A 288,358-nucleotide genomic window follows, 5' to 3' on the forward strand; every position below is an offset into this window, starting at 1 on the left:
TGACAGTAAACATGGAAGGGGAGAGGATCAACAACAGATCCTTAGGAATCTGAATGGACCAGGCCTGGCAGTGATGGGAGATGGTGGATGGCTGTAGAGATGAAGGAGGCTAAATAAGGCTGAGGTCTCCTGCTCAGGCACTCGGTTGAAGTAATTTGATATAGTAGAGCTATCTGTGTGGGTGAGCTTTGTACTGTTTAAGCAAAAGGTCAGTGTTAATATTAAAATTTGACGTATCTATCAACCTGCTATGGGGGTCTCAAAAATGTAGGATGTTGTCAAGGAGAGAAGAGATCAGATTATGGTTCAGAATAGTTAAGTATAAAACTAGATGCCGGTGGCATGAAGGACAGTCCAGGGCCTTCTTGTGGGAGGGCCAGCTGAAAATAGCTCTCTAGGCTGGACTGGCTGAACTGGCCGGCAAGGTGTGGGTGACATTCCTGTGAGCAGTGTGGATCCCCAGATGACCTTGGCCTATAGTTAGTTCTCACAATCAGCTGCGGCTGGTTTCCAAAGTAGCAGCAACAGCAGCTGACAGGTTTTCTACTCTGTCAAGAAAAAGTGCTCATAAGCAATACATTTCCCAAGTAGCTATTCTTTCTGGTTTGACTAAGGGCTTCTATGGTGGAAAATATGCCCATGGTTTCCGTAAAACCATTTTAAAAAATTCATCACTTTTTTCTTGAGTCAAAATACCTTGAACCTCTTGGGTAACTTAGGAGCATTCAGTGTAAGTTCTACCCCTGGAAAATAGGTCGAAGAAATGCCTGCTTGTATGTTTTAGTTCAGTACCGAATTTCCCCCCAACTCTCCCTACCGCCTCCCCACATGTTTCAATAAAAGTAAATTAGAATATAAGGATTCAAAGGCAGGGAAGGAATCCAACCTTAACAGAGTAGAAATCAATGTCCCCTTTTGGGATCTGAAGTTGGAATACAAGAATCTAACTTTGAGACGCTCAGATGAAAAATTCTGGCAATCACTTAAAGTTCACATCAAAACATCTGGTGGGAAGTTTGATTTAGTGTATGGTAACTGGGGATAATATTGTGAGACTGCAATAATGTTTTTTGTTTGCAAATTGAGCTTTAGCTCTGTACTTCATCTAGGAAACGCTAGAGGGAGTACGTCAGATAGAGGAAAAAGGCTACCATGAGAATGAAAGGAATGAAGAGGAGAGATGGCTGGGGAGGAAGACGTTTCTCCATTTCACCGAGGCTCAGAATTTTACTTAGGTAGACGCTAATCTTTATACTATCACCAAGTGACTTGAAACCCTGTACTCCAAAACTTTAACTGTGATCCACTGAGCCTGTTCCGAATCCAAAACAGTAAATAACAGCCATTGTTCTCTGACCAGAATCTATATTCTGTCCATTTTAGGAATCTTGAAAGCCAATATGACATAGCTCTATCTGAGGCTTTAACTTTAGAGGACATGTTATTTGGATGAATAATCTTTCACAGATATTGGATTTTTTTTTACAGCACTGATACTTCCAAGTGCTCAAAGTGAATAGTAATGACACCAGGCATTTTCAGACACTTGTAGGAATAAAACGTGCTCTTTGTAGACATCCTAGATTGAAGGATTTCCCCTTCATTTTCTCCATAGTTCTCATGAACTAGCTCTACATTTAAACACCATTTTACAATCCAGAAACATTGAAGTTAACTGGTCCAACGTAAAGCGGGTGTCAATGAGAACTGTTATTTTTCTTGTTTAAATTTCCAGTTCCTTAGTTCCTTTGTGCCTCTTGCAAATGCTAAAAGAGCTAGTGAGGGCTAGAGTCAAATCACCTATTTTTAAAAAAATGTTAACAATCACTCTAATCAGAAACAAATATCTTAAAAAGCTTCTTAAGAGACTAATCAACTGAATGTCAAAGTATTTTAATAAGTGATGAACTAATAATTCTGTGAAATATTATCCTTAAACCATAGCAGATTTTTGAAGCACAACTGTTAAAAACGTGTGAATTCCAATATAAGAAACATCACAATAAAGCATGCTAAGTTAATAAGGATCTGCCCTTTTACAAACCATGGGGTCAGCCTCACCTGGACTTTAAGATGAAGAGAAGAGAAATAACATTATGAACTTTCTAAGGCAGCGTCTGCTCGAAACGATCAGTTACACTGACAAGGAAAACTTAGCTCCGAAATTTGGGTTTGCTTTTGTTAGTCATGCATTATCCTACTTACCTCTCAGGGCAGACCTTTAATCTCAGAAAGTGCTGAGATGCATTACTGCACCCGTTATCAAAAGTCTTTGGCAGAAATACCACTTATCCTTGTTGTGGTAATGAACAGATTTATAACATTCTGGTGTCACTATTCCTGAAAAAGCACATTCATTTGAATGTTTCTTCCACAAACATAGTGAACTAGTTCATGAAGGCACATGGGTGTAGAACAGTATGGAGAGATATTGCTGGTGAATGACAGAACGTCTGGTTGATTTACACGAAAACCCAAGTGGTTGTATGAGAATAGGTTAAGTTTAGATTGACGAGCAAATGTGTAACCAGACTTCTGGTTGACAAATGGCAGAGCTATGCCAGTGTGTTAGCTTCTCTGGAGAGAGACCAAAAGTAAGACGGGAGGATCAAGTTCATTCTATAAAGGACATTCAAACCTCATGGACGGCAGGGTGGTGGGGTATTAAGCACATATAGATTTTAATACCCCAAAATAGTACTGGGCAAATTTAGAATTGAGCTGGCATTCAAGCCGATGACCAAACTCCTATCAAATTTCCCTGTATTGACTCAGAGACATAGAGAACAGACTTGTGGTTGCCAAGGGGGAGGGGGATTGGGGAGGGTTGGATTGGGAGTTTGGGGTTAGCAGATGCAAACTATTACATATAGAATAGATAAACAACAAGGTCCTACTGTATAGCACAGGGAACTACATTCAACATTCTGTAATAAACCATAATAGAAAAGGATATAAAAAAGAATATATGTATATACACATATATATATATATATATATATATATAAGGCTGAATCACTTTGCTGTACACCAGAGATAGCACAACATTGTAAATCAACTATACTTCAATAAAAAATAAATTAAAAAATTTTTTTTCCCTGTATTGTGTGTGTTTATATTTATATTCCCTCAGAAGGATCCTGGTGTTTTCAAGATGAGTCTAATTTATTGGCAACCTTGGTTTAAAGTCGCTAGCCTCTAAAAATGGCTGGTTTGGGTAAACTAGAAAATGAAAATAAAAACTGATGAGTTTAGTATCAAAAATGGTGACAAGCACTAAATGGTCTAGACTGGATTTGATTTATTCCTGCTGGGCACAAAGGAGGACAAGAGACATCCATACAGCTTTTGTGAAGAAGGATGAAGTGTTTAGACCACATTCTTCCTCTGTGGCTGAGCTGACTGTTCAGGGCTTTGGGTCTGCCTTCAAGGACAGGGGTAGGTTAGTAATGACAGATACTGTTCATTGAGTCCCCGTGGTGGTTCAAACCCCCTGTTCAGTGCTTGAGGTGCATTATCTCACTTAATTCTTCCCACCACACTGTGGGGCTGGGTTTATGATCTTGCTTTATAGATGAGCCTGACGTTCAGAGAGATGACTTGCCCGAGGTCACACACTAGTCAGTGACAGAGTTAAGATTTAAACTCCAGTCTGACTCCAAAGCACTTGCCATGGTGCTACACTGCTTCTTGAACGTCTGATGAACAGTACTGGTGGTCGTTTGGCAGATTGCAAGCCCTGTGGTATTTGAGTAGTGTAGAAGCCAGAGCAGCAGAGAGCCAGGAGACTTGGATTTGAATCCTGACTCTACCATTTACTGGCTGTGTGATCTCTGAAAAATTTCTAACCTCTTCCAACTGTCTCCTCATCTATGTGTGTCTTGTGTGTGGTGGAGTATTAGTACTGTTCATTTCTAACCTCTGTGATCCCATGAGCCTTCAAGGGGCTTTTCCTTTCCTGTAATTGAGGTGCAAGTTTGTTCTTTTGCTCTTTAGGTGAACTCAGCAGCGAGGAAACACTTCTATTTGAAATTCAAGGACTGAGTTAATTTCTGCCCTAGAGATATTATTCCTTCTCTGCAAAATTCATTTCCTCTGTGGATTGCCCCAACACAGGCTAGCTTCCATTTCCCGGGTGGACAACTCCATTGTATGCTGAGCCTGGCTCTCTGTTCCCAAAGGAGCCACAGAGAGGCCCATAGGACGTGCTAGAAATACAAAATGGTATTTTATAATGCTATTTCAAAAGAAAGCCACTAAAGGTGGCTCTCATCTGAAGGCAATAAATGTTACTTCCAGTGGCTCTGAGAACCGAATATTCGTGTAGTTGCCTGTTTTGGGTGCTTTGGTTCTATTTCTGTAAATGAATGAGGTTTTATTTATTGCATTCCCTCCTTGTGCATAACTCACTATGATAATGCTGATGCACTTTCTCTGAAAACTGCTGTCTACACTTAAAGTGTCCCCCGTTCCACCCCCCCACCCCCCGGCTTTTTAGGCTTGCACCCATTTTCCTCCTGAGGGAAACATATACATTGGCTCCCCTGCCATGAGCGGTCACCACCCGCTGCACACTGCTTGGCATTCTTTAGGATCAAGTGACATGGGCCCAGCTGTATGTGGGGAGCAATGTTGGAAAATTCCTTTGATGTTGCGCCTTGTGACACTCAATGACTGAATCCAAGCTTTTGCTATTTGACCAAATGCCAATGTGCTAGTTCCTGAATATCTATGATCTTACAGATAGTTGGATGGAAAAGTAAGAACAAACCACCAGAAAAAAATATTTCAAAACTATTTTGCAGGGTTAATTAAGGGAAAGCTTTGATTAATTGGAAAGCTAGTTGAGCCGAGTGTTCTAGTTAATTAGGAGCTAAGGTATAATACTTAAAAAAAAAATCATTTACTATGTAAAGAGTGTCATCTATGTATAAGGTATTACGAATGCAAAGAGGGGCAAAAGTTCATACAGTGCTTTTATCCAAAGCATCTTCTGGTTTTCTTCTACCCATTATTGTTGGAAATTTTGTCCTATTTCCTTCCAGTCCTTTTTAATGCTTATGTTTTCTTGGTACCAATGATTCTGTATGTGATCATTTAAGTATCATCTAAGCATGTAATGATGTACCTAAACATTTCCTTAATTACTTAAAATCTAGGTTGCTTCCACTTATTTCCCATGATAAAAAGAAAATGCCATGAAGAAAAGCTTTACACACAAAGATTTCCCCTATTTATTTATTTATTTTTTGTATTTCCAATGACAAATTCTCATATGTAGAATTATTGGATCAAAGAAGACAATTTTATCTGCTTAGTGTTATCGGTATGCATTGCAACTACTTTCCAAAGGAGTTATACCAATCTACGCTTGCTCTACCATTGTTTGACCATAAGTCAGTCTCTCCTTACTATCTCCATAAGTTAACACCTATTGTTTATTTAATTCATACAGTAACCTTGTAAATTCAACAGTCTACAGATGAATAGATGCTGGCAAAGATTAAGTGACTTGCCCAAGTCGGTACAATATTAACAGAGCTGGAATTTGATCTTGCCTATTTTGAGTCCAGACCTGTGGTGTGCTTCATTCTACCACAGCTGCCCCTTAAATAACCAGATGGGTCTGGGCTAATGAGGCCTCCAAGAGTAGCTTGGAGGGGCCCCGTGGTTGGTATGTACAATGATGGAATTGATTAGCGGGATTGTCCAAATGGCTTTGTTCCCTTAAAAAAACAAACATTACCTAGAACGGAGTGAATTTTTGATTAATTTCCACGTGCCCGGTTCACCCTCCCACATGCACATTAAAGCAATTAAACAAGAATGTTTTTCAATAGTGCCCAAGTGTTGGAGTATTTTAACTAAACTCAGAGATACATGAGTAACACCAGTGGAAGCTGTTCATGCATATCTGAGGCAGAATGCGGCCTTTTGAGGTGAGCCTATTAAACACAAGGAAATTCATAGTCAAAATTCCACTCTTAGCTCTCCAGCCAAGACAGGAATGGCCCTGGCCACAAAACATGAAGGACAAGGTGGCCACAAGGCCCAGTAATCTGTTGGCATTATAGAGCAGGGCAGGCAAACCACAGTAGATTAAGGTCTCAGCTTCATTCTTCAAAAAGCCGATTGGATGAAAATATGTGCTTCATTCTTCAAGGTGAGAAGTCTGGTTTTGCTGGAGCATGGTGTGTGGAGAAAATGAAAGACACCTCCCGGTAGGAGGGAGTTTGGAGGCCCCAGGTATCCATTTAGAAGGTCATCTTGGAAAATAATTTGGGACCATGTGGCCTTCTTATTCTCTGTAGGAGTGAAGAGAAGGAAAATCCAGTTTGGAGGGTACAGTCGTGTAACATGGCAGCATCTCGGGGCAGTGTTTGTGCTTCCACTCAGCGGGAGGCTCTTGGGGTTTAGAAGGTCCCCTGTGAGCTGAGCACGAGGCTGAATAGTAGAGTGTAGCAAAACTCAGGAATGAGCTCACCTCACTTAGATGACAAAATCCCATTAATCTCTACTCAGACCACCACTGAATGGACTTAAAAAACAAAACTACGACAAATCACCAGCATCTAAGGCACAAAGCTACAGCTCTGAATGTGGGGAGCAGAAAGAATGTCTTGTTAACATCACCTGACTTCTTTGGGATAACTGTAAAGAAGAACGGCTTCTTCAAGCATTCAGATAATCTCCTCTAGAGGCTTCTACAGGGAGATGAAACTGCGTTGGTGCATCCTTCAGTGCCGAGAAGGCGATTTAAATTCACCCTGCCTTTAAGGAGAAAAGCTGGAAACAGCAGGATGCATTTGTAGGAATGCAGAGAAATGAACAGCTCTCTGGGTCCCTTGTTCTGTAACCACATTTTAATTTTAATCACTGAGGCATCCTGTAAAAACAGTAACAAAAAACAGCTGGGAAGTGGCATTGATTTCAAAATCACATAATGACATCTCCACTCCATCAATGTATCTTCATAGCCTTTTCCCTGAAAGGCCAGGCAATAAATGTACATATGGTCCAGAGCTCTGCCTGGAGCTGGGCTCTTGTTTTGCTGGCGGCACTGGAGACAAGGCATGCTGAGTTGAGTGCCAGGGGCATTTTCCCGCAGTCTAGTCGAAACGGCTATTTTCTCTGACGCGACTAGGATGTTTTCTGTCACCTCCAAACATTGCAACTGTGACAGCATTATTTCCAAGGCTCGTAGCCTCTGTGACAGTCAGGAATGCAGGAAGATGGACTGCTCCTGCCCGGGCCTGGCCAGGAGGTGGAAGTGGGGAGGAGCTACCCTCATTCTACCCCCTGTTGTTTTTGGAAGGCTTTCCTCCGGGTTTTTACTACTGGGTGGTCCCTTGGGCCTCCCACTACATTCCAAATATTTCCAAACTCTCTGAGAGGTGGCAGTTCTACCCCAGGAGCGGACTCCCCTGCCTCGGGCGGGAGGCTGGGTGGCGCTGGCTGTCCCTCGGGCACAGCATTCCTTTGTGCTTTCCCCCTTCACTGGCTTTGAAGTCAGTTTGAACAAGATAGAACTGTGAACCTGAGGTTCTAAGATTCCAGATACGGTGGAGTTTTATTTTGCAGCCCCTTATGCTTGAATGTTCAGTGGTCTCCAACGTTTTGCATGACTCACCAGAATCAGTAAAAGATGACTCCCAATACTGTTATTTGTTTATAGATACACATGTACTATTGAACTAATACATTATTAATTAAAAACAAAGAGAATGCTTTTTAAGGTGAGACAATATTAAGTGCATTGTTTTCTGGATGGCAAAAAAAGCCCTTTTTGCTTTCATTAGCTATTCACATTGTATGCTCATTTTATATGTATATGCTTCACTCGAAAAGCGGGCATTACCACTTTGTGATTTGATTCAAAAGTCTGATTCTAAGCACAGTTTATTTTGGTACCTGATTAGTGACTACTGTGTCTAAAAGCAATGCTACAAAGATATGCAAGAAGCACATTGTTGTCTGTAATGACTCCATCTTGACATGTTTTTGGCCACATCCACTAACTAGGCAAAGATTCTGATGAAAGTTTATTAATAAATTTCCATCTTTTTTTGGCGTCAATCAGTTGCTCTTATAATCTAATGAAAAAGTGCTTCCAATTGGCCAAACCCAGAGAAAGTCAGAGAAAGGAAGCCTCATTGAAGCACCATTTTTGCAGATAGCAGATAGCTAGAGATATGCTCAAAGCTCTCTGAAATTATACATTTGAAAGGTTTTTAAATAATTTCTTTAACTCCTACTTCCAAGTTTTTAAAATGTGTATTTATCGGAATTTTTAACAGAGAAAACATTGTTTTCAGAAACGATTTACACAATGGTGGAAACACTTCTAAATATCCATTTCCAGAGTGTTCTCTCCATAGCATGAATTTCTTTTTCAGAACAGTCACTTTCTCACTCCCTGCTTACAACGATGTCAGCATTTCCTGGGCTAGACCGATTTCTCATCTTTATTTACGAAGAGCTCACCACTAAGTTGCATATTCTAATAGCTTCTTGTCACTGTTGGAAATTTCAGAAAATGTTTTTCACATGGTAAGATGGCAGAGGGTTCATCTCACCTGATGAACCGTTCTGGTCTGGGTCTGCTGGGTAGGATTACATTTTAGGAACAACCCAGACAAATTGCTAGAAACAGGTGGATGAGTCTAAGCTCCGGCAAGTAACCGCTGATGCACACAAATGGGGTAATTGAAGAGGGTTTAATAAAGACGGTATATTATATTATATCATATCATAATAAAAGCAAAGGGAAACCAGCCACGATAGGGCAGCAACAGCAGGGAGCCCTTTCTTACTTCCCCTAAGCCTGGAGTCCGGGGAGGGAGCAGTAACACAAGCCAGGGGGAGAACTGTGGCTCTAGGACAGGGAGCATGGTCTGCACCTGTGATTTTGGTAGAAGGCCCTAACAAAGTACCATGATTGGGCAGCTTAAACAACGGAAATTTATTTTCTCACAATTCTAGAGGCTAGAAGTCCAAGATCAAGGTGTTGGCAGTGTTGGCTTCTTCTGAGGTGTCTCTTCTTGGTTTATAGATGGCTGTCTTCTCCCTGTGTCTTCACATGGTCTTCCCTTTGTGCATGTATCTGTGTCCAAATCTCTTCTTATAGAGACATCAGTCATATTTGATTAGGGCCCATCCTAATGACCTCATTTTAACTTAATTACCTCTCTAAAGGCCCTATTTCTAAATACAGGTACATGCTGAGGTCCTGGGGATCAGGCCTTCACATATGGATTTAGGGGAGACACGATTCAACCCGTGATGGGGACACTGCCAATCTGCGGGCCACAGGGAGGAAGCCTGGGCAATAAACCTTGATTAATCATCCCTCCAGCCCACTGGTTGCAGGTACCTCACACTGGCCAACTCCAGATGGAAGCCAGAGGCAAGGGAGCCAGCTTGATGCCATCCTGAAGGTCAGTCTCCTGAGACACAGGAGTTAAAAAGAGTAATCTGGAGGAGCAAACAGAGAACACCCAGCTCGCAGTGCTGAACTTAGAAAGCAGAGATTTCGTTGACCTATAGTGTTATAATCTAACATAGAAAGAAGTTGAAAGAAGCCAGATAAACCAGGGTGTTTGGCCTTGTGGATTGCAAAAGAGATGCTAGTTTCACAGAAATGCTGTTACGAGGCTTGGGTTTGTGGAAACAGTTTGAAAATCTTACACAGCACTAGTCCTTGCAAAAATTAGAAAAAGACATCCCTGTGGGCAAATTGGAGAAAGGAGGCTTCAGCTGGATTGAGCGGTCCTTTTATGAGCTCACCATTCGCCGTCCTCAGTGAAGCACCCCCTGCAGGACCCTGGGGAGCCACCCTTACCACGGACTCAGGTTCAGAGTCGACAAGCCAGCAGCCCTTCGTTCCAGCCCCTCATCATGAAGAAATGGAAGGATAGATTTTGATGTTGTCTCTGGTTTCCCTCTAGTTCACATGGGAAGAATCATTAAGCTACAGAAGAATTTATCACTGCCTCTTTTATTAAATCAATCAACCCCCCTTTGCTGGCATTTTCTGGCTGACTTGAACTTAAGTAACAATTTGGTGGATCTTCCACCTAAAGGGAGCCATTAATGTCATTTAGATAATCGTTCCTTGTTAGCACTCTGGTAACCCCATTTTAAGAGTTTGGGATTACTGACAAACATGAGATTTGCATATAAGCATCGGATTTTATTTATCCATCAGCCAGAATGCGGCTTACGGCGAGAAAGCTGTGCTCTACGCAACTCCGGGGGCGCCATTCGCATAGTCATTGTAGATTTGTATGGTCATTTTGATCATTTTCTGGCCGATGCAGTACGGAGTTCTAGGAACAGTGTATCTCCTGTGTCTCCAGTTGTTAGAAAGCTGCTGGTTGGGTAAGTGACCAACCTAGGTTAGGTAGCTGTGTGTGATGAACTCTGCTGGGCACTGGAGTGGTCTGGGGAAAGGGAAGGACCCAGTAAGACGAAGACATGGTCCCAACTTCTCCATACAGCGAAGAGGAGGACACCTGGGTACCCCCTCAGCCTCAGCTTCAGAATAATGCCCGGAGGAACAACCTCCACCTGCCCTACCCTCTCAGTGATCGCTGAGTGCTATCGGTGATTGAGAAGTGAAAGGTCTGGAAGGAGAACATTCCACACCCCACTCAGGTGGTGGCAACATGAGGCTGCTGTTGGGCTGGAAGGGCTGAGACTGGGAGAGACCCATGAGAGCCACTGCTGGGCCAGGAGTGGAGAAGCATCCCTGAGGCTGAGGGGTGGGAGCCAGTGGGAAGTAGGGTGGGGGGTGAGGGGGGCTGGCCCAGGAGCAACCCGGTCTGATCCACAGCTGCTTTGGGTGTCCATGGACACCGCGGAAACAACATTCACAGCACCAGAGCACCGTGACGAGGAATGGCATCCTTGCTTAGTCAAGCCCCATTCCTTCCTTTCAAGAGAAAGGAGGGGAGCTCTTTTGCAGCGTTTACCCGGGAGGCCAGCACAAGTCTACGTGGGACTGTACACTGGTTACACCTTGACCCTGCCCCTTCCCCTTCCCGGAGGGCTAGACCCCTCCGCTGTGGCTCCTCATCCTCCCTGCTATCTTTGTCAATACTCACCTCTCACCCACTGGACACTTACTACTAGTTTTTGTTTTGTTTTGTTTTAAATCTCAGTTAGGGGTATTCTTTGCACGAAAGACAGGTATTTCATTTAATCTTAGGGTCTGTGATGACCACTTTGAAAACATTTTGGCATTATCCTGTAAAGCTGAAGCTAGGCATATCCCATGATCCAGCAACTCCGCTCCTGGGCATATACCCTGCAGAAATACAGGCACAGATGCACTGAGCATTTTCATCATAGCGTGTTCAGAATAGTCAAGAGCTCCCACGTCTATCAAAAATAAAATAGACACACTTTGGTATATTTATACAGTGAAATACTATGCAATGATAAAAATAAATTACAGCTAAGCAAAAATGCACGACTAAATCTTCAAGATATAATATTGAGCAAAAGATGCCAGACACAACGAAATATTGAAAGCACGATTCCACTTATAGAAAGTTCAAATATGGACAAAACTAAACTCTAGGTTTTAGGGAAGCATATTTAGGTGATACAATCATAAAGAAAAGCAAGGAGGTGAATAACATAAAGTCTGTGGAGTGTTACCTACTGAGCTGAAGGAGGGGTTGATGACTGTTAAGAGGCACAGCTGTCGGGGCATCTAGGGAGGGGGCCATGTTCTATTTCTCAACTCGGGTGGAGGTACAGGTACTCATTTTGCTACAAGACTTTGAGCTGTACATCTATGGTTTATGCACTTTTCTAAGCTTATTTCACAACTGAAAAAAAAGTTCAAAAGAAATTAGTTATTTATTGCCTAATTATTCCCAAGGAGTTTAAGTACTGAGTTGACTCTTAAAGGATAAATAGGAGTTATCCAGGTGGAGGAGACCATCCTAGGAGCGACACAAGAAGGGGCAAAGGTGCAAAGTACAGAGGTCGGCGAGGAGCGGCGGTGTGGGAGACCGCAGCCGCCGCTGCCGCAGGGAAGGTGCCGCGGGCAGCCGGGACTCCTGGCTTGGCTGTAACCCGGTCCGGGGCCAGGTGGGACCGCGAGGGCCCATGGCCGAGCCGGCTCCGTTACCTCTGACTTCTGAGGATGTGGCCGTTTATTTCTCCGAGCAAGAATGGCGGGATCTAGAGCCATGGCAGAAGGAGCTTTACAAGCAAGTAATGAACACCAATTATGAGATTCTTGTTTCTCTAGATGATGGACTTCCCAAACCAGAACTAATATCCTGGCTTGAACAGGGGAGAGAACTCTTCAGGATCTGGGGAGAATCACAAAAATCAGGAAACATAATTTGCACCTCTGCTGATTTGCATTTGGATCCAGTTATTGAGGGACAACTGTTTGTGGGAAGCCAGCAAGCTGTGAAACCAGGAGAAGCCCACTGCCATTTCCAAGTAGATCCTGTTCAGAGCCAGCGTTCCTCTGAACCCTTATTAAAAGTGAAGGGAAAAAGTGAAGATGTTTCCTTCAGGCCTGACCAAGTCGTCGCCCTCCTGAATCCACAAAGACATGATGCTCGGGCTCTAGTTCCAGTAGTCCACAGCTCCAGGGAACCCACCCAAAGAGACACAATCGTAAGTCCCAGGACTCTCGGTCCCCCCGGCTTCCAGGAAACCTCTGGGGAGGGCCTCCAGCACCCTTGCCCCGTCTGCGGGTAAGGCTTTTGGAAGAACCTCTCAGAGCCAGGGGAGCCAGAAGGACCCACCACACAGGGCCTGGAATCAGTTCCGCAAACAAACCGGCGCACAACAGCTGCTGAGCATCCCTCGGGGCCAGAGGCACTTCCGCTGTCCAGAATGTGGGCGGGGCTTCCGCCGGAAGTCGTGTTTGCTTAGACCCCTGGCAATCCACCCCGTGGAGAGCCAGCTGCTGGGCAGCGAGTGTGAAGTGTATGCCCACCACCTGCGCTCGGGGCAGAGGCCTTCCCAGTGCCCCGGCTGCGACGGGAGAGGCCAGGCTCCAGGAGAGAGGGTGCCGGGGCCGCCTCCGAGCAGGCTGAGCTCCCGCGCTTGGGAGAGAAGCCGGGCCTCAGCCCGGCTGGCGAGGAACGCCCGGAGGCTCTCGAGGCCGGCCTCCTGCGGCCCGTGCGGCCGGCGCTCCTCCCCGCAGTGCGGGCTTCCAGACCACACCCACGTGCACAGCGCAGAGCGGCCCTTCCGGTGCGCCGAGTGCGGCCGGGCCTCCCGCCAGCACGGGCGGCTGCGGCTCCACCGGAGGCTGCACTCAGATGAGCAGCCTTGGCTCCCGGCTGAGGAGGCACGGCGGCGAGAGGCCGCTCTCCTGCGGCGAGTGCGGACGCGGCTTCGCCCACCCGTGCAAGCTGTGCGAGCACCTGCGGGTGCACAGCGGCGAGCGGCCCTTCGGCTGCCCCGACTGCGGCCGCTGCTTCCGTCTCAAGGGGCAGCTGCGGAGCCACCAGCGCCTGCACACGGGGGAGAGGCCGTTCCCGTGCCCCGACTGCGGCAAGAGCTACTGCGTGAAGGCCGACATGAAGGCGCACCGGCTGCTGCACGGCGGCCGGATGCCCTTCTCCTGCGAGTGTGGCAAAGGCTTCGCCAAGGAGTCCAAGCTCGTGGAGCACATCAGGACGCACACAGGCGAGAAGCCCTTTCAGTGTTCCCAGTGCGACAAGAGCTTCCGCTTGAAGGCGCAGCTGCTCAGCCACCAGGGCCTGCACACCGGTGAGAGGCCTTTCCGCTACCCCGAGTGCGATAAAAACTTCCGGGAAAGGGGCCACAGGCCCGGCAGGCCGTTCGCTTGTGCAGACTGCGGCAAGGGCTTCATTTATAAGTCGAAACTTGCCGAACATATCAGAGTGCACACGAAGTCCTGTCGTGCTCCCAGTGAGCCTGACGTTAAGCAAAGGCTCGGCCAGCTGTTTGCGATGATCGAGGCCGACTGGATTTGAGGCCGAGTTCGGCGCCCAAAGCGGTCAGCAGAGTCGGTATTGCCAGGGAGTCCACAGCCAGCGCAGCCAAACCCAAAATCTGGTAAGACAGATGGAAGGAACAGGGGCCCTTGTTAAGCAAGAATGTGATACAGGTTAGGCGTGTGAGAAACCACAAAGATTCTCATTTAAAACATCACCAGCTGTGTTTTCTATCCATTGATAGAAAACAGTGGATAGAAACAATAGATAGGTTTGTTCTTCCCACCGTATTAACGGGTGATTTTCCCCAATGTGCTAATAAGCTAACTCTGAAATCCCAGCTTGAATTTAGACAGCAGGAAATCCCTCCAGTACTGTTCTCAAAGCTAAAAGGATGGGGTGACTGTTAAATGTCAGCTCTTCTTTTTTTCATAGTATGATGATAAGCAGGGGGTTTAACCCAGCGACTTTTGTTGCAGGCCTGATATGATAGGATTTGGTTTTGACTTATTTGAAGCTAATAGCAACAAAATGAGTTCTCCGACTCATGGTTTGTCTATGTGAATGCTGAAGTTTCACAGCAGGTTTCATAGTGATTATGCATGGTTACCCTTAAGGAAAAGCTGATAATTCAAGCAAAATTTGATTAATCTGGGTTGAAGAAAATAAAACCAAAGGTGCTAAGTTGAAAAAAAAAAAGGTGCAGAGTACAGAATGCTTCTGAGATTTTTTTGTTTTGGTTTTTTCTTTTTTTGTGGTACACGGGCCTCTCACTGTTGTGGCCTCTCCCGTTGCGGAGCACAGGCTCCGGACGCGCAGGCTCAGAGGCCACGGCTCACGGGCCCAGCCGCTCCGCGGCGTGTGGGATCTTCCCGGACCAGGGCAGGAACCCGTGTCCCCTGCATCAGCAGGCGGACTCTCAACCACTGCGACACCAGGGAAGCCCCGCTTCTGAGATTTTAAAGTTCAAGATGGGGTGTGGCTGGAGGTGAGGTCCCAAAGCCAGTGGAAATGAGGTCCTGGGGGAGCCAGGCATTTTAGACTTGGGCTGTGGAAGAACTTCAAGCTGGGGAATGAAATTTCAAGAAGAGGAGGCCTGTCAACAGTGACAAATGCAGCCAAGAGTTCATTCAGATCAGGATTGAGAGTTCTCTGACTTGGGAATCGGAGGTCCCTGTCCAGCCGGGATGGGAATGGTGCAGTGGAGAGCTGGCAGCAGAGCCCAGATTGCGGTAGGATGAGGTGGGACTGGAGGCAGGGAAGTGGAGACATCACCCTGGCCGCTGCTGCAGGGAGGCCCAGTTGGAGGAAAAGAGACATGAGACGGTTTCGATCGGTGAATTCACTCTTTCTCCATGACCACAAAAGGCTGTAGCTCTTTCTATTCTCAAAAACTCAAAGGCATTTATTGCAGAGACTTCAGAATTAACTCATGGGTAACGAGATGGTTCAACTTGGTAAGAAAGTAACCCCGCGTTTTGTGATGCTGGACTAGATTCGCTTGCGAGGCGCTGGAAAAACATCTGGGGAAATCAGGGGGCTGCTGCATTGGAGTTTCTGCAAAATGTTGGATTTGGGGCCTCAGAGATGGCAAGTCAGTGCAGGCACCTTAGAAGCATCTCTGTTTCTTTAATTTAATACACACCAAATTTGGTGGCTGAGAGCTTGTGAGAGACCAGCGTGTTTACCAGGCCCTTGGGGGACAGCTTTGCGAGGGTGATGTCAATCAACGGAGTTCCTTTTATCTTCTTTTTCTCTTCCACTCAAACTGTCTAATATTCGTTTTCCTACCTAGGTCCCTTTCTAAGTTGCTCTTTTCTTCTTCCTTTCTTTCTCTTCTTTCTGCCATCCTTCCATGTCTCTTTTTATGTCTCCTTTTTGGGTTTTCCACTTCCACACCATTCCTGTTCTTCAACTTTCTGTTTCAAAACTTTGACCGCATTCCATCTGACAGTGGGAGGAAAGCAGACTTCTTGGGGCAAATTTACGGCATCACAAAAGGCCCCCTTCCTCTGGAGAGGACTGACCCTCTTATGGCAGAATGACCCCTGTCCCCTGACAAAAGTTTTCATCTCCCTCTGGGCAGGGTAGGAGGAGAATTAACCTCCTCGCCATCCCAGACTCCCACGCAGACTGAGGTGTGAGAGCCTAAGCAGGAGAGTAAGTCTGAGGTATCTGTCCTGCTGAGGGGGTGTCAGAGATGGGAGGCTGGTCACAGACGGGATCTGATCGAATGAGTACAAGGATCAAGGATTTCGGGATCCAGGTTCCTTGGTGTCAGCAAAGAGAATTACAAATAAGGGAAAATGAATGCTGTTTTGTTGGAAAGGACTTGGAGGTATGGATGCAGATGTATGTTTTTCAGTATGTATAGATCATGGAGAAAATACAGATGTAAGTGTGTGTGTTGCACGCCTGTACCCACACACACACTCCTTATCCCTATTTACTGACGGGGCTGGAGAACAGTGACATGTCAGTAGCAATGAGTATATCTAGTGCCCAAACCTTACCTTCTAAACACCGTTCTCTGCTAAAAGGAACCAGGACTCCTTGGAGAAATGGCTGAATCTAGGACTGGAACAGGGAAAGTACAAGGCAAGCTTGGCACATCTGGCGGGGCCAGCAAGCAGGGAGGTTCTTGAAGAATAATGGGGATACACCTTTAAAAACACAGAAGGTGGCTTGCAGGAGTTCCCACAGGCCAAGTTAGGGACAATTTGAGCATCAAAACAAATACCGATTACGGATTCGCATCCATTGAACAGAAAGGACACCCTGAGTCCATACTCATAGAAATAAGTAAATGAATAAATTCGAGTTTGAGGAAGTTCAGCACGTTTTCATGGTTCCAAAACATCTCCCCACAAACTACTTAATCTCTGCAAAGTGAGAAAGAGTAACTTTACAGGGGAGACGCCTGGCAGACACCACCTTAATTAAGTGATCAAAGGGAATATCCTTGATAATGAGACAAATTGAAATCATGCACCTCCTGACGGGACGGAGCGAGGAGAACACAGCTCTTCTTTGGTGATATTCCTGCAAAAGGTGCAGAACCACACAGAAGCATCAAACAAACCAGTCTGAGGACACTCTGCAAAATAACTGGCCTGGAATCTTCAATTGTGTCCAAATCACAAAAGTCAACTAAAGACCGAGGAGATATTTTAGACTGAAGGAGACCAAAGGAACACGACGACTAAAGGCAATGCATGATTTTTGAACTGGATCTTTTTACTCCAAAGGCGTTACTGGAATAATCAGTGATGTTTCAGTGTGCCTTTCCTTATTTTGATGATTGTATTGTGGTCATATGGGAGAATGTCCTTGTTTGTAGAGGGTCATGGAGCTTTGGGTTGATAATTTGCTCTCAAATATATCAGGATAAAAGTTTTTTTTTTTTTTAATTTTTTGTACCGTACTTGCAATTTTTGTGTTTCAAAACTTTTTAAAAAATTAAATAAATTCAAAGGCACAACCACTTCGGGGGAAAAGAGAAAGATGTTATAAAGTAAACACAAGCTTCCCATTGAGAAAACATGAGAAATGTTGTGTTCATGATGGGCCACACAGATGTGCTTCGACATCCCTGGAGTTCCCTACGCTTTCTCCTCAGCTCTCAAGGGTCCTTTGATGAAAAAATAGAGAAGCATTATTAATTTTGAGAGTCTCTGGAAAGCTGCAGTATTAGGTAATGGGAAGTGCCATGATCCTGCTTCCCAGTTCACAGGTCTTGCCACAGAGGAGCAAGTGTCTGACCAAACGAGCCAGCCCAGACACTTGCCCCCGAGCTGCTGCTTCCAGTGGAATGGAAGAAATAGGACAGGGCCTTAGGCATCACTGGGAGTGCTCAGTAAGCCGCAGGATGACTTGGGCCTGGCACCTCTTTTTCCTTTGAGGATCTGAATGTGGAAGTGGAAGGAGCACCTAGAATGTTTGTGCCGTTGCAAAACAGACTTTTGTCCTTCAGAAGTAGAGCAATAGGCTTGGTGAGAGGGATGAAGTATACCGCCCAAGAACATTTGAGAAGAGGCGTAACTGAAAACGTCTGTTACGAGTCTACAGCATTCCAGAGTAACTTTCATGGAGTGGTGATTTGGGATGCTGTCCTTGACTTTCATTCAGAGGCCCTACCTGAAACCACCTTGGGAAAGTGTGATTGTGTGGGCAGAGAAAGGTGGCGGAAGACACTGTCCAGTGCTGCCTGCAGGAGTTCCTATCGAAATCTAGTAAATACTATCTTTTCCCAGAGGATCTGGTAGTCTTTGCTCCCTTTGAAAATAAAAGCTATAGATGTATGTACCTTTCTCCCTTTTCACCTTGGCTGCCGGGAAACTCAAAATCATTGAGGTTCAAGTATAGGGATGATGGAGGCCTTCTGGCTTGCAGAGCTACATTCTGTGCTCTCTTTATCTCTTTTCACTGTTAACTTCTCAAGCCCTGATTTTTACATTTATCTTACTGTGTTTCTGGTAAGTTGCTTCAAACCTTTGTAAAAATAAAGGTTTGTAAAACAAACAAAGACAGATGAATCGCTAGGAGAGTGAAAGCTGAGGGAAATAATATACGTATTATTCTTGCACATGTCAAAGCAATGTGTAACAAAGGGGATATGATGAGATTGCTGGCTAGACTTCTGTGAAGAAAGTAATAAACATGAGTTCTCAAGACTATAGTGGAGGTTGCGGGGGAGGCAGTCAGAAAACTACACAGGTGTTTGCAAATCCACAATCTGGTGTGTGCAGATCATCTGACCAAGGTAGTTTAAAGAAGACGACATTATTAAGAAAACGTATCCTACACCCTGATTATTTACAACAAAACAAAACAAAACAAGATGACACTTTCTTGTTACACATCCCAATATTTTCAGAGCAGGAGTGACGAAAGAAGTCAACTCTTTGGACATCTGCTCCAAGTCTCTGGCAAGGACAGAGCTACCAAAGACTTCATTTGTCTGCCCGACAATTTCATCTGTCAGGAGGCAGAGGAACTAGTGAGGAAATGGCTGCTTTGGAGTAAATTCTGATCAGTAAGAAAGGAACTAACTGGTTGGTAATGTGAAAATGACAAGAACCTCAGGAGAGTGTTTATGCCGTCTGGGCCCCTCACAGCACTCCCAAAGCTCTTTATTTAGATCACACTTTTGTTACTTCTCCTTGAACTATTGTCATTTATACACCGTCTCCTCACAAGAATGTTCCTTGAGGACTGGGACCACATCATGTCCTCTTTGTGTCTTCTGATGTCTGGTGCAGTATCTTTTAAATGGAAAAAAAAATTAATTGAATGTGCTGAACTGGAATATAATGAAAATAGCAACTCGCATAATTTTAGGATGATCTGACAACATTCTTTTAAAACTTTTTTTTCCTGATTATAAAATGTCTTCATTGTAGACAACTAGAAAAATTTGGAAAAGTATAACTGAGAAAATACAAACATTCCATAACCCTTTCACCCACAGCTAAGCACTTTGAAGTACCTCCTCATCTTTTTTTTTTTTTTTAAGATGCTGGGCCTAGGAGTTTATTAATTAATTTATTTTTGCTGTGTTGCGTCTTCGTTTCTGTGCGAGGGCTTTCTCTAGTAGTGGCAAGCAGGGGCCACTCTTCATCGCGGTGCGCGGGCCTCTCACTATCGCGGCCTTTGCTGTTGCGGAGCACAGGCTCCAGACGCGGGCTCAGTAGTTGTGGCTCATGGGCCTAGCTGCTCTGCAGCATGTGGGATCCTCCCAGACCAGGGCTCGAACCCGTATCCCCTGCATTAGCAGGCAGATTCTCAACCACTGTGCCACCAGGGAAGTCCCATCTTTTATACTTAAATATTGCTTCATAATTATAAGCATACTATATCTACAGTTCTGTGCCTGAGAGTTTTGTTCACCTTATATCTTGAGTATTTTTCATGCTGTGAAAATGTCTTCATTTAAAAATGGCTACGTAATATTCCATTGCATGTCTATTATAATTCATCATTGTGACAAAAAAAAGAAAAAAGAAAGAAAGGAATAGGGATTTTAATTGGCTACAAGCTTTAAGAACTGGGACGTCAATAAGGAGACCATTTCACCTCCAGCAGACAGATGGGGCTGAGCCGGGGAGACAGGTGAAGGCCCAGGCTATTCCTGCGGTTCTGGGTTTTATCTTGAGTCACCTGTGGTGCATCTGGAGGGTGACCTGATGGTGAGCCAGAGCTGATGAGTAACAGTTAAAGCTACAAGGAATGTTCAACCCAGAGAAGATTTGTGGAGCCAGGAGTTTTCCACATTTGAGAAATGACTGACTTGTCTCATTTTTAAAAAAGTTTTTTGAATAAATGGCTGTACATTAAAATAGAATTTTTGGGTATACAGCTCTATGAATTTTAGCTCAAATATAGATTTGTGTAACTACCATCATCAGGATATAGAACAGTTTCATCATTCTCCCCAAACTCCCCTGTGCTATCCCCTTTATGGTCACATCCTCCTGTCCCCTTTAACTCCTGGCAATCACTGATGTGTCGTCTGTCACTATGCTTTTGTCTTTTCAGGAATGGGAATGACGGACTTATTCTGTGGCATCTCAGTTGGCAGAACTAAGGCTGACAAGTAGAAATGACAAAGATGCAAATTTGACTCCATAAGCAAGTTTGAGAGCAGTTCCAAAAAAGATACAGGATGCCAGGAGAGGTGGGAAGTGCCCAGTCACTGGAGGTATTCAAGGAGAGGAAGTGGTTTCTGGGATACTAGAGGGTAGGAGATACCTGTAGTCTCGTTTATGATCCATATTTTGTGTCAATGAGCAGTGGAATATTCTAGATCAGATCTCAGTCTCTCTCTCACACACACACACACAAAAGGAATAATAGCATTAAAGTTTGTATTTAATCCAAAGCCACCTTTTTTCAATTCTGAGCAGCCCAGAGACCTGCCAGCACTTTCTTGTGCCTGCAGTCATGAAGTCTGGCAAGGCTTTTGACTTCCTTCCCTGTCCCCAAGCCCTTCCTTGAGCCTTAAAAGTCACATATAAGTTACTCCCCGTCTGAGCAACAATGCTCTCAGGAGGGAGCTACAGCATCGGGCAACGTTCTTACTACTAACCCGCAGTTCGAGTACCCTGTTATCCCCAGAGGTGTGTGCCTGGGGATCCTCGATTTCCACCAGGAGCACCCCCTGCGAGGCCCGGGTCGCCTGCCTTCAGGCTCACAGCTGCAGGTGAAGAGCCACAAAATCCTCCCTCTAGTGGCTCAAGTGAGAACATTCCCGGGCCCTGAAAAGACCCAGAGCGTCAAGACAGGACGTCCAAAGACAGGAGACACTCCTCCGGAGCCATTCCACAGGGCTGAAATTCCATCGCCTGGCCAAGGTCATCCACAGGAAGGGTGGGCGCACGGCACCGCCTCCCCAGCCGTACCAAGGACGCTGCGCTGGGCCCCGGGAGCGTTGCCCCGCAGCCCTGCTCCCCAGCGCCACCTGCCGGGGCTGCCTGCGGCCACCCCTCCCCCGCTCCCCGCCACTACCGAGGGGTGCTTATTTCATCACATTGCTATTGCAGGGGAAGAAGCTGCCCGGTTTTTCTTTAACCCTGGGCTGAATTTTCCTAACTACTTGCCATCTTCTGAAGATTTTCAGGCAAGGGCGGGGGGGCTGGGGGTGGTGGAGGAAGGTGGTGGTGACAGGTCTGTGACCTTTCTCCCAAGGCAGCTGCATCTTTTCCTCCGGCTACTCTGGTGGAATGAGACGATCGTTGTCAGATCTGAACATTTTTGAGCCCCTCCTCAGGCTGGGAGGCACTACCTTTCTCTTAGTGAATTTTTAACCAGCATCTGTGAAATTTGAGAGGAGGCGGAATTCATGCTCCAGCGGATGTACCTCCCGCCACTGCTCTTGAAGGGCATGGGTGGTGGGGAGAAAACGGGGCTCCTGTCCAACCCCTGCTCTCCCTCATCCCAGCCCATACAGAGAGAAATATGCACGCCCGGTTGTCGCTGCCAGCTTCCTCCCTCTTTTCCAGGCAAGAATTCCTCCCCGATCCTTGGACCCAGGCCATCTCAGACAAAGAGGGAGTCCTGGCCCCTGACGATGACCCGAGGAACCACAACATTTTAGCAAGGTGGGGTTGATCCCCAAAGGTGCCACAGGTCCTCTTTCTGTGTGTGAGCTACAGCTCTTTTTTATCCATCAGCATTCTGGCTTGCTTAGCCCTGTTGCACAGACAGAAAAGGTGCTCTGAAAAAGTGTTTATCAGTTTCTGTGTGAACGACAGCCCCCGGATGTCCCAGGACTCCAATGACATAAGCCGTCTTAAAATAAGAGAACAAAAATAAGGTTAACAAAACCTAAGGTGCCCAGCAGTATTTCTTTCCTGTCTCTGGTCAGTGGTCCTATGAAGGAGCATGGGGACAGTGTGAGGCTGGGACAGAACATGAGGCCACATAGCTTACATTCTTGGCAGCCTGCGTGTGTCTCAGTGAGGCTACACTCTGCTCCTGCCCCGACATCTTTTTCTCTGAAGCACTGGTTATCATTAGAGGACCGGGTTCCCTTTTCTCATAGAGCCAGTGAGTACTGGGGCTTTCTCGGCTCTGGCAAGGTAAATGCTCTAAACCCCATGTATCTAATTCACAGATCCCATCGTCCACACTGCGGCGGAGGCATACAGAAATGGAGGCTATGGATGTCCTTCTCGCCCACTCCTTTCATCAGGACAGAGCCACTGGGTAGCAGAAAAAGAAACCTTTACAACTACACTGAAACATTTCATTTACCTTGGGTAAGAGTCAATTTCTTGTACTAAGAGCCTCCCATAAAGCATGTCAGTGTGGGAAAGAGAGCTGTTGTCTCTGCCCCCTGAATGCTGCACCAGAGCCTCCTACTGGGAACAGCCAAACAAGGTCACTAAAGGAGGCCCGACGCATCAAGGCAGGGATAAGATCACCTTGAAATCCTTACCCGTGAGCTTGTTTACCAGAGATGGGGACACTGTTTTCATTCTGTCCTCCTTGCTGGGCAATGACAGTGCCACAGTCCAAAGGTAGCAGTAAGGAAGGAGGAAGGAGAGGGGCCTGGCTCTTTGGTGTTTAAGAACAGACCAAAGGTGGACTTTGCTGAGAGGAAACATGGTGAGCTAATGCTCGTCCCTGTACATGAACTGAAATAACCAAAAACAACAGGGTGGGAAGGTTTTTTCCAGTTCTTTTAAAGGAAATATATTTCAAGTACATATTGAATCTGAAAATAATTTTCAACTCAGTTTCAAACCAATCCACTGAGCTGAAAGAAGAGATCAGAAATGAAATGAAATTCTGATATACATTGAATCTAATCTAAAAAAAATTGACAGGGAAAATAAAATTTCAGATGTTTTTTATTCAAAGGTTCTCAAAAGAAATAAAACAGAAAAAGCTAACAATCTGATCAAATGTACAGTTCAAAAATGTCTTTTTGGCGTTTAACAACAAGTCCTAGGAAAGAAAACTACAGAGTTATCTTGAACCGGACAAATAAGTTACCACTGGCAAGTTTGTGGCACTAGTAAAACAAAAATAAAAAATTAACTCTCTTGATCATATAGATATCTCTATGAAAATCTTTTTTTTTCAATCTGTACAAAAGGTCTTTCTTCATAAATTAATTTTTTTTATAATTTAATGGCTGTCTACTATGTGATGTTTAACTGGTTTTTTTTCTTTTTTTATGTACAGAGGTTATGTTTCCCAAATCTTACCCAGACGAGTATGGCACTTAGTTCAGACACTTCTAGCAGCAGATTTCCCCTCCCCTCTGAGTTATCAAATTTCTGTCTTAACTAATGCAAAAATATCAAGTAGTGAGAGACCCAGGTTTACAATGTACTAGGTACAAAGAGGGTGCTGCGTTCAGTCTGGACTTTCACAAAGCAGTAATATTCCAGGGAGCATAGAACCAATAATACCACAACTTTAAAAAAGGAAACAAAAACAAAAACAAAAACACACTTCTCTTATGACTATGTAATTTTCACTAGAATCTACACTTCTCAGAGCAGCAAGGACTTTTGAAACTATGAAATATCACTGACATCTATAATCAAACACAAGCATAAATTTTAAGAACTAAAAAATACTCGAAAGAAATAACTGCTTAGGCCTAGCTCCTGAGCTAGGAAGGATTTGGTCTGTGGAAACAGGGAGGGCCAGCAACCTGTCCCAGCACAAAAGAAAATAGACTCTGAGGTAGATAACTGATCACACGCAGTTGACCAGACAAGTACACAGTTTTGGAAGACAACTTAATTTACCATTGCTTTTCAAACGTATGCAATTGTCTTAATAAAAGAGCTTTAATAACAGTGAATTATCTTATATGTACTAAAGTAGAAATAACTGTGTATTTATGAATCAGGAATTTCATAGTTTCAAAATTGGTTTTTCTTTACACTTAACACTTGTAGTGATGATGTAAAGTGTGGCACTGCTTGGATCCAAATCTTCCTTCATGCTTTTTTGTTTGTTTGTGTGTGTCCATACGTCAATTAAAATTATAAAACCTAAATCCAAAGGTACAAAAAAGGCACATTCTCCTAACCGCAAACTGGTCCGGCAAAAATAAAGAGCACAGAAGATGTGATGCTGAGACAAGCTGGAGCTACTGGTTACTGGCTCTTCGGTCTTTGGTGAAGTTACCTTTAAAAGTGCCAAGTAATTTTTGTTTCTCAAATTTACGTGATAGAGAGAGCTAGTAGCCAATTGTTTTGCTTCTATTCATATCTCAGCTTATGTTTGAAGATAAATCCTTACTTTTAACTTTTGCCATTTCGTTGCAATAGCAACATCTGTGGTTTTTTTCGGTTTGCCAGATCTCAGGCGTCATTCTCATTCTAAAGCACTATCGTTAGTATAAAGGAAGGACAAAACATTCGGTGACTCCCTCCCCTCCCCCCACCCCCTGCCCCTACGCTACCTACACTAAATCTAGAACATCAAGTTAGTTGTTTTTTTTTTTCCTGAAAAAAGGCAAAAAAGACTTTACATTGCATCATACAGCAGATATCCTAAATCAGTCAAACTATCAGAGGAAACTCTTGGCGTACAGCCTTACAAACAATTTACCCTATTAAAAGTTCCCCAGTCAGAAAATGTGTTTCACACAAAACAGTTTTCCCTTCTTGCATTTCACTACCTTACACATTATGTGAAAAATCATTAAAAACACCTACTACATATTTAAAAAAGCCAAAATTTCAGCAACTTTTATTGACTACCTTTTAAAAGCCCTATGCTGCTGTTTAACAAGGCATAATAGACCAGCCCATTTGGTCAAAGCATTCTACATCATTAGTTTGAACTAACTTTTACTGAAACAGCTACAGCATCAAAAGAGTTAAGGCAAATTGGAATTCATAGAAAAGGATAAGACACTTCACACTACGTGGAAAGGAAAACGGAAAGCTAAGAAAAGAGACACTGGCTGCAACACTCACACTGCAAGCACAGAACACCAGGGGTGAAGTTGGACTATTTAAACATCAGAAAGCCCATTTCATACAGCTGAAAAAAACACAAACGAAAACACAAAATGAACAAAACCACAAGAATCCGGTCATGCACTTGGGTAAGTCTTCATGGTCTTTGTGCATACCCAGAGAATTGAAGTTTTCTTTTTCTTTTTTTTTTTTTCCTTTTTTCTTTTTTTTTTCTTTTTTTGCATCATAACATTTGATAAAAATCTTTTTGTATTTTGTTGGTTTTTTTTTTCTTTTTCTTTCTTTTTTTTTTTTTTACTAAAATAAACCTGTTCAGGGGAACAGCTACTAGATGAATTTAAGGGTTTTATGCACCTTATAGAACTTATAGCAAAAATAGTTTTAGTTGATTTCATTATAAATAACGTTTTCAAGAACCTGTGCAAAACTGTCAATAATTTCCTAAAGCACAATTGATCAGAAAAATCCATGATTGTTCAGCCTTCACAACCTTCTTCATTTAAGCACACCCTTCTGTACATCTGGAAGAGAAAAAAAAATGCTTTTGTACATTTGGTGTAATATACCAGAGATTTGTCATTTCTTTCTTGTTTTAAAGATATGTGTTTGAGAAAGGCTCTGCTCATCGCTGGTGGTAGGCCAGTAAATGCAAACTCTGGAACTGAGGTCACTTTTTATGCCCCGAGTCCACCGTTCAAATCTGGGACCTGCAACATACTTCACCAGAGCAATCCAGAAACCCAGGTGTTGTAAGTTCCACGGAGCTGTTTTACGGCAATCTGCATGGCAGAGTGACTAGTTTTGAGATCCCTGGTCCAAGTGGGAGCTGGGAGAGCAATCTCTCAATATAAGGATAGTCATATTAGATTCACAGTCAATTCTGCTAATCTTGTAATGCTAGATTAAGCAAAATCTTATGCTATATTTCCTTTAGTTTGTGAGCATTAAAACAATATATATATATTACATATTTTATATATATATATATATAATATAAAAAAATATATAAATGTATTGTAGGACAAATTTGGTACTTGGCATTGTCTGATTATGTTACCAATCTTTTGGCAGGGGGTGGGTAGGGAGGAAGAGAGTATAAATATACATTTGACTTCAGTATAAGGCACTGTTCTTTTTGGACAGAATACTCATCTACAAATCCACAAAATCACTGATTTTTTTTTTTTTTTTTTTGGCGGTACGTGGGCCTCTCACTGTTGTGGCCTCTCCCGTTGCGGAGCACAGGCTCCGGATGCGCAGGCCCAGCGGCCATGGCTCACGGGCCCAGCCGCTCCGCGGCATGTGAGATCTTCCCGGACCGGGGCACGAACCCGGGTCCCCTGCATCGGCAGGCGGACTCTCAACCACTGTGCCACCAGGGAAGCCCCAAATCACTGATTTTAACATTCCAGTAACATTGGATTCCCTGGCCATGACTGAAGCAGTGTGGTGTGACCAGACCTGAGTTGTTTAAAGTACCATTTTGATACAAGAATCATAGACTTTTCTTGACTTGAGCCCTATAGTGATGGAGACCTTTCTCTCATACCTCACAGTTACTTATTGGGTTGAAAGGTATATGGAGAATGGTCATTAGACGTCTCTACAGCCACCTGCTGCTGACCACTCGCCTCCTACAACAAAGCAGAACAGATGAGACATGTGAGCAAAGAAATCCAAACTCTGTTACCCAGGTTGGACTGAGTCCCACATCTTAAAAACAAGCACTCCTTAAAAGTGATTTTCTTAATGTCATATAGAGCCTTCAAAGTTAATTATTTCCCTAAGAAGTTAAAATGTCTGATAGACCCAAAGAACCTCCTTTAACTTTTATGAGTTGCCTCTTCATATCAAGCTGCAATTTACCAAACAGATCTCTTCCCCTTTGGGGGCCAGATGTGACTTGGAATTCAGTATTTTCAGATTTTAGAATCTGAAACATGGTATGCATATGCTGTATATCAGAGACTATACCCAGTGGGGTCTAGGGCTGTACCTCATAATCAAACACATGAATAGGTCTGTGCTGAAAGGTATGAATATGCAGTGTAAATGGGGTAAAGATCTTGTCTTACATCAGTTCAGCTTGGGTTCTGTCACAGGTCAGGTGTTTTGCTAAAGTAGTTACAAGGAAAATTTTTCGTTTCAGATTTGTTTGTTCCAGCATTGCAGATAAGGGGTTCTGGTAACTGTGGCTATCAATAACTGCACAAATTTCAATCATTTAGAAGCAAACAAAACACATCCCACCTCCCCTGTAATCCAGCCACAGTCCTGGGGTTGTTTCTGGAACTGGAACCTATGGGATCTGCCTAGCAGGGGGGGATCGACTGGGTTGATGAATTTCCTTGGAATTTCAAGGGTACTTTGCAGGAAAACACTATGCTTTCTGCCCAACTTGAATTCAAATGTCAGACTTCTTCCATATCAATATCATAACAGTATCTTCCGTTACAAGAACTAAGAGTTATTTAGCTCTACTAAGTCTCTATAAAAACAGGTATGGTGTGTTCCTCATCCCTGTTACAGTTCTGAAACTTTTTTTTTCAAGTATCTTAGTGATGACAAGTTAATTTTTGTAATTATTACTGATATAATCTTTGGTACTAGTATTGCAAATTCCAGCTTTATCAAGAACCTGTGTTTTAATTTGCCTGTAAGCGTCATTTTACAGGAGACAAGAACCTGTGTTTTAATTTGCCTGTAAGCGTCATTTTACAGGAGACAAGATAGAGCCTTGAAGGGGTATGAAATGTGCTACAAGCCTAGAAAATATCAGTATTTCTGGGAGTCTTGGGGGTGTGGCTTGGATGCTGTTTACTAACTTGTATGCAGAGAATATTTCATAGTTGAAAACAACTCTAGGCATAGACTCCCTCTCAACTCGATTCTTTATGCAAATGTTTGACTTTCGATTGATTCTTCTTTGAGTTCTATTTAACCCATTTCTGAAATTACTCACTGCCAGAACGGCCACTGGACAGTCTATACCAACCTCCACAGGAACCGCCGGCGTCTGCACGTGGGTATACTGTGGCAGGTAGGCCCCCTGCACAGCTGACGTGGCAGGCATGTACTGGAAAGAAGAATACAGTCAGCATGGCCAACGACGAGCCATGGGTGATGGTCACTACAGTTTCTCGTCCTCGGTAATTCAGCATCACTAACGTGCTATTTTATTCAAGAAGGTCTCTCCCTCAAAGGACCTCATGAGTTTCCAGCAGCCCCTTGAACCAGTATCTAGAATTGTTTCCATAGGTGGAGCCCCAAGAAGTAAATGACTTATTACATCTTTAGCAGGTCACTGAAAAATGGGAAATGGACCCTTGCTTTCCTGATGCCGACAGCCATCCTTCTCTGAAGGCAGGAGAGGTTTCTCACTGGATGTGTGTGGCCCTGGCTTAGCCTTTACAAACTGCTTCTGCTGGCTGGGAATGTAAGCCAGGAAAATACTACCCTTTGTTCTTTTAAGCTACCATAGATATGGTCTCAGTTAAAAGCCTTTGGCCATCTGACCATCTAAACACTACACATATCAACCCTGGAAGTGAATCTGGGATTGGTTCAACTCCCAACTGAGTCCCTGGATTTGAGGAAATAAGTCAATACTAAGATTGTGATTCAGTGCCCCCAAAATCCATACAAGAAGAAATAAGTGAGTAAAAATTCCCTGCCTTGACTACCATGAATCACCTTCATCTTTTGCTTCATGAGACCAGGTCTGCCAGTGTGAATGAACGATATTAGTCATTAGGGCTAGAAGTGGTCTTGTATGGATACTATATTCTGATAAAGGAGAGATAGATAGATACCCAGAGGACAGACTTTTAGTTCATCAATTAATCAAGAAATATCTGAGTACTTACTATGTGAAAGGCAATGTGGGAGGAGAGAGGGGATCAGACATAGTCTCTGACATTACAGAGTCTAATTGATAAGGAAGACACAGGCTGCATTAATCTACCCTCCTCTGTTTGCTGAGACACATGATATTAATTTGCCACCTACTGTTCCGGTGCTGCCTAGTGACAGGTGACTCATCTGCTGGGCCAGAGGGCTGATCATAGATGCGGGCTGTAGTGACATGGTGTGCTCCATTGAGGGAGTTAACACGGCACCCTGGGGAGTCGGAGACAGAGGAAGTGAGACAAACTTAGGGAGGGAGTGCAGATTCTGGAACAACCTTTTGCAAAGGAAATGCCTTAGTTTACTGAGGAACATGAAGCTAAAATAACCTCCCCTCAAACTTGCAAATGGTGTCATGATTTCTTATAAATGGTCTAGACTGTGTTTCCTGAGACTTTTTAAAAGAGCACCCACTTCACAGAAATCCTTCTATTAAATACCTCTCCCTTTACTTTCACTTAACTGTAAAGCAAGCTAGTCCACTGGAGAACTATGGGGTGTGACAGGAAACGCAAACTACTTTTGGCTGGCCAAGGTTACAAAATGCTTAATTTTTTTTTTAAAGTAAATGACAGTTGATGTTTCATGCAGCCACAAAACAATATACTATATTGAATATTATAAATACAGTGTTTTGTTCAAAAATGTTAAAAAAATAGTCATTTGATTCAAGGTTCAGGCTGTTGGTATCAAGATCACATTTTTCATTCACTCAGTGTTTCTCAGAACTTTCAACTGCAATTTGGTGCCAGGGGAGGGAAGCAGATTCAGATATGGTTGTTAATCCAATTTTAGAATCTTTGATTTCATTTGAAAAAATTCTGGTCATCAAAACTAAAATTAAATATAGTTAAAAACAGAGAGGAGGGGTGAAAAAAATCACCCGTATAACCCAGCCTGTCTCTAATACACAGCTGTTAGCATGGTCAGGGTAGCACTGTCCAGATTCTGGCCTCTGCATGTTTTTACAGAGTTGCAACCAGGGCACATGAACTATTTCATATCCTGTGTTTTGCTTCTATTTATTTATTTATTTATTTATTTAATTTATTTCTGGTTGCGTTGGGTCTTCGTTGGGTCTTCGTTGCGTCTTCGTTGCTGCACACGGGCTTTCTCTACTTGTGGCGAGCGGGGGCTACTCTTCCGTTGTGGTGCGCAGGTTTCTCATTGCAGTGGCTTCCCTTGTTGTACAGCACGGGCTCTAGGCACGTGGGCTCAGTAGTTTTGGCTCGCAGGCTCTAGAGCACAGGCTCGGTAGTTGTGGCGCATGGGCTTAGCTGCTCTGCGGCATGTGGGATCTTCCCGGACCAGGGCCTGAACCCGTGCACTGGCAGATGGATTCTTTTTTGTTTTCCTTTTTAAATTAATTAATTAATTTATTTTTGGCTGTGTTGGGTCTTTGTTGCTGCACTCGGACTTCCTCTAGTTGCGGCGAGTGGGGGCTACTCTTTGTTGCAGCGCGTGGGCTTCTCACTGTGGTGGCTTCTCTTGCTGCGGAGCACAGGCTCTAGGTGCATGGGCTTCAGTAGTTATGGCATACGGGCTCAGCAGTTGTGGCTCACGGGCTTAGTTGCTCGGCGGTATGTGGGATCTCCTGGACCAGGGCTCGAACCCGTGTCCCCTGCATTGGCAGGCGGATTCTTAACCACTGTGCCACCAGGGAAGCCCCTGGGTTTTGCTTTTTAACTTAACATTCCATTACAAATATTTACCTTACTGCCTTACTGTCATTATCATCTTTTTTTTTTTTTTTTTTTTGCGGTACGCGGGCCTCTCCCGTTGCGGAGCACAGGCTCCGGACACGCAGGCTCTGGACGCGCAGGCTCAGTGGCCATGGCCCATGGGCCGAGCCGCTCCACAGCATGTGGGATCTTCCCGGACCGGGGCACGAACCCGTGTCCCCTGCATCGGCAGGCAGACTCTCAACCACTGCGCCACCAGGGAAGCCCATGATTTTTAATGATTACTTAATGGTACATTAATTGTGTATGAAGCTCAATTAGTTCTATTTCTGGATTTTTGCATTTTCTCTAATTTATCCAATTGTAATATTCTTATGGATTATAGCATTCCTCTCACTTTTGCTATCACCCGATTACCTGAGGATGCAATTATTCTGATACACCCTACAAATATTAATGTTAGGTTTTTGGTATCACTGTACCTGACTCATCCCTTAAATACACTGTTATTTACTGATAAATTGATACACAATTGAGGGCAAAGATTGGTGTGCAGGTGCGTTAATGCTGGTTGCAGGCAGTCTAAATCTGGGTGGGGAGAAGGAATGAATCCTAAGGTAGGAGCCTTCTGCACACACCACTACTGTCTCAAAGTTGTTCAACTCAGAGATATGCCTGCCTCTGTCTCTAATAGTTGACCCCTCCCTCCCCCCACAAAGGATATGGATTCATGTCAGAAGTAGTTTGTTATTAATATATTTCCTAAGAAATTTTTTCCTTTAAAATTTTTAATGTGCATCATCAAAAAGTGTGTGGTGGGCTTCCCTGGTGGCGCAGTGGTTGAGGGTCCGCCTGCTGATGCAGGGGACACGGGTTCATGTCCCGGTCTGGGAGGATCCCCCATGCCGTGGAGCGGCATGAACCATGCACCCGTGAACCATGGCTGCTGAGCCTGTGCGTCCGGAGCCTGTGCTCCGCAACAGAAGAGGCCACAACAGTGAGAGTCCCGCGTACCGCAAAAAAAAAAAAAAAAAAAAAAAAAAGTGTGTGGTATCATGGAAATGACTCAAAACCCCAGAATATGCAGAAGGAGCTTCCTGCTCCTCTCCCTCATTCATCTGTAGGAGCTACTGTACTAGGAAGCCCCCAAATGAAAAGTGAGCTGATATCCAGCATTCTCCAATAGGACAGCACAGAGTACCCGGGATGCAGACTGCCATAGGCGTTTGTGTGGCTTTGTGGGGTATGTGTGCAGATGTGTGTGTGTAGAAACACAGGTGTGTATGTTTATACAGACACACAACACACATAACTATATCATCAGAGAGCTCTTCTCCTGTGTCATCAACTAAACATGTTTTGTCTGCTTCTTCAAAGTCATCTCAGCAACTTCCTGTTCAGAATGTGTCCCTGTTCTGCTGTTTCACATGCCTGGTCTAACACTGCATAGTGTCCTCTTTAGGAAGTTGTCCCGAGAGAAATTCCTATCTCATTTTAAGGCCAAGAACAGTGTGATTTTCCTAAGCAACTGATGCGTTTTATAAGTACCGTGAACTGTATTGCTTACTAAGGTTCCCATTTTGCACTGGTTACTAGAAAGCTTAAGGCCAAATTTGTGGCGGCCTCATGGCAAGCATCTAGATTATTACATTAGGCATTCTTAGTCTCTTTTGTGATTTTGTTCTCCACCTTTATTTTTCAACTTTTAAACCCATGTTTTAATTCCACAAACTGGATTTTATGTATCTCTGAAAAATACATTAACTATACTACCTAATAAGGTGAAGTGTAACTCACTTAATTAAAAAAATGTAATATATAAATACGTACAACACATGCTTGTGTCACTAAAGAAATCACCTTTGTTATTCACCAAAGTCGGTGTTACTACTTTAGTTTTTTTTTAATAATTTCCATGGAGAGGCTAACGCTAATGAAAAACTCTAGGTCAATTTTGAACACTTTATATTTGCATTAAATAGAATGTAAAAAATGAGAGCTATTTCATCCTAAGTATGGTTAAAAATTTAGCAATTTTAAAACTTTAAAATTTAAAAATTCAATCTCCTACGTTTAAATTCTCATGGATTGCGAACTTGACCTAAGGTCAACCACCGAGTTATTTTAAGACAAGGTGAGTGAAAGTTTTATAATGAACTCATTCTCATATTTGATATTTAAAATCTCCCAAATCCTACACCATCTTTGGGCAAATGGTTTAAACCCAGAGAATGGTTTTTAACATATACATAGCTTACTTATAAACTACAAAGCCATTAAGATGAAAAACTTACGGGGTGCTGTAGGATATACGGTTGCGGTTGCATCCAAGAAGGGCTTTGCACCTGGAAAAGGAAGGATTTTGGAAGAAACATTGATTTCCATTAGAGTGCTACCTATTTCTCTAGAGCTCTTTTAATCATGTTAAGATCTACAGAAGGAAAATAAGGAAACAATACTATCAATGATTAAAAAGATTAAGACTAAGGCAGTTAGAGTTCTTGACAAACTGGTCACTCTGAATAGGATGAAATGATTGTTTAAAACCAAGTTCCATTTGCCCACTCAAAAAGTATTTACTGAGTATCAAGCACCAAAGAGAAAAAGGAAGACATAGGTCCCACCCTCAAGAAATTTACTGTCTAAGCAAGGGAGATAAACAAGTAAACAACTCAAAGAAATAGTGAAAAGTATTACAGTCAAGATATGAACGGTAGGTGCTTTAGGAATACAGAGGAATGAGAATTAATTCCAGCACATCTTATTAGAAACTAATCCTTAAAGTATGTGCTTATTTAAAGAGAATAATCAAATTCAACCCCCTTTTTATACCCAGGACCTTAAATTTCAGAAATCTTGTCTGGCAGTCAACAATTTCTAGTTAGTGTGAAACATAAAAAATCTGAAATCCAGATTTAGGAAATTAAACTTCAGTAACTAGATCCTGACAACTACAGTCAAAAGGGCATCTATACAGCAGACCCTCTGGATCGAGAAGTGTAAGACGTGAGAGTCAGGTTCTGTGGCAGGAAAGAAAGCATGTGTAGTCTCTGCCACCCCAGAGAAAGACTATCAGCCCATTTCTTGATGCCCAGAGCTTTCCTGAGACTATGTGATTTCAAAATAAGTTTGCCTCTAATTCTTGAGAACAAACCCCTCCTGTATCTCATCTGCTACTGTTAACTTCAGAGGTTCTACAGAGAGGATATGGGGAAGAGTCATGGGGGAAGAATGTATTATGATTTACCTTGATAGCAGAGCCCCGATACTTGTTTTCTCTGGTTTCCTTTGCCACCTAAGGCAGACCAAAGTTAAGTGCTTCTGCCTTGTTAACATTTCAGTTATCTGGACTGCAGCCTTTCCCCAACGGGATAATGGTGGTTTCTTGCAGATGCCAATTTCTCAAATCCAATTGTATGAGCATATAGTGGTTTAGCAGAGAAAGGCTTGCTCCAACAGGAGTGCAAGGCCTTCACTGAATAAATCATGGGGAGGCGAGCAGCTCCCGTTATAGACCCCAATTTGGGCCAGATGCACCCATTTTGGGTATAATTCCAGTGGTCCTAATAATCTAATAGCTTATATCATCATGGGGTTAGGAAGCCATGACATCTAATACAATTTTCTTTCTTAAGCAACAAATATGCTGCTGTCAACTTCTATTCCTCAATTTTCCCTAACTATAAAATGGGAATAATAATTATGTTCTGTGAATTCTTTATCATTGGTTCTTTGTCCTCTTTTGGATCATGAATCCTTTTGAAAACCTGATGAAGGAAATAGACCTTTTCCCCCCAACTGACTGCACACATACAAGCAACATTCTGCAAACAATTTAAGAGAATCACAGATCACTTAAAGCCCATTTGCTGACCCCATTGGGTTCCTGAACTTATAGGGTTAAGAATCAGTCTAAAAGGTAATGGCACTGAGTGCCAGGCAATTGGAATGAATTTCCACATGTATTTTTGGGAAACACAGATTGCCTAGGAGAAGAAATCAGGCCTTTGTAATGAAAAGTTGTTTCCAGTTAAGTCTATCAAATCTATTAACAACCCTGGTCTCCTAATTTTTTTCTATTCTATGAAATAATTCTGTGGCCAAAATGCTCACTGCTTTTATACTAAAGAGAGAAAAAGAGGTGGTGAGGAGAAGCGTTCATAGCTGTAAATATCTATAGCTGCATACATTCAGATTAATATGCACAACCTTTCATTTGTCTGAGGAGAAGCTTACTTGTCTCTATTTTTAGTGGTATACATAAAGAGGTTTCCAAGTTCAGATAGTTAAGAAAGAAGACTACTTTTCAACATCAGATATAGGAATTGTTAATTAGGGAAAATGCACTAGAGCAGATCTCATTGAATCTCATACAGGAAAGGAAAACAGAGAAATCTAAAGTTCAAAATCATTAAAAAGGCATTAAATGAGTGAGTGCTATGCCTAGCAAACTGAAGCACCAGCGTTAAGTAACTTAACAACCCAGAGAGATAAAAGGAAATGAGTGACGACTCAAAGAAAGGAAGTGAAAAGAACCTAGAAGCTGAGGGAGGCTGTGAATGCTACTTTACAACTTCAGTTTTAGTGCATTTAATCTCTTCTCTTTGTTATCCAGAGCTACTTTTATGCTTTTCGACAGAACCACCTTTATGATATTGCTTACATTGACCAATCCATTATTTTAAAAAAGCAGAATGGATATACTCTTACCAGCCAGTTAATCTTGGATGTAAAGGATAATAATTATAGCTAACATTTACTGAGTGCTAATGATATGCCAGGTACTGTGGTGAGCTCTTTACATAGATAATCTCATTTCGTTCTTATCATAAGCCTATGAGACAGAAACTATTATTATCCCCATTTTAAAGATGAGGAAACTGAGGCTTACAGAAGTGAAATAACACAGTTATTATTGTCGTCCCCTACCCCCAGAAACCAGGGCTCCAATAACTAACTCAATTATTTTAAAAACAAGAATACACAGAAGTTTAGTTTAGTCACACAGGATCTCAACAGTCAACAAAAGTGTATTCCCATGTCTGTAACTGACTCCGTTAGAGTGCCCCTGTCTGGGCCAAGGTGGCAACCCTGTGAGAGGCACTCTGATACGGGAGGACAAGTACATGTGCACCACCATGGGGTTCATGGAGAACAGGAGCTACCCCTGCAATAAAACCAAATCAACACGACAATAAGGTGCTTAATGAGATCTTGGTTCTAAGTTGGGAGTTTAGGGTAAAGCCTCTTCACAAAATAACATAAACAGGGAGTCACCTCTCTTTTTTGGCCTCAAATCTCACTGCATTGCTCATTTCATGTTACCTAACAGAGACACGTTTTTATTTATTAACATGTTTACTTGCTCTTTTGTTGGTTCCTGCTGACAAATTAACGAAGGCAAGGGTGCACACCTAGTCTGTATTTTACCTAACAGCAATTCTCTTTCCGTTTCAATTTCTGGGACACATGGTGTCCAGCAGCAGGGCCTGTTGTGGAGGAAGTATTTGGGTTCATCCCAATTCTAAAATGCTATCGTTTCAAGGAGTGACAACTGACAACCATTTCCCCTCGTTGCACATTCTCCTAAACATAAAAGTAAATCACTCTGTCAAATAAAAAGCAGCTGATTCTAAATTGGGTATCCAAGCTGCATAACATTTGACTTAAAATTTCATTATAAATGTTCAAAATTTTAAGACACATAAAAATGTAGCAGTGATTCAAGGTCGGCAAGTTGTCGTACTCTTGATGAATCCTAAAGGTACAAACCTGGTAGGCAGATACAGGAGATGCAATATAGGGTGTAATAGAAGTTTGAGTGATCATTCGGTTGGTAGCAATACTGTATGGTGAAGGATAAAATCTAGAACAAACACAAAAGGCTTTATTAAGTAATCCTTTAAATAGAATCATTCACGGAACAAACATCTGATATTTTCCACTTTCACATTTTCCCTCTAGCCATTATGTATTTATCTTAATGACATACCCGTTCTGTATAGCAGCCGTGGTTGGGTCATAAGTAAGTGTCATTCCAGCCTATGGGAAAGAAAAAGAAACATTCATCTGCAAAGGCACAAATTAAAAATTCCATTTCTCAGAGTCATGGCAACATAAAACAGTGATAGTTTAGTAGTATTTGATAAAATTGAGAGCTTCCGTTAGACAAATGTAATTATAAACTCAACACGAGAATTAAGCTGTAGATCGGCAGGCACTGTCCCATATGGTAGCTGTTATATTTAAAATTAAATGAAAAGTTGAGTCCCTCCACCATACAAGCTACATTCCAAGTGCTCAAATAAATAGCCTTAAGCGGCTAGTGATCATCACTGGACAGTATAGATTCTAGAACATTTCTGCTGGACGGCACTTCCCCAGACATTCTTGAACCAGTATGTTACTTTAAAAAACAAAAACAATCCATTTACGATAAATATGGGGGAATGATGGGCCAACATTTTTATTAAGAAATTGAGCTTTTTTTCCTAAAGACCATTATTATTAGGCAAAAAATCCTCAATGACAAATATACTGTTTATTTTAATAATATTTCAAGTAATTTCTGAATAATTTAAAACGTAAACCTAAGAAACCGTGACATTAGAGGAAAAAAACACTCGTGCATTTCTTACAGCAATTTAAAATGCTGTTTTACTTTTTATGTAGCTAACTGGTAAACACAGCTGCTTCCATCATCTATGTGTCCATCGGGAGAATCACCACTCTTAGCACGGTATTCACCGGGAAGAGTTTTATGTGACATTATAAAGTTTTAATCCTGGCCCCTATTCTAGAAGCGTGGCAGCCAAGTCAAGATGCTGCTTGTGGAACCATCCACGTAGCTTTCATGATCATACACCCCCACGGAAGTTTCAAGAGAGGACTTACAAGTCTCACCTCTCCTTCTCTATGCCACGGTCGTCCATTAGGGATGTATTTGTTTGGGTTCTGTCTCTTCTTCTGTCCTCCATCCGCAAACTTACACAATAAAGGTTCTGTAGGAGCTGGGTAAACAGGGAAAAATAACAGGAAACCAAAATGTTACGTGTGTACGAGTGACAAAACGTAACTGAATTTCTTTTGTTTTTTTTTTAAATATACGTGTGTGTGTGTGTGTTTATTTTTGGCTGCGCTGGGTCTTCATTGCTGTGTGCAGGCTTTCTCTAGTTGTGGCGAGTGCCGCGGTGCACAGGCTTCTCATTGCGGTGGCTTCTCTCGTTGCAGAGCACAGGCTCTGGGGCACGCGGGCTCAGTAGCTGTGGCTTGCGGGCTCTAGACCGCAGGCTCAGTAGTTGTGGCACACGGGCTTAGTTGCTCCGCGGCATGTGGGATCTGCCCGGACGAGGGCTCGAACCTATGTCCCCTGCATTGGCAGGTGGATTCTTAACCACTGCGCCACCAGGAAGTCCCTGAATTTCTTTTTTAATAGGAGCAGTGTTGGTGCTCTAAGGGAATGGATAGAATACTTCAAGGCAAAAGTTTACTCAGACCCTTAGGAGATGATCCACTGGTGAAAAATACTGTACAGAAAATATATTAGTTATGGTGTTCAAACCAGAACGTAATGAAACATTTCAAGAGCTATTTTGAGGAAGCAAAGGCATTTTTGGATTCACTTCTGTACTTCTTTAGGTGCAGATACTCTTCTTTTCACTCTGGGCCCTCTCTAATTCCATTTCAGTAAATCTTCAAATGTGAACAGGATTGTGTCACCCACCCCTCCGCCACTTAAAAATGCTCCCATAGCTTTCCATTACGATTGCTCAGAGCAGTCTTCACTTCCTCCAGTAGAAAACAAGCCCCCCTTTATACTGCTCACACTGTATTTTTATTCAGAGCATTTATCACACTTTGTGAGTGTGGCTATTTGTTTGGTGTCTGTTTCCCCTCTAGAGTGGAAGCTCCGTGGGAGCAGTGGCTTCTGTTCATCCCTGTTATTCCCAGTGCCCAAGTAAGTGTCTGGCGTGTTGCAGGCGCTCTCTACATCTTGGCTGAATCAATGAATGAATACAAATAGGTCTTATTTGTTTATTTTGGGGATACAACATGGAAGACAGCTGTTGTGAGAAAGCTGAAAACACCTGCCCACCCTATCTAAAGGTTTTTCTGGGCCTTTAATCATCCCACTTGGTGTTGCTTTACTATGCATCTGCCTCAAAAAAATGATCCCAAGAAACTAACAAAGAAAAGCAAAAGATGTATAAGATGCACAGACTCTCTTACCAGGGATACATATTCATTAGTTAAAAAAAGAAAAGAAAAGAAAAGGCGATGACACAGTAGGCCACCCATGACTTCTCCTTTTTTTAAAAAAATTTTTCTTGAATGAAAATAGCAGTGTATTCCTCAAAGCTGTGCTTGTTTCTGTATGTTTCTAGTTAATGTAATAAAGACAATCACACCTTCCTGTCTGACTCTCACATTCTGTCCTTTGTCTACTGTGGAACCATGATTACTACTTTCAAGTTCTGTTTCAAAGTTCAATAACCATGAAAAGAAAAGTATTACTTGTGGAAAATTTATTCCTTTCTCCTTTGCCTCTTATTATCCTAATTCACCTCTTATTTTATATCACTATTACCCACCCGCTAATGACAGGGTGGGAGCAACAGTGCCTCTCAATACTCCTCTGACGAAACACAAAATGCACCCAAAACCCAACTACAATTCCTCCTCGAGGCTGTCGGGGCCATGGTTTGGCACTCCTTTTTCCTCTCCCTGGTGTGAACCGCTCCAGAGGGACGGGCTGGCACGTGAGCTCTCTGAATGGCAGCTGTAGTACTACGGGTGCCAGGAGGTGAGAGCAAAACTGTCAGGTGTCTGGTGAGATGCCCCGGGCTTCCCTTCTGACTCCTACACCTCCCCCACCCACCGATTTCCAGAACAAGGAACTTCCATTCTTCCATTTAAGGCAAACCGGGTGTGATGGAAGATGGACAGGGGCCAAATCCTACCTTCCTAAACTACATTCTCTGTCTTTTCAAAAAAAAGATACTGACTTTTGGCAATTTCCACCTTCATTAACAATCACAGAAGGTGAAGTAAATGGATGCAGTGAAACAAGAGAGCCTTCTAACCCCTGGAGATGCTTTTAACTCTACAAGGGGGCCGCTCAGGGCCAGATGGAAAGGAAGGCCGAGAGAAGACAGCATTCAAGTGGAAGGAAGGAGAATGCCTGTCTGCCCTGGCCGGGGATGCCTCGTCCTTGACCTCTGAGGACAAACTGAGAACTTGGAAACAAGATCTCACTCTCCACCGACCTAGAAAGGTCCTTACGGCATCAAATGTTTTCTCCAATGATGTCTGAGGTTTTAGGAATCTGCCTCCCCATAACCTTGTGGGACAAGAGAGAGAGATTAAACTCTGTGGTGCTGACACTTTGTGGGGCTTCACTTTGGGGAACTGCTTCTATCTAGAGGCATTATAAAGATGAGCTCCTAGACTGAAATTCAAATAAAAAAAAAAAGTTTACTTGGCACAGCAAGTGATGCAAATGCACCATTTTCCTCTATTAGCAGAGAAAGGAGGCGACCAGGTCGGACTCATTCTGGAAGTTCACCGGGGCTGCCCAGGCAGGCGTGAATGGAAGCAGCTGGGTAGCCATCCCTGGCGAGTGCCAGGGCTGCACATTTGCTGAGAGGCCAAACAGGCCTTCCCTATCCGTGGGAAGGTGCTTCCAACACATTTTCATTCATCTACACTAAGCTCCGTCAAAGAAAAAGCAATTTCAGGCAACAATCAAGCCTGCTAAAAACGGTGTATTGAGGAGGTAAACATAAAGTGAGCGATGACATGTTTGCAAATATATCATTTAAAATGAAACAAACGGAACAGAATGTAGTTGAATCTTTCAAAAATGAATTACATTTGCTACATGATTTTGTGCTGTCATTAAGATATTTTCCTTCCTCTAAAACCAAAAAGGTTAAGTAGTTACAACAGTTTGTCTACTAGCAGGTGTCCCATATCTTAGGAAAATTAATTTCTTATTTTAAAGAATTATAACTAGTAGAAATGACACAGTTTTTAGATAGCTGTTGGTTCCTTGCTTCTGGGGAACAGGAATACCCCACTATTCTGTGTGTGTGACGCAATATAAAATTCTAACAGCTTCTTCCCTCTATTACAATTTTCTCTGGTCTGTTTAGCAGTTGAAAGTTTTACTGAGTGCCTACTATGTGCCAGCTATAGTCTGAAGAGCTAGGGATACAGTGGTGAATAAAACAGGGTCTTACTTCATAGTTCTTGCAGTCTAATGGGGACGAGAGCATCCCCAATCTTATAAGGCCATTTAGCCATTTATGGGACAGAGCACTGTTTACTGAAATGTTTGTTTTTAATAAGAATGCCAGCAGAAGTGAAACACTTCTGATACAGGAACAGCTATATTTCTTTTACACTGCCGCTCCTTGAACTTGGATGACATGAGACACAGCTTAATCCTAAGCATTCTTGATAACCTATTGATTACAAAGATTGTATCATGTGTGCGATGAAAGCAACTATGTGAAGATTTCTTTAAGACATTTACGTTACCATTAGACTGAGAAAGAGTCAGAGGACTTCAGTTAGATTTTTGAATCGAAAACCAAACTTACATACCCAGATCTGTGTCATGGCCCACTTATTTTTAAGTGAGCGCAAGATTGTTACAAAATGAGAGTTCCTTATTCGACTGGCATATGCTGCGGCTTACTCGACCAGGGAATAGTCTCTAGTTTGCATTTGGAGCCTAATATCCAGGGTTCCAGGTTAAAGACTGGGAGATGCTATGTGATGTCAGCTTTTCCTACAGAACAGATCCCTCAGGTGGCCTCCTTGATTGTTCTTTGTAGAAGGGAGGTATTGAGGAGGCCTGGCACGCAGAGAAGGACGTGCCCTGAATACTAGTAATATGAGTGTGATCAACAGGTAAGTTTGGGTATATTAACCTTAAAAAAAAAATTAGTTTCTAACCATCCACCTATATCCTCTATATGGTAGTTTTCTAGATTAGTAACTCTTCACCTTATTGAGCAAAACAATAATTGCAAAGAGTTCTAACAAAAACATTTATGATATAATGTTTCATAAAATTACCCCTTACTGACTGATTCTGCCAAATATGCAAAGTATTCTAGGCTGAATTTCCCTTAACGAATCAGGATCTTTGGGGTTTGTAAAGGGTGTGCCTCAGATGCCTTGTGAAATCTCTCAGGTCAGATTCTCGTCCTTACTCGCCAAGACAGAGAAGTTATTTTCTTGTTCGTCAGAACCAACAAGAACATGTACCTCCAGAAGCTTAACTACTGTGGTAGAGCCTTCAGTAGGCAGTGCCACGTGCAAGCACTGATCTGATATTTTGAGGGGGCATCTCTTAAGAGCCACCTAAGGTAACTGCATTACTGGATTCTCCAATGTGCCCTCGACAGGGATGATCTTTTACCAGTGCCTGATTGGTGGCACTAACAGTCCCTCCTAAGGGACTGTGAGCCATAGGGGTGATGCCCACGATGCCTCACTGCACATCCCTACCAAGGCGTGTCCCTACCCATCTTCTGAAGCTCAAACTCTACAGTAATTTGCGCTCAACTGTCTTCCCCAGACACCCCCGTGAAGCATCACTTCTGGAATGCCTGCTTTGACTAAGCACTGTAGTTCATGACTAGACCTCCCAGACATCCTCCCCACTTATCTAATCCAACCACTCAGAGGGCTATGAGTTCTTTGTATTTGTAACGAAGTGGAACTTTTCCTCACCAAGTTCTAACAGCTGGAGAAACTGCTACTCCCCAACTCCCATTTTTCTAGCTATGCAGTATTTTATCCCAATCAACAGTCTCTAACACATAAACTGCCCTTGAGAGAAGCTTTTCTATCAGTTGTAGAAAAGTAGTCCACTCAGCAACCGTAATTAGCTTCCTTTCTGAAACTGTTGGCTACTTGCAAGACCCCTCAGCTAAGGACATGCAAGAAACTATCCAGGGCTCTTTTAAAAATTTCAACCTATCCCTACTATCCCTTCTTTGTGTGCACGACATCATTTCCTGTTTCAGCCCCCTATTTGTTTCTAACCAAACCCTGCGGTCCTCTTACCACAGGGCAGAGCTCCAGCTTCTCTCTGCAGATGCCTACCCTCCCACGCCTGCTCTGTTAGGTTCTATCTCTCCTCCTTTCCTGACCCTGATAGAGTAGTTCCATCTCCCACTCAGCTCTACTTATCAGTAAAATAATGGTTAAACAACATTCAAGCCAGGTTAAATAGAAAACAAAAACGCAATACTTCCCCATCACTCCAACATAAATATTTTAATATTCTATATTTACTACTCTTCTAAGTCTATATTTTTCATTTTTGCAATGATAGGGCCTTTTCTTCTACCATTTACATTGTGGACCTTTCTCTACCTTGTTATAGAATTTTTTCTTTTCTTTAATGGTTACATAATGTTCTATTTGAAAAGGGATCATGTATAGTTTCTTTGTTCTTGTAACACCGTATGAACATCTGTGTGTGTTATCTTTTTTATCTCTTTGATTCCAGTGCCCACGCGATATTGGCAGTCAGATTCTATGGTGGTTAGAATACTGGCTCTAGATTAGTCTCCCTGGGTTTGAAATTTGGTTTTGCCATTTACTAGCTAGTGACTCCAGGCACGTCTCTGGTTTCATAATCTGGGAAATGGGGATAATAAGAGTACTTAAGATTGTACAAAAGATTGTTACAATTAACATACATAAACATATATGAAGTGCCTAGAACAGTTCAATGAATATTAGTTACTATTATTTTATCACTATGACAACAGGAGGAGCTCAAATTTTGAGCTATGGCCCCTCCTCTTACCTTTGACTTATCAAGATAAATTCTCGGGAGAGGAACTTCCGGTTCAGAAGTTATAAACATTTTTAGGGACTGGCCTGTTTTCCCTGGAATTTGATTCTGTGAGATTTAAGAGCTGGCTATAGTTGCTGCCTTGGCTTCACATAGAATAAAGAAATGTTCAAGCTGTAGTTAAGGATGAAGTTACTGGCAAATGCCTTTTAGAAAACTGTTTTCATAGTAACACCTACATCTTCCACCCAAGATCCTTATGCTTTTATAAAATCTTACTCCACTATTTATTGTTCCTCTCTGGCAGAACCTGAGAGTGGAAAGGTGTAAAACTGATTGGAAGGGGCCTGCTGTAGGCTGGGTGTGATCCATGGTGGTAACAGCTGTCTGAAGGTAGCCTCCTCCTAAGCCTGGCAGGGCACTCAAAGGATCTTCAGCTAAAACAAACACTGGCACACTTCTCGTTGAGGTCCCTTGTCACTTTTTAAAAACCAGACTTCCCTCCTTGGTAGAGAATGAGTTGGAGTTTGGGATCTGCAAGACAGCCCTCACCCCACTGGCCTCCCAGGATGGTTCCAGCACTTCTGCTTTCATGGCAATGATTTACTCATAAGATTCCAGCCCTTGGCTGGAACATCTCAACAATACATGCATTCAGACTCTGCTCTACTGTACATACTGGGTGAGACAGACATGAACACATCACGATCCCAAAGGTATGATCACATTGTCTTAAAGGTCAGGAACATTCCACATGTATTTCTTTTGTCCTAGAGTTGCCAAACGTTTCTGTTTTTAACAGAGTTAATAATGCTTAAGCCAAACATTCGGGAAATGAAACGGGCAATAAAAACCCTTGAAAGATTTCCAGGTTTTTTACTAGGTTTGTAACTTTTCCCCTAAACATTACCTTTTCTGCCTCCTGGCATAGGACAAGGCCCTAATAATTTTACCTATACACAGAACGTTCCAGAATGTAAGAGCGGTTTTCAAGCCCTGCTGGGCATGTACCCAATCTGAAAAGTCAAAGTAACACATAAAGTAGATGTAGAACAAGCTGAGGTCTTTGGATGGAGCAGGCCAGCAGTCACATATGCACTTCACAACACGACAGAGCTCCTCCACGACACAGGCAAAGCTTTGGGCGATGTGGCAGAATGATGTCCGCACCATACTGGGCATCTCAAAGGCGCTCACATACCCAGTGAAAAGACACTTCTTTCTTTTCTTTAAAAACTCTCTGCCCTTAGCACACAAGGGCAGACTCCATTCACGTCATGGAGAGGTCCAGAAAGAGAGATGTGACCATACTGCTTCCTGCAGCACTGAATATACACGTGGCCTTTATCCACGGGGTGTGTGTGTCGTGCGCATCTCCCACAGAGGCAGAAACAACGGGTGCAGGGCAAGCAGCCCTAGGAGAGTTCCAGCTAACATGCCATGTGCATTAGTCTTCTTGGAGACTGTACTCTCTTCCAGGAAGGTACTGGAAGAATATTTTTCAGACAAATCCCTGAATCATGGCCATGAGTGATAGTGTTTTTGCCTTGGGCACGTCTCCTAATTTGGACGTCAGTTCTACCCATCTCTCGTTTCTAACGTTCACTGTGTGGGAAACCACCACCATCCTATTTCTCCATAATGGAATTTTTATCAAGCAAATGGGACGTACTTATTTTAAACCTCTGTGGAATTCACCTAGATTGTCTCACAAAGAAGTCATTGCTTCTTTTACCCTTGTTGGGGTCCTTCCAAGCAAATCTGACTTTCTGCAAACCAGCTAGCCCTCGAAATCAAGGTAAATCCAAGCAAAGGACAATATTTCAACATTTTCAGGGAAAAATGAGAGACTGAGTGGGAGGAAGGACAGAAGGAACGGCCTTCTGAGCAACTTTTTTTTTTTTTTAACACAAACTATGATGTACACTTGAAGAATCTGCCGTAAGATAAAGCCTTTTTGAAAATGTGGTAACATCAGACACAAAAGCACAAGATTTTTAAAAAGTGATTTCAGAAAGCAGATTGTATAAAAAATCGTGACGTGGTATAGTGGATCTTTACGGAACTCTAAACGTATACTACGTTATGCACCAGGCCCCAGGCCAGGGTGGGGTATGCCAGGCATGGGGGAAGCCAGCCACATCACCCCGGTATGAGAGTGTGTTGGCAGATGGATGGGTGGCATCTGAGAAGTGACAACTCACGTGCACAGCTGACCTCTCTGCTTTGCCATCTAGAGACTTTCTTAAGAGCGCCACGCGATGAGTTTACGTTCAGTTTACTGTTCGTCGCACTGTTCACGCGATGCGTTTTCTTTTCAGTCCTCAAAAGAAAGTGTCTTTTGGGGACTGTGTCTAATGTAGGTTTCCTTCCTATACTTGGCTCCAGTGTCACAGGCAAATCGTCAGTCGTGCAAGAATCGGAGTACTCTGACACAAAACCATCCTGGATAATTCTGCTTATGCCCGCTAAACAACTTGCATCATTAAATAAACCATCCTCTGACTGTATTTATGAAATGTTACGTCTGCCTAGCAATGAGCCTACATTATTTAAACAGTAAAGTGGAGGCCCATTCAATTTACCCTTGCCTGACAATATTTTTGTTTTTCATCTGGTTCTACTGACAATAATCATATGCATTCCACGGGGAAACCCATGTCACAGCAGCCATTCAGGTAATTGGAAGGGAGACAGCAGCATCTAATAAACAGACAGGTAGTCAAAGATAATTCTTGTATCGTGTGTACAAAAAAACAATCCAGAGAAGTTGAAAATGGTTTCAAATTCTGTTGTGGGTTCTCCAGTCCACTGGAGACTTGTTTTGGGGAAAGGCTGGGTTCACTGGAATAGCATGCTTCCCAATCCCGCATTGTACGTTTCAAGCTCTTGCCAAAAAGTAGCTCGACTTCACTTAAAGGCAAAAGCTATACAAAAAGGCCATCAAAATAGCCACGATTCTTGTGATGAGCTCTATGTGAAAAATGCTCTTGGAAACCGCTTGGTGACTTCTGCTGGTATAGGGTGATGCACAGGTTTTTGGTGCCTACCACAAAATTAAAATATAAAACACAGCCCTTCCCGCCAATATAAAACAATATAAAACACAGCCCTTGCCGCTAAGGACATGCAGTCTAGTTGGGAACCAAGACTAAAACATGTGAGAGATCATCAAACATCAGAAAATGGCATAAAGTTAAGTCCTGGTTGTCTTCCCTGCCCGGATGCTCTCCATGGAGAAGGAACCCATCTGGTTCTTACGCTCGCTTTGACCCTTAGCACTACTTGGAAGAAACTATTCATTGCAAAGGTGCAGAGAATCCTACAATTATTTGCGTGTGGTTTGGAAAACAAGGTCTTTTTCTTCCTAGAATGGGTGTGACCAAGAGTCTTCAAACCTACTTCAAAGAAAACAGTTAAATGACACAACCATGAAGTCCTTTGGAGAAAAAAGGAAACTGTCCAACCTCAATTCGTGACACCCTGAGATCTATTTCATTCAGGGAGCCGGTAGATCTTATCTTTGATACAACATCAAAACAAATGTGTGCTGGGGTGTTTTTCCTTCTCGAAATCTCCTTGTTGCATGCAAGAATGAGCTGAGAAAGTAACGAGGTCACAGGTGGGTTGGGTGAGCAGCCCTTCGAAGGGACTTATATAATACTCTGGGGTTCTGCCCATGCTGAGGATGGCATGGAAAGCGAGGAGAACACGGGGGGCAGCTGTGTGCAGGGGCCTTGGAAGGCCCCGCGGGGCAAGGCTGGCAGAAGCCTCCCACGTATGAAATTTCTCCCTTGTCTTTACTTGGTTGGAAGGTAAAAATATTCCCCTCTCGTTTCTTTTTTTTTTCTTTCAACTCAAGTGTTGTGGATGGAACAACAAAACTGACTTAAAAAACAGAAAAGGAAGCTCTTTCACAAGGCTGAGTTCCTTGGAAGAGCGTACGTCTAGACCTTGTATTTTATGCTCTAGCTCAAGCTCACGTACAGCCATGCAAACTGTATGCTGTCAGATTTTGGTATTAAAGGATGCAGTTAGTCCGTGGTATCGCACACACTTATATACAGATTCTCTATGAAGTGAGACTCACCTGGATACAGAAAAGTAAAGTGGATCCCTAATCATAATCATCAGCCATCCAGTTAAAGATGGAACCTTGGAGCTACAGAAGAATAAATACTGAACGCTAGTTACACACGCACAAATGGAAACGTCTTCTAGTTTGTGGTCAGCCGCTTGCACGCTAGCTTGCAAATAGGTAGTGTCTTGGTGAATAGTGAAGTGAAATTTATGCAAAACCAACAAACAGTTACTGGTGCTTGAACAGTACGGTTCAAGTACTGAGCTAGGCATGAACACAGAAAGATAAGAAAACAGCCTCTGCCTTCGAGGAGCTTAGTTTAGTGCACTGACACGTGTAAACATGTTAAATGCTGCCGTACAGGTGGGTGTCCTCAGGGCGCTATGCAGACAGTAACCCAATGGCAGCAGAGGAAGCTGTTGAAAGGGCAAGACAGGACAGCCTGATTAAAGGGAAGTGAAGTCATCTCCTTAGGATTGGGGTGTGGGAGCAGTTTAGGGAGAGGGCTGAGCAGGCTGGTGAAAACTGAGAATTGCTATCTAGGTAAGGGTGAGAGGCTGAGGGAGGACCAGTGATGCTGAGGGTCTGATCAAGCTGGAGCCCACTGTATTTCAGACCAGGTTTAGTGGGAGTTAGAGGGGCTCTAATGTTGGAATGAAAAGCTCCTGAGGCGCGGTGTTTTCTTGGTCAAGACAACACGGGGCAGAGCAATGGGAGGAAGTGGCCACAGAGGAGTGGATGGAGGGGCCACAGAAGTTGAGTCCAGGCACTGTAAGGGGGAGGGGTAACACATGCTGACATCTTCCAGAAAGAAGGCGCGAGCCGGGGTGGAAAGTACCACAGTCCTCAACGGATAGGACTGACAGGATATTTATTGAGGATGGTGATGAGGTGAGTTAGAGGATGGCTTCCTCATCCAAGGAGGAGTGGCTTCTGAATGCTCTGCAAGTCACACACCTCCTTACCACTGGGTCTGCTTCCATTCATATGTGTGTGTGTGTGTGTGTGTGTGTATATATATATATATTTTTTTTTTCCCCTAAGCTTACGTTTCATTTTTTTTGGAATTTTAAAAGAATTTTTTATTAGAGTATAGTTGCTTTACAATGCTGTGTTAGTGTCTGCTGTACAGAAAATTGTATTAGTTATACATATACATATATCCACTCTTTTTTAGATTCTCTTCCCATATAGGTCATTACAGGGTATTGAGAAGAGTTCCCTGTGCTATAGAGTACGTCCTTACTAGTTATCTATTTTATATATAGTAGTGTGTATATGTCAGTCCCAGTCTCCCAATTTATGCCCCCTCCCACCCCGTAACCATAAGTTTGTTTCTCTATGCTTCCATTCATATTTAAACAGTTGGGAGAAGTGAATTTTGAAGTCTTATTTGTAGATCCAAAGAAATAAATTTTAAAGAGCTAAATGAGGAGTTTTTTGTTCTTGATATAAGAGGCACCACATCCTAAACGAAAGACTACTGATACAATTTTAGACAAACAACATACCAGAAACTCCGGGTGGCGTCTTAATGAATTTTCCATTAAAATGACCAATAACGGCTTCGCACTTTTCTGTTGATTCCATCCTATTTATACATAAAAATAAAACACGTAAATAGTCAGAGATACCTTAGTTTGCATTTTGTCCTGTGCACATGAATACAATCCTATAGGTTTATTGGATACAAATGAAAACTAACAAAAATGTGAATGATAGGAAAAAGTGGGTTTATTCTATCTTTTATTTAACTGTTGTTTGTGTGCTTCCATAGTAAAATAAAAACTTGATAACCACACAGTACATTCTGAATCATAAAAGAAATAAATTATACAAAGAGTATTTAATATCAAGCATAGGAAATGTATAATTTTTTCCCACTTGTAGAAAAACTGATAATCAATACACAATAGCTTTGTTAGTCATGATAGTGAATTAAAAATAAAAATACCAGTTTAAAATACTAGTGTATTTAGTGCTGCTGGGATATTGGTCATTTTAAAGATGGTCTTTCCTTTTACATATTCAAAAAAATGATAGACTCAAAAGTCATGATAAGAACAGGTGTTAATCAGAGGATGTGTCTTACCAGTTTTTCTCATTAGCTTGAAGTTTAAAATTAAATTAGTGAAGTCAATTATGTACCTTCTTTGTCATCTTGGCTTTAGAGGAGGAATTAAAGGATGGAGCCTAACAACTTATTCCACATCTGCAGGTGGCTAAGAACGCCTGAGAAACCTTTCAGGGGAATTAAATCATTTTGATTTATTTTTCTTTAATGGAAAAAACACTGAATAATCTGCTCAAAATGCACTACACTCCTGGACTGCCCAGAAGAGTTGCACCTTGGTTTTAATGGGTGGTTTTTAATAGTTTTTAAAAGCAACAGAATTTAATTGGGTTCTATCTTTGGATACAGAAATGAAAGTCCTTGATCTGCTTTCAGAGGAACACCCACAGAGGGACGATTTTCAGATGGCGCTGGGCCTTTCACTGTTTCACCTGGGTCCTTTTAACCCATGAAGTGCACACTGGGGATGCTGGCCTTGGTGACTTTCCACCTGTAGAATACCTTCGTTTTATTATAAAATCGTCTGGCCTAACAGAAAGAGTAATGGACTGAAAGCCAGAAGAACCAGGTACTAGACCTTGCTTCATTGCTTGGCAGCCCTGTGACAATGGTAAAGTCCTTTCTTTAACTCAATTTTCCTATATGTGAAAGAGTGAAAAGAGCTTGCTTTGTTGATCTCACAGGCCTGAGGTAGATGCGATTGTCATCAAATAGGATAATGTATAGGAAAGTGAAACGTCAGCAATTTCACCTCCAAAACCAAAGTCAATACTTTAAGACATGTAGACGTTATCGGTTACTGCACAGTATTAATAGGTTGCTAAATGATGTAAAATCAGTTTTTGTACGCAGGCTTTCAGATTGCAACTACGTCAAAAACCAAAGCTTCTTTTGTTTAAGGTTTTTAAAGGAAGCAAACTAACCATTACACGGAAGTATCCTTTCTGGGGAGGAAGGGATAAAAATAAGATGGAAGGAATGAGGGTAGTTTAGATATCTGCAATGTTTTACTTCTTAAAAAAAAAAAACCTAGGCAAAAACTGTAAAATGTTACAATGTGTGTAACACTTGGGGGGGTGAGACAGGTGTCTGTTGTACTTTTCTGAGCGTTTGAAATATTTCACTTAAAAATCTAATTCACTGACCTTATTGATGATGAACCAAAGTTCCATCTAATGAGACAAAAATACCAATTTATTTACAAAATTTAGGAGCCTGAGATTGTTGTTTTTAAGAAGTTTAGGCGTCTTGATCTAATTAGTCAAATTATTAAGGAAACATACTTGCAGAACTACTGCTCATGTGGTATTTCCTTCCCCTAGGTCACCAAATATTTAGTGTCCTCAGGTTCAAGAATCCTAATGAGCTTCCAAAAGATGTGGAAAAATGCAAACGATTTTTTATGCATAATTTAAGTTCATGGTACAACTGGCTCCTAGAATCCTGGCTTAAATTCTCTCTCCTTGCTCAATTTTTATTTTCCAGGAAATATAGCAGAGCTACTGTTGTTGACAAGAAGACAGGCAGCGTGCTTACCTAGCAAAGCCAACACCACGACTTGTCCCACTGGAATCGCGTAGTATCCTCGTAGAAATAACTTGTCCAAATGGTTTCAGCATATTTTCAAGTTCTTGCTCATCCATGGACAGTGGCAAATTAGAAATATACAAGTTGGTAGGATCTTGTTCCTGTTGCTAAAACCGAACAGAGAACTGTCTATTAATTTCTAGCAGAAGGTGAGATATGTGAACACACTTTTACTTGGCCACTCTCTTAGCTCAGTTCCTTTGAAAGTACTAGCAAGTGAGATCATGGGAACTACAGAACACCTGAGTCACCAAGAACACTTGAAAACAGTGTCTGAAGCTTGGACAATCTGTGCAGGTCAGACACGATCCCACCAAACCATTCTTGGCAGGTTTGGAAGCAGAAGCGCTGGCAGGAGTCGCTGAGTTGGAGAGGATGCCCTCATGGAAGCAAAACTCTCAGCTGTTTGCAGTGTTCTACAAAATAACTAACCTCTCCTCCACTACTATTTTTAGGAGCCCATTTTGGGCACACTATTGCACAAATGGCTGTTACTGCTAATAATTCAATCCAGAAACACACGACGGATTCTGGACTAAGTCAACTAAAGTCCAGTGGGATTTTGCCCAAATTCCCTTCTTTTGCTCTACAGCAGAGTCATTACTACCTCTGAGTTGTGATCACCAATGGGAAATAGAGGACTTCCTAAATTAACAAAAACAAAACCCCACAAAGTCATACAAAATGACAGACTCAAGGCAGTCCAAGTTTTAGAATCTGGATAAAGCTGAACTCAAATGTAGATGGGGGAAGGGAGTTTTGCTAAATCTTTGCTACTCTAAGAGTGATCCAGGGGCCAGCAGGGATGGAATTACCTGCAAGCTTACCAGAAATGTAGAATTCCAGGCCCCAACCCAGACCTACAGAATCAGAAACTGCATTTTAATAAGATCTCCAGGCAGTACAAATGCATATGAAAGTTCGAAAAGCAGCAATTAGATCATTTCCCACCCACCTTTGCACTGCTGAGGTAAAATCAGCTGAAACCAAAGACAGCAACTGAGTTTTCTGAGAACCAGTAACAGCTATGTATATTTACTGAGTCTGGTGTTAAATCATCAGGAAATAAGCTTATATGCTATCTGGAATATTTTCTGACCAAGTAAAAACTCATCTCGGCAACTGTGAGATTAGGATGATCTTAACCTTAAAACAGGCTTTCCTTTGATCTTACTACCACTGTATCTTTACATATTGAACTATGCAAGTTTATGATTTTTCTTTAAAAAGCACTATTAGCAAAGTCATTAACCGATGTCTTAGCCTTAGGCAACAGAACAGCACACTCATTATATTTAAATTTCCAAAATGCACAGTACTTTAAAAATATATGTGAAACATACGCATATTTGTACAAAGTCTCTACTTTCAAATGTATCCTGGCATTAATTAAACCTGAAATAAAACCTTTCCTTTCAGATGATCTGCAAGTAAAAGTAACTGACCTTTAAGATTTAAAACAACAATCTGGTATCCTAGGGAATGGCAAATACCCTGGTAGTCCCAAGAATTAAAGTTACCAAAGACTGAGAAACTATGGGCAGAAAGTACTGTCCCTATGACTTCCTGGTTCTGACAGAAGGCAGCCTGTTACCAGGCCAGTCCCAAAGGTATGGAGCAGAAGCTCCCAACCTGGGTGGCCCAGACTCTCAGGGGTGTCAGTACGGTTGTGTCCAGGAAAAAAATTAAAAAATTTCAAGTGCTCAGTAGCAAGCCAGAAACTTAACTTCATTAACCCTTGACAGACTAAACAAAAATGGCAACTACCTTTGCTTCCGTCTGAAAGTAGATAAAGTCAGTGTGGTACCACTGATTACCTTATGCCGGGCAAAACCTCCCACTGAAAATTACATAAAGCATATCTTTAATGTACAAAAATTGTAAAGCGATTTAATAAATGCATGACAGTAATAGATAAATTGCTTCAGAATAAAGGGAAGAACAAAATGGTCTTTGGTATTAAATTTTTCAATTTCTTCTCAGGTGGACTACAAGCTAAAACTTTAATTCCTTATTTCCACTTTATTCACTACCTTCCCTGACTTCACCCAATTAATCCACAGCTCCTCAATTAACTATCTCATGTTGGCTCTAACCTCCCAAGTCCCTGAATCTTTCCTGGAGTGCACAAGACTGTATTTGTTCCTGTGGAAGTCTGGTCCTTAGTTGGTGAACACAGATAGGGTTCTCTCTCTCTGAAAGTGGGTACACTGAGGGGTCCTGTAGCCTAATACAGCCCAATGACATTTATAGTGCATCCTGCACATCCCAGACCCTCTTATACAATAATTGTGACTCCAGGTCTGTCTTCTAGCCGTTTATAGTTGAGTTGGGGAGATAAAAACACATATAATGAATGCTGTAACAGAGATGTATACAAATCACAATGGGAGGACAGATAGGGGAGCTTGTCTTTATTAGGGAACACTTTACACAGGGCATGACATTGAGTTGAGACTTGAGAAACAAGCATAAGGCATGAGGCTGAAAACCAGATTGTGAAAAGCTATCCAAGGAGTATGACTTTTTTTGTCGGTTATCACTGCTTAAACTTTTCCACTTAAGCAATGCTAGCACGAAAGAGAATGACTATGTATCCTGAAGAGTGTGTGGGCAAAGGATAAAGTAGCCTTGCCAGAGCTGCAACATTTCCTTGAAGGCTTGTATTTTATCTAAAAAAAAAAAAAAAAAATCACGTAAATGTTGCAATCTACTCCCTAACTATTTGAGTTTGTTTCATATGGAAACAGTATTTCTGAATTAATACTTTCGAGTCATACTGACACTGCAGGAAGATAAGCCATGTTTATCCTGTGATTTCAGGCGTTATACTTTGTTGGGTGAGGGGAGGAGGAGGAAGGGGGAGCCTTGTCCCTGTGCTGCAGCTAGAAAGCCACGCCCTAAAAAATCTGCAGCCTCTGGAGGCACAGAAGCAAGGAAGTGATGTGATCAAGTCTATCTTATTAGAAAGATTTCTGAATCATGCTTAGTCAGATTCAGAATAAAGCTGGGAACTCCCTAATTAAAGAGCATTAAAACACACCTTGGACAAAGATGTGGCATAAAAAATGTTACATAAGAAACATGTATCATAAATATTGTGAGCTTTCTTTTTTTTTAAATAAATTTATTTATTTTATTTTTGGCTGCGTTGAGTCTTCGTTGCTGCACGTGGGCTTTCTCTAGTTGCAGAGAGCGGGGGCTCTTTGTTGCGGTGCGCAGGCTTCTCATTACGGTGGCCTCTCCTGTTGCGGAGCACGGGCTCTAGGCTCATGGGCTTCAGTAGTTGTGGCGCACGGGCTTAGTTGCTCTGCAGCATGTGGGATCTTTCCAGACCAGGGCTCGAATCCGTGTCCCCTGCATTGGCAGGCGGATTGTCAATCACTGCGCCACCAGGGAAGCCCGTGAGCTTTCCTTTTGAGTTACAATTATTAAAATCTAAATGACTAACATTTAAGAATATTTAAGAATGTTCATAGACTTTGTCATCTGTGAAGTATTTTCAAAAGGGCTGACAATGTAGGTAACTAAGTACTTTCTAAATCTGTGGTTTAGTTGCTATTAAACTATTAATAAAAATGTTATTCTTGGGTCTTCCCTGGTGGTACAGTGGTTAATAATCTGCCTGCCAATGCAGAGGACATGGGTTCGAGCCCTGGTCCGGGAAGATCCCACATGCTGCGGAGCAACTAAGCCCGTGTGCCACAACTACTGAGCCTGCGCTCTAGAGCCCGCGTGCCACAACTACTGAAGCCCCTGTGCCTAGACGATGTGCTCCACAACAAGAGAAGCCACCGCAATGAGGAGCCCGCGCACCGCAGCGAAGAGTAGCCCCCGCTCTCCACAACTAGAGAAAGCCTGCATGAAGACCCAATGCAGCAAAAAAAAAAAAAAAAAAAGTTATTCTTTAAAATGTTAATTCAACTTGAATGTTTACCAATGAAGCAAAAAAATAATAAAAAGTGCTAAATCAGAATCAGGAAATTGAGCTCCTAACCCACTCTATGATGAATAGTGAGATAAGATAGACTAAATACAGGTAGATATTTCCTGTGATTTTAACACATTTTTTTTCAATAGCAAACAGTCAACTAGCTCTCTTCATTTGGAATGACCTCTAGGGCTAAACATTATTTATCCTTCTTTTCAAATGGTCAACTTATCCTGCACACAGTGCATACAAAGTTGCAAGTAAAAAAAAAAAACAAAACAAAAAAGAGAAGCAACTCCAAGCTGGCAGCAATGGCCACAAGAATATCTGATCACCAAAGGGTCCAAGCATTCTAATCAACATACATTCCTAGTAAACGGAACATACAGTACTTGTACTACGTGAGAGTGGTTCTTGAATAAGGGTAATTTCGCCCCTTTAAAATCAGGGACAACCGTAACTCTGTTTTATTACATACAATGCTATGTCAAAAAACAATTTTTCTGTAAATTATGGGTGGTCAGACATAAAAATGGGGCTAACAGGCCTCTTTATATCCCTGGGCATGGAAAGTGTTCAATGGCTTCTTTAACAGGTAGAACACTTGGATCCCACATTGGCCATGAGAGGGATAAATGGCCACTAATGTTCACTTGAGTAGAAAAGTGGGGCTTGGAGGTCCCTCATGGTGTAAAGCACTCAGTCATCATCTGAAAGAAATTAACAAAAACCTCCCTATGCGTGTGGAATGGTTCCTAAAATTCAAGAAAGGGACCTGGCAGGAAGACCAGATATCTGTTTTCTCTTGTACTGAGTAGGTTCACCAACCAGCAGATAGCTGCTTATGGGCATGTGAATGCAAACTGCTTGAAGCATGGTAGACCTCTGTGTGGAAGGGCGATTAAATTCCTGCTCCTTTGACTGCCTATTTACTGAAAAAAGTGCGAGCATACAGCTAGGCAAATAACACAAGGCGATCCGCCGACCCCCAGCAGGTCTTAAGAGGTATTGCGGAAAGGCCTACAGAAGTCACTCTATTAACAGATATCACCAATGTTGACTTGAGTTTTATATCTTTTCAGCTCGTTATCTGAGGTTTTTTTCTTCTTTTCATAGATTGAGTCTTTTATTTTGAAAAATGCACACATTTGAAACAAATGCCAAGTTTAACATACATGGCTCAAGTTTAACCTTGAGCCTTTTGGAAAACCTTTGGTAAATTTCATCAGGGCACTCGATAGACTCAATAAATATAATTTTTAAATGTCCCATTGCTATCTCTCCATATCTGCCCAAACTGGGAAGTTTTTCTCTTGCTTAATTGGCTTCTTTGATCATCACTAAAACAAACATTTGGTATCTACCATAGGCCAAGTACCAAGCAAGGCACTGAAATTAAAACACGAATAAGAAACAACCATTGTTGTCCAACGCTCTCCAATTGTAGCTTTATAATTCAGTTTTGAATATCTGTGGAGTTCCTTTTCAACTCCGGTAGTCAAAGTGTCAAACAATATTATATTCTCCCCCACTCCCCAGACTCGCCTAGTGGAATGTCCCTTAATTTTTTTCTGATTATGTAAGAAAGCAAGCCTTTAATATGTGGCAATGTGAATTTTCAAAACTTTATAGTGTCCAGATGAATTCACTAGAGGAAAGTGGACAGTGACAGGTCCCTTATCACCCAAACATGGGAGCCAGACCTAAACTTTTATAAACTGTCTCCACAAAAGGTACATGCCAGATGCTCCTTTATCCAGTCAGCATAAAGGGGGTAAGTCAACTCCTGATACTCAAACCCATGGTTCCGTGGCACAGAACAATGGACCCTCTAGCATTTAAAATACCTTTTGTAACGTTAATGATATAATAAAAAAGAAATCAGGTCCAGGAAACTCAGTCATCCTACAGAGACCCGAAGAAATTCACAACGTGCAGAATGTTGGCACACTGCCAGCATCTCTGAACCCGTGCATTGTTCCCTCCCTACAGATGATGTAGGAAGGGATCACTTTTCCTAGCCAATTTACAGTCCAAGCCACCTAAGGAGGTCTTTGAACAGTGCTCATTAACAGTCCACGGGAAAGCTGGCATTCAAAGTGCACTGTTGACACAACGTACAGTGCCAATCTATGCCCAGTCCGGTTCTGACTAAATGCATTGTAAAGACTTCTTCAAACAGGATATATTTAATATATTATGCTACTCAATATCACCGGCACTGAAAAGATGCCTAGGTAAGTGCTCATGGGGCCGCTCTAAAAAAGGCCTCTGTAGTACCTGGAGCAGGTAGTTAAAATAGCCCTCTTTCTAACTTTGTTTCAGCAGAAGTCACCAAAAAATGGGTTTCAGGCATGCCCACGTTCCAGAGTGAGAAACCAGACCACCTACACAAAGTCTGCATAGGAGTGGCTGAGATCTGGCTTGAGAGGCTCAGCTGACCACCCACCTCTCGTCTGCCTGGGAGGGGCTGGAGAGGGTGGAATGAACACGCATGTGGAGAGAACCGCTGATGTGTTCTGAGTCCCACCACAGGGGCTGCTTCCCCCATCACTGCCAGTCCAGCAAGAGGGGCTTCAACAGGCCCCTCAGGAGGCATGGTCTGTGACCTCTGGAGCTTGGTGGATACAATGAATCAATGTCTGACTTACGCCTGAGGAATCTAAAAGGCAAAGGCTGGTTGAAGGGGCCTATAAGTGCAATTGGGAGGTAACTAGTCTCCCACAGACAGCTGGCAAACGCATCAATGTGGGCCACACAGGTAGAGTTGGCCCAGGGTTGTGTTAGAGCCTTCCAGGAAGGCTGTCTTGAAGGATTAGAAGGCCCTAGAAGAAAGGGGCTGAAGGCAGACCCTTAGATTCTCAGGAGCTGAGGCTAACAGCCTGAGGACACGTCTTCTCTAGCTTGAAGGAACTACAGGGGAGAGAGTAAAGCATTCTACTAAGGAAAGCATCAGTTCTCTGTCTGCCCAGAGAAATCAACACCATATCACATAATTGTCAGGTCAAGAAACTTTCCCATCCTTTGCCACTGCTCGAACCTTGGAGGGGTTAGAAACCACAGCTAGCTATGGAAGAGTGGGAAATAGGAAAGAAACTAACCATGCTCCCATCCCAGGACAAGCTTACTACTTAGAGCAGACCAGAGCTGGGGGAAGGGAGAAGTTTTAATATTATACGGCACTCAAAATTTTGTCAAATAAACAGGATTGGACATTTCAATTATAGGTATCACACACTTAGCATTGGAAATGTGTTCTTAAAAAAAAAATCAGACATTCAGCATCAAAATGTTAACCAGGAGCCTATTTCATATTATTTCAAGTAAGAAGTATAATGTATTACCATTAATCACAACCCCCAAATTTCCTAAAATGCAACTAAATACATTTGTTACACATCTGTACGTGTGTCTGTATACACGTAATACATGGTTATATTGGGATGTAAACTTTTAAAATATCACTTTGTTTTTGTTTTTGTTTTTGTTTTTTGCGGTACACAGGCCTCTCACTGCTGTGGCCTCTCCCTCTCACGGGCCCAGCTGCTCCGCGGCATGTGGGATCCTCCCGGACTGGGGCACGGACCCATGTCCCCTGCATCGGCAGGCGGACTCTCAACGACTGCGCCACCAGGGAAGCCCTAAAATATCACTTCTTGATCACCAAATTATCAATATGGTTGTTAGCAGACAACTGCTTTGTAAGTTGTCATTTCTCTTAGCACCAGTGGCACCCAAGACACACATCCCTTTTTGCTGACTCTCAGCAGAGTTTTCGAAACCTCTACACAATTCTGACATTTACAAACTGTATTTGGAATATAACCTGAGATTTCCCCCTTAAACATCTTGTTTAAAATATTGTACTGAGATTGGTGTAAATACATATAGAAAGGCTGAAAATGCACTGAAAGACAATTATGTTCCCTGAAATTTGGATATGAAAACAATTAAGGGGCATTCTACTGAAAAAAATTAACCAGAAAGACCTGAAATGAAGAAGCAACTGAAGGAACTTTTCAAAATTACGAGAGTAGCCAGAAAAGTCATGGGACCTGCCCTAGATTTTATCCATGAGAAGAAGAAACGGGAGCTTCACAGAGTAGAGGAAATGGACAGAACAGAGGGAAAAATAGAGCCCTTTTCCAATTGTGCCTTAAAAGTCCTGCTTAGAAAATGTATGGTTACCCATTGTTTACATAGGCGTATTAAACATTCTGTAAATCATATACAACTTAGGTATTGCATACTCACAATTAAATATACTTCAAGCCTCATAATCACCGTCTTTCAACAATACCACAGGAAACTGCTGTATATTATGGACATAATCTAAAAATCATGGCTTAGTATTTACAGTTTGTTTATTTTAGCTTCTTCCTCTGGAGTTTAAAAACATCTGAAATAAGTCCAACTCAATCCAAAGGTCTAAAAACATTAAAAGTCAAGGATTACTTTAGAAAGGTGATCCCTTTCATCAATTCCTGAAATCTTTATTCATGCTGTTTCTTTTTTTTTTTTTTGCGGTACGTGGGCCTCTCACTGTTGTGGCCTCTCCCGTTGCGGAGCACAGGCTCTGGACGCGCAGGCTCAGCAGCCATGGCTCACAGGCCCAGCCGCTCCGCGGCATGTGGGATCTTCCCGGACCAGGGCACGAACCCTTGTCCCCTGTGTCGGCAAGCGGACTCTCAACCACTGCGCCACCAGGGAAGCCCCATGCTGATCTTTTAATCAAGGTAAATCTCTATCCTGGTAGCTGCATATACGTCCTTCAACAGCTTTAAGGTCTTAGCAAGTAACTTATCTCAACCAGGGTTCTTTAACTTCCATATATCTTCTTTCCTTATGGAAATGTGAATACCCTTCAGGGAATGACCACATGCTACTCTTCAGAAGCAGCAGAGGACAGCACAAAATTACTTTCCTCTGTACTTCAAGACACTAGATAATATAAAATTATCGATCTTTTGAAAAGAATATACAAGATATCAAACTGTCAAGTTTCAAACTTGAAAATATGTTCTGTAGCAATTCAAAAACCACAAATAAAATAATATGTACATAATTGTATGAGTATCTTAATAAATGCACTTTAGGCACTAGGTATGCACTTGGCACTAGGTATGCCAAGTTTACATTTAGGCAATAAGACTGGAGCATAAATACCACTTCAGTGATTAAGAGTTCATCAAAACAAGTCCTGAATAAAGCTACTGCAGAACTACTAAAGAGAAGATTTATAATCCATAAATAACCAATGTCTAAAAATCACTGACTTTTACACAGAGGAAATAGTATCTGTAGCTTACATTGCATTAAAACTACTAGTATATTTGTACAACGCATACATATGTGATTGTATTTTGTTATTCTTTCATAATATGACATTCTATACACAATTACCTTCGGAAGTGTTTCTAAAATGTATTAATTCCTTAAGCATTGACATTTTAAAATTATTTTAAAAAATATAGTACAGAGCTTCAGCCCACAAGTACCCACTTACCTGAGAAAATCTGGTGCTATTTCTCCATTTACTTAGGGGGTTACATAATCTGCTATGTAAAATTTTATACAGTTATAAAACCCTTCTTCACATATAAATTTATGAGGAACAGTCTTTGGCAAAATAGCTACCATTGAGGATGCGAAGGCATGGGACAGGTGTCCACAGGTAACTGTGGAAGGAAGAACTTGGATGGTGACAGGGAAAGCCATGTATCTAGCTTCAGAACCAAAGCCAGAGACCAGAGCAGTGAGTACTGGCTCTCAACTCACCTTTGCCATTTGAGCTTGAACCCCACTTGCCTTCAGGGCAGACACAGCCTTCTGAGCTGCTGCAGGACTGTCAAAGTCGACAAAACCATAACCTGAAATGCAAAACACACTTAGTGTTTAAGCCATTATTTTATGATTACATAGAGGAAAAGGAAGACTCCATTTGCTCTCTGATGCAGGCAACAGAAATGAAAGCCCTGACCTTCTGACATGTCTCAAGCTTTACAGCCGCAATGCAACATCCTCCTCGAGCTGTCCTTCCCCATCTATCACGGGCTAGGCAACTTTCCCTTCAAAGTTTAAAAAAAAAAGGAAGAAACAAACAAACAGTTTTTTTCCTTTTCCAGATCTTTTTCTCAGGTGTCCTGTACTTACTGGCAGAAAAAAAAAGACATCTGAGTTATACCAAGATTTTTTAAAAAAAAAGGAAAAAAAAAATCAACTTCAGAGAAGTAGCATTTTTAATAATTTGGTAAGAAAGATGGTGCTATCCTCCAGAGCTTCCAAGTGTATGTTTATTCTGCAGACTACATTTTATTTTTCAAATAAGTTAAGTACAACCACTGGATACCCCCAATATAAAATAATCTAAATGTTAGAACTTGGTTAAAAATATCATTATTTATCTAAAATAGAGCTCATGATCTCTTCAAAATAAACAAAGCGGGGGGGGGGGGATGGCTCCAGAAACCCAAAATAGCTGTTTTAGCAGTTCCTGTCCTAAAGTCTAAAAACAAAACATAATAAAACAAATAAATAAATAACCTCCTAAGAGAGGTCCTGGTTCAAAGCTTATTTATCCACAGCTTTTCAAACATTTTAAACAAGCTGGTCAGCTATTCTGCCTGGCCACGACAAATCAAAAGCAAGAAATAATGGGGGAAAAGGGTTGGGTTGAGGGTAGGGATGCCACGAAATAATCACATGGATGGTATCCATATGCTAATTATTAGTGAAAATGAATGGATATCAAGAAAAGAGGAAAACTATACAAAGAACAGGCCTTCAAGCAGCATATGAGCAAACAGCTCCATGAACTTCACTGATCCATAAGCATCACTGCATTACATCAGGCAGTCACTGATTTGTCACTATAACTCTTAAGTTATGAGAAAAGGGTCAATTCTACTTAGCGCACTGTTTAAAAGATCAGGGTACCAGGCAAAAATACCAACAGAGATTTCCTTGGAATTCAAACCTATTATCAAATTAATTTTATTTTCTTAATTTATTTATTTATTTTTTGCGGTACGCGGGCCTCTCACTGTTGTGGCCTCTCCCGTTGCGGAGCACAGGCTCCGGACGTGCAGGCTCAGCGGCCATGGCTCACGGGCCCAGCCGCTCCGCGGCATGTGGGATCTTCCCGGACCGGGGCACGAACCCTTGTCCCCTGCATCGGCAGGCGGACTCTCAACCACTGCGCCACCAGGGAAGCCCATCAAATTAATTTTAAATGAGGAAGAATATTTTGAAAAAGAAAAGCCCTGTTTGGAGGTTGCAGAGAAGAGGGGCCAGCCCTATCATTCAGTTGCAGATATTATAAAGCTACAGTCGTTTACACAGGAAGAAACTAAGTCAAAATAGGCAAATATATGCATCAACAAGACCAAACAGAAACTTCAGAAGTAGTCCAAAGGTGAGTGTGCAGTATTAATACCAAAAATATTGCCTGGTAACAAAACTAGTGAACTAGACTATGGATTACAGAAATAGATGTTTTAGGAGACAGAAGTGTCAAAGCTGAAACAAGCAGCAGCTTCCTTCGAGTACTTGGAATGGGGTGGGAATAAGGCCTAATCTGATTTTGACAGTGAATGGAGAAATAGCCAGGTTGGAAAGAAAAAGAAGAGGCTGACCCAAGTAAAAGCAGAGAACGCTACTCAACAGCCAGGTTAGAAGTCAGGTTAAACGTGTTTTGGAATTTTTTTAGAAATCTGTCGTTAATGCTAACATGCAACCCGTTATGAAGGTACACACAGGCACACACATACTCACTCTCTCACTCTCATACATATTTTACTACCAAATACGATTTAAGCAGGTCATAAATGAACACCCAACTACACTGAAATGATGTAACTTCTACTGATGGATATTTAAGATACCCTCCTTAATTTTGCTGTTGTCAATAAATTACAATAAACAGAAGATCTCAGGTTTGATATTCATGTAGTTGAAATTGATATTCATTCAGGTAATATTAGTATTATTTTATCTGTTATTTCCTTATTAGGAAAAATCCATAATGGTTGCATTTTTAGTTAACTGTTTATAACCTTTTCTGGCCTTGCCCAATGTCTACTACATAGCTGTTTCATTAAATATTTGCTGAAAAACAAATATAACAGGTAAGCATGCAACCCTGGGCTCTTTCATTTCCTCTATTATATTACTTTCAAGTAAGTATAAGAGTATATAAATGAGTTTCACAGGTTCCATGGGTTTCATTATATAAATATGTACACAGATATTTCTGAAGGTGGGATAAACTAAGTAACACAGCATCCTCTCACTGGACCCCAAAGAGGATTCTTCTCAGGTCTCAGGACCAGGAACAGTTATGGTATTCCTGCTTCTTGGATTTTATTCTACATTGTGATTACTGAATCATGGGAATAGGTATGTTTATTTTTGCTTTGGCAACTAAGAAATACAGGGCTATTTCTATAGTAACATGGAGTTTCCTGCTCTTACCCCTATTTTCCCTTTGGTCTGACTTATCCTCACCCATTTTATGTCTGTGTGTGTGTGTGTGTGTGTGTGTGTTTTCTGGTCTTATATGCAACTCTGTAAACACTGATAATTAACCAGTCGGGTGTCACAATCAATCCGTTGTAAGCTTTTTTTTTTTTTTTGGTCCTGAACTACCATATATTCCAGTGCTGAAAAGCATTTAAATACCTTTTCTTGGCCAAAAACTGACAAAAATCGAAAGGTAGAAGAGCAACTGAATAGTGAATTTTTAAATTTAATAACTACGATAACATGTTATTCAGAGCAATATTTCCTTCAGCTTAATTCTGTCTTCTGGAGAGAGGCTTCAAAATATGTTTTGTGGGGCTTCCCTGGTGGCGCAGTGGTTGAGAGTCCGCCTGCCGATGCAGGGGACAAGGGTTCGTGCCCCGGTCTGGGAAGATCCCACATACCGCGGTGCGGCTGGGCCCGTGAGCCATGGCCGCTGAGCCTGCATGTCCGGAGCCTGTGCTCTGCAACGGGAGAGGCCACGATAGTGAGAGGCTCACGAACAGCAAAAAAAAAAAAAAAAAAAAGTTTTGTGCCAAAAAATGTTCTATGACCTATAAGGTCTCTAATTTCCAGGTATAAAATTCTTTGATCTGTTCAACTCTCCAAAACTGTATACAACACAAGCACTTTCCATTTATACTAATAACCTCTTAAGCATTACCTATATTCATCCATCCATCCACCTACCCACCTTCTCAAGTTATCTGTAACATGGCTAACATGTTATCTGTCTTTATTATGAGCTATGCTGTGTTATTTTTTCTCATTTGTCCTAAAATTACTATTTTTCAGGAGCTCTTTCATTCTCCCTCCCCGAATTTTATAAACCCATTCTTGCTTACTCTCTCCCCCTCACTCACTCACCCACACCCCAGATATCTGTTGCTATTTCTCCCTGAGAGGCCTGTGTGACACAAAGAGACTCAGAAGGTTTCTCTCATCGCCACCCCCCCACCCCCGACATAAGGCAGTCTCTCCTGATACTCAATTTAGGAGAACATCTACAGGAGACATGTATTGAAAACCAGTGCTGAATTATTCTTATCCTCATTTAGAAGCCCCCAAAATCTCTCCACTTATCTTCGGACCCTTCCCAAATATCATGGGTTTGTATTATGATGTTCAGTTTAGCTTTAGTATTTCTCTACTCGTAACTTTTCCAGATCATGCTAAGCATTTTGTGGAGTTTTGGCTTCCAGGCAATAGGGTCTTGCTGGAAAAGAGTGTATAACAGTAGCGTGTCCAGTGTAGAGGTGTGGCAGAGAATTCACCCAGGGAGGCCTCTGGGTCCTCTCTCTCATGTAACTAGGGCAGCTGTGCTTTTTTTAACACACTGATCTGCTGCGAAGACTTCTTTTTGGGGGTAAGGGGGTTGGGGAGGTGAGGAGGAAGAAAGGAAGGGTAAGGTTATAAAACGACTTGTCTACTGTGATTTCTCTCTTGGTTTGAAACAAATGCTGAGATCAGCTTCCTGTTTTATACCTGCAAGAGTCCGGTTTTTTTTTTGTTATAAAACCAAAAGGTTTTTTTCTGTGTCCCTGCTCACCCAAATCATTTTAAAATATGGTAAACAAGACTAATCTGGTAACTGGGTAGACATTTCAGTCTACAATTTGACTCTCTCCAGTTTAATTCACTGAAGATATTAATTGAGTACCACTCTACGTAAAGCATTGCTCTATTCACCGTCCTGAGGCAAAACTGCCTGAATGTGCCATGTTGACTAAACATGGGCTTAGATATTTGCCACAATAGCTCCTTTAAATTCAGGAGCTTTGAAGAAGAGACAGAAATACAATGAATCACTTCAAGTCCAGATTAAAGGAAACGGCTGGCTTCTATGGTGAGGCCCTACCATACCAGAGGCTTCATTTATGTTCTCTGCCTTTTTCAGATTGTGCTAAGCCACAGCCATCACCACTACTTGAAAAACTGGGGTCTAATTAATGAGGAGATTTGCCTTCTCTGCCTATTCCTGTCAACCTTATTTCAATTCACGGGGTCAGTCGTTAGACTCAAAGTCAGCTGACTCCATTCTTCCCCTTTCCTAGAAATCACATGCCTATTGTTAAGATGCTGGATCATTAAAAGTCAGAACCACAGAGCATCAGTGCTGCCTACTCCAGACGCCTCCTCTTCCAGCTCATGGAGCCGCATGAGCTCATCCTAATTACACGGAAAACTGAAGGTCAGTGCATCAAATTAATGCAGCAGCATATTTCAAAGGGGTGTATGACCTCCCCTCCCTATTACAATTCGGTCAGTGAAAATGGTTCTCTCCTCCCCGCTGCCAATATTGTCAACAGGCATTCAGCAGAGAACAATTGGGAGTATTGAAACATGTAATTAAGTACTGCTTAAAACTACTCTAATTAATGGAGCCAATTTGCACAATATGTAATCTTTTCAGTTCTTTAGTGCAGTCCAATGGTCTTCAGTAAGCAGCTCTAATCTCCTCAGGCTCAGCAAAGAAAAGCTATTTTCTAACTCTACTCCCCTTTTAAGAGCAGGGGATAAATGCCAGCCGGTATTTTGCATGTTAACTCTACTGGCATCAAATCTGGGATTCTGGCAAAGGGCTAGCTGCTGTTGGGTTTCCAGCCAAAACTCAACCAGGGACAAACGCAAGCAATATGCTGACATTGTGCAAGACAGAAACTGGGTGACATGTAAGATTTGGATTTTAATAAATGGAGGTAGTTTTGAAACCAAAGATCAAGTTTAAAATTCCATTATTTTTCTAAAGCCCTGATTTAGCAAATCAACAGCCAACGAAACATACCTTTGCATTTGTTCGTTGTCTTATCCAAAATTGCCTTCGTGGAAACAATTTTCCCATATCTAAGAAAAAAAAGGGAAAAAAAGAAGTTATAATTGAGGAACCTTTATTAATGTCTAAGTCCAGAGAACACACACACTTATCAAACAACTGCAAACTTTCAAGTACAAAATGTTCTTTACTAGGGGACGGGAAACGAGAATTCTAAACACAAACTAAACTAAAAAGGGGAAACAGCTAGGCCTCTCATTTGAATCTCTGGATTACAGTTTGATGTTTAGCTTTGAGGAATCAGGTACTTACCTGATGATCTTGGGACCAAAAAAAATGGAATGTGAGCTCTATAAAAATAGTTTCATCTAGTAACACCATGTCTGTGGTCAAATACAAACCCAAAGGCAAGGCTACAGAAGTGTTAATGGAAAGTACTAAGATCAACACAGCCTTTATGAACTAATCACGGTGGGAAAGCTGCCTGGATCTTATCTATTCATTTTGCTTTTGCAGGCAGCTCTGCATGGCTCTAGATCACCGCAGAAAGGTGCGTATGTGTATATATCTTTAACACACTTGATGTGTTATTTAAAACAGGTCTTTTTTACCTAAGATTTTGACAACTGTTTATAAATACCTTTATGAAGACCTCTTTCAATGCTGTAATAATAGTTATACGGTGTACTCACTAATGTGTGTGTGGGCACGTGTGTGCAAGAAACAGTCAATGCAAAAATATAAACCAATGAATCAGGAATTAAGCATTACTTTTATGAGGGTTTGTATGAAAAAATGTGTTCAGATTCCTTAATGTATAACAGAAGTTGGGAGAAGAAGGAAAAAAATTCAGAATATTAAAATTGAGGGCACTGCTATCAGAAACAAAGGGGCAGCAGAGTTTAAATATATGTACTACCTACATCCTTTCACAGTGACCAGACCACAATGCAAAGCACCGCTATGTTTGTCTTCTAAAAACGGAGAAGAAAAACCTTTGAAAAATAACTCTTAAAAATTACTAGGTTTTTGGGGAATGCACATAACATACTTGAGGTATCTGAGACATTTCCCCATTTAGATGTGGCAAATTCCAAAATTTTACTTTCCTATGTATTTACTTTAAAATTTTCACATTTTCTCTAATATTACTTTCTCGTGATTTCTGCTGAGGACTAAAAAGACTCTTGAAAGTTTTAGAAAATGGAAGTATCTGTGCAGCACTTTAAAACATTCTAAATGTTGCAGGTTTCTATTTTATGTATTGAACAAGCTGAAAGATACTTATCTAGAGGAAACAAATGGCTTGGGCCACCTCTCTCCCTCAGTTAATCTTCACTCTGTGTAATCATGTAATCAAATGATTACTAACTGGGCACATGAAAGTAAAGATAATTTAAGGTTCAAATGACAATTACATCCAAGAGGCATAAGGCTACACAAACACCTTCAATTCCCTGTAGAGATTCTGAGTATTTATAACAACCTTAACACAGGTCACTAAGCTTACAAAAAAATTTTTTTTTAACTCTGCAAAACAGAAACAGTAAGTGATTTAAAGACCACCTTATAGCAACCATTTATCTACCTAGGTTACGGACAGCTTGATATGTACCAGCACTCTCTCCTTTGCACAAGTTTTAGCTGAAAACGCTTTTAGACTGCATCCCTATCACAGCCCTTTGCAAAAGTAGAGAAGAAAACTGGTATGACTCCAATGTAGGATAAGGGGATTGGGAGTCATAGAGATTAAGAGACTTTGCTTGCGGTCACAGAGTTCAGGGTCTTTTGTAAACCAAACAGAAGAAAGCAAATTTAGAGAAGGTCAGGGGCTGGCCTTCTACCCTTCTGGTTCTGCTCTCCACATTAATAATGGGGAAGAAGACATGGAGAGAGGAAGATGTGGGAAGCAGGAAAAGTGAAGAGGCTCCTGAGAGCACTAGACTCAATCCATGCCACACTCCACTCTGGTTTGGGTTCTCTTTGATCTTTGCTACATCTGACATTTCTCCTTATTTCCACACCTATGCTTCTAGGACCTTCACTCTCAGGACCTCATCCTACCTTTCTGGGCACTCTTTCAGTGGTTTTTTTTGGCCCATTCAGCTTCCTCCTCTCTCTCCTTAACCAAGTACTTTCATCACATTTGATAATCAGCCCCGTAACCCTTCCTTTTCCTAGGAAATGTATCCAGTGCCACAGATTTAACTTATACATCTTCTTTGATGAAGCCCATTTCTCCTTCCTGTTTTTTTTTTTAATCTAACCAAAGCTTTAGTTTTAGTCTTCTTCTTTTTACTTAACTATCTTAGTATCTTACTAAGATACTTAAATATCTAGTTAGATGTTACCTCATGTCCACTATTTTCTAAATCCCACCCCCAAAGAACCTCAAACGCATTTTCCTTGTCTCCTCTTCATATCTCATTTCATTCAATAGCATCATCACATTCCCAATCTTCCACCAAGCTTGTGGTCCTTGAGACATCTTCAACTCAGCCATTCCTGAATCCAGTCAGTCAATCACTCTTCTGAGTTTTGCTTCTGACATGTGTGTAATATTCACTCCTTCCCTTCACTGTGCCTACACCTATACAAAAGGCATATCATAGTTCTTGCCTCTAGCCTCTGGTCCTTCCAACCCAGTCTGCTGCATTACTTGGAACATGGTTCTCTTATCTCTCCATTGCCCCCTTCTATCCATGCTTGAACTTAAAGAACCTGTTGCAACACTAACTTTTCCACGAAACTCTCCCTAATCGCCTCAACCATTTAGTGGGCGATTTTATAAGAAACCAGAAAGGGAGTAACATTTACTCAGTTCCTAAATTTCTAGGCACTTTGTATGTATGGTCTTATTTAACTTCACACAATCTTATGAGGTAGCTGTTATTATTCCCATTTTTGCTAATGGGAAAACAAAAGCTCATAGAAATTTTGAGACTAAGATCTCGCCTAAAACCTCAAAGCTCAAAAACAGTTAAATTTAAGTGTTCACTGCAATTTATCTATGACATAATTTTGAGAAACAATGTTTCCTTTACATACTCAGAGTATGAAAGGTGAGGAAAAAAGTGGAAGATCTATTAAGGGATTGGAATAGATTTATTTTTCAAACCAAAGCAAGGTTTTTGTTTGTTTTAGACACAAGAAATAAGTATGTGGTTCATGGTTGAAGGAGGGATGCGGGGTGTGTGTAGGAGAAGAAATATGTCTGAAATTTACCGGTTTTACTTTCTATTGTGGTTTTCATCATGATTTGTGGGTTAACACTGAAAGCCCATGACTTCCCAGAAAGTCAAAACAGTTTTCACTCTGTGGTACTACTGCATACTAGCCTCCATGCAATCAGAGGGTCAGTGAGACGCTTCTCTGGAGTTACCCGGCGTGGTGGTGGGGCAGGGTTTTGAAGCCTTTTCCTCTCCTACAATATCTTTTTCTGTGAGCTGTTCACTCAGTTAGCTTCTCAGGGGCTGATGCAGTCACCATGTTGTGGGAATGGAGTACAGAACAAGTTCTTCTGATGACATGAGAAAGGATCTACAATATGGGGACGAGCCGTCTGGCAAACGGCACCTCAAGGAACAGGAAAGGGGGCAGCAGGCTTCAGAGCAATTCCCCTCTGCTAGTCTTATCTGTAGTAAGATTTAATAATGTGAGGCAAGGGATGGGATGGAGGGGGGGGGAGAAGTCATTACAGATGATTAACATTTAGTCTAATTCTATTGTTGATCAGCAGTGCCTGCAAGAGTAACAGATATCTGGATAGAAACTCATAAAGCAACTAGATTTTCACCTCCCCTTGTTCCTATCTGCAACTTAATTTGTAAAAAAAAAAAAAAAAAAAAAAAAAAAAAAAAGTCAAGTAACAGGGACATAGGATTTATTAGGAGAAAACAGGCCTCCTCACTGGCAGGATTCACACTCCAAGGACACCAAGGAGATGCATGCCCAAGAAAGCAAGCTGCAGAATTTAATGGGGAAAACGTGAATATGAAGATTCTGTGGGTTTTACCCAGCTTAAAGTAACAAGGCTCAGACGCACAGTCCTGGCTACCCGGAATATAATATTCTTTGCTGAGAGTAGATTAATCCACTCCAGAGGAAGCTCTGACAGTAAAAGGATAAAGAGTAATTAAGAGACATGACTACAGAATAATGAGAATTTCAAAGGGAGAGGATAACAAGTAAAAATCTCACATTTAAACCTACTGGCTAATAAAACCTTTCCCTTAGAAGCTACCCAAGTTTCTTTTGTTTGTACCACGGCTTTTGTCATTTCTCCCCCATTTCCATTTCTTCTTTCATCTGCTATAGTATAAAATCTAAGCATATTTTAGTTTGCACTTACTAAAATAAAGCTTCATTTTCTCCTCTGCCCCCCACCACTTAGTCCTTCATTAATTCTACCTTTTTGAAAATTTACCATAATTACAAGAGAAATGCGTATTTGTTATTAGAAGACACAGAAAAGCAGACTGAAATATTAGAATCACCTAAAGTCCTGAATACAAAATGTTAAATGGATTGATGCGTATCCTTATAGATTTTTTAAAAAAATTTAAATTTATTTATTTATTTATTTATTTATGGCTGTGTTGGGCCTTCATTTCTGAGTGAGGGCTTTCTCCAGTTGTGGCGAGCGTGGGCCACTCTTCATCGTGGTGCACGGGCCTCTCACTATCACGGCCTCTCTTGTTGCGGAGCACAGGCTCCAGACGCGCAGGCTTAGTAGTTGTGGCTCACGGGCCTAGTTGCTCTGCGGCATGTGGGATCTTTCCAGACCAGGGCTTGAACCCATGTCCCCTGAATTGGCAGGCATATTCTCAACCACTGCGCCACCAGGGAAGCCCATCCTTACAGATTTTGTCCAGTGTGCACGAACAAGTGTCTGCACATGGCACTCAGGCGCGCACACATAGTCTCTTTCTCCTCTCTCTCATCTACTAGGGAACTTGGAGCTTTTGAACATGGCCAGTTACAAGCCAAGGCTCTGGAGAATAGAGTCCATTCCACCCACCACCAACAGATGGCGGTAAGGGTTGACGAGTTATTTTAGTATTGGTCATCCCAGTTGGAAACTCAATTAAGGCACCACAGGGTCACTGGCAAGGTTTATGTTAGTTTATTTTACAAACGTTATTAAACTGAAAAAAGCAATGGGTGTGTGGGAAAAAAAAGAAAGAAAAAGTGTACACCTATAATGTAAACAAAAAACGATGTGAAAAAGGGTGGGATATTGCTCATGCATATAGGATGATTGCTTTTGTTTGCTTTAATAGTTGAACTGCCTTTGAAGGACAAAGAAACTTACCACCGTGAGAGAGGCTGTGCCCGTGCAAATGACAATAATTAGCAAGAAGGAGGGAGAGGGGATTGAAATGAGAAAAAAACCAAACCTCTATGGGCTATCAAATCAGTATCCACAATGGAAAGCCTATGACCTAGTGAGTTAACTCAGGGGAATAACAGAAGTTAACAGATTACATCTATACAGCTTTTATGTTATGTCAGGCACTGTTTTATGTGATTTAGGTCAATTATTTTAATCTTCACAGTGACCTTTTGAGTAGGTGAAGTTTTATTCCCACTTTGCAGTTGTGAAACGAAGGAGCGGAGTGAGTAAGGGACCCACTAAAGGTTACACAGCAGCAAAGAAGGGAGACAGAAGTTTGCTTGGCCAATCACGCTGACAAGTGTGGAAACTTTGGTCGCCAACCACAGACTGTTCCAGAGGTTCAAAGCTGCTCCCACTGTGAATCTGCACAGTTCCAAACAAGTGGCATGAGGATGAGGGCAGACCCTGGAACTGCTAAAGCTTCTAACACAGATGCTGACAACATTCAGAAAGTTGTTCCCTGACTTCCTGGGTAGACAACATTGTTCTATTTGGAATAAGAGGCCCAAGAGAACAAATGTATCAGTGAAGAGGAGGTATGGCTGGCTTTAAAGCTTAGAAGGAGTAATGCAGGGATCTATTTGGTGGGAATGGATTTGGGAACTAGGAGCCCTTTGTTATTGTGGACTTGTGGGGGGGAAAAGGGAAAATAATTCACAGACATACACCCACACCCGGATGATACTGTACATGCATTTTCTAACTTGATTTTTTTTGCTACTTTATCTTTCCAGTGGCCTCCCAGGAAAAGGGGATTTCCTACAATTTGCTTTAGGTCTTCTAACAGTGGTTGAATAGGGGAAGGAAAAGAAAGTATAAATTACATTCATTTTGCTAATAGAAAAGTTTGCTGCACAATGAGGCCTGAAAGAGCTCTCTAGTTCTGCTTTCTAGCAGAAGGAGTCATTTACCCATGTTATCCTGAATCCTCAGTACCTTGAATAATTCAGCTCATTCTATTTTCTTTATCTACTTGGTACAGGAAGTGGTAAGCATTTGAGGATGAGGTATATGTATGTGAAATTTTAAAATTAGGCAATCAATATCAGACAGATTTTCTAAGACTTAACCTCTTTGGCCTTGAAGAGTTTCACTGTTTCTATAAGACTTCTAAGATGTATAAAAATTAAAGGTACAGAAAGATATTCCATTTTGAATTCCAGTCATTTTGGCTTAACTTTTTTTTTTTTACATCTTTATTGGAGTATAATTGCTTTACAATGGTGTGTTACTTTCTGCTTTATAACAAAGTGAATCAGTTATACATATACATATGTTCCCATACATCTTCCCTCTTGCGTCTCCCTCCCTCCCACCCTCCCTATCCCACCCCTCTAGGTGGTCACAAAGCACCGAGCTGATCTCCCTGTGCTATGCGGCTGCTTCCCACTAGCTATCTACCTTACGTTTGTTAGTGTGTATATGTCCATGCCTCTCTCTCGCTTTGTCACAGCTTACCCTTCCCCCTCCCCATATCCTCAAGTCCGTTCTCTAGTAGGTCTGTGTCTTTATTCCTGTCTTACCCCTAGGTTCTTCATGACATTTTTTTCCTTAAATTCCATATATATGTGTTAGCATACGGTATTTGTCCTAACATTCGTTAACTGCCCCTTCCACTTGTGCGGTACAGCTGGATGTGTTTTGTGCATACAGGGTTCCTGGTATATGGAACAGAACAGGAAGCTGCACCTGATGCAGCTGGAATGGAAGTCAGGGTTGGAAGAAGGAAAATGCTTGGCAGGAAAAGCTGCTACAGCCCTGAAGGTCAAAACCCAACCTGGTGCTGAAGGTGAATGGAATGCAGGAAAGACAAGTACAGTCAAGAAGGAGGCCAGACCAAGAAATCAAATCTAGCCTCACATATTTACAGCACGTCTCCAGCATGCCCTTCACCATCCAAGGCCTATGAAAAGTATGTAAGATGCCGTTCCTGCCACTGAGGGGGATAATTGTGAGGGGGGGGGAACGTAAGAAATTTTGAATATTAAAAAATAATTAAGAATATTGAGATCCTGTATGATGAATGGTAAATAAAAGGAGCATAAACGTAGGATGAAGGTCAAGTTCAGCAAGAAAGACTTTGGGGAAAACAGAAATTGAGGTAGGCCACGGAAGACAATAAACAGAAGAATGTGTCTAATGTGAGCTGTGTGGGGAAGATCGGAAATCAAGTCTGAAAAGGTCCTAGAGGGCCTCGGGTTCTAGGAAAAGGAGTCAGGGAACAGAACGTGGCTGGAGGTTTCGCAACTGCGGAATGATATGATGAAAGCAGGATTTTAGTAAGATTAATGAAAATCTTGTGGCTAGAATTAGCAAAGAGAGATGTCACATTTTTGGTTTATTATTACTATTTAATTTTTTTGGCTCTCCGTACTCAAGCAGTAACACTCAAGTTCAAGAAGTTACCATGGAGGGCTGAGGAGAGCTAGGAGAAGAATGGAAAGGTTCTAAAAGATAGGAAAGTTTTTAAGACAGAGGACTTCTTCTAACTAGCCTCAAATGCTCTGAGTTAACACCTGAGAAAAATAACCTATGTTATTTGTATCTGTGTTATATAGAAAGCTAGTGGCTTGCCTCTGTGAAGGCAGAGGAGATGGAGAAAAGGAATCACCATGGTTCACTTTTCTGAACTACCCTGGAAAGGACAGTGAATTTCAGCCCCAGTCCCAGAGCCTGCAGATTAATTTAGCAGAAGTGCACACCATCCTCAGGTGGTCCAGCCCTCGGCCAGACGGGCTGCTTTACGACATGGGAGCTGCTGGAGAATAAATGACAGAAGCTTTGGGACAAAGTATCATGTTTTTCAAGAGAAAACATATACATCTACGTATCTAGTTTTTCAAAACACTGAAATTTTAAGATAAACACATTCTTTCAGAACACAAATAAAGTTGGTAATTTACACCCAGATTTGGGGATGCATATAACCTCTTCTGACTAAATGCAGAACCACTCCTGCTACCCTGTCTTTCAACATTCCTGCTGGCACAGCTAATCTATTATAAATGCTATACAAAAGTAACAATTGATGCTGTGTACTGCATGTATGGCTTGAACTAAATAATTCATATAGAATGAATATTAAAACTACCTCATTAGAAATGGCTAAGATGCACTTTTTGCCATATTCTATGAAAAACTTATACCTCTCTTCTAAACGAAAAGGACACTATAAAGCACTTGATTTATTATACAGATCTGCTATTATAGCTTAGTATCCAGTCTATTATGGTCTGCAATCAAGGTAAAGTAGCTTCACAGTATTTTCTGGTTTTTAAAGAGCACACAGCACACAAAGGGTCACTGACACTATCTTCTGACAGTATTTTTGCCACAAGTCACTGTACTGCAGCACTTACAGATGCAGTCACAGATGGTCAGGACCAAATTAGTGCTCCCAAGTACTAATATGTCAGAGGAAAATAATACTTGCTGAAAATGGAACCCAGAATTTTGCAAGTAAAACGTAGATTATCTAACATAAAAATGAGTCCTGAAAAGTCTCGAAACACTGATAAATGTCTAACTTTTAAAACAAAAGCAATTTAACTATATAAAGTGGTCTTTTCTTTCTGAGTTGAATTTATGAACTGACAATGATAGAGCATTTAAAAAATTTTCTTCCTCTCCCAACAAAACCTGTAATGTATTTTCTTTGCTTTAACAATCTCACCTTCAGGATGATCTAGTACTTTACGAGAAGGAAGACAATATTATATTGGGAAGCAGATGGAGTTATTGAGACAGAGAGAGAGAGAGAGAGAGAGAGAGAGAGAGAGAGAGCGCTCTTTTCAAGTGCTCATTCGGCCAATAACCAGCTCTGTGCTTCTGGTGTGGGTGTCTGGCCTCAGCATCCCCATCTGTACCATACCTATCACCTAGGGCTGATAACATCTAACTCACGGCACCGTTATTAGGGGGCCAGCACAGTGCTGGCACATAACAGATGTCTGGTAACAAATAAATGTTAACCTTTTCTCCCCATGCCCCCCCATCCCGGCCCCAGAATTCTTTGGAATAACAGCACTTCCAATTCTAACCACTGGAGAGCACTAGACTACTCTCCTCACCTTCATAATGACGTGGTCCTAAGCCACAAAATGTTGAGAAACTGTAGCCCTACCTTTTTTTTTTTTTTTTTCGGTACGCAGGCCTCTCATTGCTGTGGCCTCTCCCGTTGCGGAGCACAGGCTCCGGACGCACAGGCTCAGCGGCCATGGCTCACGGGCCCAGCCACTCCGCGGCATGTGGGATCTTCCCGGACCAGGGCACGAACCCGTGTTCCCTGCGTCAGCAGGCGGACTCTCAACCACTGCGCCACCAGGGAAGCCCAGGCCTACCATTTTTATGATTACTTTTCAGTACAGATCTTTGCATAACGAAACCCCTCAATATATATTGGTTCAGTGAATGAAACATAAACATGGAGTACACATTTTTTCCCCTTAAAGTGTTTGGTGTGGGGAATTCAGGGAGGTTGGCAGTTGCAGGGAGCAGGGAAATACTACATTTTGCCTTGGAAAATGAACATGGCGCCTTGTATTTTATCCCAATTTAGCTTATAAAAACTAAAAATGAGGGAAGCAAGGTAATTTAGGTGTTTAACATGGAATTAAAAATTGCTACCAAAAAGGAAACTGTAAAAGGTTGCTGGGGGGAAAAAAACCAAAACACCGAGAAGAGTTTTGGTTCCCAGACCTGTTGCAACTATCTCTAAATTTCTGCTCTTTTTAAAAGAAATCAAAACTAGAAAGCTTTTACACACACACACACACACACACACACACAGTACCAGAGAACTGTTTCAGATTCTGTAGAAACTGAATGCACTAAACTTCAACACCGAAAACCATAAATGATTGCTTCATTCAAAACAAGAACAGCATGACAGAGAGTAAAAGTAAACATGCTCTCTGAAGCAAAACAGAGTTATCTGAAACTATTAAAACAGAGTGTGCAAATTACCTAGAACTTTCTCTTGATTCTGACACAAGCTAAAAAAGGACAGTGTCAAATTGGACATTTCCTAGACTGAACACTAATGTTGGCTTTGATCCAGAACACGGCACCAGCATATCAATTTCCAAATGCTGTCAGGCCATCCTTTTTTTAAGTAACAAATCCTGACTGCCCCATGACCTTGAAAAGCCCGCCTGAAGAACAGAATGAAAAGGAAAATGATATCTATTTTACTCACTTCAGCTCTTAAGAGATCTGGGGATATAATATAAATGTATCGTTAGTAAAAAAAATACACTTGAGCTGATAGGCAAGGGAATGTTAATGTAGCCTGCCAGCACAGTTGATGTTTCTAAACTTAGATATTTCGTTCAAGGGTCACTTGTGACAGTGGTCACGTCTCTGAAGAGCGGATCTGATGGAAAAGGATAAACAGGGCTCCCACACTGGCTTCCTACTGGTTTGCTTCTGAATAAGACTGTCCTTAGACACTGCAGATAACCAATCATTCCAAAGACAGAGTAGTATGGCTCTAAAAATTTACAATCTTAAAATTTAAGAGAATCAGAGAGGAATTATCTTTATGAGAAAGAAGGGAACCAAAGAGAGTCATGTGCTGTAAGTTACTTTAGCATCAGTTTTACAATATTACCGTATTTCAAATGAAGGTAATATGCCTCACTCTCAAGATAGCTTGAATTTACTGCATTTTCCAGAAGATGCAAGTAAGGGGGCTGTGAATGAAGACTGGGGCTAAAAGTGCTTCTTATTTACATGACCTAATCAGTAAGGATTTTCCAATCTTGGTTGTTTTGAGAAAACCTGCATAATAAGAGAGGTGCTAATGGAAAGGAAAAATACCATTCTGATTCTTTAAAAGAACAGAAAACTAGATTCTAGAAATGAAAGGCAGTAAGGCTAATGCTGATCTGAAGTGAAAGTTCCAGAATGGATTGGTGAAATAGAAGGTTAGCAAGACTGGTGAAAAGAACAGGCACCCGTGAAGTCCTTCAGGGCAAGTCACGCACATTAACGTTTGCCCTTTTTCCTTTGGGGGTTGGTGAGGAAGTCAGGTTGCTCGGAAATGCTACGTAGTATATTTTGATTTGAGCTAAATAAAAATCATTATTTGCTCATGGATTAGACGAGGATATCTGGGAAGAGGAAATGTGGTTTGGATGAGTGGGTAACTAGCTAAACAAGTGACTGAGTTAGTCAGATGGTCAGGGTCACAGTCAGCACAAAGGAAGCATCTAGGGATGTGCCGCAAGGCCCTGTTCTCGGCCAGCACTTTTTCAACACTTAAAAATGCCATAAATCAGGTCACTGATAGCTCACTTATTAAATACATAAATGTCCCAAAGCTAGGGGGGATGGTGAATGTAAGATTCAGAATTAATACTTGAAACTATTTCAATAGGCCAGCATGAATTCTTGGCCAAAGCCAACACTATAATATTTAATAGGGAAAAGTCTTACATGTAAGTTACAAGGGCGGAAAAATCGACTGTATAAATTTAGGGAAAGCCTTGGTTTATTCTCATGAAAATACCTGGATTTTTTGATTAGGAACAAATTCAAGCTCTCTGAATGATTTAGGTTTGTACTGAGGAAACTATAGGATCCTGACTATAGAAAGAAATTATGCTTTGGGGCCCCCTGGCTCACCATTCCCTGATACCCAGTGCTATGGCTTGAACTGTGCTCCCCTGCCGCAGCAAAGACATGTCCAAGTCCTAAGCTCCAGTACCCGTGCATGTGATCTGATTTGGAAATAGGGTCTTTGCAGATATAATCAAATTAAGATAAGGTCATTAGGGTAGGCCTACATCCAATGTGACAGTTGTCCTTATAAGAGGAAAATCTGGACACAGAGATACAGGGCAAACGCCATGTGAACACGGAGACAGAGTCCGGGGAGGGGTGGGGGAGAGAGATGCAGCTGTAAGTCAGAACACTCAGAACTGCTGGCAAACCACCACAAGCTGGAAGAGGTTGGGAAGGATCTTCCCTACAACTTTCACAGGGAACATGGCTGTGTTGACACCTTCATTTGGATTTCTAGCCCTGAGAACTGTGAAATTTTGTCATCTTAAGCTACCCAGTTTGTGGTACTCTGTAACAGCAGCCCTAGGCAACTCATAGGGCTCCAGCTTGCCTGTAGATCCTATATAAGTCCCTGCATCTGCCCTGATCCATCTTTATTTTCTGACCTGTAAGATGTTACTTCACCTGGGGAACTCAGTGTCATTCTGCAAGCCTCAGTTTAATGCTCCTCTCCAGCAGGAGCAAGGCTTCTCTGACCTTCCCTGACCAAGCTAAGGGCTCCCTCTGCACTTGCCCATGGCGGTGTGTCAACACCGCCTCTCTGTGCAGCCCTCAGCACGCTGCTGCATCACCTCCATGTCTGCGGCCCCATTAGATATGCGTCCTTGGACTGCTTCCTCTTTGTCAGGCCCCAGCATAGCGCCTGACAAATGATGAACAGTCAAAATTCAGGAGAAAGGAGGGGAGGAATAGATGAATAACAACAGCCTGCTTTCATTGAGTGCTTTCTACATTAAACGCATTTGTTCTAAACATCTCCTTTTACCTAGTCTGAGCTCTTCTGAAGAAGAGTGAGAATGGTAGACAAAGGTCTAGAAATCATACCCTCCAAGGAAGGAATGGCTGACAGCCTTGCAGATGCTCATCTGGAAAAGAAAAAACTATAAAGAAATCCTGTCTAAGAACTATCGTAGAGAGCTTGCCACCACGAGCAGTGTTCAAGCAGGGCTGGGAGGCGACCTGGGTCAGGGATACGGCTGCATAGGAGGTGTTCACAAAAACCAACTCAGGAAGAGATCATCGCCAGGCGGTAAACAGAAAAACAAGTGCAGTGAATTTTTCAAAGAGTTAACTTTAATCTAAAATTATGTACTTCTCACACTTTTGGTATTATATAAGTAGTGGTATTAGATAAATACTGGTATTAAAATAAATAAATAAAACACTTTGGGTATTTAAAAAAATTAATTAACTAATTTTTGGCTGTGTTGGGTCTTCGTTGCTGCGCACGGGCTTCCTCTAGTTGTGGCGAGCGGGGGCTACCCTTTGTTAAGGTGCGCAGGCTTCTCATTGTGGTGGCTTCTCTTGTTATGGAGCATGGGCTCTAGGCGTGCGGGCTTCAGTAGTTGTGGCACGCGGGCTCAGTAGTTGTGGCTCACAGGCTCTAGAGAGCAGGCTCAGTAGTTGTGGCACACAGGCTTAGTTGCTCTGCGGCATGTGGGATCTTCCCGGACCTGGGCTCCAACCCATGTCCCCCTGCACTGGCAGGTGGATTCCTAACCACTGATCCACCAAGGAAGCCCCTGGGTATTTTTATGAAATAGTGATGAAAGGTGGTCGTTGTTTTAGTTTGTGTCCTTTCTGACAAAATAAAAATTTAAGAAGATACTAGATGCCTAACCCTAATTACTTTTGTTTAGTGTATTGGTCCTTAAAATCCAAAAATCTGGGGAACCACTAAAATACAGGGAGTTGGTGAGTGGGAGGTTGGTACCCCTGCTTTGAAAAGAAGACTGGCCTGGGTGATCAGTTAGATTAATGTCAATAAGGATAATGGTTACATGCACAGAATCATTAGCAAAAAGAATAAAGGCAAAAACATCTTTCAAAAAACTGGGCTTCCCTGGTGGCGCAGTGGTTGAGAGTCCGCCTGCCGATGCAGGGGACACGGGTTTGTGCCCCGGTCTGGGAAGATCCCACGTGCCGCGGAGCGGCTGGGCCCGTGAGCCATGGCCGCTGAGCCTGCGCGTCCGGAGCCTGTGCTCCGCAACGGGAGAGGCCCCAACAGTGAGAGGCCCGCGTACCGCAAAATAAATAACTAAATCGCGGTACTAGCTGAGATCCTAGTGATATTAGAGAATCACTGAAGACATGGTGTTAAAGAAAGTAACCAGAAAGTTTATCACATAACACAGTTTTATATATATAAACACATACATTATGTGTGCACGTGCGCACGCACCCCCCCCCCCCCACAGTCCCACACACACAGAGTTCTTTCTAGGTAAGTGTAAAGCTCTTTATATTTTAAAGTGCAACATCTCTGGCATTAACATGAGATGCAAATAAAAGGCAACCAGATGGGGATGAAATCCCTCTTCCCAGACCCCATCCCAGGCACCACTGGGTGTGGGTGGGATGGGAAGGACAGGTGGGCTTTTTCTGAGCTGAGAGTGAAAATAGGGAATACGAGAGAATACGGGAGAGGTGAGGGATATGACATGATTATCTCTCCTGAGCTTATTTGCCAAATACATATTACATATAATCTATATTATGATCCTAATAATCTACACTCCCACTCCCTTGTAAGGAACATGGTATCTGTTTTAGCACATAGGTAAAATAAAGACAAAGTCCTAAGTAAATATTAAGTACCCTTTCCCACTACTTAACTGTTCAAAGCTCAGCTTGTCAAAATATTTGTTTTTCTTTTACCTGGGTGGCCCCCACCAGGCCAGAGCCAGTTCCAAACTGTATCCAGAGGAAGGTGATAATTGCCCCCTTGACACCCGGGCCTACACTGGGCTCACTAATTGCTCCAAGCCCCTGCTTGTTTCCTCTTACAAACAGCCGAAATCAGAAAGAAGCAGGGAATGGCTTGAAGCTGCAGCTCACTTTCTAGAACTGACTCCAGGCCCTTCCCAAACCATGCACCTCATTTACAAAGGCAATGGGGACGGAAGGCAGGGCAAGTGAAACAAGGGATGACTGGTGGACAGGAATAAGCACTTTTAGGTCCAGTAAATGAAAAATGAAATTTCCTTCTAGTGCCTGGACGTGAAACACAAGAAATAATCAGAAGAATTAGAAGCTGCAATGGAAATTCAGGAGACAGTAACAAACCAGTATTTTTAAAACCGACAACAAAACCATGCAACTCGAGCATGAACCCTGAATGGTGAACCTTAAAGAAAACAGAGATAGAAAGTACATTCATTTAAACAGATGAAAACTTGAGGGGTAAAGCACCTATTCCAGTACCACGTGTAATGAGATGCCCACATTTGTAAATCCATGTTGGCAATGATGATTACTGTGTGGGCTCACTTCTAAAAATATTTTCATCCTGTTCAATGAGGAATCCTCCATTACTACTCACAGAGGACTTATCTACAGTACCTAAAGATTTCCATTTCTCTGACACAACATTACGCAGGGAGATTTTGTAGAAAAGGAGAAGATGTAGTAATGTACTTCAGGTCCGCAACAAAATATTTCTGAGTAAATAATGAGCTAATGAATGGAGAATTTGTATTTCTAACAGGTGTACAATGAACATGTAGACAGTTAAGATAAGAACCAGGAGAGAAGCTATGACAAGTGCTTGATTTCCAGGATAAACATTTAAAGAATTGTCACATTTGACATTTTCTAAGGGCTTTCACACATATATCTCATCCAAGCCTCATGACAACCCGGCAAAGGAGACCAGTCTTGTACTACAGAGGTAGGAAACTGAGACTGACGGGGAAAGCGACTCATCTTTCCAGGACAAGCCAATACAAAGGAATCAGAAAAGGAAACCAGGCTCTTTGGTAGATGCTTAGTTAAAATGAATCTGAGTCAGGCTCCTCCTGCAGCTAAACAGCCACTTCAGTGAAAATGTGTATTAAGGAAATTTGTTGGCTAAAGCAGGAAGAGATCATTACTAAAGAAAGCCAAGATTGGACCTGAGCCAGGAAGAGTGTGTTGGGCCAAGGAAATAATGCAGCACAATCTTCTTTTAGGGAAATGAAACACAAACATTTAAATCCAAAATTCATCTTTTTAGTCACCCTTTCAGGCTAAGTTTAAATCCAAAATTCATCTTTTTAGTCACCCTTCCAGGCTAAGTTTAAAGCACAAATTGAAAATTTATACTAATAAAAGTAGAGATTTGAGACGATTGGGGGTGTGTGTGTGGTGGGAAACAACCCCAAATTATAGTCTTTCAGCCAAATGAAAAAGCTATAATGTATATTGAAGACTTTATCCTGAAATGGGGAAAACAAAAAGATATTTATCTCAGAAAGAAAGGGCCAGATCCCTTCAGCTAATCAGATAACAAAAAGCAAAGTAATGAGGACTAAATTCTATCCCAATCCCCTGCGCAGAAGAAAGAGGAAGAAATGTCTAGAATGTAAAGCATATGATTTACACACATAAGCTCAGCAAATGGCATGTGACCTATCATCACCTGCAAAGGGGATAAGAGAATGTGTGGAACGTTAAAAAATATTTTTTAATGTAGGTATTTTATTATCCAACTAATCAACCAAGTGAAAAAAACCGAGGCATATAAGGATTTGCAGTACTGTCAAGCTTTTCTCAGAATATAAAGTAGCAGGGAGAGAGAAAGCAGCACAGATGTCTAGGAGCATCCATTCATCAAGTGGCTGAGCCTCTCTTATTGTTACAACCACGTAGCAAACCTGAGACATGACAATTACAGGACAGCAGCCTCCTAGGGAACTATTCCACTTGTGTGTGAAAAATGGTCATGTGCCAGAGACAACAGTGACGATCAATTTCTTGACACAAACCAGTTCTACACTTAGCAAATGAAAAGAAGGAAAGCAAAAGAGTGTGTGTGTTCAGGGCTCTTTTTCATTTGTTCTCCTCAAGTGCAGAAGCCACAGGATGGATTTTTGTAAACTCTTGGCTAATTGGACTTGCGGTCCTGATGTAACTGTATCCCAGGTAGCCAGGCCAATTAAAAACTTCCCAGTCAAGAAGGATGCTTTCCCCCAGGATCTTCATTATGTACTCGGACAGCTATGTGTGATGTTAACTGCTCTTGGTGTTCTTTCATTTCGAGGGCACATGTATGGGCTGACTCATCCTGCCAGGTACTCCATGCCAGGTTAAATGATTTATTTCTTAAGGTCTTCATGCTGGCAAAGAGGACCGGAGAGTCATGCAAAATATAATTTGGAATGGTCACCCAGTCTCATACACTTCTGCAGAGACTACAAATTAACTCAAACCTCTATCTAAAGCAGGTAAGGATACACTGTCCTTTCTCATACTCTCCTGTTACTTTACACTGAGCAGCTCATGTCAGAGTGTGAAATTTAGTTGTTTTTCCTTTTCTAATAGAGATAACACACACTCTCTGTCACACTGGCAAAGATAACAACAACAAAAAAGAAAATCCCCAGGTTGGAGAGAAAAATGGCAAAAGAGGCATGTACCTCTGCTAAGAGCAAACTGGTCATATCGGGTTGGCCAGAAGTTCGTTCGGGTTTTCCTGTAGGATGTTACGGAAAAACCAAATGAACCTTTTGGCCAAACCCAATACTTGGAGGGTAATGTGGAGCAAAAGCTGAAACCCATTTCTCCTAAGGAAACTACTAAGATTGTGCACAAAGATTCTGCGGCAGAGATTACACAGAATGATTGTAAGTAATCTACATACTAAGTAAACTGCGGAACAGCCATGGGATGAAAAAGACATGTAACCAATGATACTGTATGTCCTTGTTACAGAGACAGCCCATGCCTGTGGGACAGAGCGAACAAGAGATCCAGTATTTTGTGAGATACAGACTATGAAGAAATCATAGACACATCCCCCCATCTTTTCTCTTGAAATACCTAGACCAGCACTGTCCAATAGAAATACGTGGAATGCAAACCACAAATGTGACCCATCTACGTAACCCTAAATTTGTAGTAACCACATTAAAAAGTAAAAAGAAACAGGAAATTAATTTTAATATTTTCTTTAACCCTACATATCCAAAATATCATCAATTCAGCATATAATCAATATAAAAATGGTGAGATGTTTAATATATTTTTCTCCTAAGTATCTGAAATCCCATGTGTATTTTCCACTCCAGCCACCTCAATTTGGACTAGGCATGTTTCAAGCACTCAAGAGCCACACGTCGCTGCTGGTCTTCGTGTTGTCTGTGCAGACCTAGATGTTCATGGGCTGCTGCGTCTTCTGCAGTTTAAGAGTTCCCTTGCCATGGGAAATGGTAGCCTGGCACCGTTTAAATCATGGCTGCAGCAGTTGGCAACTACTATTTTAGATTGCTTATGGTAGTTGCTTTATTCATTAATTTTTTTTAGAGTATTGAATTTGTTACAATATTGCTTCCGTTTTATGTTTTGTTTTTTTTGGCCGTGAGGAATGGGGATTTTAGCTCCCCTACCAGGGATTGAACCCACACCCCCCGCATTGGAAGGCAAAGGCTTAACCACTGGACCACCAGGGAAGTCCCGGTAGTTGCTTTAGAGTGTGCACAAATTAGGGCAATCATACAACTTTTGCACTTCTAATGTTATTTTTCTAACCTTGGCTGTAAGGGAGATAATATGCCTTCACCTTTCGGGGCTAATCTTTGAGAATATACGAACAGCAAGGTATACTTGAAAAGTCCTGACAGCACTGTCTTTTTGACTTACTTGGTAAGATTTTATAGTTACTCTCACCATATAAATTAAGTCCTGTGGCACATACACAGCAGAACATTCTACAATTCTTCCCTCATCATGCCCAACTCCTGGGGCTCTGAATGAGCTCTAGTCATGTCCTTTGGGTGGAATGAATAACATACGACAGGATCGCATGTCAGAATGGTACATTTGTTTGATGAGCCTCATTTTAAGAAAAAAGGGGGCGGGTAACCACATATTTACTCACAGTCTAGAAACAAGGAACCGACTAAATCTGACATCAGTCGGTCTTACTTATCTCAGGTATCACATTTTAACCATTTACTACCACGAGGTTAGGGGAGCAACCAGGGCAACCACCAGCCTTGAAGACACCTTTCTCACAAATTGAAAAAAGGTACCCTCTGTGGGAGGAGGAAATCCCTCAGGTACACAACTTGGTGACTGACTTTGAGATGGATTTCAGTCCCATACCCACACTAACTAGGCATTTCTTATGTAGATGCCAATATCCCCAATTGTATGGGAGTCCTGGGAACAATTTCCCAGCTGGCACACAATAGCAGACATGAATAGCAAGCTCTGGAGAGAGCAATGAGCTCAATGCATCAGTACCCAAAACTCCATCCTTTTTAAATACTGCAAAATGGTGACAGCCCTCCTTACAGAGAGGTGAGGCAGAAAATACGGAGAAATCCAAATTTTCAAAAACTGAAACTGTTATATACATGTAACTTAGAAATTAAAGTTTCCAAGGTTAAGGCAGTTCTTAATATGAAGAAATACATGGTAAATTTAATAAAATGTTTTCTATAAATCTTTAACATAATAAATAATGCTGAGAGAATCCACCTAATGACATAACTGGAACTTATTAATCACACACTTTTTCCTTTCTCCTTTGCTACAATAACATGACTGTAACAATATCGAATACTCAATTTAATTTTATAAATGTGCTATAAAAAACATTCCAGTACATTCTATTTTCCATCTAAACAGGATCTAAATGAAAATGTGTAATAACTGCAAACTAAACTCATTCATTGCCCCAACCAAACCTGATATTCCTTCTACTTTGGGAAAGCAGTTAATACATCTTATATATCCATCCATCCATCCACCCACCTATCCATCCATCCACCCATCCATCTTTTTTCTCTCATATATATTATAATCTTGCTTAGGATAGGAACCATGCCTTATTATTATTATTATTTTTGGAACCATGCCTTACTCATTCATATGTCCTATACTATCTACCCCGAGTGCCTTTCATATAGTAGGTGCTCAATACGCAGTGCTTGAACTAATTTAACATGAATTAACTGTGAAAAGAAAAGAAAAAAGAGAAGAAGAGGTAGTGGCCATAAGGCACAGACAATAGGGCAAGCACAAAAGAATATCCAATAACCACTCCATACTTAGAAAAGGGCAGGCAAGGGAAAGAACCAAAGAAACCATATTTGTTCCACACCCTATTTGTGCCAAGCCCTGGGGGAGGAACTTTCATATGTTATCTCACTTAATTCCCTGACTTTATGACTGAGAACACTGAGGCCAGAAAGGAGAGTAACTTGCCCAGGATCACCCAGCTATAACACAGGAAGCCAGGAGTGAACTAGGCCTGCCTGTGCCCTCAGCGCAAGGGGAGGGCTTGTTAAAGAAAAGGCTAAGATGCCAGCTGTGCAGACTCTGGAGGAAAATTCTGTGCTCCGTTATCCAAGTGGGTAGTTATCTTTCTCCTTTTTCCTCTACTGATTACACATCTCACTGTAGTCTACTGAAATAAGTTTACTTTCGTTATGAATAACATTACAATCTGAGCATAAATTCTAAATTGATGACCAAGTTACTTTAATCATATTCAACATAAAATTCCAGGAAAACAAATTATTTTAAGCCTTTGAAGTTTATGGTAACAATGATTTTGTTACCCATTGTTTTTCCTGCGTTTCTGGTGTAGTTGGAAACAAACAGATGTCAAAGCTATGTTGATGCTCTAAAATTATTTGTGGTGATTTAGAAGTTCTGGGAACAGTATCTGTAAATTCATTTTCCCCACAGTGCCAGGAACTGAAACACAAGGGTGTTTTATTACATACTGTGGACTGTCCTAAAATAAGGTTCTTAGTAAAGTGCCCAAAACAGCAGAATGAATATATATATATATATAATGCCCAGTGTATGCACACATCTTTTTTTTTTAACATCTTTATTGGAGTATAATTGTTTTACAGTGAATGTACTGTTAGTTTCTGCTGTATAACAAAGTGAATCAGCTATATGTTTACATATATCCCCATATCCCCTCCCTCTTGCATCTCCCTCCCACCCTCCCTATCCCACCCCTCTGGGTGGTCACAAATATGCACGTCTTTATACATATGTGTGTGTCTGTGTGTGATGAAATTTACAAAATGTATGTGTGTGTGTGTGTGTGTGTGAAATAGCCTTTGTAACTAAAGTAAACTGTAATAAGGTATAGTTTGTAAATGTTAGAAAGTTCTTAGTTTGTAGGTATTTTCTTATGACACGTGAATATATTTAAAGGTATTTATCTTATCCTTGGATTGGTGATGTTTGGACCATCATTAGTGCTCATCTAATGTTCACAACACTATTCAGGGTGCCCCATAACCCCACGTCCCGTCCTTCAGAAGAGTCATGTTTCAATCAATCATTCTCTCCCTCGTTCTCTCGCCCACGTAAATTTGGTCCTCTGTTGTTCAGACCTTAATGAACCCGTTTAGGTTAACTGCATAGACATATTTTAAGCATCAACCAATAAACTGTGGAGAGGGGTTCTTCAGCAGAGGAATTAACTTTTGATTCTTAGTTTCTTCTCTAAACTTTTGTATACTTTTTCATTTCTTTATGATCAAATACTATTTTTAAGAAAATACTAAAAAAGGCCATTTCCTTTGCTGTGATTTATTAATGGACCAACACTATTTAAAGCATGTCAGACAAAATAGTAAAATAGCCACATGAAGTAATCATCCGACACGAGCTCCAATTCTGCTGAATCCCACTGACAGCTTTAAACACGGACATCTTTGGGCTATGCTGCTATAGTGGATGTGAGACTCTGGAAGACCCTGGAAGGAAGAATTTCTCAAAACATAGTCCGCTGAGGCCCAACACTGACTTCTGGTTTCCCAAGGAGTAACCTAGTAAGAGCAAAAACACACCAACTGACCTCAGGGTACATAAGGGAAAAGGAAGAAAGAAAGCTCTCTACGGAAACAAGGATAGAAATTATAGGAGGCTTGAGAGTGTGAGGAGTGAACAGCTCTTGGAAAGGATCTGAAGCAGGTGAAAAATAAACAGTGAAAAATGGAGACAGCCAGAATTTTCTGATCCAAGTTACAAAAGTAGGCTGTTACCACCATTCAGAAAACAAAGCAAAACACTTCTAAGTCAGAGCTAAAGAAATTAGTAGTACATGTCCATCCCTTAATGAAACTGTGAAATTTCCAATTTAATGTTTTAGAAAACTAGGATATTCATAGGTATGTCAGAAAATACATACATTTTTAAAAACTTGCTATTTTACAACATACGAGTGTTAGAGGAGTGATTAAATACCCAACTACCCAACTATTATCACAGAGAGTGTCACACCCTGAATGATGATCCTTAATCCAATGATCAGGAACATTTTCATAGTCTACTCTCATTTTTGTCATTTTTATCCTTCTGTGAAATCTTCAGCCTTTTTTTGGTTATAAAACTGGCAGGTGCTCTTATAAAATTGGAAACATTGTTAATTATCTTAGAAGAGTTTTAAAAGATGAATGTGAGTGGCTGGATAGACAATTAAAATTTTTTAACAATATTGATATCATATTGAATATATAACTATTAAATCTTTTTCACTTAATATATTCTGTGAGCTTTGTGCATGTCATTAAATATTCTTCAAAAACAAGATCTGGAGGGAGACGCAAGAGGGAGGAGAAATGGGGATATATGTATATGTATAGCTGATTCACTTTGTTATACAGCAGAAACTAACACACCATTGTAAAGCAATTATACTCCAATAAAGATGTTTAAAAAACAAACAAACAAACAAAAACAAGGTCTACAGTGATTATAACATGTTTTAGTGGATACACTATAAATTCATTAATTACTTTGGAACATTTGTTTCCAATTTTTTAATATTACAAATGGCACTGTGATAAATACCCTCTTACTGAAATCTTCAGTGCCGTAAATTACCTTCTCTCTGCCCAGCAGGGAGCCCTGAGGCCCAGTGCTCTGACACTGAAGCTGATAACTTGGTACCGCTGTCAAGAAGAGAAAGTCTCCCTCTTGACACCCCCAAAGTGTCAGGCGAACCCCATGTTTACTATGAGGTGGGGAGTGTTAAGGGTGGAGAAAGAAACCAGGAAAAAACCCCACAAACCATAAATCTAGTGACACTGCCACAAGAAGAGACATATTAGTTAGATGTACGTGCGAACATTTTCCCTGTTCCAAGGGATGCCTAGAAAAGGGTATCGCTAAATGCAGAGGGGATAGGAAAGTTGAGCTATACCGCCATCTGTTTTCTGTTTTAAATTAAACCAGCAAGATACATTAAAATGTCCAAATAATTTTATCTCCCATCTTAATTTCCCTTCCATTCCGAATCTCACAATAAGTATTTCAGAGGATAGATGAATCTGAGCAAGACCTGAAGCTGAACTTTTACCTCCAATATAGTTATACGTTTTCAAACATTTACAACTAAATTAAAATACTTAATATGGTCTACTAATAATATTGAGAAAACTCAATAAAAAACTTATTCTCCAAAAGAAAAGCTCAGTAAACCTGGTGAGACGGCTCTTAAATCATTTGTTTTATCTAGCAATAATAAATAAGTTTCACTTCACAATCCTAATGTTTGATCTTGAACTTGATAAAACTGCCTCTGAAATCAAGGGACACTAACAAATTATTCAAAGGGCTAATTAAGACATCCTGACTTCTGAGCAGCTGTTTTATTACTGTCATTTACAGAAATTTGTCTTCAACATCTGACCACTTCTCCTCGAAGAAAATGACTTCTATTAATGCTTGGCATAGTATCATGAAACACTGGGAGGCAAAATCTTCTTCTGAAAGTGGTTAAAAGGTACAAACTTCCAGTTATGAGACAAATAAGTCCTGGGGATATAATGTGCAGACAGCATGGTGACTATAGTTAATAATATTGTATATCTGAAAGCTACTGAGAGTAGATCATCAAAGTTCTGTCCTAAGAAAAAAATTATAACTATGTGTGGTGATTAACGTTTTTACTGTGGTAATCATTTTGCAATGTACACATATATAAAATCGTTATATTGTACACTTAAAAGTAATACAATGTTATATGCAATTTGTATCTCAATTTTTAAAAGTCCTCTGAGAGCTGTGTTCCTATATATGTTTTAAACGTCTAAATAGACATCCCTTATAGTTACTGAAAGTTACAAAATGTGTAATGTAAAGTAAGAAAACCCCAACCAAAAAGGTTTCTTTTAAACCCATAACATTCATTTTTTAATAGCTCCAGCTGCCTATTTACTTCAATGCTCACACAATAAAGTTTCCTCTTAAGATTGTTAAATCAGCATTAGAGCAGGAATAGAGCATATTCTTAGGGGTCAGACACTCCTTCCACCCTGAAGCATCCGTATCATCTGCTCGTTATCAGAGTCCTTCAGGGGCACATATCAAGTTATTAGTGCAGAAGAAAAAATTTTTTAAGGAAAAATTTTATATTGTTATCACCCTATTACAATCCAAACTGGGGATCTTCAAGTGATATATGAAAAAATGATTATTTCCTAAGAACTGAAATAAGGGACCTAAGACGCAATCATGGCACAAAACACACCTCATGGAAACTTACTGACCAAACCAAACTATGATCCCCGGTGACTTTCCCATTATATACCACGTCAGGAAGAAGGCTATTACTGCCTGGGTTAAAAATGCTCACTTCAGTCAAGTGCTATATGCAAGGAGGGACATAGCACAGTTCTTACAGGGTTAGGAATTTCTCTCTTTTTTTTTTTTGCGATACGCGGGCCTCTCACTGTTGTGGCCTCTCCCGTTGTGGAACACAGGCTCCGGACGCGCAGGCCCAGCGGCCATGGCTCACGGGCCCAGCCGCTCCACGGCATATGGGATCCTCCCGGACCGGGGCACGAGCCCGCGTCCCCTGCATCGGCAGGCGGACTCTCAACCACTGCGCCACCAGGGAAGCCCAGGAATTTCTCTTTTTGTGGAATTTTAGGCAAGACAGATCCTTATTTCTAGTGAATATTCTTAAAGTAAAATCAAGAGTTTTCATTACTTGTACCTTCAAAAAATAGCTGTTCAGCACTTCAGAAATGCTCTTTGAATGTCATCCATTAAAAAAAAAAAAAGTAAAATCCACATTTAAATAACAATCTGACTTTAGTTAGCATTAGGCCACATTTTACTGGCTTATTATAGCCAAATCCTAGCAGTGGCTCTGTCCTAGGTCTGAGTATGGAAATAGAACAAGTTGAGTGGGGCCTCCTGTTTCATTAGGAAGCCTATCGGATTACTGGTTCTAATTAAGGGCTGTGTTACTGGCTACCACACAGTTATTAATGTGCATTATTGTCATTATAGGAAGTTCTGACCTCTGCTGTGTGTCACCTGGAGTAAAATTTAATTACCAACCAGAGAATATATGAGTAAGGATGATATAAAATGGCTTCTTGTGAGGCAGCTGTGATTGCAAAATACTCTCTTATGGTTGTTGCTTTGACATTAGAAAAATAATAACTCAACCCCTTTCTAAAGCCTAAAAATAATTCATCCGGAAGGTGAGACCACGGTGTACCTATACTAATTTTCCCGTGTGCTATTAATTCAGCGAATTTTTTTTTTCAGCCAATTCTTTATATATTTTTCAATGTACAAGAACATGAGCTAAAGAAACTGGATTTACTGACTGAAATTAGATGGACATTTAAAACAATATTATAGGACTTGCTGATGTATGTTTTAAAACTACGTATCTATTTCCTGTCCTATGCTTTGTTGGCCAAATGCTTTGAACAACTTGGAATTAAGGAACCAGTTATTACCATTTAAATGCACATTGTCTTTTTTTTTTTAACTGAAAATTATATTTTCAAAAAGTCAATGAAATCAGTGAAACTGAACTATTTCTGATATTTTCATTACTAATGATCTCACAGTCCTCACAATAGGCAATAAAGTAGGTAAAATGGGGAACTTGTAAGCAGCAATACTGGGTGGAGCAGCGGGTATTACTAAAAAGATAACAGTTTGTGCCTCTAGACATTGTAACTTAAGATCACACACTTACCTTTCTGAGATAATTTCAATGAATCCTTACTCAAAGGCAGAACAGGGGCAGACAGGCTTTCGTATTCCTTTCCATATCTATGATGCTTTGCCTGACTTGAGGAGCACTTTAATTTATGACCCTTAACAATATATGGAAACACCGATGGGTACTAGGAAGATGCAACACAATCTATTCAAAAGGAAGAGATCAGATTGCAATGGCAAAACGTTTCACAGCTACGACATTTCACAACTATTTACTGAGTGCCTACTGTGTGTTGGCATTCAGCCCAGCTGCTAGACTAGAGAGGTATAATAATAATACAGGTGGGTATGTGTTAGGTGCAGTGGGCTACAGGGGTCTCTGCCTGTTCGGCTTAGCGTCATCTTTGTATCCTATCATTCAGCACCGTGTCTGACACACAGCAGATGCTCAAATAAAACTTCATTAAACTGAACCTAGTACGCAGAGATTCCCTTGACTGGGTTAGTGATACATCGTTGATCCTTACCTTACAATATGATGACAATGATCATATGAATAGAAACTTCCATTTGTGAGGGTCCATGGGTTAGATGGTCTATATAACAGCTTTGGTAATATCTCTCTCTCTCTCTCCTAAAAATAAGCTTAGAGTGTTAGTATTCTACCCCTATTTTACAAAAAGGGAGACTAAGTTTCAGGCAAAGTCATCCAAGTTTACACAGTAATTTCAGAAGAACTGAACTTTCCCTTCAGTTTGTAAAACCCACAATGCTAAACTGAGGAACCTGTAGGACAGTCAGGTCTTACAGGCTGGTAAACAGAAACATAAGATAGCAAGCAGCTCAGAAAAGAGGGCTACGCCAGAAATGATCAGTTTACAGAGAGCAGGTAAAAATATGGAAGAGGGAGGGAAGAGTGAGTTATAAGCATTTAAAGGCAGGAAGAGTAGCCCATATGGAGAAGCTAGTCCTGTTTTAGCGGACACTGTGGAGATTTCTTAAGGGAGAACTGAAATTGCTCATTCCTGTGGAAAGTTAGGAAACTTGGAGTAGGGGTTAGAAATTCACATTCCATATGACATCATTTCCATTTTAAAGGTGAAGAAACTGAAACTCAAATATTTAGTGCATTCCTAAGGGCTGACTTATAACCAACCCTTGTTAGGAACGGGTAGGGCCAGGGCCTGAAATCAGGTCTTCTGTCTTTTACTTATACTTTGAGAACGCAGCCCAGGTATATCGTGTCCTTAAAATCCCCTTAGGAAATTAGAGAAGTTCCCCATGGGTGGGCAGAACATAAATAAATCAGTTTGCCAGTGCTTATTCTGACTGGTTAGAGTCTGCTTCGATTGTTAAATATTTTGACTCTCACTCCAGAAGGAGGCGGTGGGTGGTAGGAATAATCTTCCCTCATAATGCCATGTGTAAAACTTTAAGGATGGACATCACTTTAACAGTCCAGGCTATGTCAAATATGGTACCATAATTAGTATCCTAAGCAGATAGTGACTGTTCAGAGTAAAGGACTGTGTTATTAACTTTACCTTGGATCTCCCAGAACCTAGCATGGCAAGCACTCTCAATAGATATTTGCTGAATTACTTGATAAACAAATTTCCCCAAATCTGGGAAGCCTTCTCCAGTCTTCAGAGTCTTCTCAATCATGGAATATCTCCCATGCCTGCCCATTCTGAAAAAACATTTAATTAGAGCTGCAGCTTTTGACCTCTTTTGGTGTGGGTCTTTACACTTCTTGTCAGAGATGAGCTACAACATTATTCACCATCAAAATGTAGTCTTTAGGGCTTCCCTGGTGGCGCAGTGGTTGGGAGTCCGCCTGCCGATGCAGGGGACGCGGGTTCGTGTCCCGGTCCGGGAAGATCCCACATGCCATGGAGCGGCTGGGCCCGTGAGCCATGGCCGCTAAGCCTGCGCGTCCGGAGCCTGTGCTCCACAACGGGAGAGGCCACAACAGTGAGAGGCCCGCGTACCGCACACATGCACACAAAAGAATGTAGTCCTTAACTCAGATATGCCAGCACGGATGTGATGCTAAAAATATTTAACTGCTGGTATGACACAGGCACTGACCAATCAGAATGGGCAGCAGCCAGGGGGCCCTCCAGGTGCTGAATGCAGCCCTCAGCCACCCTGATCATTCATTCTTTCAGAATAGTGACCCTGCTTTCCTGTCTTCCTAAGATGAAAACTTCGTTGGTCAAAATTATATAAAATGAGACTCAGATCATATCCTTAAAATACAGACAAATCACAGAAAATACCCAAAACTCCTTTATGTCTCTTTCTAAATTTAACCTAAGTTGACCTGTCGTAAAACTGACTCGAGCTAGCTTCCGTTCCCTGTCCCTTCCTCCTAAAGTTGTATTAACCAACACAGGAATGGGGTTAGGGTGAAAGCAGCCAGCAGGCAAGAGATGTTACGCATTAACTCTCTCCATGATAAATGGTGTGACTGAAACCTCCTTTGTTTTAAGCCATTCTTAAAAGTGAAGACTTCAAGAATAGAGAGTGACAGTCAGCGTATGTGTTTGCACAAGCACACTGTTTAGGACAGATAAATGCCAATGAATAAAGCTAAGTTTTGGAAACAGAACCATGTTCTAATTCTTACCAACTAACTGACTCAAGGAAAATCCCTTAACAGCAAACTGGGGGAAAAGAGGAGAATAAATTTGAGACCATATATATGAAAATAATGTTTTGTAAAATGTAGGTGCTAATCAAATGTGTGTCATTGTTAGAGAGGGGCTAGCCTGTGGAAATGAAACCACAGGGATAAGATAATCAAACTAAGCAAACTTATATGTTTAACAGAGTATTAAATGTTTCATTAAAATGAAAAAAAAAAGTGAAGACTTCAAAGGCAATACAATGCGATGGAAGAACCATGGAACAGAAATTAATGGTCTTGTGTCCAATAATAAAATCCTCTAAACACTACAGAGTTCTGAATAAAATTTCTTAAAGCTACCTTCAAAAAACACCAGAGAACTCTTATTTTTTATTTAGGCCCCTTAATCAATTCAAACTAAATGTAATTATTATGCAGAACTACTTTTTTTTTTTTTAAAGCAAACTTTGCAAAATAATGGTTACAAAAGGAAATTCATTGCTTCTTTTTCTATAAGTACTATGAGAAAGAGATCTTTTCTTATCATCGGTGAAAAAATAAGAGCAAAACCGCTCTCAGAGAATGTCTGTGCTTTAACTTAAATGTAAGAAGTGAACATCAGAGACACGAATGACTTTGAACTAGAGGAATAAAATCACTTTTACTATTAATGCAGAGGTGGGACCATGGATACCTTTTATCTGTCTAAGGCCCAGCAATTAATTGTTTAGAATACTCAAGCAATATTCTATTGCCTCTGTAGCTGTAATAATTCAAATGGTTTAAAAATTCAATGAACAACCCGGCATGGTGCTCACAAGATATTTCAAACACATAACCACCAAAGTGAACACAACCCTGCAAAAATGTAAGATTCTTGAACAATAATTTTCACATAATAGTTATAATGCCATGCTGTGCGCTTCTTTATTTAAACACCATTTTTAAACCTTATTTTTATCCCCATTTTTAGCATCCATGTGCTATCCAGTGATAAAAGAGGATAGTCACAATAATGGACTTCGTGATGCAGGAGACCAATTTAAACTATAGAACTGGAAAATTATTTGGAATAGAATGGTGGTGAACCCAAGACAGCAGAAGGACTAATCTGTTTCCTCACTGGAGGTCATCAAGTTAACAGTATAAATAACCAACCCTGAATACACCTCAGAGGTCTGTCCACTAATTTTGTACATAGAATACACAATTTTGAGAATAACATTTTTCTTGCTCTTTAACACCATATGAAAGCACTGTCACCTACATTATCACATGAATCATAACATTTCTAAACTAAGGAATTTTGCTGCATTTCATGGCAATGTCTCAAATTAGCCCAACAGGACACCAGCAGAGGTCCTGATATCCCTGATCTTATGTTTGAATAGACTGTTTTATCCTTGACAAAGTGCTTTCATATTCATTACCTTAACCATAATTTAGAGTTCATCATTGAGAAAGGAGGCTAAAATAAATGGTAACAAATTAGACATCGTCCATTGCATGGAGAATGGTCAGGGGCAGTATTCCTGAGCTTTGACCATTCTAGAACAGAACAATGGCCTGCACAGTCCTTTTCTCTAATTTTATTACCTTTAGCACGTTTTCCTAATTGTGATCCAATTAAAGAATACCATCTATCGCATTGAAAATGTAATATGAAGGGAAATCATTATATAAATCTACCCAAAATCAATACTAGGTAAGTTTTTTCTTTAAAATAGGGTGTATATGCATTTGACACTCATATGTTTCCTACGAGACATTTCAAAAGGTGACTCACTCAAAATATCCTCTTCACCAGAGGAATAAAAAGATTTCTAGTTGATGTTTTTCATTATTTTACTCACAAGAGTAAAAATGACATTTATCCATCTATTTATGCATCCAAACATATAAGATGCTTGTGTGTATATATGTGTATATACATGCATATACATCTATACATATATGTATAATATGGGTACTGGCTGTCCTGTTCTAGAAAGGCAGGAAGTTAATAAAAAGGCATACCTTACAAGATAAAATAAAGGCAGGAAGTTAATAAAAAGGCATACCTTACAAGATAAAATAAAGGTCAAAATCAACAGCAAGGAACACAGGACAAAGGGAAAATGAGGCAGGAGCAAAATGGCTAACTGAGAGAGGTCAATTGTTTCAAGTGCCCGACTTCTCATCAGTGGTTAAGCCTGAAGAGCTTGTCTAATGACTATCAACCAGCACTGATCAAACACAGCAAACTACCTGGAGATCAAGCACCTGATTGACAAGAAATCTATCATAAGCAGCTCTTCAGCACAAGCATACTTCAATGATAATTGGCCCTAATGATAACTCTGAAATGCAATTGTTAAGTGTAACCTGCATCATGATAAGAAAATGTATTTCTTTCCTTGTAACCTGTTGCGTTGAAAATTGACAATTCAGATAAAATATATAAAACTCTATAATCAGAAAATTTAATTAATATCATCTATTTCCTGACTAAACTGGAAGAGAGCCCAGTTATTGATTACTTGGAGATACAAGCTCCCGCCTTATTAATGTGTTTTACACAGGGATATTAAATACCCCAAAAAATGGAAACAAGCAAGGTTCCAGGTCCCTAGAAAGACAAAGAGTAACCCTCTATTTCTCCCTTTTCTTAGATCACAGAGCTGGAAGGAATCTGTCAAGGGTTTCAAATAGCTTTCATCTCACATGCCAACCCTGAAGAGTTGCTAGTGGTTGTGTCGTGTAGGGAAGGATTCTGAGGACCAGGCAGGCCCATCAGGAAAGAGTGTTCTCATCTCTTTATTAGAAATTCTGCCAGGGAAGAGGAAATGAGGCAGTACATTGATGCTTACTTGCTTTATTCCTCATCTCAGTTCAATTTGTTGATGTTACCAGTGAGCAACTGGAGACTTAAAGTGCTGGGCTACTTATTTACCATTTCTCTTTAATTTTAGCCTTATTATAAAAACTATTTGACATGCTACAGAAATACACGTAATAACAATAAAGAGATGTGAAATACAGGATGAGACATAAATATATATATATATCATGGTGAGGATAAAGTTTGTCCCTGTGGCAAATTCTAAAGCCTTCATTTTCACCATGGCCTTTCCCAGCACTGGGTAATCCAGATTAATTGATATTTTAGTTGCTCATCCCAGCGAATGTGAGTATGAATGTGAGTGTGTGTGTGACAAATATGCACCCCAGGAATAGGTCCTGAGTTTGACTATCAAGAAAACAAGGCCTCTAAGAACCAATGCCCATTTATTTTGCTACTGTACTTTGCATTATTGGCAATAATACGTTTCAAAAGGAGATTTTTAATGAATTCATGTATAGTAAAAGTTATTAGTTCTGTCATAGCTATCTGGAAGAAATAAATATTTTTCTCTGATAATAAAAAAACAGAAGTAAAATTTAAAAAAAGAAAAGAAAACAAGGCCTCTGAGATTTGGACGCATACCTCAGCTTTCCTTTGTGCCATACAAAGGAGCATTTTATTCATTCATTCAGAAATATTCACTGATACTTGCTTGTAAGAAAAAAACAAAAATAAGCAAATTACACAGTCTGTTAGAGGGTGGTATTATAACAATTAGATAGCACAAGGCAAGGGGGATTGAGATATCAAATGCCAAGGTAAAGTGGAGGCAGATTACAATTTTTAAAAAGGTGGCCAGGGTAGGCTTGTTGAGAAGGTGACATCTGAGCAAAGTCCTGAAGGAGGTGAGTCAGGAGGATCTGGGGAGGAGCAAGGCAGTTATGTGAGGAGGAAAAACCAATGAAGGGCTGGAAGGCAGAAGCAGGCCTGGTACGTTTTAGAAATACCAAGGAGTCCACCATGGCTGGAGGAAAGCAGCAGAGGAGAATAAGGGGAGATAAGGTCAGAAAAATAATGGGGGAGGGAGGCAGGTAATACAGGATCCTGCAGCCATCATAAGACTTGTAAATGACGAGTAAAGTGAAAAAGCCACTTGGGGTCAGCAAGCCAGGATGACTGAGTTCCGTGTCTTTGGAGACAGGGCCGACCTGTACATTTTGTGCACATGTGGACAGCAGCAGGGTACACAGATTTTAGGAACATGCCCAGAGATATTTATCTTTATGGCTCATATCAGTCCATAACGTGAAAAGACATGCTCGGACTGTGACACATCCTGGCAACCGTGCCCGTGTGGCAGCAGTGCTCCTGAGATCGTACTGCTGGGAAGGTTTAGAAAGCAAGAGCAAGACAAGTGGAGAGTGAGGGGTTGCCTGATTTGCTGCAGTCTGAGGTCATTTATGAAGTGTCATCTCGTCATTTCTCTTCCACGTGGTATTAAAATTCTTCCTGGACATTTGTAAGTGGTGGACCCACAGAGGAAACCTTGGTCTGGCAAGTATCAGAGGTCAGAAAACCACTGAATCTATATATACACAGTCCTCGACTTAACAGTGGTTCGACTTACACTTTTTTTTTTTTTTTTTTTGGCGGTTTGCGAGCCTCTCACTGTTGTGGCCTCTCCCGCTGCGGAGCACAGGCTCCGGATGCGCAGGTTCAGCGGCCATGGCTCACGGGCCCAGCCGCTCCGCGGCATGTGGGATCTTCCCGGACCGGGACACGAACCCGTGTCCCCTGCATCGGCAGGCAGACCCTCAACCACTGCGCCACCAGGGAAGCCCTCGACTTACACTTTTTTGACTGGTGCAAAAGGGGTATATGCATTCAGCAGAAACTGTACTTTGAATTATGAGTTTTGATCTTTTCCCAGGCTAGTGATATGTGGTATGATACTCTCTCATGATGCAGGGCAGCAGCTGAAGCTCCAGGTCAGCCACGCGATCACAAGGGTAAACATCTGTTTTCCACTTTCAGTGCAGTATTCAATAAATTACATGAGATATTCAGCACTTTATTATAAAACAGGCTTTGTGTTAAATGATTTTGCCCAACTGTAGGCTAATGTAAGGTGTTCTGAGCACATTTAAGGTAAGCTGGGCTCACCTATGATGCTCAGTAGGTTAGGTGTATCAAATGCTTTTGACTCAGGATATTTTCAATTTACAATGGGTTTATCAGGACATAATCCCACACTGCATGTTGAGGAACATCTGTTGTAAGACTGGGGTATAAATGAACCCTATAAAGAAAGAAAACCAATCCTGAAAAACTCATAACCGACATATCATTACTGTCTATGCAAGCCCAGTAAAGGCTGGTGCTGTCAGAAGAGACATCCGAAAAGAGAGGAAAGCAGAGGAGAGGGAGAGAGGAAACTAACTGTGGCATGATGACCTACTTCTGAAAGAAGAACGTTCCTTCAAGCTCAAGCCTAGGAATTTATCAGGAACTTGTAGCAGATAGAGAATAAAGCAGCTGCATAGCCCACAGGAGGTTCAGAAGCCAGAATCAAGTATTTTAAACTGTGATTTATTGAGCCGCCAAAACACAGGTGAAATAAACTTCTACAGCTCAAATCCATATCCAGTCAAGTTTCTGAATGTTTCCTGTTTGCAAACATTAAAAAGAGGGACAATTAATTCAAGGCCAAAGTGAATTCTAAGTGAGAATGGGTATAAGAAAAGCAGTTTAAAAAAGCCTTCCTGGGACTTCCCTGGTGGCGCAGTGGTTAAGAATCGCCTGCCAGAAGACCTAAATAGACATTTCTCCAAAGAAGACATACACATGGCAAAGCAGCACATGAAAAGCTGCTCAACATCTCTAATTATTAGAGAAATGCAAATCAAAACTACAATGAGGTACCACCTCACACCAGTTAGAATGGGCATCATCAGAAAATCTACAAACAACAAATGCTGGAGAGGGTGTGGAGAAAAGGGAGCCCGCTTGCACTGTTGGTGGGAATGTAAATTGATACAGCCACTATGGAGAACAGTATGGAAGTTCCTTAAAAAACTAAAAATAGAATTACCATATGACCCAGCAATCCCACTACTGGGCATATACCCTGAGAAAACCATAATTCAAAAAGACACATGCACCCCAATGTTCACTGCAGCACTATTTACAATAGCCAGGTCGTGGAAGCAACCTAAATACCCATCGACAGATAAATGGATAAAGAAGATGTGGTACATACATACAATGGAATATTACTCAGCCATAAAAAGGAACTAAATTGGGCCATTTCTAGAGACATGGATGGACCTAGAGACTGTCATACAGAGTGAAGTAAGTCAGAAAGAGAAAAACAAATATTGTATATTAACGCATGTATGTAGAATCTAGAAAAATGGTACAGATGAACTGGTTTGCAGGGCAGAAATAGAGACACAGATGTAGAGAACAAATGTATGGATGCCAAAGGGGGAAAGCGGCGGGGGGTGGTGGTGGTGGGGGGGGTGGTGGTGGTGGTGGTGGTGGGATGAATTGGGAGATTGGGATTGACATGTATACACTGATGTGTATAAAATGGATAACTAATAATGACCTGCTGTATAGAAAAATAAATAAAATTCTAAAATTAAAAAAAAAAAAAAAAAAGAATCCACCTGCCAGTGCAGGGGACACGGATTGGAGCCCTGCCCCAGGAAGATCCCACATGCTGTGAAGCAACTAAGCCCGTGCGCCACAACTACTGAGCCTGCATGCCAGAGCCCACAAGCCACAACTACTGAAGTCCGTATGCCTGGAGCCCGTGCTCTGCAACAAGAGAAGCCACCGCAATGAGAAGCCTGTGCACCACAACGAAGACCCAACGCAGCCAAAAAAAAAGAGCCTTCCTTTTCCTTAAAGATGTCAACCAAGCTAAGAGTTGCTGGGAATCAGGATTTTGAGTATTTGCTGATTTTAATGTTTACTGACAATCAGGGAACAGCTGTGCATCCACTTATGTCTTTATGTCTTTATAGGGCCATGAAGAGGTTTTCCTTTCCAATGGAAATGCCATTGGATAGTCAAAAATACCAGCGTTCTAGAGAGAGCCACTTTGATAAGAATGATTGTGGTACAAACTGATAAAAGCAGATGACCCAGCAAAGTCTCACCTACTGTGATTTTAAAAGGGGTAGTCAAATAGAGAGCACGAGAAACATTTATTTATATTTCTTTCCATAAAAGCTTGAGACTGCTGGCAGAAATATAAGTAACACCACAAGATAGAAATAGATATGGAATTCAAGGTGAAGGGAAAATAAACCCAGGAGGAGAGTTACTACACAGACCTGCAAACCAAAAAGTGAAGTCCCACAGAACTGCCAACAGGGGATGCAAATTTGGCCTAGAACTTCCTAGCAGTCAAAATGAGAAGAAATACAACAGTTACAAAACTAGTGTTTGTCAGTAAAAGCAAGTCCAGGGCTCAGGAGAAGTCCTGTGTTCCAGCTCGGAGGCCAAAAGAAGCCTCCTCCTGTAGGGCTTCCTGAGGCCACAAGTTAGGTGCAAAGCCAGGTCAGACGACAGCACGGCGCCCGAGGACCCTGGTGGCGTGTGCAATTCTACCAGGGCAAACGGCTCTGTGGTTACCATACTATACTCTCTGCTGACTCTGCAGCATCCAGGGATAAAATCCACACTCCCTGGAACAGTGGTTATCAAGTTGGGCTCTAAAGAGGTGCTTTCGGAGTTCTACCAATTTTCTCTTGGAATTCCATTTCTTAGCCTTGAAATACAAAAAACAAAACACCAGACAACCCCCACAAAAACCCCACCAAGAAAACCAAACAGGAAATGCAAGCAAATATACAGCACAACACATTTTATCACACCGATAACCACCCTCACACATGAAGTCTCCTCAAGGGCAGACTCTGGGTCAATGTGTCTCCTGCCATCTCTTCTTGTACATCTGAACTTCTTAAAAATGAGTCACTGATTAGGAAAGTTCTAATTCTGCGTTGGTATTCTGGAAATTCAAGCCTGCACACGTCCATTCATATAAAATTGTACAAATAACCTACACATACATCACAGTCAAACAAATGACAGGCCAGGAGCAGGTACAACTAGTTGGCATACACCCTCACCATGACCATGACTATTAAGCCACCTGTACAATAATAAGCACTGAATCACAACGAGGTAACATCATTAAGACTGGTCCCAACCGTACTTTGAGGTGCCCCTGGTCTGACCTTTATACCTATCATGAGGCATGCGAATAGCTGTATCACAATTCAATGTCAAGACAAAAAACTTCTGGCTCTTTCTAGCTTTTGGATCAGATTAATTCAAGACGATACTAAGAATATTTAGAAGATTGATACCTCTGCAACTGCTTATAGATGTTAACTATTTTTCCCTAATACTATACCACCAAAATGGAAAACAGAAATATTCTAGATGTTCAGCTGCTGATACTGTTCTGCAACCGTCAGGAGTCCCAGTCTCAAATTTCTGAGTTCCTCAAAACTGCCTCATCGTTCTCCCTGATGAATTTTATAAATGTTACAAATCTGCATTTATAAAATACATACTAAAAAAAATACTGGTTTGAAGTATTTGTATAGGTAGTTCTGTTTAAAATTTCATTTGACCGAAGGCCTTTTCTACTAAAAAATTTCAAAACCCCCTCTGGCTAGGGTAGTCCTATTATAGATAGGGGGATACTGATCCCGTCAACCTTTGGAGATTGGGTGGGGCTCATCATTTCCAGCATTGAGCAGCCTTGCCAGCTGACGATATACCAGTCTAATCTAATCTGATACCAATATAATCGAATACAAACACTATCCTCTTCTGTGTGTGCCATGACAAGGTTGGGAAGCTCTGTGATGAACAAAGGAACTACAAATCCTTCTGGCAAGTTTTCATAAATCTGATTTCTTCCAACAGCTTTTGACAAGAGCTGCAGTGGAGAGGACAAAGTTGAGTTCTTTGGCAAGAAACTGAAGTACAGATATTTCATACTCAGGATTAAGGGCAGAGATGACTGTACAGTTTCATTCACTCCTGAAAAGTGAAGAGAGAAATCAAGATATGGGTGGTGGGGGAGATGATGGGATGTTTTCCCAGGCCTGCCACTTCCTAATTTTGACTCCAAGAAGGTCACTTAACCTTCTCTGAACCGCAGCTTTCTCAATTATAACATGAAGGGACTAAATCAGTAGCTCGTAACAGGGATTGAACATCAGAACCTCCTGAGAGCTTTAAAAAATACATAATGACAGCAGTAACATTCATACGTGCCAGGAAATGTTCTGAGCACTCCACACGTGTTAACCCGTTTAGTCCCCACAAGAACTCTGTGTTGTAGGTGCTATAACAGGTGAGGAAACTGCGGCACAGAAAGGTTGAGAAATTTGCCCAATTAAGCGGCAGAGCCGGGTGGAAGGACCCAGAGCCTGTGCTCTTTAGTACAACTGCAGGTTACACTGACTCTCTCCATATGTATGTATCTCTGAATCGTCTGACTCAGAATCTACTGAAGGGCCTGGACATGCAAATTTTGATTCTGGTGAGCACTCCTTACTCACGGCCACTTGAACCAGAAGAAATGTAAAGTTCTGTGATGCAGCCTGGAGATGAAAAAAGTGCCACAGACTTTTTAGTTAAATAAATGCTCAAATTCTTTGGCCTCAAAGATCTCAGTCAAAATTAAATGGGTTTGGCTTTTAACAGCTAAATTGCATGGTATGAAACAACAACAAAAAAGATAATGAATAAAGAGAGAGTAGGAAAAATTTAAGAAACAAAATGTTATCTAGCTAGTTAAGTAGACAGACTACACAGGGTTACTTAAGTAGATTACGTAATGGAGTAAAACCTAAGCCTATAAATGGGCAGTAACAATAATATTTTCATAATTTTTGGCTTAGATTTGGGGGTGAAGCTGAAACATTTTGGAAAAACCCTTGGAAAGTATCAGTGCTCCCATCCAAATGGGCCAGAGGTCTCTTTGTTCCTAGGATCACAGATAACTGCCTCTCTGTTTCATCTTTAAAGAGACAATCCTTACGCTACCAGAGTGGCCTTCGGAAAGATGGAACTCTGCACGTACGTGCTGATACAGTAAGTCCCCTACATACGAATGAGTTCCGTTCTGAGAGCACGTTTGTAAGTCCAACAAAGTTAGCCTAGGTACCCAACTAACACAATCAGCTATATAGTACTGTACTGTAATAGGTTTATAACACTTTTCACACAAATAATACATAAAAAACAAACACAAAAAGTAAAACATGTTTAATCTTACAGTACGGTACCTTGAAAAGTACGGTACAACAGCTGGCGTACCAGGGCACATTCGCATCTTTGAAAGTTTGCAACTTGAAGGTTCGTACGTAGGGGACTTACTGTCATCCAGAAAATGTTAGTTTTTCATACAGATTCCCTCACAGACGTCTGAGTAATAGAGTCAGAAAGATGTTATGGCATTAAGAGAAAACGAGGAAGACAAGTGATCCTGGTCCCATAAGCAAGTTTAACCAATGTAGACAAGTTTCAGCCTGGTGTGGCCAGGTCAGTGAGGACACAGACGGCCAGGACAGCCAGGAGGAGCAAGAGTCCACGTCCCCTGGCACAGCCATGAACTTAGCCAGGTTTGTTTGTGTTATGAGTGCACTTCCTCTCTAATTCTAGATACCCCATTTAGGGAAACTTGTCCTCCTCTCCTCCCACTCAGTCCCATGGCTCTCTTACAAATCTCTTCTCAAAAGTCCCCAGTCTGAAGCCAAATGGTCCTATCAAGGGAGTTGCAGAGCATGTTATTAAACAAAAAGCAACGTTTTAAAAAGTGTCAGCCCCTAAAACTGAACTATAAAAATTGATGAAAATAATGACATGTTGGAGGAATATACAGATCGAATGGTTGACCATAAGGGCTACATCGGCAGAGAGTTTCCAATATACAGTATTCCAGCTGACAAATAATCAGGTTTAATGACTCGTCTCTCTTCTGCACTGAAGAGGCATCAGTCTGGAACTGACGTGTTGTTTCTTTCCACTTAATAGCCATATCAAAAGCACACAAATTCATAAAGCAGACAGGTACTCAATTTGGATTCGCAGAGAGTAGATGAGAATTTGCCGGCAAGAATAAAAACCAAGCTCTTCCTCCTGATCCTTACATCTGTTAATGGTACCAAACTCCCAGTTTCCTACACTCAAAATCTGACACTCACCGAATCATCTTCCTCTTTGGACCTACTCTCCTCCCAGTGAAGTACAAGCCGCCTTCTGGGATTAAAGAACCCCATGATATGGTCCTAGAGAAGACGAGACAAGGCAGGCAGCCAGGCTAGTACTGGCTTTAAACCTGGGCTTGAGCTGCTCACCCATTCCTGAAGACTCATTCAAATGCCAAGCTTGTCTTGATGCCCGCCCAATCATATGCAATCACGCCCTATCTTCTAATCTCCAAAGCACTTTCTGTCTCTCACATGACAACACCACATTCCGGTCTACATGATGCGTGAAGTTTATTTTCCATATAAGACAAGAACCTCCCTGAGGGCAGGAAATGTGCCTTACCCAGTGCAGTATCTAGCAAAATCAAAGGCACGATGCTTAACAACTCACTTACTTCTACTTTAATTTCTCCTCAGAAGAGGTTTGGTCTTATGTTTTAATCAGATTTATACTTCTGGTAAAATTAGAATGCTATGTTAGGCCATTCTGTAAAGCACTGTTGTTTGGATTTGTTAGATGGGGATCCCTAAAAGAATGTTTCTCTTTGTAATGCACTAAGCCCCTCAGGCAGCAAGCAAATGACATACCTTCTCTGTACTGTGTAATCTCGGGGAGCCGCACACTAGACAGCTAACCGGGAGCTGAGTTGTGTATAACCAGCTACATTAGAAGGGATTACTTTGTGAGATGTCAGGAAAGATGAGTTCCTCCTCTATCCTCCCGCCTTTACCTTGAGCTTTTGATTCTGCTGGCTACTCAAGGGGACTTAAAGAAAGCTGATTTTTCTAACAAAATCTTGTTAAATCTATCATGGCTGAATATCTCTTTTAGGATCCTGGAGAAATGAGTCTTTTTATAGCTTGTGGTAAACAGAGGAACGTGGGCACTGATGAAGGGAGGATGAAGATAATGAACTGGCATTCAGAGTATGTTTGGGGAAGTAGAAAGCACAGTGGTTCGGAGTATGGGCTCTAGAGTCAGACTGTCCAAGCTCAAGTCCCAGCTCTACCATCATCAGCTGAATTATCCTGAGCAATAAGAGAAGGAAACCTCTCTCAACTCCATCTTTAAAATAAGGATAACAGTCAGACAGAGAAGACAAACATCAAATAATAACACTTACAGGTGGAATCTTAACAAACGATACAAATGAACTTATTTACAAAACAGAAATAGACTCACAGACATAGAAAGCAAGCTTATGGTTACCAAAGGGGAAACTGAGGGGGAGGGATAAATTGGGAATTTGGAATTAACAGATACACACTACCATATATAAAATAGATAAACAACAAGGTCCTACTGCATAGCACAGGGAACTATAGTCAATATCTTGTAATAACCTATAATGGAAAAGAATCTGAAAAAAAGAATATATATTTTCTAAAATTTTAAATAATTTAAATTAAAATTTTTTTAATTTATTAATTTAAAAAATTAATTAAAATTAACTTTAATCAATTAATTTTTTAAAAGGAGTTAAAAAAATAAAATGGGGATAACAATACTGCTCATAAAGTTGTTCTTAGGATTAAATAATAAAACATCTGGCACAGTCCCTGGCACACAGGAAATATCTGTCAAAGGTTAGCTGCTGGCATTATTCAGGTGTTTACACATTATGCAGAAATGTTTTCCATACATTTATTATCAAATGAAGATGGGGAAAGATGAAGGGAGAGGTTGTAAATTTCTAATATTCATGCTATCCCATTAAGGAAATTCTAAGTCAAACCAAGCACAATTGCCAAATATAGACTTGAGGCTTTTATTCCTGATAATACCTTCAACTTCATTTAATGGTTAACCACCCCCAAGCTGCTGCCACAGAAACCTAAGGTTCAGACAGAGGAACAGGGGATGAACATAAAGTAAACTCCATCTGCTCTCACAGAGAAGGAGAGGATGCTCTTGAAAAAATTCTTGTGATTCTGGCCATTATCTTCAGTGTTGGCTTCCCAATTAACTTCTGCGAAGGCTAACGTTGAAACTGGTTTGCCAACAGTGTGTGCAGTATTTGGGCAATACAGGGAAGCAGGCTCTTAATCATGCCTAGGAATAACAAAACGAAACCCTTAAGAAAAAGGTCAACTGACAGTAAGGAGGCTTGGCTAGATCTCTAAATACCCATGCTTACCAGCAGATTTTACACAGAGAAGAAATTAGAAAATAGACATAATTGAGGTTTTCTGCCAAAATATCCAATGCATACATGCAGTAGGTACTTGGCAATAACTAATGTTTGAGGTTTCAACTACTTGTGATGACACTGAAAGTCTCTGACCTGGAGTAATTTAAAATTTTGCTGCGGTATGTATTTGAATCATGGGCACTCAGACAGAGGGAAGTGAGTCATGCAGCCAGTGAATAAGCGTAGCCCATCACCCAGGGTCCATATTTCAAGAAGGTTTTGCTCTAATTGTGTAGCAGTAACTCTCAAGAAGGGATTAAATGTTGTGTTAATTTTTGAAAATTGCCCACCCCCTAAAAAAAGCCAACTGATAGTTCTAATGATAAAAATAAAGAGCAAAGAGAGGTCTAAGAAAGAGCTGGTTCTCTACTGGAAAGCAGGTATTTGTGGAGAATTTTTTTGATGCTGAAACTATTTTTGTGAAATTCTGGGATTTCCAAAAGTCTTCAGACTATATCTTGGTACGTCAAAGTTCTATTGCACACAAAGTATTTCTTAAAGTGCCAGAATTCTTTCATACCAAGAAGGAAAAGGAAGCAATTAACATGAACAAGAAAATAAACGATTTTATATAGCTTATCCAAGAGATGACTAGGGAGATACACACTGTTAAATACACAATGTTGCTCCTAAACTCTGAAATCTGCTTTGACTTCCATTTTTAGAGAAAAAAAAAGATCACAAAGATGATATATATCTTGCCCAGTGTCTAATGCATCCTGTTTTACTCTTTGACTATATAGACCCTGACTGGAATATTGTCCATGAAGAAAGAGTTAAATTACAATTAATGACTCAATATTTTGATGCAATAGATTGGCACACCTTTTTAAAAGAGTGAGATAAAGTCTGAAAACTTCACATCTTAGATCACACTTTTCAGAAAATGCCCAATTTTCTTGGTCTAAGCCCTCTTTGAATTATTATGTGTCACCCTCTTATGCTAGTAATAATAAAAGAAGCCAAGTCCAAGAAACTATTGCTAATAGTATTTTATATTCTGAGAATCTTCTAGATCGATGAAGAAAGAATTATTGAGAGGATAAAAATTAGCTGCTTTACAGAACAAAAACATTTGGAACTTAAAAGAAATCCTATTATTTACCATATAAATAAAATGTATATATGCGCAAGGAGCTATATAATAGCAAAGAAAAATGGCATGCATTTGCTATGATTATCTATGGCAAACATCATCTTAACTCAATTTCACTTTTGGGGAGAGGTTTTTTTAAGTACTCCAGTCAATAAAACATTTTTGTTAAGGCACACATTTAATGAGAGAACTATTTTTTTATCACTCTATGTTTCTGTTAACTTTTCTTTTTCTGACTGTCTTTCAAAGGAACCTAATAAAATTTTGCTAGATACAGTTTTCAGTACCCTTGTAAAATGCAATTTTAAAAAACCTAAAAGCTCAGATGGCTTTGGAATACAATACAACTCAGTATGTCCAAATTTCAATTATCCTAGAGGTGGTGGATACCAAAGAAAAAACAATCTGTGGGTCTTTCATTGTTGATGTGTGTGAGTTAAATACACCATGACCACCACCGCCGCTACCACTAAGACACTACTTCAACTTGCCTAGAAACGTCACTTGAAGGGTAAAGTATGCCTCAAAGAGATATGTCAGCTTCTAATTTAACACTGTATCAAGAGCTATGGGTCTGTAAGAGTCACAAGTCTGGCTTTAGAATAATACTGAATGTAGGCAATAAAATCTTTTGGTCCATGTCTTTCATGTTTGTACAGCTGTCTGAATACTCCAGCATACATCCATGTGGGCTGTGTTTCTTTCCTAAAGTAAATGTATTAATAACTTAGGGTATGTTCAGGCTTCTTGGACTGAGTCATTTGGGGATACCTGAATGGCCTTGGGTTACCTGGCTTTAAAGTCTCTCTTCAATTTGAAAGTGAGAATCAGATCACTTTTGGGTGGAGTGATTTTTCCTGCTTCATCATAGGATCATTGTTTTGTTTTCAATTTAAGCTACTCTCATTTCTTGAACTTTATATAAATTCCAAAGGATTTCATATATACCTGGGATTTCCTAATAGTGGGTCTGTCAGGCCCTTGTTACTTTCAGGGTAAACACTTAAGGTTTAACTTCCTATTAGGGTTAAAGGTTGATTAATTAAGCATAAAAAACTGTATTTATCTTACTAGAATGCCTTCACTTTCAAATTTACCTTAAAAGTAGCCTATTGATTTTGAAATAAAAGGAATGATCATTTTATTCCAGGGTAGAGAAAAAAGAACTTTCAGCAGATAAACTGCTTAAGAAATTTTAGAGTTACAGAGATAAATGGAAATGTATAAAGAATTATTCCTTATCATTTCAAGTTGTCCATTTTCCTAACAGTTGCCCTGACTTTTTACTATAGTCAGAACTTAAATTATTCTTTTAAAGTCAGTGTTCAACAAAACAACTAGTGGTTTCAGAAAAATATTTAGTTCAGTGGGCCCTGTTTGTGGCTTATACGAATGAATAAAAGGATGGCCACATCTGGGGAACACAGGGAGAGGCTGGAGTTTAGGGTTTGAGAATCAGTGAGAGTCTGTGCCCTTCCTGTGCACTCTCTCTCAGTTAGTGCAACTCACATTTTCACTTTGTTCAAAGCTAAAACCTTACAGTCATTTTTAATCATGCTTCAGTCCCCGCATTCCTATCTCTAAGGCGCCCTGCCGTCCCAGTGCCTCTCCCCTCCGTCGCCTATCACCACCCTGGTTCAGGGTCGCGTCGGCTCAGCCTATGACAGCCCTCTTCTCCAAGCCAACCTTCTGACTTCTGTTGTAATTACCATTCTGAGAAAAAAAGAAAACACTGAATTATGCTTCTCTTCCACTCCACGGGCCAACTTCTCTGTAACTAAAGAACAGACTCCAAACTTTCCAGCTTATTATTCAAAGTGCTAACGATATGCTCCCAAACTGCATCTCAGCCTCTCTTTGCTCTGCATCCACACTCTCCACTCCGGGCACCAGGAGCCCTGGCTAACGAACAACTGCTGAATGGCAGCTTCGCACCAAGAAGTGTTCTTTGTGCTTTCTTAAACATCCGAGCACGCTCACATCTCTTGGGCCCTTTTGGAGGCCTGGAGGACACTATCATTTCCACCCCGCATGAAATCTACCTTGTCCTTTAAGGTTGAGAATCATCTCCTCCCCGAAAGCTATCCCCTGGTATCGAGGTTAACGAAGACTTTCTCCGACCCCTCCCAGAACACTGTACTGATTATAACATTTACTTTATTCTGTCTTAAATTAGGGTTGGCAGTTTACGTCTGCCTCTGTTGATCTGTGTTGCTTTTCCGCTTCACCTTTTTAAGAGTTGCATTATATTCAAAAGAATAAGGAAAACTTGCAGAAAACAGAAAACAAAGCACTAGGAAATGAAAATATACTGGATATTACAACCAAGGAAACATTCTATATCAAAAATATTTCCTTTTAATTAGTAATAGGCTATAATATTATAGGCTAGATTTAATTTCACATTTATATAAAAATCATGTTTTACTGTACTTTGAAATGAATTAGATATCTATTGAATGAAAGGGGAAAAAAAACCCCAAAAAACTGGTTGACCAAGGATTGGTTTGGGAATGAGAAAAAGGTTGTAGAAGGTGGGAGGAGCAGAAATACCTCATCTTGTTTTAATATCAATAGACTTTTTCCTTTAAAATATGCTGTTGATACACTGAGTTATGCAGACCTTTTCAAGTGATGTCAGTATCACAGAAATGTCCATCCTTGGCCAACAGAGACCCACATATTTGCTCCTACTGCAAACCAGGAAGAACTATGGACCAAACCTTGCGCCCAAATACTGTTTTTGTTTGTTTGTTTTTATTGGACCAAATATTGTTTTTAAATTTTCAGAAAAATTAGTTGGGACACAACAAAAGATTTTACAGTATTATGACAAGGAATAAATCAGGGGTGAGTGGCATGAGGATAAAACTAGTCTTTTGTGAGTGAAGTGCTTCTCCCCCCACCCCCCGGCCCTCCCCCCTTGTCCCCCCCAAAAAACGCCTCAGGGAGAGAAGGCTGGTGGTTCATGTTAATATAACCTATTCTCTGGCTTTCCCAGCTTTCAGGATCAGAATCTGGTATTTTCTCCTTAATTTAAAATGTAGGATTACATATAACTTAAATTTATTCTAGTAGTTAGGATTTTGAGGAGGATTTTGAGGAGTAAAGGCTCAGGCATGGGGAGACTAATATTTGCTCAATGACCTAGACTGTGGACCAGCTCCTCTCCTTATATTACTTGATTTAATTCGAATCACAACCTCATGATATAAGCATTATTTGACCCCTTTTACAGGCTACTGACTGAGAATAAGGCACTTGCCTAGCACTGTGGTAGGTAACTCTGGGGCACCAAAATCTTGCCACCCTGACCACCATGAGTTTATACTGTAGGTAAGAAATCTGTGAAGATGATATGCTGTCAGCATTACACACAGTCACAGACATGCTGCTACATAACAAGCCCTTGGAGAACAGAAATGTATGGAAGTAAGATGCTGACTGGGAGGTGGGGATGCATAAAAATAAATAAGGAGAGGTTAGTGTGGTCCACGCATGAAGGAGGCAGGGGGAGCTTAGACTCGACCTTGGAAAATCAAGAAAGGGCAACGGGGCTTCCCTGGTGGTGCAGTGGTTGAGAGTCCGCCTGCTGATGCAGGGGACGCGGGTTCGTGCCCCGGTCCGGGAGGATCCCCCATGACGCGGAGCGGCTGGGCCCGTGAGCCTGCACATCCGGAGCCTGTGCTCCGCAACGGGAGAGGCCACAGCAGTGAGAGGCCCGCGTACCGCAGAAAAAAAAAAAAAAAAAAGAAAGGGCAACGGAGACGCCCGAGGGGAGGCAGCAGCAGGAACAAACGGTTCTCGCTTGTCACCCCTCAGGGAGGGAGGGAGGGAGGGAGGAACCACCCAATTCTTCCGGCTCTGAGAATGAAGAGAGGCCAAAGAAGAAGCCGCAGGGCTTGGTGACTAAGAGGATAATGGGAAATAGCCAACACTGCTCCAAAGCTTCAACCTGGGGAGAGTAAATGTGGAAAAATGACGGTTTGGAGAGGAAGGAGATAGTGTTGAATCTGAGGTGCTAGTAAGATATTCAAGTGGAAAAATCTGCAGAAAATTGGAAAGAGTGGAGACTAACCCTCTGAGAGGATGGGGCTGCAGAGGAACAAGCCAAGAAAACTTAAAAGAACAAGGAGTTGGGCTTCCCTGGTGGCGCAGTGGTTGGGAGTCCGCCTGCGGATGCGGGGGACGCGGGTTAGTGCCCCGGTCCGGGAAGGTCCCACATGCCGCGGAGCGGCTGGGCCCGTGAGCCATGGCCGCTGAGCCTGCGCGTCTGGAGCCTGTGCTCCGCAGCGGGAGAGGCCCCAGCAGTGAGAGGCCGGCGTACTGCAAAAAAAAAAAAAAAAAAAAAAGAGCAAGGAGTTGAGGAGATGTGGACAACAGTGAAAACAAGCCAGAGGAAATAAGGGAGATGGAAGATGCCATGCAGTTTCAGCTGAAACTTGAAAGGAAAATGCAAAGGGTTAAGGTAGTGAGAAAATGGCAGCACCAACAGCCGTCGGCTCATCTGCCTAGAAAATCTGCCAGAGAAGTTGGAAGGGCAACACAGTCAGGCAAACTTTTTTGTTTGGCTTGCTTTTAGAGAAGGCGGAGAATGAAGATTATCTAAAGGTCAGGGGGTAAAAGATGAGTCCTTTCTGTCACCCAGCTCATTCCATTTCCTAAATGTGCTGGTTAACTGGACTGATGTCTTTTTGAGCAGATAACACTTTAGAAATAGGGTGCAGAGCTGCAGCAGCCAGAGTGGTCACGAGGTCCCAACAAGACTTCCTATGTATACACACATCACAGTGCGGAAGTTCGCTAGAGCTGGTCAGCTTCTTTCATCAAATCCTCTTAGAAAATTGATCTCCTTTCACTCCCTATCACCTGACCACCATCACCACTGTCACATCCCTGCCCAGTCCTTCAGACCAGTGTCCTTCAAGTCACCGAAACTGACCACCCTCCAGTGTGAGCCCCCTTTCCCTCAGCCATGTTGACCTACACTTTCCAGTGTCCCAAGTCCCTCTTTGACTTGGGCTGAGGCTGCTTTTTCACTGCCATCTCTTGTGTTGACATCTGCTTTTTCACTGTCATTTCTTCTAACGTTATAGCATCTGTATGTTCTACTCCAAACATAGCTTTTTAAAAATACTTTGTCTCCCTCTCCGGTTTTCACAATCCTCATGTCATTCTTGCCTTCAGGTTTCACGCATTGTTTGTATGTTATCAAGTCCCTGTTGCAAACATTCTTAGGTATCTTCTTCCATTTTTCTGTTACATAACCCTCTAAAATATCCAAGTCCCCTAGAGACCCAAATTACTTGTTTCAATTGTTGCCCCTCCTACACTTCACGTTAATTTGTAAATTACGCTGCTAAATTTTTATTTCTAAAATATATATATTTTTAGAGCTATGAATTTACACCTATCTTTGCTGAGAAGCTTCTGAAACTTTTCTAAAAAATTTCTAATTATGTCCAGTTTTTTAAGCTCTAGGATGAGTCACTTTTCCATAAGGTTCTTGTCACTTCCATGTGGCCAACTAGCTATTCTTTACTGGAAACAATTAAGTCCGGAACAGGAATGCTCCTTTTTGCTCTCTCCACATTTTAAGACACAAAATTGTCAACCAGACAAATCTGGTACTTATTAGATGCTCTGTGTTAAATGGAACAAAGCTTTCAGCAGATATTGACATAGAGTTCTCTATTACTGTATGTCTTGCCTCTGTATAATACATAAAGAAAACTATCATCAGAGCTAAATATCAAACCTGGGGTTTTGCAAATGATGGGAGAGAGTGAGTGGCAAACCATTATTGCTGCTATTGATAACAGCAAAGAGACTGATGTCTACACATGCTGAGAAAATCCACGTATGTCAAAGAGACCACCAACAACAAAGGAATGAATTTTTCAGGAAAGATGATCAAATGCTCTTCTGCTGCATTTGGAATATGATTTGACTCAGTAAAAAAAACTGCTGGTTTAATTTTTCAAATACATATTTACTGCATATAAAACATGGTATTACTCTAGTATTTTATGGTTGTTTAACTCTATCCCCTTAATGTTACAACTCACCTTACAGGATTCAAAACTAGCTGAGGAACAATTTGTCTTCTGAAATCCTTTCCCCTTCTCTTACACCTCAAGGATGTGAGGGTTCATTTCATTCTTTTGTGTCCTACAAAGTTATATTTTTAGCTCCTTAGACTTCAGGTGCTCTGTCTACCTGTAATTATGTTGCAAAAGCAGAGGAAGATGCCTGTAGAGGTCAACAGCAGACAAGATAGCAAAAAGGCCTATTTGTGGTCTTGAACAGCTGCAACGGGGCAGGGCGTGCCTGGCAAAATTCCATCTGACTCCGGTCAGGCATGACAAACCCCAAGAGCTGGACTTGCTTTCAAAGTCATCCCTAGCACAGGACATTATTTCACTGCCCTGGGAGCAAAGGCTGCAGACAAAGTCCAAAGGGGCTGATCAGAAGGGTAACACGGGAAAGGCGGAGGGAGGGTCCTGAGGGTGGCGGCCTTACGAAGGCTCTCCAGATGCTGACGAACCACCTCCCAGTGTCCCACCCTCCTCTCTAAAAACACGACAGAGCAAAACCACCAGCGCTCCTGATGGAAGGCCAGATGTTACTTTTAGTTCCAGTTTGCAAACGCTGCCCAAGTAAGTTATGAAAAAAATTTTTTTCTTAAAGCAAGAAGTAATAAATTTATACTTTACCCAGTACAACAAAAATAAGATGCTATTAATCATGTGTTTAGAAATGGAAATACTTTTCAGGGAACAGGAAACATTCTTTAGTGGACGTCCTTTTCCACAGTTATATAAAGTTCTGTTTGTGAGGGACCATGATTGTCTTTGGAAAAATAAAAGAGGCTGTTGTACGTGTAGGCTTTTATAGCTTAAAGGGATTGGAGGCTTTTAGTCTTTACACTGTGATCTTTGCAATGTACAGTGCTTCTGGCTCCTTGGTTTAAACTGGTGCTTTCTTCCTTAGTTAATGTGATTGCAGCAAAGCAGCATACTTATATTCTATTTATCGACAAGCATATAATGCAAATTTCCTTTGGAACAAAGTTATACGTGTATGCACATTTCATCTCAGGACACAGCACGGGGGGGCAGTGAGAAGAGGAATAGGAACTTTGGGCATAAGAATGCCCAGAACTGAGGACTTCCCTGGTGGTGCAGTGGTTGAGAATCCACCTGCCAATGCAGGGGACACAGGTTCGAGCCCTGGTCCGGGAAGATCCCACATGCCGCAGAGCAGCTAAGCCCGTGTGCCACAACTACTGAGCCTGCGCTCTAGAGCCCGCATGCCACAACTACTGAGCCCGCGTGCCACAACTACTGAAGCCCGCGTGCCTAGAGCCCGTGCTGCACAACAAGAGAAGCCACTGCAACGAGAAGCCTGCGCACCGCAACGAAGAGTAGCCCCCGCTCGCCGCAACTAGAGAAAGCCTGCAACAAAGACCCAACACAGCTAAAAATAAATAAATTAATTAATTAATTAAAAAAAAAAAAGAATGCCCAGAGCTGAGCGTGAACAACCCGGACCACAAAACTACAGGTGTGAGTGAAGACAGACTACCTTTGCCCCCCTGGCATTAGCGTTTATACCCATTTAGGATTAAGTTAGACGGTAACTACCTTTCTGACGAACGGTGACAACGAAAGTTTCTCTTATGATGAGACAGAATGGCCCCGAGAGGTGCTTCCACAAAATATGAGCACTCCTCAAAAAGGAACCAGCCGTGTTTTTAAACAATTCATAGCCTGCTTCTCATGCGCCAATAAAGTCAAATTCTACTGAGCACATGCTCCCATTTATCTTATTATATAGGCATTCTGTTGATCGTAATGCTGACTGAAAAAGCATCCAAGGACTCAAAACTTAGAACCCTGTCAACTGTGACCAGAATGAGCATTCCCAGATTTGTCTTGTACTAAACCTCTCTTATAACACAATTTATCTCACTCTGTAATATGATCAAGGAGATATTTAGGAGCTAAACACAAGAACAACTTCTACTTACGGCTGACACAGCTTCACCAGGTCCTGGTCTGTGGTGTTGGGAGGCAGCCCCCGGATATAGAGGTTCGTTTTGCTTAGCTGATCCCATCCTGAGCTGCTACTGCTACTACTGTTGTTATTACTGCTGGTGGTGCTGGGGCTGGGAGGGGCCATGGGGTGGGCTGGGACCAGAGACTGCTGGAAAACAAAGACGGCAGCGTTAGAACGCCAGACAGAACCGATTCAGAGGCTGTATGACCTCCCAACCAAGACGAAGTTACCAAGATACGCATACAGATTTATCTTCAGCTACTTTACTGCAGATTTTAATTTACACCTTAAAAAAGATCTGTTCATTCTACAAAAATACCCTCTCCTTCAACATGAATAATAGGATTTTACTCAGCAGAATATTCTCTACCTACACCTGAAACAGGACTAAGTTTTTGTAAGATTTTATTCACATACTTTAAGGAACACATCTGATACTCAAAACGAACTTGCATAAAGTTATTGATAATATCATTTTAATCTACAGTCATTTAGAAATCACTGGACTTTTGAAAAGGTTTTCAAATTCTGAAGGACACTTGATTGAAACTTGCTGACAATTTTATTGAGATGATTCTTAGGGATTAAAAAAAAACGATTACTCTTCAAGTGTAAGAAGGTTAGAGTTCAGTCAAGAGGCTCAAATAAGGAAGACTTCACCTAGTTCTAAGACAGGCCCATGGCTTCCTTGAGACATCTGGATGAGATTCACAGGTCGGCTACCTTTCGCTCTGGCTAACCTTGTGAAATTTAACCCCTGTGAGAATGGTGTAGAAGCTGGAAAACTTCCCAGGCCTGGCAGCAACCAAGGTAACTTTTACAAAGCCTGCAAGCCAGGCTCGGTGTGGTTTCAGTCGGCAGCCACCTAGGAAGAATGTCTGAAAATGTACTCACATCAGATAATTGTTAACCAATCGAAAGAAACCACAGTTCTCTGTCCCTATGCCACACACATGACCTTTGAGGAAGTTAAATGGTTCAGTTTGACATGGAAGTCAGCACACCCCAAAGTGTCCTCACAGCAAATGCTCTGCAGTTTCACACCAGGACTGGAATTGTTTTTACTTCACATCTTCTAAATAATAAATGGACTAACCAAGGGCATCACTGACACTGAGTAACAGTTTGAAGATGTAAAATTAGTCACTAGACATTCAACAAACTTTTCAAATCTTACAGCTTCATTTTTACTACCATAAACAAGAAAATGAGGCATCTCTAGGACACAATTAAATTCCACTTTAGGAAGTTCAAAACGTAGACCCCCTGCAATAAATATAACCTTGCTGACCTTGTCAGCAAACTCAACTTTCCAGGACAGATTATCTGGCTCTGCACCCAGTTTCTGCCACGGCCACCCTAACTCCACAGTACCCTGAGGCACTGGGCACCTCATGAATCTAGACATGTAACCATTTCTTCATGGCCTATACTACGAAGATGGTTCTTCTCACTGCCCAGCGCCCTTGCTAAATTAAAATCAGAGTCCAAACACCACTTTATCTCGAGGGATTCTTTTTCAGAAAGGAGAGGTGCAAGAAGGGTTAACAACAGTCAATGTATAAATGAAGGCTGAACTTGAACCAGGAACATCAGCACAGCTTAATCCAAACAAAACCTGTCTGAGATCATATCCTATCAAGTCTATCTGATTTATGCCCTTAATAAGCAGTTGAACTCAAATCCTTTCCTCTCATCCCTGGTTTGTCTCTAAGGGATAAAAACAGCTTTCCAGGTATAAACTAAGCCCTTCTCCTGCTCTGCCACTGTTGGCACCTCAGACCTCCCAGCTGTGCCACACAGAGGTCTGTGTCCCTTCTCCAAAGTCACTCAATATAACTGCTAGCTGCAACCTGCCATCAACAAGGCACCCTCTATTTCTCACTTCAGTGAAGAACAGAGGGGCTGGGAAGTTAACACATATATTGCCACCCTGTCCCTAGCCTTCGATTTACACAAAGAACTGACAGTTGTAGACATCTAGGCAAGACTGTAGTTTTTCTTAACTCGCCTCTGATTCATATCCGAGAGCCTGTGCTTGCCTCAAGCACAGCTTTTCACCATAGGACCTGGTGTGTTCAGCGCTGCAGTCGGGGGATGAAACGTGGTCACCTGGGTAAGCCTTGCAGGGGTCTGACAGAAGCTGTGGATTGGGTCCATGCCCACCTCGCAGTGGGATGACACCACCCAAAGAAAGTGAACCAGCAGGCATCTGAAAGACTGCATCCCAAGTCTGCCTCAGCTCTCACCTCTGCTCTTCTCTGGGGTGGAAAGTGGAGTGTCAGGCATAGACTTACACAATGAAAAGAAACATGTGGATGTGTGAGTTATCTGGAGATCTCCTGGACGTGAAGGAGCAGGCTTTTATTTATGTATCTATATTTGGCAGAAGCAGAGCCGTGATCTACATAGCTGATGGAATGCATCTTCGACCGGCCTCCATATTTATGACAGCAATATTTTCCCATGCTGGAAGTAGGTGGGGAGCATATACAGTCTGTGCCTCCCCACTTTCTCTCTAACCTACTCTTTGGGGGAAAGAAATCTCCTAGTATTCCGATCCCACCTGGGAGAAGGGAGGTCCCGAATGCATCCTGAGGAGGGTGACTGGTCTCTGGTGAGTCCTGGTGACCAAGGTTAAATTCAAATGAATCCTATTATCAACTCTCAGAAATAGTTGATGACTAAAGACAAGAAGCATTAAATTAGTCCAAGTTGTCCATATTCCATTTTCTGGTACAGAAAATTTTAGATCAAAGATTGAGTTTTTAGAACTCATTGAAATTAAAAATTTAAATCCTGATAAAGACTTCCTCATGTTCAAAGAAGAAAATGCAAACACAATAAAGGAGTTTATTCCAAAATATTCAGAATGGGTTAATGATAATTGTTAAGAGCAGGGTAATGATTATTGTCATATCCTGCATGTTTCATATGTGCCAGACACTGTGCCATGCGTCATCTTACTTAATCCAAACGAGACAGATGCATTATTGTTCTCCCATTTTGCAGATCAGGAAACTGAGTCTCAGGAGACGTTAAGTAATGTGCCATGGTCACACTTTTAGTAGGCGGCAGGGCTGCAATTTGAACTCAGATCTGCTGGACAACAAAGCCAGAGCCCTTGATCTGTACTCTGAATGGCACCCAAAACACTGTCTATATCCTAAATGAACTATTAATATTATTTCATTTTTCTGTGCCCATTCTTCCTGCAACTTAAATTATGAAATTGAAGTTTTTCTGAAATATGACACTTAATACCATTGGTGGCTAAGTTTTTTTAAGAAAAAAATTCCAAGGTGCCTTTAAGTTAATTTAATGAGCAACAGTCAACTTGTGCTTTTTTTTTTAACAAAACCCTTAAAAAGGTCAGTTTTTAAAATTCGACCTTATAAATCTTTTCATTAAAAGAATTCTGCAAACAATTTTGGAAAGCTACAGCACGTTACAGCCGAACATCAGAGTCACCATTTTAGGAAGGCTCCACTTAACCAGTGAAGAATGACACCCTCACTCCCAGATTGAAACACAAACACTGACAAGTCTTTATCTACAACTTCAGAACCCTGATCAATTTAAAGCAATTACACTTTGTAGTCAAGTGCCTCAACAGCATGAACTTGCAGACTTAAAAAAAAAACAAGAAAGAAAAAAAAAGCTTACAAGTAGACGATATTTTATCAAACTCTATTTTCATCACTGGTTGTCCTTTTACATTTTGCCTCTCAAAAACCCCTAAGCTGCCCTAGAATTTGAAAAGACACTCCCTACCTTCCACCCCTTGGATGAAGCATGTGGACAATTTTCACAAATTCAACCTATTTATTTAAGGAACTGGGTGGCTGAATGACCACAGCTAAGTGCTGACCATCCCACAAGAGCCTAGGAGTCTGTAGCTCAGCCTTCTCTGGCCTAATCTCACTGCTTCAGGTCAGGTAAACAAGATACCTATCAAGTTATCTATCCAAGGGCAGGGAAAACAAGCTAATTCAGTTTTCACAATAACATTTAACTAGGCTGAATTCGCATGCCTAAAGTGATAGAAAAATAAAGTTGGTGGTGAATAAATGGGTGGCTCTGTTAGCAGAGCCTCTCTGCACTCCCTGCAGGAGTGGGTGTGGGCACCAGCAGGAAGAGGGCTTGTCAACACTCAGGGAGGACTTCCTGTGTGGACCACAATCAGGGAGGACTTCCTGTGTGGACAGCACTCGGGGAAGACTTCCTGTGTGGACAGCTCTGATGCCTCCATCCCACCAGGAAAGCCCACTCACCTCCTACACTAAAAGACAGACACGCAGCAACTACACGTGCGGTAAATCTATTTCCCTCCCCATCACATCACCCCTCACCCCAATGCACGTTAAGAAGTCTCTTCTATATAAATGCAAATCTAAGTCTCTTTTAAAAACGGGATTAACCACGTGTGAACTAAAAATATATTAGTAATCATGTACATTGTTGTAGATTTCTATTCAGCAAAGAACAATTAAAAAACAAAGACCTGTCACTATAAATTCTATTGTCTTATTTCCTTCCTATTTCTAATAGGCTCAAGAATAGTGCTCTGACCAATCTTATAGCTGAAGCTGTTCTTCCCTCACCCCCTCACTTAGTAACTTTCCTAAGAATATACTTTGAAGGGATGGGAAACCCAGTATCTGCCTTTTAATTACCCTCAAGTCTTCTTTAAGGCTGTCATCCTCATAGTTTAAGGTTATAATCCATAATCCCTGTCCCCACCCTGCCACCCCCTACTACACACACACACACACACACACACACACCCCACCACCAAACAGCAGGGAGGTTTACCACATCAACTATTTCCTTTATCCAGAAGCAAAATAATCATTACAGTTGCTCCTGAGAGCAGACAGAAGTCATGGACATCATCATTTCTCCAGGAAATAGTATAGTATCAAGCCTGGCGTGAACTGAGTACTACACAAAGGCACTGTCTACCAAACTAACGCCATATACTGGTTCTTCTCCCAAAGCTTTCAAGATACAAAGGAAATTTAATAATTTAGGGAAATTATGGAACGGGGGTGGGGGGCAGATCATCTGAATAGGCCAATTTTGTCACAGTCAGAACATTTTTGTTGGTTTGTTTCCATTTAGACATCTGAGTGGCTCCAAAAGGGCTAGGAATAATAACTGAGAAAGATAAAGTTCCTGGCACAGGGAGCTGGGAAAGTACACAGCTGAGAAGTGGGAGGTGAGTTAGTGAGAGATGAGAAGCTGGCCAGGAAGCAGATGTTCTTCCGGGTAGGCCAGGAGGCGAAAGGACAGCACCGACATTAGCCCAGAACAATGGTGCCCCTTCACACATGCAGGGTCTTACTCACCCATCATGTGGGAAGGAGGACAAATGGGCAGATATCAGGTAATCCCATTGGATGCCAGGATATCAAAGCTTAAAATCACATAGCTAATTAGTTAATGAACTGGGTCTCATATTGTCACTGTTCCTTGTTTGGAAACAAACTTTGTAGCCTCAAACTATGAAACTGAGCAATAGGTTATTCAGTATTCTTTTGCTGGATTCTGTCTGTCGACGCAGAGAGGTCCATGTTGTTATGTTGGCTATTTAAAAAATCTAAAACTAAAAATTCCCAAGGCTTCGTAATTAATATTCACTAAGATAGTTATCAAATCTCATCCTTAAATGTAAAGTTGCAATCTCTACATAGAAATCTCTTTACCTAAGTCCATCAGATAAAAAAAAATAAATTTCAGACGTGCACTGAAATTTTAAAATGTACCATTCCGGTGAGTGATGCGGACAACGGAGGAAGTGAATGAGTGTGTGGGACCCGGGGTTGGTGAGAAATCTGTATCTCCCTCGCAGTTTTGTTGTAAACCTAAAACTCCTCTTTAAAAAAAGTCTTTAAAAAACAAAAAAACAGGGACCTCCCTGGCAGTCCAGTGGTTAAGACTTCGCCTTCCAATGCAGGGGGTGTGGGCTCGATCCCTGGTGGGAGAGCTAAGATCCCATGTCTCGCGGCCAAAAAAACCAAAACATGAAACAGAAGCAATACTGTAACAAATTCAATAAGGACTTTAAAATTGGTCCACATCAAAAAAAAAAAATCTTTAAAAGCAAAACAAAAAACAACATAAAGATTCCACACTGAAGGCATTAAGTATGTTATTCACCGGAAAACTGGAAGGCCAAGAAAGTAAGTGAGGGGCTTAAGGCAACGGGTTCAAAACTTCCTTACCAGAAAGCACATTCATTAGGAAGGAAAAGCTTTTAACAGTGGGCTCCTGGCCTTATCTACCCTTAATTGCATCACGTAAAATGGTGTGGTATGGTATGGTTTCTAAAAGTAGTTAAGAGTTCAACCAAGTGCTCATCCCTGAGATGAGATGAGAGGGATGAGAGGGCCTGGGACAGAAAGGTTGAAGGCGGCTTCACTGAGGGAGTAGATGGCTGAGGGAGCTGGATATTAACAGCAAGTCATTAAAAACAGAGGAAAGGCAGTCCTGAAAGGGGTGGGTGTGTGGGCAGAGGAGAAGAGCCGACCAAGATACAGATAGGAAGCATCATTCTTCATGAAGCCAGGGAAAAGAGCAACCTCTTTTCCTTGGTCTTTTCCCTTGGTTGGCTCAAGGGTATGCTAGGACAAGCTGATGTTTGGGGAGGAGAAGGTGCGTGTGGGGGGGATGACACTAGAAAGGTAGGAGGATTACCTAGAAATCGATATAGAATATCGATATAATGTCACACATGACTGTTCAGAGTCTCACAGGGAGAACAGAAAATTTTAAGATGATAAATGAAGAGCATAGCTTGTGGGGGACATAAACCTAAGGAAATTCTCCCCCCTCCTCTCTACATACAAAAGAAAAATGACTGAATGGAAAAATCTGCATATCTGGAGTCCAGTCTTGCCTTGGCCAGTAACTGGAGCATCATTTCTGAGCAGCACAAGGTCCTCGCCTGGGAAATGAGGTTAGACTGGGTGATTTCTAAGCTCCCTTCCATTTCCGAATTCTAAGGCTGGATAATGCTTCTGGCTGTCTCCAGCTAAGGCATATCAGGACAAAACCCAGCCAAGCCCCTGGGTACTCTTATCTACCTGCACCAACAGCCAGAGGAATGGAGTAAGAGGTTGAATCAGCAGACCCGAGAAAGAAGACTCACCCAACCACATGCGCAGCTAGAAGACAGACAGGAGTCGCACTGTGGTCTCACCTCCGTATACCACTTAAGCCAAGCACAGAGTCCCTATTTAGCCACAGATGTTTGTGAGGAAATACAGTAAATACAGAAGCTATGCTAAAAGTACAACTAAAGTTTAAAGAAACAAATTTTAAAAAAATTTTTTTAAAGATATAATATTCAGAGTTCTTAGAGCCAGAGTGGTCTTCAGATGAAAATATTATAGCTGAATAACTTGGACCTACTGAGACTTTTTGTTGGTTAACAGCTTCACATCTTTCTGTTTCAACATGTAATCAGTAAAAAGTTGCATTTCACATTCTATTTAATCTCTTATACATCAAAAGACCATGTAATAGCTCCAAAACCACCTTAAAAGAAAGTTCATAACAACCAGCTATTGGAAAACGGTAAACAGAAAATCCTGCCAAACTCCTGGTACAAAATTGATTACTCTCCTGGATTCTGAATGCAGGTGCATAGAGAGTGTTTTTATTCTCTTTTTGGGTCTCAAATGAAGAATTTTCAAATCCACACCTGTTTTGTTCCTTGACACAGAGCCCTGCAAAGGGACAAGAACAAACTCTTCCTTTTTACTCAAAATAAATTGAAAAAAGGAAATTTCCTAAGGGAAGTGCAGCATTACCTTTATCATGACAGCTCAGAACACCTCTGCAAAGCCTGAATTTCCTGCCTCACCCCAATGGAGTTAGGATACCAGCATGGTCAACTTCCTTCCAGCTGTTTTTGTTTTTTTAACATTTTTATTGGAGTATAATTGCTTTACAATGGTGTGTTAGTTTCTGCTTTACAACAAAGTGAATCAGTTATACATATACATATGTTCCCGTTTCTCTTCCCTCTTGCATCTCCCTCCCTCCCACCTGCCCTATCCCACCCCTCCAGGTGATCACAAAGCACCGAGCTGATCTCCCTGTGCTATGCAGCTGCTTCCCACTAGCTATCTATTTTATGTTTGGTAGTATATATATGTCCATGCCACTCTCTCACTTAGTCCCAGCTTACCCTTCCCCCTCCCCATATCCTCAAGTCCATTCTCTAGTAGGTCTGTGTCTTTATTCCCATCTTGCCTCTAGGTTCTTCATGACTTTTTTTTTTCTTAGATTCCATTATGTGTTAGCATACGGTATTTGTTTTTCTCTTTCTGAGTTACTTCACTCTGTATGACAGACTCTAGGTCCATCCACCTCACTCCAAATAACTCAATTTCGTTTCTTTTATGGCTGAGTAATATTTCATTGTATATATGTGCCACATCTTCTTTATCCATTCAGCCGATGATGGACACTTAGGTTGTTTCCATCTCTGGGCTATTGTAAATAGAGCTGCAGTGAACATTTTGGTACATGACTCTTTTTGAATTATGGTTTTCTCAGGGTATATGCCCAGTAGTGGGATTGCTGGGTCGTATGGTAGTTCTATTTGTAGTTTCTTAAGAAGCCTCCATACTGTTCTCCATAGTGGCTGCATCAATTTACATTCCCACCAGCAGTGCAAGAGTGCTCCCTTTTCTCCACACCCTCTCCAGCATTTATTGTTTCTAGATTCTTTGATGATGGCCATTCTGACCGGTGTGAGATGATATCTCATTGTAGTTTTGATTTGCATTTCTCTAATGAGCTGTTTTTAAAACTCTATGTATAGTACAGTTTGTATTTTCTAGCATTTTTTGTAAGTAAAGAATTATTGCTGAGATTGCAAAGTCCTCAGGGTGGAAATTACCTATTTAAAAATATACTTTCTTTACACTACATAACACTTATTGAAAGTACTGTAAAGTGATTAACTAAACATAAAGTTAGAAAAACATGAGCCAGTTTACCCCCAAAAAACCCCAAATGAATTTATTCAATTTTTTTTTTCCCAAGATGCAAAGGGACATGTGAATAAGCTTGCAGCATTATGGGTTTCACAAATCAGTCCCTGGAGAAAAAAGCATTATCTGTACTTTCAGGAAACTGAACAAGTATTTGAAATCTTCCCATAATAATAATACAAAAAATGAAATCATATCTGACTGTGCTGTGATTTGTATATAGCCAAAGTAAAACATCAACAGGAAAAATTTTTGAGTTACAACTCAAAAAAATTAATAATCACATTTATTGCTTTTTCATGGTACAATTTAGCAGTTTACATCTGACACAATATGGATAATTAATGTAGGACAGCTTTTTATTATGTATCTCTGTGTATGTATTTCTACGTAAATGTCTGTGAGCAAGCAGAAGGGATTAAGCAGATAGTTGTCTCTGAGACACACTGTCTCTGAGACACAAAGCACAGTGGCTTTTTTTTTTTTTTTTTTTTTTGCCTGAGATCCACCTAAAAAATTAATTTTTTGCCTGAGATTGAAACACTGTATACACATACAGGCAAAGACATAGAAGTTATTTTCCTTTACCCTATGCAATGTACCCTAACAGTACCTTTTCTTGCCTATTTCCTTAAATAAGAAATGCTGGTAGCGACTTAGTAGCGGCCTACTAGATTGATTCCACACCCCACTAATGCTGCCACTTGCAGGTTACAAAACAGTGCTCTGCTGCGTTTCTCAAAACTTGATGCGTACAGGAATCACTTGCATTGTTAAAATGCAGATTTTGACTCAGCCACTTGGGTAGAGCCAAGATTCTGCAGTTCTAGCAAGCTTCTGGGTGTTGCCCATGCATAAGGCAGGAAGGACTCAGGGCAATAAATACTCTTGGTGAGTGACAATGAATTCTGGAAAGGGCCCTTTCCAACTTTAAGAAGGAGCAAGGTGCATCTATCCATAAAATGAAATGAAAACCTCTGTTCATCTGCTTTCCAGAGCTGAGAGAGACATCAGAGATCATGCAGTCCCGTAATTCTCAACTGGAAGTATAAAAGAATATTAAGAGATGGGTGGGGAGTGGAGATAGGGGCAGTATTTTTATTTTTACTCAAGAAGGCTTGACTTTTAAAATGTTGATAAACACTGATCTAATTCAATACCTTACTTTCCAGGAAACCCCTCTGAGGCCCAAAGAAGTCAAAGCATGTATATGTCCAATGTCGTACAGCTAATTCAAGGCAGGACTAGGTCTCCCTTCCCACCAGTGCTGTCAAAGGGCACCAGCCCTTATTTGCTACAAGGATTATTATTATTTGCTACAAGGATTATTAATTATATTATTACAAGGATTAGCAATTATAATGGTACATGCCAAGTTTTCTCAATGAGTCTTAAAAAGGAAAACTGATGTGCTAGTCTTGTTAAGGTATCATAGAAAAAGTATGTATTTTGTACTGCCTCTTTTATACCTCATATTTTAGATTACTTACTTGGATGTCTAAGTGTATGCTAGACATCCAATTTCCTGCTTACCAAAAAAAAAAAAAAAAAAATTTACAATTCAAACTTCCTAAAAAATCCTTGTGAGTGCCACCACTCTATTTTTGTGTTTATACTAAAAATTTGTGAATAATACAATCACTATCTGTACCATCTACAAGAAGATACATAAATCAAACAGCTTAATTATAGCAGTTTGTTGCCTTTCTGTCAGAGAAGTACATTCGGGGTCAAATGGCAATTTAATAAGCTTAGGTTAGAAACCTTTGAATAGTCTCTAGAATTGTCCGCCCACTCTCTAGTCTCCCTATGTATGTCACAAATTCACTCACTTAAACCAAGAAACTTCAACCCTCAGTTTCCTTACAAAGAAACTTAGAGACTTGGAAGATTTTCCTTTCATGTATTCCAGTGTCTGGTTTTATCCTAAAGCTTCACAGTGGCTATACTCATATTCATTCTCTAAGACGAGCTGGTTTTCCTTCAGAAATCCCCAAAGTTATGAGAACCCTGCTCCCAGTAGCTCACCAGTATACTTAAAGAACTGTTCCTCTTTTGACCTGGGTAAGCATTTCTTCATTTTTTTTTTTTTTTTGCAGGAACAAGTTTTCTTCCCTGTGGGATTTCTCTTGTATATTTAGACTGAATATCCACTGCTTACAGCAGCCCAGAGACTCTCCTCTCTCTTGTGGAGCCAGCCCATGCACTACTGCTGTCTAATCACTTCAGGACTGATGGTATCAGCCTTGGAGTACCTGGGTGCCTTGGAAGGTAACCAACCCAAATGCTGGCAAGGTTCACTCCTCTCTTCATCTTTTCTGAAGTAGATAAACTAACGTACAACTTCATTCTGCAGTAAGTGGAATCTGGGAAACAGTTTTAGTATTTATGTAAGCCAGACAGGACTTCTTTTTCAAAAGAAAAATTATTTCACAATACTCTTTGTTTAAAGTAGGGATTGTTGCTCAAGAAGAAAAAAAGTGAAGCTATTCATCTTCCTGAAGACCTTTTATTTTCTGTTGCTCAAGTTAATCACAAAGCATCATTTTCATCTGAAACTGATTGAAAGTTGAAAATTTCAGAGGGACCTTCTTTTCCAAGAAACCTGGGACAGTATGATTCAAGTTCTAGCTCTCGGTAGAAAGGAGACCCGGAACCTCTGTGAATTTGGGGGGTCGGGTATGGGGGTCACACACCCCACAGCAGCACAGCTCCATTGAGCCTTTCCATCCCCTTTTCCTCTCCTTATATTTAGTTTCACTATGTAGCATATAAAATATCCTTTACCTTTGCTTCATGAAATCAAACATGCAATCTTTCATTCTCAATCATGATCAGATTAACCTAATTTATTAGTGACAGGTACCCAAACTGGATTTCATAAATCTCTGTCCTTCTAAATGCACAAGAAAATGACATCATCTCTTCCCACCCATCGACAAAGAAACACAGTGGTGAAGACAATAGTACCTAAATGGAAACTGGCTTCAGAAGACTCTATACTCGATGACCAGTGATGAGGGGCCAGCTCTCTGCACCCACCCCACCTAAACCAAAGCAGCCAATGAGCACTGCCGGCACAGGAAAGGGAAAAACACTGCTGTGAACCCCTGTCCTGACAGAGCAGACGGGAATGGTCCAGGTGTGGCCTGCAAGCCACCTAGGATCTCCTACGCTCTCCGGATTGTGTGAATGTGAAGTAGCAGCAAGGATGCTTCAGGGAACCTGTGCATTACCAAATCATTTTGCTGAAACAGAAAAAATGCAGGAGGCGGACAAAAACAGTTTTAAAATTTCTATTTCTCCATACAGACATCAAAAATCCTAAAATTCAAAAAAAAATCCTAAAATTCAAGTCTTTGGATATTTCCTTTCCATTTTGGACTAGATTTAATCTCAAAACAGTACTCTCTGCCCAATTTAAAAATCGGGACATAGAACAAAAGAATGAACTAAGAAGAATGGTAGATTTTTTTTTTAAAGACCAGAACCAGGCACTGTAACTTCTAGTATGGGGGGAAAAATTAGGAATGAATGGGCAAACTGCCTTTTCTACACTCCAGCCAGGGAAGGTGGAGAAGGAGGTCCTCACCTCGAGGCACGGAGGGTGCCAGTCAGCCCCTGCTCTGCTTTGTCTCTGCAACCCAGTAGCTGCTCCCAGTTACATAAGAATTATTCAAATTACACCATCATCCTACTTTTAGGAGAACTTCCAGTACCAAGCAAATTAGGAAGAGATGCAGATCTAAAAAACAATTTAATCCTGCCTGAATACATTTTTCGAAAGGTAGTATGTAAATTGTAAATACTGAAGCCAGAATTTATCCATTAAAATCTTAGGTTATCTCACTCCGCTGTCCCCAGAAATACACATGGAAACTTTGCCTGCATCACCTACATCGGAGACTCTAACTTCATCTTCGTTCTTTCTTACTGTAAAATCCAAACATACCTTGCGATAATAGCTGATGTGCAAATGCTCGCTAGCAGTTATCTTTCTAGAAAGAGACAAGATGTCAAGAATAATACTTTTAATTGAGGGGAGTAGGCTTAGCCATTTGTTTACCTGTTTTAGTTGGGGCTGTAATCTGTGATCGTTTTACTACCAAATTTACCTAGACAATCTTTAAAAAGAGCGAAATAAGCAACAGCTAAAGGGAGAACACCATTTTAAACCATGACAGCTTACTGCAAACATTTTTTTCTAGAGAACTGAGTGTTATTCACCGTACTGATCGCTAACGTTGTTGAGCATTTATTGTGTCTTTTGGTACCAAGCTAGGTGCTTTATATGTATTCTTTCATTTAATCACAATAAGGGAGGTATAATTTTCACCATTTTACAGCTGAGAGAACAGAAGTTAAGAGATTTTCCCAACATCACTGAGGAGGTGGCCGTCTGGATGTGAAATACGGTCTGCCTGACAACCTCTTTAGGAGCTAAGCGGAAGAGAAAGTAGGCGTTAAGGGAGGGGTGTGCCATTGAGTTTCACTGAATTGGGGGCCTTATTTGATACACAGTTGCTCTACCTAAAGACTCTTTTTTTAAAAAAATGACCTTTGCCATGAATATTCTGCCTATGTCATGGTTACTAAAAATCTTCCTAATACCCATCAATAAAACATAACCAAAAGGTTTTTGGCTCAAGAAACTGGTTGCAAAACAGTGGAACTTACTGATACGTTCCCTTTTACCCCGATCCCAACAGTACAGCAGACTGGAATATCGCTAGAAAACACTCAGGCAACATGCTTTCCTTTAGATCTTCTCAGTACATGGTATTTTAATCTAAACAAAAGTTTAACACTTACTAACATGGTTATTTCTACATTTGAATTAAAGAATAAATCTGCTTCCCTGGCCTGTAAGCCCCTTGAGGACATGTAACCACATCCTGCCTGACTATCCCACTCTGTACAGCACAGAGCTTGGACCAAGCACTTTATGTACGTGGTGAGGGAAAAAACATGGACTGACATATGTTAGAAACCATGCAACTGTTGCAGGGCTTTAACTGCTGTATGTTGAACAGCTCTGGGGTATAAAGAGGTGAGAGGAGTTGGCCAGGGCTGGATGATGGCAGGGTCTGTCTTAGAGAGGAGTTTGATATCTGGGGCAAAATGCATCAATCATACCCTTTTCGTAGCTGAAACAAGATCTCTATTTTCACTGAAATCTATTATATTTCCTCTCCAGACTTGTAGCATCTCTGGAACAATCTCCCAACTCTATGACAGGTAGACTTTTAAAATTCCTAGTTTAAGACTTCAGAAACACCAGGGATGCTGGACAAATTATGATTGATAGTGAGAATTATAATTCAGAGAAAAAGATGAGTCCTAATAATCTTAATCGTATTGCCTTTGGATACCTGAGATATGTGGGTATCTGTCTTTTCAAAACAGATTAATCAGAATTACTATAAACCTTCAAGAAGGTATAATCACTCTGGGATCCTCCTGCCTTTGGTAGTGGCCACATCTGGTCAGGCAGTTGTTATTCATTCTTGCCAGGAGTTGCTTTAGTAGACTCTCAATTGAAAAATGACACCTTCCCTCCAATCCTTTGAACTGATTTTTAACCTTAGAGAAGTGTACGACAGAGAGTTATTTAGAGGACTAACTTCTTAATGGAGGCATCTGAGTATTTTGATAAAATTCTCTCGGATGAACCACAAATCACACCCACCGCCCCCTCAACTGCAGCATGGCTTTAGAAGAACAGACAGAGAAAATGCTACTCCTTGAAATGAACTGCATCGCTTTAAAAAAGTTCATTAAATATAAGTATCACCATCCTAATACAATTCAAATGTCATTAGTTTCTGTCAGGAAATTTAAAACTTAGATTTGTATAGGAACTATAATGGTACATTTGTATATTAAGCGATACCGAAGTTAAAATATAAATGGGGAGACAGTGGGAAATGGCTGGATTCGTTTCTTAAGGCTGCTGTAACGAATCGCCACAAACCTAGTGGCTCACAACAGCAGATGTTTATTGCCTCACAGTCCGGGAGGCCAGAAGTCGGCAATCCAGGTGTCAGCAGGGCAATGCTCCCCCGACGGCTCTAAGGGAGGCTGCTTCCTGCTCTCCTAATTTCTGGCAGCTCCTGCAGTTCTTGCCTCGAGGTAGCGTAATTTCAATCTGCCTCTGCCTTCACGTGGTCAGCTCTCTGTGTCTCTCCTCTTCTTAGAAGGACACTGGTCATTGGACTCAGGGCCCACTCTAATTCTGCTCTGATTGTATCTCAAGACCCTTAACTAATTACATCTGCAAAGACCTTATTTCCAAATCAAGTCACATTCTGAAGTTCTGGTTAGACACGAATTTTGGGACACGCTATTCAACCCACTACAGTGACTTTCTCTGAAGGCCCATTTTGACCCTCCTAACCTTACTTCTCCTAAACTTACTTACGTAATCAGAACATGTACAGAGAATTACTTTACATCTGTACCCACTATACCACCGATTAATTCATTAACCATAATTATATCCAGAAAGAAACTTATGTGTCATCTTGTCCAACCTCATATCCAAAGGAAGATTTCTCTCTATGGCACAGAGATGGGGGGTGAAGGTGGGGGGCCATTACAAGACAGCAGATGCCCCAGTTTATTTCTAAACCACTTCTAGTTGCCACAGCATACAAGTCTAGTCTCCCCTTCTTTTATCCAAATTTAAATCTTTAATGATAACTATCACCCCCCCAAAGGTATTCCTTTAAACCTCCCGACAAGCAACAATAACCAAACAACTTCTTTGACCTAGACAACTCCTAAGGAGGTAGTAAAGCATTACGGTTGAAAGGATGGATTCTGAAATCAGACTGCCTCAAGTTCAGATCTACCACTGAACTTGACCTAAGGCAAATTATCTCTGAATCTCATCTCTTCATCTGTAAAGTAAGGATGACACTGTCTATGCTAGCTCACAGAGTAGTTGTGAAGGCAGAACAAGCTAATCACTGCTGAGCCCCTAGTGAAATGCCAAGCTTGGAAGAAGCGCTTCATGACTGCCAGCTACACTTGAGTCCATCCTTCTCAGTGTTCCTCTCACAACTTGGTACCCAGATAGCCAAGAGGGCTCTGCTCAGTACAGACACCACCAGTCCTAAGCTTGAAACTGACTTATACAGGTAAGTAGCTTCTCAATCCCCCTTCCTCCTACTCTGAGGCTCCTTTGCAAAGCCACAGTAAAGAAGAAAATGGAGAAAACTGAAAATGAAAATGACCCTGTGGGTTCAAAAGTGGAAGACGCTGTGAAAGGCAAGGGAAACTGGAGGAGCTGATTCCCCAGGAAAGGCTCCCTGGAAAGGCTGGCTAACCAAAATTTTCCTATTCCCTGGGCCTTTTCATTTGGGTGAGTTTTACACTTAAAATTCCAACTAGAGGTGCATCTGGGTTAGGGCCCCTCTTTTAAAATTCCCAAACTTCTTGACTCTGATGTGGTAAAACAGTCATCACCTAAAACGGTTGAGATGAGCATCACAAGGGAACTTAAAGATGTGCATATGTTCCATTAGAGGTGCCTAACTTTTGTTATCTTCAACCTTCAGAGAGAGAGGAGGCAGAGTGCAAAAGGCCACTCAATTTACGTTTTTCACTATGATTATTAGAAGTGAGAAAGGCATTCTCTTCCTCTACTGAATGTACCATACGATAACCCTTTGTTCAACAGAGACTCAGAACTGAAGGTGGCAACGTCATTTCTAAAATTCCATTAGAAGACCATGGGCTTTGGGGCTAACCAAGGAATCCAGCTATTATTAATAACATTTCAACTGGCAAACCTAGGAACCAGTTCACCAAATACAATGTTTCTATGAGAAAAAAAAAAATAAGTGTTCTGATTTTTAAAATTTCAACTTACAGATGAACTTTTGGATGAGAACTTTTAATACTCATGCAGTAGGATGACTTCATTTCTTAATCTAAATACTCAAATTTTATTAATTGTAGGTAAAACGACACCAACAGTCTAAGCAGCTTAATCAGCTGGCTAATTCATTTGGGGTCAAACCAACCACACAGCTCTTTTCACATACCTAGTTGGACGTATTCGACTTCCCTCAGAATTTTTTTTTTAACTGAACGGCACAATTTTATGATTATTCCCATTAACCCTCTGTTAACTGGTGCCTATCTTCCAGTGTACTGGTATCCTTCTGCTAATTGATATTCTCTGTAGTGCACCATTCCTCCCAGCTGGACGTCACCCGAAGAATTGAGAAGCATGTTTTCTACGTGGTGTACAAGTTGCTGCTTTCAACAAGTTTTATCTCAGGATATTTACTGTCTGGTTTTTCAAATCCTAAGACTACCCCCACCTCTTGACTTTCCGGGCTGCTTTTTCCCTCTTAGCTAGAGACAGAGCTATATATGATTGTCAATATCGAAGTTACAAATATCAAAAGACTGCCAATCGTGGCTTTAGGAAATGGGGCTGGGGAGGCGGCAATGATGGGGAAAACACGGAGGCAAGTGAGATTACACTAACTACTCGTTTTCTCTTAATGGTTCTTTTTGCCCTATTCCCTTAAGAGGGCTGAATAAAAATCGGGTAGATCTCTAAATTTTATTAGCAAGAGCTTTTAATGACCAAATGTCGTTTCCTAACATTAACAGTAACTGCCAAGGTTTGTGGGCTGTGGCTAAGCAAGCAGAAAAGATGCACGTGGAAGTGCAAGGACCCAGGTGCCACTGTCTGATGGGCTGGTCCGTTGCTTGCTTCTGATTAGACAGCTGTCTAGCTGTGGAGGAGGGGAGTGTCTCAGCAATGGTGTGAGACCTGGAACCTTTCTCATCCCTGCTGCCAATGGCAGTCTTGCCCACTCAGTGCGTAGGGGAGAGATGCTGAGAAAAAGGTCAACAAAGCAAATAAAATGGAAACCCACTCTCATCATACACATACCGTTAGGTAGACTATGAGATGCTCAGGGATCTCTCCTCCCTGCCATGTCCTCTCCCCCAACAAGTACACAGAACTAGCAGCATATGCACCTCCTCCCACCCCCCCAACACACATATACACCCTAGGCAGTTGCTTAAAAAACATGCCTGGCAAAAATTTTACCAGTGGAAAAAAAGAAACAGCTTTCTGTGTACTAGATTTTGAAGATTTTCATCTGGTCCCTGAGGTTCATGGCTGGCCCTGGCATCTTAGCTGGCTCAGCACTTCTACAGACTGACCTCTGAAACCGTTTCCAGTTTTCTATAGGAACGCAGAATGGCTCAAATGCATCAGCCCAGCTGGTCCAGTGCTCTGGCCAACCCAGGTTGCAAGGGACATGTGCTGTTAGCTTTTCTGATGTCAGCCTTGGGAGATACATCCCAATTTCTCCTTGGACCCAGTTTTGACTCAGTTACTCATACATCTGTCATTCTCTTACTTGGCACCATTTACATTTCCCGCCTACATCACCCCTGGACTTAAAGGATCACTGCTTCATAAGCTAGCTCATTCTTCGTCACTGAAGATGCCCACAGGCAGAGCTTTTCTGAGGAATATTTCACCCAGTGGTCCTCAGATTTCAGTGAGCTTCTAAGTCACCCAGAGACCTTAAAATGCCCCTGTAGTGTTTGAGAAAGTGAGGTAGTGGGACCCAATAATTTACCTTTTTAATAAGCACCCCAGGAGATTCTGATGCTGTTGGTCCAGGGACCACACTTCAGGAAATGCCAACATAAACAGGAGAACAAAGAGAGCACATCTCTGAGACTCAGAGAGCTTGGTGTCCCTCCTACTCTGGAAGGTTTACGCTATGGCCTCTACAGCTAATCTGAGTCTTCAGGGCACTGAGGCCCCTACCCACTTACGCCCCAGCACCCTGGCTGTGACCATCCTACTCGCACAGCAGCCGCCATCTTGTCCCCTTGCTCCCCACAGGGTTTATCTTTCAGCTCTTCCAAATGACACTGGATCCTTGGACTTGCCGGCAGGAAAAGGCGTCTCCGGTTCTAAAACTGCACACTCTCTAGTCACACCCTCTAGATCCTCTTTTCCATCAGCTGATCCAAGCAATTTCTGGTTCCCTGATCTGACACTTCTTACTAACCCTCCCTCAGATGTGAGAGGTTTTCGTGGCTTCTCACTAACAGTCATATAGAGAGTTCAATGCCCAGCTCTACATACACTTCACTGGGTACAAAGAAATGTCAACTCATTGGCTTAGAGGATACCCCTGGGACGAGGCCTTCCACAGTGCATCTCCTAGACAGTTACGAGACAACATCTTTCTGTTCCCATTCAGAGTCAGGGAGTCAATTCCACATGTGTTCATTTTACAAATTGTCTCAATCCTTACTTTGGTTTATGTGACTATTTGCAGAAAACAAACAAACTTCAGAAAGTGGCTGCTTTTATAAACCCAATGACCTCATTCTGGGCAGAAATGTACCTTCCCCGACACACAGCACTGCCAGTCACTGATAAATTCTTGCTGAAATAATAACTGATAAGTATGCCTCACTTCACACGCTGAGGTAGTCTGAAAAATTCTGCATGAGCAAGTCCATGTCCTGAATGCAGTAAGGAAATAGGATTTTTAAAGAAAACCTGAAAATGAAAGCAGCAAATACTGTGCCCCAAATATGTATGTAAAACACTGTGCACCATAAACATTATACTGCAAAGAAATACAGTTTCCAAGTGCTCAGAGATCTTAAAACAACCTAGCTGGTAATGAGAAACACACCCAAACAAAAAGTTAGAACAATTCCGCAAATAAGCAACAATTATATATAATGAAGAATACTTTGGTAAAGAGAAATAACTAATTTAGTTGTTTTTTTTTTTAAATTGGTGCTATCAAGATGTGCCCTTAGTATCTGTCAAAAAAAGAGGGGAAGTGGAGAAAGAAAGAAAAAGTGAAAGAAAGAATAACAAAGTGAGGCACCTCTAATGGAATGTACGAATAGCTTTAAATTTTTTGTATAAGACTCAAGAAGCTTTGATATGGCTTCACATTCTTACAGAACTACAGCTCTATGATAGCTTTCAAAACAAACTTAAAAATGGCAAGAATCTTCCTGTTCCAAAGGACTTACCTAATAACTTCAGGAACTCACTTCCATTCCAAGTCCCTAGAGGTAACCTGATGCCTTAATGGGTAATGGTGCGATTCATCCCTTTCTGAGTATAAAGGGCATTACTGCTTCTCCACACCACCACATACACATCCCAGCTGAGATGCGGTCAATGGAAAACCATCACATCAAAATTCTGCTCTAATGTAATAGCAGGAACTGCAGAAAAGGGAGATGACAGAGATCATCTTCCTGGAAGAGGGAGACCTTGAACTTCAACTTCCAGAAGAAAGGAAAGTGAGCTTGCCGATGAGAGTGTGGAGTTCCGTGGCCATCTGTGATAGCCTAACAAAAGACTAGAGGAGAGGAAGGAAAAACAGACTTCAAGAAGCAAGGAAAGTACTTTTGACTGGAATGGCAGGTATGGACTTGAGCAAAGCAGATCAGGGACAGAGCAGTTAGTTCCTCAAGGTCCTTGATGATTATGGCTGGAAATGGACGCATCCGTAGCTATTTACATGTTTAAGCTATTTCTGTAAAGAAGTATCTTTTATCTTACAGGTGAAAAACAACAACAAAACAAAACATTTCCTTATATGCTATGCACAAGAGGGCCACCAGTGTAACACTTGGGTTATGAAAGCCAAAGTGACCACGAGTGAGTCACGAAGCATTTTAGCTTTATTTGGGGTCCACCAGGGTCCCAACTGATGAGCTTCACTCAAGATGAAGGAATGTCTGGTACCAGGTTGTTGTGCGTTGAATTTTGTCCTCCCCCACCCGCCCCCCAAAAAACCCCACATACACTGAAGTCCTAACCCTCAGTATCTTAGAACGTGACCTTATTTCGAGATAGAGTCTTTACAAAGGTAATGGAGTTAAGATGAGTTCATTAGGGTGGACTCTTAACACGGCTGGTATCCTTATTACAAGGCAAAATCTGGACACAGAGACGGACATCCACACAGGGAGAATGTCATGTGAAGACGCGAGTTAGGAGAGAGGCCTGAATAGGTTCTTCCCTAACACCTTCAGAGGGAGTACGGCCCTGCCAACACCTTGGTCTTCAACTTCTATCTTCCAGAACTGTGAGAAAATGAATTTCTACTGTTTAAGAACTCAGCTTGTGGAACTTTGTTATGGCAGCCCTAGCAAACTATGCCAAACATATTTTTAAAGAAAAAAAATTAACATTTTACTCCTAGGATGCTATTTCTATTTTATCACGGCTCTCTTGTCTCACCATTTCAGAATTATGACCAAGATTTAGGGATTCAAAATACAAAAAAAAAAAAAAGACCAAGGTAGTATTGATTACATAGATACATGAAGGAAGCCTCCCCGAATACAACCAAACAAAATATCTGGTCAAGACTGAGCCTTTAGGACTTCTCTGGTGGTGCAGTGACCAATGCAGGGGACACGGGTTCGAGCCCCGGTCCGGGAAGATCCCACATGCCAAGGAGCAACTAAGCCCGTGTGCCACAACTACGGAGCCTGCACTCTAGAGCCCGTGAGCCACAACTACTGAAGCTCGCGTGCCACAACTACTGAGCCCGCGTGCCTAGAGCCCGTGCTCTGCAACAAGAGAAGCCACTGCAATGAGAAGCCCGTGCACCACAACGAAGAGTAGCCCCCGCTCGACACAACTAGAGAAAGCCCGCGCCCAACAACAAAGACCCAACTCAGCCAAAAATAAATAAATTTATTTAAAAAAAAAAAGAGATTGAGCCTTTAATCCAAAACCTTCTGATCAAAGCTAAGAATCAAACCTACACTCACTTGGTTTTACTCTCTGTCTACTCTATTTTGATGGTGCTAATAAGTATCATTACTATCTGGTTTGAGTATCACTTTCTTTCAGTTGGTTCTGTGCACCTTTTGGTAAAAGAGACAACGAATAAAGGATTCCATAAATCAGGGGTGGTCTGGACAGCAAACTACTGTCCAGAGGCCAAATCCCATTTGCCACTTGCTTTTGTAAACAAAGTGTACTGGAACACAGCCTATCCGAATGCATTATCTATGGCCGCTTTGAAGCCACAGGTAGTGCTAAGTAATTGTGACAGAGCCCTTATGGCCTGCAAAGCCTAAAATATTTACTATCGGGCCCTTCACAGACAACCGTGTGCTGACCCCAGTTGTAGGTGGCCTGTGAAATGTACGAGCAATTTTTAGGTAAACCTTTATCTGTCGTTTCCCTTGATTGTCAACAATCCCAGCTCCACAAGTGATGTTTTCCAACCCTACTTCATACCTTTGACTTGTGAACAATGAAAAGAAGAGCCTCTTAGAAACTGAAATAGTACCATTTTTGCCTGAATTTCTCTTTGTGCTCTCTAGCTCTTCCACACCCCTCTTACAGAACTAAACTAAATTTGGCAAAGAATTAATGCCAAGAATGTGGAAGACATACTTCCGTTTCTTCTCTGCTTTATGCCCTAATAAGCAGCTTAATACAGTCAATTAAAGGGTAGGGTAACTCTAATGTGACAATCAACACAATGACAAAATGCATCAGCCAATTGAGAACGTTGTTTCTATCTGGAATCAAATCAAATGCACCTAAAAGTCAAATCATCTAAATTAAGGTCAATCGGAGCATGATAGCTATAGGTTAGACATGTTCTTACACCATGCACTTCTTAAATAGCTACACCTCTTAAGCCACTGATTCATTTCTACCTTGTATAGTTATTTATACACCTGCTCCACAGCCCCTATTTCACTACAACATTGAGAAATAAAATCATCAATGTCTTATTCCCTTCAGGGCCTAACACAGTGCTTGGCCCATACTGGTCTCTAAAATATTGATTGAATGAATAATAATCCAAGCTGGATTTGTTTGAAAAGCTTCAAACTGCACTATGGCCTGGATACATGTGTCCTAGTCCTGGCTTTGTTACAAATAAGCTGTGTGATGTTGAAACATCCTCAACTCTAAAATGAGTACTTACAAAAGTGTATCTCTTAAGGTCCTTTCAGCACTAATATTCTATGCTTCTTTTGTGATACACATGACATAACAGACATTATTTCATATCACTTCATCCAGAGCACTAGTTATCACATCACAGGATTCATTCAGAATAAATTTTCACGTTGTAGACACCAGAAAGAATCAGTGAGAGTCTCTGACAGGGACCCACCCACTTTTCTTGACACTAAGCAACTAGGAACCTTAAGATACGTAAAAAGAGAAAGTATCCAAGTGAACTATTAGTACCTGAAATATCTTAATGGTAACAAAGGGCAAGGAACTGGTCATTCAGATTTTTTAAGAGCACATTTCAGTGTGTCCTAGAGGGGCCTTTAGCACACAGCAGGGATGTAAAGTCTAAACTGTGGTTTCTTCTATACAGGAACTTACTCTAGAAACCACAGAGCAAATTTTGCATGCTGTAGTAAGTCAGGCAGGAAGGGGATAAACATATGTAAATTTGTCTACCCACAGCCAATTAGGTGAAAAAGACAAAACAAATTTAGAGGGCAAAAGAATGTCCATTAATAATTAGAACCTGTGGGTTTTCTAGATCACTGATATTTTAAACTAGATTGACTGTCCAAGTCAGTAATCTAGATTTCATAAATGCTTTAAGAAACAATAAAATAGGTGGGAAAACTAACCTTAAAAGAGGAGAAGTTAAAAACAAAACATATGACAGTTGGCAGATAATTTATTTTGTCTGAAAGTAACATGCAACATACCATCCCTAAGGACTTAGTTGTTCAGAGAATAAGAAAACACCTCATATGAAAGCGATTCTGAAAACACTGGTGCAAGGGTGTGCCACACTTGGAAAAGCCAAGACTCTGAAGGTACAATGATGGAGGATTCAGGGTCAGAAGACCTAGCTTTTTGAGCTGTGAGATTTTGAACAAATCGTTCGATGTCTCTGGATTATAATTTCCTTAGGGGTAAATTACAAGGGCTGGACTAGATGATCTCTAAGGTCCCTTCCAACTCTAAAATGCAAAAGGTTCCTTTAACTAAGTGTTTCCCAAACTGTTCCACAGAATATAGCTAGTAAGTATTCTAGGTACCATGATCAAATAATTCTAGGAAACAACGAGATACACAAAGTTGGACAAATGTCTGTACTGCAGGATTTCTCAGACTTTTAAATGAGATTTCCACTGTTACTCTCTAAGACGACAATACTATATAGTTCGTAGTGTTTCCCAAGTTTCTTTGAACACTGAATATTTCAATTCCTGGAACACTTTTAACATTTAATAGAACCCCAGGATCTTAGTGAACACAATTTGGGAAAAGTGGCTTTGAACAATAGACTTCATAAACTTCAAATCACACGCTGAAGAAAACAAAATACTCTGTAATAGTTTAAGGGCACCCATTCCAGAATCCATAACAACGTCTCTGTAGTGTTTGTCTGTCATAAAGCACTTTACCTTACTTTAACTCCTTGACCTTTTACTCTAGGAAGTCAAGGACAATGGAAGAATCATTTCCATTTATCAATGAGAACTGAGCTTCCCTTCGAGAGCTTTCTCCTAACAAAGTATTTTCTGCTCATGAACAGAATCACAATCTTCTACCACTATTATCATTTTGTGACCCATCCGCCGAGACCCTCTTGTGTGAACTGACTTGTTAGGCGACACCGCAAGGAAGAAGGGAAGCAGACAGAGCACCTGTGACAGATGATGAGTCAAGTGCTGTCACATATATGACTTCATCCAATCATCTCAATAACATTAATTATTTTATCTCGTTTTGTCACTGAGGGAAGCAAGATGCAGGAAATTTAAGAAATGTGTTCACAGTAATAGAACTAATAAATGATGAAGCTGGGATCCACACCCCTGTCCACCTTTTTTTCTTTAAAAGCAACTTAAGATGTTCTGAAATAGTTTGATAGTATATTTTAAAACTTAATTTGGGCTTGTGGTGCAGTTAAAAAATATATATTATTTTGGTTCGTGGTTGAAGTCTGTTTGAAATATGATTTGATTTACACGAATATTTGAACAATGGTTATAGGGAGGTATAAATTATATGAGAGCCACATCTTAAGAATTATCACCACTTGAGCATTTCTGGCATGCCAGGCAGACACATCTGTATCATCTCATTTAATCATCCCAATAACTCTAAAAGGTTAAGATCCTCGAACGACTACACCTTCAAGATCTTGACCATGGAGTTTCCTCTCTGATCACTCTCCTTCCCTCACTCCCAGGGACTTTCCTTTTTATCTTATCAGAATCTCCAGGATCCTCCCTGTTCTCAAAGTTCAGTGTCTCTCTTGATTTCACCTGTCTTTTTTTTAACATCTTTATAGGAGTATAACTGCTTTACAATGTTGTGTTACTTTCTTCTGCATAACAAAGTGAATCAACTATATGTATACATATATCCCCATATCCCCTCCCTCTGCGTCTCCCTCCCACCCTCCCTATCCCACCCCTCTAGGTGGTCACAAAGCACCGAGCTGATCTCCCTGTGCTATGCGGCTGCTTCCCACTAGCTATCTATTTTACATTTGGTAGCATCTATACGTCAATGTTACTCTCTCACTTCGTCCCAGCTTACCCTTCCCCCTCCCCGTGTCCTCAAGTCCATTCTCTACGTCTGCGTCTTTATTCCTGTCCCGCCCCTAGGTTCATCAGAACCTTTTTTTTTTAGATTCCATATATGTGTTAGCATACGGTATTTGTTTTCCTCTTTCTGACTTACTTCACTCCGTATGACAGACTCTAGGTCCATCCACCTCACTCCAAATAACTCAATTTCGTTTCTTTTTATAGCTGAGTAATGTTCACCTGTCTCCTTAATGTTCATCAGGATACTCTCGATTTTCATACCTAATCCCTTTACCAATGCCAAACCCTACATAAATTCATTACCCAGATGCTTTCCCTCATTTCTTGTGGGAGAAGGGTCAAAATACCCTGCCAGCTCAGACCCCTGCACTCCCAGGGGCCCTCGCTACAGCTTAGGCATCCTTTTACTCGTCTCTATTTGAATGCTCACCAAATTCCCAAGAGCGATTACTCCAAATCTTCTGTCACACTCTTTAGGCCTAGAATCTTTTCTTTTTTTTTTTTTAAATCGTAACAGACGACCTAACCTCTTTACTGAAATGTAGGCTTTTAAAAGGTTGAGCTTCACTGGCCTCCTTACTCCTCCTAACATCTCTAGCATAATCAATCTCCTCCTTCCTGTATCACTGTCAGGAAACTCTCTCCTTTCCTGTAAGACTAACCTCAATCTTTCTTTAAAAAAAAAAAGACCTAGTTCCAACTAGTCCCTGTTTTCTATCACCTTGCTCTACCTACAACCAGTCAGATGCTAAGATAATCTTGCCTCAAGATTGTCTGAAGGGACTCTTTCCTTTGACACCCAGTTTTTCTAAAGACACACCCTCTTCACTCATGCATTCCTTAAACCCTTTGGAATGTACTTTCTACCACGTTCACCCCTGCTCCCTTCCCTGCCCACCACACACAGACTACTCTACTGAAACTTCTGTCTCAAAGACTTTCAAAGACCTCCCAACGGACATTTCCAATGGCCTCTACTTCGCCTTTACCTTCCTTAACCTCTAGGCAACACTTAAAACAGAGCTGACCAGCTCTGCTAGAAACTCTGCTCTTCTTGGGCTTCTGTGATACTCTTTTGATTCTCCCAGCATTTTGCCATTTCTTTCCCCTTCTTTGCCTAAGGCTCTTTCTCCTTCCCAATATAGAATCTATGCTCCCCAGGTCTCTCCAGATTCTTCTGGACACCTTCTCTTCCTGAACTGCTTTAACCTGTTCCCAATCTGCCACCTATTAAGTTGCAGGAGGTCCTGAGCTTCTTGCCCAAAACTCTAGTTCTGTATTTCTTGCTGGAAATTCCCGCCTGCACTTGGTTGGTAGGAAGGGTGGTAACGTGTGATTCACGTGGCCAAATTAAAATGGTCAAACCAAGCTTATGGCTTTTCCTCAGAAACTAATTTACTGTGGTAGGGTGAATTCTCTAACCCGTTCACCATCCAACCTGCCGTCTTTCATACTCCTGTTGAGGTGGGAGTATTTAATATAACCAATGCACTTGTTATACTACAGATGTTATCGATGACATATACTATCGAGAAAAAGATCTGCTGGATAAGTACTCCACTCCAAAGAATGTGAGGATCCAGGCCAAACATGGAAATCTACACACCCATGTGACACAGCCTCTATACTGACTTTAAGACAATCCCAGGGTGGCAGTAAAAAAAAATATTTACAACAATCTCCTGGATCCAAAAAGAGTACTTAACGTGGTTCGCACTGGGTGCTACTAGCCTTTCAGGGCTGGACGATTCTTCCTTATGAGACTAACATGGATACAGAAGGACCTTTTGTATTCTTGGTGTCTGGACTTTGAATACCAGTAGAATTTAGCACTCCCCTGCCCCCAATTTAACGCCTAAAAAAAATGTAGACGATCCCTATAGGAGAATGGCTGGATTCCACCTAATCACTGAGACCAGAGCAAGTACTTTTGCAGAAACTTTTTATTTTTCCAATCATTTCAGACAAGAGACCTAGGACTCTTTTTTTACGAACACTGTCCACTCCCCATGCAATCAATCGCCAACTCTGTACAATAACTTGAATCCACCCCATCTAATACATTCACACTGCCGTTACTCCATTTCACAGCTTTACTTCAACTATTACAACACCTTTAAACTCAGGCTCTCCTTGCATCCACTTCAGCAAGCTTGACCCTATCCCTGCTCTGTCCTCCAACCTCTACCCTGCGGTACAGCTCACCTGAATTTCTCAATCTTCCCCTAGAAATGCCCATGTCTTCTATCTTCAAATCTTTGCTGTAATGTTCCTTCCACCTGAAACGTCACCTTCCATGAGGCAACCTGCCTCCTGAGTTAGAAATCTTGGCACCATCTTTAAGTTGTCCTCCTCCATTTCCACATGCAGTCATAAATTCTTTTGGAGGGCACAAATCCCTTCGGCAAACTGCAAACTGATGAAAGCTACGAACGTCTCCTCAGGAAACAGCGGGTGTACGCCACATTTTACATACAATTTTAGGGGCTTTATGTCCTCCAATGTCTATAAAATTTGGTTGTTCCTCCTGTCCACAATGTAACTGCCTTCTTTTGGGTCCTCACCATCTCTCAGCTGTTTGAGGTGCTAGCTAAACTGGCTTCCCCCCACCCAGCCTCTCCCTTAACGAGCAACAGTGTACCTTCTGCGTGTCACCCGTTTACTTCCTCCAGAATGACATTCCCAACTTAACTTATGCTACACACTCAGTAATTATTTGACTCAATGTTTCTGAGTCGCTGTTAAACTTTCAGTTAAACAAAAGGACATATCCACTCCCTTGGAGCTGGCCTGTTGGGCATCTGACTTATAAAACTGAGAATACAGACAGAGAAAGTGGAGACAACATTGTTTCTAGAATATCTGAATACATAGGGTTGGGTTGATCATAAATGGTCTTCCGAAAGGGTGATGTTTTTTTAGGCAGTTCCTGAAAGTGGAGAGACAGAGATCTTGTTTTAGAACAGAGCTGAAAGGAAATTCTAGGTGATGGGAATACTATGCAGAAAAAAATGGGATGTAAGAATCTCAGATAATACAAAACAATGAGGCTACATATCGCACACAACCTACAGGGCATCAAAACAATGAAACAAACAGATTTTGTAAAGTGGCGTGTCAACTACTAAAGTAAGAAGCTAACAAAGCAATACTGCTTTCCTTCTCTCTCTCTCTCTCTCCCTCAGACCCCCCCACCTCTTTCTTCCTCCCTTCAGTGCTCTCTCCTCCTTTCACTCTGAAGTCTTGTAGCCTCTACAGAGCACACCCAAAACTCCCTGATATACTGAAAATCCCCCCTGGGTTACACAGTAACAACAGCTTCTAAAGTGCAGACATGATCTGTACTGTGTGTTTCTTACAGAAACTGTCCCATTATAAATTACAGCTGCCTGTAAGGAAGCCACGCCTCTCACCCCACTGCCCTTTCAAAAAGCTACAATGAAAAGGACGTGTGTGACGAAGGCAGCTATGAGTATTCATAATAAAATAAATCCAAAGGATTATGACATGAGTGGTAGAACAGTCTTGGTTTTTCACGTTCAATACAGAAATTATATGAGGGGGAATTTGTCCACCAAACAGCTGTATTTAAATGCACCTGTAAGTCAAATGACAACAGAGAAAACAGCGGTAATTCTTCAATAGTTAAAATAACTCCTTCCGCGAAAAATACTTTAGCATACGAAATTCCATATATATAGCTACATTTTCTCCTTGCTGACGCATATAAGTTGGTGTCTTAAAAATGTTTTTTAAAAAGTACAGAAGTCCTGTCGAGTATGTATAAAATGGGAAAATACTAAGTTCATACATACAAAAACTATCTGTCAGAACTAGGTGATTTCCAAAAATGTGATACAGGAATTGGCAGTAAAAATAAAAACAGAAATTCATAAAGAATAGTAAAGGACTGTATCTCAAAGCTCAGGCACAGAAACAAGTAACACCTATATGCTATGCTGAAATTCTCAATGACATGAGAATTGGGTTTTCACTGCAATTTTTAAACATTAAAAATAATACAATTTTCTATATTCTTTTCACTTTATCTATTTCTTGATAACCGAAGGGACTGCATGTTCAGGTGGGGAACAAGGGGGACTGGAAGGCCGAAAAATAAATGTAAAGAGAATCATGAAAAATAAGTCATTCGTGATTCCATCTACCAACAGAGGAAAACACTTTTTAATATTTTGGCATATTTCCTTCCAGTCTTTTTTTATTCATGCATTTTTTGAGGCTGTATTGGATGCACAACTAACAAATGCAAATACAATTTTCCCCAGTTTACGTTACACTGCTTTGTAAGTCCGTATGTTTAAATGAATAAAGTGGAGTCAAAGTACATTTCTATTTATTAGAGCACTGCTATGTTTAACACCAAGTTCTGTTGTGGCTGCTGCCATTTAATAGGCGTTAAACAACAATAGCTACATTGATTCATTATTTTAATACAGAATTTAGTTTGCCCCATTTAATTTTTTCACCTTGTCCTAATTTCAGGAAAAGCTTATTACTTCCTTCCTCATGGTATGTCTATCCTATTTTAAAATTTACTAAGCTTTTAGAATGTATTAAAGCAAAGCATTCTCTACAGATGCGAGTTTAAAAACAAACACCCACCAAACACCTACAGATGTCCAAGGAGAAAAACAATGTTTATTTTTCTGAGAAAGGCAAAGATGGCATCTGTGAAAACCAACAAGACAAAGGAAAGAATTCAGGAAATCATCGCGCATATACTAATAATCAAATCCGTCCATTTTCGAGCAAATTAAAAGGTAGCATTTTTCATCAACAAGAGTGATTAATGCTCTTTTTTTCCTTCTCCAATCATATATTTGCATAAAATAAAGAACAGAGGGTTGAAAGGCTTTCTTTCCCCAAAGGGAAGGCAAACTCTGCTAACAAGAGCATAATACAGGAACAACTGTTCTGAAATATGGTGGGATGCTCTTTTCTATTTCTTTTTGGATTTTTTTTTTTTTTATGTGGTTGACAGTCTCGTTTTCAAGCTCCAGATCCTTACCCTTTTGGGGGCTGCCCCCACTTTCTAAACAAAGTCCATTCTTAGAGGCTGTGTCAAGGTCTCCCAGGATCACACAGAGCCTCCCAGGACCACCCGCTGTTGCTTGCTCTGTTGGGACATTAATAATAATAACACCTTAGAAGGATTAACAACAACAACCCTGTGGAGTGGGCACTATTATCTTTATTTAACAGAAAGTGAGGCTTTGGGAGGTTAAGTGAAAAAGCATGCAAGACACAGAGCCAGAACTTAAGACGGGGTCTCTTTCAATTAGGTTGAGTGATGGTTAAAGAAATTAAGATGTGAAATCGGCGTTACCAGGGCTCAAGGAATATGCTAAGAGGCAAGATTTTTGGAGGAAAACATGGGAATAATATGGTTTATAATTACGATTTCTTTTATAACTCGTTTTAAAAAGTGAGTTGGGTTCCCCACAGATAGGATTGCTGGATTTTGCAAATAAAAACACACAGTACCGCACAATATTTGGGACGTGCTTATACTAAAATATTATTCATTGTTTATCTGAAATTCCAGTTTAAGTTGGTGTCCCGTACGCTATCTGAGAACCCTAGAGCAAAGGCCTTTATGAAACAAACAAAAAACACTAATAAATTACAAAGCTACAATTCCCAAAGCTGAAATCTGGGATGCTCTGTGTGCCACATGTCTTTGGGAGGCCAAGTAAAGGGAAGTGTAGTGGGGCTACAGCTGTTCTGGACCGAGCTTCCTTCTCTTTTTTCTGGTAGCTGACAGAACCCTTGACTCCAGAGACCTGAGCTTTCACCAACTAGGCCATTTAAATTCACTGCCTCAAAATTCCTGACCTTTTCCCACTTTATATGGATGTTGTGAAGATTAAATATAGCTGAGGTTGGGAAGGGATATCATATACATCTTTAAATATTTATTTATTGGCAGAGTGCTTTGGAAATATATTCTCAGAAACTTGGAAAGACTGACTCCCCCTGTCCCCGCCCACCCCAAGAAAGGGCTCAGAAAGTATTACCAATATATGATGAGCCCAGCTGACAGCAGTCTCTAAAAGGAAGGAAAGAACAAAAACGAGAAACGTGTTCAAAACCTGAAGCGAACTATGGAAAATGTAGTGAGATGCCAAAAGGGATGCCTAGCGGAAAAACTGGACGATCACTGATGATGGCGAATTCCGTACTTTTCAAACGGCCATGGTTACATATTTCAAACGGTTACCTTGACGCGCAAGCACCACTGAATCACAAACACACTGAAATAGCCTAATCCCAAAACAGGGCAAGACCTTTTTATGTATACCAATTTAATTTTCTGCTAATTTCCCCTAAACCTCCAATTTCCGTGGCTTGAGTAGGTTTACCTTCTTTTAAAACGACAACAAATTGGGACTGGCTCAGACAGTGTTCATTTAAACATTTCTCTGAACACTTTAATCTTCAAACTTTAACAAAACCCAATCTACTACACATAAATTGCTGTGAACAGAAACTGCTTGAAGAGGATTAATCAACAGCTTTGTATGTCATCCTCTAACAAGGCCAAACACTGAATCACTGTTGAATTCTTCACGTGCAGCTACACCCAGTTAATCTTCAAGAAAGCAGCAAACTATGTAAATCTATTTAAACTGGGGAGATAAGTACTTCACTCATCAAAAGTTTTAGCAACACTTAACAAGTACAGCTATTGGTTGGCAAGGTCATTTGAAAACACACACACACACACACACACACACACACACACACACACACATGAAAATTCTTATATGCACTCCCCGACCCCAAAGACCCCACTGCAAACCACTAGGCAAAAAAGTACTTGCTACACACCTCAATTTGTAAAAACCAAGTATATGACATCACTGAATCAACTACTTCAAGAAAAGCAGTTCCGAAATGGAAGTAAGGAAACAGGAAGGGGAAAGTAGCTAATAAAAGAATTCAAAATAAAATGGAAATATTTATCTTCTCTAATTAAAGGAAAGCACTTTTTCTTTTGAGACATACTAAAAATATTTTCACAACTACAGAAGTCCTACTAAAGGGCTTTCATTTTGCTTGTGGCGGTGTTCTCATACAGACTGGATTTGCTTAACGAATATCCTGCATCTGCATGTCACAGTCAACAATCATAGGCCATACACATTTCTCCACTGAGACTAGAACCAACAATCTTTGTCTAGGTTATCACCCACTCAAAGCATCTTACTCTGACCTGAGCCGAGCAGATGTATTTCTAACATGCTCATAGGCCTGTGATGCAGGAAAATCCTAAATGATGCCGGAGATCAGTGCTCCTTGACGTCCTCGATACACAACGTGGGGCAGGAGGGGAATGAGCACCACCCACCTCTGTTTAACTGAGACTGGCTGACTCCTATATTTGTAAAGTTTTAAGAAGAAATCGTACAATCACTCTGTAAAGCAATCCTTTAACATCAATGCCGATCCCAAATATCACGAACCCACTGTCCATGTCATTCACAGCATCCTCCTTCACCTGCAACTCCTTCCTTACCACCACCTCCCTGCACCTGTCCATGGCCCAGATAGGTGGGAGGAATCCCTAAACCAGACTTTTGAGACCAGAAGGGTGACGGGCAGTGATGCAGAGAAGCTCTGTATGAGTTTTCATTGAGATGTGCACGTAATAAGCAAGCTGCCGTAGTGTGGCTGTCTTAAGAGCTTGACTGCCAAAGCCTGGCTCTGCACTTTGGGTCATACAGACTGAGTACGGTACTTAATCTATGCCTCAGTTTTCTTAACTGTAAAATGGAGATATTACCATTACCTACCTCACAGGACTGTCAAGATGACTAAATGAGTTAACCCACCTATAGCTGGGTGGTTCTCAGCAACCCACAGGCTATAAGATGCTCAGTGATGGTCTGCCACTATTAATATATATGTATAATACAAGTGTGACTCCAGCTTATTTTTTTTTCCAAAGGTGATTTTTAAGTATTCCTCGCATTCAGTGTTTTCCTCAGGCAAACTATCTGAAATCAGCTCTAACAGCTGATCATATATTTCTAGATTAAAATCAAACTGCCTTATAAACCTAAAATGGACCTATTCTTTCATCAAAATGAACAAACTAATGTGAACCGAAAGGTGCAAGCTTAATGTCACAAAATCTTATAAAAAGCATTAATTAGACTTCCCATTTAGACTAAGCCAGGATGAGATCACAAAGTCACTCATGGTAACCAGGTCCCCTTGCTGGAAGTGTGCTTTCCCAGTGAATGGCTAAATACTAACAAAAGAAACCTTTGACTCAAATACCACTGGTACCCGGGGTCTTGTGTCTGTATAATGCCTACACATTCATTTCTTTCTTCGCCTATAGAAAAAAGAAAGTCTGTTTGTTTTTCTGATTCAGTCAGCCCTTTTAGTCTCTGAATCTAAGGAGAGCCTAGTGAAAAGAAGAGCATCTTATCAGCGTGCTCCAGACCAGCAGGCTGTCCCCCTCCACACACAAAACCTCCAGCCCCTCACAGCAAAAGGCCTCGCCCTCAGAGCCTTTTCCCCATTTCAGAGCTAACACCCCACCGGGTTCCGACAACAAATAAATGAATACACAAGGCCCTTACATAACTAGCCATCTTTTCAGGTAGAGGGAGGTGGGGCGGGGGGAGGATTCAGGAGAATATTTATTGTAAATTGGCTTCATTTATGAAGTCGATGCAAGTGTACTGGATCTGAGGGCATTTATTTTAAATGAGGCCACATGAAGAGATTTTAGAGATGCCAGCTTCTGAATCTTGACAAATTTTAGTATATACTTCAGCCAAGTCACAAATGCAGATTTTTTAAAAAAAAAAATTAAAGGAAGGGGCTTTTCTTAAACCAGGTAAAAGTTCCATTGACTTGGAAAGCAAGGGCATACAGACCAGGTGTGTTTACTGTCTTTGTAAGGGAAAGCTAACAAACACCAGAAAACAATACTTTTTGACAGTCATCGTATCAGAAAATTAGCATCATTTTCAGATATACTTATAGTAAGAGTGCCCTCCCTACCCCACCCCCCAAAATGACTTTGAGAACAAAAAGGACTAAACATAATCAATAATCCTGTGAACGCCTTTAGGAAAGCCACCAGGCATCACTGTCATCTGTCATGATCTTAACAGAGCCATGGTCTGCATGGAAGGATACAGTTTGAGTGAATCATTATTGGGATAATAACTTAATTGATTTGTCTCAGTGGCTAAGGATGTAGACAAGAGATTATGGAAGAAAAATATCTGCAATCGTGTTTTTGTTTTCTCAACAAGCATCTTGCCACTGACCTCTAAATCAGTTTAACCTTTTCTAAACAGACCTGCACATTTTTTACATAATTTAAAGCTAGGTCTTGTTAATGCTGCTGCTGAAAGCCTCCGTGAGATTTACCACAACATGGCTTCAGTAACCTTCTTTTAAAAACAAAGATGAAAAACAAAACAAAAGGCCATGACTAGAAGCTTCCAGCTCCACTCCTTTTCCCGGCAGGGGATTTTGATCTAACCACTAAAGTGCCTTTGGAGTTCAATCTGTTAAAAAATGTATGAAACGGTATTAAAATAGGAAAAGGCATGTGTATGACTCAGGCTTATCCAAGTATCTCTGCAACTAGGATGTCACAGGATTTCCCTGTGCTGCTGAAAACTGAAAACCTTGAGAAAGTGACAGTAGAAGTTCCTGTTTCTTTTTCTTTCTTTTCTTTTTTTTTAATATATAAATGGGAGGGGGAGCGAGCGCGAACACACACACACACACACACACACACACACACACACACACACTCTTCCGGGTTTCGTACGAATCGGGCAGGTTCTTTGAGGTTCCAAGTGAAGATTGTTGTATCCCAATCTTAAGACTTATTATCGTACTCTTCCACACACAAAGGTTTCCGGAAAAAAACCCAAACTTGTTGCAGAGCTGGGCGAAGCCCCCGGCGCGCTCCTGCTCTCGCCGCGCCGCCGCCCCTTCCCCTTCCTCCGCGTCCCGCCCGGCCCGGCCGGAGGGGGCGAGGGCATCTCCCCGGCTAAGGTCACCGGCCCGAGCCGTCCCCGCGGGCCGCCTCCTGCGAAACAAGGTCACCGCCCGGCCCGGTCCCTCCGAGGACGACCGCGGAGTCCGGCCAAGCGCTGCCACCCTTTGTAGAGCGGGGCGGCCGGCCTCCCCGCGGCATCCCCGCCGCCGCCTCACCTGCTTGCGATAGGGCGTCCTGCAGCTGCTGCTGCCCCCAGGGTTGCCGCTGCTGCTGGGGAAGATCATCGCGGCGGGCGCGGGCGGCGGGCGCGGGCGCGGGGCAGCCTCGCTGCGAGGGGGAGGGCGCAGGGAGGGGGCCGGCCGGGGCCGCGGCCGCTCTGGGAACTCCCTCTCGCCGCGCGGCGGCGGCCGGCGGGGGCTGCAGCTCCGGGCTGACTTCTCCTCCGCCCTCGACCTCCGGACTCTCCTAAAAGTGCGGCGCGGCGGCGGCAGGCAGGACTCTGGCAGCTCCGGCGGCCGCCGCCCTGCGTGCCATGGACGGGAGTTCGCGCGCGGAGCTGGCGGCGCCGCTGACTCTCCCGGCGGCAGCGGAGGAGCAGCGCCGCCGCGTCCCCACCTCCCGCGGCCTCAACCACCGCCCCGAGAGCGCGCCGGCCGGGGGCGGGGAGGTGGCCGCGCACCGCCTCGCGCCGCGCCCAGGCCCACCCGCGCCTCCCCGCCCTCCCGCCCGGCGCCGCGCCCGCCGCCCAGCCGGCCGGCTGGCCCCCGGGCGCTCCCTCCCGGGCTCGGGGCCGGAGCGGGGGCCGCTCGGCCCGGGGAGCCACCGGCGCCCCCGCTCTGGTGCAATGGTTGGGTCTGGCTCCCCGCATGCCGCACATTCCTTGGAGTACCCACCCCCCTCGTCTTTTCTTTTTTCCCCCTCGGCTCTTGGCTTCAGCACCCGCGGCAGCTTTGCACCCGGGCTCGAAGCCCCTTTTCAGGGCACCGCGCCGGGGATCACGCTAACACCTGGGTAGGAAGCCAACTGGTCCCAAGTCTTCTTTTTCTCTTTCACCCTTCCAAACTATCCCCCCGACCGTCCACTCCCCCAGAAAAGGTGCGGGCAATCACTCCTACTTCAACGAACAAACCAGCCTTCCATCAAACCTCTGCAAATCCCCGTTCCCCCAATTCGCACGCTAAAATTTTAGCAGAGAAAATGTCTCCACTCCCCACCCCCTAACCGCAAAAACGCACGGTAAAGTTCGTACTTCATTCCTATGCCAGAGTTGGCAAGCTTACCTTCAAGATGCCAAAGTCAAATAGCGAAAATCATTTCAATCCATCGGTTTAGTAAGCCTTCCCGAAAACTGGAAGTGTGTGATCCTTCTATATGTTAATTATGAGATGCGACACAAATGTGTTCTATTGAAGGGACACAGAAACTGCAAAACAGGGACAAAGTGAGGAGGTAGTTTCCTTTGTTTTTCAATTGAAATTAAGGCGACTCAAGATGCCCCCCGCCTTTTTTTCTGGATCGCCTTTGCGTTCGTTAGTATATCTAGCCTAGAACCTGTGCAAGGCAGACGGCCTCTACAGCAAGTCCCACCGGCAAGAGCCCCGCGGTCTGTGGATGGGCCACTGGGACAGCTGGCCTGTTCAGCAGTGACTATTACAGGGTTATATTACCGCACTAAGCGGTCAATATTACAGCGTTCTTCCTTGGCCTCTGGCCTCTAACGCCTTCCTGGAAAGGGCCATCTGCCATGATAATGAAAAAGCCTAACTCGGCTAAGAAGTGAAGGCTCTCAACTTCTGGCTGCCATAAGGAAAACAAAGTGTCCCCTATGGAAACCGAGTCTTCTAGCAAAGCTGTGACCATTCAAGGGTGTTTCCAGCAACAAGGAACTAAAAAATATCCGACCTAGATATCCTTCCTACTGCTGACCTAGGGAGCTACCTCCATATGATGAAGGGCTCCCAACATTCTCAAGCACACCTGATTGAAAACAACTATATACACAAACTATATATATATATATATAATTCTTAACTCTTTTCATTAAAAAAAAAAGCAGCAGCAAACTTACTCTAAGTGCAGTACTAGGTGCACAATGGGCAAGTACGAACTTGCTAGATAACATTCACAGAAACGTATTTGTTCTTTAAAATGATTTAATAGAAACAATACAACTAACATTCAGTTCTGTGTTAATATATATGCTATTTCGGGCTACTGCATGCATTTACGATTGTTTGGGCTGCCCCTTTGCTGTCTCCTCTCACAGGGACCTTTTACCACAAGTTATCTACCACAGGTATAAAATATAAGGTTTTAAGTAGAACTGTTCAAGTCATAGATGCCTTTTCCTGAGAACTTAATGCCCAAGACCCCAGCAGTTCAAACCTGTCATCTATGGAAAAAATTCCATGTACAACCTCACTTGTCATGACTGGTCTCTTAGGAAACCACAGTCTAAACCACAAAAGAACAGCATAGATTAATTTTTCTATGGCTCTTCTCTCAGGTCATGATACTTTGGATATTGTGCTATTCTAGAATGGGAAGACTTGATTTGATACCCTGCAATTGTTTTACAGGGATAAGACATGATTTTAAGTGATAATAAAATTTAAATTGGAATACAAAAGCAATTCTAATACTAGATACTAAAATATACTAAGAATACTAAAAATATTAAAAGGACTATTTTTAAGAATAAAAAGGATATCTAAATAGCAACAAAACAAAGTGTTCTATATAGTGTATGACATAAAAGGAGATAACTCAAGGTGTATATTTTTAAAAACAATGTCTACAAGCCAGGGTTCAGAAGTTCCAGAGTTAGGTAGGTACTACGCACTTAACTAGGTAAAGCATTGCAAAGAAAGGAGAAGATAGATTTTCCACCCTCAAAGACTATAAAATATAAAATGTAACAAAGTCACTAAAGCCCAAATAATTCCAACCTAAGAGAAATAACAGAAACATGAAACCATATATGTATATATACTCAATTATAGATATTCACAAGTGCTTAGTTATAAATGATTATAGGAATAGATCCTAGTGAGATTCATCTGGGAAAGTTTATTGACCTTTGAAACAAATATGTTTTAAGACAAAGTAAGGAAACATTCCAGAGAAACTGCAAGTTATCATGGTAAGAATTAGGGCTTTGGAATCTGCCCTGTAGATGCTCATCTTCCTGAAAGGGAAACTGAGACTGCTGCCTGGGCGGTCAGACAACATCCTCCTCCCGCAGCTCAGCTGGTGGGTAAAGTTGTGGGAATCTGACCCAGGGGCAGCCAATCCACAGATAGGCCAGTGACCTATGACATGGCTGGGACTGAAAAAATGAGCGGAGCCAATCAGATCCTCACCCTTGGGAATTTAATTCAGAAAATTCCAGTTAGGAAAGGGGCAGAAACTGCAAGAGTGCCAGGGGGTAGAGTTGAGGCCACAAAAAGCCAAAACCATATGCAAGGCAAGGTTATGAGGAAGCAGAAACTATGAGTAACAGGAAGCTGACTGGCAGCAAGCGGAGAGGCAAGCAGATGCCAGGAGCGGGTGAGCACTTGGCCGTGAGATGGAGTCCCTGAAGCTGCTTTGGCTCTTACGACTGACAACAGCCCCTCCGTGTGTACACTTAACCAGCCCCACCCCTCTTTCTCAGAGAGCTTAAGTGAATCTGAACTTTGCAATCTAAGGAACAAAATTAAAACAGCCCAACAGATTTGGCTGCACGTTTCAGCTTTCCACTTACTAGCCACATGGCTTTGGGCAAGTCAGTTAACCTGAGTCCCAGACTCCTCCCTGATGGTCTTAAGTGTATCTATGGTACTCCAACAAAAGTACCAAACTCAATAAATGGCAGCTGTCATTATTGTGTCTCCAGGTTTCAGAGTGGTGGTTTGTAGACTTAAGTGGGTATACTGTGTAAATAACGATGTTAGTAAGGCTGGCTGACCATCCAAGAGCAGGAGCAAGGGTGTAGTTGGAATTGACAAGTAAAAAAAAGAGCAAATTTAGGTAAGGAGAACTGTGTGTTGAATGGCTGAATGAAGATGCTTTCTAAGGCTTAACTCTAAGAGGTTTAAGGAAAAAAAAAAGTCTGACAGAAGGTCTGTTTCAAGAGCTAGGTGAACTCAAGTTTCTCTCCCACATTTGTTTTTGTCCTGTTTCCTTTAAAGAGGTTGTGTGTTGGACCAGAGCCATTTCTGTATGAATGGGAAGACTGTGAGTGGTATCAGAGATCACACTGTGAGGCAGGAGGGGGCTATGAATGAGGATAATAAAGATGGAGCCATCAGTACATGCAGGAGCCTGCAGCCTTGTAGAGCAGATGAGACTTGGCTACTCCCAAGTGTTTGTATAACTGCAATCTGAGACTCTTGAATTGAGAAGATATTTGTCCCACAGAAACATTCTGAAAATGAGACTTTCATTTATAAATTTCACATCTCATTTCACTTTCACAGCAACGCTATGAGGTTGGAAGGGTTATTAGGCTTCATTTACAGATGAGAGGAAAACAAGTTAAGACTGACTGACTTAACCATAGAGCAAGGAAGTAGCAAGTAAATGTTTAAACCTAGGCTTAGCTAGGGTTAAAAGACCCTGTCCTGTGCTCCTTCAACACTATAATGCTGTGGACTCAAAAAAGCCTTATAAATAATGCTACAACTCCCAGGTGAGTACTCGTAACCTCTACAGCACCGAGTTGCTGGACACGAAAAATGCAAGGCATTAAGTGATAAGTGCCAGCCAAGTGGTCTAGACAATCATGTGCTATGCCAGTCCACTGCAGGGAGAGATCAATACAGGATGTAACATGGGTGTGGGGAGCTCAGCTGTATAAATGTTTTGTTTGAGGGACATTCAGAAAGAAGCACTGTGAAGATGAGAAGAAAAACAAAACGAGCGGGAGAGAGATGGATGGTATGAGAGAGGATGTGGATTTGGGGTGATTGCTGCTGAAATCATCACTAATCAATGAGCTCCTTGAAGACAGCAGCAAAATCAAAAGGCTAGGAGAGCCCCCATTCCAACACATGCATTACTGAACCTCATATAAGAGAGGAGCCTTTGAGTAAAATTACTACAAAGAAAGTGTGGTGGGAAAGCTAAGCTTTGAAAGAAGGGAAAAAAATAGGGGGAGAGAAGATGTCCAATGAGATAAAAATAGAACACCTCTATCAACAAAAGAATAGACCTGTAGCAGGGTCTATCCCTCTATCACTGCTAAATAATTTCAAGCACCCATTTTTATTTGGATCACATTAAAAACAGAAAAGAATGAAGAGGAAGAATTCATCCAACATTACTTCACATTACAATCTTTAAGGAATAAAATACAACCAAATAGTATTGGTTAGTGTAAACAGTTCACGCTAAAAAAATTGTTTACATTTGAGAGTACCTATGTTTAAAAGCTCGCAAGCCTCTAGCTCCCAGCAAAACAGAAAAAGAAAAAAAAATTATGAGGTCAGCAGATTCTTTAAATTTCTGTTCTTTCCTGGTACAAAATAGAGTTGATAAAGTGTCTTGTTTCTAAAGGAGCAGCAATATTTTCTATTATTTACTATTTTGCTTTTTTTAAATTTTATAATTCTTGTTCTAGACCTAAAGTCTCCCTGGATACATATAAAATCACATGTATATAAAAATGAAACCACTGTAATAAAACTATAGCTCTATAGCTATAATCCTAGAAGGCATATAGAACAACATAAACAAAGCCAAATTCTGATGAGTCTTACCAAAAGCAACATTCTAATGATTCTTAAACCTATCCTGGTGAACAAAACAGAAGAAATAGGCTTTGCCCTGCTGCTGCTTCTCTGAATGGACTAATAAATACCTGTCATTTATTGAGTAACTACTATATTCTAGGCAATTTCTCAGCAGGTTCCTCTCCCCCGCCCCCCATTCACTCACAACACACACACACACACACACACACACCATTAGAGAATGATTAGCCCATTTTATAGAAGAGAAAACTGAGGCTCAGAGGCTTAAGCAACCTTTCCAAGGCCACAGATCCAATACATAATGGAGCTGAGGTTTGAACTTAGGTCTCTCTGACTCCAAGTCTCCAAGCTCCAATGACATTCGTGATCATTATTATTACTATGATCTATGGTTCAAGTCCAAACCCCATAGGGAAAAACATAAGAGCTCAATCCTGGGTGTGTATCTGAGCTTCAATTACCATGAATATGACCTTGGGCAAGTCACTTTTAAAAAGATATAAAATTACATTGAATTTCCATTCAGTTGATTATAAAGGCAAAATTTCCAATATTAGAACATATAGTTAATAGTACAAATACATATTCTGACCCAACCTAGCTCCTAAATCTCATTTAACTGATAGTTGCTAAAATATAACTCCTCTCTTACAACCACCAGCTTTATTTTCTGGGATAGTTGGTGGGATGAAGTTGGGAGAGAAGCAGAAAGAACTATCTTCTAAAAGCTGGGATGGTGATTAGATGAAAGGTATTTCCAGAATCCTGAACTGAAACTGAGAATATAATTTCACTCAAAAAATAGTGGAAAATCGAAAAAAAAAATAGTGGAAAATCGTATTAGAGATTAGTTTCATTATGGGATTCATACATGCTTATCGGACAACTAACATCCTATTCATCATTTAGGATATTTCTCTCTGTGGCAAAACATCCTCTAAATTCCAAACAAATAATTTACACTCAAAAAATTTTGGATATCATCTATTCATAAATTAGCTACAGCCTTGTTCTTGCAAAATAGTTAATAAAATTCAAAGCTCACTCAAATTTCTGGCATAGTGGTTCTCTGTACGTTAAACTTCTTTTCCTATGTTTTTCTATAAAAATAAGTACTTGGGTCCTTATTCTTTCCAAAAACCAAAATCTTGGGGGTAGCTATACGAATTAAAAATTCAAGATTTTTGTTTTCGTTTGGTTTACACTATATTGAATTTGTATCTGTAGATCAAATTCTATAACAAAATAAAGGAGAGTCAACTATCTGGGAAACCAGGAGAAAGAGAAGCTCCATTTTGCATTTATTGTGGATTACTGTTTTCCTAATTTACCTGGATGGATGCCTCAATCCTCTACATTCTTTGACTGTGGGAAAATAGTATTAGAGCTGTTATTCTCCATCCTTTAGCAAGCCTATAAGAAAATAAGTGCTTCTTTTCAAAATACTTTGAGATAATTCAATGAGTTTTCCATGAATTACAGTAAAATTACAAATTATGAAAGATATTAAGTGATTTTTGCAATTACAGCTTATCTAAAGAGACGGAAGTAACATAATCATCTACTGTAGTGATCAAACTATGTATAAAGGATAAGAGCTGAGATAAGGAGGGGAAGGGCTGATGTGCTGTGGAAACAGCTAATCACATCCACCTCTGGCTACATGACTTGGGAAGAGACAAAAAGTACTTAGGAAATCAACAGAATTTTTGGAAAACTAGAGCCAAAAAAAAAAACCAAACCTCTAAATCATGAAAAACAAAATTCAAACCTGGAAAAACTGTGTCCTTTCCATGAGTAAAATTTAACTGTTAGAAAATTTGGATAGTACAGACTGAACAACTAACTATACCTTGGACAAACAAAACCCTCGTATAAGCCAAGAATGATAAAAGGTATAAGACATTCCTAAATGTCTGGGAGACATAACTAAGGTCTATGCAAAACCTGGGACCCAGAGCACAAATTAGGATTTAAAGCATTCAAAATACAGAGAAAAAATCCCAACAAAACAGTTACCTTTCTCTTTAGCTGCTAAGCTGACCATTACATTAGTTTATTTCGCCTGAAGAGGAGGATAACAGAATAATTAATAACATCCTTTAAGTAAATGAGGATGCTGAAAAGCTTTCTATTCTCCCCTGAATTATAAATGTGAAGGTTCACACAACAAAATACAGAATTAGAAGTAAATTTCTATTCAGTTGGGGATACATGAAGGCAAACTTTCCAGCAGTAGAATATTTAGTTAAGAGTACTGCAGTGGGCTACATAAGGAGCTTTTAAAAATTCTCCACCCGAAGTGTCTTTAAGAATGACTAGTTCTGGGTTATCTAATACACTTAACACATGGGACAAACCGATGACAGACCTGTGGCAAATTGATACTCCCCAAGAGAAGAGAAGGCAAATGAGGAAATTCTGATATTGTCATGACAATGTGACTGATCATGACATCAGCAATTCCTAATTCCAAACTATGAAGAACACTCCGAGAATGCTGACAACACATTAAACAGATCCTCCCAGAACCACCCTTCCTTCACCTCCCAATCTAATATTTGATCTAGTGGCAGATGTGATGAAGTTTCAACTAAAGGATTATTGAATGTTAAAATCTATTGAATTCTTCTAAGTTGGAGGAAGCACTAGGAGGAAGCAATAGATAATAGCTGAAGACATTTTTCAGACCTATCATATATATCATATTATATCATAGCATATTTAAAATGTTACAATTTATAAAACGCTTTATTGTACATCTCATTAAAGTCTCAGGGAAGGAGGCAGGGCAGGCATCCTCCACTTTTTTTAAACAGGAGAGTAAGCCTCAGGTAGGTTAAACGACTTGACCTGGGTCATGAAGCTGAACCTCAAGGTTGGAAAGAATTATTAAAAGCCAGTTCCCGTGCCTGACGTATAATAATCACTCAAGTAATAATACAATAATAGAATGAATGCTACTGTCTCTCCTTGGACACCACGACCGACAATAAATTCAATCTATCCATATTTAGTCATTTCTATTAGAAGGTTCTTTGTTAAACAGCCTCCAAATCTGAACCTACTCATTATATTCCTACCCCAGGACTAGAGTCTTTCTCTTCTATAGATTGCATACAGCTTTCGTCTGTATTCTATACTGTCCAACCCATAAAAGTGAGGGTGGAGTCATCTTATTTTGAGCCTTAACAACCTTGTAAGAGTGCTTAAATAGTCTGTAAATCTCTAATGAGTTACTTAACCTACTGTCTTACACGCAGTAAATTTTTTTGGAGGCATGAATGCATGAGGAATGGTAGCTTTCTTACACAGACACACACACACACAAATGACAAAAATGATGATTTGCATCCTCTTTTCAAAATGATGATTACTTGAAATTAGAAAGAGTTGAATGTAAGAAATGGAGCGATCAAATCTTAAAGACTACATTTTACAGATTATATTAAACATGGTGAATTTGCGTCCTAATCTTTAGATCACTTGGGATCCTAAGAGGTGTTGTAATGAATGTTGCATTTTGCATTTGTATGTTACTTATTAAGGAAATGGTATTCCACAATCAAATGGTTTCTCTCTCTTGACCTCAACTATTACTGTCAGAATAAATCTTCTTGCTTTACTTTTTGGGGAAAAGAGAAATGTCCTACAAATCTCTCTGAGATCAGTCTCCTATAAATATTTGGATATAAACTGTATGTCGTGCAATCTAAGATGCCAGTGATTATAATATGCTTGACAATTACTGAGATGTTAACATTTGAAAAAATGGACAACAGTAATTATAGGACATCGTAAATTAAAAGATGCATTCTGATTTCAGCAATGCTGAAATGTGAGAAGAGTGCATCTCGGCATCTGTGTAGTATAGCACACAGGTACATGAGCACAGTGCGTACAAACGCACACACATGTTCTTTTTATTCATAGCCTAGGCTCCAGAAATATATTTTTCAAACACTCATTTTTAATCTTCTAAAGAACCCAGAGCTACTGAGTGATTACAAGTAAATGACACACACTCAGTTCTTCCAAGATCTGACTGTATCATACCAGTGCGCACAGTCTCCACAAGGCAGAATGAGAAACTCTACCGTAATCTCACAAAGGAGCAAACTGAGCTGTCAGCTTCCCTCCTCAGCCATTTCCTCACAGTCACCTCAAGTTACACCCGTGGTGTTTTAGATATACAGTGCATTTATATGATAAGAAAGGTTACAGGGAGAGGAGCCTAAATCTGTAGATATTTATCAGACCTCTCCACTCCACACTTCCTGTTATTAGTGCTTTAAAGTTGTCAGTTACGAACATAACTTGAGAACATTCATCCTGGACTGTTACTTCTTTATCAAGTTTTAAGTCACACAAATGCATGCACATGGACACACGCACTCTCAAAAGATCACTCAGTGTTGTTCTGGCACACGGCATCAATTCCAACCTATGAGTCTTACAGATTTCTACCTTTTTGCAGGGCCTGGAGTACCAGTTCTCAGTCTTCCTAGGACTTCCGATCGGAAAAGTAATTTTTATGTGAATCATAAAAGTTTTTTTATGTGAAGTCAGATAAAAAGACATATATCTAAAATGGTTATCACAATGCTTAAAATTGATATGAAATGACAAAGTGAATCAAAAGCAATAACTTAGCAGGTGAGATGACCCAGTTACAGAAAAAGATGTAAATGGTTCACACTTAGAGCAATGACTATGAGTACTTGTTGGTATCTGAGGGTTCATATTTGTTCAGGAACCGACTGGTCTCTTTTCCTCCTCCTTTCTTATGCAGCTTTCCTTTTATTCATGGCTGACGTGAAGATAAAACCGATAGGAAAAAGTGAAACAAACTGGTCAATTTATTAACTGACTCGAGGTTGGTCAAACTGAAGGTTGGAAATTATCTATGAATTTCATTTATCTGTAATGTTTCCCTTGTTATAAGAGAAAATTATAATTGATTTCACACTGAATATTATCTTATAGAAATTATTAACATGTCAAACCACCAATATATCTCAAGCCCCAACTCAGGGCATGGCACACACTAGGCATTCAAATATTGGTTTAATGAATAAATAAACAATACCTTCAAAATGCATGCAAGTCCTATTGAAACAGATATTATTCTGTCCTAAAAGTAAAACAAGCTTATTATTTTGATATGTTAATTCAATGACAAATTATAAATTCGAATTGAGTAGCCAAACTTCTTCAGTGTTAAAGAATATCCTTCCAGCTTCTGTAATTCATAATTTCTTGAGTGATTTGAAAATACATTCTATCTAGGGGCTCTTTTAAGAAGCTTTAGAATTCATTTAAGCTGTTTACCATAGATATCATTTAGGTAAAGAAGGCTACAAAATATTGCAAATCATTGTAGAAACTTTTTCCCATCTCTATATCTGTCTCCTTTATTTAAAAAAAATCGTAATTTAAGTTTTGATTATTACCATATTTTTAAAAACTAGATGTACAAACTCTTGTAACTGAAAATCATATAGATTGTTTCATTCCATCACATAACACTTAAAAAAATTCTATCAGTACATAAGAATGGGAAAATTGTTCATAATTGTTGAAGCTACTTCTTTCTACTTTAGTGTATATATGAAAATTTTCATAATTAAAGAATTTTTAAATGATACAGTGTACTAAAAGCCTTGTGAGGTTGATTTTCAGAGGATTCCAGAAACCAAGGCAAATTGATTCTTGGTGCTCCAACATCTAGAAAGTTTTCTTTTAAATAACTACTTTGTCCATTTTATTCTTTTCTTCTAAAAAAAGAAAAACATTTAAACAGTTGAGATATGAGGCTACAGTCTGAACAGTACAAGGGTGACAGCAAATCTGTTGGAAAATGCTATATAATTTCAAGTGATTAAACATAGGATTTAGCCAATTTCTACAATCGACAGTGAAAATGCACTATTTCTAAATTAGCAGCACCTCTATGTTCCTTACTGACTCTTCTTTTTCCATATCTTTTATGTATTAGTTTCCTTAAACTAGAACTGCTGGAACCTCTTCTGTTTCTCCCTCTAACCAGTCCTTATTTATTCCAAATTGTTGTGTACATTGCTTCTAAAATAATTTGTTATGACTTCTTTGGCCGTATCACCGTGCTTCCTAAAACTCCCACATCAAGTGCAAATTTCTGAACATCACTTGTAAAGCACTCTTTCTAACTCCTTTCCCCCTTTACCTCTCTTCCGGCTACTACTTGTGTTTTGGCTACAGATGAACTCACTCTTTTCTGGCTCTGAGTTTTGCCAGGAAACAGCCTCTGTTTTTCCATCAGCCAAACCACATTCATCCCTCCCTCTGTTTACTCTGTTGAAATCACAACTCATGGTCCACCCCCTCTGAGTTTTTCCTACTTTCATCTATTTTCCAAGACCTCTCACTACATTTTCTAAGGACTGTATTAATGCCTAAATTAGGTCAACCTAATGTCTTTACATTGTAAACTCCTCTACTGATGAAACCATGGCCAAGATTTACCATGTACTCTCCACTATTTACTACATCGAAAGGCATCCTGTAAGAGCTCAGCAAGAACTTATTGGCCTGGCTTCACCATAAATCAGTTGTTCTCAGTCTCTTTTCCAGTCCAGCATACCTGAGGAATACTATATATTCCCATCAGTCATTGCGGCTTACTTCTACATGATTCTAGGTCAGAAATGAGGAGGACACACACTCCCATCCTTATCTGAAAAACACTGTTATAAAGAATGAACCAGACAGTAGTTACAGGAACCCAGAAAAAATACACATTAAATTCAGCTCTATTTATATAGATATAAAAAATATGTCTATATAACATATATTATAGAATATAATGTTTTGCTAGTAAAAAATGGTTTACTATAAGATACATAAAAATTACAGCCTCTGATCTAAGAGGGCTTGGGACGGATGAAATGTCTTCCAGGTAAGGATGTATTTTATTAAAACCCAACATGGTACCAAAATGTATTTTAGAATGACTAACACAGCTGAAAATTACTTTCTCCTCATGACACGACTTCTTGTGAAACTCCAATGGTTGATTCTTCTGTCTTCCCCACGCCAAGAGGCATCTGCCTCTTCCATGCTAAACAGTACAGCCCTAGAAATGCTCTCTATCTCGTTATATCACCTACAGATGGTCATTGCCATTTATCGTATGGAGTAGAGGACAAGGCAGGGGCTTTCAATAAAAACTTCCAGGTTTGAAAGACAATTCTACCACTTGATAACTTAGCAATCTTCAGCTAAATCTGTTTAACTGTAAAAAGGGAAAAGGTAACAATACCTCCATTACGGAGTTTTGGGAAGAAGAAAATAAGACAGTTCAGTTTGTTAAATTACAAAGATCAGTTATTGTCATTTATTTACCTTCAACATAAAGATCATTTTGCACATAGCTAAGAGCTTTTCCTAGGTGATATCATGTAACCTAAAACCCCAACCTTAGAGGTAGGTCCTTGAACTCCACTTCAAGAAAACTTGCATATTTGTCTGACTTCAATGACTAACACCATTACATGCCATCAAGTCCTGAAATGCCCATTCTTCCATCACTTCTGCGCTCATTAATAAAGATAACAGTATGAGCATTTTTGAGTGCATAGTATATGCCAGACATTGTTATAAGTACTTTATAGGCATTGTTTCATTAATCCCCACACCGCCATTATTCTTCCCATTCCAGATGTGAAAATGTAAGCTTCCCCTTCATTCTCTTTATCCTTCCATTCTTCTGTTCCATCAGGCCACACCATCACCACCATTATCAACAGCACCTCCTCCCCACAGTTCACTTCCTAACTAATCTAGAGCCCCGAATCAGGGACACCAAGTTTGTTCTTTCCAGTATCCACAGCCTTTCGTCCTGTCTTACAGACAAGCACTTTCCACCATCAGACTTTCCTGTTCCTCCTCTTGCATTGCTAATGACTGCAAATCACAACCATGCTCATTGGCTTCACCAAAAAATCACTTAAGCTTAATGTTCACTTTACTCATTTCCAAGGGGCTCCTTACCCCATCCTCCCCAGAATTAATTCCAAACCTTTAATTTTTTTCCCCTGAAACTCTAAATCTCACTCTTCACTGCTAAATGATAACATAGAGATCATCTGACATTATTTATAGGAACTTTCCTCAGTTCTTTCTCAAACATATATATATTTCTTCTTGGCATTCTTCTTTCTTTCTCCAGGGATCCAGACCCATAGTCCAAACTGCCTTGAGCCTCTGCTTCCCTGCTCAGCATTCACTGTGCTCACTTTCCCTCTCTCCTACTCTCCCTCCCTCCCTCCCCAACCCCCCACTCTCTCTCTCTCTCTCTCTCTCTCTCTCTCTCTCTCTCTCTCTCTCTCTCTCTCTCTCTCTCATTACCACTGAAATCTATATGCTCCCTACTATGGCCACTTGTAGTGTACTTTGGTTATATCCATCTGTGCATTTCAGTGGAATATGTACGCTTGTTAAAAGCTAGGGGTCTAGCTCGATGCCTTGCACACAGTTGCAACTCCACAAACAAAAGTTATTTTAAATGTATTGGCATATGAGTCCAAGAAAAAAATGTATCATTTTCATAAAATTAAAGAGAAAATTTTCCCTATACTCATGTAGCACTTTTATTATCTATTTTGTTTTTGTTTTCACACAGAAAGTCCTCAGAATCTGAAAAGCACTTATTCTCTAATGAGGGAAAATACTCTCAAATGTGTTTGGGAATGCTGATCATTTCCAAAGTGCAGGAGGAATGAAAGCCCCATTAACTGGCAACTTTGGATAGCCACGCTCTAACAGGGAAAGCTGAGCAACTGAATCTTTTTTTTCTCTTTTTTAATTTATTTTATTGAATCTTAAGCTGCTCTTCAGGTTCTTCTTCAACCCAGTTGTTAGAGGAAAACTTTTAAATGAAAAATATAATTACCCATTTGGGTCTAATTATGCCTACCATTTACTCATATACTATTACACAAATGGCAAAATCTAGGAAAGATTTTATAAAATAAACTTCAGAACCTCAATTTCATATTAAAAAAAAAAAAGCAAGCAAAGAAATAAAGAATTGAGAACTCTGTCCTGGTGTTTATTTTTTTACCCTGAGCAACCAAAAGCTAAAAGATGAGCAGCTATTGGAAGGTAGAGGACTTAAAAAACAAGCATAAAAGGGGACGGTTGCCTTGAGAAAATCAGGAATTGATCGTCTCTTCACAGACAAATAATAAAGATTCAGATCTGAAGGCCAGAAGAAGCCTTCAGACCTACATTAGAGACCTTAATCTTGGTTCCTGGGTGGAATATGGTCAAGAAAATGAGTACTTCATTTCCTGACACCTGAAGTTAAATTATCTCCATTCCTGATAGTACCTATAGCTGCTTGAATGCGCAGCATGAAGTGGGAGATTTTTAAAGGTACTTCTTTCTTTCAATGAGATAGTCTGGACTTTCAAGTTTAAACACATTCACTTCTTCAGTGCCTGCATAAACAAATAATTTCTTACTACTACTACAGTGAATTCTTTTTAACGCAATCAGGTCTCTAAAAATTCTCAAAATAACCTTTCTCTTCCACCTGCCTTTTAGTTATTTTCTATCTTATTAGTTCCTTAAAAGTTTGATTAAAAGAGAAGGTGATGGTAATTCCCTAACAGTCCTCATCTATTCATTCAACCAATACTTACAGAGAGCCTACTGTAGTCAAACAGTCAGGTACTGTGCACAGAGAGGGAGGCCATGAGGCAGCTGAGGGGCCATGACTAAGCTGAAGTTGGGAAGACACAGAAACAATGAGACAGAGGAATCATCACTTGTAATAGTGACTCACAGGGCAAGGATTCTCAACACTGAGACTCACAGGAGTGGAGGAATGAGCTGCCAGCAGATAGCAAGAAACAAAGGAGCTAGACTCAGCAGCTAAACAAAGAGCAACTGGGAGACAGAAATGATGGAAGCTCAAGAGGGAAAATTCAAAACTCCTGCTGTTTAATTTGTGCCTTGAACTGAGAACAATCATCCAGTTGGCCTCCACAAGGCCCATGGCCACTATGGTCCTGCCAATCCCGAGGCCTGGTAAGGCAGCCTTCCTGGGTTCCCTTGAGGTCTGGTCTCATAACAGAGATTCTGATTCCCCTATATATTCTCAGAACAATCCCACTCCCATTAATGAACACAAACAGTAGTGAGTCTCTATTACGTGCAATCAAAAGCATCTTGCTAAACAAATACTAACAGTTGTATAAGAAACTCTTCTTGAAAGTTAGCACTTAACAACAGCAAGTCATTTCAAGAGGGAAATAATTTGATGTCAGGTAGTACCACCTGCTTATTTAAGTTACTAAATTATTTCCATTTCTTTCAAATCATTTAGTATTAACAAAATTGCCTACATGATCAGCTGGTACTATATTCATCTTTCTTATCCTCCCTATTAAAGTGTTGCCACTTTCTGCATATGAGAAAGCCAAGCTTCTCATATACAATCTGAGCTGTCTCAAATTCTTTCAAAGGAATGACAAGATATAGGCTCCTCCCCCCCCACAAAAACCCCACATACAAATTAGACTATTCTCCATCAAACTCAAAGTATGTTTTTTGTTTGTTTGTTTGTTTTTGCTGTACGCGGGCCTCTCACTGTTGTGGCCTCTCCCGTTGCGGAGCACAGGCTCCGGACGCGCAGGCTCAGCGGCCATGGCTCACGGGCCCAGCCGCTCCGCGGCATGTGGGATCTTCCCGGACCGGGGCACGAACCCGTGTCACCTGCATCGGCAGGTGGACTCTCAACCACTGTGCCACCAGGGAAGCCCTCAAAATATGTTTTTAATGTTTATCTATTTCAATGTCTCTAAACTAAACTATCATCTAATATATAAGAGATAATGCTATTTTTTGCAAATTCTTCTAAAAACTGTATATACGATGTCTTGTCTAAGTAAGTTTTAGAGATTCTGTTTTGGTTTTAAATGTGTATGTTTTAAATCAAAGGAAGCATTTTTTTTTTCTTTTGCTATTAGAAGCCAACAGATTTTTGATAAGATGGTCTTAAGGGTTGTGTTGTATTTTAGGAATGAGCACTTCCTGTCCAGATTTGTGCTGCTGCCTCATTCCTGGTGACTTTTAAACAATCTAGGGTCACAGTGGCCTCTCTTTAATTAGTATCTCACTGGAGGGAGGGGAGCATGTCAAGAAGAAAAGAACGCACTAAGCCATTATAAACAAAGGTCTTCAAAGCAACTCAGAGATTTCGTCAAGGAATGAAAAAAGCCTAGCTCCTTCTTTGTTACCAAAGTAAAACGGGAAATGGTTTTGATTTCTACAAATTGAGAAGGCTGGAATTTTTATATATGTTTGTTAATTCTGGCTTAATGTGTTAGACTTTATTTCAATTTGGTAGTCTTGATTGAAAACTATGCATTCGTTGTTTAGACAACAAAAGAGTGATCCATAAAGAAAACAACTGATTCAGTAAAAACTTTTCCATCTAAACCATGATTCCATTAGGATTTAGCAATATCCAAGTTATACAACATTTTCTTTCTTTTAAATAAGTACAATATTTAGGAGAGTAAAAGTCAGTACTACCTACCTAAAAGATATTTTTAAACTCGATATTAAATAGCTAAAACTGTACCTCTCATATCTATATATGTAATCAACTAATCTTATGAGGCCAGGAACAAAAATTCTATTTAAATTAGGTTCACTACAGTAAGTGAATGAATGAATTTTAAAAATCAAAAATAAACTTTGCCTGAAACTCAAGTATGACACAGCAATTTAAAAAACCTGAGAAGTCTAAATATATATAAACATATGTAGGTATGCATATCTATATATATGAGTATGTATAGATAGATAAAGATACAGATTCCATATAAATATAATTTCAGAAGGGAATTATATTTTCAAAACACCAAAGAATAAAATTCTTGAAAATTAAGATGGTTTTGTCTTAATTGACAATGAATAAGCAATGCTTTTAGATGATTAAATCTTCAGTTAAAAGCACTGGCACTGATTAACGGTTTCTGTTGGGTACTATTTACAAGAAATCACCTCAGCAGGGTGCCCACGTCCAGTTTCATAATCACATAGTACACCCGCCCCACAGGATTACGTTCTGGGCAAGCTCGAATGTTACGTTGAATTTCATTCTCTTCAGGAAGTGACTTTTACTCAAGATTGAATACAGCTGTTAGTATAGACCACTGCTCCAAAAACACTTCTATGAGAACTGGAAGAAAACACCATTTTAAGAATTGCAAATTCACTTTCATTATTCCAGATGTGTGCAACTAACTACATAGGAGGGGCTTCTTTGGTCTCTGTTTGTTAGTTGAATTAGGTTTTTATAAATATTCAAAAGAAAACATACAGGGTGGTTAAAAGATGGCTATAAGACTTTCCAAGTACTTTTGTAGCCTATATATTTTTCATAATCAGAGGACCAGTTTGTTTATAACAGATTTAGTGTCTCATTTTTTGTTTCAAAAATCAATGTTATCCTAACACTTAATTTTTTCTTAAATTTCACTCTTTCATACAACTTGGTTTTCTCTCTTTATATTCACAGAAATGAAGCCTGGCAAATCAAGTGGGGCCTCAACAGAGGAAATGCTGCCAGCTAAAAACACCGGATGTAATCGAGACCACAAGAGACACATACTTGGCTATACACATCGAACTGAAAAGAGGTATTGGAACGAAACACTAAATTTTCATTGGATGGTTTAATTATTTTCATGAAACCTTACTGGTTCATAGTTTACTCCCAAACAAAAAATATCCTGGAATTCTTCTGATAATCCTAGGTTCTACTTTCTGGAAATTAAAAAAGAAAAAAAAAAATCTCTGGATTCTTACCTACCATCCCTGTCCATCCTGCTATCTTTGTGGGAAGGAGAAGAGAGGGATGAGGGCTTCAGCCTGCCACACAAGACAATGCAGTATAAGTAACTTGGATCAGCTTCAGCAAATAGTTGAGAAAACAGCATTTTGTAAGAATGTCTTTTCTGATAGCATTACAGAAAATGTCCTTTCTTAAAGAATCAGAATAGCTCTGCCTGTAAATGGACAGATAACAGACTAACTTAATGAACATTATTAACTCTCCTGGGTGGTGGGGTGAGGATAGGAAAGCCTCATTTACAAATTCCGCTGTAGCTGTTTTTCTATTCCCACCCTTTGACGTGGTGCTTCCTTTTATACAATGATAGAGATAGCTATCCGAACTTGAACTTTTTTTTAGAGGAAAGCATAAGGCTTTGGCACTTCTATTTTTATTTTTATTCATTTATTTTTGGTTTGGCTATTAGTGTTTCTCAAGCTTCACATTTCAATAACTACCTATTGCTCTCTTTCTAAAGATTTTTGCAATTAAATACATTTATCGGCTCCAAAAATAATTCTTCAGACAAAAACTAAAAATCCAATTTGTTTTTTCAGTGAAGGATCAAGCTATTTTAGTTGTCAAAATATAATCATTTTCACTTAAGACCTTGATTGACGGGAACAGTTTTTATACTTTAAAAGTTAACAGGAAGTCTCCTTTCAATTTTTTTTGTCATATAATATGATGATTGTTTCTTAGGAAGGTGAACATTTCTCATAAGAAATGAAAGAATCTACCATAACTCACACAGGAGAAAGCATCCATCTCGGTGAAAACCAGTCATTTTTGAAACTGTGTTCTGTTATATATGTCAGCCATCTTACTGTTTCAAGCAAGCTCTGAAAAAAAAGAAAAGAAAACCTATTGCCACTAGAGGGAGATCCAAATTCCCTTTGTATCAGTAAACGGGTAGAGTGCGTTTAACTTCTGAAACAATAAAAAGTATGATTGTAGTATATTTCTTTGTTATTAAACAATGAGACTAAATCAGGAATTGGGTTTTTAGGGGACACATTTTCCCCTTCAACTAGAATAACTACTGTGAATATATTTGATGGTTATTATGCATACATATTAAAAATGACAAATTTTTTTAATCTCTGGAAGTAGTGTAGGTCAAGAGTTTGTTTCTAAGTGCTTACTCATTGAGAGTAGAATATTTTAACTTATCAAGCTTTACCTAATAATTGTCATAGAATTTTCCAAAGATGGCTGCCACAATCCCTCCCAGTCTGTGTATGCTTTCCCAATGTGAGTTTGCTCTGCTCGGTCAAGAGTTGGAATCTATTTTTCCTCCCACTGAATGTGGGTTGGCCCTGTAATGGACCAGAAGAATGTAAAAGCATTGCTGAGTAACTTAAGAAGACTTCGGCCAAAACACCACATAAAGAAGTCTGGGCTGGTCTGCACCCAGGTAGAGAGACCACGTGGAGAGAGAGGTCTTGCAGAATGGGAAGCCAGGTGAAGGGCACAGAGGCACTCCAGCCAAGAGCCAGACACCTGGGGGGCATGTGAATGCACTCATCTTAGACCTTCTATCCACAGCTCAGTTCCCAACTGCATGCAGCTGCATGAGTGACCCAAAGTCACCTGGAGCCACCCAGCAGATCCCAGCCAACCCAGGGTATTGTGCAAAATAATAAATCATTGTTTTAAGTTTAGGATGGTTTGTTCCTCAGTAATAGATAACTGGAACAATAATACTAGTATATACATTTGTATGTGCTCTATAGTTTTTAAAAGCCCTTTCACGTCCATAGGCTCCTATAGCCCTACCATGCAGTGGGAAACTGGGTCAGAGGTGAAATACTCTGTCCAAGAGTTGAGAGTGCTTAAAAGCAAATACAAAATTATTTCAGAGATATGTTTCTCATAAGAAAACACTGTATCTCTATTTTTCTATTTTGTATCTAGTAGTGATCATCAAATAATCAAGCAATTGACTAAAAACTACTCTCTCCAGTGCTTCTTTTTAGTAAGAACTGATTAATCTGAACTTTTTTTTTTTTCATTTCTACTAGTCTTAAGGATTCAAAAAGCAAAAAATAACCTTTCGGAACCTATGCCTCTTTATGCACACCTCTAGCTTTGTTGTGATGTTTAAGAACCGTTAATCATTTAAAGGTTCTATGCACAAAGTACTGGCATCTTCAAGCAATATAATAAGCTGGATTTTAAAATTTGAGAACACGCATTAAAAATTCTTGCCTTCTGTGGTGATCATTTTGTCATCTATAGAATTACTGAATCACTGTGTTGTGTACCTGGAACTAACATAGTGCTGTAGGTCAATTATACCTCCAAAAAAAAAAAAAAAAAGTAAAAGTTCTTGCCTTCCTTATTCTCACTGCATTCACAAATTTTGCAACTCTCCTATCTGTTTGAGCTCCAGTTCAGCAAAATAATGATTGGGCGCCTAGCCCCAAGTCCTTTGATGCCTCTTCCCCTCCTTTCCTTCCTCCAAGCTTTCCATGAGACTGCTTATAATTGATATGGACACACGGCTCCAGTAAGAGAAAAACCGTCGAGATTTTTCCCTTCAATGGCTAAGTGTTTGGGCAGGGTGGGGCAGGGGATTGCGGCAGGGGGAACGGTCTCAGGACTCAAGAATGGTCTAATTCACTGAGACAAGAGTCCAAGAATAAACTGGGAAGAAGATGATTGCTAGAAATCAGGTTTTCAGAATAAACTGAGTGGTCCACGTCTAAGATAGAATAAAATTCAAATTTCAAAAGCTTTAGATCCAGACTGGTAGTTCTTTCTTTTTGAGGAGGCATCTTATTATCTTTTGGTAGAGAGGTTTCAATTACCTGTATGTCATACTACTTCCTCTTTTCTCCAGATAGTAAAAGTGCAAATGAGAACAACGAGTGCCAGTGTAAGTTCCGAAAGCTGAAGGCTGTTAGGATTTAACTGAATAAATATGTGGATTAAGCATCTTCTGCTTTATACCCTTCAGTGGTGATTTCTTGATTTTAGGGTAAAGAACCAAACCCTCCACACATGGCCCACAAATACTTGCAAGATTTGATACCTATCCACCCCTCTAGCACCACTCTCTTCCTCACCCACTATGTTCCAGGTACACTGGTCTTTCAGTTCTTCACATCTGCAAGGCAACCTATCCAGCAACGTGCTTTACACATGCTGTTCCCTCTGCATGGAATGCTCTTCCTCTACCTCTGCCTGGTTAACTCCCACTTATCCTTCAAGTGTCAGCTTACAACACACAAGGCACTTCTACCAGAAAATCCCCCCTTGCAACCCCCGGAAGAGGCTAGGCCCTCCTGTTACATCATCTTACATAGAGCACACTGCACATCTCCTTTTCTGGACTCATCAAGTTGCAATTTAAATTATTATTTAATGTCCATGCTCTGATGGAAGCTCCTTGAGAGAAGGGGTCATACCTGTTTTGTTCATTGTTTTTTCACCAGTGTGTCTTGTACAACGTAGAGTAAGTACTCAATACTATGTATTGAATAGGAATCTGTTATATTTAAGGAACTTAAAAAATATATATCTATGTATAAACTTACATATTGTTATTTTATGTTGTATATTATACTATATTATATCATACCATATTATAGATGCTTCTGAAGATAAAAAGAAGAATGTGACTATTTCAATAAGAGACATGCACAAATGACCAAGTGACAAAGCAGAACCTGATCAGTAGCAATATGGCGGAGATCTAAACAATACACAGTAGGAGAACAGGGAGAAGGAGACTGACCACATAGTGGCCACAGAAAACTTTGAGGAAAACATTCTGAAAGGGCTTCTAAGAATGGGCAAGGCTGACACAAATGTTTTTCTGGCCCATAAGAAAGAGTCAAGTTCACAAGCGTTTGTCATCCCCACAATTTTCTTTCTGCCCTCTTCCTTTTCACCTGATGTCTCAAATTCCTTCCCAGTTCTAGGAAATAAAAGAAATGGTGGTTTCATAGGACACTGGCAATGAGTAACTCAAAGAAATGTCATTTTGAACGATAAACTGTTAGACCTATGTGTAGAGACTGGCTTAACCCCTTGCAAAAACAGCTTGGCATGGGTGGAGGAATTCAGATTAGGAACTACAAACCAACCCTAGCCAAGAAAAGACTTTAGCTAAATCCAGACATAAAGAATGTAAAACCCTTGGGACTGGGGACAGAATGTGCAGGCCATGCTGGTAGCCTGGTGGCAATGTGTCCAAGAAGGAAGCAGAGCTTTGGGGAAAGCTAGGTTTGCTGCTACACTGCAGGGAAATTTTTGTGACTCACTGGTGTGTCATGACACAGCGACTGGGAAACAAGCATCTCATTTAATGATTTGGAATTCTGGAAAGATATGCTACTAAGGAGCCTGCCCAGCTGCCTAGAACAAAGCCGGTTCACACCTGGGACATCACCCTCATTGCCCGATCCTCAAGCAATTCACATCATGTAGGAAGTCCAACTAGATGAGCAATAAACTACTCTTCCCTTCTGGGGTTCATGGCTACGGGCTAACTGACTGAATCTCCTGGGTAAGTACCTATTCTCACTGGTCTGGATATGAAGATAGGAAAATATGCTTGAAACGAGCCTGTTCACAGAAGTCAAGTTTTCAGCAGCAAACTTTATTTTTGGTTTCACAATAAAAAAACGACCGAAATTTGGTCCATGTAGGAAACATTAAGCAACAAGAAGATACAATTTTGTTGCCTGTCTTTGCATAAATTACATCCATGTTAAAGTGAAAAATGGGCTTCCATTACTGGAGATCCATTTGGTAAATATACTGCTTACACAAATGTTTCTGGTTCTGATCCGAAGAAATGTGGCTTCGTTTTGAAGACTTCTTTTTTAACACCATGTCTCCATGGTGTTATCTTTTTTTTTTTTTTTTTTGCAGTACGCGGGCCTCTCCCTGTTGTGGCCTCTCCCATTGCAGAGCACAGGCTCCGGACACGCAGGCTCAGCGGCCATGGCTCATGGGCCCAGCCACTCCGCGGCATGTGGGATCTTCCCAGACCGCGGCACAAACCCGAGTCCCCTGCATCGGCAGGCAGACTCTCAACCACTGCACCACCAGGGAAGCCCTCCACGGTGTTATCTTAAAGCTTTTTAAACAACTATTCATCATAAGTGAATTTTAATTCCCAAGTATATTTTAATATCAATCTCTCAACACGAAGCACTATAATTTAAAAGCAGTCTGGAATATCCAGGAACATGCCTGTGCAATGGAGCTGCACCTCTTAAGTACAGAATTATGCAACCCTCATTTACTTTGTGTTATATGATAAGGATTCAACTCCTAATCATTTTAATCACATATTTTTTATGACCTCTTTGTTTAAAGTCAATATTTTAACTGGCATATATCAATATCCGAACATATCTCGGATCAGAAATTTTGTTTAAACTGAGAAATGGCCTAGATATGAGCATAGTGGCCTAATTTTCACTTACTGAAGGAGTCTGTAATAAAATAAAATTTTTACAGGTAATGAAACAACACTTAATAGGAAAAGTGTAGTCACTAGCTCATGAGAAGTGTTTAGCAAAGACATGATACTAGTCCATTTAAAAACCAAATATAGCCACCTCTATACCACTTCTTTGGGTGCTACATATAAATTAAATTCAAAGGTATTTCTAAAATCTTACTCTAGTCAATAGTTTCAGCTCATTCAGTTACCAGCTATTTCATCAACACTACTAAAACACAGAAACATTGGACAGGAGTTTGATCTCTTTTTTTCCCATTGCTCATTCGAAACAAACAAGCATGAAAGAGCAAGACTTTGAGGGAGATAGCAGGAAGAAAAAACAGCAACAAATGGGTTAGAAAATAGTCTCTAATAGAGCCATCCATTAGAATCTTCTGTAATGATGAAAATGTTTTACATCTGTACTGTCCAATACGGTAGCTGGTGAGCACTTGAAATACGGCTGAGTGTTGACTGAGGAGCTGAATTTTTTATTTTAATTAACTTAAATTTAAATGGAAATAGTCCCATGTGGCTAGTGGCTACCATATTCGACAGCACAGGCCTATAATTTACTGGATCCCTGAAAAAAGAAGCAGCAAACTATTGTACACGCGTACCTTGGAGATACTGCAAGTTTGGCTCCAGCCCACCACAATAAAGCAAATATTCCAGTGCATATAAAGGTTATATTTACCCTATCCAGTAGTCTATTAAATGTGCAAAATCATTATGTCTAAAACACCAATGTACATACCTTATTTTAAAAACGCTCCATTGGGCTTTCCTGGTGGTGCAGTGGTTGAGAGTCCGCCTGCCGATGCAGGGAACACGGGTTCGTGCCCCGGTCCGGGAAGATCCCACATGCCGCGGAGCGGCTGGGCCCGTGAGCCATGGCCGCTGAGCCTGCGCATCCGGAGCCTGTGCTCCACAACGGGAGAGGCCACAACAATGAGAGGCCCGCGTACCGCAAAAAAAAAAAAAAGAACTAGAAACGCTCCATCGCTAACAAATGCTAACCATCGTCTGAGCCTTCAGTGAGTCATAATCTTTTTGCTGGTGGAGGGTCTTGCCTCGATGTTGATGGTTGCTGACTGATCAGGGTGGTGGTTGCTGAAGATTGGGGTGACTGTGGCAATTTCTTAAAATAAGATAACAATGAAGTTTGCCACATTGGTTGGCTCTTCCTTTCACAAAGGACTTCTCTATAGCATGCAATGCTGTTTGATAGCACTTTACCCATAGTAGAACTTCCTCCAAAATGGGAGTCAACCCTCCCAAACCCTGCTGCTTTATCAAATAGTAATATTCTAAATTCTTTGTTGTCGTTTCAACAATCTTTATAGCATCTTCACCAGGAGTAGATTCCATCTCAAGAAACCACTTTCCTTGCTCATCCATAAGAAACAACTCTTTATCAATTAAAATTTTATCATGGGATTGCAGCAATTCAGACACATCTTCAGGCTCCACTTCTGGTTTTCTTTCTACTTCTACCACATTTGCAGTTACTTCCTCTACTGAGGTCTTGAGCCCCTCCAAGTCATCCATGAGAGTTGGAATCAACTTTTTCCAACCTCCTGTTAACGTGGATATTTTGACCTCTTCCCATGAACCACAAATGTTCTTAATGGTAGCTAGAATGGTGAATCCTTTCCAGAAGGTTTTCAATTGACTTTGCCCATAACCATCAGAAAAATCACTATGGCAGCTATAGCCTTACAAAATGTTTTTCTTAAGTAATTACTCCTTGATCCATGGGCTGCAGAATGGATGTTGTACTAGCAGGCATGAAAACAACATTAACTTCATTGTACATCTCCATCAGAGCTCTTGGGTGACAGGGACACTGTCAATGAGTAGTACTACTTTGAAAGGAGTCTTTTCTTCTGAGCAGTAGGTCTCAACAGTGGGCTTAAAATATTCAGTAGACCATGTTTTAAACAGATGTGCTGTCATCCAGGCTTTGTTGTTCCATTTATAGAGCATATGCAGAGTAGATACAGCATAATTCTTATGAGAGGATTTTCAAAATGGTAAATGAGCACTGGCTTCAACTTAAAATCACCAGCTGCATTAGCTCCTAACAACAGAGTCAGGCTGTCTTTTGAAGCTTTGAAGCCAGGCATTGACTTCTCCTCTCTAGCTATGAAAGTCCTAGATGGCATCTTTTTCCAATAAAAGGCTGTTTTGTGTACATTGAAAAATCTGTTTAGTGTAGCCATCTTCATTAATTATCTTAGCTAGACCTTCTGGATAACTTGCTACAACTTCTACATTAGTACTTTCTGCTTCACCTTGCACTTTGATGTTATGGAGACGGCTTCTTTCCTTCAACCTCATGAAACAACCTCCGCCAGCTTCAAATTTTCTTCAGCAGCTTCCTTACCTCTCTCAGCCTTCACAGAATTGAAGAGAGTTAGCCTTGCTCTGCATTAGTCTTTGGCTTAAGGGAATGGTGCTGCTGGTTTGATCTTCTGTCCAGACCACTAAAACTTTCACTATATCTGCAATAAGGATGTTTGCTTTCTTATCATCTATGTGTTAACTGCAGTAGCACTTTTAATTTCCTTCAAGAACTTTTCCTTTACATTCACAATGTGGCTGTTTGGCACAAGAGGCCAACTTTTGCCCTATCTTGGCTTATGACATGCCTTCCTCACTAAGCTTAATCATTTCCAGTTTTTGACTTAATATAAGAGATGTGTGACACTTTCTTTCACTTGAACACTTAGAGGTCATTGCAGGGTTATTCATTGGCCTAATTTCAAAATTGTTTTATCTCAGGTTATTGTTTTATCTTGGTGGGGCAGGCAGATCACACACACGAATAAGTTCGGCATGGTTCTTGGTGCCCCAAAACAATTATAATAATAACATCAAAGATCACACATCACAGGTCACCATAACAAATATAATAATAATGAAAAAGTTAGAAATATTGCAAGAATTACCAAAATGTGACACAGAGACACGAAGTGAGAAAAATGCTGTTGGAAAATTGGCTTGCTCGATGCAGAGGTGCCACAAACCTTCGAGTTGTAAGAAGCACAATATCTGTAGAGTGCAATAAAGCCAAGTGCAACAAAATGAAGTATGCCTATATACCATCAGTTAAATGTGGCAACTATTTTATGGCCAGCAGGAATCTAGAATTATTTTTATCTGATGATTATCTGATGAACTTTTAAAATACTTATTAAATTGATCATGAAAAGGATCTTTAACCATATATAAGTAAAAGTACTGTCAAGGAAGGGCAGAAATCACAGAATGTCAGGGCAGAAAGGACAAGCCCAGTCCTGATTCCTGTAGTTAATGTTCTGCCATGTTACCCAGCTTTTAAAAGGAATTAAACATTTAAAGGGACTGGTATTCTGGCTAGGGCAGTTTAGCCTGACCCAAACTTTCTACATAGCTAGAAGAGTGAGACAGAATGAAAAAAAAAAAAAGGGTCTTGCTAACTCCCTCTGGAAATCATTGGGATTATCTTAAACTATTTCTATGCTTTAACTAGATACTCTACTGGAAATGCTCTCTAATGAGACTTGAGCCCCTTGGAGGGAATACACACAATATATACATATATTTTCTAAATTGAGTTCTTTCTCATTTTTTGGTATCCCAACACTTCTTTTATCACCAGTTATCATACCTTATGTGTGGCCCTGAATACTCTTATTCATTTAAATCTCACACTCTCTGAGGAAGGCAGAGTAGGAATTATTCTCCTCATTTTACAGATTAAGAAAAAGCCTTACATATCTGGAGAAAACTCTGATTCTAAAAGATACATGCACCCCAATGTTCACTGCAGCACTATTTACAATAGCCAAGACATGGAAGCAACCTAAATGTCCATCAAAAAGTGAATGGATAAAGAAGATGTGGTATATATACCCAATGGAATATTACTCAGCCATTAAAAAAAGAATGCAATAATGCCATTTGCAGCAACATGGGTGGACCTAGAGATTATCATATTAAGTGAAATAAGTCAGACAGAGGAAGACAAATATCATATGACATCACTTATATGTGGCCCTTAAAAAATGATATAAGTCAACTTATTTACAGAACAGAAATAGGCTCACAGAAATAGAAAACAAACTTATGGTTACCAAAGGGGATAGTGGGGATGGTAGGGGGGAGAGATAAATTAGGAGTTTGGGATTAACATACACACACTACTATATATGAAATAGATGAACAACAAGGTCCTCCTATATAGCACAGGGAACTATATTCAATATAGTGTAATAACCTATAATGGAAAAGAATCTGAAAAATAATATACACCTGAAACTAACACAATATTGTAGATTAACTATACTTCAATTTTTTTAAATCATAAAAAATAAAAGAAAGAACTGGGATTAAAAGAAAAAGGCTCCAAGTTGAGTGACTTGCCAAAGGTGACGAGAACATCAATCTTCTTACGCCTGTTCTATGACCCTTTCTTCAGAATATTTAGTACACAATAATCATGCAATACATTTTACTGTCTAATAATTGGAGTGCAACGGGAACAGATTTTAACATTCACCAAGCTGTAGACTAATCTTTATATTTGGGAGGATTTTAATATTAGAAGTGTAGCCTTAGTTTTCCTTCTAAAAAAGGCACTTACTTTCAAGATCATCTCTGGCTGTGAACAAATGGACATACGCTACTGCTCCAGAAGTAGGAGGAAAACCAAGAAGAGTTAAGGTCCATTGGAGTACAATAATGGGAAATCTGGAATTATTTTCAGATCTAGACTAAGTTGAACTTCTTTGTCCAAATTTCCTGAGAATCAAGAATTCATTCATTACAGCATCCCGAGGTTTTAGTTACAGTGTGTAAATAAATGTTCCATCACACAGTCAAGTTATTACTTAATGAGCACTGACAAATTAAGGGGGATGCAGGGGTGGGGGAGGAGTTTCGATCAACATTATTGGATTTATAAAGTCATCTCTATGAAACAACCCGTCAAGAAAGCTTTCATAATCTTCATCGTAGCAGTCCACCTTACTGGAACAAATAAAATTAGCAATTTTTCTAACATTGTCCCTTCTCTTTAAGTTACATAGGTAAATAACTGTACAGATAATCTCCAAACAGCCACCATCAATTCCTCGCTTTCCTGTACTCAAGTGCCACTCCACCCATCAAGAGGTGCAGTTTGTCTCGCTTCATCTAGAATCTGGGCTGACATGTAACTTGACCAACAAAACATGGTGGAAGTGATGCTGTTCCTGGCAGCTTCCACCTTGCCTCTTGGAAGCGAACCTCCATGTGAGCGAAGTCCAACTACCTTGAGACTATGTCCTGTGAGAAAGGCCAAGCTACCCAGGTGGAGAAGAAAGAATAAGAGCAAAGCAAGAGGCGCTGGCTCTTAAAAGTGAAACCTTCACAACCTTCCAGCCCATCGCAGCCACCAGCTGCATACAGCCCAGTGCCCTACCTCAGCTGACAGCACGTAGAGCTGCCAACCCTGTCCAAATTCCTGTGCCACAGAATCATGAGAAAAAATAAATTACTGATGTTTTAAGCTATGCAGTTTTGGGCTGAGTTATTAAGTTATCTCTTCCATACTTCACTGCCAAACTTGCTTCCTCTACTTTTTATTCTGGGTAAAGGGAATAACTCGGAAGTAGAGTTGACCATTTTCACCCAAGCTCAAACGTGACTGAATGTGAGCATCTCTGAGGGTATTACTACCATGGAAAAGGCTCACCCAAAGAGAAAGCTTATCCCCATGGTTTCCTGCTACATTGGTCTCATACTTATTACCACCACTAACAAAAAGAAGGTAAAATAAAATGGGAGCTAACAGAGTATTGGGTTCCTGGAAAACTATAGCATACATTTTTACGCTGATCTGAAAGAATGTGTTTAGCAAAAGAATCCTCAGCTAAGGCCTTTCAACTGAACTTTGAAGGGTAATGAAGAAAAATAGCCAGATTAACTGAAATCAAGCAGCCGGCTGTCTGTCTCTGAAGTACATCCTAGAATTTCACCCCTGCCGCCACTCTATTTCTTGTCTTTTCTTTTTTACCATGAATATTTAATTCAACGATAGGATAAGAACTTCAAATCATTGCAAAGCATAAGTAGATAAGTGCTAAGTTTGCACATTAATCTTGTTCGATTGTGGAGGAGACTGCTTCGTTTCCCTGGAATGAAATGATGCTGGGAAAATTTTTTTTTTTTTTTTTTTGCGGTACCCGGGCCTCTCACTGTTGTGGCCTCTCCCGTTGCGGAGCACAGGCTCCGGACGCGCAGGCTCAGCGGCCATGGCTCACGGGCCTAGCCGCTCCGCGGCATGTGGGATCCTCCCGGACCGGGGCACGAACCTGTGTCCCCTGCATCGGCAGGCGGACTCTCAACCACTGCACCACCAGGGAAGCCCGGAAAATATTTTTAATAGACAAAATAAATATGAGTGCCATGAAAAAAAAACCTGAATAGCTGGAGGAGTCTAAAATGTTAAAGGGGACACTCTCCAAGGGAAAACCTGCTTTAGCATTCCCAATCCACTGAGACTGAACCCTGAGTGATGTTAAGGGGGAAAAGAAATTACACAAAAATAGAACAGCACACTGGTAACTACTATCCTAAAGGCCATCATCCCAGACCTTCATGGTTACCCTTAGTGACACCTGATTCAGCTCTACCACTGCCACCTCCTTAGTTTTTTGTCTAGTTTGTGGCTCCCACCTGAGCCCTTCTAAAAGTCCTCTGGGGGAGGGACGGGTGCAAAGCATGGACTATTCTCATTTCTCTTGCAGTTGCTCCCAGTTTAGCACAATTAGCAAGAATGGTATATAATCCATAATAAAGTGAAATATAATCCAGAAAGCAAAGTCTACCTAATGTCTCAGTCAATGTGAAAAACTGTCAGTTCTGTCAGAAATGCCAACACTCCAATCCAGTACTCACTGCACAGAATCTTCATCTTTCTATCAGTAAGTGCAGGAGTTACAGATGCTGAAATATGACCAATTTTGTGGCTGACAAAACGAATCTTGAAATGCCTATAACCATATGAAGGCAGTTCATGAATATGATGCTTCCTTCTGAGTCAATCTCCCAAGTATTTGATGGACATCATCTCACAACATTTTTGCATCTTTAGAACACACAACATAAGAAGTATTCAAACTGTGAGGGCTATGGGTACAAAGGAACAGTCTGTATCACATGCAATATACATTTCTGTCATTCAGGAAAAATCAGAGGCACTGATTATTAAGGGACTCAAGTCATACTTCCCAGTTTTTCTAAAACAAACTTCCAATTATAGCAATATGACATACTTCTCTATTTAACGGATTAAGGATAAACTTCTCTAAAACAGTTTTCAAGAGCCTGACTCCAAAAACGCAGGAGAATCACCCTGTTCATACCACTTTTACTACTGTGATCAGATGAGATTTTTGACAGGACCTGGACAAGAGATAAGAAATGCCTTAGGTTCCTGCTGTTCCTACCATTGCAGGAAAAGAAGAAGTTTCTTTGATGTTGATGCCCTCTCTGAATCCCCCATCAAGTCCTTTTTGCTTTTCAGCAGCAGTCAAAGCATTCAGAAGTCAAGAATACTCTTTGAGATCATTTTAAGGGATTCCGCAGGGGAATCAAGTTATATAAAGCCCATTGTTTATGCAGACGAAAGGCAATCTTTGGAGGATCAATGCTCTCTGGTAACTGGGAACATAAATGGATTCACCTTCTCCGTCAGGAAGGTTGACCAGATGGATCTGGTCTCCTCCCTGGGACGGAACCCAACATTCCTGGCCTTAAGAAACCACGTCTAAGGGACAGTTCTGACACCTAAAACCAATCCGGCTTCCCTGGCTTTAGGATGGATGCCTCAGCTCCACCTTCAAGGTAGACTGACTAACTGGTCTTTCGGTCAGTCAACTCCCAAGCCGAGGAACACCTGAAGTATCCTTGGAAGGATCCCCATGTACCACCTTCCCCTCTAGGTGAAGCACGAAAGTCGCCATCTTTACTGCTGGCAACCCCCCCTTTCCCCACTCCCCCCCCTCACCAAAATCTGTTCACTCTAAAATGGCCTTTTCAGTGATGTCTCTAGCATCTGCTCGCACCCGAAAGCTGCGCTTTCCATTTCCTCAGTAGGTTGTTGACTCCAGGTCCTCCTTTCTAACATTCTTTTGAGGGATTCTGGTAGCACAGACATATTTGTACACATTGGAGGCAGCCAATTGCTTCTTCTTCTTCCAAGAAATCTCACATATAACTTTTCTCACATTCTCTAGGCTCCCATCTTGGATTATTCGTCTGTCTGCAAAAGTTTTGACAGAGGAAGACAGATTCTTCTTTTTTTTAAAAACAAAATTGAGATATAATACACAGATCTTAAATGTTTAGTGCATGAGTTCTGACAACTGTATACAGTTGCGTAACCACCATTCAAAACAAGACATAGGTCATTTCCATCTCTCAGGAGTTCCATCATGCCCCTTTCCTGTCAACTTCCCTCTCCATCCACTATCTGAAGTCTATCACCATAGGTTAGATTTGCCTGTATTTGGATTTCATGTAAATGAAATTATAGAATAAGGGTTTTTTTTTTTTGCAACAGGCTTCTTTCATTCAGCATGTTTTTGAGATTCACCAGTATTGTTGCTTAAATCAGTAGTGTTTTTTGTTGATGAGTAGTATTCCATTATAAACGAATTTGTTTATGCATTTTCCACGGACATTTGGATTGTTTCTAGCATTTGGCTTTATGAATCAGCCTGCTACAAAGATTTTTATGCAATTCTTTCTGTAGGCATATATTATTATTTCTCATTGGTAAATACCTAGGAGTGGAACTGCTAGGTCATATAATGTCTGTTTAAAGTAGTAAGAAACTGGGGCTTCCCTGGTGGCGCAGTGGTTGAGAGTCCGCCTGGTGTCGCAGGGGACACGGGTTCGTGCCCCGGTCCGGGAAGATCCCACATGCCGCGGAGCGGCTGGGCCCGTGAGCCATGGCCGCTGAGCCTGCGTGTCCGGAGCCTGTGCTCCGCAACGGGAGAGGCCACAACAGTGAGATGCCCGCGTACCGCAAAAAAAAAAAAAAAAAAAAAGTAAGAAACTGTCCAACATTTCTCCAATGTGGTTAGACCTTTTTATACTCCCACCATTGACTGAGAATTCCAGGTACTCCATATCCTTCCCCACATTTGGCACTGGCAGTCTTTTATACTTCAGCTATTCCAGTGGATGTGAAATAGCATCTCATTGTGGCTATAATTTGTATTTCCCTGACATCTGACAATCCTGATCATCTTTTTTGAGTTTACTGGCCATTCATGTATCTTAATTTGTGCAATACCTGTTCGAGTCTTTAATTGGGTTGTCTTTTTCTTATAGATTTGTACAAATTCTCTATGTGTTTTGTATTTTTAAGTCCTTTGTCAGATATATGTGTTGCAAATATTCTCCCAGGTGGTACTTGTCTATTCATTTTCTCAAAGGTATATTTTGGTGAACAAAAATGTTTAATTTTGATGATATCCAATTAATCAATTTTTAAAGTTTATGATGTGCTTTTTTTGTGTGGTATCCAAGAAACCTTTGCATACTCTGAGGTCACAAAGACATCCTCCCATGTCTTCTAGAAGATTTATGGTTCTGAGTTTATATTTGGGTCTACGGTTCAGTTCAAATTAATTCCGTAGTACAGAGATAGCTGTGAAAGTTCACTTTCTTCCCCCAAAAGGACTGTTTCTTGACACTATATTTGACCATAGTTTGCGAAACAGTTGCATCCCAGTACATATGAAAAATAATTTATAAATGCCTTAATTTGCATATAAGTGGTACATGCCCATACAACGCTGATTTTATTTTCTACTGCATTCAATATTCTAGTAGAACTGGCCATCCTAACACTGAAAAGTATTACAAAGATAGATCACTTAAACTGTACATCCTACAGCAGCTAGAGATTGCACTACATAAATATTTCACTTTAATTTTTTTTAAAGCAGGAGCTCAGATATAAAAAGACTCTTAGGTTTCCAATTTTAGTGAAAGTCTTGTAATTTGACTCGTAAGTACAACTGTCTAGAACGAAACGTTTATAAGTGTAATATATCCATGACTTGTTCATGGACTCAAAATGGGAGAGGGAGGGAAGCTCTAGGTCCAACGCCTGCAACATGGACTCAGAAGGCAGGAAAAGAGAACTGCTTGCTAGGAAGGGGGCAAAGAGAACTCATGGGCACTGTCTTTCATGCTTTTTCTCCTTCCTTTTTGTTTTTAAGCCTACCTGCCAAATAGAAATGACTGATGCTGACAGAAAACATAGCTCCTTCTCTAGACTCAGAAAGAGCCATGAAGGATTGGAGACTGTCTGATGGCATGTGTTACAAATCTTAAAAAATAATTTATTATTTGAGAATCAGTTAAGTGCACTTTCTCTACCCTTTTAACTCAATTCAAATTCCAGTCAGTGTTCAGTCTAACACAGGAAATGGAATATTAGCCAATGAATTAGGCAACCGTATATTACCTATAGAGCTACTGGTAAGTTGTCAACTGTTTTCTGTTTAGCTTTCCAAGACAATAACTAAATGGGGATGCTTTTACCCCAAATTCCCTTTAGGGTAGTCCAAAGATTATCGAATTTCTTGTTATGGATGAAGTTTCTTGATTTCCACAGCAATAAGGTATACAACCATGTGTTCTGTTTTTTATTGTACGTGTACGAAAGTGAGTGAGAACGTGTGTGTGTGTGTGTGTGTGTGTGTGTGTAAAAGATTTAAGTGGAAAAATAGGAAAAGTAGAGAATTCCTTTTTCAGTCACTAGGAAAGTTACTCCACCCTTGCTATTTGTTTTTACAGTGTCATCTTGAAATCTTTAGGTTATAGACAGAGAAGGTCCTGAGTCTGTTTGCAGAGCAGACATTCTCCAGCGCTGGGAGACAGGATAAGACAGGGAGAAAGGGAGTGACTAGATCAACACTGATAGGAACAACTTCTTTATAAGAATTTTATAAAATAAAACATACTTTATTCTCTTATAGTTAAGTATCTATCAAATTTCAGAGGGAAAATTTTCAAGGCATGCTTTGACTTTCCAGTGCTAGTAATCATTTGATATGTAAACATGAATACTTGGATAATACATATATAAAATCACAAAAGTCTTATTAGCTGAGACATAAATACCTAGTTAGATATTCAATAATAATAGCTAACATTTATTGAATGTTTAGTAAATGCCACGCACTAAGTACTTTTCATGTTTTAACTCATTTATTCAACATGATAAAGCTATGAAATCATCACTCTTTATCCTCAGTTTATACAAAACTGAGAAACAGAGAGGGTTAAGTAACTTGCTCCAGGTCACATTTAAACACAAGCAATCTGACTCCAGGGTCCACTGCCTATGTGCTGTGGAATGAATTTTGTCCCCCCAAAATTCTTATATTGAAGCCCTAACTTCCAACGTGATTGTATTCAGAGATAGGGCTTTTAGGGAGAAATTAAGGTTAAATGAGGTTATAAAGGTGGGATCCTAATCCGATAGGATTGGTGGCTTTATTCTCCATGCCTTGTGAGCACCAAGGATTGACCATGAGAGCTCATAGCAAGAAGGCAGTCATCTGCACATCAAGAAAAGAACTCTACTATTCACAATAGCCAAGACATAGAAACAACCTAAATGTCCATTGACAGATGAATGGATAAATATGTGGTACATGTACACAATGGACTATTACTCAGCCATAAAAAAGAATGAAATAATGTCATTTGCAGCAACATGGATGGACCTAGAGATTATCATACTAAGCAAAGTAAGTCAGAAAGAGAAAGACAAATACCATATGATATCACTTATATGTATAACCTAAAAATATGACACAAATGAACTTATCTATGAAACAGAAACAGACTCACAGCCATAGAAAACAGATTTGTGGTTACCAAGGGGGAGGGGGTGGGGGAGGAATGGATTGGGAGTTTGGGATTAGCAGATGCAAACTATTATATATAGAATGGATAAACAACAAGGTCCTACTGTATAGCACAGGGAACTATATTCAATATCCTGTAATAAACCACAATGGAAAATAATATGAAAAAGAATATATATATATATGAAACTGAATCACTTTGCTGTAGACCACAAACTAACACAACATTGTAAATCAACTGTACTTCAATAAAATAAATTTTAAAAAGGAAAAGAGAAGAGCTCTCGCCAGAACCCAACCATGCTAGCACCCTGACCTCTGACTTGCAGCCTCCAAGAACTGTGAGAAAATTAATTTCTGGTTTTTAAGCCACGCAGTCTATGGTACCTTGTTGTGGCAGTCCGCACAGACTAAAACACTACAGAAATCATCTTCCCAGAAACTTCCAAATAAGGGGAAAATCAAAAAGAACATAAGATCTAATTTTTGCTTCACCTATAATTTCTTTTCATACTAGTTAACTTGCCCCTCTTTCATAGGGTACTAAAAGCATCTGAGAAGCTGCAATCATTGGATTTTATCACAATAAATATTCATAGATTTTTAAAATACGTGCATCGATACAGGCAGGTTAAGGCATGTTTACTATATTGATCTTTGCAAAAGAAACATAAAAGCTTCTGATCAATATAAATGTAAAAGTTTTGGCTCAGATTTTTAGCATAACTAGATTTTCAGGCAATGACTCTGGGAATAAAATGGAATAAGAATGAAGACCTTAATGGCTGCTGTTACAGTGCTTCTGATTTATTAAAAATAATCACAGAGCAAAATCTCTAGCATTCCGATCCAGTGAAAGGAATTATCAGTGTCTAAAAGGTCTTTGTCAGCTCTAACATCTATAAACATTTAAGTGGTATTGAACAGATTCCATAATCTGATCTGTTTTTAACTGTGGAAATCAATGCAATTATTAAGAAGCTGCTTGAATAATTCATGTTGTAAGAGAAGGCCTTCAGAGTAGCTATAATATGTTTGCATCTTAATGGTATTTTAAATAAAGTTGTGTGTTGCTACAATGCACATTTGGGAAGCAAGGTCCATCAGTCCCCATCCATCAGCTCAGAGGCAGGAATGTGAGAAAGCCTGACAGTTTCAGAGGAACAGCTGAGCTATGTGGCTCTGATAAATAAGGGAGGTAAGGGAAAATTTCTTCCCCCAATATCTCAGAGGAAGATAGTATCTGTCTTTTCCTTCACCCCACTGCCTTGTTGTTGCGGGTTGACATTCTGTTGGAGATACGATTCAGTGATATCAAGGCAAGGTCATTTAGCCATGTGAACTGGACAAAATGCCTATTCATCAGCTCCAACAAAAAGTATGTATTAAGTGCCAAATGGTTAGCTCTGGGTAGAGACACTTGTGCAAGTATAGTCTTCCCTCTCTTCCCTCCCTTATATCACACATTTCCCTGACCTTGAAATCGGGGCAAATCTAAGTAGTTTGCCTTCATAAAATTTTAATTATGGTCTTTCAAGTTCCCTCTCCTCCTGGCTAAACACTCCCAGTTCCTTCACTTGGCTCATGTTCTTTCAATGTCCATTACCATCAATAGAGGGGTCTATAATCACAAACTTTTGGAGACCTTGTATGTTGGAAAACCCACTAAGCATGACTATGACTACAAATTATCTCTATTGTGAGAAACTGTTTCTTTTTTTTTTTTTTTTTTTGCAGTACGCGGGCCTCTCACTGTTGTGGCCTCTCCCGTTGCGGAGCACAGGCTCCAGACGCGCAGGCTCAGCGGCCATGGCTCACGGGCCCAGCCGCTCTGCGGCATGTGTGATCTTCCCGGACCGGGGCACGAACCTGTGTCCCCTGCATCGGCAGGCGGACTCTCAACCACTGCGCCACCAGGGAAGCCCCAAACTGCTTCCTGAAAGTTCCAACCTTTCTTTCTCCCCTATGCCACTCTCCACTTGGGACACTCTTCCTCCCCTTCTCACTAACTAATGCTTACTAGGGGGAGGTATTCTGACAGTAGACAGCGAGTACATTAATCAGTATAGATTAACTGCTATAAAAAATAACCTTCAAATTTTAGGGATTTAACACAATGAAAATTTATTTCTCATTTATATTACAGTCCAGTTTTATTTTGGAGGGGGCATTGTTTAAAGGTGGGTGAGTGAACTGCACACAATCCTTCATGGACCCAGACTCCCTCTGTCTGATAATGAGGTCGTACCTATCTCTGAATTCTTAACACTCAGCACTCTTAGGAAGTGTCTGCTGAATGAATGAATGTAAAATACTTTTTTAATAGGGTAATCAGAACATAGGCTCTATTAAGTTTCATTTCATACCCAAAGTAACAAAATTTGATATCACAACCAGCCATGAAATGCCAACAAAATTAGTTTTACTCTGGCTTACTATCTTTGTATCTTTTTATAATACTGTCAATTCTTATATTCTTTCTATAATACCAGCTCTAATACATTTTAGGGCTAAGAAATTTTTTGAAAGTTGTGTAACCTTTTAAATAAAGTAAACTGGTAGAAATCGCTAAACCACTTGATTTTGACAGCCCTAACCCCAGCTTTTCACAGAGGTGGTTTCTTCTGTAGAGGTAGAAAGAATGCCTTCTTCCTCTGGATTAATTCAGTACAAACTGAGATATCATCATGAGGAAACTGAAAAAGCAGGAAAGGCTGTGTTCCTTTTCCAGTCTATAAATAAACAGGAAGACAAAGATAAAGACTAAAGTAGTTCCCAAGACAATATTTTGAAACAAGTTGACCTGCCTTAAATGCCTTACTGTGACCACTTTTTGTTAAGGGGGGAAAAAACAAAACAAAACAAAAAGAACTCTACTAAATGTCTAAAACTAGGGAAAAAATTCATAATGTGTGCTTCTTTTCTTGACACTTTGTATTAACTGTTAAAGAAGTAGTCAGGATCCTTAAATTTATTTATGTCAAAACTAATTTAAACATTTGCTCTGTGGATGTTGGTTGCTGTGCTCAAAATACCTGAGAGCTTAAAACCTCCTGAAATGAGAGTATTCAAATTCTAGTGCCTTCACAGTTCTTATTGCTTGATAAATAGAATAAAAAAGCAGCAGGTCCAAAATCAATCCAAAAATATATTTACTTTAAAATGTACAGCGCAACCTACATTTGAATTAAAATGTAAAAAAATCAATAATTTACCTTTTTTACTAAATAAACCTCAGTTTCTTTATTGGTGATTTTCAAATCTATTTAAAGCCGATTCATTGACAAAATATAAAAATGAAACTTTTAATGCATTATCTTGAAAAATCATCTTTCTATAATCTCCACCTAATTCATTATTTTTTTAAATTATAAAGCTTGAAAAGTTCAGTGAAAATCAGATGCATAAAACGTGAATAAAAGCAAACTCAAACCCTTAAAGGAAACTGCTCAGAGAATCTGAGTATCAACCTAGGCCAGGAGTCCCTGTTGTCTAGACCTGCATGAAGATGTGATCTAGTTCAAGGCCTAGAAAATCAGATCAGTTACGAGACTGCTCCATGGAAGAAAGGGAACTGAGAGGAAATGGGAAAAAAAGATATACAGTTTGATCTAGAGGCATCTAAGCCCCAGGAAATTCCAAAGTTCTCATATCTCAAGGCCCCAGGGCTGTCATGGAGCCCAGCTAAGAAACAGGCCCTCTTCCAGTATAGGTGCTTTTAGCAGGTCAGAGCATCACAGGCTTAGACTGACCTCACTACAAGAGTAGCGATCTTTAGTGTCAAGTGATTGGTTAACTGAGCACCCTACCATATGCCACGTAATCACAGAGCTAAGCATTGGAGGGTACAGCCAGGAACAAGACATAGAACGTGCCCTCATGGGACATACAGTCTAATAGGCGAGATCCACATTTATCAAATGAGCACTAATGTGATAAAAGTCTCCCAGGAGAAATTAGGAGCTGTGAGATCATATTTAGGGGTTCCTAACTCGGTCGGGGGTGTGGAAAGCTTCCCTGAGGAAATAACTAGTGGTATTTATACTTGTTCAAGTCACTTAATCTAGCCATGCCTTAGCATCTTCATTTAGAAAATGGGATAATAATAGTGCCTACCATATAGAACTCTTGTGAGGATTAAACTAGATAACAAATGAAACCACTAACCACTGAACAGCATCTAAAAAGTGATGAATATATGTTTCTAAATTATGGCTATTATTATGATGCTCATTATTACTATTATTTGCCTGAAGAAGTAAGTTAACTAAGTCAAAGGGGGGAAGGGAGGACAGCAAGAGAAGCTATTCCAGACAGAGGAACAAGTATATGCAAAAGCCCTGAGAACCAAAAGGCCCCTCTAGATGGACAGAATTAGAACCTGCAAAGAAAAGAAAAGAAAAAAACAAACTAAGGCATCTCTACAGGGGAAGATCCTTCCAGATCATTTCCAAAAGCTTCCCTAAGAACATTTTCCCTTGACTCTGTTTTCCCTTCCAAAACCATGCTATAATCTTTGCTTTCTTTTTTTTTTTTATAACTTTCTGTATTTTCCAAATTCTATTAAGCACGTATTACTTTAATAATTTTTTTAAAAAGAAAGATTTTTAAAAGAGATCCCATCATTATTTTCCTTCCCCTTATAACCTAGCTTCTGCAAAGCCTGGTTATTATTCATTGTCCCCTTCGGTTCCTTCCCACGCACTCAGTAACACATTGCCATCACTCTATTAAAACAGCTCTCTTGGACAGGTCTTCAGAAGGAACTCCAGCATTAAGTTTCTAAAACACAGATCTGCTCTCTCATTCACCTGCTTTAAACATTTCATGGCCTCTTATGGCCTACAGAATAATATCCAAACCTCTTAGCAAAATCACCCCAATGATTCAGGACCTACACCCAATGTATCCTGCCGACGACATTTCCTGCCACACTCCTCCAATACTCACCCTTCTCCACACCCACTCCCAGCCACATAGAACCTCTCACAGTATGTACTTTGATGCCCCTCTGCCTTCGCCCATTTTAGGTTTTCCACCAAGAATAGCCTTTCAACATTCTCCATCTAGAAACATGCTACAACTGCTTCCAAACTCAGTGAGCTTCAATGTCATCTCCTTTATGAAAGTTTCTTCCATCCTGTCCACCTCTCCCCCAAACACAAGCCCTTGGGAACTCTCCCCATATTGCCCTCCAGAGAGCTAGATAAATGTTTATCTCTCGGTTTATATTATGAGTTCCATTAACGTAGAAGCTACGTCTAATTTACCTTGCGTGCAGAAGCACCCAGCTTGTGACTCAATAAACGTTTGCGTCATTGCTACTCAAATTAAAATAATATTATAATGGTTTCTTTGAGGAAATCTCATGAGAGGCAGATTGTTTACAGCAAGCTAGAGGTAGAAAAGAAGCAAAGATGACACATGCAAACCATTTCAATTGTTTATCCTTCTCTTGCAATCTTACATATTTATCAATTCAGCTCACAGTTATCCAGGGCTCACTATCTGCCAGGTACCAGGCTAGGTACCATGCATACAGCTGTGAATAAAACAGAATCCTTGTCTTCATGCGGCTTACAATCTACTTGTGAGATGGATGCTAAAGAAACACAAATAAATATACAATTACAGACTGTGATAAGTGCCATAAGGGAAAAGAACAGGAGGCCATGTAAGACAGCAACTTTGAGGCTCTAATTTAAATCAGGGAACCAGGAAAGCCCTCTCTAAGAAAGTAATTGTGACAATGAGAAGTGAAGGCTTAGGAGGAATAAACCGTGTAAAGAATGGGAGAAAGAGAATTCCCAAAGGGGAAATGTCCTGGAAGGCTCTGAGACAGAAGGGAGTGTGGAGCATTTGAGAAAGTGAAGGACGGTAAGCCAGGAACCCAGTGAAGCAGGAGCACAATGGGCCAGACCCTCTGAGACATGGTGGTTCCATCAGAGAGACTGTACTGTCTTCTAAGGGCACCCAAAAGCCATTAAAGATTTTGGGCAGTGCTGGGAGGGGTGGGTGGTAATGGATCAGATTTCCACTTTTAAAATACCACTCTGAAGTGAGGAATTAAAATTCCTTTAGGTAGAATTACTAGTGAGAAGGAAAAGTTCTCAGTTTATTTGATTTTCTAGTACATTTGGGATAATAGTTATTTGAACATCCATCAAATATTATATTCATCAGTTAAATATTTGTCTCTGATCATCCTCAGAAGTTAAACCCAAGCCATCCCTGTAACTCTTGTTTCTCTGAAAATATACTGCACGTATACGAAGTTACAGTACAGATTCCTGGTTCCTGGAATGCCACATTGTCCATGCCAACAAATGTTTAATCAGAGCTATCTTTCCAAAGAGTTTAAAGCCTCTTGTCAAAGACTAGTATCTAATGTTGATAGAAACTCAAATTTTTCATTTTAACTTCAGTTGAAGACTTCGCCTTTTCTACCTAAGCTGTGGCCTTATGAATCGCATATAAGAAACAGTAAAGGCTGTTACTTTTGTTTGTTTAGAATTGTCACACTCCTTCTCTCTGTTGAGAACAAATTCACTCAAGTTACAGTTATGTCACAAAAAGGAGATAATGCACAGTATCATTTTTAGAATGTTCTTGTGACATTTTGTTAAACCGAAAGAAATATCACAGCCAGAAAGAGGGAGAGGGTTTCCCTGGTGGCGCAGTGGTTGGGAGTCCGCCTGCCGATGCAGGGGACACGGGTTCGTGCCCCGGTCCGGGAAGATCCCACATGTCGCGGAGCGGCTGGGCCCGTGAGCCATGGCCGCTGAGCCTGCGCGTCCGGAGCCTGTGCTCCGCAACGGGAGAGGCCACAACAGTGAGAGGCCCGCGTACCGCAAAAAAAAAAAAGAGAGAGAGGAAGGAAGAAGAGAAATATAGTTGCAGGATGAACAAAGACTAACAGGAACACACATGTGCCCACTTCAATACATGGATTTTGGCTGGCAAGCCACAATGTCCCATGGGCACTACTTAGAGCTTGGGAAAGAAAACTATGAACATGCCTGCAGAGGACACCAAAGAAATATCCAACATCCAGCCAAGACAAGAAAAGAAAGAGAGCACAGGAAAAATTATAACCAGCACCCACAATGCAATATAACCTCCTTTCCCAAGCTTTTAATGGGCAGTGATTTACCCAATATCAAAACAATGTTTGGAAAATCAATGAAAGAAAAGGAAATCCAGACCAAGCAAAGGAGTAGAAAGCAAAGACTTTCAGCTAATGTAAAAGAAGTGGGTCTTAATAGTTTCAGAAAAAGAACCTTGAAATGGTAAAATAGTAATTGTAACACTTATAGTAAGAACACCAATCATAAAAGCTAACCTCTGTTTAGCACATACTTTGTGTTAGGTACTGTGCTAAGTGCTTTCCAGGGGTTATCTGATTTTAAACCTCTTACCAGCTGTAAGGGGGTGGTAATTTTATTTCCATTTGAAAGATGAGGAAACTGTTGCTAAATCCAGTATCACGAAGCCAAACTGTGAATGAGAGGTCACCTCCATCTGACCAGAGCTTTTTGCAAATGGATTCCAGGTAAGTTTTGGTGTTCCTTTTAATCTAGATAAGAGTTTAAATAAGATACACTATAGATTTTTATATTAACTCTTTTAATGAAAAGTTTTCTAAGTAATAGTTTAGATTTTCTATCTTTCTTAAACACAATATCTTGAGCATCTCTACAGATGAAGTTCTCTTAATAATTCACCATATACTGAGCATAATTTGAACATTAGCTATCATGTTTTACCTTAATAGCAAACCTCAAGAGATACTAAAAAATGTAAGACTATTCATTTCTATACCAAATGGGAGCAGAAGGCTCTTTGAGTTGTTCCAGTTTTTTCTGTTCTGTTTAGTCCCTCATTGCCAAGTTACCAACTGTAACGTTTAGCTGCTGTCAGTGTACTGAGCTCTAGCAGGAATCTGCCTCTCACACTCCCTCTCCACTAACTCAGCTGCTTCTTGCTTCTCCAACCTCCTCTTGAGCCTCCAATTTTCCTCCATGGGCTATTTTCTCAACAATAATAGAGATATTCAGCCAAACCAAGACAACTACACTTCCTTTCCAGCACCCCTCAGCTGGCCAGTTCCAAGGGACTTTGTGTAACTTAACAGAGGTTGAGAAGACTAAGGATCCTGTAAATTAGTAGTAGTAGCCCCATTTTACAGAGAGGTAAACTGAGGCTAAGAATTATTATATGTTTATATTAGAAATATTAGGCTTTCACAGCAAATAAGTAACAGAGCTTTGATGTGAACATGGTCTTTCTTATTCCTAAGCTTCACTGCCACAAACAGAAGTGGGGCGGGGGGGGCGGGGAGGTGAGCACATTTCTTGCAGCACCAATGGCCTCAAGAAATAGCCACAATTTGCTTTATGCCTTTAAGGTATGGTAAATGTTGAATAATTTCACAAATACACATTGAAATCATGATTCAGAGCATACACCAGAGATTGCTAAGTAGGCAACATACAACAGTTGATCAGCTAGCTGGGCAGTGCTGCCTACGCATTAATCAGTACCGGCCTGAATGTCACGCTTTGACACATCATGTGACTTCCTCAGTGATTTCCTGACACTTCTGGGTGCAACCCACCACTTTCGAGCAATTAATTGCATAAGAGTAAAACAACTTTGCAAAGAAATATAGGTTTCTCTAATACACATTAAATATCTCTTAGAATAAAAACATTGTTAGCATTAATTTTTGCATATCATCACACTAAAGCTTTACTGATGACCATATTCAGACACCTTATTTGGATGCTATAAATGGCACTTATCTCTCCTATTTACACCTAATTTTATTTCAGCCTGGTTGTCCCAATTCATCTATTTCTTTAACCAATATTTATTAAGTAGATACTCTGCTACAGATACTCTGTGCTACATATTATACTAGATGGCAGGGTAGAAGTGACTCTTTCTATAGTACATAAGCCTGAATATTTACTTAGGTACAGTGATTGTAATTGGATTAACATGTACCTTCATTTACTCACAATGATCATTAAAATTATCAGTATTTAAAAAGTGGATCAAGGGCTTCCCTGGTGGCGCAGTGGTTGAGAGTCCACCTGCTGATGCAGGGGACACGGGTTTGTGCCCCGGTCTGGGAAGATCCCACATGCCGCGGAGCGGCTGGGCCCGTGGGCCATGTCCGCTGAGCCTGCGCGTCCGGAGCCTGTGCTCCGCAACGGGAGAGGCCACAACAGTGAGAGGCCCATGTACCACAAAAAAAAAAAAAAAAAAAAAAGTGGATCAAGAAATTTTCCATTGAAGTTGTTTCACACGTGAAATTACACTAAAGAACGTTTTCTTCCCAATTTACTAATATTTAAAGTTACCAGGGTCTTTACCCAAAGTGGAGAGGTCTTCACATGGCAACTACACCCCCAAGAACTTCCTTAGAAGCAAGGAAGTAAGAACTGCTGGCCACATCTTGGGGTCCTGGGACTCAAAACACTCAGACAGAGAGAAATCTCCGGAGAAATGTTTTAAGCACAAGGTCCATAATATACACTACATGCACAGTTGTGAAGAAAGGGATTCTTGGCTGGGGCAGATCTGTAAGTCTCATTCACTTTAGACTCACACAGCCTTTGTGTGCTGCTGTGACGCTTTTCTAACCACCAATCAGAGGCACGCTGGCAAAAACTGTACCAGCTTACATAGCTCCTTAGAAATTCAGGCAGCACCTTTATGAGACTGCTTCAGAGACAAGACCTAATACCCACCATGTCTAATTGCTTTTGGATGCAATTACATTTTGAGATTGTTTGGCCCACAGTTGGTCTGCATTCATGTTCCAAACAATCCTGTTAATAGAGTGTCTATGGCACTTTAGATAGTTTCCATTCAGGTAGATTCGAGCTTTCTTGGTCTTCTTTCTAACACTGGCATGTTTATTCCAATTTGCCATAAGTGTCTACTTTCTTAGGGTTACAAAGTTGTTGTCTCCCTTAGGAAAAAAAAAACTGTAGTGGGCTTCCCAAATACATGACATTTCATTTCATCTTAGAAAAGTAAACAGGACACCACTCAAAGTGCTGCCATTCTTCCTTCTTATAAGATTTCCATTTAAAATGCTTTCATTGGATCCTCCACGATCTCTGTAATAGTACAAATGCTTAAAAGATTAAATGCATTTGGGGGAAACTCTATATCCATAATTCTTAATGGCATATTTCAAATAACTGAAAATGATACATATACCGATCTTTAAAAATTTCAAACAGAAGTACGAACCAACATAAGCACTACATTTCTGACCTATTTTAAAACATTTTCCTCATTCTTCCACTCATTAATCATTATTAACTGTGGACCAACTTGTATATTATTTCACGTGTTATACGGTTAATCTTACTGCCTCAAGAGACCAGGGCATTTCATGACCAAAGTTCTCAATAAATAATTTATTCCACTTTTCTATTACTTTGAAAGTAAAGTTTCAGAAGAGTGCCTGATACTAATACTTGAAGCACAACAACTGACTTACTGGATAGATGAGGTAAGGTCTAATGCACCCATCTTCTTTCTAAGAGACCCGTTCGTCAATATTGATTGAACCCAATGTGCACAGAAGCATATATTAGGAGAAAAGGTCTAAACACTATTTTGCTTCAAGCCTAAGCTTGCTGAGCCATGGGAGAATTTATAGCTTTTCCTACACCAGCATCATTAACTGGGAAGAATCTTTACTTACAATCTAACACACAATTAAATCCATTAACCTTGTAGATAAGTTATAACAAATCTCTGGGCCCAAAGGAGGGAGAATCTCCCTGAAGCAGGTGATGACCCTACCCCGCCCCCAAAAGTTCCATCCTTGACCTGCGGCGAGGCAATCAAGGTGAATGTCCTGCTTCTGGTCATCAGTTTGGGGATGCATTGGCTTTTCTGTGGGGTTAGAAGTTGAGGCCACTTAATGACTTTGAGAAGCACAAAGTGAGAGGGGTAGGAGGAGAAGGTGGTGACCAGATCTGGGGGCCTTCATCATTTAGCATGTCACCAGGAGGTAAGGGAATCAACAGCCAGGCTCCAGAAAGGCCAACTCGTTGATAAGGACACTGCAGCTCAGAGAGGCTGAGTCTCGGTTAAGGTCACTGGGGTTTGGCCACGGGTCATGGGCTGGTGAGGTACCAGGAGAAGGAAGTCCCAGAGCTGCTGCTGCAAGAGTGCTCACTCCCCTTTCTAACACAGGTCATCAGACAACCCACTGCTTTTTCTGTATTTTTCTCTTTGGTTGTTTTGCTCCTTGAAGGCTGCCCTTGACTCACCTTATCCTCATTTTACTAATATGACAACCACACTGAGCAGGGGTGGGTTTCTCTCTGGTCCCCAAGCTCCCTGAGGAATGACCATCCCCCATCCCCCGCTCTGGTGACCATAGCTCTTCTATAGACATGCTCTTTGCTCTTTGTTCTTCATCCAGTCTGCTACAATAAGAGTGAGATGAGCAATGAAGCTTAATATTATCCCTCTCAGAAAATGTGCTTCTTTTTTGAACCAAAGACAATGCTCTGACGGAAGGAACAAAGTGTAAATGGTGGCATTACAAACCTCAGAGAGAGGCAAGGTGGCTGTGGTCTCGTCTGCAGTTCTAGAACTTACTTCACTCAATTCAAGTATGTGTGGGGCAGGGTGTGACTTCCTGTCCCTTTCCTTTTTCTTCTGTAAAGTCAGCACAGTGGTCGCTGAAGGGCCCGAGCCTGCACCTCCATCACCTCTGGAAGGAGAGCCCCTGTGGCTGGTGTGGCTTTATAAGAGCTCTGGGACCGTGGCAAGTGCAACAGGGCCTCGAAGGCTGCAGAAGACACCCCGCCCTAGTTCACATCCATCACCGCCACTGCCCGCCCTCCTCCCTGAGTTATGACCTCTGTTTTCACTGCTCTATACTCCATTAGGCCCACACAAGTATTTGCCTACAGCAAATGACTCAGAAATTCTTCACGGATACACGTTTCCAGTAGAATATAATAGAAAGGGAGTCAGCGAAAGGAGAGAGTTTAATTTCCCTTGGACCTGCTGCTTATTTTCTTTTAGGCATTAGCCATGTAGCTGTTTGCTTAGCTGTGAAAGAATCCCTCAGGTTTATAGGCAGCTGAATGGAATCACCATTGTCATCTTCTTGATTTAATAAATTGAATCAATTTTCAGTTTTCTATGGCAACGGAAGGCAAGGAGCAGAGCAGATGACCCTGAACAACAGATAACACCAGTTAGTATTTTTGTTTCAGCTATTAGTATTGTTTTATGTGCTCTGCCCCCACCAATTTCCTTCCCCAGCTCTCTTCTGCTTAGCCCAATGGGCCCCAAACTTGGATGTGCACCAACTTCATCTGGGGGAGGGTATTCAAGTGGCCTGAAAGCATACTGTGTTTTGAGGAAAACCAATCTGTTCTGTGCCATTTATCACAATAACTGGCAAGCAGACACTAAAGAGTTTGTGCTTAAGACTTACTGAGTTCACAACGTGCTAAGTACTATATAGGAAAAACAAGCACATGACTCCTGTCCTCTACTCTTAGGCCTGCCTTTTGCCCAGGCATCTCAAGGTAGCCCTGAAGAGACCTTCTTTTTTTTTGTGGTACACAGGCCTCTCCCATTGCGGAGCACAGGCTCCGGACGCGCAGGCTCAGCAGCCATGGCCCACGGGCCCAGCCGCTCTGCAGCATGTGGGATCTTCCCGGACCGGGGCACGAACCCGTGTCCCCTGCATCGGCAGGCGGACTCTCAACCACTGCGCCACCAGGGAGGCCCGAGGAGACCTTCTTTTAATCTAGAATTTAACATCTCACACCGGTCAGATGAGGGTAGGAGAGAAAGGGACAAAAGACAAAAGGCTGATTTTCTGATGGCAAGGGCAGTGAGGGGTACCCAGGAGGAAAACTTCACAACCAGGTGATTTTGGAGACTCTAGAACTGGGTAAGTGGAAATGATACTCTCAACAATAAGAATATTTGGCAAGAGAAACAGAGAATTTGGGCAAAAGGTAAAGAACATATTAACCATGGTCATTTGCCAGATTTAGCGGGCCATTTCAACTGAAGAATGAGAACCTGAGATGAATGGAAGGGATTTGAGGTAAAGGCCATCTAACACTTGCTATTTATACATTAAAGGCAAAAGCGTGGCAAGGAAATGGGCTCTTCCTGCAGAAATGAGAAGAAAACAGAACACAGGAGCTGAGAGAAAAAAAACTTGATCCATAAAATTAGTCATAATGCTTTTTTTTTTCAGACAAAACCAGGGTTTCATTTCTGCTAATAGTAGTTTCCACATAAAAGAGATGATATCTTTTCTAGAAAAAAGAGGTTCAAAAAGATGTTCAGATTGGTCAGGATGGTTAATCCAATCACCGTGAAAGCTGATTCTTACTCACTTAAGCTACTTAATCCAGAACCTCTCATTAGATATCTACTTTCATTTTATAACATGCCTCTCAAAAGCATCAGTTCAGGCTGCTACGAGACCGAGTGTTTAGGGCTGAAAAACGATTATTATGGAGTCTTTTCAGCCAGGATTGTCATGGGAAGTGGGGAGGGGGTTAGTCACCACCCCTTTGAGAATGAGATGCACTTCAGTGTGGTTCAACAGAAACCTTCAATGAAGGGCAACCAAAGGGTTTTTAACTTAATGTCTCCTATTTTATTCCTTGGCTATTCCCTTTTTTCATTCACAAGGCTTTGTTTACTATGTTGTCTTCCTTCTCCTCTAAGGTTATGAAAAAGAATTTGAATTTTGCGAAATTAAGTAACCGTTAAGCCATCTACCGTGAACTTTGAAAGAACCCATTTTGCATATTTTACTAACTAAATACTAAAGCCTGTTTGAAAGAATATGGAGGAAAGGTACTCTCCTGCACACTGGTGTCAGGATATATTAAGACAGCCCTTTCAGAGAGCACAGGACACACCAAGACCTCCCACCCCCCTGCCAGAAACAGGCCTCAGAGGAGCTCCCACACATGCGCAACAAAGGGACCCATAGAGAGATATTTGTGGAGACATTTCCAGAACAGTGAAAAAACCTGCAACAATCTAAATATGCATCAAAAAGTGAGTAGACAAATTAATGTATAAGACAGAAAACTACTAAGCAATAAAATGAATAAAACTGACCTATATGTAATCAACATTGACAGTTCTCATAAATGGAACCTGTGAATGAACAAAACTGCAGAATGATACGCTATCATACACATAGTATGATATCACAAATGCAAATGTAAAAACACAAAATAATCCTCTACTATATATTGTTTTATTGATACACATAAATGTAGGAAAAGTATAAGGACACAAACATGAAGAATAGTCTCAACATTCATGGTGAGAGGTGCCTCTGAGGAAGGAGTGAAGGCACTATTTTATTTCTTCGATTAAGAAGAAAAAAGGAGGTAAAGCATATATGGCAAGTGTTAATAATTATTAATACTTTAAGGTAGATATACAGGTTCTTATTCTCTGAAGCTTTCTGGAGGTTGTTTTTTTAAAACAGTATAGCTTTAAATACCTTTTATTTAAAAGTCATACATGTTCTCTAAAATCATTCAATTGCCCATATACTCATGCATTCAACAAATATTTGTTGAACGTGTCATTAATTCTGGGATATGAAGAATAAGAAAAGATCCTTGCCCTTGTAAGGCCCACATGAATGGACTCATCCTATTTAATAGGAATTGTGTCACATTCCACACCGTAGGTTGCTATATACAATAAGGAAGGATATCCATGAGGTCTGAATTTTCCCAAGAGTAATTGCAATGTACTTATTTACAGAATAGCATAGTACTACAGTTCCACAAATATAATTGTCAATATTTATCTTTAACTATCTTCTGGCCAAGAGTTCTTCAAAGGGCATTGAAGCAAATGAGTTCTGAAGATGTTCCAAAGTTGAGTTATTATCAGACAGACAATCATAATGACAAAAAGACAAGTAAGTTAATCTTTCTTTCTCCAAAGAGACAGATTAATTGGCCAGCCTGTCACTACTAATGACAACAATATGTGAGGCAGTAAAACTTGACTTTGGCATAGTCATTGCAACACTACAACAGCACATCCAACACTTTATGACTCAACTCTGTAGAAATTCAAAACTCAAAGTCTTCTCTCTCCTGTTTTTCTCTAAGGTAGCTGCGTAGTCTTCGCAAAACAAACATACATCACCACCTACACTGAAAAAATCAGGTCCCAATATTGTGGCCTAACTCCAACATTATTACTCCTGCCAAACTCGATACTACATTTTTCATTCAACCTTTTTTATTTGATAAAGATGAGAAAGGTACCACTTTTTCAGTCATCACCTGTCAGCCCTCACAACTGTAGTCAGGCGACCCTATTATTTACTTTCAAAGAGGGATCAGGTCTAAGGATGAGAAAAAGTCAGATACTAACCAATCATAGCCAGTATCAGAAATAAGGAATCCCGGGCTTCCCTGGTGGCGCAGTGGTTGAGAGTCCGCCTGCTGATGCGGGAGACACAGGTTCGTGCCCCGGTCCGGGAAGATCCCACATGCCGCGGAGCGGCTGGGCCCGTGAGCCATGGCCGCTGAGCCTGCACGTCCAGAGCCTGTGCTCCGCAACGGGAGAGGCCACAACAGTGAGAGGCCCGCGTACCGCAAAAAAAAAAAAAAAAAGAAAGAAAGAAGGAATCCCAGCAAGAAATCATTAAAGCAGGCTTGCCTCAGGAACCAAGTGTGAGGACTGTGGGACAGAATTCTCTCCTCTCTCTATTGCCTTCTCCTGAGACTGCTCATCAGTCATCAAAGTTCACAGTAGAACCCATCAGATTAGAAGCCTAGTTCAGATTACCCAAGTTATGCTTGGGTCTGATAAAGCGGTGGGAAACAAGAGGACACACACACACACACACACACACACACACACTCCTGAATTTGTCTTTACCTAGTAATTATGAATGTCACCTAGCTTCCATAAAACCTCCCTCTCTAGGTAATTCTCACAATTAGCAGAAAAGTCTGTGTTAGCCTAAAGCATATCCATGTATTATTATCATATGGTACATACACACTCAAAGTGCTTTGATTATAATCTTATTGCAATTTATTGCCATCCCCAGTGAGTTACATTATGTCTGTCAATCATACCTTTAAAAATAAAAGTTTCTAAGATCATTATTTTACGCCATTAAATTCACTCAATAAATTATGCAGTAGTAAGTTATAGAGCGTCTCAGAACATAGCTAAATGTAAATATAAAATATTATTTGCTTTCAATTGATGCTTTGTCAAATCATGAAGAGTAAAAACTCTAAATTAGATATCTATATGAAGAATGAGACACCAAAGCAGATATCAGACTAATTTTGAGATTTTTAAATTTGAGAATTAGATTAGCGAGCGCTCAGTTTTATTTTTATCTGAGGTAAAAGCACTCATTTCTCAAATGTTAGCACAGTAACCAAAATCTAACAAGTATGCAACACACACACACAACACAAAAGCCCAAATTTCGAGCTTCAGGGCCAACACCTATGATATAGTCGGATGCAGCACCTGCTTTAGTGGAATTCTATATGTGCATTCAATCTGTATTGTGAATAAATCACTTCAGTGAGCCTAAGAGAAACTGAAAAACCAAAACAAAAAAACCTACATGAAGCTCTGCCCTCAAATGAAAGATGAAGTAGAGTGAAAATAGTTTGGCTTTGAAGTCTGACGCAGGTTTCAAATCCTGGCTCAACTCCTTACCTACTGCATTGCCTCGGGCAGGTGCTTCACCTCTGTGAACCTCAGTCTTCTCTTACGTAAAATGGGATAATAATAATTATCTTCCACAGGTTGTTGTCAGGATTAAAGAAAATAATTTCATAGAGTACCTGACAATAGTAGGCAATAAATAAATATTAATTCTCTTCCTCCTGTCTCTTTTCCCAAAGAGGAAGAGAATCACCTGGGACAGAAGCATTTAGAAAGTGTTGGCAACAATCATGAAGGAGAGAAATGAATAGTCTGTTAACAAGTGGAGATTACAATTTGGGAGGGCATTCTGCTCTGCACATGTGATAGCAGAAAAATGGGCAAGGATCAATTACTATGAGAAATGCAAAAGGATGCAACTGACCAGTACGTTTGTAAAGTGGAAACTTAGCCATAAAGGAAAAGAAAGAGTATGTAGTCAGAACTAATGAGAAGAATGAGGGCTTTTGATTAAAGACCTCTTGGATTCTGGACTGTATCACTTGAGTTCCACCTGCAAGGAACCATGATGAAGTACAGTGGGACTTTGTTTCCCAAACCCCAAAGAGGCTTAGCAGAATTAACACTAAGACATTAATTGTCATCCACATTGGCTCATACCTTCAGATCCACGAGGGTATTGTAACCGTCTTCTACACAAAATAAGCTTTCTGGCCCCAGTAGCAGCCAATCAGCAGAACCTCTGTCTGGGCTTTCAAGTGTCATGGATCAGCTGGATAACTGCAACCTGAACAAATACTGTATTTCATGAAACCTAAGATGCCATCAACAACAAGATACACCATTATTCTACCTACCACTTCGAAATAAAAAATGAGGAATCTGATAGAAGAACTCTATAGAAAATGGGGAGAGCAAGGGGGTCCCATTATCTGGAGTAGGGCAAACAAGAAATAAACATACTGCACTGAAAGATACAGCAAGGAAATGTGCATGTCTCAAGCTCATGACTAGCTGAAGAGAAGAAAAAAAAATCTCCTCCAAGAATTTTAAGTACCAGCTGGTACGATATCCACACAACCAGTGTGGCACAACAAAACCTCAAGCAGATTTAATTTCAAGTGGGCTCAGATTGGTAGTGTCCCCAGGTGGCTATCACAAGTAAACCCAAATCCACAAATCCCCTCCAGAACTGGACTTTCACCCAGGCTGGCAACCCCTCAAACATGCCCCAACCAGACAATGCACTCTGATTTCAGGGAAGGTTAAGTATTGGGGGGAAATGTGTACACTTGGAATTAAGGAAATGCAGTAGCTGTTTTCTTAAAAAGAATAAGATGATATTATATATGGATCTGGGTCACTCGACAAGTATTTATTCGTATGTATCCACTATATGTATAAGAGAGGTTTCAAAGCAATTTGAAGGCACGACCCATGCTTGCAAGCGGCTTACTAACAGTCTCTCTGGGAACAAAGATTCGTGTTTCTATCTGATTTACTTTTGGATTGTTTTGCCAAAATGGTTAGAGTGCTGTCCCAAAATGGTCAGAGGAGTAAATGCACAGGTCCCCCCTTTCTTGGGTCTGTTTTTTTATGGTCTAGCATTGAAAGGTTGTCTTTCGTCTGCTTTTTTGCCATACACCTGAAACACTGTAAATCAACTATACTTCAATAAAAAACAAACAAACAAATAAATAGCTTTAATAGAAGTAAGCTTATTTTCATTCCTCCAATTTCAACAAAAGATATATAAACTACTTTCTGATAACTTTGATTAGCTCTCATACAAAATAACAGTATTATGTACAGCATGTGGGACATGCGATTTTGATCATTTGGTTAAAATATATAGCATACGTAAATATGATTAACTTCTTTTTTATATAAATTTATTTTATTTATTTATTTTTGGCTGTGTTGGGTCTTCGTTGCTGCGCGTGGGCTTTCTCTAGTTGCGGTGAGCAGGGTCTACTCCTCATTGCAGTGCATGGGCTTCTCATTGCGGTGGCTTCTCTTGTTGCAGAGCACGGGCTCTAGGAGTGCGGGCTTCAGTAGTTGTGGCTCGTGGGCTCTAGAGTGCAGGCTGAGTAGTTGTGGTGCACGGGCTTAGTTGCTCCACAGCATATGGGATCTCCCCGGACCAGGGCTCGAACACGTGTCCCCTGCATTGGCAGGCGGAGTCTTAACCACTGCGCCACCAGGGAAGCCCGCTGTGGCACATTAACTTCTATCTTGGGCAGGAAAGTTGGAGGGAACTTTATCCTTAAGCCTTTTTAAAAAAACTGTAAGAAATCATTGAAGCAACTTTTACGCATTAATTCAGCTTTGAACAGTGAACACCTAATTTATTGGCCACGAGAAATCTGAACTCCTGCATGAAAAGAGGTAGCAGGGCTAGCTTAGTAACAGCCCACTGAAAAAATTATTTGTTAGCATTAGTTCTGCCCTTACCATGATACAGTCAGTATTTACCTGTGTTGGGATTATTACATGTATACATGCCAAAACCCAGACCCTGGGGACCCTTAAACAAAAAGTCTCTGTTTGATGCCACTTCATGGGAAATGTTCTGTTACCATCATTTGAAGGAACACAGGTTTCTCCTCCTAAGACAAAACCACTTGATTTCATGCCTTTGTACTCTTCTTACAATGCCCTCCGTCCCCACTCTGAAGTACCACACGTTCAGAAAGTCATTTAAAATAGACAAAATGACTGACTTGGTAACTGTTCACAAGCAAACATTAAAGAGAATCTCAGGGAATAAACTACATACAAATTAGACATATTACAGGTACATACTCTCAAATTCCACGTGGCCTGGCTCATGTTTACACATTAGATCATTCCTTTTTTTTTTTAAATTGAAGTATAGTTGATTTACAATGTTTCAGGTGAAGAGCAAAGTGATTCAGTTATACTTATATATATATTTTTCAGATTCTTTTCCATTACAGGTATTACAAGATACTGAGTATAGTTTGCTGCGCTATACAATAGGTCCTTGTTGTTTATCTATTTATATACTGTAATGTGTATCTGTTAATCCCAAATCCCACCCCCCAACACCGCTTTTCCCTTTGGTAACCATAAGTTTGTTTTCTAAGTCTGTGAATCTATGTCTGTTTTGTAAATAAGTTCATTTGTATCATTTTTTTAAGATTCCACATATAAGTGACATCTACAGAGATAGATCATTCTTCCATAGCATTTTCAGTCTCTTTTCCAAATCTACCCTCATTCTCAACCTTAACTTAAACCAGAATCCTCTCTGTCCGCCTCCCTGGACGTGAAAGAACCAGAGGTTCTTGCCTGGGTCTGATTCTCATCCCCTGGGTACCTGCTCCCACCATAGCCCTGACTCCGGGCTTCCCTGGACTCTGCCCATGCAAGTTATGTGGCCCCTGATGGCTACTCAGGGCTTCGGGGCCCCGGGGACGTCCTGCCTTTTCTAAACTCGTCATTTCTCTAGTAGTTTTCAGCTTCTTCCACGTTGGACAACCCTCCACCAGAATCACTATCCAAAGCTTTCTAACTGCCCACATTGGTACCCACCTTCCCACGGGGTGTTTTTCTTCAGGGAGCCACTAATCTCAGCATTTATATCTGGCCCTTCTGTTTTCTCTCAGGACCTTATTGGTATCCCTATGACTAACTCTCACTCAAGGCACAGGATTATGCAAACAACTCAGAAATTATTCTTGGGAAGCAACAAGAGAGTTGTCACAAGATATATAATTATAGGAGATACACATTCTGTACTGTAACTCCACAAGCGAGTAAAAGAGAGATTTCAAAAAAAAGAAGAAAATTAAGGAGACAAAAAGCTGACCTCGTAGTGAATAGATAAAACAATGAAGGGGGCGGGGCTATACATTTCCGAAAGGCAGAATGAGACAAGAGTCTTAATAAAAGATGCTCGGGCTGCATCGGCAGCCTCCTAACGCAGATAACCATGATTTTCACTGAGTGCAGTGCTCCAGAGCCAAGACGATAAAACTGCACATAATTATTTTTAAATCCATAAGGCTGTTGTGCGGGTGTAGATGTAAAAGAAAAACAAATCCAAGCTGGTATTCTGCTTGGAATAGCTCCACATCACACTCCCCAAATATTATTCTGTTCACCCAATTTATTTTTACTTTCTAGCATATGTTAATTAACTATATTATAGATTTTTTCAATTGTCAGTATAAAACAGTGACATCATTCACTTCCCATAGGGCCTAGCACATGGGTGTTTTCTTGATTATATGAAAAGAGACAATATTTATAGATTAAATTTGTTCTATTTATCAAGCACACCGATTTGTTTTTCTCTTCCCATTTTTCTATTGTTTAATATGAGACCCATTCATACTTAACTATATATTATATTTTAACAATTGTGATTTGCATACACATAAACTTCTTGGAACAGTGCCTGGCATATAGTAAATATTCAAAAAACGTTAGCTGTAATCATTATCACTATTATTTTTGTTATTGTTGTTCAAAACAATTTACCTTACTACAATGAATTCTCTCATAACCTATACCTGCAGTCGCGCAGGATGAATTTACATAGTACTCGAGTCTTATAAAGTGGGATTCCAAATTCAAATAATTAAGGAAAAAACATAGAATCACTTTGCCTAGATGTCTTTTGTACATATCACAGGCACATTTGATTTTGCACTTCAATATTTTTGTGGTCAGTAGTGAAAGAACTGTTTAACACTGAAAGAATATTTGAAAGAATATAGACAGTACCTTCGTTAGGTACTGTCTATATTCTTAGTTAGGGTTTTCAAGCAATCTCTGACACAGCAGTCACAGAATCCACTTTAAAATATATACAGAAAAAGCCTTATGATGCTTAGAGTTCCCCTCACTTCCAACCCATTTGTTTTGCATCTACTGGATTAATTTCCCTGAAATGTTGCTGTTTCTCAGCTTAAAACCTATAATCGCTCCCTACTGCCCAAAGGATAAAGCAAGACCTTTTCATTCGCCTTGTCTTCCTACATGGACGCCAGGCTCTCTGCACTGCTCTTCTAGTCCGCCCCAAACATACCAACGTTATTCTGCCACCGACACCACTGATCATCATCACCATGCTATCAAAAGCTGAGCACAGATGTTGCCCCATCCACAGAGAGTTTTTTGATTTATCCTGAAGTGAAGTCTATTTCTCCACCTTCCCATAGACCACTCTCCTCATACCATCCACAGCCCTCAACTCAAACTGTTAATGGCTATTAATTACATACTATTTCCCCTAGTTGTACTGTACTCTCTCCAAGAGTGGGGATATGTCTTCCGACCTGTGAATCCTCCATATGCCTGCGTAAGAGTATCTGTGCAATGAACATTAGAAAGGAAGGAAATGTAACAAGAAACCAACATGAGAATCATGACATAATTCTTTTAAGTTCTAAGAATGGTCTCTGTCAGACTCATGTCCAGCTTAACTTAACATTTTTATATAAAATTTGAAAGAAGTGGCACGCATTGAAATGCCACATCTGCATATACCACTCTTTCCTTTCATCACGACACATACTGTGCTGATGAGGCTGAGAAAATGGGAAAGTGAATCAAAAAGGTGACAGATGATCTTCAGTATCCACGAGTAAGACTAACACAGCCCACTAAACTACCAGCTGCAACTGGAACGGTATCTGGGCGTCATTTTGGACCACCTGAAAGGTGGCAGCTCAACATGAACCATAACCCCAAGGAGCAATTAACATCGGGCATGGCGAGTTATTTAATAGAAATATAATCGAAAATCTAATGTTACTATGCACAAAATTCAAGTGCATTAGGTCACTCTGTGAAGTTGTAATTATTGCCCTTCCAAGCAACTAAACTACATTATCAACTAAAATGATTCAAAGAAAAGAAATATAAAATTAGGATTCTTCATTCTGGAAAAATATTAATTGGAAAGAGATATTTTTAAAGTTTATAAAATCAAAACCAAACTTAGTCCTGAAATTACGAAAAGAAAGGAACAGAGGAAACATTTGAAATGTGTATTTTCTTGAAAAAAAAAAAAAGGAATCCAGTAGTACTGCACAAATGTATGCTGATCCTATTGCTCTGAGCGTCCTTAAACACATAAATGGGTGCAAGACCAGTCTAGTCATACAGATGATCGATTCACTGGTTATTTAAAGGATACTTGGGGCATCTGGTTGACCCTGTCCAAATAGGGTCAAAACCATGTTTGGAAAATCCTTAGTCTAATTCAATATAATCTTTCACTTATTCTAATTATAAGTGGAGGCCCACCAGGTATTTAGAGAAGTGGAGAGAAGGATTCATACTACAAGTGAAAGTAAAGGACAAAAAGTGGTCTGTATTGAGGGTTCTAATCTACAAATTTCAGGCCAGGATTAGGGAGAGGCAAACATTTCATTTTTTACTGAAAAAATCATATTTCAGATAACCTTTTATGTTCTGAGATGCTTTAACACTCAGTCATTCAAATATCCTGCAAACTTTTCATATACAAGTTGACAGTCCTTTTTTTTTTTGGCCATTTAACAGGTCAAGTTTCTGTCAAGCAGTTCAAACCTCTCTGGAAACATGCTTAACAAATTCCCAAATTTTAGACAACAGACTAGAAAACAGAGGCAAAAACAGCTGGAGTCACTGGCTCCAGTGATCTAAACTGAGCTAAAATCTTCCTCTTGATATTGAGTCATGTGATTACAGCTATGCTTTATTTTGGTATCAATGTAAACTAATTTTCAGAATTATAAAGCCAAACACATCCCTGGGAAGCCTATAGGAAAAAAATACTACAGGGAAAATCCAATACAGGTATTAAAAATATATATTTATATTACTGAAAGACAGAACTTAAATCAATATCTTAAATATTTCCACTTTCCAAAAACAAGAAATTGCTTCAGTTGTGTATCTTTCCCTCTTGTGGTTGCACTGAAGGATCAACCCTTCTGGTCTAGCTGTAACTATTAAATTGACCTGATCTAACCTCAAGGAAACATGATGTGGATTCAACACAGCCTATGTTTGGTTTCATTTTAATCTATGATATTCTGTTGCCTCTTTACATTTGTTATTTTTGATAGATGTCTGAAAGAGGGAACCAGGAGCTGCATTTTGTATTAATTTCTAGTGTAAAAGTATCTTCAAACAAATAAATTCACTTTGTAATCAATTTAAACACAATCTGCCTTGTTTATAGAAGCTTACATAAAAGTCCAAAGACCTAAGGACTTAGGCTCACTTGCAAACAAAATAGAAGTATGACATTCTTTGACAAAGAAATAATTCTCACTCGGTGATCCCTCTATTATTGCTATCTTTAGTTTCCATGGGGGTTTATGTGAATAAAATAAAATAAAATCCCATATGCACTTAGACAGAATTACAAATGAATGTTCTCTACTCCTGTTTATGTTAAGAGTTCCAAGAATGACTATCATGTGAGCATAATGGCGGTCTTTTAGCAGTGCTGACATAAAAGGGCCGTTCCACTGTGTTGTTTAATTGTATATATTCCAACGCTAGGCAACTCTCCAAACCTTATTGTAAACATTGTATAAGGTCTGTAAGTTCAGCAAAATAATGGAGTTCAGGCTTTTTACAGTTAATTCCAAGTGACAGTTGACTTCTCTTTAGGATTTGATATATTGTTTGCCATGATTGGTGCAGATTGCTTTGTCACATAAAACAAGCTAACATTTGGAAACTCAGCCTAATGTTATGCTCTAAGGGTGTCATTTTTCTCCCCATGAAACTGACTTGGAGCAGTACTTTGTTTTCCAGGTCTATAGAAAAAGGTAACCTATTACAGTTTGTTGGGCTAAGGTTGGAGATATAGAAATATATAATCAACAGCTATACTGAACAGTTATTAAGTATACTGTTTATTGTGTTATAGCAATGGAGAGATTTTGTTAGTTTGATAGAAATGATACTTTAAAAGAACTTCTAGTCAAAATTCCTGTTTTTGTCCACTCAAAGTAGACACAAGTTTCTGTGCAATGATTACGGAGGAAGGAAAGGCAGAGAAACAGAATAAAAGGTAGTACATTCCTACCCTTGAGTTTTATAAGAATGAGTCTCATTTACTGTTCAAAGGACATTGTTTATACATTCCAGACTTCCATCTTATAATTGCTCCAGGATTTGTAAAAAGGAAATCTCAGCAGGGCAGCAAAATTTATTCAAAGCAATAGCTGCACATAATTGGTATAAAATACCAGAAACAGTCTGCTCTGAAAACTCCTTTCTCAGCAATACAGATTTCTACCCCTTCAACTCTCTTTCTATATTCAAATAAAGTTTGACTTCTCTTCCATTACGTAAATCTTCCCTTCCCCTACCCAGATAATATTTTTAAAAGGTCCTATGAAGAATTTTCAATGCAAATGATGTGAGAAACTTTTTTGAGGCCCCTTTGGTTTTATTAGTGTTTACCTGGTAACTACGGCAACAGATAAGTAGGCAGAACTCATGTTGTGGAAGAAAGCTGGTTTTATCTTTTATAATTTCCCAAAATATTATGAGTCAATTATGCGTTTTATCACACATAAAAGTGAGTTAAAATTTCATTACTGTGTTAGTATCATCTCAAGAACTCAATTAAAGGAATAAAAGAAAGGAAGCTTAAGTATGGATGTTATTAAACAAACTTGAAAAATACATTAAAGGAAGGTGAGTCACAAAGTGTGACACATCCCATACATTAAATCACACCACCTTTCTTCAGCACACACCATATCATTGGTCTATAGTGTTTGTTGGGTTTCTGACAAAATTCCTTCAAAAATGAAATGGAAAGAGGCCAAATAACTGCATTTTCCTATTTAAAGTGCCGTTTCATTTTAAAAGTTACTTCAACAACTTCTTTTCGTATATTGATGAACAAGCTTACAGTAGCTACGCTAATTTAATACCACTTTACAATGCCATTTGATAGGATTTTAGCAGATGTTTCCTTACTGGCACAAACAAGAATTTGGGGGTGATTTTGTTGCTCTTTTTAGAAGAGAAAAAAAAAATCTCCATGAAACTGGAAACGTCACCTCTCGATATTAGGGACTGAAAAATGTTCTTGAGTGGTGATAGTTGTACAACAATGTGAATGGACTTAGTGCCACGGAATTATATGCTTAAAAATAGTTAAAATGGTAAATTTTATGTTATGTATATGTCACCACAATAAACAAAACAAAAACATTCTTGAGTTTGTACAGCAAGAGTCATTTTTTAAATCTGTCATAATGACCTTAGACCTTGTTCATTTTAAAAGGCACAGTCTCATATATAATTCTTATGGCCTACTAAAGACCAATCAAATAAAGCACAATGTGGAAAAGGCAGGCGAAAGGTAGGCTTGAATAGAATCAGAATAATCAGAAAACAAATATCCATGAACTTAATGCCCTGAAAAATATTTTCAGTTGCATTACAGGTAATATGTCATATCCATGATGTAATCATCTGTTTTTCCTTATGGAATAATTATGAACTTCAAGTGATTGTCTTTTCAGATTCTGGACTTAGTGTAATGCAGATTTCTAAAGACAGACTAAAAAGAAGAAAACTTTATAAAAATGGCCAAGAAAAATCTCAGATTTTATCATAAAGCTGAATATATATGATATATTATATGTATATAATATATATATATACACAGTAAACCCAAGAAAATAAACAAAAAATGAAACTCTAAATATCAAGATTTAAAGAGAAGATATATACACTTTTAATATATCATTAGTCATATTTTCTTCTAGCTGGATACATACTAGACTTCCTAGCTTCATTCTTTGAATATCTTCTTTGTAACCAATTGGCTAAGAATGGAAGCGACTAGTATGGTACAATATATCTACATTATGGAAATAAATGTATTGTTTTGTAATTGAAGTAGACTTTTTAATGATGAGAAACCTGGACACAATGGTCTATTTTTAAACATAACTCAGTCTAAATAAACATAACCTACATTTGTAAAGCATATACTATATAACATAAAAGGGTTTTTGCATCTTTTGCTTTACTTTTACTAGCCAAAAAGCTTTAGGACCAACTCCATCTTGGGTGCTTTTGATTTCTTTTCCCTTTATATTCTGGTCACCAGTATTTGCAGGGTTCCTATACATGGAGACTAGCAATCTGAAAATCTGTAAATGCAGGATCCAACTTCTTACTTCAAAATGGATTTCACACAAAAATTAAATCAGGTAGCCCATACTTCCTTAACAATTTACTACAGCTGTATTGCCCAATATGACAGTCACTAGCCACATGTGGCTAAACATTTTTAATTTAGCGTCTCAGTCACACAAGCCAAATGTTAAGTGCTTAGTAGCCTCCACGGGGCCAGTGGACACTGCATCAGACAGTGCAGATATAGAACACTCCCATAATTGTGGAAAGTTCTACTGGACAGAGCTGCACGAAAGGATTGCTTTAAAGAGCAAGCTTCCCAAATTTACTTGAAATGAGGTGCTTTGGATTACTTTATAATGTCATTTCAAAGTATTTAATGTCAACGCTTGTTTAGCTGTTTTCAATATCTATTGTGTAAAGCAAGGTACAACTCCACTAGCAGACAATTTTCTTAGAAAGTTATCTGCTATTGATAGCAACACGCCTGGCAAAATGCTTTGCACATAGTAGGCACTCTACTAAATACTGCTTATCTCAATCAAGGAATAATGCAGATTTTTAAGAAGGCAATAAGTAGCACTGTTAATTGAAAGAAAAAGAAAGCTATTCATTAAGTAGTAAGCAGCCATTTATTTATTTGACAAATATTTACCGATCCCCATTCCTCCATTTGCCTCTCCACCTTCTCTACCCTATTCTGTGCCCTGAAAAGCTGACCCATAATGCCCTGCATCAGAGGGATCCTCCTCCCTCTAGCTTCCTATGGTTTCCAATTGGAGGCACTCTCAGGAGATCCAAAAATGGGAGGAAAGTGAGGGATGTCTGCCCAGCCTAGGTTGGCCTTGGTCCTCAGCTGAGGTCACTGCTCCTCTCAGGCAGCCCTCTTCGCAGGGTTACCCTTCTAGCTTCTGGGAACTGCTCCCACCTCTAGCCCTTCAGACCCTGTGTAGTAAAAATACCCATCTTTTGCTGGCCTCAGAACATGTCATTATCCCTTTTTGGTTTCCCTAAGTCCTGCCAACACATTTGTAAATATCCTTGTTTATTAAACATCTCTTGAATACCGAGTTTGAGTATGCGATATGTTTCCTGTCAAAACCCTGACAACTATAATCACAAACCCTTCCAGACACAATTCTAGGCCCTTAGAGACCTCCAGCTAATCCTAAAAAATATCGTTCTTAGAAATGTAGCCCTTTTAAAATATTTAATTGCTTTTCAATAATAATGCCCCATCCATATGTTATTCAAAAAATTACAAGTAAAATTTTCATTTGAATGGGCCTCTCATTTCTTTTTTCTTTAACTTATTTATTTAATTTATTTATATTTTTGGCTGCGTTGGGTCTTGGTTGCTGCGCGCGGGCTTTCTCTAGTTGTGGCGAGGCGGGGGCTACTCTTCATTGTGGTGCACGGGCTTCTCATTGCAGTGGCTTCTCTTGTTGCAGAGCACGGGCTCTAGGCGCGCAGGCTTTAGTAGTTGTGGCTCACGGGCTTCAGTAGTTGTGGCTCGCAGGCTCTAGAGCACAGGCTCAGTAGTTGTGGTGCACGGGCATGTGGGATCTTCCCGGACCAAGGCTCAAACCCGTGTCCCCTGCATTGGCAGGCAGATTCTTAACCACTGCACCCCCAGGGAAGCCCGGGCCTCTCATTTCTATACACATTACATTTGTTATATTTAACTTGAATATTTTGTTTTTGTACTTCATGAAATGCTTATATGACAATGACAAACTAGCTTAATAGTAGTGATGGCCTTCTAGGCACAAACAAGGAGTCTAATAATAAAGCTACAGATTGAGAAAATTATTTAGGTCATTTAGACTAAAAACCCGTTTTTATCCTAATCATGTGTGTATTTTAAGCATTAGCATTTCACCCCTAAAGAATTCTGGCTGTGCTTCCTAATTCTCTTTAGCATATTAGTAAACAATAGACATGGATTCAATTTAATAAACATTTATTTAACTACCTACTGTGTGCAGAGTATTGTAATAGGCACAAAAATGAACAAGGTATATTTCTTGTCTTAAGAATCTTACATTCTTATAAAGGAGACAACATACACACAAATTACTGTTAACAAAATGATACATTAAACTGTTACTAAATTCAGTTTAAATACACATAAAACTTCATGCTATGCTTTTTCTTTCCTGATATTCTCTGACTTGTTCCATCTTATCTCCCAACATGTAAATTATATTACATTATAATGTAAATGTATTACATATAGTCTAAATGAAATTCCACTTAGTGAAAGTTAACATATAATAAGGAATGAGGAAAGATCAAATTAGTAAACTCTTATGTCCCCATATTTTAAACATCCTAAAAATGAGATTTTATCAGCTGCCCAAGAGTGAGCATATAATAACCAATGCAGAACTGGATATATCTGCCTTAATAGGCCTGTACATTCTTTAAAATGTGAGTAAACTTTGCTCAAAAGCTTCCTGACATATTGAAAAAGTTAGATAAAAGGTTACTAAAAACAGAAACATTTAGTTTAGGAAGTAAATTTGGATCAGAAAAAAATTCCCTGTTTCTAAGGATAATAATTACTCCTGTGCTTACTGGAACCCTGACTTTCTTTTAAGTCACTCTGATGGAATACATATGTTTTTAACTTAGACAAACAATGTACATGACTTCTAAAGTGTCAAGCAGGCCCATCTTTCCTGCAATAATTAAATAAGTAAAGGAAATTCAAACACAAAGCTACCGCTGTGTTTTGGGAGAGACTCAGAGCAATTTACACACACACATTATTAATAGCCAAATATGTTGGAGCAACATGGTGTTTTTTTGTTTCGTTTCGTTTTGCTTTGCAACATGTTGTTTAAAGATGATTCACTCCCTCCACCTGAGAGAACTTTCTGGCCCGAGAAATCAACTGCTCTGTAAAAGAGGCACCCTAAGATGTTTTAAAAAGGCACGTTTCTCCCCAATCTTTAAAAACACCACCACCCTGGAAACCTTGACTGTGACCCTTATCAACTAATAATGGTCCACAAACAATTTGTTTTCCTTACAGATAATGTAGAGGCCCTAATATGATGATTTTAAATCACCCACAGGCCTTTCTGTCATTTCCTTCTGTGCATGGCATGGCTTCCAGAGTTTACCAGTCATGATTACACACACTAGTAGGAGGAAAACCAAAAGGTTTGAACCAATCAGCACTGAGGGTTTTTGAAGCAGTGAGAAACAAAACAAAACAAACACAAAAGGCTACTACAGCTGTACCTCTGCTCAATCATGCATTCCTCAGAAGTTGGTTGTAAATCTAATATGACAAAATAAACTCACCCTTTCCAACTGACTTAAGAAATTATTTCACAAACTATTTCTCTTAATATCTAATTACTCTTTAATAGGCCATGGCTCCTGATGGCTCAACTTTAAATTACACTTTCTGTCAAAGACTTAGAAATATGTGAATGAACTTAGGGAGGCGTTTTCACTGGAGAACGTTTTGTAAACTGTGGGAAAATCATGCTCTCTTATTTGCTTACTATATCCCAATTTCTCCTGTATTTGATTTCCCTAAAGTGAGGCACATGGCCAGGCATGTTCTTTCCAGCTAATGTATTTAATGAGTATATGATCCAAACAGCATGAGGGAAAAGCTGTATCCAAGTGGCACAATGGACCTGTTGATGCCTCCTACTGTGTGTTTTCTTTCTCTGAGGTCTTCCACGTAATTGACTAAAACGCAGCTCCTGAAACCTGATCCTATATAAATGCAGAAGGCTGTCAACTATGTTCAAACAACTCATGAAAAAAACAAGAGATACTAGAGACTAACGTGGAGTGCTTGGCATTAGGAAGAAAGTGGTTCCCATCAGAGTGCTGAATGAGAGGGTTGGCTTTGACAAAGAAAGGAGGTGCTTAATCAGAGCCTCTCTGGGTTGTACTGTTGTTGTTTTGGTGACCAAACAGGTTACAGCAGGTAGTGATGGCAGGACAGAGAAAGTTTAGCGAGAATGAAGTAGATTGGAGTGTATCCTTCTAGTGTGGGAAGGCTCCAGGCGTGCTGAAAAAGTGAGAGGCTTTTGGCCCCAGACCCAGGGCTATGAAAACAAAGACCCTCAGCAATGTGGTAAAGGAAGAATCCAGAAGGAGACAAGGCCTTGAATGGGCCAGAAGCCATGGAGGATGAGCAGGGCCCAGCTACCGTAGCACTACCCAGCTAACCTGTAGGGTTAAAAACAGAACAAAGCAGAATCAGATCTGGACACTGTTGTGGCAAACCAGGAGAAGGGGCCGCGCTCGGGGAAGGAAGCGCAGGAGTCTGGCCAGCAGGGTGACCACGATTGGTTTCCAGTCAGAAACCAGCTGGTGATGCTGGCCCCATTCACACCCCAGTCCAACCTCTGATAAGTTTCCTAGAATAGCTGCTAAAGTTGTGTGTGGCCTGCCTTCTTCCTTCCTTCCCTCCTTCAGATCACAGCACTGGCCAGTCATGTGAGGTCTGGCCCTCCTGTCACTCCCCCTCCCCCTCCCCCCACGCCCCCCCACCCCTGGCTCTGGAACTCTACTCCTGTCTCTTCACTTTGGGTAGCTTTCCTCATCTGGAAAGTGAGTGGCTTGGATCAGATTATCTTCAAGTTCCTTCTAGTTCTAACATTCTGTGATTCTTGGATGTTATACATTACCAGAATCATAAAATTTAGAGTTGAAAGGGACTTCAGAAGTCACCTATTCAACCTCCTACTCAACCCAAGCTAACCTAGCCAGAACTAATAAGCTTTGAAAGTTCTACGTAGTTGTTTTTGGCTGGCTGAAGTCGGCAGTAATCAAAGCTTAAAAACCTTAAATATAAAGCATGAAAAATATATATATGACATTTCTAGAGCATCTAAGAAAAAGTTTGAAGGAACAGAAGCCCATAGAGCAGCATGTCCGATTGCTTTCTAAGCACAGCTATTCCCAGACTTTGTTTTCACAATATCCAGGGTATATTTAAAAAAAAAAAAAAAAATCACAGGGGATGTTAGTAAATTCTCCAAACACAAACTAATTTTCAGCTGATTATCATGCTTATGTCAGACAAGGTGATTGGATGACACATCATCAAATAAACGAAGCCGCAAAGGGAGAATAAAGAATATAAAGGAGAAACAGTTACATTTTGAGATGCATTCAAGAAAAATCAAAAAGCATGGCATCTGTTCTTAAGGGGGAAGTTTCAGTTATAAGCTACTTTTCAAAATTAATTTTTACCTGATAATGAATATTCTCTCTCGCCCTTCAAAAGAATTATTTTCTTAGAGTCTGTGCCAACTATCATACTATAAATTTTGAAGAAATCATTGGCTGTATTTAAGAAATAAGCGTTTAAAACAATAATTTTCCATTGTGTTTTATTATCAGTTACTTAAAAGTGGTAAGTTCATAAATAAATAAGAAGAGATAGCCTTTTTACAGATTACATGAAACTATATACAATGACATTCTCTCTGCATAGTAACCAACACTGAGGTGTGTAACTTGAATTTTTAGATGGATTATTTAGAATCCTTTAAAGTGCAATTTATTTAAGGGTTTAAGCAAATCATAGGATAAAGGATCTTTCTAATAAATGAGTAACATTAAAAAGATGATATATTTGGATAAATCTTTCGAAAATCAGAACTGATTTTGCCAAATGTACTTGTGATGTAATAATTACCACCACCACCCCCACTCAAACCCCAAACTTGACTTAATTGCTGAGGATTAAGAAGGACTGGAAGATATCATTTCTCCCGATATTGATGTATAGACTTAATGTCAGTCCAATAAAAATTCTATCAGATTTCTTTTTTTATGAAAATTGATAAGCTTATTCTAAAATTTATTTTAAAAGGTAGAAGATCTAGAATAGTTAAGGCCACTTTGAAGAATACACAGTTAATATATTGCTCTGGTAATTAAGACCAGGTAGTATTGACACAAGAATACATAGAGAGCCAAACAAAAAGTCCAGAAAAAGAAACACGTAAATGTGGTCACCTGATTTACAACAAAGACGGCACTGAACTTCAAAGGGGAAAACGAAAATGTCTTTTCAATAAATGCTGCTGGATCAGTTAGATATTCATATGGGAGGGAAATGAATCTTGACCCTATCCACAAACACAAAAATTAATTAGAAATGGATTGCAGAGCTAAATGTGAAAGATAAAATACAGCTCCTGGAAGAAAATATAGGAATATAATTTCATGACCTTAAAGTAAGCAATGATTTCTAAAACAGACACAAAAAGTGGTGAACATAAATCATAAACTGAACTTCATTAAAATTAAGAACTTTATTTATTAAAAGATAGTAATCAGATAATGAAAGGGAAAACTGAAAACTGGGAGGAGATACCCTCACACATATATATCTGATGAACGATTTGTATCCAGACTTTATTTAAAAACCTACAACCAATAAAAAGGACAACCCCATATAAAAAGCAAGAAAGGGAACCCTCTTGCACTGTTGGTGGGAATGTAAATTGATACAGCCACTATGGAGAACAGTATGGAGGTTCCTTAAAAAACTAAAAATAGAACTATCATATGACCCAGCAACCCCACTACTGGGCATATACCCTGAGAAAACCATAATTCAAAGAGTCATGTACCACAACGTTCATTGCAGCTCTATTTACAATAGCCAGGACATGGAAGCAACCTAAGTGTCCATTGACAGATGAATGGATAAAGAAGATGTGGCACATATACAATGGAATATTACTCAGCCATAAAAAGAAACGAAATTGAGTTATTTGTAGTGAGGTGGATGGACTTAGAGTCTGTCACACAGAGTGAAGTAAGTCAGAAAGAGAAAAACAAATACTGTATGCTAACACATATACATGGAATCTAAAAAAAAAAAAAAAAAAAGGTTCTGAAGAACCTAGGGGCAGGATAGGAATAAAGACACAGACATAGAGAATAGACTTGAGGGGAGGGGGAAGGGTAAGCTGGGACGAAGTGAGAGAGTGCATGGACTTATATATACTACTAAATGTAAAATAGATAGCTAGTGGGAAGCAGCCGCATAGCAAAGGAAGATCAGCTCGGTGCTTTGTGACCACCTAGAGGGGTGGGATAGGGAGGGTGGGAGGGAGATGCAAGAGGGAGGGGATATGGGGCTATAGGTATATGCATAGCTGATTTACTTTATTATAAAGCAGAAGCTAACATACCATTGAAAAGCAATTATACTCCAATAAAGATATTTTTTAAAAAAGCGAGCAAAAGGTTGAGTTTTATGTTATGTGAATTATATTCAATAAAGCTGTTATGTTTAAGAAGTGAGCAAAATATCTGAAAGACACTTCACGAAAGAGGAGATCCAATTGGCCAATAAATATATGAAAAAGTGCTCAACATCATTAATCATCAGGGAAATGCAAATTAAAACCATAATGAGATACCACCCACCAGAAGGGCTAAAATTAAAAAGACCGACAATACCAAGTGTTAGTGACATACAGAGCAAATGGCTTTCTCACACTTTGCCAGTAGGACTAGAAAATGGTAATATCTACCATTTTAGATGAACATACACATATCATGTGACCTACCAGTTCCTCTCTTATGACTAAATGCATATGTTGACCAAATGGTGTGAACAAGAATAATTACAGCAATTTTATTCATAACAGCTCCAAATTGAAATAATCCAAATGCCCATTAATAGTAGAACAGATAAATGAATCATGATATATTCTCTAACAGAATACTACATAGCATTAAAAAAAGAATCGACTGCTACACATAAGAACATGGATGAATCAAACCAAAACGTCGATGAGCTAAGGAGGCCAGACACAAAAGGATACATACGACAGGACATTTTTTTTTTTTTTTTTGCGGTACACGGGCCTCTCACTGTTGTGGCCTCTCCCGTTGCGGAGCACAGGCTCCGGACGCGCAGGCTCAGCGGCCATGGCTCACGGGCCCAGCTGCTCCGCGCCATGTGGGATCTTCCCGGACCGGGGCACAAACCCGTGTCCCCTGCATCGGCAGGCGGACTCTCAACCACTGCGCCACCAGGGAAGCCCAGGACTTCATTTTTATGAAGTACAAGAATAGGCAAAACCAATCTACAAAGATAGAAGTAAGACTAGCGGATACCTCTGGGGAGGAAACTGTGAGAAGGGGCATGAGGGTGCTTTCTGGGTGCTGGAAATGTCATAGAGTGACCTGGGTGGCCAGTACATGAGCATAACAATCTACATATTTAAAATGTGTGCGCTATACTATATATATGTTCTACCTAAAATAAAAACTTTAAATAAACAAGTAAATAAAATTATCTCGTGTTCCACAATGGCAGGAATCATGCCTCATTTACATATTTGCACCTTCCAGGGCCTAATACAATGCCTGCTCAGTGTTTGTTGAATTTAATTAAATTGCCCACCAGGTAGCTCCAACTCTATGATCTCAGCTAGATGATTTTAGTACAACATGTCTGAGTGGTCAAGAGTAGAACTATAGTTGTGCACTTGCTTCCTGCAGACTCCTTTTAAATTCCCAACGCGTTCATGTTTAAAATATCTGGCGCTTTTTTTTTCTCTTCCAAAAAGGGAGATGGGAGTATTTGCATACTGAAAAACAACCCCATTTGCAGGGTTTAACAAGATTCAAATCAAAAAGGCAAAGGAAGAGGAAACAAAGAAAGGTGCTCCTGTGGCGCCCTAGAAAGCAGATGTTCATTAGGGCCCAGACACACAGATGACGATCACCGTGTGCTTATCTGAACAAGCTATCGTCAGAACACACAGTCAAATCAAATTTTGAAGGCTCAAAGGATATGCACCGAAGAACATCCCGAACTGCTGAGACATGAATTTGAATTTGGTGACAGAGATAGAGGGGTAGAAAAGAACACTGTCATTTGAAATCCTATTTATACGTTAAGATATAATCTACTCTTTAAAAAAGGCAATCGAAATCAACATTTAAGATGTTTGCTATTAAAATTAAAATCTGAGGAACTACTACCAAGTAAGAAACACACCTTTTTTTAGTCTTTTGCCAATCAGAAAAACACAGTATTTCGTGGTTACTTTTAAAGAATAGTTGTGTGAAATATTCTAGAAACAGAAAAAAATGGTTACATATGATTTTAAATGTTATTATGGGCACAGAAAAATTGTATGCAGCTTACCACTTCACTATGTCATATTTAAAGTTCCAGTCTCATTTGGCATCAAAACACTTTTTATTATGCTAATTATATTCTCTTTTGTTCAAAGCATTACATCATGCCTGTGCTTCTGTAACACTTATACATTACCAAATACAATTTTATTTAAATTTTCCATATAAAATTGGATAAGGAATCAGAAAGAAAATCCCATTCAAAGAGGGAACTGTAATTAGCAAATTCTTAATCATAAGCTGTAGCATTAAGAGGTAGCAAAGTTTTTTTTTTAGCCAAATTAAGTCAGACCCACTTGGTCCCTGACTTGGGCAGACGCAGTGGGACTAGCTTGTATGCAGCCATCACCCCGGCAGATTCACCACTAGGCACACACACGTGTAGCTGGCCAGAAGCCAGTCCACAGTGGCACTACTGTTACTGCGCAAGAAGAAAAGGTAGAAGCAGGAATGGAGGAGAAAGGGGAAGGAAGGAGTGGCGGAAAAGGAGACGGGAAAGAGGAAGCACGCTTTGAGATTGCCCAACCCCCTGGACCCTTGCCATTCCTCCTTTGCAGGCCCTTGGGCTTTGTCTAGCTCTTCACCCCAGAGTCAAGCCGCAATCCAGAAACAAAATACCAAGGGATCTATGGTCTGAGCTGTGTTCTAAAGCATAGGCTGGTTCCATTTTTGCCCTCCTTTCAGGGTAGGATTCTTAACCTGTGCTCTACAGGCTGAGTCTCAGTAAAAATCTGAGGTTAATGGGAATGTGCCACCTTCAGATTCTCAAGGTTTGAGGTTCCCCTAAGAGTTATGAACCATTGTTGGACCAGGACTTGGTGAAAATAAGAGAAGTGATGGTATTGGACAATGTTTTCTCTGTCTTTTGACATCCTTCTTGTTACCAGGCTCAAGAGCTGTTTGCTTGATTCCGTGCTAGAGAAGAGAAGGAAAGCTTGTGAGGCTGTAGTAATCTAGTCAGTGATGAGCTAGGGATGAAAAGCCCTACTTCTTAGATAGCCGGGGACTGCTTTATGAAAATTGAGGGTGGGCTAGGAGGAAAGGGAACAAGAGATTATCAGTGAGGCCAACACAGGGAAAGAAAAGTAAGCAGGGAGCTAGTCTCAGGAGCGAGGAGCGAGGACGTCTCCCAGGGCCTTAACTCAGCGAGAAGCTCCTGAACCCACAACTCCCAGCTTCGCAAATCCCTGACCCACGTGACTCCACAAGCCACACCTCCCATCTCTTCTTGAAACCCGGTCCTCAGTCCTAGAAGCTCAAAGCCCCTTCTGAGGGACTAAGGGAACTCGTCTTCCCACTGCCCCTCAGGTGAGTTAGGGAAAACTCCTCAGTCCCCTAAAGGGGGCCAAGATGGGTTCCCCGAATTCCAACTCTGAATACTCACCCCCCTCCTCCAAGAAACATTGTCCCCGTGTGATGATTTGGTTCTACGGTAGGACCAGTACAGAACAAGTGTATGTGAATTATAAACTGGGTTACTTTCACAGGCTCTTATGGGTTGGCTGGAGACCCTATCATTAAAGATAACAATTTATATGTGAAATATACTAGATGAGTTTCAAGTTCTAAATAATTGATAAGTGAACTTTCTGGAACAAAACCTGCTGGAAACACAATTCGCTTGTAAGATAAGGTATGCCCAGTCACAGAACAAATCACATAGCGCTCTAAAAAATATCATTTGCCCAGCGATAGAATTTCAGCTATAGAAGTTTCTCTGCTAGCCAGTTCTTTCTGTGTTGTTGTTGTTAATAAAGGTATGCAAATAATCATGTAGAATAAAACCTAAGAACTGAGATTAGCAATTTTTTTTTTAAGGCTTCCATTTTTAAAGCAATGCAATTAATCAAAGCTGTGCTCTGTAGGAAGCAGAGAGGGTTTGGGGAGTATTTCAGTTAATGACCTGAAAATAAAAACTGGCAAATTTTTCTTTCTGTAAATGTCTGCATTTGTCAAAAACCTGTTTGGTGATGAATCCAAGTTATTGTTGAGAAGACAAGGGTAAAGTTGGTGGTATTACAAATTTCTGATATGATTTACTTTTCCTTGTAACCAAATATTTTATCTGAGACTTTATTTCAAACTGCGAAAATATTTCATTGCTATTCTACAGGTGAGGAAGGGTTTAAGCGGTTTTCCAGCACAAACATACTCCCAATTATAAGTCTCAAAGTCATAATGTTTAAAAAGTGTTAAACAGGGGAAATAGTATAGTGTCATTTGAGGGGCTTAAGTATAATGGAAATGTAAGTTTATAATCTAAAATTCTTTTTCGGCAACTTTGATTCCCCGCCCCAAGAAACTCAAGTTTAGAAAAAGCACAGAATTCCATGATGTATCCATCTAATTCTGCCCATTCTTATTAGTAAATTTTTCAACTTATAAAAAACAAAACTAGTATCATGTAAAGAAGGCCCACCCACTTGCACAGCCGGGAAGATGATGCATTTTTCCTTCAAGATCAGTAAAAATTATTTATCATATCAATGAAATGATCTAGTTTTGTTGCACGAAAACCTTCCCTGAAATTGCTCTTTTTCTGGACCCAGCAGCCCAATAGCACTTGTTGTTCAATGGGTAGCCAGAGGGATCGGTTCTGTGTCTCACACTGAGGCCAGAGGATAAGATGACTCCTGAAGGACTTAGCTCCATTGCAGAGTAAACAGCTTATTTTAAAAGAATTAAAGCTAGATAATGACCAAATAAAGAGAAAAAAAGCTATAACCATGAAAGATCAGGAATAATAAAAAAATCTGTTTTTTTCTGAAGAAATGCTAGCTCACAATAGACACATTATCAAGATGTAGATTGCAGGCACACAAAGATGTAATTAGCAATATAACAAAACTCCAAAGAAGGCTAATAAATTAGGAGAAATAAACATCACTTCAAATGGTTTAAACAATAAATGTAATACTTCTATATAACCATTATGTCATCATTTAAGGATTATATTCTCGGCCTGTCACAACCCTAATAGGTGGGTTTAATAGCACACTTATAAGCATAAAACTGGAAAAATAATAATGTAAAATAAGGTAATTGTATATGAAACTTTGAGGAGAAGGAGTTAACATGAAGTACAAAAAGGTGATATTCTTTAAAGCTCTAAGTAGTCATAAAAGGATTATAGAGCAGAAAATATACAAAACAATGGTGATTATCATTTCAAGAAATTTTTATTCATTCATCTAAAGCCCAATTCTTTCTAAAATTCCCAGGTTTACTGGAACTTTTATTAGCACTTTACTTTTTCTCACAGTACACATGGCACTGTTTTTCATCCCACATATAGATCTGAGTGCCTTCCTGTCACTCAGACCCTTGGTTGGTATGCTGCCTTCCTGGGTGTACTGTTTTGTAGATATTCTTTGCTTATGTCTTGAATTGTGTCTATTCTGTCTTCCCTGGCAGCTGGAGAGCAGGGACCAGATATTACACTCCCTAACCTTTCTTAATATCAAGTGCAGAGAATGGTGCTCTGGGGTCACTAAGGAAATACGATCGCCTAGTTAGTATTTTAGCCCTTCATGAGCCTCAGCAATTTCCCACAAACACCAGATTAAAATTTAGCCTAATTCCAGAATACAGATGTTATTTACAGCCATTGTAGGCAATCATCCACCAGACATTGATTTTGTGTGTTTTTATAAGTAAGTTAGCTGTTGACATAAGCATCTAATCTCTCTTTTAGAATCTAGGTTTTCATATCTGTCATCCAGAAGACTGTTTTCCATCCTCTAAAATGGTAAATGCATCCATTTAAGAACTAGCTAAAAGACAATGTATGGGGAATGACAATGTTCAGTTTTAGACTGAACATTTTCTCCTCTAGGAGGTCTAGATGTTGATTTCTGCCCCCTTTTTCTCTCTCACCATCTTTGACACACTTATTTTCCAATGTTTGTTTGAAAATTTTAAATATTCATAGAATTATGTTAAGGAGACTAGATGCATTAAGCAAAAATAAGGAATTCAAATATGTGAGATACACATTTAGCTTGTTGGCTTGGCTGTCACCATTCTCTTTACACTTTTCCCCACATTTCTACCTGATTAAGAAATTATTTGGTTTCCGTTATCAAATTTGTGTGCATGCTCAAATTTGCATGTGTGTTTGACACACACAATGTAAGAAGACATTTTGCTGTGTACCATCTGACGAAACTCCCGGTGGTAAATGTCTGTATCATCCAAGTGCTGCTTCTCCCGAGGAATAGCCGAGTTCCACCAGGTTTTACTACTTACTCGTTAAAATGATACAGCAGAGAAACCAGAACATTTACATTCATTCCACATAACATCCCCAAGCCCAATGTTCAATTTTGAATATATGGTTTAGTTTTGTACCAAATATTACGGCACTGCATTTAAATCACTGACATATCATTACTACACTTTCTTTAAAATAAGCGATGTTACATTGAATAAAACACTTCCACGTAAGAACAACTGGATATGTTCCTGCTTATTCCTATAATACCCAATGAATGAGATAAAAAGCTAGGTGGCTGAATGTCATATTAGGGTTATACAACACTCAGTAACAGAGATAATTATAATTCTGAACACCTTAATGCTAGTTTATGTTTTAGTTATTAACCATGAAATGAATAAATGTTTTTACCACATCTGAAATACTCTGAAAAATAAGGATTTTCTTGAAAATTAAGCAGAAAAAAGTTTGAATCCTGTTGGTGGGGGCCAGTAATAAGAGGCAAAGACAGGCTGAGTCACCAATTCATCACATGTAACATTTCCCCCTTTGATATAATACTATGAGTTGTTTTTTCTGGCACCATATTCTTTAATAAAGACTGCCAAAAAAAAAAAGGCACTTTTGATTCCATAAATGAAACACGGATCAATTGATATGTGATTCATCTTAGGGATCTTACTCACTTCATAAAATGTTTGAAGTTTTCATTATAGGAACAAAATAAATTAACGTTCAAATCAAACTATATTGAGATTTCATTAGAAAATCAGGCTGAGTTATTATATTTGTAGATTTTGGTCTATAATTTTTTTCTTGTCTAAAAAAATTTTGCATGTACTTATTCAGAATAATAATAGTCACTAACAAGCATTTATTTAGCACCTACTGTTCTGCAAATCAAGCAAGGAAATAGGGAGGGCTGATAGCCTTTGAAGAGAGACTTAGTATGGGATAAGGACACCAGGCTTGGGGAAAATAAACCTTAGGGAACTGAGCATCCAATAAAAAACAAACTAGGCAAGAAATTCTTCATCTTTAAAAAGAATGAACAACACTTAGGTGTCCATATCATTTTTATCTCCATTCTAGATCTTCCTCACATGATTTTTATTGGTTAAGCAGACATAGGGGAAAAAAAAGAATTTTATTTCCTGGCAACTCCCTCTTTAGTAAAAAGAAAAGGGAAAAAGGTCCCTTTGTCTTTAGTGTAAAGACCTACGACTTATTAAAATTTCAGTACTCATTAAGTAAGCTGGGGTAATTTAAAAGTTCCAAAAAACCATTAAGCAAAATACAAAGTCTGAGAGATATATCAGTAAAGCTTAAAAAAATGTTTTTCCTGAAAGTGTATTACATGGAAATTGCCCATATTTGAATTTAAATTCGAAGCCAAGATTGCCAAACATGTAAGGTATAGCTAGTTATACTGATACTAAATGACTGAATACTTTCCTACTTCTCTTCACTTATCTTTCCCTGTTCCATTCTAGGAGCATAAGATTTGTCTCCCAGCATATAAAAAAATAAGATGCATTATGGAAATTCAAAAGAAATGGCTGTCCGAGGGGAAGGGTGCTACAATATTTCATCATAATGCATCTTGATTTTAGCATTTCCGTGCTCTTGAGCCTTCCAACACCACTTCCAGATAGCCACAATACCCCGCTCACTTAAGGAAATAAGGTGTATTCATCACGTAAAATATTGTATTACGGTATTGATGCATTTAAGCAAACTTTATTCATCTCACAAACGTACTTACTTCCAAGACACAGAGCAACCCAAGTTTTAATATCATGCCACTGTACCTCCAAGTCACCTTAATCTACTCAGTAGTTCCACGTATCAAATCATGATCTCTCATTCCTGGAGAAACAGATTGATACAATATTCATTTGACTATGACTAAGGAAAAGTTAAGGAATTCAACAAAATGTTAATGCACCCAAAAATTCAATTCAGAAAAGCTGCTTTTTTTCTAGTAGCTTCATTAATAGAATACCAAATTACATTACTCATTATTTTTCAGATTTTGAAGCTAGGTTCAGGTATGTTCTTTGGCATACACTTATACAAAAATAGCTTTTAAACAAACATTTGTTTTAGAAACAAACATTTCTCTAGTGTAGAACATTTCTTTAGTACACAAAACAATATAACTATGAATAAAGACACAAATGTGTCAAACTGCTTGTAGCTGGTATGAAATATTAGCTAACCATGTACTTCCCTTTCTTCAGAAGAACTAGAATAAGTATTTCGATGTCCATAAATATTTGCATACACATATTGGCAGTAATGTACATCATGATATCTTTGAAACAAACAGAATTCAAGGGTTGCCTTGCAATAAGTGAAAATGTCTACACACAAAATGTTCATTAAAATGTTACGTTACCAGAATTTTTCCTGTGTATCTGAAAAGTAGATACCAAATTTAATTTTTAGTAATACGGCATAAGTCACTTAATAATTTAGAAAATCCTTTAGAACAATACGTGCTTATATTTATGAAGCTACATCAACCTGTATCTTAGAATGAATGTGTCAGGTGATAAAGAGAACCCTGCTGTGATAAGACCACCCTTAACGGAGAAATACAAAAAAACTCAACAAGCGTGTAAAATCAGGTTACTTGCAATCTCTGTTACTCTACGCTAAGGCATTATAAAAATTTCGCAGTCTCCTTCATTTCCACCCATGTCCTGCCTTTCTATAACATCCTCAACTTTACTTTATGTCTAATGCAGCTGTATTACTTTTTCTAATAATTATCTTTTTCTGTCAAAGCACAAAGCATACCAATATGGTCACACACTGTAATCCAGCTCCACAGGCTCCATTGGTTGTTGACTGTTAGCAGAATGCAGAAGTAACTAATATATTTTTATAGAGAAAAATTACTACATTTTTCTGAAAAGACTCTGGATGACTAACATACGAAGAATGATTTGACATATGTTAACTTTTTACGGCATGGCAACAAAACTCATTTTCAAGTGCCATTTTCATTGGTGTCTATTCCTTCTAATGAAAAGAAATCCCACCCGTTTATTCTTTTTCCATTCAAAACACATCCATCTCTGGATCACAAGTTTAAGTCAAATATCACTTGGTAAACGATCGTGCCATCCCTCAGTTTTTGATAGAGCTTCCACACAGAAGTTTCAAAACAACTCTGTCTAGCAAACACATCACTGTACTTTAAACAGTGATGTTTTCTATCCCATATTTCAGGAAGGTTAAAATACACACACACAGAGGCAAGGATCGTCACTGTAGACAACAGATTCTACGTCAGTTTACTAACTCTTTAGGTAGATTAGGTAACACTTGTTTTTAAACTGACTACAAATCAAATCAGGTCTCTATTTTTTTTAATGACTCACAATAATACCATGTGACCAAGAGATAGATGAGATACGGGAGACAAAAAGGGCTATGTGTTCTGAACTATGCTACCTAAAATCTGCATCTAGTCGCTTTACATTTTAGGAGATGCCTCTTCCTGAGATAATCAAGATACTTTACAACAGGGAATTTAGATTTAATTATCAAACTTTAATACCAAGTTATATAGGTCAAGTGAGTATGTGTGTCTTTCTCCGGAAACAAAGAGATTCAGAATAATAGGATTTCAGATTTCATAGGAGAAACAGCAAGATATGCTTTGAGAATGTCATTTACCGTAACACAAATCAATATTAAATGCTTTATGCAGGAAGCACACTTTCAGAAAATGGGCCCTAAAGCTTTCTGGGATCCGACCCTAATTACTAGAGCAGGCTCTTGCCGTTTGTCTCTCTCTTCAATTATTTACGGGGCAAAAAGAGCCAAATGGCATTGCATTAGCTATATTAAATGCTATGTACTTGGTTTCTAACTTACTAATGGTACATAAAAATTACTAAGGTGAATATGCCTGTAGAAACATGGCCTTTTTTTCTTTTTCACCTGAGTGTATGTTATTTATTATTCATATAGTTAAGTGTTGAATAGGCTGTCCTTTAGGTACCCAATGCTGCATAATTTAAACAAGTGCATTAAACATATATGATATCTAAAAGGTAGAGCATTGATTACACTTCAAAATTTCTTTGAACAACTTATATTTACAGTGTAGCTCACCAAAACACGGGTACCTCCCTTCACTCCCTGAAAACAAATACAGCAGCGACCACACAAGAATGAATGATGGGTGCCCTTGCTGCTACCATCTTGCCGCTTTGTGGCGACCCAAAGTAAAATGAAAATGGGGAGGGGGGTGAAAATGAGGCCCTTGAGGGCTAAGAAATTTCAGGTCTCTATGCTAACAAGTGTCCTTTTTACATGGACACATACAAAACTATGATGTAGGTATATAACATGGACCACACACACTTGTAAGAAAGAAAAGCTTATCAAGGTTGAATCAGAGATTCTCTGCACCAGGCCAGAAATGCCCTCTGCCAGCAAGCAGGGCATGATTACAACCTCCCAAAGAAAGTTCAGAGGCTGCATCTTTTGTGATCTAGAAGGGCACCAGGAGTCAAGATAAGAGATGCTAATTGCTGAAGAAGTCTGGTGCATCCAACTTTTGCCCTCCCAAACTGTGGGAAAAAGCTTCCAAAGCAGTGAAACCCTCACTCTTCACGGACCCAATATTTTTTTTCCTGAGTTCAGGAGGCATCAAATTCTTATTGTCAAAATAGGATAGGCCCACTAACAACGCACCCAGGGTCCCTGGAAAGCCAGTCGCAATTTGTATGACTACATGTCATCCGCTGTGTTACCTAAGCGTGCTCCAAGGCCGTTTTTGAGAAAGCACCACTGGAAATCGATCTGTGGTAAACATATACGGTAGTATGTCTCTAAACTAAATACTAAGTCACTTCTTTCTCTGCATCGAAATCTGCCCATTGTCCCTCCTTTGCAGAAGCTACAGGGAAGATTAAAAGGGACATCAATGAACGCTGAGTGAACTTTGACCACTTTTCTACCCAAAACAACAGCGTAAAAGTAGAAATCAGTAACCAGGTGAAGTGCCACACCGCACAAAGATCAAGGCGAGGGGCGGGCGCGCAGGGCCGGAGGCGGGGAGGAAAAAGTCCCGTCCCCAGCCTCGAGCCCCAGTTGTCTCGCGCGCGGGAGGCTGAGGGGCGTCCCCGGGGGGCGGGAGGCTCCGAGGGAAGCCGAGAGTTACTGCTCGCCGGGCGAGGCCCAGGAGAAGGGCTCGAAGATCCGCGCCGCCAGCGGGTGCTGCCGCGGGCCCCAGGCGTCGGCGGCCGAGCAGCCAAGGCTCGGCGAGAGGCGCCGCTCGGCCCGCGACCCTCCCCGCTTCCCGGGCCAGGAAGGGGCCGGCGGCTCTTTCCTGTCTAGTCTCTCCCCCCGCGGCTTTCTGTAACCCGATCCCAGCACTCCGCTCCGCGGGCAGCCGCCGCCCCGCGCGCCGCCGGGCTTCGCCCAGGCCAGCGCTATAGTTAGCAACCTTCCATCAACTCCACCGGAGGCGGCGGGGGCTCGCCGCGTGCCCCTCCCGGACCGGAGCCGCGCGCGCCCCCGGCGCCCCCCGCCCCCGGCGCCCCTTTACCTTCGCTTGAAGATACTGGGGGTAGTAGTAGGTGGCGTACTGAGGGTACATCTGCTGTTTCCACACTTTGCCCATGAAGCTGGAAGGGAGCCTGCCGTGCAGGGTCGCGGGTACTTTGGGGTTTCCAAGTCTCGGTCTCTCCTGCCTCTCCCTTTCCGGCGGCGGCTGCTGCCGCTGCTCCACCTCTCAGCCCGGACCAGACGTCCTCCGCCTCCTCCTCCTCCTCCTCCTCCTCCCTCTCCTCCTCCTCCTTCTTCTGCTCCCAGACAGAGAGAAAGACACTGCAGAGCGCAGAGGGCACCCCGGACAGGGCCCTCGCAAGGAGTTGCCTCCCGGAGCCCGAGTGCTCCGGGGCTGCCAAGGGCTGGCGCGCTGGCCGCGCTCTGCTGCGGCGAGCAGGCTCAGCGGGGCCGGGAGGTGATCAATACAAGTGGAAAGTGCTGCTGCGGCGGCGGCGGCAGCGGCGGCTGCGCTCGGTGCCAGGCGGCATCTGGGGTGGGTGCGCCCGATTGGGAGAGGGGAGAGGGGCTGGCGTGCCGAGGCCGTGGGGGAAGGGCGGGCGGGGGCGGGGCTTGGGCGCCGCGGAGCCGGGACCGGCTGGAGGTGAGGGCTGAGTTTTAACCACTCCTCACCTCCCAGGCTTGACGGGCAGAAGCTTTGGGAGCCCGAATCGCTTTGTGTTGGGGGTGGAGGGTGGGGGGTAGATTGGGGGGGGACCCAGCTTAAGAACTGCAGAGCGGACACCTTCTTTGGGGGGACGCACTTAAGAACTGCAGAGTGGACACCTTGTTTGCTTTCATGAGTTTTTATCTCCTTAAGGGGGAGGGGAGGTAAGGGGGAAAGAGGAGGAAATCTGATTCATCTCTCACTTCCCGCCCCCCGCCCCCCCCGCCCAATGATTTTTTTTTTTTTTCACAAGAGAAGGAAAATGATTTAGTGCCCAACCACAAGGCTGGAGTGGGGACACCTGGGTTCGGTTCCCCCCAGGCCACAACACTAATTTTCTAGGTGACCTTGGGAGGGTTAGTGTCCTTCGGATTGGTGAGTTTGGTGAGATATGAGAGGTGAAATCATGCCCTCTGCACAAGAGGAGGCAAAGCACTCAAACACACACGCTCCTCACAACAAATAGACGGATCTTTCTAAGGGGGAGACGGCGCAAAGAGGCAGAATGTTATTATTAGAGGACACAATATAGACATCAGCTTTTCTCTGCCTCTTTCTAATGCTGCCAGACAGTCTGACAACTCCCACTCAGGAACAAGGAAACTCCCTGAGTTTGGAATATTTTAAGGCCATTTTGAAAGTCACACACGCTGTTGCAGTGTGCTTCAGTGACATATTAAAATCAATCTCTCCCTTTCTGCCTCTCTCCATCTCCTAATTGTCACAGCTGCAGACAGCCCCAGACAGCAGTGGTTCAGTTCACTACATAACTGGATATAATTTAATGGAGTTAATTGGTCCCTGAAGCTGCCTGTAGAAGACTTTTATATTGTAGCTCAACAAGAGATAGTACCAAAAATGTACAAATAGGATAAGTAAGAAAGCACCTTCAAATTGGAGTTGTTGCGCATCTAATAAAATGTAATGAAAAATTGATTTGTTATTAAATAGACCTTGATTACTCTGTTTTGTCATTTGGGTTTTCTGAGAGTCTGTTTTCATAATAGCACAGAGGTAAATCAAACTGAAATGGAATGCATGATTTTGTCAGTTACATTTTTATTTGATTACATTTCAAAAGATTTAGTAAGATACTTTAAAATGATGCAATAGTGAAATGAAACCTTTATCATCTTTATATGATTTAGACAAATTTCTAGATTATACAATTTGAAAAAACAAATGTAAGTTCATATGAGAATATTTTGGATGTGCCAGGAGGCAAATCACGTTCTTTTAAAAAAATTAACAGTTAACCCATGTGAAATCCTACAGCTGAGCTTCTGCTGTATGGTGGGCCCTGTTGAGGTTAATGTCAATCTGAAGGTCAGGGTGGTCCATTGCCTAGCTAGGGGAATCTAAAAATAGTTCTTTATACTGTTTCAGTGTGGGACTCTTGAATGCATTTGATAAGAGAACCAAGTGCACTAACCTGTGTTAAGAACCTAGGAGGACTAGGAATGATGGTTTACAGGAGTGACGGAAGGAAGAGAACACGTTAAGAACCATCTCAGGAGTTCTAGGCCTGAGTTGATAAAAGAAATTACCAAACTCAGACTGTTCTACTTTTTTCTGGATGATGAAAATTCAGTCTGTTTTACAGAGCCCAGAAGCACACCCACAATTATGTAGACACTTGATTTATGACTGCGGTGGTATTGCAGAGCAGTGGAGAAAGAATGAGCTTTTCAATAAATGATTCTGGGTCAATTGGCTATCCATATGGAAAAAATGAAATTGGAGCCCTGCTTCACAAAAGGGGAAGAAAGAATTTCAAATGAATCGAAGACCTAGATGTAAAAAAACAAAACTACAAAGCTGTTAGGAGATAATATAGGAAATATCTTGACAGCATTGAAGTAGGGAAAGATTTCTTTAATAAGGTGACCAAGAGTACAAGGTTGATCAATTTGACTCTATTAAAATTCAGAACACTAATTCATCAAAGGATTCTATAAAGAAAGTGAAAAAGCAAGCCACAAAATAGTTATTTGTAATCCATATAACTACAAAAGCCTAATAGAATACGTAAAGAACTCCCTGAAATCAATTTTAAAAAGAAAAACAACATGTTAAAACATGAATAAAAGATTAAACGTGTGTGTTTCAGAGAGGAGGAAACACAAATGTCCCTATAACATATGAAGAGATACTCATACTCATTAGTAATAAAGGAAATGTAAATTAAAATACTAATAAGATACCATTTCACACTCACCAGATTGGCAAAAATTAAGAACTCTGAAAATATTAAGAGTAGGTGAAGATGTAGAAAAGGGGAAAATCTCAAAAACACTGCTTACTGGAGGAAATGTAAATTGGTACATTCACCACTTTAGAAAACAGTTTGCTATTTCCCAATTTATTTTCATGTTATGCTATAGCACAGTAATTGTAGGCATCTACCTCAGAGAATTCCGTCTATCTGTGTACCAAAAGAAATGTACAGGAGTGTTCATAATATACAGAAAATAACTTAAATGTCTACCAAGTGTAGAATGGATAAAAAGGCTGTGGTATATGCCTACAATGGTATATGCCTACAACGGTATATGCCTACAATATGCCTACAATTTTGCAGCAGTGAAAATGAATAAACTATAGGTAAAAGCTGCAACACGGATCATTTCAAAATTGATGTTGCAAGAAGCAAGTCAACATAAACCATGATCCCATTTGCATGAAGTTGAAAAACAAAAAAAAATCTTAACAGTATGTTGTGTAAGAATAGTTACATGAGTAATTGTTTTAAAACTATAAGGAAAAACAAAGGGATTATAACATAAAATTCAGAATAGTGGTTTATCTCTGAGGGAGAAGAGTGAGATGTTCACGGAGGGTTGGAAGGGGACTTGTAGAGATGGTAATGTTCCATGTTTTGCACTGGGTTGTGGATATATAAAAATATATTTCAATACTTTTCTTTAAGTGGTTCCAAGACTTTTGTATGTTTGCTGTATTTCATACTAAAACATTTTAAAAACAAAACTCAGCTTTTAATTTTATTCATGATCATTTTCAAACATATACCAAAGCAGAGAGAATAATGATTCCTCTGTTCCTAATACCCAGCTCCAAAATTTATCAACATTTTGTCATTCTTGTTTCTCTCTCTCTTTCTCTCGCTCTCTCTCCCTCACTCTCGCTCTCTCTCTCTCTCACACATGCACACACACATTTTAATTTTTCTGGAGTGCTTTAAAGCAAATCCCAAACATTGTATCATTTCACCTGCAACACTTTTGATATCTACCTCTAACAAGTAAGAACTTTTTAAAACACAATATCATGATCACCTCTAACAAAGTTGACGACAATTCGTTAAGATCAATACCCAGTTCTTGTTCATTTTTCTCCAATTATCTAAAAATCGCTTTCTGTAGTTCATTTGTTTAAATCAGGATGAAACAATGCCCACATGTTAAATTTGGTTGATATATCTCTTAAGCCTCTTTTAATATATAAACGTTCACCCCCACTTACTTTCTAAATTGATGTTTATTTGTTAAAGAAATCATCTGTCCTATAGAATTTCCCACATGGCTGACTGCAACCTCATGGTGTCATTTAAAGTTGATGGTTAGTTCTAGAGGTTTAATTACATGCTGGTTCACTGTTTTTAGCAAAGAACACTTCATAGATGGTGCTGAAAACACATAGGTGATGTGATGTCCATCACATCACATCAAGAGAGACACATAATATCTGGTTGTCTCATTTTAGTGATGTTAAGATTGATCAGAAGTTCAGGTATTATCAGTTCGATTTATCCCCTAAAAAGTTCCATGGTTTTAATAGTCATTCATAACTTACCTCAATCCATTATTTCATTAGGGGTTACAAAATTGTGGTTTTCATAGTTTCTTCATTCCTTCTTTACTTATTAGTTGGAAATGGTCTATGGAGAAGAATTTTTCTCTCTTCAATTCTTTGGTTAACTTGAAATACAATTAGCACAGGAAGAGCAGGATAAATTTCCCCCTATTTACCAAGTTTCAGAATAATGAGTTGATGCCATAGGAAACTCCAAAGCTAACCAGCTTTAACTAACAACATCCTGAACTTGTGAATTTTTATATGTTTGATTTGTTCCAGTCCAGCACAATCCTTATTCTTGTTGATGCTCAAACTGTCCCATTTTCAGCTAATGAGAAACCCTTCAAATTGTCTCTTGTGGCTTTTTTTTTTTTTATACCAGACCCCAAGAGTCTTTGATAGATTTTTTTGCTTTCTAGTATAGTAAGATTGTCCTGGGTCCTTGTACAGCTCATGCTCGCACCTGGATTAGCTATTTTTCTAAGAAACCCACATCAGCTTGCTCTTAAATTTTTTTTTCAATAACAAATTCCTTAAAATGTGTTTTTTTGGGGCTTCCCTGGTGGCGCAGTGGTTGAGAGCCCACCTGCCGATGCAGGGGACACGGGTTCGTGCCCCAATCCGGGAAGATCCCACATGTCGCGGAGCAGCTGGGCCTGTGAGCCATGGCCGCTGAGCCTGCGCACCCGGAGCCTGTGCTCCGCAAAGGGAGAGGCCACAACAGTGAGAGGCCCACGTACAGAAAAAAAAAAAAAAAAAAAAAATGTGTTTTTTATCCTTATTAAATGTGGGGGAAGGAGCTCATGAAATATTCTTTTTTTTTTTTTTTTTTTTTGTGGTACGCGGGCCTCTCACTGCCGCGGCCTCTCCCGTTGCGGAGCACAGGCTCCAGACGCGCAGGCTCAGCGGCCATGGCTCACGGGTCCAGCCGCTCCGGGGCATGTGGGATCTTCCCGGACCAGGGCACGAACCCGTGTCCCCTGCATCGGCAGGCGGACTCTCAACCACTGCGCCACCAGGGAATCCCTAAAAAGCATTTTAAATGAGATGGTACAATGTCCTAAAAGCTGAGATTTAACCAAGCAGTGTGTATATATATTATATATGTATATACATATATGTCTATACATACATACAGTCTTCAATGCAGTACTGAAATGAAAAGATATAATATGTGTTTCAAGACCACATAGAAATACTTGATAAAAATAGAAGCCTAAGACTGTAAATTCTATCAATTTTTATCTACCAGGGTGTGGGTTCTGTGGCATTATAGGTGATCAGCCACGTCAAGGGGGAAGGCACTGGTAATTCTATTTGTTTGATGATGCTGTGGAATTAGACAGCTAGGGAAGAAAGGAAACACATAAAGGAAGCATCATCTTTAGCTTCCTTAGCACTTGTAAATTTTCCGAATCTAAATTATAGTTGAATTTTAGCAATACTTTGTTTTTGTTCTTAAGACTTCCTGTAGTCTTATCTACATTTTATCAGCATCATTGCCATCACAGTTATTTTGAAATTATTTTAACATCATACTTCTTGTTTATTTATTTATTTTTGGCCACGGCTGCGGCTTGCAGGATTTCAGGTCCCCGACCAGGGATGGAACCCTCCTTCAGCGGTGAAAGCATGGAGCCCTAACCACTAGACCGCCAGAGAATTCCTCATAATTACTTTTTTTTTTTTTTTTTTTTTTTTTCCCAACAAAAGGTTCACATGTTTATTACAGAGCTACACAGTGAGCAGTGATGAGGAAAGCTCAAGAGGAGAGAGCATCAAACACAGGCAGCTGTTCCAGACACTAGTGATGTTCTGATAATGTGTGTGAATTCATATGTGAGGCTCATTATAGACCCAGCTTGGTTCTTCTCCAATGTCTTCTCTTAGAGTTGTACCTGATTTTATTACCAGTTTTCATTCGAATCCATTGGGGAATGGGACGATTCTGCTTTTGTTTCTTAGCCAGAAATCTCTTGATCCTGAAAGTCTTGTGAGAAGACATGGCGATGATCAAATCCTCATAATTACTTTTTAGTTTACAAAAACCTCACACATAAGTTACCTCATTTGATCCTCACTGAAATCGTTCCAGGGAGATGCTGTTATTAAGGGCACAGACTCCAGAGTCAGACTGCCCAGGTTTAAAGCTGGCTGTTCCCCTCCCTGACTGGAAAAGAGTAAAATGAGGTTTATGAGAGGATTAAATGAGTTGATATCCATAAAGCATTTAAACTAGCGCCTGGCACAAAATAAGCACTATAAAAGTATTAATTACTATTCTTTTATATATTAAAAAAAAGAGATATTCAGTAATTGGCCTAACTAAGGTAGTTCTTTATGGTAAGTTAAAAATCTAGGGTAAAACCCCAGGACTGCTGATGCTAAAAGCCCTATTTTTAAATATTGTTCAGTACTACCTTCTCACTTAGATTGTGTTTCCTTTATATTTCTTTCCTCCTTCTCTTCTCTCTCCCTTTGATCGCTTTCTTTCTCTCATCTTTTTCTTCGCCCTCAGCTTCTCCTTTCTCTCCTCTCCCTCTTCCCTTTCCTACCCCTACCATCACCCTCACCACCTGTTCCACCACTAGTGCCACCAACATCATCACCAGGAACGTTAGCGTGATGAACTAAATTGCCTGTGAACTTGAAAGGAACTCATGCTGATAAATTTCTTTTTAATGGGATGACAGAGAAGGAAGGAAGGAAGAAAAAGGTGATTTTAGTTGATAGTCATACTATGCTATATATTTAACTTGTAGTTATGATCTCTACTTATTTATAAAGAGCAATGCCTGAGATGAAAAATGTACTTGAAAAGATTAACAGCAGCTTAGACAATGAAGAAGAAAAGATTACTGAACTTGAACAGATAGCAATAGAAGTATCCAGAATGAAAAGTAAATGCAGAACACTAAACTGTGCTAATGCTAGGAATAAAAATTGATAATTTATATAAAATTATTATCTAGAAAAATATGAAAATGCTTGTGTAAAAATTACAATAGCATGTGAGTTAGGGTTTTGTGATACTGGATAGTTTTTGTTGCTGTTGCTGCTTTAATTTTCAATGTTTATTAATTCCATTGTTTAGCACATGCCTCCTGGGTAGCCTGATACTGTGTTAATCAACATGGCACTAAAGGCAAACTGAATATAGTTCCTGTCCTTAAGTGGTTCTCAGTCTAGTAGTGAAAACAGACATGTAAACATACGATTGCTATAGAGTGTGGTAACCTGGATAAGGAAGAAGCGCTTTATTTGGACTGAGGATGTCCAATGAAGCTTTTTTTTTTTTTTTTTTTTCGGTACGCGGGCCTCTCACTGCTGTGGCCTCTCCCACTGCGGAGCACAGGCTCCGGACGCGCAGGCTCAGCGGCCACGGCTCACGGGCCCAGCCGCTCCGCGGCATGTGGGATCTTCCCGGACCGGGGCACGGACCCGTGTCCCCTGCATCGGCAGGCGGACTCTCAACCACTGAGCCACCAGGGAAGCCCCAATGAAGCTTTTTTAAGAAGAGACACTTTTAGCTATAGTTTGTGAGGAAAAAAATTAATTCACCAAGTAAATAGGGATACAAGTGGAATGAAGCAAGAGTAGAGTTGAAGGAGAATTTGAAAATTCTAGGCAAAATATTTGTATATGCAAAGGCGTTGGAGAACTACACATCTTTTGTTATGATTTAAATTCCAAGTACATGCAGAGGTGAGTAGGGATTGAAGCTGGAAAGGCTAAGTGGGGACTAGATCATGACAACCTTATTAGAATACTACTCTGCAATAAGTGGACATTTCCAATATTTCTGGCATAGGCAACATGAACTAGTAAATCACTTGGGCTTTATTCTGCCGGTATAAGGGAGTTATTAAGGGGTTTTATAGAGTCTGATTTGTAATCTGAGTTACAAGGTTAGATTTACAATTAGAAAGATTACAGTGTCATCAGTATGGTAGATAGATTCGATGGCAATGGGGGAGATTAGAATCAGATACTCCAGTTATTCCAGGGAAGATATGACAATGGCTTAATCTAGAGTCAGGATATATAAGAGCAATGAGAGCTGTCCATTCTGGGTGCAGGCAATAAGGGAGTGTGATATTAGTGATAAAAAAATCTTTTGTTGGTGTAAGTTCCAAACAATTGCCGTGGTTACTGCTGAATGTAATCGTTGTATATATTTGTTATATATTGCTGCTTAACAAATTATCCCAACTTTAGCAACTTAAACAACATACAATCATCATTTCACATGATTTCTGAGGGTCGGTAATTTGGGAGTGGCTTAGCTGGATGATTCTGACTCAGGGTCTCTCATAAGATTTAGATGTCTACTGGGACTGTAGTCACCTGAAGGTCAAGGGCTGGAGGATCCACTTCCAAGCTCACTTATGGCTATTGGCTGGCATCCTCAGTTCCTCTCAATGTGAGCCTTTGTATCGGACTGCTCTGCTAATGACATGACAACTGTATATACATATATAGTGTGTATGTGTGTGTGTGTGTGTGCATGTGTATAGAGAGAGAGAGAGAGAAAGAGAGAGAGAAACTCAACCAAGGTAGAGGCTGTAGTGTCTATTATAACCTAAATCTCAGAAGTGGCATACTATCAATTCTAATTCTGACACGTTCTATTAGTTACAATATGACAAGAATGTGAATACAAGGAGTGGCATCTTGGAGTCTGACTGCCACAGTAACATATGTAGAAAGTTCAAAGGAACACATTCTTACTATGTACTCTTTTACTTACTTACTCATACAGTACACACTGTGTGCTACCTGGAAGTTAATTCAGAAAATTACCCATTAAGCAATTACTCCCCGTTCCCCTCTCCTCCCAGCCTCTAGCAATCAGCAATCTGCTTTCTGTTTCTATGGACTTGCCAATGCTGGATATTTCATATAAACAGATTTCTACACCATGTGACCTTTTTTGCCTGGCTTCTTGCACTAAGCATGTTTTTGTGGTTCATCTACATTGTAGCATGGATCAGTACTTCATCCCTTTTTATGCCTAAATAATATTCCATTGTATGTGTATACCACAATTCGTTTATCCATTCATCCGTTGATGAATATTTGGCCTGTTTCCATCTTTTGGCTATTGTGAGTAGTGCTGTTATGAACATTTATGTAAAGTATTTGGGGCAGAGGGGATTGATTTTAAGGTTCCGGTGAAAATGTGAGTGAATGTGTCCAGCAGGTATTTGTATCTGTCGGTCTGAGGTAAGAGGAGAGCTCAGAGATGGAGATAGACTGGGAGTCAGCAACTGTATATGGGTTGTGGTCAAAACCAAGAAGGAAAGCATGTAGAGAGAAAAGAGCAGTAGACTGAAGGTAGGAGTTAAGTCAAAATGTCTACGGCATACGGGACTTGGCTAAAACCTCTAGACATTCTCTGGTCTAACACTTTGGGTGTAAGCATTAAGCTAGTTCACATTATACAGAGCTTCTCATTTATCATTGACCCATAGACTTTGTAGGATCGCATAACTCCCTTTAATAACTTATTTAACAGTTTAGTTATTTTATTATCAAGAAATCCCTACTTTCTAGGTGCTCAAATTATAATTTATGACATAAGAAATCACATCCTGCCCTGTGGAAGATGGATAATGTTTAGTCACTGCTCTGTGATATAAAGAACTTCTCCAGCATCTTTTTTATTGACTAAATAACTTCAGGCCTTTCACCTTTCTTTTAAATATTTTCTGAAATTTAGATGCATTTTCTGGGTCTCCCATAATTTACTACATCATGATTCAACTGGATAGTCTAGTAAAACACTGTCTTCTTATGTTCAGTGAAGTGTGTGCTCTACCAAGCTCTTACAGTCCACCCTTCTTTGAAGATAGTATCCTGTTCTGCTATTATAACAAGGAAACAAGACAAATGCACTATTGATTTATCAGTATCTTTAACTTGTGCTCCATTGTAATCTCAAACCCCTTTATTGATGGCATGTCTAGATTATTTCTCCTGTTACATCAGCAGCGAGTATTTCAATTTCAGGGTATGTGTTAATTAATGTTGCCTTCGTACTTTTCGATCAAAATTCTTTGTTTACACATACCTCTAATTTACAAAGAACACTTTCAATCTTCTTCTTATATTTTTTTAAGTGTTAATAATCTTGTCATATTTGCTATCATACCAGAATTGAGAATTTTCTCAATTCCATTTTGTCACTCATAAGGAATGTTGAACAACATTGGGAACCTAAAATTCACCCCTTGTGTGGTAGTTTTCTAGATTTCTTAGATTGACACTAAGCTGTCCACCTGCACTTTGGGGGGATATTACTCCGCATCAACTTACACTTCTCGGATTGCATGAAACTTTTTATGTTTGCAACCTTCCCACTTTAATGGATAGTGGAGCATAAGCAAGACTGTTTGGTGGACTAAATCCCAGTTCATACAAACCTCAGTCATTTACATTTCCTGCAGGTACAATGCAGAATGCCAGTGACTGTAAGCCATCCAATCTTTGTCAGGACTTTCTGTGTTTGGTATATATTGTGATTGACTTAGCAACGATAAAGAAATGTGAGTAATGCTGCACTTTCAAGATGCTTTAGATGGATTTCCTTGTATTTGGGAGATGTCTGGCCTAGGGGGAGGAGGAAATCTAATCGAGCATTCAGAAGGACTGTACCTGCACCCTGATGTCTAGAAGGAAGTAGGTTAGACTTCTGGGTAATGTGATTACATGGCAGTGGTGTTTACTGCTGTGGAATCATTAGAATATTCCAACTTTTTGAAAGATAGATCTCTTATGTACTCAAAGGGTAATGAACACCCCTTAATGAATGCTGTGCAGGGAGACTAGATTGCTTGCTGGGTAATTGGCATTGGTGGGGAATGGCAACGTGTGGTTAGGTCAGGGCACCTCTGACCCCCCAGGATCCAGCCTGAAAATGGCCATTTTCTATGGCTTCCTGAAGGTCAGGCTTACATTTAACTTCCGTGGATCCTTCACACTTCATAGCTCTTGTACAATGTCAGCCATTTACTAAATGTTTTCTCACTTAATCCTCTCTATCACCCTGCTTTGTAGGTTACTATCCTTGCATTTGCAGATAAGAAGACAAAGACTGTGTGAGGTTACCTCTTGCCCAAGGCTTCAGAGTGGAGGAATCAGGTTTTGAACGGAGTTCATACTCAATGCATTATGTCTCAATATTTCACTTTAAGCAAAGAGCCAATGGAACATATAAATGGTTCAGTTAATTTTATAATTAATTTGAAACTAATAGGCACATTTATGTAAATTTTCTATAATATTGTGTTGTTATCAATCTTTATCTTTTTTTTTTTTAAATTTTTAAATTTTTTTGCCTGTGCCATGCAGCATGTGGGATCTTAGTTCCCTGACCAGGGACTGAACCTGTGCCCCCTGCATTGGGAGCATGGAGTTTTAACCACCAGACCACCAGGGAAGTCCCTCAACCCTTATCTTATAAAAGCATCTTCTGATCTTAATTCAGATATAACTATAGTTGTAAATATAGTTTATATAGTTGTAAAATCTTTAGCAAATGCACGATTTCAAGCTCTAACTTTCTCATACAACTTTTCATTTACATTTTCACAAGTTGTTTAGTTTTTATAGTTATAATTTTAGTAACTACATAAAGATACAGTCAATAAATACTGAATCTTTTAAAAAAATTCTTAATGTAGTAGTGAAAATTAAGACAGTCTCACACAAGTACACCTCATTTTAGGAAAACCAGAATTATGGACAAACAAAAAAAGCAAAACAGAGGGTGGGTATTTTCTTAAGGAAAGGACTCAATATAGAATTCCTTTAAATAATACGCTCCCCTGGATCCCCAGGGGATTCAGTTTCCTAAAACTAAGAGTTACACCATTTTGTAACTGCCTAAGGGTGAATACTTTCTGAGATCCTTTCTAGCACATCATGACTAATGCATTGATTGGGTAAAAAGAGGCTACCCATATATTCTAGGGTTTTACAGTTACAGAAACCTACAGGAATGAAGGATGTGTTTACATCTCAGGCTCTGGTGGTTCAACAAAAACTCGGAAGAGTTTTTCTCTCATTTACTCCCACCCTGCTGAGTCCAGGGGCTTCTAGGATCCTAGTGTCCTCAGGATGTCAGGGACAGTGTGCGGTCATCTATTCTTGTCCACTCTCCTGCCTTCAGTCGGGACCACACCCAAACCCGCCCAGACAGAGGAGAGTCTGCCCTATTTTTAACAAGACCCAGGGACTGGGAGCATTCTTCCTTTCTCAATAACCCCATTTCAAATCCAATCCACACTTTTGGTTTGCTTTTCACGCAATTAGAGGGCCTCCATGCACTTCTTACAAATTTCCATCTAATACAGGAGACATTTTCCACAAATTTAAAATTAAGGAAATAATAAAAATGGATCAAATAGAAAATAAGATGTATTTTAGATTGTCTGTGACTTTAAATAGACTAGTAAAATGTCACATTATGTTGTAAGATTAGGATATGCACTAGCAAATAGGGTTTTCTAAAATCCCAAATTCTGTAAGTGTAATTACGTAATCTTAAAAATCTTAAGACATTTGACTGGGAACATATGCTTATGTCTAAGAGAGAAAATGATGCACCTGTCACGCAACCCCCCCAAAAGATTTCATTTTTGCTTAGTGAGATTAGATTATATTTAAGCAAGATTATATTTGAACAAGGTTATATTTAAGATACACAATAATGAAAACTACTCCACCTCCTTCTACACTTTTATTTTTGTTCAATGAGGTTAGATTGCTTTGGGGGAATAATCGCTATTTACCATTCTGCTAGTGTTTTGCTAATTGCCTCCCGTCAGATTTTATTTAGTTCTTATGCACATCAGGAAGATGAAAATTTTGAGGAGATGTAAAAGGACAAAGATTAGTCAAGGATAGAAGTGACTAACTCATACCTGATCAACATCCCTTTTTTTTTTTTTATGTTTCCCATTCATCCCCCTCCCCAAATCAAATGCTTGTTTGATATTGCGGGGGAATCTTTCTTTATAGGTGAGGACATGCTTTCCTTTTTTTTTTTTTTTTTTTTTTTTTGCGGTACGCAGGCCTCTCACTGTTGTGGCCTCTCCCGTTGCAGAGCACAGGCTTCGGACGCGCGGGCTCAGCAGCCATGGCTCACGGGCCCAGCCGCTCCGCGGCATGTGGGATCTTCCCGGACCGGGGCACGAACCCGTGTCCCCTGAATCGGCAGGCGGACTCTCAACCACTGCGCCACCAGGGAAGCCCGACATGCTTTCTTAAAGCATCCTGCATTATTGCTGGCTAATTTATTTTATAAATTTATTCTACAAAAATAAATCAGTTGTCTTCCTCTGATATCAACATTCTGACAAGCCTGGTTTCCTCATTTTATTTTTCTTAGAAAATTCCTATTTTGAAGAATGTAAAACAGATTGAATACTCTGCCTTGATCCAGTCTGCCTTTGTCTGTATTCTTTCTTTCTTTTTTTGGTACCGAGGCTGATAAGTAGCCACATGTGCTAGATAAGAATCCTTTATCAGATTCAGCCATTCTGCACGTGATTAATTTTGTTATGGTCAAAACAGAACGTGTTTTCTAGGTTCCTCTGGCAGTCACTGTATACAGCTACTCCTGCCCTTAAATCATCTTAATTTGTGTATAGTAAAGTAGAGTATGTCCTGATTGAAACAATTGTTTTTTTCCACTCATGCTACAGCATTTCCTGGGCTTTCTAAGGTCTTATCTTCATATTTTCGAAAAAACGGTTAATATCACTTTGACAGGCTGTCTTGATCTTTTCCCATGAATTATAAAACCCCCATGACAAAGGCATGATTTTATTTTTCATGTTATAACAAATTTTGAGGCAAATTACATTAGTAAGAAAGACAAAAAAGAAGATAACAGTCTGAATCAGGTAACAAAATTAAAAGAAAAAAGAAGTGGAAAACAAGATGTCTTTCTCATCAGGCGCTGGTAAAAATTTACAGTCTCCGCAAGTGCGATGAAATTTTGTATTTTACCAGTGCTCAGTAGGTTTATGACTAATAAATATTACTGAGTGGTTAATATGTCTACAGACTCAGAAAATTTAGCCAAAGATATATTTTCTGATCATTTCAAACTACTGTGCAGTCTCTTTATATTGTATAGCAGATGGCTTGGTGGATGGGAGTTAGGAAATAGATTTGAACCCTTGTTCTCTTGTTTAATTGCTGTGTGACCCTGGGCAAGTTACTTGACCTCTGTGTACCTTAGTTTCCTCATTATAAAATGGGGGAAGATAAAATCATTATGCTGTACACCTTAATCTTATACAGTGCTGTATGTCAATTATATCTCAATAAAACTGGAAAAATAATGAGGAGGCTAATAATTTTTCCTATATATAAGTTATATTAAATGGATATGAATAAATATATATTTATTCATATCATATGACTATTATAATATTACTTATGTCATAAGTCTATATCACTAAGTATTATTTACCTGGTAAATAATAAATAATAATATGTTAGCTATCATTACTAATTTTAAAATGTAAGATCTCATTGCTGCGATTATTATATTGATCTTGGACACTGGCAAAAATAATAGTGTTTGGAAGTGATTGCCCAGAGAATAGGAATTCTTCATAGAAATTCCAGACAGCGCAGAAACTTGTAGAAGATGTGCAAACATGAAGAAAAGAATTCACCCTTTACTGAGCAGAGTTACCACTATTCTGTGATTAATTGAATCTTAAGTTAACTGTCATGAAGAGTCACAGAGGCAACTCTGACTTTCTTGAGATGCCCAGAGCTGGCCTGACCTCACCAGTCAGTAGAAGTCAGGATGAATTGGGTTCCATATTCCAAACTCACTTTAGTTTAAGGGGACCTGAAAACTGCCTTAAATTTATACTTGTCACCTTCTCTACTTGCTCCATGGTGCACTTCCAAATTTCACCTGTGTTCTCCACATTTGGATAACCAGTTGTCAAGTTTCAAACTTCTTCAGATAGCATTGGAACAGTCAGTAAAAATCACCAGATCTTCTTTAAATTCTCCATAGTCTTCATGCTATAAGAATTACTTCATTTTAAAAGAACGATGAGCAGATTAGAATACTTTTTTCTTTCTAATGTTCATTAGTTTGCTAGACATATATCTATTGAATACTAGCCATGTGTTAAGCATTTGTTATGTAAGGATAAATAAACCATGGTCCTTGTCCAAGTTGGGATTTACATGCTGGTAGTTTAGTGTTATCTTATATAGTTGATTCTCTTACTGTTTCGTTTATGCACTAAAATTTATTTGTAATTCCAAAACCAATTCTTGTGGCATTTGTGGACATGCACCAAGCAGCAAAGAATTTTAGTCTCCTGTCAGGCACATTTTCAGTTCAAGTTGAGCAAGGTGATCTCTGTCTTCTTGTTTCAGCTCTTAGATTGTAAATGGTGTACTTTTTGCAGTCTATTTGTTGCCATGATTTTTGCATTTTTGTGCTCTTTGTTGATGATTTCACTGTTTAAAATGGCCTCAAATGTTGTGGTGAAGTACTGTCTAGTGTGTTCCTTAAACACTGAACTGTGATGTTCCTTATGGAGAAAATATGCTTTGTGTAGGCATGAGTTATAGTGCTTTGGCTGTGAGCTCAATGTTAATGAATCAACAAGATAGTACGTTCAGAAAAAAGAAGAGGAAATCCACCAATCTGTACATGAGGCTGCTCCAGAAAGTGTGACACCTATAGTCCATGATGAAGTTATAAAAAAGATCAAAAATGTATTTGTGGATTCATGAGATGATGGATTGTTGTGAGGCTGAAAACAAAGGAATTTACATTCATGTTACCTAGGGTCATGAAAATGTTAAACCCATCTTGTCTAGTGTTTTATTATAAAGAAATATGTCAATAATTATTTGTAATATATATATGTGTCTATATATGTATATATACCATTATATTACATATGATATTATATATATTATTATATATGTATAATCATATATATATATTGTCTTTAAACAGAAACACACATGAAACAGGAATATGTATTGATTTTGTTCTGACCAGAAGCTCACAGGAACCTAACCCTGTATTTCCCCTAGGAGCAATGGCTCAGTATTCATTAATTCAGTGTTTTTAGTGACTTTACAGAACATAACTACTGTGAACAACAAGAATTTACTGCATATTCTTTGATAGTCTACAGCAGTGGTTCTCAACCAGGGCAATTTTGCACCCCCTGGGACATTAAGGAATGTGTGGAGGTGTTTTGATGGTCATGACTTGGCGGGGAGTGGGGCTGGGAGGGGGTGCTACTGGCTACTAGTGGTTAAAGGCGAAGGATGCTGTTATACTTTCTACGATGCACAGGACAGCTCCCCACAATGAAGAATTATCCCGTCAAAAATGTCAACAGTGCCAAAGTTGAGAAACCCCACTCTATACCAAGTCTTCAAACTTTCTCTGTAAGGACCGGATAGTTAATATTTTCATATATGTGGGCAATGTGGTCTCCATTACAACTATTTGACTCCGCCATTGTAGCATGAAAGCAGCTACTGACAATATACCAGCTGACAACGGGTGCATCTGGTTCATGATAAACTTTATTTATAAAAATGGTCAGCCTGCTGGATTTGGGCCTGGGCTATAGTCTGTGGACTCCTCTATAGCAGTAAATCTTAATCTTGAATGCTCATTAGAAGAAGCCAGGGACTTTTAAACAATGGTATCGCCTGGACTCCTGTTCCCCCAATTCTGATTTGATTGGTCTGGGAGGGGACCCCAGTGTTGGTATTAGTTAAAAGCATCCTACGGATGAGAATGTACAGCCAATGTTGAGAGCCATCACTATGAGATAGTTGCTCTTTGTGTATTTGAAAACTGACCCAGCCCAGTAGACCCTTATCAGTAGCTGGGAGAGCCTTCTCTTGCAGTCTGGCTTTTGTCCCAGGCACTCTCCTGAAAGTCTCCAAATTAATGGCCTTTTTTTAGTGCTCATTCCTCTGAACCCCTGAGGTTCAGATTTAGAAACACTTCATGCTTTCAGGTACCTTGAAACTCCTCACTCTCCTGGTTCTCCTTCTATGCTTCTAACTACTCTTCTGCCTCTTCTTCAACCTTTTGCACATTAAATATAGATGCTCCCCAAAGAGCTGTCCTAGGGTTCTTCTCTGATTAATTTTCCCTGGCCTGTGTCATGGCTTTACTTCTCTAGAAACAACATTCATGTAACTATCTTTTGGCCTGATCTCTCCCACAGGGGTTGTTTTGGTAGGCCACTTGGTGACTCTATTCTTGATCATGGTTTTGGAAATTAGATATGAAAAGTCATAGTCATAAAACTAAGTTACAGTCTCTTCTTCCAGATATCAATTCCCACTGCATAGGACATTTCATAGAACATTTTGAAAACTACCATCCTTACTGTGGAACTATCTTACAGGAGAAACAACCCCACAATAAGGTCTTTTGGGGACTTGGTAACATACCTTATGCATCTAGGTCTACCTCATGCTGAATAAAAAGTTACCAGTGTATATAGGCTAAATACTATTTAATAAGAATAAGTAAAGGAAATGCCAGTTTTTCTTTTAGGTCACCAGAGCATTCCTATAGTTCAGAGGTAAAATAATGAGACACTCACTCATTGTCAGATGCATCCAGCAGATCTTGGCAGGAGATAGGTGAGACACGCAAACTGGGTAAATGACAAGAGTTTTAAGGGGGTCTTTTTACAAAGGTATGGGCAGGTGTATTTGTCTCCTAGAGCTACTGTAACAAATTACCACTAACTTGGTGGCTCAAAACAACAGAAGTTCATTCTCTCACCAATCTGGAAACCAGAAGTCCAAAATCAAGGTGTTGGCCAGACTGCACTCCCTCCAGAGGCTCTAGAGGAGAATCCTTCCTGGCCTCTTCCTGCTTCTGTTGGTTATTGGCATTCTTTGGCTTCCTTGACTGTGGCTACATCACTCCAATCTCTGCCTCTGTTTTTACATTGCCTTCTCCTTTTCTGTCTGTGTCAAATTCCTCTTTTCCTTTTTTTCATAAGGACACTTGTCGTTGGATGTAGGGCCCACCCAAACAGTCAAGGATGATCTCCTAATCTCAAGATCCTCAACTTAATTACATCTGCAAAGATCATTTTTCCAAACAAGGGGTTAAGATGTGGACATCTTTTAATATCTTTCTTGGGGCCACCATTCAACCCATTATAGCAGGATTGGGAGAAACCAACAGGGACTGTGAAACCCTATAGGGTGTATTTACTAGGACTGCAGGAGACGGAAGGAAGTACTCAATGGAATCTAGAGCCAGTAGCTATAACTCTAGGTGGGGAGGGAGGCACCTGTATGGTTTGAAAGAGAATTTCACTTGACATAAAGAAAGCTGGGGGAAAAAAACACCCAACTTTATCCCCTTTCCACCCTCCTACTTGTGCTTCCCGTTGGTTGAATCAGAGGAAAAGATGCTCAATGATGCAGTCTATAAAAGAGAAGGGTGAATGGTGGATTTGGAAGGGCAAACAGAAAACATCCCATATATCAGGACATTACCATTCCTGAAGAGGAGTGGAAAAAGTTCTCAAGTTAGAAGTTCAGATGAGGTTGCTTTCACAAGTGCATCAGTAAGTTTAACTTCTTCTGTATGTAAAGAACAAATGAGAACATATTTCTTTGTTTTTTTCTGTAATTTCAGACCATTACACACTGGTACAGGGAAATACTAATTACTTACCTCTGTGTTTTGGGAAAAGAAGTGTCAGCAGAGTACAAACCACCACAGTCCTTTCTATATACAGGAAAAATCCCATTATCATAAGCATCATCATTATTATTACAATTCTATTTCCCTTGTTTATATTCCTTTTCTGTCTCAAAAGGAATTTAGGCGGTTCATGAAGAAGAAGAAATGTATCACAAGGAAGATGAAATTAATATAGAAAGTCAAGACCATGGAAAGGAAGAGAAAGCAAATATGTCATCCTCAAGGGCTAATAGAGTTGCTGTGATTGAGCATCAAATTTGGTTCTACCTTCCTGGCAGCTGTCCTTATGATAACATAGTTATGTCCACATGTTACCCTAACAGAACTTTGCTTATCTAGCCAAGAGAAACTCTGCAACACATGATTCCATAAAGGCTGTCTTCCTCAACCACACATGTAATAGTTACTTTCTATGATTAAAAATTACCAGATAATTAGCTAATCATGGGTTATGGAAATAAAATTTTAAAGAATGGGGAAAAAACTGTAGAAGAATATAGAGGGACCAGAAGAAAAGAAGCAATGAAGGATGGACTTCCCTGGTGGTGCAGTGGTTAAGAATCCGCCTGCCAGTGCAGGGGATACAGGTTCCATCACTGGTCTGGGAAGATCCTAAATGCCGCGGAGCAACTAAGCCTGTGTGCCACAACTACTGACCCTGCACTCTAGAGCCCGCGAGTCACAACTACTGAGCCCGCGTGCCTAGAGCCTGTGCTCCGCAACAAGAGAAGCCACCACAATGAGAAGCCCTCGCACCGCAATGAAGAGTAGCCCCCACTTGCCACAACTACAGAAAGCCCACGCGCAGCAACGAGGACCCAACGCAGACAAAAATAAATAAATAAATAAATTTTAAAAAGAAAAGAAAAAAGAAACAATGAAGGAGGGAAAAGGGAATATTTTAAGGTCCATGTAGCTCTTCTAATTGATAATTATTTTCAAATTTTCTCACCCCTTCTTTTACATTTTTTATTTGTTTTATTGAGATATTTAAATATAATACATTTAAATTTTAAATATTTCATTTTACTATTGTTTTATTATAATATATAATAATATACATCTATTATAAATTCACCAACTTTACATGAATTTTTTATGATTTTTGATAAGTCTTTATAGCTGTCAAACTACTACAACAATCATGATATATTACATTTTCATCACTGCCCCTTGGCTTCCTGCGGGGTCACCCTAAGTGGGCAGAAGAGTGGGAGGGAGACCTTATCCATATTTCAGTGCTGGTTAAAAGCATACCTTTTTTTTTTTTTTTTTTTTTGCGGTACGTGGGCCTCTCACTGTTGTGGCCTCTCCCGTTGCGGAGCACAGGCTCCGGACGCGCAGGCTCAGCGGCCATGGCTCATGGGCTCAGCCGCTCCGCAGCATGTGGGATCCTCCCGGACCGGGGCATGAACCCGTGTCCCCTGCATCGGCAGGCGGACTCTCAACCACTGCGCCACCAGGGAAGCCCCTATACCTTGGTTTTTGACTCAAGGTGCTAATTTATGTATTTTACACATTTGTACTCTGAGCCCCAAGGTTCTTAACTATAAGTTACAAGCAGGTTAAGATAAGTCTCTGAAATCTCTATAGGATCTATTCTCCTTTTTATTCTACTTCTAGGTAAAGTTGTATTTGAAGGAGCCTACAGGAAGAGCCACAATTTTCATAATTCAGCTAGAGCTTATGATCTATAATTTACTACATTGAAAAGAATTAAACTTGCCAATGTCTACCTCCAAAGGTCTGAAAATTTATTTAAACAGGGTAAATTTCTTCTTTTTCTATGAAAATAGGCAAAATATTGCCATTTAATATCCCCATTCCAAACACTTTGCAGCACATACACAAATAACTGAGGGGTTGAGGTGCCTGTATTGATAATTCAAGTTTCAGAAAGGGATTCTGAGAAAATGTTTTATTGCTTACGTGGCCCAGACTGACTGTCTCCATTAAATACATTCACTGGATAATTGCTTAACTTTCCACTTTCCTTTTCTGGTGAAGTCACATATAATATGTCCAAAATGGCTAGAAGGAATCATGGGATTTATGCATATAAATACAGCATTGCTTTTCAGAAAGGACAGAATATGTTCAGGAACTATTTATATTCTGGGTAAGCTTTGAATTGTATATTTTACATGCATAGAAAATAATTCATTATGAGAATATCTCATGTTGTACACCAAACTAAATGACTCTTTGATACTGATGTCATGTCCATTCATATTAGTAGGAGTTATAGAGACCAAGAGGACCAATTTCTAATGCCAAGAATGCACGGAATGGTTTCCATGGAGCATAATGGCATAATTGTCTGATGGAACAAAACTGAAAAGAACTGGAGGACGGAAAAAGGGTGTGGTGTCTGCAAAAATGAAAAACTTTATTCATGGATTCAAATTTATGCTTAAAATGAATTGGATGTGATATATCATTCTCGGTTTTCAGGCAAAAACTAGAAACTAGTTAAATAGTGATGGAACATTCAGAGTAATGTGGCAAATTCTCTTGGAACTTTCTTTTCCTCTACCTCAAATATACTAATTATCACCTGTTCTATCTTTCTTCCCTAAAGGATGACAGGATAGCCTCCTTTTTTAAAACCAAAGCTTTTGTGAAGTTTCCTTCCATATCCTTTTTAGGATTTCATGCTTGCAATCCTCACAGTGCCTTGTAAACCTGCCATTTCCTCCTACACATCTGGAAGGCCTATTACCGTAAAAAACCCAACCTGACTAAGAGACAGCTGGGAAAAAGTCCTTGTCCAAGGGACAATCCAAAATATTTCTTTTGTCTTTTCGTCAGACTGTTCATTATATTTTCATTCTCTTCTATAACCATAATTAAACCTTCCTTTGATTTCTTTCATGAACACTGAAAACCAATAAGCAGCTTTAACATTATCTTGAGTATGTAAATAGTGATCACTTAGAGTAGTCCCGATGGTACATTTCATGACTTTGGTGCCATTCCAAGGACAGTTTCTTGTGTTAAGTTCAAATAAACGTGTCTGTCTTATGCCACCAATTACTTACAATCATTCCACAGTTTGGTTTTCTTCATAATGCTCGTCCAGACAGTTTTGTTTTTTTTTTTTTGGTGCCTTCCCTGCTGTATATCTAAGCAGTCTCTTTCTTTTTATTACTTGGAATCAATTTCATTCTTCCTTAAGGCTACTGACTTTCTGTTTTAATTTGACTGGTTTCTTCATTTGTGGACCAATACTTTCATACTTAACCCTACTTCCAAATATTACCATAAAGATCCCTCTTGGGATCCTTTTATCTTAATAGTATTAAAATATGGACTGGTTGCTTTCTAGAGTTGAAGTCATTTTATAGACTTCTTTTATTGTGCTCCTGGATTGGATAGGTCTACTATTTTTGGATCCTACATCTTCCCTTTGTTTACTTTGCTTCTTTGTTTCACTGTAGTACATTTTCAAACAACTGCCTATGAAAAGATGGATGACATGCAAATATTCTGAGAATTTGCAAGTTTGAAAATGTCTTTTATTCTGCTCTCACCCCTGATTGAGAGCTGGGCTGAGTGTTCAATTCTAGGTTGCAAAAATTTTTTTCTTAGAACTTTTATAATATGATAAAAGGAATTTATGAAAAACCCACAGCTGGGAATTCCCTGGTGGTCCAGTGGTTAGGATTTGGTGCTTTCACTGCCATGGGCCCGGTTTCTATCACTGGTCAGGAAACTAAGATCCTGCAAGCTATGGGGTGCAGCAAAACAAACAAACAAACAAACAGAAAACAACAAAAAAAACCCCAAAACACCCACAGCTAACATCTACTCAATGGTAAAAGACTGAAAACTTTCTCCCTAAGACCAGGAATAAGACAAGGTTACCTGCTTTTGCTATTTCTATTTGACTTTGTATTGGAAGTTTTAACTACAGTAATTAGGCAAGAAGATGGGAAAAAAAGCATCCAGATGGCAAAGAAGTAAAATTATCTATTCATATGACATAATCTTATATGTAAAAAATCCTAAAGAATTCTTCAAAACTATTAGCACTAATAAATAAATTCACCAATGTTGCAAGATATGAGATTGACACAAACCATTCAGTTGTATTTTTATACACTAGCAATGAACAATCCAAAAAAGAAATTAGGAATACAATTCCATTTACAATAGCATCCAAAAGAATAAAATACTTAGGAATAAATTTAACCAAGGAGGTGAATGACTTGTACACTGAAAACTACAAAACATTGCTGAAAGAGATTAAAGAAGACCTAAACAAATGGAGACATAACATGATCGTGGATTGGAAGACTTAATAGTGTTAAAACGGCAACGCTACCCAAAATAAACTACAGATTCAATGCAATGCCTACTGAAATTCCAATAGCATTTTTACAGAAATGGGAAAGCCAACACTCAAATTCACATGGAATTACAAGGGGCCCTAAATAGCCAAAACAATATTGAAAAAGAAGAACAAAATTGAATGACTCACATTTCCTGATCTTAAAACTTACTACAAAGCTACAGGAATCAAAACAGTGTGATACTGGTATAGGGATAGACATATAGATCAGTGGAATAGAATTGTGAGTCTTAGAGATAAACCCATGGATCTATGGTCAGTTGATATTGACAAGGGTGTCAAGATCATTCAATAAGAAAGAATAATTTCTTCAACAAATGGTGCTAAGACAACTGGATATTCACATGCAAAAGAATAAAGTTGGACCTTTACCTCACTACATATACAAAAATTAATTCAAAATGGATTAAAGACCTAAATGTAAGAGCTAAAACTATAAAACTCTTGGAAGAAAACATGGGAGTAAATCTTCATGATCTGAGACTTAATGGTCTTCTTAAATAAGACACCAAGTCTCAAGTAACAAAAAAAATAGACAAATTGGATTCCATTGAAATTAAAAACTTTTATGCATCAAACACCACTAAGAGAGTGAAAAGACAACCCACAGAATTGGCAAAAATGTTTGCAAACCATTTATCTGATAAACATCTAGTATCCAGAATATATAGAGAACTCATACTCAACAATAAAAAGATAAACCTGACTTTAAAATGGACCAAGGGGTGGAGACTAAAGAACATATTATTAAAATAAACAATGGATCATGAAAAAATCAAAGAGGAAATGAAAAAGACCTCAAGACAAGTGAAAATAAAAACACAGCTTTCCAAAATCCATGGGATATAGCAAAAGCAGTTCTAGGAGGGAATTTTATAGTGATACAGGTCTACCTCAAGAAACAAGAAAAATCTCAAACAACCTAACCTACCATCTAAAGGAGTTAGAAAAAAGAAGAACAAAGCCCAAAGCCAACAGACGGAAGGAAATAATAAAGATGAGAAAGGAAATAAATAAAATGGAGACAAAAAAAAAGAAAAGAAAAGATCAATGAAACCAAGAGCTAGTTTTTTGAAAAGATAAACAAAATTGATAAGTCTTCAGCCAGGCTCATTATGAAAAAAGGAAAGAAGACAATAAATATAACAGAGACACAAAAAATTGTGAAAGAATACTATGAACAGTTATATGCCAATAAATCAGACAGCTTAGTAGAAATGGATAAATTCCCAGAAACATACACTCTCCTAAAACTGAATCAGAAAGAAATAGATAATCTGAACAGACCAATCACTAGTAGTGAAATTGAATCTATAATAAAAAATTCTCCCAGTAAACAGAATTCCAGTACTGGAAAGCATCACAGGGGAATTTTACCAAACAAATAAAGAAAAGCTAATATCTATCCTTCTTGAACCACTCCAAAAAATTGAAGAGGGGGGAACAATCCCAAATTTATTCTATGAGGCCACCATTACCCTGATACCAAAACCAGACCAAGACACTACAAAAAAAAAAAAAAAAAAAAAAAAAAAAGAAGAAAATTACAAGGCAATATCTCTGATGAATATAGAAACAAAAATTCTCAACAAACTATTAGCAAACTTAACTCAATAATATATAAAAAGAATCATACACCATGAGCAAGTGGGATTTATTCCAGAGATTCAAGTATGGCTCAATATCTGTAAATCAATCAATGTGATGCACCACATTAACAGAATGAAGGATAAAAATCACATGATCATCTCAATAGATGCAGAAAAAGTATTTGACAAAATTCAACATTCATTAATGAGGGAAGAAGGAAGAGGAGGGAAAGGAGGAGGAGCAAGAAGGGGAGGGGGAGGGGGAGGAAGGATATCGGGGTGCAGAGAATTAATGGAAAGCTTGAGAACAAGGTGTAGAGAGTGGGCAAGAGTCAAAGCAGGGTCTGAGAGCTAGGGAACAGAAGCCACGATGAAGATCACGCTGTGGGAATTATCTGGCTCATATGCTTCTGCTCTTGAGATAATCTTGAACTCTCTCAAGATAATTTTATTCCTGACTCAACCTTCAAAGTCCAGGGAGAGGCCAGTCATGTGCCCATCCCCTGGCTGTGATGGGGAGAAGGATAGGAGATCTTGCTCATTTCATTTCTGAAATACGAGGTGTCCGTAGAAAAACTAGGAAGATAAGAAGGAGAGGTGGATGGAGGACAGAGATGACCAATGTCCACTGTCGATACTATCTTAATGGCATCGTAACGTTCAACACACACTATTATATAAATGTTCATTATGATACATTATGGACTTAAAGGGTGGTGAGGTTAAGTGACTTCTTCTAATTATGTAATTATTTGCTCATTCATTTATTGATCTCTCCTGTGTGTGTCTGCAATTGAACAAGAGCCATTGGTTAAGTAATCCAGGATTTGTTCCTTAGATTTCATTTCTGTCAACCCAGCAAGTTAATGTTCAAGTAAAGCAAACATACACATGGCAAGAAGTTCTGAATTTTATGAATCAGATTCACATATAAATATGCTATCATCAGCCTTTTCCAAGAAACAATATTGTCAGAGGTTGCTGATAACCCTCACAAATGAATTTGTTCTCGTTTATCAAGATCCTAAACCCGTATTGAAAATCAATGTTAATTCAAGAATTCTCAGCTCAAAATGCAGCTTGTTCTGAGCTCTAGGAATTGTGTAGGAGAAGGAAAAAAGAATAATTTGTGATCTGAGGAATATGCTTTGACAGCCCAAACCCAAAACACATGCAAAAATTTCCACAGGGGTTTTAAAGGTGACCTTGGTGAGGAAGGGAAAGCAATCTTCATCTGCTGAAGACAGGGTGAGAAACACTGCCTAGAAAGATACGCAGACTAAATTTAAGATAAGAAGAAATCTGGATTTTACCAAAGGAGAGCTTTGGGCCCTGGGAAAGAGTTTAAATTGCTGGCATCTCAGCAATAAATATTGCAGAATCTGGAGACTAGGTATCAGACGGTGGCACCTGCCAATAAACCTCCATGAGAAATGAGAAGATTCAGCTATTGTTCAAGGGAGCGCTGGCTCCCACTGCCCTGTCATTGAAATGACTCTCCAATAGCTTCCTTGGAAGCTGGTTCTGGAACTGTTTCACAAGGTATAATTAGGAGATTCTTAAGCTTCTGTGCTTAGCTACAAATAAAGGTCATCTAACTTACACTTCAGCTAGAAGTCTCCGTCCTGAGATAAGTATGAAGAAATAGGAGTAGAGGAGGCCTTTTGCTTCAACTCACAAACTTTTTCCTTGAAAAGAAGCACTGATAGAAATCATTCCACTTCTTCTCCATTGTTTAATGGGAATAGAAATAAAATGCTAGATCTTTAAAAGTAACAAAAGAAAACTTCAACTTCGTGTTTCAAATAGAACACGTCGGCTCTAAACTATAGTTACAATAAATGGTGTTGCACATTTCTTTAATATAACTTTAAAAATACTACTTTCTAGTTATTATTATCTTCATTAACCTAACAGAATTATGGTTCAAAATGGGACACAATGCTGCTGGAATTAGTTAGATATTTTTAAAGGCTTGTTTCATTTTCAAAATGAAAGATTGCTTTCCTAGTTTTTGAAAGAAAGTAATAGATTGAACATATGAATAGAGACTCATCTTGGGATTACTTCTAACTTTAGAAAATCAAAATTCACTCTCTATCAAAATTGATGTGAGATTCAAGGATCACTTCTTGTTCAAAGACATTTAACATATTTTGGGCCTATGAGAAATATTTTAAATTCTCAAAAATGAATGTCTATTTGGGGCATTGCATGTGTATCACATTGTTTTTAGCCACAAAATTGGAAGATGCGACACCTGCCCTAAAGGGACTGACAATTATAAAATAGATTACAGATAACCCAACCTCAGTTGTGGAAGACGAAGAGTACCAGGCCAGGAGGCTGAGGTCCTGGCCCTACCAACAATTCATTCAAACCTTGTTGAAGTTACTATTTTGTATCTCTGTTTCCTCTCCTTTAGGTGTAAGTTAATAACATCTGTCCTCTTTATCTTGTGAGTTCCTGTATGGAAAACACAAGTTAAGGCTATAAACATTCCTAAAAATTCTAATGTATTATCGTTATCTATATTAGGTTCAAAAAGGCTGCAAAGTGGTGTACATTTCCTTTTAAATTGCTTTAAGAAACATCTTAACATTGGTACAATCCTGGAAATCTCCTTTCAGCCCCACATTGCAGAAGTGTCTTTTTAGCTACAACCTGGGCTATGATTCCAGAGGAAGATGTAAGTTATACCTCCTCTAACCAGAAGCAACATGTTGATATTTTGAAGAACTTTTTTACTGACACTCACAGAAACGTGAAAGAAGCAAACTTCAAGAGGAAGAGGAAGATTATACTTTTTTTTTTCTTTTTTGGCTGCGTTGGGTCTTCATTGCTGTGCGTGGGCTTTCTCTAGTTGCGGTGAGGGGGGGCTACCCTTCCATGCGGTGCACAGGCTTCTCATTGCAGTGGCTTCTCTTGTTGCAGAGCACGGGCTCTAGGTGCGCCGGCTTCAGTAGTTGTGGCACGCGGGCTCAGTAGTTGTGACTCACAGGTTCTAGAGCACAGGCTCAGTAGTTGTGGGGCACAGGCTTAGTTGCTCCGCGGCATGTGGGATCTTCTCGGACAAGGGCTCGAACCCGTGTCCCCTGCATTGGCAGGCGGATTCTTAACCCCTGTGCCACCAGGTAAGTCCCAGATTATACTTTTTAAGTCTCAAAATACGGAAAATTTTGGCTTAGGGCGTTTTGGGGTAATTGACAAAGTACCAGGATTAACCTACTTTATTAAACCTTTGGAACATTAAGTATAGAATTAAAATTTTTAGGGATACAATGACACTTGAATAATATATTTGAAATTTATATAAGATATTGTTGACTTGTAGAAAAGAAAATGTTGGGAGTTGAATAGATAAATTAAAGGCAGAAGATGTTGGTTTCAATTGTAGGTTCATTCATGATAACATGAAACCTCAACACAGGTAAAAAACTTGATTCTTGATTCCCACAAGAGTTGAAGATGTTTTGTGCCTCTGACTCTTATCATCTTACTGCACACCAGTGTGTCTCTGAGTTTTTGCTTCTATGATCAACTCTTTTTCCAAGCATTTCACATTTAAACTTCCTGAGAGAAGATTGTTTGGGTTCTTCAGTCTGTTCAGTATTCAGTGTTCCTCTAGGTCTCAAAACAGGTCACTTCAGAGGTCACGGATTACCCAACTGCTGTTCCAGTTAGTGGTGGAGTCAAGTGATGCAAAACATGCATGGAGGATTCCAGTGCACACAGTTTCTATGGAAAGTGCAGGAAATGGTAGTTGGGGAGGGGGCAACTGGGATGGGGTGGGGGGAAGGCAGCCAGGAAAGAGCTCATTATCAAGCACTGTCAGTGACTAGAGTTTAATCCCATGGGGAAAACCGGGAACATGGCATAAAAGACATGTCCCAGTGTTATCCCAACGAATTGTTATCTCAGTTATTGTTTGAAGGCTGCTCAGAGGGAAGTAGAGGAGGGGTGCTCATTTTTCCATGCTCCAATGTTTGCACCCTCTGGCCAAGAGATGAGGTTGAACTCAGCAGTTAAAAGTGCTGCAGCTCACTGAAGTGGTGAGGCCTGAGGGATCTGTGCGGGGCACCACAGTATTCACTGTGCTGAGTACATGTGTGTAAGAAATCACTCAGAGCCTCTGTCCCCTAGAAAGGCTTTTCGTGTGTAGGCTTCATGGCTTGTCCTATACCATTTTTATTAGAGTAGTAATTCAATTTAAATTTTAATTTTAAATTCAATTTAATATAGGTGGTACTAGATTTTTGTGTTTGATTTTTTTAGACAACCTTTATGTATACATGCTTAAATGCCTACAGCCTTTCTTTATACTGAATTTAGAGTTTCGTACATTAGCTGATAAGTATTAAGCTTTTCTGTGGGTATACTGGGCGCTAATCAATAGTTCAGTTTTGGCAGCTTTGTCATTTTTGTCAATTAGTTGAATCGGGCAGTTAGTTGACTATTTTATTTTCATTTTTGCCCCAATTTTAATGAAACACCGAAGTGCTGGTATTAATCACGGGACCTCTCATGTACGTAATAAAATAGAGACAAAGATGTAAACCATAAAACATGTCCCCCAAATGGAAATCTTTGGTCATATTTGAACTTAAACTATATTTTAAATTTCAAGAACAAAATTAACAAGAACAAAGCACAAGATTATGATTCCAGGTAAGGTGAGATTAGGATTTTGATATTTTTTGATTTCTGAGAACGAGCACCCTTTAAAAAATGTGTCTATTGTTTGAGCTTCACTTTTCAATTTTTGTGCATGTTGTTTCAGTAATGCACAGAAACAGACACTGGAGACTGCATAGTAAAACTTCTTTATGAAAAAATAGAAATAATTGAAAATGTCATCTTACTGAAGGTAAAATTGAGCCCTGGTAGAGATGGAGTGTCTGACCAAGAGACCATGCACTTGGAACCATCTCTCAGGATCTGAATTCTGCTAGTCCCTCCAAGTCATAAGGTCAGGCAGGCCTCAGAGCCATGCAACATGAGATGACAGTGATACATCTGGGGCTGAACACAAGCAGGACCAGAGCGCACAAATGGGCTGTGTGAGCAGAAGCCCAGACCCCATGTCTGGACAAGTACCTCAGCTCATACGTATGGCCATACGGGAATTTGCTACAACCAGCTGATGGAAGACGAAATAACCTGAACTTGACTTATGGATGGATGTACCCGATTTGTGGGTACAAACCATGAACTCGGGAGTGACTTTGAAAGACTATTATGCAGCTAATCCTTCCAGTAAGCCAGCTCCTTGTGGGTGATGCAGGATAGGATACAAACAGTGGATCCCATAGCCTTAGAAGATTGACAAATTCTCTGCTGTGAAATGGACTCTTGGTCTGCGTGGGACCCTGTGCTGGCGGACCAAACGTTTGATTATCCTACAGATGGCGTTTCTGGTTGGGGTCCTAGAGGTAGGAAAGGCAAACCCATACCTAGAGTGTGTGTCTGCTTGTGGTAGGACAAATCTCTGGTCCTTCGGGGATGGGAGGGCCATGTAGTCAATGACTGATAGTGGGCCAAGTCATTTTGTCAACTCGTTTGGTTAGTGTCTCTTCTCTGGTGGATGGTCTCTGGTGGGTGCTGTTATTTGATACATAGATCTCCACATTTTGGGCCCACTCCCATGTCTATCCACATGCCTCTACCTTAGACTGCATTGTACTTAAATCTTTCAAATTTTCATTTTCAAGGTCTCTGACCATTTGACCATATTTTGGCCTCTGGCCAAAAAACTAGGCTTTTTGTCACTGTCTGAATCATATATATTCTAATCTTGGGTCACTTCGTCTTCTACCCAAAGTGGACATAACCACGTGCTAGGAGCATTTATATATATTCACATGCCCATGTTTTCATTTTTTGTGAGTAAACATTTAGATGTTGAATTGCTGGATCATATGGTAAGTGTATGTTTCGCTCTATAAGAAACTGCCAAAGGGTTTGCAAAGTGGCTGTAGCGTTTTGCATTCCTGCCAGGAAAATAGGAGAATTACATGTTGGTGCTTCAGTTCTTTCAGTCTTCAATTTCAGCCATTTTAATTTGGTTGTGTCACAGCATCTCACTCTAGTTCTAATTTGCATTTCCCTTGGAACTAATGATGTTGACTATTCGTGTGCTTGATGGTCATTTATATATCTGCTTTTGTGAAGTGGCTAATCAAATCTTCTGCTCATTTTTTTTTTTTTTTTTTTTTTGTGCTACGCGGGTCTCTCACTGTTGTGGCCTCTCCCATTGCGGAGCACAGGCTCCGGAAGCGCAGGCTCAGCGGCCATGGCTCACGGGCCCAGCCGCTCCGCGGCATGTGGGATCTTCCCGGACCGGGGCACGAACCCACGTCCCCCGAATTGGCAGGCGGACTCTCAACCACTGCGCCACCAGGGAAGCCCTTTCTGCTCATTTTTAAAAAATTGATTACTTTTAAAATTATTATCGAGAAATAAGATTTCTTTATATATTTTCTTTATATATTTTGGATTCAAGAAATATTTTCTCCCAGCCTGTGACTTGCCTTTTCATTTCTTAATGGTATCTCTTGAAAAGTTAAAGTTCTAAGTTTAATGAAGTTCAGTTTATCAAGTTTTTCTTTTGTGTTTAATGGTTTTTGTGTCCTAGCTAAGAAATGTTTGCCTACCAAAATATTGCAAAGATTCTCCTTATGTTTTCATCTAAAAGTTTTATAATTTTAGCTTTAATTTTTAGGTCTACAGTCCACTTAGAGATTTTTTTGTGTGTGTATATATAGTGTGAAGGAAATATTATGATTGAATTTTGTTTACATGAATATCCAGTTCTAGCATCATTTTTGAAAAGGCTTTGCTTTTCACATTGAGTAACCTTGGCAAGTTTGTCAAAAATCAATTTACTATATAGGTGTGGGTCTATTTCTAGCCTCTCAGTTCTGTTGCATTATTTATACCTTTCTTCTTATGCCAATACCACACTGTCTTTTACTTTATAGTAAGACTTAATTACTTTAGCTTTATCATAAGTATTGAGATCAGATATATAAGTTCTCCAACTCTGTTCTATTTAAAAATTGTTCTATCTTTTCTAGATCTTTGCAATTTCTATACAGAACACTTGCTGGTATTTTGATTCACATTGCACTGAATCTGTAGATCAATTTGAGTAGAAATGACATCCTAACCATACCGAGTCTTTCAATATAGAAACATAGTATATCTCTCCATTTATATAGATATCTTTAATTTCTTTATACATTTTTCAGTGCACAGACATTACACATATTTTAGTTAGTGCATTTCTAGGTGATTCATGTTTTTGGATGCTATTGTAAATGGAATCGTTCTTTTAATTTCATTTTCTAATTGCTTATTGGTTATGTATTGATATACATTTGATTTTTATATATTTGCTTTGCATTTAGCAACCTTGCTAAATTCACTTATTAGTTTTAGTCTTCACTTCATAGAATTTTTAGGATTATGCCGTTTTATTTCCCCCCTTTCAATCTTTACTTATCTATGTATCTATGTATCTATCTACCTATCTATCTATCATCTATACATTTGTTTGTCTGCCTTATGGCACTGTCTAGGACCTCCACTATAATGTTGAAAAGAAGTAGTTTGAGCAAACATCCTTTTTTGATTCCTGATCATAAAGGAAAAGCAATCAGCCTTTTACTATTTAATAAGTTGTTATCTGATATTCTTGTGGATATCCTTTATCAGGATAAGGAAATTTCATTTAAAAAAATCTTTATTGAGATATAATTCATATACCTTAAAATGTATAGGTGCAACACTTACCTCAATGTAAGTTTGGAACATTTTCATTACCCCCGAAGAAATGTACCCATTAGCAGTCCCTGGGCATTCTTCTGTTCCCTCACCCCTTTGAATGGCAACCACTAACTTACTTTCTATCTCTGTAAATTTGCCTGTCCTGGACATTTCACATGAATGGAAACATGCAATATGTGTGGTCTTTTGTGTGAGTTCTTTCATTTAGCATGTTTTTGAGGTTCATTTAAGTTGTAGCATATAATAGTACTTCACTCCTTTTTATTGCTGAAAAATGATAATAATAATATTCCCTTATGATACATTTATTTATTCACTCATTAGTGGATTGTTTCCACTTTTTGGCTATCATGAACATACATGTACCCGTTTTTATGTGGACATATGTTTTCATATGTTCTCTTGGGTATATACCTAGTAGAACTGCTACGTAATATGGTAAACTTACTTTAAACATTTGAAGAACTGTGAGACTGCTTTCCAAAGAGGCTGAAACATTTTAAATTTCTACCAGCAATGTATGAGGGTTACAATTTCTCCACATCCTGGCCAGCTCTTGTTATTATCTGTCTTTTTGATTATAGACATTCTAGTGGGTATGAAGTGGTATCTCATTGTAGTTTTGATTTGCATTTCCCTGATGACATTTGTAGTGTGATAGCCTAAAGACAAATAGAACAGCAAAGAAAATGTAAATTTAACTCAGTGGTTTTACTGTTAATAGTAATATTATTATTATAATTTTGAAACTGTTTTATATATAGTAAAGAAAATAAGACAATTTGTTAATGTTTTTAGGAAGCAAGATTTTTAATGTAAACAATAGGAGATAGAAATCGAAAATTAAAGCAGTTAAAGGAAAAAGAGCTCTGACATTTAAATCTGAATTGGACATAATATAAAACTCCTGATTTTATATTAAACTTTACCCATTGAATTTGTCTAGAATCAACAGCACTCCAGTAGTAACAGGTATACTTAACATCTTCATCTTGGTTTCTAAATACCTTGGAGATTAAAGCAATCATCTCCTTGGACAAATAGCTGATTCTTAGTCATGTGACATTCAAAGTATGAAGTGAGCCTAGGATGTCTTTTTTTTTTTTGCGGTACACAGGCCTCTCACTGTTGTGGCCTCTCCCATTGCAGAGCACAGGCTCCGGACGCGCAGGCTCAGCGGCCATGGCTCACGGGCATAGCCGCTCCGCGACATGTGGGATCTTCCCAGACCGGGGCACGGACCCGTGTCCCCTGCATCGGCAGGCGGACTCTCAACCACTGCGCCACCAGGGAAGACCCTCGGATGTCTTGTAGTCATAAAAAGCAAGAGGAAATGCTCAAAGCCCAATGGGCTTGTGACAAAAGTATGTAAGGGCCAGATTGAAGATTCTTCCATTGGCCAAATTTTGGACAATTTTAGCATTAAAAAGAATATCAACTGTAACTGGTTATTAATTCATCATGAGAGAGAGGAGAGAGCACAGGTCTCATTTGTCACATTGAAGGTGACTTTTACATTAAATCCTCACTCTGAATATCTGAAATTAAAGGGAAAGAATTACCATTTACCGTATCTTTTTAGAAGATGATAAGGGGAAGAGTGTCAGCTAATAAATGTAGAAGGAATGAGAGAATTCGAATTATTGCTAATTGCTAAGGGAAAAATAAAACTGCTTTTACATAAAGGAATCTGATTGTCAACACTTAACCAAATCAACTTACCATAATTACCGTCCTTTCCAGCAGGAGGATCCATTCCAGGATAATGTGTTACATAACTGTCATGTCTATCTAGTCTCCTTCAACCTGAAGCACCTTCTCTATCTATCCTTGAGTTCCATGCCTTTGACATTTGTGAAGATTACAGGACATTTCTTTTTTAGAATGTGCCTCAATTTGGGTTTGTCCAATTTTTTTTTTATGATAAGACCCAGGTTATGCATCTTTCGTAGGAACATCACAGAAGAGATGCAGTGTTCTCACTGCATATTCTCAGCTGATACACCAAGTCCATTTGTACCATTACTCATGAGGTTAAGTAATTTTGAGTACTTAATTAAGAGGTGACTGCTAGATATGTCTATTATTAAGTTACTTTTCTTTCCTTTGTAATTAGTAAATATATTGTGAGGAGACACTTTTGAGAGCAGGTAAATATTCCATTTTTTCATTCTACTTTCACCTACTGTTTTAGCACCCATTGATATTTCTTACCTGAATTATTGCTCTGATGGTTGCCAAATGATTTCATTTCTTTTACATTTATTTTTTGACTTTCTAGGGTAAGAAAGCTTTTTCTCTTCTCCCTATTTATTTATTAACTTATTTATGTCAGCGTGGATTGAGGGACTCTTATTTTATTCAATAACTTGTATCTTTATTTATTTTGATGCTCAAATTGTCCGAGATTTGGATATTAGAAGCTCCTTCAAGCTGCCTTCTGTGTCCTTTTGACATGTCCCAGCACTCTTTGAATATTTTGTTACTTTCTGGCAAAGCAGGGTAGCCTAGGCTCACCTTGTACCTTTCCTGCCCTGAAATTAGCCATTTCTCCAAGTCCTGGTTCCTGTTAGTAGAAAATGTGATTTGGAAATCAGGATTTGTGTGCAAAGTATGCTCATAGTTATTGGGGTATTACTGCTCCCAGACATTCTTAGTAGGAGCAGCAGGAGATAAAGGGACAAATCTTTATACATGCGTATGTTCCTGAGTTCACATAACTCCAATTTTAATTCAATACCACAGGATTCATTCTACTTTCATTTTTTCCATATTTGTATTCCCTCTGTCCATCAGTGAGTACCCTGTCTCCTATTATCCTTAGAGTATTTATTTATTTGTCCAGTCACTTGTATGAAGCTAATTTCTTGATCCTGCCAGGCTGTCTATGCTGTCCCATTACAGCACTGTCCTTGAGAGAGACACAGGTACCAGCTGGCACTGAAATGTCCCCCTTCCCGTTCTGCTACTCTTCTCATTACTACCAGTTGACACTGGGCTTCCCCTGATGTCCCACTCCAACCCTCTGCTCATACAGGCTGTCATTATCCATCTTGTTTCTTACAGTAATGGAAATAATTATAATGATTCTTCATTATGTATGATGCTAGATTTTGGTTATGTATATACATGTATGTATGCAATATGTGCATATACATATATGTGAATATATGTGAGTTTTAAAATATATATGTTTGTATGTATATGAGTAAAATCATATATATATACAACCACATATATGTATATCATAATCATACATGTATATATAATACATATATAACCATATATGTATAAATGTATATAATCATATATACATAATATAATCATGTTATATATAATATATGTATATAATCATATATATGTATAATCCTATATATACATAATATAATCATGTATATATGTATATGTGTGTGTGTGTATATAATTTTTAAACAAGGAAGGACATTCAACTTTGCAAAATAGCTTCTCACCATTTATTGAGATGATTAAATAGGATTTCTCCTTTAACCCATTAACCTACAAATGTGATAATAATATCTTGATAGATATTCCAGTTTTGTACTATCCCTTCATCCAAAGAAGGAACCCTATTTTATCACTGTGGGTTAATCTATTAATTTTCTTATACTTTTTGGAATTACTGCACTGTTTATAAATTATATATTGTTCTGTAGTTTCCTTTCTTGCACTTTATTTGTTAGATTCAATGTCAGTGTTATTCTTCCCCCGCTCAGGGCCCACTTAGGATTGAAATAATGTATTCCTAGATGTTTTGAATGAAGTTATTAGTGAGATTGATGGAAACTGGTGCTTTTGTGAGGGGTTAATCTTTGATAACCTTCTCAATTTCTTTACTGGTAATTGGCCTGCTTGTTTTAAAAAATCTTTTCTTGGGTCAGTTTTGGTAATTTATATTTCTTTAGAGACTGATTTATTTTATCTAGATTTTCACGTATATTTGCATACTTTTGTGCAAAGCATTTTCTTATAATTATTTTGGTTTCCTTTTAACTCAGTCTAACTACCAATTTTACGTGTTTATGCTTTTCTTACACATCCTTTAAAAAATGAGACAAGCTACCATTTTATCCATTTTGTTGATATTTTCAAGTGACTAATTCTTATGTTTATTATTTTAATATTTTTTCTTTCAATATCATTCATATATGATTTTGTGTTTGATTTCTTTTTTTCTGCTTTTCTCACATTTATTTTCTTACTCTTTTTTCTTACCTCTTGCTTTAAATATGAACTCATTTCTTTTCTTTTTTTCTTGTTTATAATTTGGTTAAGGCTCTGAATTCTTCCTCAAAGTATTGCTTTTAGCCATAATACTTGGATTCTGATGTATAGTGTTTACATTAATATTATTTTCTAAATATCCTTCAATTTCATTTTCTATTGCCTTTAAGTCAACTTTTTAAAAAGTCCTAATTTTTAGGCAGTTGGGGATTTTATTTTCTATTAAAATTCAATTCTACATTCTTTGCACTGTAATTTGAAAATATAATCTCTACTATTTTTAGTTGTTGCAATATATTGAGAGTATTTTGTGGTCCAACATAAACTACATTTTTGTGAATGTACTTTGGGTACTTAAAGATGGAGTATTCTTTGCTTTTAAGGTGAAGAGTGCAATATACTTTACAGAGATTAAAATTTTTGAGAGACTATGAATTACAGAATTTGACCTTATATCTTTACATTTTACTGTTTACTTGATCTGCCATGGGTCAAGAGAATGAGTGAACTTTTCTTGTTACTTCTGTATTTCTCTCTATTTTTCCTTGATCTTATGCAGTATTTCCTTTAAGAATTTTTCATGCCAGGATATTTGACATTAATGATTCACAATAGATCTTCATTTAGATTGACCCTTTTATCATTATAAAATGAACTTATTTGTCTTATCTAATGCTTTTCTCTGTGAGTTCAACATGGTTTGATATTAATAATGTAATAACTGTTTTAGTAATTGCCTAATATGTGTGCCCAGTATTTAATCTTTAAATATATCTCTTGCATGCAACAAATAGTTGTTTAGTTTTCTAAACTAAACATATCTGAGAATTTTTTTCTTTCAATAGGTGGCTTTTTCCTATTTACATATATTGTTATGCAGGTATTTTTGGTCTTAGTTCTCTTGTTTTTTATAATTTCTGCTATTACTTTATTTTCTAGTTTGCTAAATTATCTATACTTTTAAAATTAAACATGTATGTGTATTTTCCTTCTGATAGTTCAGCAGGTTTATAATGTGTTTTAAGCCCTTTAGTGGTGACTCTACAACCTTTAATAATATACTTAAGCTTCCATTTTTGGATTTGTCAACTTTTGACACTACCCATTGCCTCCCGACTATGAATAAGAAAACTAGTTTAAGTCCACTACCACACACCTTTCATCCAGTTCCTAATTTAAATTAATTAGATAATTTTCTTTAATTTTTCTTCATACCTATAATTTACATGATTATATAAATTGGTTTCTTTTTGAACATCAGATTTATTGAGGTATCATTTACATACAGCAAAATTTACCCTTTTTAAATGTATAGTTCTATGAGTTTTGACAAATGTATACAGTAATATAAACCACCACGACAATCAATACGTAGTAGAATATTTCCATCACACCATATTTCCATCACGTCATAAAGTTCCCCTGTAGACCTTTGTAATACACCCCCTACTCCATCCCGAGTCTGGTAACCACTGATCGGATTTTTATCCCTATGGTTTTGCTTTTCAGGAATGTCACATAAATTGAGTAATCCATTATGTAATCTTTAGTGTCTGCCTTCTTTCACTGAGCACAATAATGTTGAGATTCATCCACATTGTTGCATGTGTTAGTAGTTTCTTCTTTCATGTTGCCAAGTATGGATATGTCACAATATGTTTATCCATTCCTAGGTCAATAGACATTTGGGTTGTTTCTAGTTTTTAGGGATTATGAATAAAGCTGCTTTAAACATTTGCACACAGGCATTTGTGTGGACATATGTTTTCATTTCCCTTCGATAAATACCTAGTAGTGAATTGCTGAGTATATGTTTAACCTTATAAGAAACTGTCAAACTGTTGTCCAAAGTGACTATATTGTTTTACATTTCCAACAGAAACATGTGAGGATCCAATTGCTTTGTTTCATTGTCAACACTTGGTATTGTCACTTTTTAAAATTTTAGCTATTCTAATAGGTGTGTAATGGTATATTATTGAGGCTTTAATTTGAATTTTCCCAATGGCTAATAATATTAAACATATGTTCACATATTTGTTTGCCATTTGAATCTTTCTTTGGTAGTGTTTGCTCAAATTTTCTCATTAAAAAATTGGTTTTTTTTCTTATTATTGCATTTTGAAAGTCTTTGTATATTCTGGGTACTAGTCTGTATTGTTTTTTATTTTATGGCTTGACTTTGGTGTGTTATTTAAGAAATATTTGCTAGCCTGATGTCACAAAGATTTTTTTTCCCTAAAAGTTTTATAGTGTCAAAGAAAAATAATAGCTGGAGAGTAGTTAAAAAGGTAAAACCAGATTTCATTCAGGACTATTGCAGGAGGGGAAGAGAGACCTCAGAATAGAACTGGGCTCAATTCTGAAATGCAGCATGGGCAATTGGGAATTTATAGCCAAGGAGCAAGGGTGAGGGTAGTGGGTGGAAAATTACTAAGAGGAAATGTCAGAGGTGAGAGGGAGTCTAGCTAAACTGATCTAACAGAATTCTTGCTGAAGACAGCTAGGATGATCACACCTCACCCAGGGGATGGTGGAGGATAAGGAACTTGATCAGACATGGAAGGTAATTGGATATTGATAGTGGGGGCTTGTGATTAGGCTGACATAGATTACTAAAACTGAATATTACAAGGAGCGCACAAATGGGCTTAGGATAAGGTGCCTGACTAAAGTTTGGTCAAGCAAAGAATCTGTGTCAATAATTTTAGGTTTACATTTAGGTCAAAGTTTCATTTCAAGTTAATTTTTGTATATTGTATGAGGTATGGCCCCAACCTTACCGAATTTTTTCTTTTATGGTTCGTGCCTTTTGTGTGGTAAGAAATATTTGTTAGCCAAAGCTCCAAAGATTTTCTCATATTTTTTCTAGAAGGTTTATGGTTTTATTTTTTAAAATAAATTTATTTATTTATTTGTTTATTTATTTGTGGCTGCGTTTAGTCTTCGTTGCTGTCGTTGCAGCGTGAGGGCTTCTCCTTGCGATGGCTTCTTTTGCTGCGGAGCATGGGCTCTAGGTGCGCAGGCTTCGGTAGTTGCAGCACGTGGGCTCAGTAGTTATGGCTTGCGGACTCTAGAGTGCAGGCTCAGTAATTGTGGCGCATGGGCTTAGTTGCTCTGCAGCATGTGGGATCTTTCCAGACCGGGTGTGAACCCCTGTCTCATGCATTGGCAGGCAGATTCTTAACCACTGGGAAGTCCCTACAAGGTTTATTCTTAACCACAGGGAAGTCCCTACAAGGTTTATGGTTTTAAGTTTTACATTTAGGACTATGATTCATTTTGAAATAATTATTGTATATGATTGGAGATATGGATCAAGGCTCGTTTTTTAAAACATATGGATGCCCAATTGTCCAGCACCATTTGTTGAAAAGTCTATCCTTTCTCTGTTGAATTACCTTGGCAGGTTTGCCAAAATTTCACCATAGATACATGGCTCTAATTCTGGACTTTTGATTCTGTTCTATTATCTGTATGTGTATACTCTTGCCAATATCATCCTTTCTTACAATAACTTCATAATAAGTCTTGAAATCAGATAGTATGAGTCCTTCAACCTTGTTTTTCTTTTTTGAAGTCATTTTGGCTATTCTAGGACCTTTGATTTTTTCATATAAATTTTAGAATAAACCAGTTGTTATCTACAAAAATGTCTTCAGGGGTTTTTATTGGGAATTGCATTGAATCTACAGATGAATTTAAATAGAAATGACATCTTAATGGTACTGAATCTGCTGACCCATGAGCATAGAATATCTAACCATTTATTATGTCTTTGAATTCCTTCATCAATGTTTTGCAGTTTTTAGTTTTTTGCCGATTGGGGGAGGGGGTATTGTAGACTGAAAATAAAAACAGCTTCACATCTTCCTTTCCAATCTGTATGCTTCATAATTTCTTTCCCTTGCTTTATTGCTCTGGTTAGAACATTCAACACCATATTGCACAGGAGTGGTGAAAGCAGACTTCCTTCTTTTGTTCTCAATCTTAGGGGGAAGGCATTCCATCTTTCATCACTATTGACTGTAATCTTCACTGGTTTTCAAACAGTATAATTGACCATGCACCCTTTCCATGAAAGCTGATTACATCTCTACCCAGCAACTTGTAGACTGAGTAATATTATCATTTGTATATTGCCTTGGTTCATAACATTTACATTTCATTTTGTAACTTCATTGTTTAGTCTTAGACCTAAATTTGAGTCAACTTAAAGAGCACAGCCAATACTTTCACAACATTTTCTCTATTTATCTCTTGTTTAGTGAAGTTCTTCTCGAAATTTTATTTAAGAAGATTCAGATGAATTATATTCTCAAATTCTTTCATGTTGGAAAATAGCTGCTGTTCTTATACCTGAATGAAGGTTTGCCTGGCTATTTTGCTAGTCTTTGTAGCAATTCCTCCATTGTTTTCTAGAGTTGAGCACTGCTGTAGAGAAATCCAAAGCTATCCTTTAAAAATTTTTTAACCCTTCTAGGTAATTTTGCTATTATTATTATTACCATCTGGGCTCACAAGACTATCTTTCTTTTAATTAAAAAATTTAATTAATTAATTAATTTATTTTTGGCTGTGTTGGGTCTTCGTTGTTGTGCGCGGGCTTTCTCTAGTTGCAGCGAGCGGGGGCTACTCTTTGTTGCGGTGCGTGGGCTTCTCATTGTGGTGGCTTCTCTTGTTGCGGAGCACGGGCTCTAGGCATGTGGGCTTCCGTAGTTGTGGCTCGCGGGCTCTAGAGAGCAGGCTCAGTAGTTGTGGCGCACGGGCTTCGTTGATCCGCAGCATGTGGGATCTTCCGGGACCAGGGACTGAACCTGTGTCCCCTGCATTGGCAGGTAGATTCTTATCCACTGCACCACCAGGGAAGCCCGAGAATATCTTTTTAATAATTTAAGTATAAATCGTTTGCTCATTGCCTGGAACTTAATCATTCAGTAAATCTTAGCTTTCTGCTTTGACTTCGTGTTGCATGAAGACCATTGTTTTCTTCTAAGCTCATTTATTTAATGGAGAACTTTTTTGCTCATTCTATGGTAAAAATTTGTGTGTGTTCTTCATCTGCTTTTTGTTAGCTTCTTTACTTGAATTATTTTTGTACAGATTTTGCATAGATTCTAAGCTGATTCTGTTTTTGAAAATTACTGATTTCTAAATGAGGAGAATTCTTCCTGAATAAATTATTTTTTTAGGAGAAATGTGAGGGAAGAGCCAGGGGACTAAGCTGAGGTAGCAATAATTTGAGAAATCTTAGAATCTTCGGCAACTCTTTCCTCAGCACACTGACCTATGGGCATTAATTATCTCTAGTTTAGTGTGATTTCTCCCTGGCTCACAGTCCTGTATGACACAGGACATGTGCTGTGTGTGTGTGTGTGTGTGTGTGTGTGTGTGTGATATTTCCTTTTCCTCCATATCCATGACTCTATTTTAAGCATTGTTAACTGTACATTTTTCGCCTCCTTATTTTCTGTATTGGTTTTCTTTTCTTTCAGCTGCTCACTTTCCATGTCTTTCTACAGTCTAATCAGTCGTCTTTGTTTTGTTCCTTTCCTTCTCATTGGTTTCACAGTTCTGTTTCTGATTATTACTCATCTTTGAAGGAGGATAGTCTGGTCATAACTAGCTTTGGCCTCAATAATTTGGAGGAAAGGGACCCAGAGGGTGAGTAGAAGCAGCAGGCAGTTTCAACCTAGGGGACTAAGCTGAGGAAACAGTACACTGAGAAGTCTTCAAGTTCGTGGAACCTCTGAGAGCCTCAGAAAACTTTCTAGCACTCTCTGTGAAGGGCCCTGCCTGTGAACGTGTCTCTTCCCAGTGTCTTCAGCATTTTCTGGACCCTCCTTGGGTGAGAAGGGTGACTTTCTTCTTAATAACGACAAAGGTTTTTTGTGTGTAATGGTTATGAGCATGAATTCAGGAGACATTCTGCTCAGGTTTGAATTCAGTCTCTGCCACTTACGAGCTGTGGCCCTGGACAAGTCACGTACCTGCTCGGTGCCCCAGTGTCCTCACTTGTAACACAGGGATGGTGATAATAATAGTACCTGCCTCATAGGCCTATCAGGATTATGTGGGTTAAAATTTGTAAGGCACATTGAACTGTCCCTGGCAAGTATAAGAACTAAGTGCTTATAAAAATAAATAAAAGTGTGTTGTGATCACCTGCTACAAAATCCCATTGCTCATTATCATTATTCTCTATCCAATCACACAGGCAGACTTCTTGTATAAATGTCATATCTTGGTGTTTCTCACTCAGCTCCACAGCCCCTACTGTTAGCAATATTCCTGGGCAAACTCCAAGAATTTGCTGTTCTAGCCAAGGGATCACTGATGGAGCCCTTCAGAGCCACCTTCTGCTTTGGGGGACTTGGTCTACTGCACAAGATCTGTCAGTTTGATGTCTTTTCTCCCAGCGCCTTTCAATTTGGTCCAGAGTCTGCTGTCTTCTGGCAGCTGGTTTTCATAGTTTGTGGTCTGAGGCTGTGATTATTTTCTAGCTTCACTGGAGATGAAGTTTTTGTCCCTGTTTTTATCATTCTTCTTATTGTTGAGGTTGGTTTCAGGGAGGAAAGCAAGGGTAAAAATGTCTTTACTAGGTCATCTAGAGCTAGCAGTTGAGTCAATTTGACTTAAATTTATTTTATTAAATCAAAATTTAAATCACTTTTCAGAGGGGACTTCCCTGATGCTCCAGTGGTAAAGAATCTGCCTACCAATGCAGGGGACATGGGTTCGATCCCTGGTTGGAGAACTAAAATCCCACATGCTGTGGGGCAACTAAGCCCACGCACCACAACTACTGAGCTCGTGCACCTCAACTAGAGAGCCTGCGTGTCACAAACTACAGAGCACACGTGCCCTGGAGGCCACACACCACAACTAGAGAGAAGCCCCCAAGCCACAAGAGCCCACACCCTGCAACAAAAGATCCCGTATGCCTCAGTGAAGATCCCGCGTGCTGCAACTAAGAACGGATGCAACCAAAAATTTAAAAAATAAAAAAAAATCTTAAAAAAAAAATCACTTTTCAGAAACCACAAAACTGTGTATTTATTTTCTGTAAATTAAGGACTTGTTCATTACAACTCACAGAGACATGTTTCATCTTAAGTTTATATATTTTACAGCAGCAATTAAAAGTCTTTTATTAAATTAATATAATCACCTAGTTATAAATCAAGTAAGAAAAGTTTAAGTAAAAACCCCTCTGGCTCTTGCACTGTTGGTGGGAATGTAAATTGATACAGCCACTATGGAAAACAGCATGGAAGTTCCTTAATAAACTAAAAATAGAACTACCATACAACCCAGCAGTCCCACTACTGGGCATATACCCTGAGAAAACCATGATTCAAAAACAGTCATGTACCACAATGTTCATTACAGCACTATTTACAATAGCCCAGACATGGAAGCAACCTAAGCGTCCATCGACAGATGAATGGATAAAGAAGATGTGGCACATATATACAATGGAATATTACTCAGCCTAAAAAGAAACAAAACTGAGTTATTTGTAGTGAGGTGGATGGACTTAGAGTCTGTCACACAGGGTGAAGTCAGAAAGAGAAGAACAAATACCGTATGCTAACGCATATATATGGAATCTAAAAAAAAAAAAATGGTTCTGAAGAACCTAGGGGCAGGATAGGAATAAAGACACAGACATAGAGAATGGACTTGAGGACACAGGGAGGGGGAAGGGTAAGCTAGGACAAAGTGAGAGAGTGGCGTGGACATATATACACTACCAAATGTAAAACAGATAGCTAGTGGGAAGCAGCCGCATAGCACAGGGAGCTCAGCTCAGTGCTTTGTGACCACATAGAGGGGTGGGATAGGGAGGGTGGGAGGGAGATGCAAGAAGGAGGGGATATATGTATACATACAGCTGATTCACTTTGTTATACAGCAGAAACTAACACACCATTGTAAAGCAATTATACTCCAATAAAGATATTTAAAATATATATATATCAGACACACACACACACAAAAACCCCCAGAAACCCCTCTGCCCCTTTCCCAAGTTTCTTCACTCCCACTTCCCAAGAGCAATCATTTTACTTGTTTCTTTTTTGGGATCTTCTGGCAGTTAGCTTGGTATATTTAAATCATGAGCAATGTATACACACACACACACACACACACACACACACACACACACACACACTTTCTGATTATGTACTGCAATGCATAAAAAAACCAAATAACAAATTGGCACGTTAAGACGTGTGTTCCACAGACTGCTTTCACAATTCCTCTGGTAGAACTGCACTGTCTGAATTTTACATGCAACTTCATTAACCAAGTCTCAAATACAGACTCCTTATGGTTTGCTGTCAAAGTAGGTTTTCCTTTCACCATAGAACTGATTCACTGTCTTTCAGGTAATTGGGGACAATATTTTCCTGAAGCCTACCAGAGCAGTCTGTTCAAAAGCTTTCTCTTTGTTTCTCTGAAATTTCTCTATATGTTCAAGTCAGACATCACTTCCCTACCAGATTTACTCAGAGTTTTCCTGAAAACACTTTAATTCATTCTTAGTTTTCTTTTTTTCTAATTGGTCCTTTGATTAGTCTTTTGGTAGTTTTACCTAATACAATTGCAAAACAGTTTATCCACAACTCCAAGTTAAAAAGTTATAAAAAGCACAAGTTGTTTTTGATGTTGTTGTTCTTTTTGTAACTCATTTGGTTGCAAAATCTGACCTAAAATGATTTGAGGGAATATTTTTTCCCTCAAGTGTTTAGTTATGAGGTATCCCATACCCCATTGGAGTTATTACACAATTTTATATATACATATGTACACATATAGATACACTATTACCTTTCTAAAATCTGGAATATTCTGAATCCTGAAACATTTCTGGCCCTGAAAACTTTGAATAAGGGCCTGTTGACCTGTATTATAAAGGTAGAATATTCTTAGTATTGGAATTCTCAGCTTAATTAAGTAGGTGAACTCTGTTTACTAAATACCATTTTAAGCCAGCAGTGCTGTTTATTTGTATCTCTTAGTGTCCAATCAGTTAAAAGAAACTATGCTAGTTATTTTAACAGAGAAAATTTAATCTAGGACCTTAGCTGAATGGTTGCAAAAAGCAAAAGGAAGACACTGCATTGAGGCAGAGGTAGTAATGTTAGGAAGAGCTACCACTCTGGGGCTGGAAGAACAAAGAGAAGAGCCTGGAATTATTAGAACTCAGAAAATTGGATAGAGACTCTGAGGGGTTGAAATTCAAGTCTGAAGAAGTGGCACTACTTGTCTGGAGCTGGTATGTTTGAGGAGGTATAATGAGACTGGTTCTGGAAGCGCCAGAACATGGCAGATAGAACCACCTGCTGCTGACGGGAAGAAGGGCAACTGTTGGGGCAATACGGAGAGGAAGGGCAAGCAAACAGGAGGAAATAAGTCCTTTCTTCCTCCTTTAGCTTTCCTGTTTCCCTCTAGTGCCCTCTATTAATAGAACCTACCAAAGAGCCAGCTGGCAAAGGAGAATACAGCTTGCAGATTTTTATCAACAGGATTCCAAAGCAGAGTATAGAAGGGTGGGTTTGGAGCTGAGAAGTAATAGCTGAAAAGTGGGCACAGTCCAAATTCTGGGCTATTCAGCAACCATTTAAAACCTTCTAAACATATTTGAATGTCCATACAACAATAACAAATATATGCAACTACCCCCTATACAAAAGAAGTCGTTTTGACTTTCTCCTCAAAAGGGAGAGATATAAAGTCACAATAGCCAAATTAAATAATATCCTAACATATTTAATATTTATTATGGGGAATATCAAGGTATCCATCTCTAGCTGATATTGATTACTCCTTAAATGAATTCCCAGTCCCATACTAATATTCTAAAGCTAATCACTGTCAATAATCGTTTCAAAATAAAAAGAGGAGAAAGGAAACAAGAAATTTGTTAATATGTGCAAGTATATATATTATAATACACAATATATTATATAATAAATAATACAAAAGATAATAAAATAATGTACAATAATATATCATGTAAAATATTATATATTTATTTATATTCATGTAACAAGCAAGGAAGAAAATACACATAGTTTTTATAGTCCTTGTTTCACAAGTGCTATTATAACTTCCTTTTCCTACTAAACATTTCATGTTTTCTTTGCTCTCAGACAGTACTTCGACTGTCCCAAGTTCTTTACTTGGTGGGGTAAACAAATCTTCATTCTTAAAGTGTCTGAATCTTTAATGATCAAGCTTTTCTTCGTTGTTACAGTTTTCCAAAAACTTTTCCTATTGCAAATGGAAATACAAGGAGGCACCTGAAAGAATATTTGGGTTCCATACATTGTCCTTCCTTCCCCATTGTGTAGCAGCAACCTAACTTCCTCTTGGTAATTAGGATCAATCACTCCAGTCAATAAGTGACCTTTTTCTTTGGCTGTTGATACAGTAGCGTGAGGAACTCAAAATGGCCATGTAGTATTCTCAAACTTCCAATTCAGTGGAATCATTGTTGTGTCCCTTGGTGGAGGTATTCCTCTAAGACCTCCAAAAGTGCAGAATTCAAAATTGGGAGAATAGGAATCAAATATCTCTGAGTAGCTATAATATTGAAAGAAGCCACTCCCACTTATACCCCTTGATGATTCTTGGACCCATCTGATCTGGCTCTGGGAGAAACAGCAACCATATTGGTCACTGAAGCAAAGCTTATACTGTAGCCGGTAAAGGAGAAATGAAATATTTCAGGAACTGATGTGGTAACGAAATCTTCAGCACATCATTCTACTGTTCTATCAGACCAGCCATTTCTGGGTGATGGGGTTATAGCCCACTAGATCATCAGCAACACAAAGTTATGTTTATTAGCTTGTTGCTTCAAGGGTGAATGCACACATTAGGAACGATGGGATGTGTCACGATTGGTAAATCAAGGAAATTTTATATGGTCTAGGGAGCTGTAGTTAGCCACAGAATGGTCTTGTCAGGGACTGGTCAGAATTTGTAAAGCAGTCAACTTGCTGGGACAGTCAGTGGTCATGTCTTTAACACAGGAGTCCATGCAGTTACCATGGCATCAGTTCATCAGTGGTCTTATCTTGGAACATAGGATTCTAAATGAGCTGTGTTAAACAGTATGAGTTTAGATTGCTTGTCTTACATATTTTTAAAAAAATTTTAATTTATTTTTTGGCTGCACTGGTCCTTCGTTTCTGCAAGCAGGTTTTCTCTAGTTGCGGCAAGTGGGGCTACTCTTCGTTGCGGTGCGTATGCTTCTCATTGTGGTGGCTTCTCTTGTTGCGGAGCACAGGCTCTAGGCACCTGGGCTTCAGTAGTTGTGGCATGTGGGCTCAGTAGTTGTGGCTCACAGGCTCTAGAGCTCAGGCTCAGTAGTTGTGGTGCACGGGCTTATTTGCTCTGCAGCATGTGGGATCTTCCCAGACCAGGGATCGAACCCATGTCCCCTGCATTGGCAGGTGGATTCTTAACCACTGCGCCACCAAGGAAGTCCCAGTCTTACATGTTATAGTTTAGGATAGTTTATCTGTTTTGTGAGTCCTGGTACAGTTTTTCAAATCATGGTCTCTGCTTCAAATTTCAGAAACTTCCTCACAGCTACCATCTGGGCTTTTATTCTTTTTTTTTTTTCTTTCCACTTCATTAGACTCCCTTTCTGAAAGATGGACTGTTATCTTCTGGGAATGTGATTAGTCCAGATCTGCACTGTTCATTGAGAGGTTATTATCATATATTGTGTTTTCAATGGTAGTTGTTTTCATCTCTTTAATCACCAGGCCTCCTTGTTCTCTTTGTTGGATGATCACTTGTTGAATTGCGTGCATGACAGCAGCTGTACAGCAACAATTAAGAATCTGGAGATCATACCTTTGGCATCTGCAACACAGACAAATATTTATAAAATGATTATTACTAAAGTTTGCATGCTACTTCAAAACCAAAATACTAGTCTTACAAATCTGAGCCATGAAGGCGTGTCTCATAACCTATTTGAATCTTCCTTAAATAATCAAGTGGCATTTCCCCTTAATTTGCATACAGATCACTCAACTTTGCCAGTGTCTGAATAATCAGTCCTGTATCTGGTGACCATGATGGATGAGGACCTTAGGAGTACTGTGATTAAAGGGCAGGGATGACTGTGAACTATTTAGAGGCTTAAACCAACTAAGAAAGAAGAAGATAACTAAGAGTTAAAGCCAAAAATATGCAAAGAAGTGAGAGGCAACCAGAGACTTTTGGTGTCTGGAGGTTTTTGCTCGGGTGATGTTGGGTGAAACGAGTCTATGAGTCTTTTCTTCTAAAGTCCAAGAAACAGAGCAGTTTGCACTGCAGACTGGACTTGTTGCAGAGCCTGTTCTTAGCCTGAACCCATTCAAACTTTGTAGCCTTACAAGTTATTTGGTAAATGGATCAGAGATGCACCCACAAATGTGGTATGTATTTTCCTCTGATTCCAGAGATTCCAGGTTTGGAACTGAGAGAAAAAAGCTTAAAAACCAGCACAGTATTTAACCTTCTTGAACCTTACTGCTTTTAGAGAGAGAAGAGAGCTGGACTTTTAATATACCAAGATCATTAAGTCTGTTGTCTTTTAGTTCCATTATAATAAGGATGTTAAAAATAATTGCTCTCAGCATATGTTGACTTTATGAAGTCCTTTATATGCATCATGTCATTTAATGCTGACCAGACTATAAGGAAGTATAATTAGGAAAATTTTCACGTTTATCCTTAAAGATCCTTGACTGTCTTTGGAGACACAGATCCATAATTTATAAGCTAGCATCTTTGCTGAAACTCAATGAGAACTTCAAGACTTCCTCAAGGCTGGTCTGAAACTACTTACATCAGAATCACCTCAAGAGGGACTTCCCTGGTGGCACAGTGGTTAAGAATCTGCCTGCCAAGGCAGGGGACACGGGTTCGAGCCCTGGTCTGGGAAGATCCCACATGCCGCGGAGCAACTAAGCCCGTGTGCCACAACTACTGAGCCTGTGCTCTAGAGCCCACGAGTCACAACTGCTGAAGCCCGCGTGCCTAGAGCCCATGCTCCACAGCAAGAGAGGCCACCTCAGTGGGAAGCCCGTGGACCGCAATGAAGAGTGGCTCTGCTCGCCCCAACTAGAGAAAGCCCGCGTGAAGCAACGAAGACCCAACGCAGCCAAAAATAAATAAATTAATTAATGGGACCTGGAATCTTCAATACATCAAGCTTCCTAGGTGATTCTTATGCATATTAAAATTTGAGGGCCAATGTTCTACTTGCATTCCTTAATTTCAGATTTCCATTGGGTATGTTAATTTTTCAAAAAAGAAATTTCCTAAATAATCTAATGCAGTGCTTAAGGAATTCTATAATATAAAGTTCTTAATAAAATCTTTGACCTTTTGCATTTATTAATAACATCTTAATAAAACAGCTGTATGAGTAGGTGTGTAATATGCTATCTGATAGTCTAGCTCATCTGTGAGGCTTAGGTTCCTAAAAACACCATGGAAGGAAAATTCATAGGCAAGAAATTTTAGAACTTAAAGGAATAAAGAAGTTGGAGATTAAAGTCCTATATGAAACTATTCTTTTACACATTTCTTTCTGTGAACATAAAATTAAAAGTTAAAGATATCTGACTAAGTAAAGAGACAATCATTGGGCATTGAACATGCCTCATGTTAGTGTTTTAGTTTGAATTCTGTCTGCTGTAAGTAGTGGAAGGCCAAGTCAAACTGACTTAACTTAAAAATTGGCCTATGTAATTGAAAAGTCAAGTTGGTAGTCTCCTTTGGATCAGGGGCACACATGAGACCTTCAGGAATCTGTGTCCCTCTCCATTTGTCTGTCCCCTGCCTTGTTTTCATTTCAGGTAGACCTTGCCAGTAGTGTAAAAAGATGGCCACTACCAAGTCCAGGGCACATCAGTTTGGCAATGCCTAGGGAGAATACCTCCTTTTCCCAGTGCTAACAATGAATCCCGTGGCTGATAAACTCCCCATACACACTGATCAGAGGGATGCAGAACTTTGAGTGGCCAGATCTGGATCATGGGTCCATGCTGGCTGTGGAGTCATTCCCACCAAAATTTGCCCTGAGAGGCGAGGAAGATGATTTCTCAAAGGAAAAGCAGGGAGTTCTTTTCAGAAGAGAAGTAGGCATCACGGGCAGATGAAAACAACAGCTACAGGGTGTAAACTGAGTAGTGTGTAATTGATTTCCATTCACTGCCTTAAGCTATTTTAGGGAAATCTTTAGAATCTTCCTCCTTTAATGTTTCAATAAGATGCTTATTAAATTTGTCTTTGTTGTGAACAACCTTTATACAAAGAGGCTTCCTCTCCCCCTTTTCTTTTTCTTTCCTGTTCCTCATCTTTCTTTCAAATAATCCATGTCTTCCTAATTTTTGACTCAGTTTTTATTTTCTCCTCATTCTGGGCCCAGAGGTAAAGAATAACTAGAAATGTCGGGGTATAAAAACCTTTATTTGCCTTTTATTTAACCTTTATGACATAGCCAACTGAGTCTATTTCATACCCTGCCCCAGTAGAGAGAGTTATATAGATTTAGCCATGAGGACAGTATCGTACAGTATTTAAGCACACAGTCCCTGGAGTCAGCTTGCCTGGGTTCAAATCCTGTCTTTGCCATTTGCTACCTGTGACCTCGACGGATTTTAAACCTTTCTATGACTCAGCGTCTTCACTTTCGAATGAGGCTAACAGTGCCTCTTCAATAGCATTGCCAAGAAGATGGATTAAAAGATTTGAGCTGTGTGGTGGATAAGAAGGTTCAGTGAGTTTGACAAGAGTCTTTATTCATGCCCAAGCTCATGAAGTCTGTCGTTGCCTTTAGTGGTATCTCATTCTTGCTTTCCTTTCAGACACGCCTGTGCAACTCCAAACGTGAGGTCTACTTTCTCTCAACACTCTTTTCTTCTTCTCTGCAAAAAACCTCATGGCAAAACTCTCTATTCCAGTTCTGCCATGTACATTACCTCCCTCTTCTAATTCTAGCTCTCATATTCCCCTTTTCTCATTACTGCCAAGAAAACTGACTCAGCGCTCTCCTCTGTGGAACTGAAATTCTTGAAGTTGTTTAAAAAAGGTATATAAAAGTAAATCCACATGAACAGCTCACATGAGTTGGTGAGGTAAGCGCAAGGCAGGGGAGAATTTGTTCTATTATGTATTGATTCTTTCATACATTTCACAAACAGTTCTTGAGTGCCACAGACCTGTGACTATAAGTGAGTTTGTCACATGCAGCTGGACGTATAAAGCTAAATGCTGCATGGACTCTGCCCTTAAGGAGAGGAAAATTTTACATCCCTTTCCCATTATTATGCACTTGAGTTTAACATAAATTAAACTCATTTTTACAAAATATCTGATTTTTAAAATCTTTTGAAAGTAATTTATTGTTACTTTCTCTGCATCTAATGAATCTATTGAGGATGATGAAGATAATAATCAACATTTTAACTAATAATTATTAAATGCTTTCTGTATGCCAGGCCCATTTCTAACTGGTTTATGAATAGGAATCACTTAACTTTATTACACTTGCCATTCCCACTTAGCAGGTGAAGAAATTGAGTCTCCAAGAGATTTTCTCTTCTATGGTCATGCAACTTGTAAGTAAGGATTTTGCATAACAACTATACACACACGGGAGTATTTGCTTGTTAGGCATATACTTAAGGGAAGTCGGAAAACCTATGAAATAAAATGATGTGGGACTTTGATAGCTCTTTGCCTTTATTAATCATTACGGTCATCGGCAAGATTCTTCTTTTTGAAAAT

The 288,358-nt window shown here is 40.0% G+C and overlaps 3 protein-coding genes across 16 annotated transcripts; 1 reads left to right on the forward strand and 2 right to left on the reverse strand.

Moving 5' to 3' along the window:
- Positions 1 to 11,944: 11,944 nt before the first annotated feature.
- On the forward strand, positions 11,945 to 14,639 carry LOC101290112 (zinc finger protein 786-like). Its single transcript, XM_033421747.2, has 3 exons — positions 11,945 to 12,725; positions 12,784 to 13,179; positions 13,262 to 14,639. Exons 1-3 carry the CDS (start codon positions 12,121 to 12,123, stop codon positions 13,977 to 13,979), a joined length of 1,719 nt encoding a protein of 572 aa, XP_033277638.1. The 5' UTR covers positions 11,945 to 12,120; the 3' UTR covers positions 13,980 to 14,639.
- An 8,636-nt stretch (positions 14,640 to 23,275) lies between these two features.
- Positions 23,276 to 235,852, reverse strand: RBMS1 (RNA binding motif single stranded interacting protein 1). 14 transcript variants are annotated; one of them, XM_049712070.1, is made up of 15 exons: positions 235,333 to 235,852; positions 117,897 to 118,069; positions 66,777 to 66,835; positions 61,250 to 61,341; positions 51,490 to 51,647; positions 49,391 to 49,470; positions 37,873 to 37,988; positions 36,971 to 37,020; positions 36,751 to 36,844; positions 34,226 to 34,273; positions 33,273 to 33,323; positions 29,399 to 29,509; positions 28,353 to 28,466; positions 26,940 to 27,024; positions 23,276 to 25,911 (listed from the first exon to the last, which is right to left on the reverse strand). In XM_049712070.1, exons 1-14 carry the CDS (start codon positions 235,405 to 235,407, stop codon positions 26,947 to 26,949), a joined length of 1,299 nt encoding a protein of 432 aa, XP_049568027.1. In that variant the 5' UTR covers positions 235,408 to 235,852; the 3' UTR covers positions 23,276 to 25,911; positions 26,940 to 26,946. The 14 variants fall into 14 exon arrangements, with proteins under 14 accessions (XP_049568027.1, XP_049568029.1, XP_049568026.1 ...); XM_049712072.1 differs by having other exon boundaries at positions 37,882 to 37,988; positions 117,897 to 118,072; positions 235,333 to 235,851; XM_049712069.1 differs by having other exon boundaries at positions 117,897 to 118,072; positions 235,333 to 235,851.
- A 5,671-nt stretch (positions 235,853 to 241,523) lies between these two features.
- Positions 241,524 to 241,830, reverse strand: LOC105747848 (60S ribosomal protein L39). The gene has a single exon (XM_012531890.3). It carries the CDS (start codon positions 241,817 to 241,819, stop codon positions 241,664 to 241,666), a length of 156 nt encoding a protein of 51 aa, XP_012387344.1. The 5' UTR covers positions 241,820 to 241,830; the 3' UTR covers positions 241,524 to 241,663.
- Positions 241,831 to 288,358: the final 46,528 nt, after the last annotated feature.

Source organism: Orcinus orca, chromosome 7 (genome assembly GCF_937001465.1).
Source record: "Orcinus orca chromosome 7, mOrcOrc1.1, whole genome shotgun sequence".
Lineage (NCBI taxonomy): Eukaryota > Metazoa > Chordata > Mammalia > Artiodactyla > Delphinidae > Orcinus > Orcinus orca.

What these genes read in the sequence shown, in the direction of transcription:
- LOC101290112 (XM_033421747.2), top strand. Translation starts at nt 12,121, where the DNA reads ATGGCCGAGCCGGCTCCGTTACCTCTGACTTCTGAGGATGTGGCCGTT. An exon ending in CACCCTTGCCCCGTCTGCGG is followed by an intron (nt 12,726 to 12,783) that starts GTAAGGCTTTTG and finishes CCCACCACACAG; the next exon opens with GGCCTGGAATCAGTTCCGCA. An exon ending in GGCCGGCGCTCCTCCCCGCA is followed by an intron (nt 13,180 to 13,261) that starts GTGCGGGCTTCC and finishes GCCTCCCGCCAG; the next exon opens with CACGGGCGGCTGCGGCTCCA.
- RBMS1 (XM_049712069.1), bottom strand. Translation starts at nt 235,407, where the DNA reads ATGGGCAAAGTGTGGAAACAGCAGATGTACCCTCAGTACGCCACCTAC. An exon ending in TTCAAGCTCAAATGGCAAAG is followed by an intron (nt 51,648 to 61,249) that starts GTGAGTTGAGAG and finishes GTTCGGTTTTAG; the next exon opens with CAACAGGAACAAGATCCTAC. An exon ending in CTCCTGTATCTGCCTACCAG is followed by an intron (nt 34,274 to 36,750) that starts GTTTGTACCTTT and finishes GGTCTGCCTTAG; the next exon opens with GTGGCAAAGGAAACCAGAGA.
- LOC105747848 (XM_012531890.3), bottom strand. Translation starts at nt 241,819, where the DNA reads ATGTCTTCTCACAAGACTTTCAGGATCAAGAGATTTCTGGCTAAGAAA.